This window comes from Loxodonta africana, chromosome 4 (assembly GCF_030014295.1).
Source record: "Loxodonta africana isolate mLoxAfr1 chromosome 4, mLoxAfr1.hap2, whole genome shotgun sequence".
Taxonomy (NCBI): Eukaryota; Metazoa; Chordata; class Mammalia; order Proboscidea; family Elephantidae; genus Loxodonta; species Loxodonta africana.
Genome location: NC_087345.1, coordinates 123,888,832 through 124,162,534, shown reverse-complemented (window position 1 = coordinate 124,162,534; position 273,703 = coordinate 123,888,832). Strand labels below are relative to the sequence as shown.

General features: G+C 39.9%; 8 protein-coding genes across 10 annotated transcripts; 2 read left to right on the top strand and 6 right to left on the bottom strand.

Moving 5' to 3' along the window:
* Positions 1-31,724: 31,724 nt before the first annotated feature.
* GUCY2C (guanylate cyclase 2C) lies at positions 31,725-126,459 on the bottom strand. Its single transcript, XM_003405663.4, has 27 exons — positions 125,252-126,459; positions 112,317-112,429; positions 108,921-108,985; positions 99,120-99,335; positions 97,954-98,075; positions 95,707-95,803; positions 79,440-79,557; positions 77,346-77,481; positions 75,099-75,184; positions 71,935-72,046; positions 67,339-67,420; positions 64,332-64,437; positions 63,088-63,150; positions 61,719-61,790; positions 61,155-61,259; positions 59,826-59,912; positions 57,975-58,107; positions 55,558-55,695; positions 54,683-54,771; positions 51,005-51,096; positions 46,397-46,555; positions 41,455-41,647; positions 39,636-39,810; positions 37,576-37,674; positions 35,950-36,044; positions 33,798-33,874; positions 31,725-32,332 (listed from the first exon to the last, which is right to left on the bottom strand). The coding sequence occupies exons 1-27, from the start codon at positions 125,466-125,468 to the stop codon at positions 32,158-32,160; spliced, it is 3,222 nt and encodes a 1,073-aa protein (XP_003405711.1). The 5' UTR covers positions 125,469-126,459; the 3' UTR covers positions 31,725-32,157.
* Positions 126,460-141,647: 15,188 nt separating this feature from the next.
* On the bottom strand, positions 141,648-142,052 carry LOC100676110 (histone H4). Its single transcript, XM_003405664.3, has one exon. It carries the CDS (start codon positions 141,992-141,994, stop codon positions 141,683-141,685), a length of 312 nt encoding a protein of 103 aa, XP_003405712.1. The 5' UTR covers positions 141,995-142,052; the 3' UTR covers positions 141,648-141,682.
* A 4,195-nt stretch (positions 142,053-146,247) lies between these two features.
* Positions 146,248-146,890, top strand: LOC100676393 (histone H2A.J). The gene has a single exon (XM_003405665.4). It carries the CDS (start codon positions 146,323-146,325, stop codon positions 146,710-146,712), a length of 390 nt encoding a protein of 129 aa, XP_003405713.1. The 5' UTR covers positions 146,248-146,322; the 3' UTR covers positions 146,713-146,890.
* Positions 146,891-156,179: 9,289 nt separating this feature from the next.
* Positions 156,180-180,661, bottom strand: WBP11 (WW domain binding protein 11). Of its 3 annotated transcripts, XM_010595097.3 has the most exons (13): positions 180,480-180,660; positions 179,636-179,686; positions 178,769-178,886; positions 177,956-177,987; positions 177,038-177,131; positions 166,527-166,723; positions 165,097-165,230; positions 164,731-164,930; positions 164,253-164,444; positions 161,852-161,953; positions 161,159-161,452; positions 160,008-160,190; positions 156,180-158,249 (listed from the first exon to the last, which is right to left on the bottom strand). In XM_010595097.3, the coding sequence occupies exons 3-13, from the start codon at positions 178,830-178,832 to the stop codon at positions 157,816-157,818; spliced, it is 1,926 nt and encodes a 641-aa protein (XP_010593399.1). In that variant the 5' UTR covers positions 178,833-178,886; positions 179,636-179,686; positions 180,480-180,660; the 3' UTR covers positions 156,180-157,815. The 3 variants fall into 3 exon arrangements, with proteins under 3 accessions (XP_010593399.1, XP_023410344.1, XP_003405714.1); XM_023554576.2 differs by lacking the exon at positions 179,636-179,686 and having other exon boundaries at positions 180,480-180,661; XM_003405666.4 differs by lacking the exon at positions 179,636-179,686 and having other exon boundaries at positions 178,769-178,853; positions 180,480-180,661.
* Positions 180,586-201,520, top strand: C4H12orf60 (chromosome 4 C12orf60 homolog). The gene is made up of 3 exons (XM_023554585.2): positions 180,586-181,424; positions 187,762-187,835; positions 197,587-201,520. Exon 3 carries the CDS (start codon positions 197,611-197,613, stop codon positions 198,343-198,345), a length of 735 nt encoding a protein of 244 aa, XP_023410353.2. The 5' UTR covers positions 180,586-181,424; positions 187,762-187,835; positions 197,587-197,610; the 3' UTR covers positions 198,346-201,520.
* SMCO3 (single-pass membrane protein with coiled-coil domains 3) lies at positions 185,659-187,222 on the bottom strand. The gene has a single exon (XM_023554593.2). It carries the CDS (start codon positions 186,469-186,471, stop codon positions 185,794-185,796), a length of 678 nt encoding a protein of 225 aa, XP_023410361.2. The 5' UTR covers positions 186,472-187,222; the 3' UTR covers positions 185,659-185,793.
* A 1,768-nt stretch (positions 201,521-203,288) lies between the features above and the next one.
* On the bottom strand, positions 203,289-214,031 carry ART4 (ADP-ribosyltransferase 4 (inactive) (Dombrock blood group)). Its single transcript, XM_003405669.1, has 3 exons — positions 213,846-214,031; positions 209,948-210,656; positions 203,289-203,380 (listed from the first exon to the last, which is right to left on the bottom strand). Exons 1-3 carry the CDS (start codon positions 214,029-214,031, stop codon positions 203,289-203,291), a joined length of 987 nt encoding a protein of 328 aa, XP_003405717.1.
* Positions 214,032-260,486: 46,455 nt separating this feature from the next.
* Positions 260,487-264,196, bottom strand: MGP (matrix Gla protein). Its single transcript, XM_003405670.4, has 4 exons — positions 264,052-264,196; positions 262,503-262,535; positions 261,425-261,500; positions 260,487-260,858 (listed from the first exon to the last, which is right to left on the bottom strand). Exons 1-4 carry the CDS (start codon positions 264,110-264,112, stop codon positions 260,720-260,722), a joined length of 309 nt encoding a protein of 102 aa, XP_003405718.1. The 5' UTR covers positions 264,113-264,196; the 3' UTR covers positions 260,487-260,719.
* Positions 264,197-273,703: the final 9,507 nt, after the last annotated feature.

Sequence of the window (273,703 nt, the reverse complement as noted above, 5' to 3'; positions counted from 1 at the left end):
AGGCCGAACACCTTAGAGTCAGCTTTGATATCTCTCTTTCATCTCCACTTGCAAATGTCAGTCAATCCTGTTAGATGTACCTTCAAAATATACCCAGAGCCTGACCACTTTTACCATCCCTTCTGCTGCCACATTAGTAAGACAGAGCCAGAGCCTTAAAGCCATTTTTCTTAGCCTCAAGACAGCCAGCCTCTCACCCAGCCCATTTCCTAGAGTTTTTTCTTTTCCTCCTCAGAACCTTCTTAAAGAGAAACACCCACCAGCTAGCCAGAATTAGCTGAAACAGGTCCTGTCCTCCATCCTGGCATTCCAGATGACCTTTAGCTCATTAACTGCTTCATGCATGCTAAATTCTACACCCCTGGGTGGAGAACTAACATGTCAATGAACAAAAATGGCTAAGTTCCTCCTGTGCAGGGAACGGAACCCCAGCTGTAGAAAATGCTTACCTTTTCTAAAATGCCTGCGTGCGTGCATTTTGTATTCTGAAACTGATCCTGCCTATATAAACCAGCCTCAACAAGCTGCTTGCGAGGCAGCCTTGGATGGCACCCTGCCCCTTCTGTCTCCTTGCTTGGCCAACCAATGAAGTTGCCTTTCATTTTCCCCAGCTCGGTCTCCGTCTTTTTGGCCCTGATGGAGTTGTGCTGAGCAGAACCCAGAGTTCCCCAGCAACAAATCAGTCAAAGAGATTATTATGTAATTGAGGGGCTGGTGTAGGAAAACCATAAGGTGTTCACCCTAGGGCTAGAAACAGTGAAGGCTCCATTAATACCCCTAAACCAGAAGGGGTAAGGAGAGTGATTGCCGTGTAGAGAGGACCCCGGAGCAGTGACTTTTTGTCTTAATTATCTAGTGCTGCTGTAACAGAAATACCACAAGTGGGTGGCTTTAACAAACAAAAATTTATTTTGTCACAGTTTAGAAGTCTAGAAGTCCAATTTCAGGGTGCCAGCTCTAAGGGAAGCCTTTTCCTCTCTGTGGGCCCTGGGGAAAGTCCTTTTTGTCCCTTTTCAGCTTCTGATCCTTGCTGATCTTCACATGGCTTGGCATCTATCTTCCCTTATGTCTGCTTCTCTGTGCCTAATCTGCTCATTTTATATCTTGAAAGTGATTGGTTTAAAACACACCCTATACTGAAAAGGGCTCATTAACTTAACAAAGAAACCCTATTCCCAAATGGGATTACAACCACAAGTATAGGGGTTAGGATTTATAACACATGTATTTGGAGAACACCTTAGTACTCCAATTTCACTCTCCTCCAGAATCTGGGACCCAGTGCAAAATAAAAATGTAGAGCCCCTTGTTCAAAAATCATGAACAAACAAAGCAAAAACAAAATAATGACAAAACAAAAACAAAACAAACACACAAAACCCCACACTCATTGCCATAGTGTTGATTCCAACTCATAGTGACACTATAGGGCAGAGTAGAACTGCCCCATAGGGTTTCCAGGGAGTGGCTAGCAGATTCGAACTGTTGACCTTTTGGTTAGCAGCCTGTCTCTTAACCCCTGTGCCAACAGAGCATTAAACCAAATGTGGAACCCACCTAAGTAGAGTGACCTCGCTATGCTCTGCTCCCTAACTCAATATTCAGCTGAAGCTCCCTATTGGCCAAAGCAAACTGGTCACCATAAATCAAAGAAGCTTATTTGCTGAAGGTAAGATTCTGGCGACACAGCAGAGTAAAGAAGGGTGCATACTGGATCTGAAGAGCAGAAGACATTCAACCAAATCTCTATAAACTTCTGTTTCTGAGTGATGGAAGGAGTAGGAGGTATAAGACATAAGCCCTGCCTGCAAGAAAATTTTAAACTGGTCAGTGATGACTAAATGTAGACAACATGTCTAATATAACTAAAGATTAAACACAAATACCAGATGAGTGGTATTGAGAAAGAATAGTCAGTAATAACCTCAAGGTTTCAATTCCGTAATTGGCTTTGGTGATAGCGTGATCAAGCAGAGCAGTGTAAGAGGCTCTGAGCCTGGGCTGGCAAGTATGCTTGAGGGACTCATCCTTGAGCTCATGCCTGAGCTATTTATATGTTTCACCATCACCTAATTTATTTATTCATTCATTCAACCATTCAAAAAAATTTTTAATAGATAAATAAACACTGAGTAAGACAAACTACCTACCCTTCAAAAGCTCACAGTCATATCCACATCATCTTCCCAAAAGTAGTTCCTCCTCAAAACTTCTCTGTTTTGGCCAACTTAAGTTCCAATACTGGCTCTTACTTTTAGTAGCTGTATGAGACAAGTTGTTCATCTTCTCAGGACCTGTAAAGCAGGGATAATAGTTACGTTACACGTTGTCATGGGTTAAATTAAAGGATGTCCCTGGCACACAGTAGGCACTTAAAAAACGTAGGAGAGTAGAAGAATGGTGGGGTCACAAACAGAAACAGATAAGTAGGACAAAGGTCTTTCTAGTTCTGTGGGACCTCCTGAAAAGGGATGATGATATCCCACAGCCTTACAACACTTGTAGTTAATAAATTTTCCTTTACAACACTAAAGGATAGCTACTACTTCTGAGTATAGACATGTTTCATAGAATGCTATTAAAATGCCCTGCTGGGCTTAACAGACAGAATGGAGACTTTCCTGACAGGTAGACCTGGGTTCAAATCCTGATTCTGCCAATTAGGAGTATTGAGCAAGTTGCTTTAAGTCCTCTGAGCCATAGTTTCCCCAGTTACAACATGCAGTGTTGCTATTACAAAGGTTCGATGTTGATGAAATGACAAGGTGATACTTAAATTTCTAATCTGCCACTCTTGTTAGTTGAGCTGGACTTAGGAATCTAAATCTTGTTTACCCTTCTCTACTAAGGATAAGCAATTCCCATGTTCAGCAGGTCATCCCATGGTTCTTTTCTGTGAATTTTACCCTTATTTCTTGGGCTTTTCTGGTCACAGCAGACTGGAACAGGAGAGTCAAGAAGAGGAAGAATAAAAGGATCCCTGCATTCACTCCTCCCACAGGGAAGTTTTAGTTCCTCATTGGTTTTACACAGACCTATAGCTGAACTTCTCTCCACCGGAAATGAATAAGTAAAGAGGAAGTCTGAAACTTCCCTTTTGAGATTAGACAGCAATTGTAAATGATGAATATGTGTACTAATATCTTAGTTATCTAGTGCTGCTATAACAAAAATACCACAAGTGGGTGCCTTTAACAAACAGAGGTTAATTTTCTCACAGTTTGGGAGGCTAGAAGCCCAAATTCAGGGTGCCAGCTCTAGGGGAAGGCTTTTTCTCTATGTTGGCTCTGGAGGAAGGTCCTTGTCTCTTCAGGTTCTGCTTCCTGGTTCTTTAGAGATTTCTGTATATCTTAGCATATGTCTTCCCCCGTATCTGCATGCTAGCTTATGTTTAATCTCTTTTATATCTTAAAAGAGATTGACTCAAGATATACCCTACACTAATCCTGTCTCATTAATGTAACAGACAACCCATTCCCAAATGGGATTATAACCACAGGCATAGAGGTTAGGATTTACAACACATATTTTTGGGGGACACAGTTCAATTCATAGCATTCAGCCCTTTGGCCCCCAAAATTCATGTCCTTCCCACATATATAACACATTAACCCCATCACATCATCCCCAAAATCTTAATTCAACTCCAAATCCAAAATCTCATCTTCTGAATCATCTAAATTAAATATGGTTGAGACTTTAGGTGTATTCCATCCTGGGGCAAAATTCCTCTTCATCTGTGAAATCTAGAATACAAACTATCTGTGCTTCTGAAACATCATAGTAGGACAGGCACAAAGTAGACATTTCCATTACAAGTGGGAGAGATTGGAGGAAAAGGAGGGATAACAGGCATCAAGCAAGTCCAAAACCCAGCAGAACAAATTACATTAGCTCTGAAGACTTGAAAATAACCCTCTCTCTCTTTTTTTTTTCTCTGAGATCATCTGGGCAATGGCTCCACCCCCCCGACTCTGGGTGTTGGACAGATCCTCTGGATTCTGGGTGGAGACCCCTTGGCCCTGGGCTTCAATTCCACCTTCCAGGCCCTTTAGAATGGCAACTCTGCTCCTTGGCTTTAGAAAGTTCTATTCTCCTAGTCCATCTGAGTGGCAACCCCACTCCCTCTGCCCTGGCAGGCCCTGTTCTTCTGCTCCTTGGGCATGGCAGCCCCACCCCCTCATCCTTGGGTGGTGGTCCCATCCCCCTAGCACACCTTAACAGTAGCCTCACACTCCAGAACCGAGTTGGTAAAGATCTGACTTTTTGAAACCCACGAGGCTGTGGCCCCAACCTTGAGATCCAGGAAACCATGGCCCCATGATTTGAAACCAAGAAGGCCCTGCTTCTGGTGCTCCTTCTGATAGTTCTGCTGATCTCTGAACTGCTTCAGGGGTGGTAATTTTCTTTTCTTGGAAGACAACAGGTGTAGTTACTTTGACCTGTTTCCTGCCTGTAGAATCCCAAGAGGCAGACAGCATTCTTTCTTTTACTTCTTTCACTCTCCCCTTCTGTCTAAGATGATGGGTTTTCTGCTGTGGTAGTTTGTCAGATCCATCAGTCACGGACTTAATCTCTTTAACAAAAGATTGTGTAGCCATGTCCTTGATGAACATTCTAGAACAGGTGTCCTTAGTTTGTACAACAGAATTTTCCAAATCTTTTAAGTTCTGTTTTCATTTTGCATAGTTCATTTTTAAGTTCTTCTCTTTCACCTTTTACTATTAGCAGCAAGGAGCAAGCACTTAGCCCCTTTAAGATCTTGCTTAGAAATCTTATCAGCCAGATAACCAAAATCATAACTTACAAGCTATACCTTCCACCAAACATTTGAACATAATTCAGAGAAGTTCTTTGCAACTGCATAAAAAGCATTGCCCTTACACCATCGCGCAATCGCATGTTCATCATTTTCTTTTAAACTCTCACCAGAAGCACATTTAATGTCCACATTTCTAGCAACATTCTGGTGCTGGAGCAATGTGTATTCTCTAAGATGATAGAGATTTTCTCTATAGCTTGCCTCAATTTCTTTTGAGTCTTCATCAAAATTGCCTTTGATGTCCATAATTCTACCAACAGTCTCTTCAAGGCAATCCAGGCTTTTATTATTGTTGTTGTTGTCAGGTGCTGCCTGGTCAGTTTCCTTAAAACTCTTCTAGCCTCTAACCATTACTCAACTCCAAATCTCTTCCACATTTTAGGTATCGTTAGAGCAGCACACCGCTTCTGGTACCAAATTCCTAGTTATCTAGAGCTGCTATAGCAGAAATACCAAAAATGGGTGCCTTTTACAAACAGAAATTTATTTTCTCACAGTTTAGGAGGCCAGATGTTCAAATTCAGGGTGCCAGCTCTAGTGGAAGGCTCTGGACAAAGGTCCTTGTCTCTCCAACTTCTGTTTCCTGGTTCCTTAGAGATCTCTGTGTCTTAGCATGTGTGTTCCCCCATCTCTGCTTGCTAGCTTGTGTTAAATCTCTTTTATTCTCAAAAGAGATTGAGTCAAGATACACACTGCACTAATCCTGTCTCATTAACATAACAAAGACAAACCTTTCCCAAATGGTATTGTAATCACAGGCATAGAGGTTAGGATTTACAAAACATATTTTTGGTGGACAGAGTTTAAGCCATAGCAGTTAATAATAATAACAAAAACAAAAACAGTTGCTCTTGAATCAGTTCTGACTCATGGAGACCCCATGTGTGCAGAGTGGAGCGGCTCCTTTTGGAAGCAGATCACCAGGCCTTTCTTCTGAAGCGCCTCTGGGTGAGTTTGAACCACCAACCTTTCGAGCTCTTAACTGCGTGTTCCATCTGGGGACTCTAATAACGATAGCTGCACTCCATTGAGCATCATATTCAAGACAAAAGTTTCTAGGGGCTGCAAGCTGACTTCTCACTCTGTTTCCAACCTCTCCACCTTTAGAAAGCCTGGCTAGCTTTTTTTTTTTGTTGTTGTTGTTTTTATTTTACTGCTTTTCACAGAAGAACTGTATAATTTCTCCACCCAAACCCAACATTTCTCCAAGATGTAGACAAATTCTAGGTCATAGTTTTGTTGGCCTTTTATAATTGACCACAAGAGTATTCATCTCCCTGTTGGCTCTGGGAGAAGGTCCTTGTCATCAGTCTTCCCCAGTCAAGGAGCTTCTCAGCACAGTGACCCCACTGTCCAAACTACATGCTATTCTCCTATCTCTTTTTTCTTGGTGGTATGAGATCCCCCAGAGCTGACAGAGAAAGCCTTCCCTTAGAGTTGGCACCCTGAATTTGGACTTCTAGCCTCCTAGTCTGTGAGAGAATAAATGTCTCTTTGTTAAAGCCATCCACTTGTGGTATTTCTGTTATAGCAGTACTGGAGAACTAAGACAGGAGGTAAAGAAGAGTATGTCTGGAATGCAGGAGATTCCTTAGGGCATCTCTTAAGTATTACCATGCCTTGTGATTAAAGTCAATGGAAAACTACAGCAACCTAGTTCGGACATGCCTACTAATGGCCCAGACCCTTCAGGAATGAAGGCTTGGGTCAAGCCTTCAGGCAAAGAACCATGACTAGCTGATGTGCTTGCTGAGAGCAAAGGGAACACAGAATGGGTGGTGGGAGACAGTAGTTTTAAATACCAGTTACAACTTCGTGACCAGTTGCAGAAATGAGGACTGTAATTGTTAGGAGTATTTCTGCTTTGTATGTGTGCATCAACAGTTTTTATTTTCTTCACTTATGAAGTATAAGATGCATGGCTAGTGCATTTTCGGTTGCATGTGTGTTCATTGTATCATGCTAGGCCCAAGTATGACTTTACAATTGTCTTTATCCAGAGATTATGTATGGTTTAAGGAGATATGTACAGGTGTCAACTTGACAAGGGGTAGATTGTGATGGTTAAGGCTGTGTGTCAACTTGGCTGGACCATGATTCTTAGTGGTTTGGCAGTTATGATGTAGTTTGGCAATTATATGATGTTGTGATCACTTCCGTGATGAGATTTGGTGTAATATGATCACCTCCATGGTGGGATCTGCTGTGAGTAGCCAATCAGTTGAAAGGGAGTTTCCTTGGGCATGTGGCCTCCATCAAATATAAGTCGACATTCTGGCAAGGCTTGGGGGCTTTTCCTTGCTCTGGCTGCTGTTCATCTGACCTTTGGTTCTTGGGACTTGAGCTAGCAGCTTACTTGTGGTTTTGCCTGCCGATCTTAGGATTAATTGATCTTCAAAGCCTGTTAGCAAAAGCCCTGCTCTCTGACCTGCCAATCTTGGGTTCACCAGCCCCTGTGGCTACTCGAATCAGGAGAAGCCTCTATATAACAGTAGCTGCCCTCTAAAAGTTGGCAGTTCAAATCCACAAGGCGCTCCTTGGAAACTCTATGGGGCAGTCCTACTCTGTCCTGTAGGGTTGCTATGAGTCAGAATCCACTCAATGGCAATGGGTTTTGGGCCTCTATTGAGCATCATATTCAAGATAAAAGTTTCTGGGGGCTGCAAGCTAACTTCTCATTCTATTCCCAACCTCTCTGCCTTTAGAAAGCCTGGCTAATATTTTTTTTTTGTTTCAAATTTTTATTTTTCTGCTTTTCACAGAAGAACTGCACCATTTCTTCAAGATGTAGATAAACTATAGGCCATAGATTTGTTGGCCTTTCATGATTTACTACAAAAGTATGCATTCCTTCTTTACCCTGAGTGGTTCTCAGGTTTGAGTTCACCCTCAGGAATTTGTCACTAGTGGGATATGCTACTGTCAGCTCCTCCCCTGGAAAGCCCAGGAGTTGGCCGCGCAGCAATAGCAGAGTGCATCCGTCTTTTTCATCGCTTCTGTTCTGGCTTTTAACCTAAGATCCAATTTGTCTTAAGCTTAAAGGTAGTTAAAAATCAAATCAGTTAAACCATAGTTTCATTTCAACAAACCATGTGCAGTGCCTACTGTTTCAAAGAAGCCCTGGTAGTGCGGTGGTTAAGAGCTTGGCTGCACACTCAAAGGTTGGCAGTCCAAACCCACCAACCACTCCACAGGAGAACGATGTGGCAGTCTGCTTCCGTGAAGTGTCTTGGAAAGCGTATGGGGCAGCTCTACCCTGTCCTATAGGGTCTCTGTGCGTTGAAATTAACTCAGTGGCACACAACAACAAACTATATTCCAGGCTGTGCTAGGATCCATGGATATAGATAAATAAACCGTAGTCCCTGCCTTTGAGGAGTTCATGACTTAAAGGAGCCTAGAAGGTAAACACTTACTTCAACACTCTTGTAAGTGCTGTGATAGCAGGTACTTTCTGGAGCACATGGAATGGGCACTAAGCACAAATGGGAAGTGGAAGGTCATGGAAGTCTTGCAGGAGGAGTTTATATCTGAGATAAATCTCAAGCATAAGTGAAGAATGTGGGAAAGATTCCTAGGCAGTGGAATCAGTATAAGCAAAGCTATTATCAGTGTCTTCCACAAAATCATCAACTTATATTATTGATTATCTCCTATATACAATATTATGGAGTAGGTTTTCTATTTGGTTTGGGATTTTTGTTTGTTTTAGACCTACATGGCTTCCTTCTCCCTGGGATACTCACAGACGAGTTCGTTATCCAAGATAATTGCCAAATGAGCATCTCACACCAATAAGGAAGTGCCCAAGGAGTTCATGAAAGGAAGGGGTCAGTTCCGGTCTGGAGTTCACCTCTTGGAGGAGGTGGTATCCAAGCTGATCCCAAAGGAGAGATCATTCCTATTTAGTTGGGAGAGAGGAAGGAAGGCATAAAAGCATACACAAAGTAGCTCAAACCGAAGGGAGAAGGTAAGTTGTTATTGTTGTTGTGTGCCATTGAGTCGATTCCAACTCATAGCAACCAAATACAACAGAGTAGAACTGCCCCATCTGGTTTTCTAGGCTGTAATCTTTATGGGAGCAGATCGCTAGGACTTTTCTCCCATGGAGTGGCTAGTAGGTTGGAACCACTTACCTTTCGGTTAGCCGAGTGCTAAACAATTGTGCCACCAAGGATCCTTACTGGAAACATAATAATAGGGGTATTCTTTACCCCTACCCCTATGCCATCCCCCCACCCTGTCCTCAGCTTGGAGTCCTCTAGTGTTCCACAGTCCATCCTCTTCTAGAAGGTTTGAAGTTGAAGTCCACGCACAAGCACCTCGAAGGCAGGCCTGGTGATGAGCTTCCAAAAAATCTGTCTTTGAAAACCCTATGGGGCACAGTTCTACTCTGACACATATAGGATCACCATGAGTTGGAAATGACTAGATGGCAACTGGTTTTTCTTTTAGCTACTCACCGACTGCCTTGTGATAGCAGTAGGTTCCCTTCCATCCCCTTTAGATACGGAAATGGGCACGCATCCAACACCAGAGTGGAGCCTCCTGAGAGAGCCATCCTGGTTTTCTAGTCCAGGCATTGTTCTGGGCACTGGCATTATGCCCTGTCAAAGGAATCCTCTCCTCTCTCCATAAAAGGCCCTGGCAATTTGCAGACTACTTCCCTATTTCTTAGCAAGCTGTTATATGGTAGGATGCTAACATTCACTCTCTTTATTAACTCAGAGACATCAATATTTTCTCTCCTGTTTCCCCTCTACACCTCTCAACCTGGTCCTTCTTGTGTGTATACTGGTGTTGTTAATTGCCGTTGACTGGATTCTAACTCATGGTGACTCTATGTATGCAGAATAAAATGCTCCATAGAGTTTTCAGGGCTGTGACTTTTCAGAAGCAAATGGTCAGACCGTCTTCTGAGGCGCCTCTGAGTGGATTGAACCACCAACCTTTCAGCTAATGGTTGAGTGCTTAACTGTTTGCGCCACCCAGGAACTCCTATATGTAATCTAACCCCTCTGAAAGGAAAGATCTTTTGTACCTCAGGGATATGTTACCCTCCCCAAAATGATTAACATAACTTTAACCCTTCTTTTCTAGGGTAGAGAAAACAACAACAATGGATTCTGCTATAGAAAGACATGGGTCTTAAGGGCAGGAAGAAAAGGCAGGTGTTTGAGGGCCTGGGCACTTAGGAACTGAAGATAAACCAGGGCTTTGAACTGGTTTGTTCTGGTTCAAACTCTTGCTGAGAATTTGCATTTCTAACAAGTTCCCAGGCTATGCTAATGATGCTCTTTAGGGGCCAATCCTGAGAACCACTAGTAGAGCAATGGTTTTCAAAATGTATTATTCATAAGAATCACCTGAGGATCTTGTTAAAATGTAAATTCCGATTCAACATATCTGAAGTGCAAATGCAAATACTTGGTAGGGGTTTGAACCAAACAAACAGGTTTGAAGCCCTGAGATAAACTCTCTGATTCTCGGGGGCTGTGTGGTCTGTCCTCCCTGCTTCTTTCAGGGTATTTGCTTTATGTTTCCTGCTCTCTCCACTAACTGGGTTCTTTCCCTTCAGCACATGGTGGAAAATTTCAGCCCTAGATTAACTTGTGATAAACTTGCCCCACTTCCTAGGAAAAATGATTGGTCCTGCAGGGGTTAGATATTTACCTTATTCCCACTAGCTGTGGCGAGGGGAGTAGGCTTACAAGGTGCATAGGACTAATTTCACATTTTTGGCAAGGAACAGGTGGTGGGAGGGGTTCCTGGGTGGGACAAACAATGAAGTGCTCAACTACTAATGGAAAGGTAGGTGGTTCAAACCCACCCAGAGGTGCCTCTGAAGAAAGTCATGGTCACAGCCTTGAAAATCCCATGGAGCACTTCTACTCTGCACGCATGGGTTCGACATGAGTTGGCATTGGCTTAATGGCAGCTAACAGCAGCAGGTGACGGGAGGCTTACAGAGAAGGTCTGAGAACCTAAAGGTTTAAATACAGAACTTGAGGCAGATACTGAAAACTGGCTCCCTTTGAATCACTTTCTTGCTTGACTCCTTGAAAGCTAAAAAAAAATATTTCCCAGACTCCATTGCAGCTAGGATTCTGTACACGTTCTAGTTTCTGCCAAGCAGATATGTCTTGGAAGACTTGGAGCTATGAGAACAGGTGGCCCCATTTGGGAAGACTATTTTTGGCAAGCCTGTGGCGGAGGCATCTTCTGGGGCAAATGTGGTGGAGTTTTTGGCATTTAGTCTCTAACGGCATTGGTGCTAAGCAGCAGACAGCTGTGGTGCTTTGCTGAAATAGTTCTCTGCTTGATTAGGTATTTTTTTTTTCTGGATTTTGCTGTCTTTGAGGCCTCTAAGCCTAGATTTTCCCTTTTGCCAGAGATTGGGAGGCTACCTGATAAATGTCTTATATTTTAAGGCAACCCCTGGGTGGTACAAACAGTTAAGCACTTGAATACTAATGGAAAGGTTGGCCCGAGGTGCCTCAGAAGACTGGCTTGGTGATCTGCTTCTGAAAGGTCAAGGCCTTGAAAACCTTATGGAGCAGTTCTACCTGGCCTCATGGGGTTGCCATGAGCCAGAATCGACTTGAGGACAACTGGTTTGCTTTTTTTTTTTAGATTTTCTTCTCTGTAGTGATTTAGGGTGAAAACCTCACAAAGTTTAGTAAAACAGAAAGTTTTATTTGGCATATATTCAACGAGGCAAAAGTAGGAAAACAAACAAGCATGCTGCTAGAGCCATGTCTGTCTGAGTCCAAGGAATATTACAGAACAGGCAAGAATATGAGTCAGAACCGACTTGACAGTAATGGGTTTGGTTTTGGGGTTTAGGCAAGAATGGGAAGACAAGCATGCTGCCATAGCCATGTCTGCCCAATTCCAAGGAATGGTACAGAATCATCAGTATATATTAACATTACAAATGGGCAAAACCATTGAAAGCTTCACCTTTTCACGGATTGGCTAAAAACTGCTAAATCGCTGTGATTCTATATTTTGAATTGTCTTTCTTAATAATCACTGGTACAGGTTTCAGTAATGACAGGCGGGTCCTCAATGGTCCAAAAAAACTTACTATTCACTAGGTGCTAATAGAAAAAGATAAGGGGGGAAAGTATTTTATGACTTGTTTATATGAAAAGCTCCCTAGAAGATGTTTTTCAAGATTGTCCTAGCTATTACCCTTATACCTCAGGGCCCAGGTAATGTGTCTTTGTGAGTCCATGAGGTCCTTGTCATTCCAGCCCCAGCTGGGTCACATTCTAGGACAGGGAATAATGGCTCCAGGATTATCTCCTAAATCAGTAATTAAGAAGAAACAAAAAGACAGAATCAGGGCAGGAAACTTCCTGCTCTTATAGAAACTATGAGTCAGGTGCCAAGTTGTTGATAAGGACACATTTTCTGTTCCAAGTGGGGCTTGTAAGTCCTTAACAGCAGCCTTTGACCTGAAATGTCCTTATCAGTTACCACAGGACTCAGGAGAGAAGTCAGTGATGAGGAGTCAGGACAGGCTCAGGAACAAGCCCTGTATACCAAGTTCCTAAAAACCTTTTGGAACTAGACTGTATCAACACGTTGTCTACCCTCTTGCTTTATTTCAACAAATATGTAAATACACAGAATCATTAAAGTCTAAAAGACTTTAAAGACCACCTCATTCAACTTTTTTTGGACTTAGATTGAAACTGAGATCCAGAGAGGTTAAGAATAATAATAACATCGTTCTTCACTGTTTATGAAGCTTTCATCTATAAGAACTTGTTTAGTCCTCAGCCACCTTTTGAGGGTAAGTGACTTGTCCAAAGCCTCATCAATTAGCTTGTGGCCAAATAGGGACTAAACCTAGGTTTCTGAGTTTCTGGTCCTTTCTACCAGTGCTCAGGGGATCTGTAGAACTGGGCTTGGCCTGCAAAATCTTCGTTACTAGTCTTCCGTGAGATAAGTACCAAAACCGAGTGTCACCATTTGGAAAATTTTATGGTAGTTGGACATTATTACAACATCCAAACATAGGACTTTGTGTTTTATAAAATATCATTTGAGACAGACTTGAAATGAAAAAATAAAAAGGTCCTTTAAACAGAGATTGAGAAACACTATACTGTTTTTGTTCCTGGCTGATTGGGTGAGTGACTGGATAATGCAGGATCTCTTTAGTGACTGGATAATTCAGGATCTCTTTAGTAACTGCAGAAGGCTCTTATGCAATTTTCACCCTTACAAAACATTTGTACTTCTATAAAGTACAAGATTTGATTTATTTATATCTTATGAAATATAGAACTGAAAGTGATAAATCATGTTTTTTCCCCCCATAGTAACAAATGTTAATAGTAAGTTATGAGTCTTTTCAAATATTAGGACATGTTTAGGCTAGGAGCATGCCACTGGTTTCTCTGCTGTGAGCTCTGTCTACCCTGGGATTGGGTTAATACATGAAGCCATTTGATGGAATAATCTACACAGTGCCAAACTGCAATTATCTAGAGGTTCAAAATATGGGGTATTTTAGTATTATTTCATATTATTAGTATTTGGTATTATTATATAATATATGTATATGTATAAGCACATGCACACAGTTTTATATTCTATACAAGTACAGAAAAAGGATAATGACATCTTTAGCAAACATGAAAACAATGTGCTGTTACGCCACACACAAAGCCATTCTCCACAAGAATGTACACAGGAAATTCTTAGGTTTCTACAGTAATTAATTTATTACCATTTAATGGATCAAGGCCAGTTTCAGAACACATCATCCAACAGCTGGCGTGCCATCTGCTGGCTGAATAAAAACTCACGGGACTGAGGCTCAAAGGGAGCCATCTCCCCTAACATCTTTTATTGTTCTTGTTCTTGCTCTTTTTTCAGTTACAAAACATTCATTAGAAAGATGCTCTCCAAAAGACAAGAGTACTTCATTTTGTGCAATAGATAGATCACTGACAAGAATTTTTATGGGTGAATTTTTCCGTCTATAATTGACATTCATTTTGTACACATGAGGACATTTAATTTTTAAAGAAATTTTATTCCAAGTCTTTATAAAACAGTCTTGACCAATTTTATGGAAAAAAAATTTTTTTTCTTAAAAATAATGTAAGTAATAAATTCACGTGGTTAAAAAATTATAAAATGCAAGAAGTGCTCATAATGAAAAGCAAGTTACCTGACCCACTCTACTCCTCCCCCTAGTCGGCTTCTCTGGAGTTGTCCCTTTTTGCTATTTTTTGCTATTTTCTGCTAGAGGTCGTGCTTTATCAACTTAGATAATTACCTGGCTTCTTGCTGAGATAGATGAAGAATCAGTTCACTTACAATACTCTCCATCTTGTTCTCTCTCCTTCCATCATCAACAAACTCAGTTTCTCCACTGGTCATCTCTGCAACTGCAAACATATTTCATTTCTTACTCCGTTAATCTAAAATTGTCTCTTGTAAACTAAGTCTCTCAAACCAAAATCGAACCAAACCCACTGTCATCCAGTCGATTCCAACTCATAGCGACCCTATAGGACGGGGTAGAACTGCCCTGTAGAGTTTCCAAGGAGCACCTGACAGATTTGAACTGCCAACCTCTTGGTTAGCAGCTGTAGCACTTAACCACTACGCCACCAGGGTTTCCTAGCCATCCATAAAAAGTAGTTACCTCTTTGTGGTTTTGATTTGCATCTCTCTGATTGCTAGTGATGCTGAGCATTCTTTTATGTGTTTGGTAGCTATTTGAATGTCCGCTTTGGTGAAATGTCTGTTTAAGTCCTTTACCCATTTTATGATTGGGTTGTCTTTTTGTTGTTAAGTTGTCAAAGTTTTATATATATTTTAGTAATTAGATTCTTGTTGGATATATGGTTTCCGAAGATATTCTCCCAGATGATAGCTTGTCTTTTCACTTTTTTGGTAAAGTCTTTTGATGAACAAAAGTTTGAATTTTTTTTGAGGTCCCATTTATTATTTTGTCTTTTACTGTTTGCGCTTTTGTTATTATATTAGATAGTCCATTGTTTAAAGTTAGGCCTGGCAGTGCTACCCCTGCTGGTTCTTCTAAGAATTTTATGGTTTCAGTTTGCACGTTTAAGTTCTTAATCCATTTTTTAATTTGTTTTTGTATATGGTGTAAGACATGAATCTTGTTTCATTTTTCTGCATGTGGAAATATAATTTTCCCTGCACCATTTATTGAAGAGATTCTTCTTTCCCCATTGTAAAACTGGCTTGAGCACAGTGTCTGACCTACTCTTATTTAACAAGGGGAAAGGAGAATCAAGATCAAACAGCCAGAGGCTGATTTCCATGAGGTGGAGCTCAGACATGCCTCTTCTCTCTGCCATCTTTACTAATTCTGACACCAACTCTCACTCCCACCGTACCTTTACTAGGTTCCATAATTCATTGCAATGGCCACACAGACCATACTCACAATTATGGAGTTTATTAGGGAAGTAACAGTTACAATTCAGGCTCAAGAACACTCAGAATACAGTTCTTCCATCAGGATAGCCTCTCCTCAGCTGTGCTTGCAAACACGCCTCTCCCTGGGCCTCATTTTCTGCCCAAAGTCACTCAGCTTTCTCCTTCCATAGTCTGGGAAGCCCACCATGCTGTCTTCTATTGCCGGGTTTTAGCTGCTAGGTCTCTCCAGCTGGTCTCTCCTTCCTTGCTGGTGGTGGGTTCCTTCTCTCTGCTCTGCAATTGGCTCTCTTTTAAGGCAAAACTGACCAATTTTGCTGTAACAGAAATGCCACAAGTGGATGGCTTTAACAAAGAGAAATTTATTCTTTCACAGTCTAGTAGGCTAGAAATCCGAATTCTGGGTGTCAGCTCCAGGAGAAGGCTTTCTCTGTTGTCTCTGGAGGACGGTTCTTATCATCAATCTTCCCCTGGACTAGGAGCTTCTTCAAGCAGGAACCCCGGGTCCAAACGATGTGTTCTGGTTCTGGTGCTGCTTTCTTGGTGGTATGAGGTCCTCCACTCTGCTTGCTTCCTTTCCGTTTATCTCTTGTAAGATAAAAGGTGATGCAGGCTACACCCCAGGGACACTCCATTTACTTTGGATCAGGGATGTGACTTGAATAAGGGCATTACATTCTACCCTAATCCTCTTTAACATAATCTGATCTTGGGCTTTTTTTTTTTAAATCTTTTTTCATCAACCACAGGCACAGATTAGGATTTATAAAACAGGAAAATTATATCAGTCACAAAATGGAGGACAACCATACAATACTGGGAATCATGGCCTAGCCAAGTTGACACATATTTTTGGGGGACATAATTCAATCTATGACAGCCTATCACACAATCACCTGGGTATGAGTTACAAGACCGTGGCTAGAAACGCCACACACAAAAGCAATTAATCTGCTGCACCCATCAAATGGATTTAGCACCCTTGTTAAAAATCTGTTGACCATAGATGTGGGTTTTTTTTCAGGAATATGAATTCTATTCTATTGGTCTATGTGTCTGTTGTTATACCAGTAGCAGGCTGTTTGGATTACTGTGGCTATATGGTAAGTTTTAAAATCAGGAAGTATGAGTCCTACTTTGTTCTTCTCTTTCCACATTGCTTTAGCTATTTGGAGCAGCACCCTCTCTTGAATCATATTGAATACTGGTGAAGTTTACCTTAATCTTTTGGTTAAGGTGGTGTCTGAAGACTTCTCCACTTTAATACTTTTTCCTTTGTAATTAATAAATTTGGGGGGAAGAGATACTTGCGAACTGTGCAAATATCCTGTTTCTCATTAAATACTCACCCACTAATTTTAGTATTAATTCGTTGACCTTGACTGTAGCAATTATTACTGTGGCATTCTAATGATGGTTTTCTATTTTCTTCCTTTTTTAATAGGTGTTTTTTTTTTTTAACACCTATTAATTGAAATTCTTCTGTCAGAGCTTTCTCTTCTCCTTCATTTATTTATATATTTATGCCAATATGGAATCATGGATATTTACTTTATTCTTTGGTTATAATTCAAAAATCTCATTATTTATTGCTAATTTCTTCCAGCTTTGGTCATTGAGAGCTCTTTCAGGTAGGTTCCTGTGTCCTTTTTTTTTTTTTAAATAATTTTTATTGTGCTTTAAGTGAAAGTTTACAAATCAAGTCAGTTTGTCACATATAAGCTTATATACACCTTACACCATACTCCCATTTACTCTCCCCTTAATGAGTCAGCCCGCTCCCTCCTTCCAGTCTCTCCTTTCGTGACCGTTTGCCAGTTTCTAACTCTCTCTACCCTCCCATCACCCCTCCAGACAGGAGATGCCAACACAGTCTCAAGTGTCTACCTGATACAAGCAGCTCACTCTTCATCAGCGTCTCTCTCCAACCCATTGTCCAGTCCCTTCTGTGTCTGATGAGTTGTCTTTTGGTAATGGTTCCTGTCCTGGGCCAACAGAAGGTTTGGGGACCATGACTGCCGGGATTCTTCTAGTCTCCGTCAGACCATTAAGTCTGGTCTTTTTATGAGAATTTGGGGTCTGCATCCCACTGTTCTCTTGCTCCCTCAGGGGTTCTCTGTTATGCTCCCTGTCAGGGCAGTCATCGGTTGTGGCTGGACACCAACTAGTTCTTCTGGTCTCAGGATGATGTAAGTCTCTGGTTCATGTGGCCCTTTCTGTCTCTTGGGCTCATAGGTATCGTGTGACCTTGGTATTCTTCATTCTTGTTTGATCCAGGTGGGTTGAGACCAATTGATGCATCTTAGATGGCCGCTTGTTAGCATTTAAGACCCCAGACTCCACACTTCAAAGTGGGGTGCAGAATGTTTTCATAATAGAATTATTTTGCCAATTGACTTAGAAGTACCCTTAAGCCATAGTCCCCAAACCCCTGCCCTTGCTCCACTGACCTTCGAAGCATTCAGTTTATCCCGGAAACTTCTTTGTTTTTGGTCCAGCCCAGCTGAGCTGACCTTCCATGTATTGAGTATTGTCCTTCCCTTCACCTAAAGTAGTTCTTATCTACTAACTAATCAGGAAATAACCCTCTCCCACCCTCCTTCCCCCCTCCGTAACCACAAAAGAATGTGTTCTTCTCAGTTTATACTATTTCTCAAGATCTTATAATAGTGGTCTTATACAATATTTGTCCTTTTGCAACTGACTAATTTCACTCAGCATAATGCCTTCCAGGTTCCTCCATGTTAGGAAATGTTTCACAGATTTGTCACTGTTCTTTATCGATGCGTAGTATTCCATTATGTGAATATACCATAATTTATTTAACCATTCATCCGTTGATGGACACCTTGGTTGCTTCCAGTTTTGCTATTGTAAACAGTGCTGCAATAAACATGTGTGTGCATATATCTGTTGGTGTGAAGGCTCTTATTTCTCTAGGGTATATTCCGAGGAGTGGGATTTCTGGGTTGTATGGTAGTTCTATTTCTAACTTTTTAAGAAAACGCCAGATAGATTTCCAAAGTGGTTGTACCATTTTACATTCCCACCAGCAGTGTATAAGAGTTCCAATCTCTCCACATCCTCTGCAACATTTATTTTGTGTTTTTTGGATTAATGCTAGCCTTGTTGGAGTGAGATGGAATCTCATCGTAGTTTTAATTTGCATTTCTCTAATGGCTAATGATCGAGAGCATTTTCTCATGTATCTGTTAGCTGCCTGAATATCTTCTTTAGTGAAGTGCATGTTCATATCCCTTGCCCACTTTTTAATTGGGTTGTTTGTCTTTTTGTGGTTGAGTTTTAACAGGATCATAAGATTTTAGAGATCAGGCTCTGGTCGGAGATGTCATAGCTGAAAATTTTTTCCCAATCTGTAGGTGGTCTTTTTACTCTTTCGGTAAAGTCTTTAGATGAGCATAGGTGTTTGATTTTTAGGAGCTCTCAGTTATCTGGTTTCTCTTCGTCATTTTTGGTAATGTTTTGTATTCTGTTTATGCCTTGTATTAGGGTTCCTAACGTTGTCCCTATTTTTTCTTCCATGATCTTTATGGTTTTAGTCTTTATGTTTAGGTCTGTGATCCACTTGGAGTTAGTTTTTGTGCATGGTGTGAGGTATGGGTCCTGTTTCATTTTTTTGCAAATGGATATCCAGTTACGCCAGCACCATTTGTTAAAAAGACTATCTTTTCCCCAATTAACTGACACTGGGCCTTTGTCAAATATCAGCTGCTCATATGTGGATGGATTTATATCTGGGCTCTCAATTCTGTTTCATTGGTCTGTGTGCCTGCTGTTGTACCAGTACCAGGCTGTTTTGACTACTGTGGCTGTATAATATGTTCTAAAATCAGGTAGAGTGAGGCCTCCCACTTTCTTCTTTTTCAGTAATGCTTTACTTATCCGGGGCTTCTTTCCCTTCCACTTGAAGCTGGTGATTTGTTTCTCCATCACATTAAAAAATGTCATTGGAATTTGGATCAGAAGTGCATTGTATGTATAGATGGGTTTTGGTAGAATAGACATTTTTACTATGTTAAGTCTTCCTATCCATGAGCAAGGTATGTTTTTCCACTTATGTAGGTCCTTTTTAGTTTCTTGCACTAGTACTTTGTAGTTCTCTTTGTATAGGTCTTTTACATCTTTGGTAAGGTTTATTCCTAAGTATTTTATCTTCATGGGGCTACTGTGAATGGTATTGATTTGGTTATTTCCTCTTCGATGTTCTTTTACTGATTTTTGTATGTTTATCTTATAACCTGAGACTCTGCCAAACTCTTCTATTAGTTTCAGTAGTTTTCTGGAGGATTCCTTAGGGTTTTCTGTGTATAAGATCATGTCATCTGCAAATAGAGATAATTTTACTTCTTCCTTGCCCATCTGGATGCCCTTTATTTCTTTGTCTAGCCTAATTGCTCTGGCTAGGACATGTAGCACAATGTTGAATAAGAGCGGTGATAAAGGGCATCCTTGTCTGGTTCCGGTTCTCAAGGGAAATGCTTTCAGGCTCTCTCCATTTAGAGTGATGTTGGCTGTTGGCTTTGATGCCCTTTATTATGTTGAGGAATTTTCCTTCAATTCCTATTTTGCTGAGAGTTTTTATCATGAACAGGTGTTGGACTTTGTCAAATGCCTCTTCTGCATCAATTGATAAGATCATGTGGTTTTTCTCTTTTGTTTTATTTATTTGGTGGATTACATTAATGGTTTTTCTAATATTAAACTAACCTTGCAAAAAAAAAAAAACTTTTTTTTTACATACCTGCTATAAATCCCACGTGGTTGTGGTGGATTATTTTTTTGATATGTTGTTGAATTCTGTTGGCTAGAATTTTGTTGAGGATTTTTGCATCTATGTTCATGAGGGATATAGGTCTGTAATTTTCTTTTTTTGTGGTGTCTTTACCTGGTTTTGGTATCAGGGATATGGTGGCTTCATAGAATGAGTTAGGTAGTATTCCATCATTTTCTATGCTTTGAAATACCTTTAGTAGTAGTGGTGTTAACTCTTCTCTGAAAGTTTGGTAGAACTCTGCAGTGAAGCCATCCGAGCCAGGGCTTTTTTTTTGTTGGGAGTTTTTTGATTGCCTTTTCAATCTCTTTTTTTTTGTTATGGGTCTTTTTAGTTGTTCTACTTCTGATTGTGTTAGTTTAGGTAGGTAGTGTTTTTCTAGGAATTCATCCATTTCTTCTAGGTTTGCAAATTTGTTAGAGTACAATTTTTTGTAATAATCTGATATGATTCTTTTAGTTTCAGTTGGGTCTGTTGTGATATGGCCCATCTTGTTTCTTATTCGGGTTGTTTCCTTTCCTGTATATCAATTTCGTTATTTTTTTCAAAGAACCAGCTTTTGGATTTGTTAATTCTTTCAGTCGTTCTTCCGTTCTCTTCTTCATTTAGTTCAGCTCTAACTTTTATTATTTGTTTTCTTCTGGTGCCTGATGGATTCTTTTGTTGCTCGCTTTCTATTTGTTCAAGTTGTAGGCACAGTTCTCTCATTTTGGCTCTTTCTTCTTTACGTATGCATGCATTTATCGATATAAATTGACCTCTGAGCACTGCTTTTGCTGTGTCCCAGAGGTTTTGATAGGAAGTGTTTTCATTCTTGTTGCATTCTATGAATTTCTTTATTCCCTCCTTAATGTCTTGTATAACCCAGTCTTTTTTGAGCAGGGTATTGTTCAGGTTCCAAGTATTTGATTTCTTTTCCCTGATTTGTCTGTTATTGGTTTCCACTTTTACAGCCTTGTGGTCTGAGAAGATGCTTTGTAATATTTCAATGTTTTGGATTCTGCCAAGGTTTGTTTTATGACCTAATATGTGGTCTATTCTAGAGAATGTTCCATGTGCGCTAGAAAAAAATGTATACTTTGCAGCTGTTGGGTGGAGTGTTCTGTATAAGTCTATGAGGTCAAGTTGGTTGATTGTAGCAATTAGGTCTTCTGTGTCTCTATTGAGCTTCTTACTGGAAGCCCTGTCCTTTTCCAAAAGTGATGTGTTGAAGTCTCCTACTATAATTGTGGAGGTGTCTATCTCACTCTTCAGTTCTGTTAAAGTTTGTTTTATGTATCTTGCAGCCCTGTCATTGGGTGCATAAATATTTAATATGGTTATATCTTCCTGGTCAATTGTCCCTTTAGTCATTATGTAGTGTCCTTCTTTATCCTTTGTGGTAGATTTAACTTTAAAGTCTATTTTGTCAGAAATTAATATTGCTGCTCCTGCTCTTTTTTGCTTATTGTTTGCTTGATATATATTTTTTCATCCTTTGAGTTTTAGTTTGTTTGTGTCTCTAAACCTAAGGTGTGTCTCTTGTAGGCAGCATATAGACGGACCATGTTTCTTTATCCAGTCTGAGACTCTCTGTCTCTTTATTGGTGCATTTAGTCCATTTACATTCAGCGTAATTATAGATAAGTACGTGTTTAGTGCTGTCATTTTGATGCCTCTTTGTGTGTGTTGTTGACAATTTCAGTTTTTCACTGAATTTTTTGTGCTGAGACGTTTTTCTTTGTAGATTGTGTGTTCCTCATTTTCATAGTAGTCGAATTTATGTTTGCTGAGTCATTATGTTTTTCTTGGTTTTTATTTTGAGTTATGGAATTGTTAGACCTCTTTGTGGTTACCTTAATATTTACCCCTATTTTTCTAAGTAAAAACCTAACTTGTATTGTCCTGTATCGCCTTGTTTTCCTCTCCATATGGCAGTTCTGTGCCTCCCGTATTTAGTCCCTCTTTTAGCTTATTGTGATCTTTTACATATTGACTTCAATGATTCCCTGTTTTGAGCATTTTTTTCTTTTTAAAATTAATCTTAATTTGTTTTTGTGATTTCCCTATTTGAGTTGATATCAGGATGTTCTGTTCTGTGACCTTGTGTTGTGTTGGTATCTGATATTATTGATTTTCTGACCAAACAAATTTCCTTTGGTGTTTCTTGTAGCTTTGGTTTGGTTTTTGCAAATTCTCTAAGCTTGTGTTTATCTGTAAATGTTTTAATTTCACCTTCATAATTGAGAGAGAGTTTTGCTGGATATATGATGCTTGGCTGGCAGTTTTTCTCCTTCAGTGCTCTATATATGTCATCCCATTGCCTTTTTGACTGCATGGTTTCTGCTGAATGGTCTGAACTTATTCTTATTGATTCTCCTTTGTAGGAGACCTTTCTTTTATCCCTGGCTGCTTTTAAAATTTTTTCTTCATCTTTGGTTTTGGCAAGTTTGATGATAATATGTCTTGGTGATTTTCTTTTAGGATCAATCTTATATGGGGTTTGATGAGCATCTTGGATAGATATCCTTTCACCTTTCATGATGTCAGGGAAGTTTTCTGCCAACAGATCTTCAACTATTCTCTCTGTATTTTCTGTTATCCCTCCTTGTTCTGGAACTCCAATCACACGCAAGTTATTCTTCTTGATATAGTCCCACATGGTTCTTAGGGTTTCTTCATTTTTTAAAATTCTTTTTTTCTGATTTTTTTCCAGCTATATTGGTGTCAATTGCTTTAACCTCCATCTCCCCCACTCTGCATTCCAGTTGCTCGATTCTGCTCCTCTCACTTCCTTTTGAGTTGTCTAATTCTGTAATTTTACTGTTAATCTTTTGGATTTCTGAATGCTGTCTCTCTATGGATTCTTGCAGCTTATTAATGTTTCCACTATGTTCTTGAATAATCTTTTTGAGTTCTTCAACTGCTTTATCAGTGTGTTCCTTGGCTTTTTCTGTAGATTGCCTTATTGCATTTATGAGGTCATTCCTGATGTCTTGAAGCATTCTGTAAATAATTTTTTTATATTCTGCATCTGGCAATTCCAGGATTGTATCTTCATTTGGGAAAGACTTTGATTCTTTAATTTGGGAAGTTGTAGAAGCAATCATGGTCTGCTTCTTTATGTAGTTTGATATGGACTGCTGTCTCTGAGCCATCTATAAGATATTGTAATGATTTATTTTATATTTGCTCACTGAGTCTTATCTTGTTTTGTTTTTTTTCAATATACGTAGGTGGGCTACTAGATTGAGCTGTCTTGATTGTTGTAGCCCTTGAATCACTTATGTCCTATTACCAGCTGGTTTGGGCTGTTACCAGATATATAAGCCTAAGAGTCCATTCACTATTCTTGAGTAGAATCTGATTTTGGGTCACCAAGTGTGTGGTGCAGACTGTCACCTATCCACCTAGAAGAGTAGTCGTGATAGTTGTGCGCACCAGATTCTAGTAGCAGCAGGGGGTCACACTCCAGGGGGGGCAGGATGCTGACAGGCTTCCCCCAAGTGCCAGTAAGGTAGGTGTGTCTCTATTCCTAAAGCACTTTGGTGGGTGGGCTCTGCAGCTGTACCTTAGGCACCCAATGCATGTACCTCTATAGATTGGTAGGTGTCACCATTCTAAGACCCCATGGCAGGAGGCTAGGTGGTCTGGGGGGAGCTTCAGTCCTCAGTTCCCCATTGTGGGTCAGTGAGGGCTCTGTTTAATACACAGAGAAATCAGACCTGGGAAACTTGTCTTTCTAGTAATCTGCAAAACAATTACAGTCAGATCCCTATCACAATTGCCTTTGCATTATAATAGCCACCTTGTTCCCTGTAGGGATGAAAGCCCAAGACTGTGGATCTCATATGCTTGGCTGGAGCTGGTTCTGTATTTTTTAGTCCAATTTCAGGAAGTCAGGAAAGGATTTTCTGTCCCTGGGTTTTTTGCAGCTGCTTCTCTCAGGCCAGGAGAATGGGTTAGGAAAAGATTAAAAACAAAAAACAAAAAAAATGCAGAGCACTTCACTCTCTGGCTCAGAAAATTCCAATGTTAATGAAGCCACCAGGGAAGGGGAGTGGAGGGATCAGATAGATAGGAGAGAGTAGCACCCCTGAATATAGACAAAGTTACTTATCTTGCTTGGTGATGACTGTTTTATTTGAGATTCCCGAGGGGTGTGTAGCCTATGTGTGTTGGCTGGGTCAAGATTGCCCCCGAGGGTCAGGCCCACGTCTGGTGCTTGTGCTGTCTCAGAAGCTGTGTTCAGTTCCTCTGCTCCCGGTCCAAAGCCCAGCGCCAAGGTTCCCTGGCTGGGACACCACACTCCAAGCTCCAAAACCAGTCGCTGCCTCCCAGTGACTTCTCCTTCTGTCAGCCGCGTCACTGCCCTGCCTGCATGTGGTGGCTAGGCTTCCCCGAGGTCACTTCTGGGGGCTAGGGCTGCATCCTGTGTTTGTGCCATCTCAGGATGCTGTGCTCAGCTCCCCTACGCCCAGTCCAAAGCTTGGCGCCAAGGTTTTCTGACTGGGATGCTGGCTCCAGGTTCCAAAAACAGTCGTTGCTTCCCAGTGGTTGCTCATTCTCAGTCTCTGTCACTCAGGTCAACTCTTTAGATCTGTGTTTGATGGTCAGAGTTCGTAGATTGTCAAGTATGTGATCAAAATTCACTTGTTTTTCTGAGTCTTTGATGCAAGAGGGATCCGAGGTAGCTTCTACCTAGTCACCCATCTTGGCCCCCAACCTCCTGTGTCCTTTTGATGTACCACAAACATTTTTTACTTTCTGGAAGTACATGATATTCCAAATTTATCTTGTATTTTTCCTGCCCCAGCCCTGAAATCAATCACCTCTCCAAGGAGCCCTGGTTTCTTTCTTTCTTTTTTTTTTTTGAGAATGATATTTAGAAACCAAGATCTAGATGATGCTCATTGTTACCTGGGTGTCACTGCTTCTAGGTGCTCTTAGTGGAAAGTGATAGGGATATATGCGGGTAAGTATATAAACACGTATCTACATTTATTTCTGTACCTATCTGTATACATATTAAAAGTTAACATGTGTTCATACTGATACCTCTGATCCAGTCCAGCACCACAAAGTTTATTCTAGTATTTCCCCTTTGCTCATTTGTGACTTCTTTTTCTTGCAGTGAGAAATCTGTTGCTAATATGTACAATATATTTACTTATTTACTCAACCCTACTATACATGTAAAGTAGCTGCAGAATTTCTAACCCATACTCCTGTGAGGCACAATTTTACCAACTAGAGTGTTTTGTGCAGTTCTTTTGTTTTCAACCTTACAATATTGAGTCAGAATATTGTTTTCGAAGTTACCTATGTCAGCTCCTTTCTTCACTACCTGCTTCAGTGAGATTATGTCATTTCGTATAATATAGTTAAATGCATTTATCATCATCTGCATTTCATCTTGAAATGTTTTCTTATGGTCTAAATCTGGCCACCTCAATCTACAGATCAACTGATGAGCCTTTCAGGAGAGTGAGAATAACTTTGAGGGAAATCTCTTGCTTGCTTGAGGACTGAAGGAGTAAGAGCTGGCTCAAGGTTCCTCCCTTACTTTGGTCCTTATTTTGCTCCAGATGTCAGTTTTTGACAGGTATGTTTCATATTACGTAGTTTAAAAAATTGACCATTTTCTTGTTTCTTTAGAGTTTTCTCCTCTATTTACTCATTATTTCCATTGTTCTCCAAAGAATTACAAGAATGGAGAATAGGGTAAAAATGCATTTTAAAATTTTCCTTAAGTCCTGATTCACTTTTTTGATACTGAATGTCTGGCATTAAATGGACAAAACACATGGCTGATTGATTTAGTTGCACTTCTCCTTTAATAATTTGCAGTCAGCATTAAATTTTTTCTAGGGGAGTATAGATCCAAAGGTATAAAAATAATTTATTTTAGTGTTTCCTGTCTTCCTCTTGAATTTAGTTCTTGTTTTAACGGAGTACTTCCTTTTGTACTTCTTTCAGATAGGGTTCAAGGGTGGTAGACTTTGCATGTGTGAATAGAATTCTTGGTTTATAAACATATTTCCTTAGAACTATGACTATTGCTCAATTTCTTTCTACCTCTAGTATTTTTGGTGAGAAATCTAATGCCAACCTGGTTTTTGTTGTTTTGTAGCTTTTTTTCTTTGTCTGGGAGCTTTTAGGATGTTCTGTATTTTCACCACATGTGTCTATGTGTGGGTCTGTTTTTGTTTTTTTAATTCATCTCTTGGCATTTGGAAGACTTTTTCAAAACTAAGGGCTTGTATTTTTTTTTCCAATTCTGAAAATATTTCTCCTATTATTATTTATTTATTTGTCTATTCTCCCCCTTTGTAATCTCTGTTTTCTTCTCCTTGAACTCTATTTATGTAATATTGGAATAGATTTATCTATTCTACATATCTCTTAACTTAAAAAAAAAAATTATTGCCCAGCTACAACTGATGACTGCCCTGAAGGGGAACACAACAGAGAACCCCTGAGGGAGTAGGAGAGCAGTGGGATGATCCAAAATTCTCATAAAAAGACCAGACTTAATGGTCTGACTGAGACTGGAAGGACCCCGGTGGTCATGGCCCCCAGACCTTCTGTTGGCCCAGGACAGGAACCATTCCCGAAGCCAACTCTTCACACATGGATTGGACTGGACAATGGGTTGGAGAGGGATGCTGGTGAGGACTGAGCTTCTTGGATCAGGTGGACACTTGAGGCTATGTTGGCATCTCCTGCCTGGAGGGGAGATGAGAGGGTGGAGGGGGTTAGAAGCTGGCAAAATGGACACAAAAAGAGAGAGTGGAGGGAGAGAATGGGCTGTCTTATTAGGGGGAGAGCAATTGGGAGTAGGTAGCAAGGTGTATATAAGTTTTTGTGTGTAAACTGACTTGATTTGTAAACTTTCACTTAAAACACAATAAAAATTATTTAAAAAAAAAAGATGTGGCAGTCAGCTTCTGTAAAGATTTACAGCCTTGGAAATCCTGTGGAGCAGTTCTACTCTGTCCTACAGGGTCACTATGAGTTGGAATCCACTCCACCATGTTTTTTTTGTTTGTTTGTTCTTGGTAGTTGTTTTGTTTCTGGTAGCCTGTGAATAAGGATCCCTGGTAGTAGATGTCAGCAGCTTGGAAGAAAATCCCAGAAACAATAGGAGCATTCTTGCTGAATCAAGGAGCACTGGTGGTGCAATGGGTTAAACACTTGGCTGCTAACCAAAAAGTTGGTGGTTTGAACCCATCCAGTGGCTCCACCGGCTTCCATAAATATTACAGCCGAGAAAACCCTGTGGGGCAGTTCTACTCTGTCACATGGGGTCACTATGAGTTGAAACTGCCTCAACAGCACCCAACAACCTGCTGCATCACCAAGTGCTCTTGTTGACACAGGGGACAATACTGTGTGAGGAAAACAAACAAACAACTATGACCCTGATTTGAAAAAGTATTCAGAAGAGCTGAATTCCGAAAGTGAAGAAGTTATTTCACTTATATTTTCCTTTTTATATTTTTACAAGATGGTGCCGCCTAAGATTTTTAATTATCCTGTCTGTGAGTCGTGTGTCTGTTTTTCATAGCCAAGACTGTGGATGTGTACAGGTGTGTTGCTATATGGGGTATGCCAGCAAATTTTCTGGGCAAAAGGGTCCATGTTCTTTCTGAATATGATCAGATATCCAAGTGCCTACAGGTTCCCATTTGGGTGGACATGGCTTTGATGTGTGCTGCTAGGAAGGAGGTGGCAAGTACCAAACCAGTTGGCTGCTGCTACTGAGTGCCAACTAGTAACCTTGACAATTACACCAAGACTTTCTCTTGCTCCCCTTGTCTGCTCCCTCTGAGCTTGGAGTACCCCCAGAGCCCTTCCTATCTTTTCTATCAGTCTTCTTCTGCACATGTTTTCTGCTCATGTAATCCAATCCCATCTACCTTCTGTCTTTTAGGAATGTCTCATAATTTCTGATCCACTAAGGACACTCTCTTCTTTTTATGAGTGAAGGACAGTCTTTCCTGTTTCCCAATACTGCTGTGGGTATATAGGTATTTTTTCAGTCATTTTGGCAGCTTAAGGTGAGAGGAGGGGATTAGAACTTACGCTAAAGTTGATGTCATAATCCAGTCTCACTGCTGATAATCAGAGCCAGAATCCCAATGTATTATTCTCTAAGTGTTCCCCTGAGAGAAACTAGCAATGTAAATCATCTTGGACAAATATTGAATCTGCATCTAATCAAGCCTCTAGACCTAACTACCAGGTTCTAAGAAATATGGAAAATATAAGATCCGATTAAATATAACCATGAATAATCAATCACCTAAATTCAATATGTGGTGAAATATATCTAGGGAAAAATGACCCAGTTTCTTCAACAAATAAATGTCGTGTGAAAAAAAACATGTATGGGGGAACTGTTATAGGTTAAAAGATACTAAAGGGCCATTTCAACTAAAGGGCAACATATAGATATTTTGGATCCTGATTTTAACAAACTAATTGTATAAAACAAAATAATCAATGTTGAAACAACCAGTGAAAATTTAATAAATCTGAACTTGGTACTGGTTGAAATTAAGGAATTATTGTTAATTTTGTTTAATGTGATAATGGCATTTTAGTTATGTTCTTATGAATTCCAGATCTGCTAGAGCAGATGTCAGCCAACTACAGGCCATCATCTGTTTTTGTAAATAAAATTTTATTGGAACACAGCCATGCCCATTTGCTTATGTATTGTTTATGGTGGCTTTTGTCACTAGTAGAGTTGAATTGTTGCTACAGAGACAGTCTGACCCAAAAAGCCTAAAATATTTACTATCTGGCCCTTTACAGAAACTTTGTCAACTCTATGTTAAAAAGACATACGGAAATATTTATAAGTGAAAGATATTTGAAATTTCCTTTAAAACACTATTGCAAAACAAAACAAAGTTGGTGGAAGGCAGAGTAAAGAAGACTGGGAAAACGCTGAAAATTCTTTTTTTTTTTTTCTTTTTATTGTACTTTAGATGAAGGTTTACAGAAGAAACTAGTTTCTCATTAAACAGTTTATGCACATATCGTTTTATGACTTTGGTTAACAACCCCATTATATGTCAATGTGCTCCTTCCTCAATCTTGGGTTCCCTATTACCAGCTTTCCTGTTCCCTCTTGCATTCTAGTCCTGGCCCCTGGGCTGGTGTGCCCCTTTAGTCTCATTTTGTTTTATGGGCCTGTTCAATCATTGGCTGAAGGGTGGACCTCAGGTGTGACCTCATTACTGAACTGAAAGGGTGTCCAGGGGCCATACTCTCAGGATTTCTCCAGTCTCTGTCAGACCAGCAAGTCTGATCTTTCTTTTTGAGTTAGGATTTTGTTCTACATTTTTCTCCAGCTCTGTCCAGGACCCCATATTGTGATCCCTGTCAGAGCAGTCAGTGGTGGTAGCCAGGCCCTATCTAGTTGTACTGGACTCAGTCTGGTGGAGGCCATGGTAGATGTGATCCATTAGTCCTTTGGACTAATCTTTCCCTTGTATGTTTAGTTTTCTTCATTCTTCCTTGCTCTCGAAGGGGTGAGACCACTGGAGTATCCTAGATGGCTGCTCACAGGCTTTTAAGACCTCAGACACTACTCAACGAAGTGGAATGTAGAACATTTTGTTTATAAACTATGTTATTCCAATTGAGCTAGGTGTTCCTGAAGACCATGGCCCCCACAGCCCTCAACCCAGCAGTTCCGTTCCTCTGGGAGTTTGGATGTGTCTATGGAGCTTCCATGACCTGGCCTGAAAATTCTTGAAATTGATGATGAATAAATATACAGGGGTTCATTAGTGATTCCCTCTACTTTTGTTCACATTTGAAAAATTCTACAGTGTGTTTTTACACAAATAGTGAGCACCTTCTACGTTTGTTTGGCAACTGTGTCTTCCCTCCTCCAAGGTATTTTCATAAGCACTATGCCAATTTTTTCTTTTTTTACATATTGCTGAAAAAAAATTAGCATAGTGCTCTTATATATACTTAGCTCACGTGCAGGTCCTAGCTTTGAAAAATATTAGTTCTGGTTTGTAAGGTGAGTAGAGGAGAAAAGTGGGAGATTATATGCTGAGAATCTACTAGGTGACTGACAGTGTGGTAGGTACTTGGTAATTTTTTTTTTTTTTTTAATCTTTACAACAACTCTATGAGTCATGATTCACTGAAGAAATATCAAGGGCTTAGAGACATTAGTTAATTTCAGCTAGAAAAGAGCAGATCAGGGATTTGACCCTTGGTTGGGTCCCAATCTTAGGTCAGTGCCATCAAGGGTACCGTATCACACGACTAATTGGGTAAGAGAGACCACACCCTGTTTCAAGGTCAAGAAGCATTTCACAATCGTGTAGCTTCCATGAGGGAAGGTGAACATTGGAGCCTTCAAGTAAGTTGTTTCATCAATGCTCCATTAGCATTAAAGATGCTTTTGAGTTTTTCTAGTTGGTCTTTGAGTTTCTAAGTTGTCAAGAATGCTGTTTGGTACCAAAACCCACGTATCTCTTTACATTTCTCTGTCATCTATTAGATTCAAAGCTCCTAAGGGTGGAGACTATGTTTCTATACCTCTAACACCAAACACAGGAGCCCTAGTGGTGTAGTGGTTAAGAGCTCAGCTGCTAACCAAAAGATCAGCAGTTAGAATCCACCAGCTGCTCCTTGAAAACCCTATGGGGCAGACCTACTCTGTTCTATAGGGTCATTATGAGTCAGAATTGACTTGACAGCAATGGGTTTGGTTTGGTTTAACACAAAACACAGTCCCTGGAATAAGTGGAGATGCTCAATACATGTTTACTGAATGAATGACCAAGAACTTTCACGTCACAATCTCATCCTCCAGCAGAAAGCTTCCTTGTGCTGGACACTAAGGCACACACAAATTATAAACCTCCAGATTCCATGTAAGGACTCTTATTGTATATTAAGTGTCATCTTGTAAATCCAGAGTCAATTTATTATTCTTATTTTCTGCTTTTCTAGGTGGTAGAGAAGACATAACATTTTTCATAATCTCTGGAATGGTGGTTGGAGCAGTTCTTTCAGTTTTGAAGGTTAGTGCCAGAAGTGTTACAAGTTTGTTCTTGGCTTTACTGACTCTAGTCTACTTAACAGCAGCTGGCTTCCATCATTTTCCCAGAGATTTTAAGTAAATGGATCGTGCCGGAGTGATGAAAGAAGGGATAGAGGATGGCTGCTGGATGATTGTTGTTGCGTGCTATTGAGTTGACTCACAGCAACCGTATTAGAGGGGTAGAACTTTCCCATAGGGTTTCCTAGTCTGAAATCTTTATGGGCGCAAATTGCCAGGTCTTTTCTCCCAAAGAGCGGGAGTTTGAACTGCCAACCTTTCAGTTGCTCGTTTAACCATTCTGCCTGTAGGGTTCCTTGCTGGATGATGGGAAGGGGGATATTTGCAGAGTCTGAAGTATCATGTCTTCACAGGTAAATAGTGTTTGACTTTTTCCCAGACATGCTTTTTGTGGTACAAGGATAGATACAAAAATCCCCTTACGTGCTGCGGGTGATACTGACCTTGGGTTTCTTACCCCTGAGCAACAATGCTAGCTTTGCCCTGCGTTAGTGCAGGGGAATTTAATTAGCTTTTCAGTGAGCACAGGATGATATCTGGTGCATTCCAGGAAAATGGATAGAATAGGTGGATACACATAAACAGATGCAGTAAATTTTAACTTTTATTCCTGCCTAAAATATAACATATTTTCTGTAAAAATTATGAATTAAATATAATTTAATGACAATAAGGTATTTAAAATATAATTGGGACAATTTAAAAAAAAACAGGAAGAGTCAGTAAACAAAACAAAAACAAAATAAATGAAATAAGAGCAAAATCTCCTCAAGTTTTAGATAGTGTATTTATTTCTCCCCTTACCCAGGTGAAAACTCCCTGGAGCAGAAGGTAGTTCTTGCGTTGAGAGCTCACATCTGATTCATAGGAGACAGTGTGCGTTCCAGACCCAGCAGCCAATGCTAAGGAGAATGTATCTAAGTCTTTTTCTCTTTCATTGAGGTATCAGGACAATGCAGGCTTTCAGTACATGTGAGGTCACTGCCCACGTACAGCGGGGTTTAATTTGCCTGAGTCCGTAGACCTCATTTAAAAATAGGTGCTCTCCCTGTCTGTGGTGTTCAGTTGCAAATACTCTAGACTGCCTTTTTTGTAGCTGCCTACCCGAGTAGGTTTTTGGTTTCTTATCCCTGCGGCCTGTCTTTTCTGTAAAGAGTTGGCAATCATGTCCGAAAACTCTGCTTGCAAGCGCTGTTGATTCTCCCTGGAAAGGGGGTGGAAAGGGAAAATGGAACTTCTCAGCAATTTATATAGAAACCCTGGTGGCGTAGTGGTAAACTGCTACGGCTGCTAACCAAAGGGTTGGCAGTTCAAATCCGCCAGGTGCTCCATGGAAACTCTATGGGGCAGTTCTACTCTGTCCTATAGGGTCACTATGAGTTGGAATTGACTCAATGGCACTGGGTTTGGTATTTTTTGGTTTACTCCTTAGCTCCAGAATAACCAGTCAGTTCACTAAATAGTCGCTGAGTGCATACCCTGTGCTAGACACTGCTAGACACAGGAAGTACAAAGAATACAAAGGGAGCCTTGCCTTTGATGAGCCTAAGACAGTCACTCCTGCTATATGTAAGCAGAATATATTTCAAATGGAAAGCTATATTTCAATTTCACAGTGGAACAACCTGCTGCTAGAATTAGAAGTCATGGTTAGGAGGAGATAATTTTACATATGCCACAGCAGGAAGGGGAAAAACATGTCAGGGAAAAGAAGCCAGGAGAATGCTAGACCCCTGCCACTCAACCCTGAAAAGACGCTGGTCCCACACATACCCAGGAGTGTGGATCTTATTTGTAGAGGGCTCAGAATGGTTCCAGGGTTTTAAGAGTTTGGGATGGAACTGTGGCACTCTTAATAATGGGTGAGGTCCCCTGGCCCCAAGAAAGATCTAGGTTGTTTTGGCAACTGTTATGGATTTAATTGTGTTCCCCAAGATATGTGTTGGAATTCTAATCCCTATGCCTGTGGATGTAATCCAGTTTGGGAATAGGGTTTCTTTGTTATGTTAATGAGCCATAATCTGTGTAGGATGTGTGCTAAACCTAATCACTTCTGCGTTATCAGGAGCAGCATAGACACAGAGACAAAGAAGCACAAAGAGGGAGGATGGGGGGAGATAGATGTCACGTGAAGATCACCAAGGATCTTCCCCCAGAGCCGACAGAGAGAGAGAGCCTTCCCCTAGAACCAATGCCCTGAATTCAGACTTCTAGCAGAACTCAAATTCTTATTAAAAATAAAAAAAAAAAGAAAGAAAGACAAACTGGAACAGTAGAGAACAGGGGGCTTCCTGAGACTATCGCCCTGAGACACTCTTAAACCTAGAACTGAGCCTTTCTGCCGTGGAGCAGCTGGTAGGCTGGAACCCTGAGCCTTTTGGTTAGCAGCTGAAGGCTTCACCACTGTGCCACCAGGCTCCTTAGACATGCATTAGTGATCTCTAAAGTAATGCTTGTTCTTCTGAGCAAGTCTGAAACACCAGTTTCTAGCTGCCAGAGAAAGGATGTTCCTAAAGCTTCTCCTGAATATATAGCCCCTTACCTTGTGTCCAATGTATCACTGCCTCCTGCAGAGCACTTCCCAAAATTAAATTGGCTGTATATAGCACAACTTACAAAACCAAGACCTCCGAAGTCTCTCTCCCTCCCTGCCACACCCAGCAGCTTACACAGTTGGAGGGGTTGGCAGATTGTACTCCTGGTCCTTCACCCCGGTCAGCCAGTAGGTGGTCTCAGTTCCTCGTCCCTAGTGGACAAAAAAGGACACAGATGAGACAGGCAGCCCTAGCCCACTGTTCCTACAATTTTCTTTTCCCCAGAAACATCTCACCTCCAAATTTCTTGTCAGCGCCAATATTTAAACATATCACCTGTTTCTGATATGATTTGCATTATCTCTAGACAGATCTTTATCTCGGCGCTTTTCTAAAAACAAGTCTCTCCTTCACCAGACAAGTTTTTTTCAAAATAGAGTTTTCTTTTCTCCCAGGACATTTCAAAAATATCACTGTAGCAGTAATTCAAGAATTCTAAAAGAGGATGAATAGTCACCTACAATCTTGATATGCTAACAAATCCAACTGGTTTTCATTGTCCATTCTAGCCCTTTTTGCCACTGGTTCCCTTCCTTCAGTGTGTAAATCATGAACACATATGCATCACACTAAACACTTACTAAATTATATTTGTTGGGTCCAGGGATGAATTACCCAATAAGCAAGGTAAGCATGGGTTTACATGTGCTTACTTATTACTCTGTAGTGCACAATTTCAATTTGTGCATACCTTGCTTAGACGTAAGCCCATACATACCTTGCTTACTGATTACTCTGTCCCTTGTTGGGTCCCATCTGGAGGCTATAAAATGAGGAAACTTACTGGAAACCCTGGCTTTGCTAGAGCTTGTATTTGAAAAGGAGACTGGGTGGTTACATTAAAAAAAAAAAATGGCAGTTTGCTAGCTGTGTTTAGATGGCATTGATTCAAAAACCACTTCTGCTTGGGCAGAAAGTTCTGTGCAGAAAAATGTATTTATGGAGGGCTCAAAAGGCAAGGGTGATGTTAGGACACCTTTACATAAAAGGAGGCTTTTGCAAGTTGCAATCAGAGTGTAAAGTCAGAAGCCTGAAGACTTCTGGAGCCAGGTAACCTTAATAATGGTAATCAGCTTCAGACAAATTGTGAAAAATTGTAATGAACTGTGAAAAACAGCCTGATAGCCAATTGCTGACAGTTGGGTGACTGTGGAGGGAGGGGCTCTAAATTTAAGGAACAATATGGAGAGTTTAGAGTAATGATGCACCTCAGTGTGCCTCACAATCAGTTGAAATGCTTGTTTGAAATACAGATCCCTGATCTACATCCACAGAGTCTTATTTAGTAGACCTGGTGGAGAATTGGAGTCCCTTGGTAGAGCAAACAGTTAATGAACTTGGCTGCTAATCAAAAAGCTGGAGGTCCCAGTTCACCCACAGGTGCCTGGAAAGGAAGGCTTAGTGATCTTCTGAAAAAATCAGCCATTAGAAGCTCTGTGGATTGCAGTTCTCCTCTGATACACACAAGGTCACCATGAGACAGAGTGGACTCCATTGTAACTGGTTTAACTGACTGGTGGGGAGTCCAGGTATCTGCAATTTAACAAGTACCCAGATGATGCTGTGTCAAGGGGTCTGGACCACACGTGGAGATTCACTGCTCTAGAGCTTTGGAATGGTCAAGAGAGGTGGCCTTAGATAGTAGCAGCATCTTGCAGTGAGAGCAGTGCAAGTAAGTGAAGAGATGGGAGTTTTGACCTAAAATAAGTCTTGGACCAGATTGTAACTGCCCGGTTTTGAGGAATTGGGGATAAAATTTGGATATATGTGGAGGAAAATGTGGCAGCATTTTATCACATATTGGTCATAGATCAAAGTATTAAAAGGGCTTTGCAGAGTAAGAAGCCCTGGTGGCACATTGGTTAAGAGCTTGGGTGCTAACCAAAAAGTCAACAGTTTGAATTTACCAGCCGTTCCTTGGAAACCCTATGGGGTAGTTCTACTCTGTTGTATAGGGTCACTATGAGTTGGAATCGACTAGATGGCAAAGGTTTTGGTGTTTTTGTGGGCTAAAGGCAAGTTCTGAGTTCACATTCTTCAGTGTGGCTTCTCCTCCAGGGATTAGTGAGCGGTCATGGTGGGGAAGACAGAAAAGGATTCTTTATCTTCATGTTCCTCCACTTCACCAGCCCAGGGGTGTCCATTCCAGATGCCCATTCTCAAGGGAGGTGGCGTGTGTGTGTGTGTGTGTGAGTGCTTTCTATATACTGCCTCTGTGGTTCCTTACTTTTAAGTATGTTTCTCCCCTCACTTCATACAGGAACTGACACTCGGTTCTCTTCAGGATGGCTATAGTGGAGCCACTCACATGAATTCTCAAGGCTGGAAATGCAAAAGAATTCAATAAAAATCATGTCCATTTTGAAATTTGTTAGATAGTTACATGTTTCCCCTCGATTTGGGACGCTTGTTTTAGGTGTTCTTAATATCTTAGATCCTTTAGTGGAAGAATACTTAAAAATAATACCTGAGACAAGAAATATTATCATGCATGGAAAGAGGGCCTGGCATTGGTTTTCAGGGTGCAGAATGAAGGGGCTCCCCTGGTTGTGCTTCATAGATTCTCATTCCAGCTCAGAATGGTAGCCTCTGGGGCCTGGTTTTAGATTTGGCTTGTGGTGGCAAGCTTGGGAGTTGGAATTTTGTTTTAGGTCCTCATGTAAAATTCCAATAAGTAGCTGTAGTGTTGGGGGAAGACTAAACATTTAGCAGAGAGTTACAGAGTCTTGATTTTCTCAAATTTCGCTCTTCAGAAATACTGTTACCCTTCTGACAAACAACTGGTGAGGGCATTCCAATTCATAGATCCATTGCTGTAGACCTCCATTCCCACTGTGGGTGTCTAGTAGCCAGACCACAAACAGTAACAATAGTAAGAATAATGGCAACCTCACAATGGACATGTCTACCATGTATCAGAGGATTGCTAAATCCTTCCAGGATCCCTCCTAGCAGGGTTGGTATCCCATCTTCAATTTATATTTTCATCATTCTGAGACCTAGAAAGATCCAGCAACTATCCCTCCAATCCACACAGGCAGTGATTTGCACAGTTAGAATTTAACTGAAATCTCTCTGACTTCAACCTTGTCCTTTCCTTTATCCCATGATTGTTTCAATATAAACTAGTACTAGATTATCAGTTGTTGTTGTTAGTCACCATCGACTCAATACCAACTCATGGTGAACCTAAAATATTTTGCCTCCCGTGTTTTGGTAAGCCCCCACCCATATCTACCAATGCTTTCCCCTCTCTTCTGTATATTTCTATTACTATCCCTGTTAATGACATTTATTGAAAAAAAATTTTTTTTTATTTACTACATGCAGCCTATTGTACCTCTACCTTGCCAGGCAAATACAATATAGGCTTCTGAATATAACAAATACTTAGATTTTTTTCTTTATAAAACCAATTCCTAGGAAACCAAATAAAAGGAAAATAAGAAATTGAATCAGGGTGTGCGTATACTCCGTATCTAGCCCACTGACTGTTTTAACTTGCAGTCATCTATGCTAAATTTCATGGCTATTCCTGGTAGAACATGCTGAATGTACTGCAAATGAACCAAGAATAACAGCAACAGTCTGAAACTGAGCAAAGAAAGAAGAATAAAATAATTATCAGTAAACAACAACAAAAGCAAATGTAGCAAGTACTGGATTGACGCAGGATTACTTTATGCCAGGGTGAAGGGTCATTCTCCATTTCACAGCACTTTATAGCTCCTTATTGTGCATTTTATCCTACAATTCCCCTCTGCTACAAGACAGACCTTTGTCCTCTAGAAAACACACACACACACACACACACACACACACACACACACACACACACAATCCCCATTCTTACGAAGGCCAGTGGATTCCATCCTGGAGGCTGTGTTGACGGTGTCTCCAAACAGGCAATAACGAGGCATCTTGATTCCCACGACTCCTGCAGCACAGGGGCCTGAAATGGAGGACAGAAAACAGAAAGTGGAGGTAATGGAAACTGCAGAGTGGGGTTAATTCAGATGGGTAAGTCTCTTCTCAGGGTTGCAATGCCGAAAGCGTTATGTCATGGAGAAGTGCTGAGGGTGTGGAATGTGCGCTGCGATGTTAGCTTTAAATGGATGCCGCCAAGGAAGGAAGCACCATTATTCAACTCATGCTTCAGAAAGCATTTTGCTGTAGCACAGAAAAGTACATTTTCTCTAAACAAGGGGCATGTTGTCCAGAGATCTAGGTCACAAAGGTGGGAAGCCCTCTGTACTTTAATCTCTTTTTGTACTGTGTGCTCTGGATCATCTGTGAGGTTTAACCAAAAAACCAAACCCATTGTCATGGAGTCAATTCTAATTCATAGCAACCCTATTGGACAGAGTAGAACGGATCCTTAGGAAGGGACAGATTACCCAATAAGCAAGGTATGCACGGGTTTTCGTATATTTACCTACTAATTTGTAGTTCACAATTTTACCTGTTTTAACCACATCCAAGAGTATCCCTTGCTTACTGGTTAATCTGCCCCTGCATAGGATTTCTAAAGCTGTAACGCTTACAAAAGGAGCTCTGGTGCCATAGTGGTTAAAGACTTGGCTACTAACAGAAAGGTGGGTGGTTCAAACCCACCAGCTGCTCTGTAGGAGAAAGATGTGGTAGTCTGCTTCTGTAAAGATTTCAGCCTTGGAAACCTTATGGGGCTGTTTTACTCTCTCTTATAGGATTGCTAAGAGTTAGAATTGATTCGATGGCAACAGGTTTTTGGTTTTTTAATCTATGTGGAAGCAGATTGCCACGTTTTTCTCCTGCGGAGTGGCTGGTGTACTCAAAATGCTGAACTTTTCAGTTAGCAGCCAAGCACTTAGCCACTGTGTCAGCAGGGCTCCTCTATGAGGCTTAGAGGGCAGAAAAAGGATCAATGCCAACAAAGTGTAGGGAGATGTGATTTAATTTAAGCTAAGGAAAAACTAACGATGACAACTATTCAATAATGGAGTGAATTGTCTTGGGAAATAATGAGTGTTTTGGGAGTTCTGAGATTACTCTAAAAGTGGCTATATGATTATTTACCTTGTAAAATATAACTACGATTTTGACCCTGCAGAGAATTAATCTAAATGACTTTGAAGTTTCTTTTCAACTGGATTTTTCCATAATATTTATAAGTCATCTCCTCAAATCTCTCAGCTCAAGGCTAGATAACTTTCAGGGTCTTTGAAGTGATCTGTATACTTTCTGTACCCTTGGATGGAAGGTGGCAGGGAAAAGATGGTGGACAGCATAAATGCCCTCTTATTGTACTAATTTGACTAGCTTTTCTTTTTTCTTCTCCCTGTAAATAATCTGGAGCCCTGGTCGAGCAGTGGTTAAGAGCTTGGCTGCTAACCAGAAGGTCAGCAGTTCAAATCCACCAGCTGCTACTTGGAAACCCTAGGGGGCAGCTCTGCTCTGTCCTGTAAGGTTACTATAAGTCGGAGTTGACTCAACGCCAATGGGTTTGGTTTTGGTTTGGTAGGTAATCTAATCCATTTAAGCCACTATAGTATTTTAGTTGAAAAAAATATACAGAGGTTGGACAGAGGGAGGTGGTGAGAATGGGGAGGCAATAAGCAAAAGAGTGAATATGGTGACTAAATAGGAAGTCCAAAGTTTCTTGTTTTAGAAACTGGTTGGCGTTTATCATTCCTGGAGTCAAAGGTGAACAACCAAGAGAACCTTAAGTGCTATTTCCTAGAGTTTTCTAGTGACTGGGGCTAAATACGGCAGGATATGTAATAAGTCCTGTGTTTAGCAGACAGAATTCAAAAGTAAACCTCATGTGAAAATCGATCACATTTGAAGACCTTTTATCCTTTCTAATTTAGTTGTTACACAGAGGTATACAGAGGTACGCTTAGTTCCTACTCACTAAGATGCTCTATTCCATACCAGAGTGGACTCCAATGCGGATCCATACTGGCAAGCCAGGAAGATGCTCCAGCTGGAAGGTTCCCATGAAGCTGAGGATATCCAAGGCCATCTTGGCAATGTCTATCGCATGCCGGTTGCCATTTCTCTTAGGCAAACCACTAGCCACCATGTAGGCATCACCAATGGTCTCCACCTATGGAAACAGTTTCTCATCAGTGGATCTGCACCTTTGAAAGGCACAAAAATTAAACAGATGGAATTAATCACATATCAAACATTAAAGTTTCCTGGGAGCTCAGTGTGAGCATAGCCCCGTACACCTTTTCTGTGGCCAGTTCAAGACCAGTTCTATGCTGATTACTTAAAGGTCATTATGGCCTAGATAAATGGGTGATAAAACAATTATAAGGAACTTTAATCACAGAATAGTGCTTAATAATAATATAAATCATCCAGAGGTAGTGAAAATTCTATTGATGTTTAAATAATCTAAACGGTTTTATGCAATTTATGCAACTGGTCTTCAACTCTTGGAGATAACATTAACATTTTCTAATGGGTTGTCATTGCTTTACTAAATTTATCTGAAACCAAAAAAAAAAAAAAACCAAACCCAGTGCCACCAAGTCGATTCCAACTCAAAGTGACCATATAGGACAGAGTAGAACTGCCCCATAGAGTTTCCAAGGAGCGCCGGGCAGATTTGAACTGCCGACCCTTTGGTTAGCAGCCATAGCACTTAACCACTACACCACCAGGGTTCCTAATTTATCTGGTCTGCGAACACCCTTAATTACCAGAAAAGTCATCTTTAGCATTTATCATTTTTCAAATTAGATTTATTTACATAATGATATACATAGTTCTGTATCTGTTGGTTAGTTAACTTCTTTTTGCCAACTTTCACGAAAAGGTATAGTAATTTTCTACCTAACAGGAACTGTAATTAATATGGCCTACATATTAATACTAATACTAAGGAGAAGGATTAGGCTAAGAAAAACCATAAAAGAGAAGTCTTCTCTGAGGGTTCTTATTAACAGAGTATTTATTATATGAGTGATATCTAAACTTTATGTGAGAATTACAATGTTTTAGGCATATAATTTATCCAAAAATCCTCACAATAACCATCGAGTTAAGTTATATCATCATCCTATTTTATAATAGATAAACTGAGACTTGATGAGGTTAAATATATTTATGAGGTCACACAAAATTGAGATTTGGCTGCAGATCTCGAATTCTAAAGTTACTTGTTATATATGCTCTGCTGCTTTCCTAACATGGAAATGAGGGAATTCAATACCCCTTTACGTCCCCGAATCACGCATCATCAGCTGGTAACCGGTTACTACTCTAGTCAGATAAATAGATCTAGTTCTCAGTATTATCGAATGCTCTCCATGTTCTGCTTCACTCCTTTGACTGATGCTGGCTAATCTTCCTATTTTAATAACAACAAAAAAGATAACAGATGAACTGATTCCTGTTCTGTTCTGGTGTCTTCCTTGCTTCATTTGTAATCAGCCTAAACATCGTCCATTCTGGGGAGATGATTTGAGAGTATGCCCTATTCTCTGAATTTACTACCCCAAATTTCTTTCTGCTGAACTGTGTTATTTCTTTCTCACTGCTTCTTAAAGTTACACAGTTATTTTGACTTCTGAGCCCTCTTATTCCTCTACTTCTTTTCACTTTTGGATTGGATTCAACCACGAATTCATTAAATCTTAAATTAGAAAGGGCAAACATAAGTAATAATAGGAACAACTAATTTCAGCTGTGATGACCTGGGGCCATACAATTGTTATACCCTGTTAGATGAAGTGTTTACCTTGTAGACATCGTGGTGATCAAGAATGTGGTCAAAACTCTTGTAGATGTCATTGAGCATGTCCACCACTTCCATGGGGGTGCTGTATTTGCAGATAGTAGTGAAACCTACAATGTCACTGAAGTAGATTGTAACTTCCTCATATAGTTCAGGCTCCACAATGCCTTTCTCCTTCAGGGACTTTACTACTAGCCTAAGGAAGGAAGGAAAAAGTGCCTTCAACTTGAGTAATTTTTTCTTTTCTTGCATGAATCTTTAAAACTGAGTAGTAATTGTCTACCCGGATTTAGAGAATTTGGGATTTCCAGCAAATTGGGTGGCTAGGAAGCAAAGGTAGGTTACATATACCATTTATGTGAACATATTATATGCTCACACATATAATACATGTATTTTAACACAGATGAATATAAGCAGATTCAGCATTTAGTATTCGATATACATATATAATACGTATAATCTATAATACATACAAAACCCTCATACATATACACTTTTGGCCACTTTTTACTTCTCTATTGATAATAATAAATAGAGAAGTAAAAAGTGGTCGAAAGTGTATATGTATGAGGGTTTTATATGTGGGTTTTTTGGTTTTATTGATAATAATATTCCTACAGATATCTGAGACCTGAGAAGGAGAGTATGACATTAATGTAAGAGTTGAATCACTATAGTTATCACACTTGACTTTCTCATCAGGGTCAATAATGTTACCTCTCCGGCAGATTTTACATAACAATAATTAGTATCACTATGAAGGCATGGAAACCCTGGTGGTGCAGTGGTTAAGTGCTACAGCTGCAAACCAAAAGGTCAGCAGTTCAGATCTGCCAGGCACTCCTTGGAAACTCTGTGGGACAGTTCTACCCTGTCCTATAGGGTTGCTATGAGTCGTAATTGACTTGATGGCAGTGGGTTTGGTTTTTGGGTGTTTTATGAAGGCATAATGTATTTAAAATTTAATTTTGATATATTCTGAACCCAGATTTGGCTTCTTTAAAAAGTGATATAAATCACAATGGAAACAAGCTAAAAATTGCGCTAAAACTGATTAAAAGTGGGCAAGTACATATATGTATCATGGTTATGTATATATTAGAGTTACCTGTGTATGTAGATGTATTATATATTGTATACAATATATATTATGTGTGTATATGTATATTAGTAGAAGGAATTTAGAATATCTTTGTTGAAGAGTATACAGAAGCAATTTATCAGACCCAGAAGTAAGAGAGAAATACAAGAAGGGGACTCCACACTTCTTTTATGTGCCAAGTTGCCTATTCACTGAGAGAGGGATGGGAGCTGATGTGAGGCTGGATGCTCCCCTGTCTGCCCTTGTCTGAATATGGAACTACTAGAATCAGAACCTTAAAGCTGAGAGGTGTCATAGCAAATAATTCCCTTATTTTTACAAATGAGAAAGCTGAGGCCTAAAAAGGAAGTATGACTTTCACACGGCTGCTAACCAAAAAGTCAGCAGTTTGAATCCACCAGGCACTCCTTGGAAACCCTACTGGGCAGTTCTACTCTGTCCTATAGGGTCTCTATGAGTCGACTTGAGGGCAACAGGTTTGGTTTTTGGTTTTTCATAGCCACAAAGGGCAGACCTGGAACTAGAACTCAGCGACATCCACCCCTTCAATCTTTTCATTGCCCTGCACTTCATCCACACCCAGGCCTTGGATGTTCAGGGCAATGGAGAAGATTTGGAGGTGTGTTGCTTGTAGGGAAAGATGAATGCTTGGCACTGTCCTGGAAAACAAACTGTTAATCCACCACAAGGAATTGCAATACTCATTTAGAGAACCTCCAGAGCATATGAGTCTTCATTTGGTGCAGTGACAAAAATTGCGACCTTTCAAAAACAATCCTTAGTATAGCTTCTTGGACTCACAGGGGCATTTCTGGGGTGGTGGTTCTTGACATTCCCAGTATAGGAGCACAGAGTATTTTGGAGGCTGCATAGATATAACGATTAAATTCGATATTCCATCTTATTTTGCCCTTCATTTTGCTGTTTATATCCAAAGTCTGAATTATCCAGAGAGAGAAACTAATGTAGGTAGATAAAGAAAGGGCTGTGACTTAAAACAGAGAGTTTGATAACAGGGTGTTGCTTTAGAAAGGCTTCCCACAAGAAAATCTATTTTAATCTCTTTCAATATCCCAACGGGCAGGGGCGGATTAACCAGTAAATGTAATATGTACCAGTTTACAGTATGCAATGTATGCAGGGGGCTTAATTGTGTTTATTTACTAATCTGTAATGCATAATTTCACGAGTTTCACATCAAAGATATGGTGAAAGCCAGGTGAAATTGTGCACTATAAATTACTAAGCATAATTAAATGTATGTATCCTGCTTATTGAGTAATATGTTCCTGCCAACCAGTATTGTTCAAATAAATGTTTAAGTGGTGTATGGTTCTTACATGCAGTCTTAAGTTTATTTACATTTTTGCTGTAAATATTTCTTTTTTATTCTTCTAGTTATCTTCATATACCTTTTAGTTGTATTTTGCAAATATAAAGAATTTTTACATAAAGTATCAAAATGAGTTGGACTGGAGTCATGGTGTACTGTAGCTATCGAAGAAATATGTTATACAATATTTTGCAATCCAATAAACAATCTGCCCCCTAGTGGCCAAAGTGGCATATCGACCCAAATATAACCCGAAAAGGAGCCCTGGTGACGCAGTGGTTAAGAGCCCGCTGCTAACCAAAAGGGAGGCAGTTGGAATTCACCAGCCACTTCCTGGAAACCCTATGGGGCAGTTCTACTCTGTCCTATAGGGTTGCTTTGAGTCGGAATTGAGTCAATGGCAACAGGTTTGGGTTTTTTATTTTTTTGGTATAAGCCAAAAAAACCAACACCTCCCCCCAGTGGATTCCAATTCACAGTGAACCAAGGTGGGGGTGGGGGCGGAGAAAGAAATGGTGTTGAGGTTAAGCGCTGGGCTATTAATGGAAAGGTCGCCAGGTCAAGGGAACCCACCAGATGCTCAGCCAGAGAAGGACGTGGCGGTCAGCTTCTGTAAAGACTACAGCCTTGGAAACCCTAGGGGCAGTTCTACTTTGTCTTATAAGGTCAGGCGCGATAGGGTCCGTATGAGTCGGAATTGACTCAATGGCAATGAGTTTGGTTTGGTTCGGTTTGGTTTGATTTCGGGGGGGGGGGGGCGGGGAACTGAGGTAGTATAGTAGCTGTTTCAAATCATTTGAGCAACATTATTGGTGAAAACCACCAACGATTAAATTCTGGGAAAGCAGCCAGATAATCAGGATGTAGTTCTTGTCACAGCTCAGCATTAAAGGCCAAGCAGGGAATGATGCATTATAGTAGGTAACTAACATTTAAGGAGCTCTGAGAGAAACTGCCATCCCTGAGGTGAACACTAAGAGTCCCAGCTTGGTCCTGTGCACTCTGAGGGCAAGTGGGTTCTGCGTCAGGCTCGGTCTGGGATGATGGAACGGAGCATGTACGTAACGCCTACCTCTTCACTAAGGCTTGTAGAAGAGAAACTATTTATTTAGAAAACAGCTCATGTAATCTCAAAATCTTTCCTTTACTCTTGTAGAAATCTTTTTCTAAATGAAGCAAAGGTTCAAAACAAAATAATAATTAATACAAATAATATATAAAACCATGTATAATTATACCATCTGTAATAGTATCTAATAATAACTATGTATAATAACCAAGGACGTTCCATACACTGTGCTAAGCACCTTATATCCTACAGATTATCTCAAGGAATTCTTAGAGCCATCCTGTGAGGTAGATGGGAAACCAAGGCTTAGAGTATTTATGTAGCTTGCCCCAAAATTGCACATTTGTAGTAGGTGGTAGAACCATGATTTGAAGCCAGGCTTAGCTGACCTCAATTTCTATGATTTAACCCAATGCTTGCCTAGCTTATCGTCAATCCGATAGGACAGTTTATTATACTTTAATGAGAAGAGAGCATTACTTCTCATTTGTGTTCAGCTCTGAGCTCCTTGGTCCAACACTATTTCCTTGCTCTTCAGATTTTAATTCTTTGGTTATCTTAACATTCCTCGGTTATTACCTGAGTACCAAGACTTATAAAATTTTAAACAGAGGCTGTCCTTGGCCTGCTGTTTGGGGTATTTCAACCTTACTGCCTTTCTTGCTTGGCACAATTGTAGTATTGCTTCACAAAATGGAAGTCAGGCCACAGATGCCTTCAGGGTGAGACATCTCATCTGTGTTCCCTGCCTCTTCCACCAAAGACTGCTTCTGGCTTCTTGTAACTTGAGTTCTACTTGAGGTGAAAAGAACAAAGGAAGGGAACTTACACTTAGTGCCTAACTGTTATATCTCATATATTCCTCAGAAAATTTAATTTCCATTTTGAGATTGAAGAGAAACAGTGACTTAAGGTCATGTCGTTGTTATTGTTAGGTGCCATTTGAGTCAATTTCAACTCATAGCAAGCCCATCTGACAGAGTAGACCCCATGTGACAGAGTAGAACTACCCGATAGAGTTTTCTAGGCTGTAATCTTTACGGCAGCAGATTGCTAGGTCTTTCTCCTGAGGAGCCGCTGGGTGGGTTTGAACTGCTGCACCACCGGGGCACCTTGCCTAAGGTCATAGATTTAGTAAAAGTGGCAATGAGGTGTTCGCACCCAGATCAGTCTAACTCCAAAGTTCATGCTCCTTCTGTGGTACCATGCACCCATTTGAAAATAACCTCTTTGTCTAAGTAGTTAAGAGTACAAGCCAGAATAAGGTTTGTCAAGGTACAGGCATTTTTAAACCCAATAATCTGCTGATGAATATGCAACCCTATAGAGATACAAGGAAAAATAATGCAAGACAGATGTGCTAAGTCTTTCAGCCGTCAGTGATGAGGCATGGCTGTGAAATCCTGGGAAACCACATCTGCAGGATGACTTGTCTTACCTTGGAAGCAACATAAAGTTAAGTCTGTCAGCTCTGTCCCGCTCTGCCTTGTACAGCTGTGTCCTTTCCTCTACCAGATGTTCCAGGTTTCGAGAATATAGCTGTAGACGTCGGATCAAGGTGTCCATATAACTTTCATTTTTTTGGTCATGAAAAAGGCTGTAGGTAGTAATAGGTAAAGAGCTTTTATACATTATTAAGAAAGCATTAATATACACTAAAACAATGGGCAAATATGATGAATAGGGAATTAAAAAAATTAAAATGGCCAACAATACAATTTTGCAACAATAGTAATAACAATAAAAAAATGTGCGTGGTTACATAGGTTGATATGTATGCATGTATGTGTGTAGGAAGGCACATGTGAGTATATGGGTATGCATGTATAGGTGTATCTATAGGCATATGTATATACGTGTTTGTGTGTGCTGCGTATATGTTCATATATATAATAAAGCATATGGGCACACAGTTATGGATACTTCTTAGACATAACCAAACACCTTGTGGGATTGGTTTATTGGGTTTGAAGGCTCAGGACCATAGTCTCGTGGGACAGCTTGGTCAATTGGCATAACATAGTTCATAAAGATAATGTTCTACATCCTAGTATGGTAAGTAGCGTCTGGGGTCTTAAGAGCTTGTGAGCAACCATCTAAGATATAACTATTGGTCTCCACTCATCTGGAGTAAAAAAGAAGAAAACCAAAGACTCAAAGAAAAAACTAGTCCATGGGACTAAAAGCCCACATGAACCATGGCCTCGTCTTTCCTGAGACCAGAACTAGAGGGCATGAGGCTACTACTACCGACAGTTCTGACCAGGGACACAATAGATGGTCCTAGATAGAATGGGAGAAAAATGTAGAACAAAACTCAAATTCCTAAAAAAGGCCAGACTTACCGCATCAGTAGAGGCTAGAGGAACCCCAGAGACTATGGCCCTGAGTTAACCTTTAAACTTGGAATTAAAGCTACTCTTGGAGGTCGCCTTTCAGCCAAATAACAGATTGGCTCATAAAATAAACAATATTACCCATGAGGACTCTGCTTCTTTAAATAATCATCTATATGAGACTAAATGGTCAACATTTACCCTAAAGCAAAGATGAGAAGATAAGGGAGGGGAGGGCAGGGAAGCTAGATTAATGGAAAGAAAACAACGAGAATGGAAATAATAAGAATGCTGACATATTGTGAAAAACGTAACCATGTCACCAGCAATATGTATTAAAAAAAACCATTGCCACTGAGTCGATTCAGACTCATAGTGACCTTATAGGACAGAGTAGAACTGACCAGTAGAGTTTCCAAGGAGTGCCTGGTGGATTTGAACTGCCAACCTTTTCGTTAGCGGCTGTAGCTCTTAACCACAAACTGTTAAATGAGAACCTAATTTGCTAAGTAAACATTCACCAAAAGCACAATAAATTATTATTTTTTTAGCCAACAAAAAAATTGAACCTCAGGAGAAATCAAAGAAATAGAAATAAACTTAATGGGAAAAAACAAAAACAAATAGAACAATGGGAATCTGGGCACGTAAGAAGTTGGAAAAATATACAGTACAAACTTCCTGGAGAGCAACCTAGTAAAATCTGTCAAAAGCTTTAAGAATCCATATACCTATTGGTCTATCTACTTTTAAGAATTAGCCCAAGCAAACAGGAATGTGTTAAATGTTAACTGCAAAGGAAGTCACAGCATTCTTTACAATTGCAAACGTGAAAATAACCTAAATGCATAACACTAGAGTAGTTAAGATATTATGGTACAATGGAATATCAGTGTATCATTAAATGTGAATCAGAATAGTTAAATACATAGAAATATGCTCTCTATATGTTGTTAAATGAAATAAATTAGTTTATAAAACAGCCAAAATTATAAACCCCATTTTATTTTTTAAAAACTGGAGACCGTCTGTGAGGAAACAGGTGATGTTTTTACTTTCTTGTTTCATCATTTATATCAGGGGTCCAACTTATTATGATGAGCTTAAATTTCATCTGTCACACATACAATCTCATTTGACCTTAGTAACAGCTTTGTGAAGGAGTGGAGAAAGGGAAAAGAATGAAATTGTCTTCTTTCATGCTTGTGGGGTAATGCTATTCAGCTGTATGCATCCGCTCCTAATGGAGTCAGTTGTACTCTTCCCTGAACCATGCTGGAGATGAATTTGGGATGGACGCGGGCTAAAGTACAAAGCCGGAGTGGCATGACTAGGCTGGTGGCCAAGGATGAGGAACGCCTTAGGAACAAGAAGAGAAACATCTGGGCCTGGATGTAAAATCCCTGGGAATGCTGACTGCCCAAGGACTGGGGAAGAAAAAAAGCCTTAGCCCCAGCTGGGGCGGTATACAAGCTTGTGTCCCTTGCTAGGTGGTTGTGGAGTGCTAAGCTGGTCCAGCTGCCACCCTGGACTGACCTGTAAGTAAGTTCCCCAATAAACCATATGTCACGACTGCTGGTTCCAGAGTCTTTCTTTGGTATCTTGGCAACACAGTGAACCTTGGGTCCAGGTGCTGCTGGGTTGTTACACAACAATGCTGCATTCCCATAAGGGACAGCTTAGCTTTACCAATCAATGACTACACTTTCTAAATTTTTAGTAATAAACAATTTGCAGTAAGTTGAGAATTTTAAAGATGCCCTAGAAGTGATAAATGAAGTTTGAGAGAAGGAGCAAGAAAAGCAAAGCTGAACCTTACCTCTCGTATACTCCTCAGAGCAGAGAGCCACAGAGTCAGGTCACAGAGTCACTTTAGTCAGGTCCAAAGGGGAAAAACCTAACTCTGGTTTATCTCGTTAGATCAAGGAGACATAGATGAGATACCCCCTTTTGGGACAATGGTAGTAACTTGGTATCTAGCTCAGTGAGGAGGCACACGTGTTTGAGGTCTGGTGAGTTGTGAGGATTGGATATAACGTTCAGAACGTATATAGTACAATTGAATTGCTTAATAAATCATACTTATTTCATTATTACAGCAATTAACAATTTTAAGTTACCTTTTCTGAACTCATGAGAAGATGGCCTACCTCAGAATCCCCTAGGTAGGAAGGAATGGTTATTAAAAGTTCAGTACATTCTAAATTGCTGGGTTTGGAATTAAGAAACTTTTTTTTTTTTTTTTTAAAAAAAAACAAGCTTCCCAAGAGGTTCTTTCTGAAATCAGGAGCATAGAGTCCAGTTGGATAGAATGGGTGAGGGAGCAGGTGTTGAATTATGTACTTATTCCATGATTAATTAACTCAATTAAGGCAGTATTTTTAACCTTGACTGCATACTTTAATCACCTGAGGAGCTATTAAAAATCCTGACGCCCAGCCTGCACACCATACCAATTACTCTAGATTCTCTGGCCCCAGGCACAGTATGTTTTTAAAGCTTCCCAGTTGATTCTAACGTGCAGCAAAGTTTGAGAACCATTGCATCGAAGGCTAAATATCAGGGGCCCAACTTATTATGATGAGCTTAAATTTCATCTGTCCCGCATACAATCTCATTTGACCTTAGTAAACAGCTTTGAGAAGGAGTTGAAAAAGGGAAAAGAATGAAATCCCATCTTATTTCATGCTCCATTCCCATGAGCAACAGTTTAGCTCTACCAATCAATGACCATGCTTTCATTAACTTCACTCTTCCTCATCTCCAGCCCTGGGCTTTAATCTCATTAAACATCTGAATCTTTTGACCTAATGAGAAGTACAGAAAATTGGAGCTAGAAGGAACCATAGCAATCATCTAGTTCAATACAATTTTACTAACAAGAAAACTGACACCCATGAGGATAAGTGATTTGCCCAATGTCCCACAGCAAATTATTATCAGATGCTAGTCTAGAAATTGGATCTCCTAACTCTAAGCTCAGTGTTGGTTTTCTTACCCCTCTCTGAATCTAACAGACAATATGTGAAATACAGAATTCAACCTAACTGGATCGTTGTGTACTAATCTTTTACTGTTTTGATCCTGATTCATGACACAAGTCTTAAGTATCTAGGGCTAAGATTGATGATCTTAAGACTTTAAGATCTTAAGAAACCTGTTGATCTGAAGAACCATCTGGGATCTTTACAGATTCACACCCACCTATTTCTGTTGAGTCAATTGTAACTCAAATAGTGACCCCATAGGGTTTCCAAGGCTGTAAATCTTTATGGAAGCAGACTGCCACATCTTTCTCCCACAGAGCTGTTGGTGGTTTCGAACCACTGACCTTTCAGTTAGCAGTCAAGTGCTTAACCACTTAGCCACAAGGGCTCCTTTACAGATTCACAGGACCCACACCAAATGCCCAAATCCTCATTACCTGTGGAGGGGCCTGGGAACTATATTTTTAATAGACAATTTTATGATCAGTCATAATCTGTTGTTTAATCAGGCAAATTTTGGCCTTGAGTGTTTAACTTTTTAAGTGATTATTTCCCTGGGAAATGAATTGTTAGTCCCCATATGATTTTAATTTTTTTGAGACAGGTGTTGCAGTATGGGATTTTTCTACTGGAATAGGCATACTTATTCTTAGGGATCCCTGAATATCAACTATTATAAGAACAATCTGAAATTATGAGGAAAAGTAAAAATTCAAGCAATACCCAAAAATTTTGGCCAGTGTGTTCTCAATTTTCTTGAAATCTGGTCTCTTTTCTGGATCTTCCTCCCAACAGTTTTTTACAAGTAGATACACCTAGAAGAAAGAAGGGGCTCATTAGCTTAGGGGGCAGTAAGCTCTATCAAGACAGAATTCCTATCCAGTTTCCTTCTATAACCTGTTACCGTTGAGTCAATTCCAACTCATAGTGACCCTATAGGACAGAGTAGAACTGCCCCATAGGGTTTCCAAGGAGCGGCTGGTAGATTTGAACTGCCAGCCTCTCAACCACTGTGCCACTGGGGCTCCTTTCTTCTATAGTGGGAGTAATTAAGGCAGGGAATATTTTCTCCAACTCTGACAGTGAAGATAAGAGATCTCTAGTTCTCTGCAATTTCGTTCTTAGGCATCACCACCCATCTTACCTTACACAACCCTTCCCTCGAGCCCTAAATTAATTTTAAAAAGAGAAAAGGGTGATGTAAATTTGGATGAGGATGGGTTTCTGGCAGAGAAAAAATGCTTCATGGGCATTTATAAGGCTTAAGTTGGGGAGGGCAAAGAATAGTTAGGCTTGGGTGTGTATAAGAAAAGTTACACTAAATGGGAATGAGATTCTACATTAGTGGTTCTCAACCATGGCTAACATTAAAATTGCCTGGGGAATGTTTACAAACTTTCTGACACCCAGGCTCCACCTCACGGGATTCTGATTTAATTAGTCTGTGATGGGGCATGAACAGGGTTCCCAGATTTAGCAAATAAAACTACAGGGCCCCAATTAAATTCTAATATCAGATAAAAACAAAAAGAAACACCCAAACCTATTGCCATCGAGTTTATTCCAACTCATAGAAACCCTACAGGACGGATAGAACTGCCCCATAAGATTTCCAAGGAGTGGCTGTTGGATTCGAACTGCTGGCCTTCTGGTTAGCAGCTAAGCTCTTAACCATTGCACCGCCAGGGCTCCAATTCAAATTATTTAGGATAAGTATGTTCCAAATATGGGTTTTGGTTTTATGTTCCAAATATCGCACTGGCAAAGGGCAACAGTATTTTAATCTCCCCAGGTGGTTGTGATGCACAACTACAGCTCAGAAGTGGAAGAAGAGGAGACAGAGGAACCCCACAGGACCATCATCTCATCTGCTACCACCTATTTGCAGCTTTTGTTTAATCAAATAAAGTTTGTTCTTTACTCTGGCTAAAAGCAAGGTCACAAATGGTACTGGATGCAGTCCCTGTCCCTGTACTATGCCTGAACCAGTCCTCAGGAATGGACCAGACCAGATTACAGCTTTTGGTTGCCTATATTCACCACTAGATGATGCTCCTACCTTGGCAAATGAACTGCTCATTGAGTTAGGAATGAACAGCAACACCCAGCAAGTGGGTTGATACACCACTCCACAGTGAACTACCAGGTGCTTTTAAAGCATCGCCAAGAGATCTAGTTTCATTTCTATATTCTATTGGAATCAGTTCCTAGAAATGAAAGTTCCTTCCTTATTTCCAATTCCAGAACCATCCAACTATACAAGTGAATTGAGAAGGATGATGATGCTTTGAGGAAAGAGTTTTTAAACAACATTTGAATATACTCAGACTAGAAAGGAGGGTCCAAGGAGAGAGAAGCTGATTCGTGGGAAGGAAGCCCAGGATCGGGAAAAGCAGGAAGAAAGGAAGGAATGTTGAAAAGGTGGGGATAGAAACAGCTGTATGTCAGTACCTTGGGGCTATAATGTGCCTTGAATGTGGACAAAGAGAAGAAAGAGAAGTAGTGGCCCTCTCACGTCCCATAGAGTCTGACTATAAAATGCATCTGCCAACGTGCTCATGAATTTAAGGAAAATGTTTCTATCTTTATCCCTCAAGGAACAAAAGGGTTTTTCTTTTTTTTAAGACCATATTTTTAAAATACTTTTCTCACTATCTTCTTGGATAAGAAAAGCTCAGGTAAAATTCTAAAAATAATAGTTCTTCCTTAAAGGCCTCTGTGAAGAATTATTAAACAAACAAACAAACAAACAAAAAAAAAACAGAAAATGTAGAGAGAAAAAGCTTCATCTTTTTCAGAGGGGGATATCGTTGTTAATTGCCATTGAGTTAATTCCAACTCATGGCGACCTCCATGGAAAGCAGAGTAGACTTTTCAAAATTCCACAGAGTTTTCAAGGCTGTGGCCTTTTGGAGGCAGATGTCAGGTCTGTCTTCTGAGGTGCCTCTGGGTGAGCTTGAATGGCCAAACTTGAGGTTAGTAATCAAGTACTTACTTAACTATTTGCACCACTCACAGACATATCAGAGAGGAGATAAAAAGTGAAAAGTAATTTTAATGTTTCTGGTGTTGGCATATTTCTTTTTTAGTCAGTAGATAGTATTCATAAGCCTAATGAGTATATTTTTTTTTAATGAGTATATCCACATGAACGTCTTGCCCTTTTAGCTCCTAAAAATTGAGAATGTGATGTGTGCCTAGGGAGCCAGCTCTTTCCTGAGTTAAGAGAGGTAGAGGGAGGCACAGAGAGTGTGGTATACCGATAGTGACTATGATGGTTAAGATTGTGTGTCAGCTTGGCTGGGCCATGATTCTCAGTGTTTTGGCAGTTGTATAATGTTGCAATCACTTCCCTGTTGAAATTTGATGTGTGATCACCCCCATGATGGAATCTGCTGGGTGGTATCCGTGGGGGTGGGGCCTGTGGCGGCTCACTGCCCCTTCAGCCTTCATCTCTCTGCCACCTACTTCCTTCCTGCTCACCTTGCAAAGGCTGTTGGCTTGTTCTGGATCCAGCAACTCTCTCTTGTCTGACCTCTGGCTCTTGGGACTTGAGCTAGCAGCTTACCTGTCCATCTTGGGATTTTTCGATCTTCATGGCCTGGGAGCAAGAGTCCTGCTCCCCAACCTACCTATCTTGGGTTCACCAGCCCCTGCAGCTACGTGACTCAGGAGAAACCTTGCAGTCTTGCCTGCCGACCTTGGGGATTCCTCTACCGTCACAATCTGTGAGTGGGAGCCCTGTTCTCTGACTTACTGATCTTGGGTTCACCAGCTTCTGTGGCTCCATGAATTGGGAAAGGTCTCTATCCTGATCCAAGGACTTGGGACGTTCCAATCCCTACAATTGGGTGAGCTGTTTCCTTGATATAAATCTCTCTATATTTATACACTTCACTGGTTTTGCTTCTCTGGAGAACCCAGCCTAAGACAGTGACTCTCAAAGATATGTCCATATTCTAATCCCCCAAATTTGTGAACATTATGTGGAAAAGGGAGCTTTCCAGATGGATTAAGATAAGGACCTTGAAATGGGGATATTATCCTGGATTATCTGGCTGGACTCTAAGTAAATCACAAGCATCTTTATAAGAGAGAGGTAGAGGGAGATTAGACAAAAGAGGAGATGGCAGTGTGACCACAGAGGTAGAGATTGTAGCGATGCAGCCACAAGCCAAGGAATGCCAGCAGAAGCTGAAAGAGGAAAGGAACAAATTCTCCCCTAGAGCCTCCAGAGAAAGTGTGACCCTGCTGACACTGATTTTGGCCAATGATCCTGATTTTGGATCTGTCTTCCAGAACTATGAGAGAATAAATTTCTGTATTTTAAGCTACCACATTGCATTGGTGGTAATTTGTTACAGCAGCCACAGGAAAAGAATGTAAGGAGGATGCACTCACTTCCAGCTCTTTTTCCTCTGCTGTTTCCAGGAACAGATCTGGGCGGAAGGGTTGCACTCCTTTGGAATGCTCCACTCTAAAAATCTTCTCTGAAAGGATGAGAATAATTTAAATTACAAGAAAGAATGCAGCATGATGAAGTTTCAGCCACAGAATTAGTTCATCTATCCTGGATGGTTCATCAGCCAAGTCAGAGCATTCCAGAGCAGACCAGCACTCAATAGATAGATGTTGCAGGAATGAATGACCTTATGCCTACTTATACCCAAAAGGTTACCTTAAGGTACTAACCCTTTAAATCTCAACCCAGACTCCACTGCCTTCAGTAGGTTTTCTCTACCAATGCTCTGGCCCTGTCCTCCCTGTATCCCTTAGCTATCCCTCTTACCTCCTCCACCTCTGCCAGACAATTAAGAGCTGACACAAAATAAGTGCTCAATAAATGAAGACTGAATGAATGGAACGAAGTATTTTTTCCCGAGAGGACATATGACAAAAACTGTGGATCTTATTAAGAACTAAGATATGTTTGTAATCCTGCTAGAGTGATCTCATTCAGGTGTTAAACACACATTTCTCATAGTGGGATCGGGAGGAAAGGGGAAAATTGTAAGGGAAGATTCTTTAACAAACAATAATATTTGTAATAATGATACCTGGCAGTGGTATATTGTCTTATGCTTTTAAAGGATTCTAACATTCATACTGCCATTTAATCCTTCTAGTACCCCTGTGAAATGTGAGGTGCAAATATGTCATTACTTTTGCAGATAAAGGAACTGAGATGTAATCACAAATGAATTAGTGTCCCACTCAGCCTAGGATGCAGGTTGTTGGTCCCCAGTGGGGGCAGGTGAAGGGGTTCAGACTCTTACCATTCTTGTCCCGACAGCTCAACGTGAAGAAGGTTTCTCTCCGCAGGATGATTTCCTGGGCAATGATCCCATAGCTGTACACATCTCCTTTCTGGGAGATGCTGGCTTGGCGAAGGTGTTCTGGAGCTGTCCACAGGTCTGAGCATCAGCCAATGAGATTGAAAAGAGAAGGGTGGTGAGCAACCCATAGGTCTCCAACATACTTTTGTTCTGTAACTCCCTACACCATCCACCCTGAATATGGGTGGTTTTGAATTTATACAGTCCCAAATGCTTGAGTTTATGCTGGTGCTAGGAGGTAGAACATACACTCTCCTTTTAAGCTTACTATGTAATGCCAGGATTTGAGTGAGGTTAAATAGCAATAGCTCCTCCAAACCTGCTAGTATCATAGTCCTGAAAACCCTACCTAGACAAGGGCCCGGTGACACAAACTGTTAAGAGCTGGGCTACTAACCAAAAGTTGGCATTTTGAACCCACCCAGACACTCCTTGGAAGAAGGCCCTGCCAATCTGCTTCTGAATGTTCATAGCCATGAAAACCTATGGAGCACAGTTATACTCTGCAATACATGGGATCACCATGAGTTACAATCAACTCGACAGCAACTGGTTTTGTTTTTTAGTTTGGTATAGTAAGCACTCTATAAATATTTATTCAATAAATGCAATAGAATATAAGAGGCTGAGGAATTTCATACTTTATAGGACAAACAGTGTGAGCCAGTGAAAATCTTTATAAACACATAAATGAGTAAATATTTACTAGAATAAAATATAGACAATGTAGTTAAGAAAAGAGATTATCATTAATATTTTCTAGGCATGACATATGGGCAGCCTCCAAGTCAACTATCGACTTCAGAGGTGTTTTATTTGGTTCCCACAGTAGTCTTAAAAGAATTATACATATATAAAATTTACTCACAGTTTACTACTGTCCCTCCCACACTCTGTGTACATCTAGTCCACTTAACACAAGTGCAATGCTCCTGGGCCCTGTGCTTGGCTCCTATAAACGTGTGTATTTTACACTACTATCTCATATCTTATTCAGTAATAATGGAAGCATACAATTAATGGCAATATCCTTTGGAAACTTTTCAAGATCAACTTGTAAATTTTGGGGGATTTCTATCTTCAGCAGTTTCAATGAAATACCTGTAGAGCATGCTGTTAAGTGCAATGATATGCATATGATGAGACAGATTTTCCACAGTTCGTCTGCCATCCAAATGTTCACTGCCTTTTGGAACTTACGAATTTATGTAACTTGTGATTCATGTACAATTTATCCTAAAGGTTTGAGGTTGTATAAAAGGTAAATAAATTTACTTATGCTAAAATTTCAGGTAACTGACACCACAGATTACCATTGAGTCAATTTCTACTCATAGCAACCCTATAGGACAGAGGAGAACCGCCCCAATAGGGTTTCCAAGGCTGTGATCTTCACGGAAGCAGGCTGCCACATCTTTCTCCCATGGGGTACTTGGTGGGCTTGAACTGCCAACTTTTCAGTTAGCAGCCAAGCAATTAACCACTGCACCAGAGAAAGGTATAAGAGTGATGCTCAGGAGGGTAGGATTTGACCTGTAATTCATCTGATTTTGTGTCATAGTGAGTCATTTACTAAAGGAGATTTGTTCCATTACATGATAAACCATGAACCGTGCTTGGCACATAGTAGATCTTTGACAAGTACTTACTGGATTGAGCCCAATATCTTACTGACATGACTGTAGAGGTAGGGGCAGAATTACCACTTATCTTTTATTGAGGAAAAAGTAAAAGATTGCAAAGTAGAATTTAGTTTTTGGATCTAGGTAGTATTTTGAGATATTCAGCATGAAACATCCAGCATGAAAAGCCCTTTATACTTTACGAATGGCTTTTCTTTGTCTGTGTTTTGATCCTGAACACATTCTAGAGAAGAAGATATTTTACTGATAATATGAATTACTGATAAATGAATGACATCTAAGATTTTGACATGGGTTTTCTGTCTTGCACTCATATCATTTTGGGTAAATCTCTTAGCTTCTCCGAACCTCATTTCTGTCTTCTGTATAAAGGAAAGATGGTTTCTAAGGTCTCTTCCTGCTCTAACCATCTGTATTTTCTCACCCAGTGCTGCTTCCACCAGCCAACAAGTTCTTCATGATTTCTCGCTGATGCTCAATGAACCCTCAATGGACCCACAGATGGGGGAAATCCTCAGAGTGCATTGGTTCCACTCAAGAAGCCCTTGATGAACACTGACAGGTGAGAAGTGCTGGAGAATGAGCCAGCTGATGCCTCTTGTGATTCCAAGTGTTTGTTTTCTGATCAGTGTTACCATTCCCTGAGCCCTACATGGGCTTGTGAGCAAATGACAAACAAATGGAAAACTAGTAAATATTTCATTCATTACAGACCTTTTCTTGGAGGTAAAATGGAATTGCAGCCAAAATCAGTGATCTTCACCACCATTCGGCTGTCCACTACACAGTTAGTAGACTTCAGACGACCATGGACTTCTGTCTTACTGGAGTGCAGATAAGACATCCCCTGTAATTTTTCAGAAAACAGGAAAACAAAGAGATGTGAAACTCTTCAGCTGCTTGATTATGTTAGAGAAAGAAGTGATATTTTGAAAACATTACAACATATAGGGTCATACCATAAGATTTGTAATTTGGTTCCATTCATTTTATTTTTGAAATATTGGTAACACCCTCATATTGGTCTAAGGACTGCATCTGGTTTTGAATTCTAATTAGGTGGCACAGTAAGATGGCAAATGTCTCAAGACTATGATTAAATAGTTATATAATATGAGGCAAAGGGTTGACTCCTACTTTTTCTTATCTGGGAAATGATATTAACCATCTCAGAAGGGTATTTTCCAGAGAATCACGAGAACAGATTTTTAAAAGGTGTTTCTGCTTACCACTTAAAGGGCCCTGATGGCATAATGGTTAAGCACTCAGCTGCTAACTGAAAGGTTGGTGGTTTGAACCCACCCAGCGGTTCCACAAGAGAAAGACCTGGTGATTTGCTCCTGTAAATATTATAGCCTAGGAAACCCTATGGGGCAGTTCTACTCTGTCACATGTGATCACTATGAGACGAAAATCCACTCAATGCCACATAATAATAACAACAACAAGCTTACCACTTATTTGGTCTGTGACGTTGCTACCATAATTTAAAAATAGGAATAATAAGACCCTGCTTTCTGAAGGCAGGGATAGGCTACATTAGTTCCTAAAATCAAATGTTTCATTCTTTGAGAGTTTTGAAAGAGGAAGCCCATGTTTTCGCTGGTATGCTTCCCTCTGGTGGTCAGAGGTGTGACAGCAGAAACTGCTGTTAGCTGCTCTCCAGTCCCCAGACTCATGGTGACCCCATGCACAGCCAATGAAATGCCATGCCATCCTCATGGTTAGCTGCAGACTGGATCGGACTATTGTGATCCAAAAGTTTTTCATCGGCTGATTTTTGGAAGTAGACCTCTGGGCCTTTCTTCCTAGTCTGTATTAGTCTGGAAGCTCTGCTGAAACCTGTTCAGCATCATAGCAACACGTGAGCCTCCACTGACAGATAGGTGGGGGCTGAGCATGGAGTACATTGGCTGGGAATCAAACCTAGGTCTCCTGCATGGAAGGCGAGAGTTCAACCACTGAACCACCACAACTAGGCTACGGTAACATTGTTTTTTCGAACTGATTCTTATCCTATGTGATTTTCAAGTGATTTATGACTAAACCACACAGCTCACTCTCAGGACCGACTTTTCTTCATTCTTGAATGAGGTCCTAGTTATTGGTGTCCACTTTTTTTTTTAAAATATCTGGGAATATACATGTCCAAATTTATCATTGCCTCTTGCCATGATAAATTTGCCTGTCCTTTACTATTGTCTCTTAAAAAGTTGAATATTCAGTTGATTGAGTTAGAATCGACTCAACAGCAGTGGGTTCCTCAATCAGCTTTATGTAATTTTGCTATCTAACAAATCTGTAAGAACATGTACCTCAAACACGGAGGAGAAAGAATAGGATAATAAAAGTGATAAGGGCCAAAATTTATTGAATATTTACATGCATTATTTTATAAATTCCTCACAACAGCCTCAAGATGTAGGTACTATTAATATTATCATTTTACAGATGAAGACACCAATGCACCAAAAGTTGAATAACTTGCTAGATCTGTTTTCCTTTATTTAATTTTCATAATGTCTGTGAGTGTAATGTTTGTGTGTGTGTTAGTGTTTCTCTTACCTTAGCAATGTCATATAAGACAGATATTTTAAACTCCCAATCCATGAATGTACCATCAGGGTATGAAATCGTGTCATTTAAAACTTCCTGAATAGGGGGGAAAAAAAGGAAGATGAGTTATTGCAAGAAGTGATATTGTAGAGAGACTATTACCAACTAAATGATGATCTCCTAATTGTGAGGCATTGGGATCCAGAACAAATTGGAACTCCTTTGTCCTGGTTTTCCTGAACACTTCTTTCTTTTCTCCACTAAATAAGAAGCATTATATAGCTTCACTAGAGAAGATAACAGCAGATACCCATAACATCCCAAGGCCTGGCTCCCAGTTCTTTTATCAGACAGGGGTAAAGGAATGAGTAACATCTGTCTGCAGGGTGGGCTGGTAGGCCTGATTAACACCTGTATCAGGTGTTGTGACTCCTCAAAATTGAATTAAAATTTTTAAACAGGGTATTGCTATTAGGAAATGCATTCATTAGGCTTAGGTTTTTAGTCATTATCAATTGCATTCATTGATTTAATTGCTTTTATAATTATTACAGTATTCCCTTTCACTATCCTGATAAATTATATGGTCACCCTACTCAAAGTTATCTAAAAGGCTGAAAGTTCACACAGCACATGCTCAGAAGTTGTTCAAAGTAAGTTGCAAACATTTCAATGCTCTTTGAAGCAATTGTCCCAGATTCCTTCCTGCTCCTGCCTTTTCTCATTCCAATCCTGTTCCTGCTTGACAACTGATTTTGTTTCTTGTTTAGGAACTTCGCCTGCCCTTCGGAGCTAATGATTTGATATTCCTAGCTTGATACTTGGTGCTTCCCAAGAGCTTGACTCAGACCTGTCTTACTTCCTCTTTCTGCTTTGATCAACCTGAATACCTGACCTCATTTGAAGGCTCCTGCCCTGTTCTCAGTCCCTCACAGAGGAGAGAGAAGTAAGAATTTAGACAGTAGCAGAAGGAAGACTTACAAACAGTCTCCTAATGCTTGGTTAGTGCTGTCATAATGACCATCCATTTCTCTTTTAATGCTAAAAGTGATTTGGGGCAAGTAAAATAAAACTGACTTGATGGTAATCACTCACTTTTCCACTTCTGCTCTTTTTTTTCCCCCAAGTCTAACTGGTTCATTTTTTAGCCTGTTTATGTATAAAGATACAATTAGGCTGATTAATAAAATCCAAGTGGTCTAGTTTGGAAAGCACCAACTTTCTTGATAACTGTCTAATATTATTTCACTGAGTGAACATTTAAAAAGTCTGCTAAATATTTCTTTTCCTTTACATGGATGATCAGTTAGGAAGTTAGAAATGACCATAGTTCCTTACCCGGAGTGATCCTCTCTCGCAGTATTCGATCACTCCAAAGATCGTAGAATCAAGCTTCACCGTGCCATAGAACTTGGTCAGGTTGTAATAGTCAATCTGAAGCAACTGGAATAACATGTTCATTTATAAAGCAAATTGGCCAGAAAGGGATGCCAGAGTAAAAATTAAATGCCAATAAAAATATGTCTTAGATCTTTGGAAAGATGCATTGCTCTTAATAAATTAAAATGTCAGTACCCATTTCTTAGTATACATTGCATTACATCTTATTTCACAGGCTTTTCTTTGTCAGTAGGGAGTCTTCAATACAAACCTTTGACTACTGTCAAATAATACCAGGGCCATTTTCTAGGACATACAAGTAGATTCCCAAAATGTTTTGTATCGTCAAATATCAATCTCTTTTTCTTGGTAGAATTTTTAAAAACAACACGAATAGTCATTTATTTGCCTGAAGTCTACTCACTTAGCATCCCCAATAACACCCTGCTCCACCAGGAACCTCAGGGCTTAGAGAAATGGAGTGAAGCTATTTCTTAAGGATTTGAAGTAGGGGACACATACCTTGTTCAACTCTATCTTCTGTCTCTCAGTGAAGTTACCATCATTGTGCTTGAAATCTTTTAGAATCACTCGCTGCAAAAATCAATTGAATTGAAGAGATATCGTAGCATAAGTGTGGGAGGAAGATGTGGCAGTCTGCTTCTGCAAATATTATAGTCTTGGAAACTCTCTGGGGCAGTTCTACTCTGCCCTTATAGGGTCGTTATGAGTCAGAATCAACTCCACAGCAATGGGTGGGGTTTTTTTTTTTTTTTTTTTGTAGCTTAAGCACTTATGCAGGTAGTCCCCAACTTATGACAAGGCTCCGTCTGATGACTCTTGTAAATCGGTTCTGACATAATTTAGAATACCTCATCTGACATTAGGAACTGACGCTTCTTATGGTACGAAATGCTGAATAAGATTATGCTATAGGCCTGGCCACTCATCGTGGCAGTAAGTTTTTTTTTTTTTTTATAGGCCCGATCTACAGTGAAGTTGGCATCAGTGTCATAATGATAAAATCAGAGTTGGAATGGCTGTCAGGCCTGTGCACAGTCCAATTGTCATGTGCCATTAGAGTTGAATATTGCCCAACTTTTTACCCATTATGACTCCCAACACTGACACTAACTTCATTGTAGACCAGGCCATAGTCTGCTATACGGCAGTGTTTTGAAGAGTAAATCATAAACTTGAACATCTGCAAGAGAATATCTAAGTGAGAACGGTAACAACAGCAGATTATGCACTGCAATACCGTACGTGGTATATATTACTAACAAGATGTACAAAGAAAAGGACGGTTGTAAGTGTGTTTCATCATAACTCAAATGTGTCATAAGTTGGGGACTATCTGTATATGTACTATAATCACTCGTTTATGTGTCTTCCCACTGCACTGTGAACTCTTGAAAGCAGTGACCATCTTTTACTGATATTTATATGCTTGGCCTCTAGTACCTGGGATATGGTACACCCAGGTTTGAATATTTCTTCAAGAATGACTCAACAAAAGGAATGAGGAAGGAAGGAAAGAAGATGCAAAACCTCCATATGGAGATTGTCATATTCCCACAGCAATGAGCCAAAATGTAATTCTCATGTTGCCTGGACTGCACTGAACCTCTTTCATATTTTCTTTTTCTTGTTACATTTCACCTTTCCCTCAAATTACATTTGTTCTTCAGTTTCCCCAGGATTGTGAGTTTTGTAACCCTTGAAGCAGAGCCCAGCCCAGCCCTGAGAATGACTGCAAGGACAGCCCCTTGGAGCAACCTGGACACCCCCATGATTGCACTGCCAATGACAGGAGCTGTGGCAACGATGAGCGGAAAGACCAGAACACAGCCCTAATTGAGAGTTCCAGAAGTGGAGAGACTATAGTCACCTTTTTATCGTATTTGCACTGTCGTAGCCTCTGGATTGTATCTCGCCTCTTGTCATCGTCGATCTGACACAAGACAAGGCCAATTAGTCCAGAAGCTCCTTATCTAGTTCCATCCATTGCCAGCCAAAGGCTGAGAGGCCCTGCCAAGGCAGCTGTACCTGTTGTTTGCTCAATAGCATGCTGGGCAGACTCCCAGAAAAATTGTTATAATAATCAACTTGTGTATCACCGTCACTCTTCACTTTGCCCTCTGACAATATCTTCTTCCCGGCTATCTACCACTCCCATGCTTCGCCCTCAGTTTGGGAGTATTGTGAAGGTCCTTCTCCCCTTTCCTCCCTTCCTCTTGTGACTCTTCTTTAGCTGAGTATTTTCTTCACTTCCTCCCACCCCACCCCTGCCCTTCTTCTATTGGGAATCACTGCCTGTAGCTACAGACAGATGCTCTTAGGGGAGAAAGTTGTGCACTTGAGTTGTATAGAGCAGGGTTTGCAAATTCGTTGGAAACTCATACCTAAAACCCAAGCAACAATGCAAATGAAGAAACTGGGCCAGGTGTCTACTAAGGGGAGCAGCCTCATCAACCCTGGGCAACGGTTGCTATGTAGCGCCCAGATTATTTGATTTGTCAAAAGAAGCAGTCATCTGGATTTTTATATGCTATTCCATAATTTTTATATCTTGTCAATTGACTTTAAATATCAAATGAGAAATACACACACACACACACACGCACGCACACACCTCTGCAGGCTAGATACTGAGAAAAGGTTGAGAATGATTGCATCTTTCAATCTGATTCTAATAAAAACCTGGGGTATACTATTTTTGTTAACACTTACAGGGCTATTTTGAAATTTAAATGAAATAAATTATATCAAATTCAAGCATGATGTTTGACACAATTCATATTAATAAATGTCAGTTATCTTCCCTTCTTCTCATTTTACAAATAAGGCTTAGAGATATTAAATGACATTAAATGTCACACAAAAAGAAAGTGGCAGGACACACATCGTATCTCAGCCTCTACTGAGGTAGTTGTTGGATTAACCACGTGACATGTAGAGTAATGGCAAATCAAGGGAAAAGCAGGATGCTGAGAGCTAGAAAACATGTAAGTCTTGGATTCTAAACAAACTCTTCCAGGTTGCACATTTCCTCTCCCTGTTACCAAGGTCTTGTTAAATACCTGGAAAGTTACACCAGTGTCAGTATTCTTCAAGAGGTAAGGTAGGCCTTACCTTCAGGCTAATATGGTTGGTCTCATTGGTCTCCAAAGGAAGGATCTTTTCAGGAGGAATGTGAGACCATTTTTTCTGACGAAGTTCATTGTCTCTTTTGTATTTTCTGTGAAAGGAATAGAACTAGTCAATAGACTTTCATTAGTACCCATACCACCAGCTTCTGAACGCTCAGAGAAGCTTAGAACCCTAATATTCTCGGGTAGATGTGTGGTGAGGGAGGCTAGCCCAATGGTGTAACTATGTTCTCCAGACTGGTGAGTGCTGGCATTAGTGACTTGCCAGGGTTTCTGGGGGTCTTTTAGGTTCTTTCTTTTCTCTTCCTTTCATTTTCCCTGGTCCTTCACTAAAGGCATCCTTTACTGCTATAAAGGATATGAATTGATGACATGGAAAAAACAGGAGAAAAAAATTAAAAATTGATAACCTTGAGAGGCAAAACTGTTAATTTTTAAACCACCAGAGAATATACCAAACTTTTAAATAAGCCAGTTCCTATTACGCATCTTTGCCTTAAAAACAAAAGAAACAGAAAAATAGAAGATTTAACAATATGTATCCCAACATGTAAAATATTAAAATTTTTTATTGTTTTCATCAAGCAGTATGGATATAGCAGAATTCTTGGGCTATAGGGATGCATACTTTCAACTTTACACATATTGCTTCCTAAATTGCTTCCCAAAGTGGTTGTGCCAATTTTCCCTCCCATCATGACAATTCCTGGTTCCCTATATCCTTGACAATACTTGGTATTAAGTTTTTTGTTTGTTTCTTTGTTCACCATTGGGATGTACCTGGAAAGCTGCTCGGTTGTTGCTTTAATTCACATTGTCCTGATTACTAGAGAGACTGAGCATCTTTTCAAATGTTCTCTACCTATTTTAGTTCTTGTATAAAATTTTCTATTCATAATTTTGCTTATTTTTCTATTCTATTATTTATCCTTTCCTTAGTGATTTACATGAGTTCCTTACACATTCTACGAAGCAAATTCTTTCTCCTCTTGCGTGTTCCAAATACCTTCTTCTAATTTATTGCTTCTTTTTACTTTGTTGTATATAAAGTGTTTGATTTTATTGTGGCCATATTTGTATCTTTTCTTTTTACTTAACTGAGAAATACTTTCCTACCCTGAGATCAAAAAGATATTCTCCTTTACTTTCTCCTAAGAGTTTTGAGGTTTGACTTTCACATTTAGTTTTTCAGTCCACTTGAAACTTCGTATGGAATGAAATATGCCTTTCTGTATGCTGTCAGTTAAGTTTTGATTTCATCTTTTCCGAGTGGAAAGCCTACCGTCCCAACATCAGTTCTCAACTGGCTTGTAATGTCACCTCTATCATATTCCTTTTCCAGCCTTGATTGTCTGATTCTAGAATCTGTATTCTTTTCCATTGATCTAATTGTCTATCCCTGAGTATGACTTTGCTTTTTGTTATTTGACAAACTTCTACTCAACTTCTCAAGGTTACTCATGATGCCTTTCTTAATGTCTCCTAAGCAGAGATGATCATTCTCTTCTCACAATTCCATCTAACACTGAGTATTCTTCTAATAAATACATGTGGAATAGGATATTATCGACCATTGATTATGATCCTAAGACCTGGCGGCAATGAGGGTGAATATCAAGGCCTTGAAGGCTTCCAGGCTCTCACTTCTGCACAAGAGGAGATTCTTGGGACTCAACAGATCTGTCATTCATGGTGAGTTAGGAGATGCCATATATCATTCACCATTTTTCTTGTATAAGCAGTTGTAATGGAAAACTACAAGAATAATGCCATGTCTTCCAGATCTTCTTACAGACACACCATTGTTATGGCCATTAGCAAATCCTATATCTGCCTCTGATGCTTGAAGTAACTGAAAATAACTGTTTCTACCATGCTACCATCTCTTATTTTGTGATTTACCCCTGCCTTAAGCAGACACCCACTTGGATTTGGTCTCTGAGGGACAGCAGCTACACATGTGACCTTGCTATTGACGGGCATTACTCTCCCCAAATTTTGGCTTCTGCTTACCCTCACCTAAATGCTTGCCACACTCTGTATACCATCTCCTATAGTGCAGAGCAACACAGAGTTACAAAAGCCAAGCTTGGCCTTCATATTGAAGAAGAGTTCCTTCAACCCACATGCGACAGGCTAGACTCTTTCCTTATGAGAAAATATGGTGACAGACCAAAGAATATGGTCCACAGAGAACATTGTTGTCTTGTTTATTTAGGGCATGGGATGATCCTGATAATCCAATAGGGACAGAAAGTTTGATGTGTTTAACATACACGAATTAGGAAGTAATGTGGTACTCACTCACTCATTTACATATTCAATAAATACTTCTGAGCATCCACTATGTCCCCAGCATTATGCTAGGTACTTGTTATGCTCAGGTTTTGTTGAATAATCATGGAACTGACCATCAGGAGGCCTGAGTTTTAGTTCAGGCCCTACGTACTACCTAATAATGTTTTTCTAGATAAGCCATTTTACTTTCCTGGGTCTCACTTTCCCCATACTAAAACAGGAGGTTTAGAGGAGATGATTTCTAATGCCCCTTCCAGCCTGAACATTGTGAATACAATGACTTCAAAATTTCCCACAATATATTCATAAAATGGTAGGATAGCCATTTTCATTTATAGCGTGCCTATTATGTGGTAGTCAGGATACATATTCTAACTCCTCACAACAGCTCAGACGAGGAAAGTGAATCTAAGCAACATGTTTAAGTTGCTAAATAACATGCTTAAGACTACACAGTTGGTACATCACAGACACATGGTTTGAGTTCAAGCGTCTCTGTCTCCAAATTGTTCATCTATCTACTGAGTAATATTCTGCTCTTGATATACATAGTCTTTGGTACAGAATTCATTCATGATTTTAGACCTGTCTAGAGACTTCTTTGTGAACATTCCTCAACATTAACAGACATTATGTCTCTCCCTCCCTCCCTTTCTAAAGGACGAGTGCAGGTAGAATAGAGGGAGTGGTACCTCAGCACCAGAAGACCAACAAACAGGAACAGTATCATAGCTCCAGCAAGGGTGAAGACGGCAATTATCAGGATTTGAGGGCCTGTGGCAGAAAAGACAATGAAAAATGACTTAGGAATGATCTTTGAAAAGAGAATAAAAGCATTTCAAACATTCTAGTCGTATAGTGGAGTCACTTGGTGGTGCAAACAGTTAACATGCTTAGCTGCTAACTGAAAGGTTGGAAGTTCAAGTCCCCCCAGAGACACCTCAGAAGAAAGGCCTGGCAATTTACTTCCAAAAAATCAGTCACTGAAAATCCTATGGAGCACAGCTCTACTCTGACACACATAGGGTCACCATGAGTTAGAGCTGAGTCAACAGTAACTGGTCATCATTATCAGCTGTATACTATAATTTGCAGAAATAAGAAAGGAGAGCTTTTTAAAAAAAGGGGGATGAGGGCCTTTTTAAATTTTATCTTTTATTATCCTATTCATTGGTGATACATGTCCTGTATCCTCACTCTCTGAAGAAAACTGCTTGGAGTGTCACCAGAGAAAGTGGGCTAATTTCAGCTACCCTTGTAGTTCATACCTCTCTTTTCTTCCTTATAGGAATCACCAGATGTTACGAGGTCATAAAATATTTTCCAACACATAAATAATTTTGGTGGTTGAAGCCTACATGATGTCCTCAAAACCAACATACATAGGGACGATCCATAAAAAAAGAAATGACTATTTTTAGATACAGATTACAAATAGAGGAAAAGTAAGACAATTTAGAATATTAAATGATAGTATTGCATTCTGGTCCTTTCCAAGCTCTACTAGGTCACGGAAGCACAGTCAATGAAGATGTAAGGGATTTTACTTCTTAGAACATTAGTATGGGGATAGAATTGTTTAGGTGGAGTAATTTGAGAGGTCCCCAGGAGAGTGAGTGGAATTCAGGAAAAAGTGGATCCAACCCCAGCAAGTGTTTAAGAGTTTGAGTATGACAGTGGCTAGCAGTCTGGAGAGGAACAAGCCTAGATTGAGAAAGACACCAATAATAATAAAACAGTACAAGAAAGTCATGGTTCATGACACAACCGGTCCCTATAGAAAAGAAGGTTAGTGGGTTCGATAAGAAAAAGTGGAATGGATTCCAAGCAACAGAATGAGTAAGAAACTGAAGGATAATAGGAATGTAGCAAAGACATGTTTCTTCCAGACAGGGGGGAAAAAAAATACAACCGGAAACTCTGATTCAAGGAAGCCATAGTTCAAAAATGAAACAAAGTGAAAAGTGACCTGATTTTGAGAAACTGAAATTGAAATAAAAAAATAAAAAAGAATGGTTTCAGTTTATTGCAGTAAAATGTAACTGGAGTAAGAATACATATCTCACTAATGAGGCTCTTACGAGGCTTGTTCATAACTACTTGTCCCTTTGCTTATTTTTGTCAATTATCAAACCTAGCTTTCTAAATTATACTTATCTTAAAAATGGGTCCTACCCTCAAAATACAACTAGGGAAGAGCTGCTTCCTCAAAGTAGAGTAAACCTTAGTGATGTGGATGGAGGCAAGCTTTCAGGACCTTCATTTGCTGACGTGACATGACTTAAAATGAGAAGAAACAGCTACAAACACCCATTAATAATCAGAACATGGAATGTACACATTATGAGTCTAGGAAAATTGGAAATCATCAAAAATGAAATGCAACGCATAAACATTGATATCTTAGGCATTAAAAAGCTGAAATGGACTGGAACTGACCATTTTGAATTGCGCAATCATATGGTCTACTATGCCAGGAATGACAACCTGAAGAGGAATGGCGTTGCATTCATCATCAAAAAGAACATTTCAAGACCAATCCTGAAGTACAACGCTGTCAGTGATAGGATAATATCCATATGCATATAAGGAAGGTGAGTTAATATGACTATTATGCAAATTTACACACCAACCACTAAGGTCAAAGATGAAGAAATTGAAGATTTTTACCAATTTCTGCAGTCTGAAATTGATTGAACATGCAGTCAGGACGCATTCATAATTAATGGTGATTGGAATGCAAAAGTTGGAAACAAAGAAGGATTGATAGTTGGAAAATATGGCCTTGATGATAGAAATCACGCTGGAGATCCTATGACAGAATTTTGGAAAACCAGTGCTTCTTCACTGCAAATACTTTTTTCAACAAAATAAATGGTGAGTACACATGTGGACCTCACCAGATGGAACACACAGGAATCAAATCAACTACATCTGTGGAAAAAGATGATGAAAAAGCTCAATATCATCAGTCAGAATAAGGCAATGGGTTGCTTATATGCAAGTTCAAGTAGAAAATTAGAACAAGTCCACAAGGCCAAAGTATGATCTTGAGTATATCTCACCTGAATTTAGAGACCATTTCAAGCACAGGTTTGATGCACTGAACATCAATGACCAAAGACCAGACGAGTTGTGGAATGACATCAAGAACATCATATGTGAAGAAAGCAAGAGGTCATTAAAAAAAAAAAAAGGAAAGAAAAGACCAAAATGGATGTCAGAAGAGACTTCGAAAGCTGCTCTTGAACGTCAAGTAGCTAAAGTAAAGGGAAGAAACGATGAAGTAAAAGCACTGAACGGAAGATTTCAAAGGACGGTTTGAGAAGACAAAGTAAAGTATTATAATGACCATGTGCAAAGACCTGGAGATACACAACCAAAAGGGAAGAACACGCTCAGCATTTCTCAAGCTGAAAGAACTGAAGAAAAAAATTCAAGCTTCAAGTTGCAATATTGAAGAATTCCATAGGGAAAATATTAAATGACACAGCATCAAAAGAAGATGGAAGGAATACAGTCATTATACCAAAAAAGGATTGGTCAACATTCAACCCTTTCAGGAGATAGCATATGATCAGGAACCGATGGTACTGAAGGAAGAAGTCCCAGCTGCAGTGAAGGCCTTGGTGAAAAACAAGCCTCCAGGAATTGACGGAATACCAATTGAGGTATTTCAACAAACAGATGCAGCACTGAAAGTGCTCACTTGTCTATGCCAAGGAATTTGGAAAACAGTTACCTGGCCAACCAATTGGAAGAGATTCATATTTATGCCTATACCGAAGAAAGGTGATTCAACAGAATGCAGAAATTATAGAACAATATCATTAATATCACATGCAAGTAAAATTTTGCTGAAGATCATTTAAAAGTGGCTGTAGCAGTATATTGACAGGGATTTGCCAGAAATTCAAGCCGGATTCAGAAGAGGACATGGAACCAGGGATATCATTGCTGATGTCAGATGGATCCTGGCTGAAAACAGAGAATACCAGAAGGATGTTTACTTGTGTTTTATTGACTATGCAAAGGCATTTTCAACTGTGTAGTTCATAACAAATTATGGATAACATTGCAAAGAATGAGAACTCCAGAACACTTAATTTTGCTCATGAGGAACCTGTACATAGATCAAGAGGCAGCTGTTTGGACAGAACAAGTGACTACTGCGTGGTTTAAAGTCAGGAAAGGTGTGTGTCAGAGTTGTATCCTTTCACCATACTTATTCAGTCTGCATGCTGAGCAAATAATCCAAGAAGCTGGACTATATGAACAAGAATGGGGCATCAGGATTGGAGGAAGACTCATTAACAACCTGCATTATGCAGATGACATAACCTTGCTTGCTGAAAGTGAAGAGGACTTGAAGCACTTACTGATGAAGATAAAAGACCACAGCCTTCAGTATGGATTACACCTCAACATAAAAAATACAAAAATCCTCACAACCGGACCAATAAGCAACATCATGATAAACAGAGAAAAGACTGAAGTTGTCAAGGACTTCATTTTACTTGGATCCACAATCAATACCCATGGAAGCAGCAGTCAAGAAATCAAATGGTACATTGCATTGGGCAAAACTGCTGCAAGTGACCTCTTTAAAGTGTTTAAAAAGCAAAGATGTCATCTTGAAGTCTAAGGTGTGCCTGACCCAAGCCATAATGTTTTCACTCACCTCATATGCATGCGAAAGCTGGACGATGAATAAGGAAGACCGAAGAAGAATTGATGCCTTTGGATTGTGTTGGTGAAGAATACTGAATATACCATGGACTGCCAAAAGAATGAACAAATTTGTCTTGGAAGAAGTCTCACATACTTTGGACATGTTTTCAGGAGCAATCAGTCCCTGGAGAAGGACATCATGGTTGATAAAGTAGAGGGTCAGCGAAAAAGAGGAAGACCCTCAATGAGATGGATTGACAAAGAGCCTGCAACAATGGGCTCAAGCATAATAACGATTTTGAGGATGGCACAGGACCAGGCAGTGTTTTGTTCTGTTGTACACAGGGTCGCTATGGGTAGAAACTGACTCAATGGCACCTAACAACCACATCAACAGAACTAAATTAGGATAGAGATATTTTTAGTGTTTAATCAGAACTTTAATACCATTTACTGTGCAGAGAAGTCCATATTTACAAACCTGGCAAATCTAATTCTCACAAAAACCCAAAATGAAACAAAAGAAGAAACCACAGGCTAATTGCATAGCCATAAAGCTTACTCTCCTTATCAGAAAACCAATTTCAGGGAAAGAATATTCACTAAGATTATCTTACCCCGGCCTGGAATATCATTGGGAAGTTTGTGGTTCTTCCAGATGAAAGTAGGGCTCATATCCACTGGTTGAGTATAATTTGAACGGGTGTCATAGGTCAAAAGAACCTTGTACTGAGCCAGGGTATGAAAAACAAAACAAAAAAAAGATAAAAAGTTAAAGACATTTTAGAATAGTTTCTGGTGAGATTGACCATCCTGCCCGACACTTGAAATTCATAGTAAAACAACTCTCCTGGGACTAGTTAGGATCTGTTTCTTGGTTCACAGTGTGAACATGGATTCAAGCTCCAGGTGGGTCAATAAGTTTTCTGTTTCTATATGACCATAGGCCATACCAGTAACCTCTGCTGCACATAGATTCTTTGGGCCTTTGGAGAACTAGTTCAATTTGCAAGTGCTAAAACAGAGGCCAAGAGAAATTAAATGACTGGCTTGCAAGTGAAGAGCCAGTGTTTTCCACAATACTCAACTGCCATTGAAAATGCTGTTTAGAGAAAATACACCACAAGTAAAACCCACTATGTCATGTCGATACATGTCAAGTGACCTGGAAACAATCCTGCATTTCTTAGGTTCTATCAATTACATAATTTTCTAGTTTCTTCCATCTCCTTGCTCTAAGGTGCTTTTCTGTACATGGCACTAGTGAGGAGGTTTCTAAGACAAAAGGTTTATTTTCAAGAACATTTCCAATGTATTAATATATAATATTCAGTATATGCTGCATATACTGAATTACCTTTATAAGAGATATCTGAATAATGACCATCCTGTTATATTCACCACCACTTCCTCAAATGCCAAGATGATAAGACAAATAACTATCACCCTTTCTGGGCAAAGGTTTCACATTTTCAAGACTTTACCCTTCACTTGACAGCAGCATCTATACTTGGATATATATTGAGAATAGAAAAGATCATCTATATTAGGGTATGCACATCTATATTGAAGCCTACACCAGATACAGAATACCTTATCTATAGCCCTAGGTTGCTTTAAGAATTAATCTCTGTTTTCTCCATATATTTTAAATAGCACAATTGCTTAGATGGCATTAGATGATTGTAAAATTCAACTTGCTCTGCCTTCAGAGAGAGCTAGTGCACAATATGTTTTTCATTGTGAAAAACAGTTATGAGGCTGACCTAAGGTCTCACCATATGTATTTGCCTCTCTCCAAGGAAGGCAAGGGCATCATCCCAGGTGCAAATAATTCAGAGGGGAGTGTATTATCTGTGTAGTTACTAGCAGTAAGTGAAGAATTGAGTAGATCTTATTTTAAGGCATTCCCATGGATTGTATGTCAAAGGTAGCATTATATTAAAAGTTCAATTTAAAAAAAAAAAAAACCTCATTGCTGTCGAGTCAATTCCTACTCATAGCAACTCTATAGGACAGAGTAGAAGTGCTGCATAGGGTTTCCAAGGCTATAAATCTTCCCGGAAGCACTCTGCCACATCTTTCTCCCATGAAGCCACTGGGTGGGTTTGAACTGCCGACCTCTCAGTTAGTAGATGACTGCTTTAACCACTGCACCACCACAGGGCCTAAGGCTCAATATAGTAACTAAAAGCCGTGGATTACTCTTCTTAAATGCTGCTCCTGAATTTCTGGTTTAGCTTTCTCAATTTGGGCGTGTTTCTCTAACTTTCAGCATTTTCTTTTATAGATATCTTTTGTAAAGCAAGTCAATATATACACCCAATATATTATGACTTAAGGGTGTCATAATGGTCACACTAACAAAGTACTATATTAAAAAAATGAATAACTTTTTCTTACAGATTCCTAATTGGTGTCAGGACCCAACCTCTTAACCCTTTCAAGACCCAATTATTTTCTGCTTTTTTTTTTTTTTTTTTAATAGATGTGTTTTCATTAATGGAAGCATGCTGAGTCATGGAGTGTTTAAATTTTGGGTTGGTAATATGGATTTTGAGAAATATGACTTGGGAATACATGGTTACCACAAAACTTGGGGAGTTCTCAGGCACCAGGATTGGTGGGTGCACATCTTTTCCACTGGTCATGGGTGGCAGGATGTATTGTGGGGCGCCTTCTACTAGGCTATATGGGGAACCTCTGGTTTTCCAAATATGACACACAAAAAAATAAAACCAAACCCACCAGGGCTCCCTATCACACAAGAAACCATAACTATGTTTACAAGGCTTATCTAGGGGTACAAAAGCCAAAATGGACAAAAGTTTTACCTAAGCACTCTTCTAAATGCACTACCTCACATTTCAGCCTGATACTCCAGCTACTTTGTTTCAGCAAACGTTTCTTTTGCCTTTCACCATTACACAAGTCCCCACTGGAGGGTAGCAAATACTTTCAGAGGAAAAAGTAGACTCTCAAGAAACCTGAGGGCCAGAAAAAGTGGGTAAGCAACCATATATCCCATGGACCTGAAAGGGTTTAAAGAAAAATGCTCTCCATTGACCACTTAGTTGGCTAAAACAGTGGTTTTCATAGCACGACTTTGGGTGACAGGAGGACAGGTGTTTTGTTTTTAAATTAAAGCTCATCAGGCATTAGCTATGTGCCAGGTAAGAAGGTAAGCATTGGAGAGGTAGAAAGGTAAGACCCACTGTCTTTCTTTAAGGGACCTACTATGTAGTTGAGGACAAAAAAGCATACATTATGTGCATAAAAGCATAAAATTATAGAGCTGTTTATATGTGCCAGAGGGATTACAGAGTTAATGGTTTTCATGGGAGTTTAGCTGGAGAGAAGAACTGGTTCACTGAAATATTTAGTTGTGGAAACAAACAAGAAATTATTAATAAAGACCTGTCATCCTCTCGTTGGTATTCATCCCATTGATAGTCTGGCTTTTATATCAATTTATTCTTGATAGTTTTACATGTATATATATATATTTTATATATATATATGTGTGTGTGTGTGTGTGTGTGTGTGTGTGTGCATGTGTGTTCTGAATAAGAAGTTCCATGATTCGGAAAAGCTTAAGAAAGACTTCCCCAAGTGGGGATAATTTTAAAGCTGAAATAAACTATCTTCCAGACCTAAACCTATCTCCCCCAATTCCTTTACTGTTGCCCCTATTCCAAGTTATCCCTCCTCACCCAGTCTTAACACAGTTACATCACCCCAAGTTTCCTGATGAGGAGCCACGTTTTGCAGTCAGACATACTTTGTTGGTATCCACAGAGGTATACAGAAGCACCATAGTATTGTCAATATCTCCAGAGTCATCCAAAGTAACAGGGCCCATGAATCCTAGGGCAAAAATCAGAGAGAGTTAGTGGCCATCATTAGTTTCTTGTCTGAAGAGACTGGTTGGACCCAGAAAGGGCGGGGGCGCGGGGGGAATCAGTTCAAATTGCTCTATTTTACTGAAGAATTGTTGACTTGCATGGTCTAGTCAGAGGGGACCTGGATTGGGTATTGGACCCAAGATCTCTGAAGGACATTTTTATTGGATATATTATTCATTTAGAAGGAAATATCTTTTCATTGCATTTAGGATGACACCAAATGTAATCAGTCAATAAATACTTCCTGATGATTATTGACAAGCTCTTGGTAAGAATAGTTACTGAACCAGTAGCACGAATGTTTAGGTTACTGCATAATCTAACTTGGATTGTAAAATAACCAAAGTCCTACTCTATCACTTGTTGGCATAAGACACTAGGAAATTACTTAAGCTCTGTAAGTCTCAGCTTTCTCATCTATGAAAGAAGAGCAGTATAGAATGAACCTATAAAATGGTTGTTTGGCTAAAAAAGGATCAAACATCAGCAATTTCATATGGTTCAACCTTATGGCATTTATTTTATGCTTATTATTGCCAGGCGCTGTGGTAAGCACTTTATATGTGTCTTATCATACAATTCTTTCCAAAATAATGGTATACAGAAACTATGATTGTCTCCATTTTATTGATGAAAAAAACTGAGGTCAGCGATATTAAGTATGTTGCCCAGGGTTGCACAGTTAATAAGTGCCTAAACTTAGCACAGACAAATGTCTCCTGGCTCCAAGCCTGTGTTAGTGGCCATTAGGATGCTTGGCCATGATCATGGCTGTGAGAAAATTAAGAATGCACATAAAGTGCCCGCAGAACTTGGGGCACAAGGCAGGATCAAAACACGTTTGGCTTTCCCTTCCTGCTTATTCAAGGAAGCAGATGTGATCTCTTCCTATCATCCATCCTACAATAGCCATTGGTGCAGCCCCTGAGGTCATGGTGCTGTGTGTCAGCTGCCCCCTGTTGCCAAAAGAAGGTTCACTCTGCAGTTGGTCTATAGGATGAAGGTTTCCCAGAGCAAGGATTTAAGGGATGTTAGAGAAAAAAGAAAAAAAGAAGGCAAGTTCAATTGCTAGAAAAGGACATCAGGTTTAGTAAAGTAGAGGGCCAGTGAAAACAAGGAAAATCCTCAGTGAGATGGATTGACACAAAGCCACAATGATGGACTGAAACATACCAACGATCAGGAAGTTGGCACAGGACCGGGCAGCTTTTTATTCTGTTATACATAACGTTTCCATGAGTCATCTTGAACTCAATGGCAACTAACAACTATCATTTGTCTTTTACTTAGTATAAATTAAATTTAGAGGGGAATTTCTTCATAATATCTGGATAGGTTGTGGGAAATGAAAGATGGGAGTTTCAATATGGACTCATGATTCATGCAGTTCAGAGGGGTATATGTTGATAACTCCTGGGTGGTGCTGTTATGAAGATTTTGGTAGTTAATAGATACCACAAGGTCCCAGATGCCTGTAGGATAGAAAGAGATATATGGATGGACAAAAATCAAACTTCAACTACTTCTCTTCTATCTAATCTCATTCTAGCATAGCCAGAATGTCACTGGTCATAACATTTTGTGGGAATTCCTGGGTAGTGCAAATGGTTAACATGCTCAGCTGCCAATGGAAAGGTTGGAGATTTGAGCCCACCCAGAGGAACCTCAGAAGAAAGGTCTGGCAATTTACTCCTGAAAAATCAGTCATTGAAAACTCTGTGGAGCACAGTTCTACTCTGACACACATGGGGTTGCCATGAATTGGAATCGAAAAATTGACAGCAATTTTTTTTTTTTTAATGCCCTGTGATGAGGCTTGTTCATAAATACAAGGTTCAATCTATGTGTTCTTTCTAGGATATCTGAAGATTCTGAAAGTCTGCAGCATAAAAAAAAAAAAAAATTTTTTTTAAAGTGGGATCTAATTACCAATACTAGCATCCCCAAAATTTGTCATGATGATTGCCTCCAATTAAGTTCAAAGTATTTAAGTGTTGAACCATCTATTGCCAAGCCCCCTTTCTGCTTCTCAGAGTCCATCCACAAAGTCTGACTTTTCTTTAGCTTTTTCTAGAAAGGATTGATTAGCTTATTGTTGTTGTTTGTTTTTAGGTGACCAGTACCTTCAAATGTGAGGCTCCGGAAAGCATGAGCAAATTTGGAGGTAATCACATTTTCTCCATTTTCAAGGAATATCTTCAGCATATGTCCAAAGAGCAAGACTGCATCCAAGTAGGCAATAGCAAAGTCATTTTTCACCTGAATGAGAAAGGAAAATCTTTGAAGGAATCTCCCAAAAGAGGTTCTAATCCTAAGCTGGGAGGAAAACATTTCTGGGCTCAGTAGTGTAACTAGAACAAAAAGTAATAGGATAAAAGGGCAATTGTGGGGACAGTATTAAAGAAAACTCTTGGAAAATTCTTAATTGGGCCAGGGGCTTTTTAGTATTCTATATCACAATTCTGCCTTCTCTTGGGATCAACAAACTGAGACCATTACCTTTAGGCAAGTAACTACAAGCAGTCGTACTTCCTTCCCATGATGATAAAATATAATACAATTGCAATCAGAAAAGACAACATGCAGCATGTGGAGGGATCTATCATGTCTAATTCTTGTAAGACATTATAGAAATGATGCTTGCTTGTAGTCTAATGTTTTCATTGAAGAGTAAAAGAGGAAAAACCAAAAACCCACCTTTCAGTACCCTGAATAAGGCATGAAGAGTTTTGATTGGATGATACCACTGAACTTGCCTTGAAGATAGTTCCGATTGGGTGTTACCGCAGGCCCCAAATGTTTGTGGGGGGAGGATAATGGAGGGAGTCAGAACCCCTCTGCCTCAGTGGCAGTTGCATGGTGGTCTTTACAGAGCTGAATTAAAAGCTCCACACCCGCCTGAGACCAAGCTAGTTCTATCAGCCCAGGCATTTTGGACTGCTCATCTATAAATAATCACACTTTTGCCAGAGCCTAGAAGCAGTACAAGTGACATCTGAATGCTACATCTGGAATTATATTTGCTAGAAAACGTAAAAAGGAAATATAGCTCCCTATTCATTGGTTTTAGTTTCGTTTGCTGAAATCATCATTTGATGAGGAGAAAAGAATCCAATTAAGGTTATACTGCTTAATTTTGGAAGGGCCCTAAAACCAAGGGCTTAAAATCACTAGTCTAGGAAAACTTGTGATAGCTTCAAAGATACTCAACTCTCCTTACAGTTTTTTGGGCCTGGCCCCTTGGCTTGCCATTCTAAAGTTGTCCAGGGTCTTAGGCCTGCCCTTCCTCTCCTCCTCCCATCCCAACCTGCCCTCAGCTGTCTGTCTCTGCATTATGCATCTGATAAACTTAATCACAATATGGTACAGGGGCTGATAAGCCCAAGGTGCTATCAGTGGCAGGGGCTCTGTATTATAAGAAGATGAAAAAGGTCTAAACTGAAGCCCTTTTTCTGGGAGAAATGCTAAACAAGATGGGATGCCAAGATAATAAGAATAAACCAGGACTCTCCCTGGGCGAACTTGGAGAATGGTCAATCTAATTATAACTTAGGAATATATATCTCCAGTGGTGGCATTTTAATATCAGTGACAGGAAAGTCACTTTAAGAAGCAGAGGACTTCCCAGTAACTCTCAATTTATTTTACATTGTTTAATTTCTACCTCTCCTAAAAGTAAGGGAGGACGTGAATGGTGCAGATGGTTAACACACTTGGCTGGTAACTGGAAGGTTGGAGGTTTGAGTCCACCTAGTGACATTTCAGAAGAAAGGTCTGGTGATTTATTTCCAAAAAATCAGCCATTGAAAATCGATGGAGCAGAGTTCTAATGTAACATACACGGGGTGGCTATGAGTCAAAATTGACTCAACGGCAACTGTTGTTTTTTTCCCCCAAAAATGCAAGACTGACCCCCAGTAGCAGGACCTCTTCCTATCTTATCACACTGTCACTTTCACTCTGGTGTTACAGAGGCATCTGCTGTCATGCTGGTCTACAGCCCAATACAGTGACCTTGAGTAAGAATTTTGGTAGAGATCCTGCTATTGTAAAATGCTGTACACATAGCTGGACTCGGCTAATACTTGTTTAGTTAACGGGAATGAGTAAAACTAATTGCTCATTTTAGAATTTGGGGCCCCAATAGGAGAATAATTATCTTGCTTTTGACAAAGAAAATAACAATATATATATATAGAGAGAGAGAGAGAGCTAACCAGTGATAGATCTTCGGAGGAAGAGTTATTTCTGCTGAAATTTCCAGGAGACAGTGTCAGCACAAGCACATTTTTCATAAAGTCAGGGGCTGTGACATTTTCCTCAAAGTAGTTGTTACTGTAAAATAAAATAAAAGGCAATAGTTTCCCATGAAGATTAGGGTCTTCCAAAAATAGAGATGCATCGTCTATGATTCATACAAATATAACATCAGCCTTGAAAATTGTTTTAAATTTTTTTAGTTCTGTAATCCAAAAAAAAGTTCTACTTTCCTAGGATAGGTTCTCTTCTTCTATACTTGCTAAGTTGAATAAGAGAACTTAGGCAACTATGGTTAACATAGGCAAATGAAAGGGAAGACCAGAATGCATATACTTCTTTGAGGATGACTTTTGGGGTTCTGGATGTGGGAGCTAGTGTTTGCTTTCAAAGCTTTGTAATCCTTGGTTCCAACCTGGAAATGTTCTTTTCATAAGTGCTCAAAATTGTTTAGAGATATTGGGATATAAAGGAGAGAAATTTTACCAATTAAACTTACTTTTCAAATGGTGAAACATAAGTACAAAAAGATTACACATTTTCTCTAAGATAGCAATCTTCTTGACATACATGACATTGGCTTATTGACCCTTGTATCCTCAACTTCTAGATCTTGGTTGGCACATTGAGGACTCTCAGTGCTGTCTGAGATTGCCCTCCAAATAACATGGGTTTTAAGCTTTCTAACCATTTGAATGCTTTAATATGAAAATAACCTAACATCTTTAACTGCTATAATTTAGGGTTCAGGGTCATTTAATGTTCAAACCACTAAGTAAACACTTGTAGTATGTACTAAAGACTATGTTGGGTTATATGCAGTATTAGATTATTGCATCTAATCCTAAAAACATCTCTATAAAGTGGATATTTTATTCACGTTTTACAGATGAGAAATTTTTTTTTACTTAAACTGCTTTTTTTAAAAAAATTGTGCTTTAGATGAACGTTTACAGAGCAAATTAGTTTCTCATTAAACAATACACATATTGTTTGGTGACATTGCTTGCCAACCCCACAATGTGTCAACACTCTCCCCTTCTCGACCTTGGGCTCCCCACTACAGCTTTCCTGTCCTCTCCTGCCTTCTCTATATTGCCCCTGAGCTGGCGTGCCCGTTTAGTTTCATTTTATTTTGGGGTCTATCTTAATCTTTGGCTGAAGGGTGAACCTCAGGAGTGACTTCAGTACTGAGTTAAAAGGCTGTCATACTCTCAGAGTTTCTCCAGCCTCTGTGAGACTAGTAAGTCTGGTCTTTTTTGTGAGTTAGAATTCTGTTCTACATTTTTCTCCCACTATGTCCAGGACCCTCTATTGTGATCCCCGTCAGAGCAGTCAGTGGTGGTAGCCAGGTACCATCTAGATGTCCTGGGCTTAATCTGGTGGAGGCTGTGGTAGTTGTGGCCCATTAGTCCTTTGGATTAATCTTTCCCGTCTGTCTTTGGTTTTCTTCATTCTCCCTTGCTCCAGGCAGTGTGAGACCAGTGGAGTATCTTAGATGGCCACTCACAAGCTTTTAAGACCCCAGATGCTACTGACCAAAGTAGGATGTAGAACATTTTCTTATAAACTATGTTATGCCAATTGAGCTAGATATCCCCTGAGATCATGGTCCCCAGCCCTCAAGTACAGATGAGAAGATTTAATCTCTAGCAGCCAAGTAATAATAGTCCAAGGGTCAAATGAACCAGAAATATCAGAATTAGAATTCAAACTCAGGTACATCTAGTTTTGAATCTCATGATCTTCTCAAAACATTGCCAGATGGAGGAGAGAAGCCCAAGATGGTGACTTAGACTGATGCACCATAACATCCCCTTACATCAAAGACTCAAGAAATCAAGTGAGACAAATACAGATGACAACCTTGGAACCCTGAACATTAAACAGAAGGATGAAGAATTAGACTGAGCTCTGAGTGGAAGGAGAGACAGAAAGAAAACAGCAGACACAGAGATATACAGATCCTTGATGCCCTGCCAGCTGGTCTGGCACAGCATGGTCATCTTGGAACAAAGTGGACAGTGCTTCTGATTGAGGAACACAAGGAGGCAACTACAAGGAATTCACTACAGGAGAAAGAGGTACTGTGTAAACAAACCTAGAATGATATAAGGTGAGCAGGACACAAGCTGAAGTTAAAGAGGGCAAAAATAGGAAGACTGGGAAAAAACTCCAGTGATCTTGATGACCACAGAGAAGAGAGGGAGTGAGGAATTGGGGAAGGGACTCCTCACCAGTTGCAGTGCCTGATCATTTGGACAGGAAACACCCACTGACTAGTAAAACTGCAGAATAGCAACTAGCGGTTCCTCACCCAGCCAATCTCCATGTGGCCCTCCCACATTTCAATGTGCCAGACCACAATTGCCTCGGGTGACCAGGCAGGAGCACCCCTTACACCCACTCTCAACAAGTGGCAGGAGTGACCCTGCTCCCACACCTGCTGCCCACAGACTAGGCGGGAAAGCGCCCACTTCCTGTGACTGGTGGGAGAATACTTGCAGCCCAGTGACCAGCAGAAGTGCCCCAGAGCCCACTGGACAAAGAAAAGTGCCTTGTAGCTCAGTGACCCGCAAGAGCGCCCGGTCCCCTATAACCCAGAGATTGGCAGAAGCGCTTCTGCAGCCTGGGAACTGGTGGGAGTTCCCCTGGCCTAAACTCTGAAATCAGTGGAATTGTGCCTGGGTTTGCTGTCTGAAGACTGGCATGATCCCCCATGCCTGCACAGTAACCAGAGATGCACCCAGCACCATTGCCCAGCAACCAACAGGTATGCCCCATGCCCTACCCCAGCAACTAGCAGACATACTCCTCTGCACCCTTCCAACGGCCACCCAGCATGGCCCAGCAGGCATACTCCATGATCAGTGACCTCCAGGTACATCCCAACAGGCTCCAACAGCACCTGCGCCTAATGACAAGTAGGCACTCCCTGTGTCAACAGCCAATGACCACCCAGCTGCAGCAACACTCATCCTACACCTAGCCAGGTCTCGAACACACTAACTGATGGCACCAACGTAGAAGAACCCCATGGTCCCACACACAAAGGTTGTGGAGGGACCCTGACCACCCAAAACCTGTCATCCAATATCAGAGAAAGAAGCTGCTCTTTTACCTCCTGTCAGTCTGGTAAGGGAAGACATACAAGCTTAGCCACAGAGGACTTGCACATGGGTGAGACCTACCATACCCACTAGGGAAAGGAAATCATAGCCAACAGACACCACCAAAGTCACAGACAGACCAGAACCACAAAAAACAACAATTAAAAAATACAAAGGAAGAAAGACATTCAAAGAGAAGGAGAAGCAACATAGCTCTGGATAAATCAAAGCAAATTAAAAAAAAAAAAAGCACAAAACAAGTGTACATACAATTAAGTAATAAAGAAAAAGAAATATGTAAATAAATAAATTAACAATTTAATCCTTCAGTGACAGCAGGCAATAAAGAAACCATATGAACAAACAGGATAAGATGCCTCAAAAAAGTGAGCAAAATAAAAAGTCAGAAAACCTTCCTGAGGAAGAAATGGTAATAGAATTACCTGATAAGGAATTCAAAAGACTTAGATACAGGATCCTCAAAGAGATCAAGGAAAATATAGACAAAGCCCTAGAAGGATTCAGGAAAACAATACAAGTACAAAATGACAAGATAAGTAGACAATTAGAAAACATAAAAAAAAAAAAAACAACTAGAAATTCAGAAGATCTACAATAAAGAATCAGAAATAAACAACTCAATGGATATAGAAGCAGAATTGAAGCAATGGAAGAGAGAAAGAATCAGCAAAACAGAGGACAAATCCATTGTTACTAACCTGTTTGAGGAACAATCAGAAAAAGGAATGATGAAAAATGGAGAAAGCCTAAGAGTTACATGGGACACTATAGAGAAGGAGAATTTATGTGAAATTGGAATTTCAGAAGAGGAGAGGAAAAAAAGCACAGAGATAATATTTAAAGATTTATTGACATAAAACTTCCTTAATATGATGAAAGACAAGGTTTCCATCCAAGCTCAATGAACCCCATACAGGATAGACTCAAAAGAAAGTCACCAAGACATATCATAATCAAACTTTCCAAATCAAAGACAAAGAAAGAATTCCAAAATCAGCTTGTGAAAGATGAAATATCACCTACAAAAGGGTACCAATAAGACTAAGCACTGATTTCTCAGCAGAAACCATGCAGGGAAGAAGGCAGTGGGATGACATATATAAAACCCTGAAATTAAAGAATTGCCAAGCAAGAGTCATATATTCAGCAAAATTGTCTTTTAAATACAATGGTGAAACTAGGACATTCCCAGATAAATAGAAATTAAGGGAGTTTGTTTGGATCCACAATCAACACCCATGGAAGCAGCAGTCAACAAATCAAAAGACGCACTGCACTGGGCAAATCTGCTGCAAAGGACCTCTTTAAAGTGTTGAAAAACAAAGATGTCACCTTGAAGACTAAGGTGTGCTGACCCAAACCATGGTATTTTCATCACATCATATACACATGAAAGCTGGACAAATAACAAGGAAGACCAAAGAAGAATTGATGCCTTTGAATTGTGGTGTTGGCAAAGAATATTGAATATACCACAGATTGCAAAAAGAATGAACAAATCTGTCTTGGAGGAAGTATAACCAGAATGCTCCTTGGAAGCAGGGATGGCAAGACTGCATCCTACATACTTTGGACATGTTGTCAGGAGGGATCAGTCCCTGGAGAAGTATGTCATGCTTGGAAAAGTACACGGTCAGTGGAAAAGAGGAAGCCCCTCAACAAGATGGATTGACACAGTGGCTGCAACAATGGGCTCAGGCATAACAACGATTGAAGGGATGGTGCAGGACCAGACAGTGTTTCGCTCTGTGGTACATAGGGTTTCTGTGAGTTGAAACTGACTCAACGGCACCTAACAACAACAGCAACAAGGGAATTCATTAAAACTAGGCCAACTTTACAAAAAATATTAAGAGAGTCCTTCAGACAGAGAACCACTGACATCAGAAAACAACCTGAGATTAAGACATACGACAGCATTACCCAGACAGCAACCCAAACAAAGAGTCCTCGAATGTAAAATAAAGCTGCAAAACTGAAAGCAGGGAACCACAGATGTCAATCTGTAAACGATGACAACTTCAAAAAAAGAGGGAGGATTAATGACATAGTAATAGAATTTCCATATGGAGGGGAAGTCAAGGTGATATTGAGATATAACAGACTGTTTTAAACTTAGAAAGAGAAAGGTAAATTCCAGAGTAACCACAAAGAAAATTCATAAATCTACTCACCAAAATAAAAAAGAAGAGAATGAAAAAGACTCAGCAGACATAAAGTCAACAATGAAGGAAACGAAAAGAAAATTCATAAACAAAAAGAACATGCCACAGAAAATAAGTCAGAACAAAGAAATTGTTAACACCACAATGAAAAGCATAACAACCACATAAGGGCAGGAGTAAATTCATGCGTATTGATAATCACACCAAATGTAAATGGTTTAAACGCACTAGTCAAGAGACAGAGAGTGGCAGAATGGATAAAAAAAACACGACTCATCAACATGTTGCCTACATGAGACATATCTTAGACACAAAGATATAAATAGGTTAAAAATCAAAGGAAGGAAAAATATATATATCATGCAAGCAGTAACTAAAAGAGAGCAGAAGTAGCAATAAAAATCTCTGATAAAATAGGCTGTAAGTCAAAATCCATTATTAGAGACAAGGAAGGGCATTATATAATGATTAAAGGGTCAATCCACCAAGAGGCCATAACTATAATAAATATTTATGTGCCCAATGACAGAGCTCCAAAATACATAAACTCTAACAAAATCAAAAACAGAAGTATAAAGTTCTACAATAATAGTAGCAGACTTTAACACACCATTTTCGATGACAGACAGAACAGCTAGAAAGAAACTCAACAAAGATACAGAAGATCTAAATAACAGAATCAACGAACTCATTCTCATAGACATATGCAGAACATACCACTCAACAGCAGCATAGTACACACTCTTCTCCAACATACACGGGTCATTCTCCAGAATAGAATATCTAGACCATATATAGAACACAAAGCAAGCCTCAGCAAATTAAAAAACATTGAAATACTACAAAGCATCTTCTCTAATCATAATGCTTTAAAACTAGAAATCAAAAAAAGAAAGAACAAGGAAAAAATTAAATACATGGCAATGGAATAACACCTTACTTTAAACCTATTGGATAGTAGAAGAAATTAAAAACAAAATTAAAAAATTCTTAGAATCAAATGAGAATGAAAACACAACATATCAAACCTTTGGGACACAGCAACAAAAGTGCTCAGAGGAGAATTTATAGCAATAAATGCACACAGCAAAAAAGAAGGGCCAAAATCAATATCTCACCCCTGTAACTCAAACAAATAGAAAAGAAGCAGCAAAAGAGGTCCACAGTCAGCAGAAAAAAGGAAATAATAAAGATCAGAGCAGAAATAAATGAAATAGAAAACAGAAAAACAATAGAATCAACAAGACTAGAAGTTGGTTCTAAAAAAGAATATAAAAAAATCAACACACTATTGGCCAAACTGACAAAGGAAAAAAAAGAAAAGGCAAATAACCAAAATAAGAAATGAGATGGGTGACATTACAACAGAACCAGCTGAGATAAAAAGAATCATAACGGAATACTATGAAAAACTGTACTCTAACAAATTTGCAAACCTAGAAGAAATGGACATTTTTCTAAAAACACACACACTACCTACCTAAACTAACACAAATAGCGATAGAAAATTTGAACAGCCCCATTAACAAAAGAAGAAAGTGAAACTGTCGTGAAAACTGCCAATAAAAAAGCCCCAACCTAATGAGATGGAGAAACAAATCAACAACTTCATATGGAAGAGAAAGAGGCCCTGGATAAATAAGGCATTACTGGAAAAGAAGACCAACGTGGGAGGCCTTACTTTACCTGATTTTAGAACCTATTATATGGCCACAGTAGTCAAAACAGCCTGGTACTGGTACAATAACAGATACATGGACCAATGGAACAGAATTGAGAATCCAGACGTAAATCCATCCACATATGACCAGTTGATATTTGACAAAGGCCCCAAAACAGTTAAATGGGGAAAAGACAGTCTTTAACAAATGGTGCTTGCATAACTGGATATCCATCTGCAAAAAAATGAAACAAGACCCATACCTCACTCCATTACAAAAAGGAGCTCAAGATGGATCAAAGACCTAAATATAAAATCTAAAACGATAAAGGTCATGGAAGAAAAAATAGGGACAATGTTAGGAGCCCTAATACATGGCATTAACAGTACACAAAACATTATAAAGAATGCAGAAGAAAAACTAGATAAGTGGGAGCTCCTAAAAATCAAACACCTATGCTCATCCAAAGACTTCAGCAAAAGAGTAAAAAGATTACCTACAGACTGGGAAAAAGTTTTTAGCTATTATATTTCTGATCAGCGCCTGATCTCTAAAATCTGCATGATACTGCAAAAACTCAACTGCAAAAAGACAAATAACCCAATTAAAAAAATGGGCAAAAGATATGAATAGACACTTCACTAAAGAAGACATTCAGGTAGCTAACGGATATATGAGGAAATGTTCACGATCATTAGCCATTAGAGAAATGCAGATCAAAACTGCAATGAGATTTCATGTTACTCCAACAAGGCTGGCGTTAATCCAAAAACACAAAATAATGCATGTTGGAGAGGCTGTGGAGAGATTGGAACACTTCTACACTGCTGGTGGGAATGTCAAATGGTACAACCACTTTGGAAATCGATTTGGCACTTCCTTAAAAAGCTAGAAATAAAACTACCATACGATCCAGCAATCCCACTCCTTGGAATATATCCTAGAGAAATGAGAGCCTCTACACAAGCAGATATATGCACACCAATTTTAATGCAGCACTGTTTACAATAGCAAAAAGATGGAAGCAACCAAGGTACCCATCAATGGATGAATGGATAAATAAATTATGGTATATTCACACAATGGAATACTACACATCGGTAAGGAACAACGATGAATCTGTGAAACATTTCGTAACGTGGAGGAATCTGGAAGGCATTATGCTGAGTGAAATTAGTCAGTTGCAAAAGGACAAATATTGTATAAGACCACTATTATAAGAACTTGAGAAATAGTTTGAACTGAGAAGAAAACATTCTTTGGAGGTTATGGGGGGGGGGAGGGAGGGTGGGAGGGGACATTCACTAATTAGATAGTAGATAAGAACTACTTTAGGTGAAGGGAAAGACAGCACACAATTCAGGGGAGGTCAGCACAATTGGACTAAACCAAAACAAAGAAGTTTCCTGAATAAACTGAATGCTTCGAAGGCCAGGGTAGCAGAGGCAGGGGTCTGGGGACCATGGTTTCAGGGGACATCTAAGTCAATTGGCATAATCAAATCTATTAAGAAAACATTCTTCATCCCACTTTGAAGAGTGGCGTCTGGGGTCTTAAATGCTAGCAAGCAGCCATCTAAGATGCATCAGTTGGTCCCAACCCACCTGGATCAAAGGAGAATGAAGAACATCAAGGACACAAGGCGATTACGAGCCCAAGAGACGGAAAGGGACACATGAACCAGAGACTACATCATCCTGAGACCAGAAGAACCAGATGGTGCCCAGCTACAACCGATGACTGCCCTGACAGGGAACACAACAGAGAACCCCTAAGGGAGTAGGAGAGCAGTGGGATGCAGACCCCAAATTCTCATAAGACCAGACTTAATGGTCTGACTGAGACTAGAAGGACCCCTGTGGTCATGGCCTCCAGACCTTCTGTTGGCCCAGGACAGGAACCATTCCCGAAGCCAACTCTTCACACATGGATTGGACTGGACAATGGGTTGGAGAAGGATGCTGGTGAGTAGTGAGCTTCTTGAATCAGGTGGACACTTGAGGCTATGTTGGCATCTCCTGCCTGGAGGGGAGATGAGAGGGGATTAGAAGCTGGCAAAATGGACACGAAAAGAGAAGAGTGGAGGGAGAGAGCGGGCTGTCTCAAAAAATTTTTTTTTTTTTTTTTTTTTTAGAGGGAGAATAATTGGGAGCGTGTAGCAAGGTGTATATGGGTTTTTGTGTGAGAGACTGACTTGATTTGTAAACTTTCACTTAAAGCACAATAAAAATTATTTAAAAAAAAAAAAGTGCCAGTTCTGATTCAGTAGGTCCTGGTGGAGCTGAGACCCTGTGTTTCTAACAAGCTCCTGGGTGGTGGCAAAAGTGTTGTCTGAGGACCACATTTTGAGTGGCAGGGCGAGGCTCCATCAGGCAACTCTAGTCAGGTCAGGGACTTGCTCAACGTTCTTCAGCATCTTTCCATAACCTTTAAAATGAACTCAGACTCTGTAGGAACGGTTCTTGCCAGTCTCTAAGCTTCACTGCCCACCTGCAGCTTCCCCACATACATATTGTGCACACACACACACACACGAAACACACTCACCTGTGTGCACACATGTGCACAGGGCTCCTTGATACCCCTGCTTCTCATCTGTATCCCTATGCACAGCTCCATCCGGACCTACTGAATTAGAACTGGTGTTTTAATAAGATTGCCTGGTGACTTGTATGTGCATTAAACTTTGAGACACACTGATCTATAAAATAGTGAGGGTCAAAAAACTGTAAGGAATCAGAGAATAAATATTTTTAGGCTTTGCCGGCCATATGGCACAGCTCTACTCTGGCACACATAGGGTGGCCATAAGTTGGAAGTGACCTCTTGCCTAGCGTATCACCCACACCTCACACACACCTCCACCCTAAACACATCCAACTGTCCAATTTCTTCTTGTCCTTCAAACCCCAGCTCAAGTGGCACCTCCTTTGAAAGGAGCCTTGCCAGATTCCCCAAGACTGGACTAAGTGGCCCTTTGGTGAGGTCCCATAGTACCTCCTGTCCCTCTTCACAGCCTGAATTAAGTGGCTATGGCACTGAGGTTTATTGTTTATCCCCGTATACCCACCACTGAGCACAGTCCTTGGCACATTACGGGGTATCATACATGCAATCTGGAATAGAACAAATGAGTTGTCTAGGGTCATCCAGCAAACAAGTGAAAAGTGGAGACTGGTACCATCCTTTCTGACTCCTAATGTGTAGTTTGTATTCACTAAGCCATGCCTCAGAAATAAAAAAGAAAGAAAGAAAGAAAAAAGCCCCAACCTAGACGGCTTCCCTGGAGAATTCTGCCAAACATTCAGAAAAGAGTTGACACCAATCCTATTCAAACTATATCAGAACATAGAAAAGGAAGGAATACTCCCTAATTCATTCTATGAGGCAGCATGATACCAAAGCCAGGCAAAGACATCATGATAATAGAAAATTACTGACCTATATCCCTCATGAATACAGATGCAGAAATTCTCAACAAAATTCTAGCTAACAAAATTCAACACAGTATCAAAAAGTAACAATAAAACATCATGAACAAATAGGATTCATACAAGGGGGTGCAAAGATGGTTCAACATTAGAAAATCAATCAACATAATTCACCACATAAATAAAACAAAAGAATCACATGATCATCTCAATAGATGCAGAAAAGGCATTTGATAAAATCCAACACCTTTTCCTGATAAAAACCCTCAGCAAATAGAAATAGAAGAGAAATTTCTCAGCTTAATTAAGGGCATTTATGCAAAACCCACAGCCAACATTATTATCAATGGAGAAAGATTGAGAGTATTCCTCTCGAGAACAAGAGCAAGACAAGGATGTCTTTTATTGCCACTCTTATTCAATTTTGTACTGGAAGTTCCAGCTAGAGCGCTAAGGCAAGAAAGGGAAATAAAGGGTATCCACATTGGAAAGAAAGAAAACTATCCTTATTCACATATGACATGATCCTATACATAGAAAATTCCAGAGACTCCACATAAAGTTACCAGAAGAAAGGATTCAGCAAAGTGGCAGAGTACAAGATCAACACACAAAAATCAGTTGGGTTCCTCTGTACTAACAAGGAGGACTCTGAATAGGAAATCAATACCAATCACAATAGCCCCCCAAAAGATAAAATACCTAGGAACAAACCTAACCAGGGACTTAAAAGACTTATAAAAGGAAAACCATAAAACACTACTACAAGAAACGAAAAGAGATCTACATAAATGAAAAACTTTCCAAGCTCATGGATTGGAAGACTTAACATTGTGAAAATGTCAGTACTACCAAAAGCTATCTATAGATATAATGCAGTCCAGATCCAAATCCCAAAAATATTCTTTAATGAAATGGAAAAACCAATCTCCCAACTTAATGTGGAAATGAAGGAGGCCTCAAATAGCTAAAGCAATTTTGAAGAAGAAGAAGAAAATAGGAAGCCTCTCACTTCCCAATCTCAAAACTTATTATATAGCCATGGTAATCAAAACAGCCTGGTACTGGTTCAAAACAGACACATAGACCAATGGAATAGAATTGAGAACCCAGCAGTAAGTCTATCCATCTATGGGCAGTTTATCTTTGACGCAGTGTCAAAGTCCATTCAATGGGGTGGAAACTGTCTCTTTAACAAATAGCGCTGGGAAGCCTGGATATCCACATGCAGAAAAATGAGTTAGGATCCATAACTTATACCACACACAAAAACTAACTCAAAATGGATCAAAGACCTAAATGTTAAAGCTAAAACTATGAAATTCCTGGAAGAAAACATAGGGTCAAAACTAAGGGACCTAATTTTTGATGTAAATAGTCTATCAAACAAAAATAAAAATTCAAGAACAATAGAAGATAAATTAGATAACTGGGGCCTCCTAAAAATTAAATACTTACGCTCATCAAAAGACTTTACCAAGAGAGCATAAAGAGAATCTACAGACTGGGAAAAAAATCTTTGGCAATGGCATATCTGATATGAGTCTAATCTCTAAAATATACGGAAAATTTCAACAACCCAACAACAAAAAAGACAAACAATCCAATCACAAAATGAGCAAAGAACATGAACTGACTTCATCAAAGAGGACATTCAGGTGACCAACAAATACATGAAAAGATGCTCGTGGTCATTAGCAATTAGGGAGATGCAAATCAAAACTACAATGAGATACCATCTCACTCCTGCAAAAATGGCAATGATCAAAAAAAAAGGAAAACAACAAATGCTGGCAAGGGTGTGGGAGGATTGGGCCCTCAATATATTTTTATTTATTTATTTTCATTGTGCTTTAGGTGAAAGTTTACAGCTCAAGTTAATTTCTGATTCAAAAATGTATATACATATTGTTTTGTGTAGTTGAAATCCCCACAATGTGACAGCACACTCACCCCTTTCCACCCCAGGTTCCTTGTGTCCATTTGACCAGTTTCTGTCCCTTCCTGCCTTCTCATCTTGCTTTTGGACAGGAGCTGCCCATTTGGTCTCATATATCTGATTGAACTAAGAAGAACATTCCTCACATGTATTATTTGTTATTTTATAGTCCTGTCTAATCTTTGTCTAGAAACCCTGGTGGTGTCATGGTTAAGAGTTTGGCTGCTAACCAATAGGTTTGCAGTTTGTATCCATCAGGTGCTCCTTGCAAACCCTATGGGGCAGTTCTACTCTGCCTTATAGGGTCGCTATGAGTTGAAATTGACTCGATGGCAAGGGGTTTGGTTTTTAATCTTTGTCTGAAGAGTGGGCTTCAGGAATGGTTTCAGTTCTGGGTTAACAGAGCATCTAGGGCCCATAGTTTCGGGGTTCCTCCAGTCTCTGTCAGTCCATTAAGTCTGGTCTTTTTATGTGAATTTGAGTTCTGTTCTACATTTTTCTCCTGCTTTGTCTGGGACTCTCTGTTGTGTCCCTGTCAGAGTGGTCGTTGGTGGTAGCCTGGTACCATCTAGTTCTTCTAGTCTCAGGCTGGTGGAGGCTCTAGTTCATTTGGTCCTTTAGTCCTTTGGGCTAGTATTTTCCTTGTGTCTTTGGTTTTCTTCATTCTCTTTTGCTTTGAGTGGGGTGGTACCAATTGATGTATCTTAGACAGCTGCTCGCAAGCTTTTATAACCCCAGATGCCACTCACCAAAGTTGGGACTCTTATGTATTGCAGGTGGGAGTGGAAAATGGTACAACCACTATGGAAAACAGAATGGTGCTTCCTCAAAAAGCTAGAAATACCTTATGATTCAGCAATCCCACTCCTAGGTATATGTCCTAGAGATATAGGAGCAGTGACACAAATAGACATATGAATACCTATGTTCATTGTAGCATTATTCACAGTAGCAAAAAAATGGAAACAACTGAAGTACCTATCAACAGATGAAAGGATAACACAACTATAAAGAATAATGAGGAATCCGAAAAACATAACATAGATGAATCTGGAGGACATTATCCTTAGTGAAATAAGTCAATCACAAAAGGACAAATATTGTATGGTCTTACTTTTATAAAAAATCAAGAATAGGTATACACAAAGAAAGCAACATTCTTCGATGGTTAGCAGGAATGGAGGTGGGGAATCACTTTCTAGACAGTAAAAATGACACTTGTTATTTTGGGCGATGGGAAAGGCAATACCCAATATGGGTGAAGTCTATACAATTTGTCCAAAATAAATGAAGACACTAACAAGTATGCAGGAATAAGAGACAATTTCAGTAAATACGATTTTCAGCAATAACAATAACAACCAAAAAAATATGTATGCAGTTATACAGGTAGACATGTGAGTATATAGGTGTGCATGTACAGGTGTGCATCTGTAGGCATATGTACATACATGTTTATGTGCACTGCATGTATATTCATGTTTATAGTAATCTGCATTGGGGCCACAGTTACAAATACTTCCTAGACATAACCAAACATCTCGTGGGATTGGTTTACTGGGTTTGAAGGTTTGGGACCATAGGCTCATGGGACAACTCGGTCAATTGGCATAACATAGTTCCTAGATAAAGTTCTACATCCTAGTTTGGTGAGTAGCATCTGGGATCTTAAAAGCTTGTGAGTGGCTATCTAAGATACACCTTTTGTTCTCTACTTATCTGGAGCAAAAGAGAATGAAGGAAACCAAGGACTCAAAGAAGAAATTAGTCCACAGCTTCATCTAGCCTGAGACCAGAAGAACTAAATGGTGCCCGGCTACCACTACTAACCGTTCTGACCGGGGAAAAAATAGAAGGTCCCTGTTAAAATTGGAGAGAAATGTAGAACAAAACTCAAATTTCTAAAAAAGGCCAGACTTACTGAACCAATAGAGACTAGAAGGAACCCCTGAGACTATCGCCCTAAGATACCCATTGAACTAGGAACTGAAGCCACTCCCGATGGTCACCTTTCATCCAAGTAATAGATTGGCTTATAAAACAAACAGTATCATCTGCGAATATTTTACCCTCTTAAATAATCAACTATATGAGATCAAACGGTCAACACTTACCCTAAAGCAGAGAGGAGAAGCTAAGGAGGGACGGAGAAGCTAGACTAACGTAAATAAGACAAAAAGAATGGAAATAATGAGAATGTTGACACGCTGTGAAAAATGTAATCAATGTCCTGGAACAAGCTGTATAAAATTTGTTAAATGAGAACCTAATTTGCTATGTAAGATTTCACCTAAAAGACAATAAAATATTAAAAAAATAATAATGTAGAACTCTTGCCTAGGAACAATACTGCATAAAAAATTATTAAGGTGTTAAAATGACTATATTGTTGGAATGGCTGAAATTTGACTTACGTATCATGTTTTGGCAGTTTTAGGACTAAAAAGAATTATAGTAAAAAAAAAAAAAATTGCCAGATGTTCTTTGGTAATATTAACAAAGGCATACCAGCTCTCTGGCAGATGACTGAAGATTTGCTGAAAGTAAAATTATGCAAACGTGACCGCGCTGAGGACTCCTTGCAGAGAGCAAAGCAGCTTTTAAAATCAATGTGATTTTATGACTAAAACATTGACAATCTTGTTTTGTGGACTTCTACAGCTAAAATGCTAAACTGACTGACTGAATTATTTTCTTGAATATAGAGCAAATAGGCCTGCAGCTCCTAGGCTTTGTTTTTCTTCATGCTGTAAAATGCATGCTTAGTGTGGGAGGAATGACTAGACAAATATGGGAAAGTCTAGTGTAGTAACAGACCCCTGGTGGTGTAGTGGTTAAGAGCTATGGCTGCTAACCAAAATGTTGGCAGTTTGAATCTACCAGCCACTCCTTGCAAACCCTAAGGAGCAGCTCTATTCTACCCTACAGGGTCTCTATCAGTAGGGATCGACTTGACAGCAACTTTTTTTTTTCTTTTAGTGTAGTAATAGCATCTGATCTGAATACAGACAGGTCATGATTAATGATCCAGTCAGCAAGGGGAGTCATGTGATCTAGCCGATGGGTGCAAGGAGCACAGGCACCACCAGCGACACCTTTAAGCTTAGTCTCACCTGAATCTTACCTTGGCAGAGTTTGTTAGTATGGTCTCCACCATATTAGAAGATTAGTTGTAAAAAGAAGGGTTTAAAAAAAAAGGTAGTTCTGGTCCAGAATTTTCTGTCTCCAGAGAAGGGAGGAGCAAAGTATCACCAACCAGAGATGATGCCATAGAGGGCAAAAGAATAATTGTACAAATTGGCTCATTTAACTGAAACTTTCTTCTTACCAGAGGAGGACCAAAGGCCATTAGCGATTGAAGGGACAAATATGGCCCTTATTCCAGGAATAATATTACTAGGTTATCAGTTGATTTATCACTGCCTGGATGAAGACCTTAAAAATAGGCTGGAGATCATAACCCTGTGTTGACTGAGCAGGCCTGTTGTACTTAAACATAATAGAGGTGTCAAGGGGCCATAATTGTATTTAAACATGATAAAGGTGTCAACGGAAACCCTGGTGGCGTAGTGGTTAAGTGCTATGGCTGCCAACCAAAGGGTCAGCAGTTCGAATCCGCCAGGCACTCCTTGGAAACTCTATGGGGCAGTTCTACTCTGTCCTATAGGGTTGCTATGAGTCAGAATCGACTCGACGGCACTGGGTTTGAGAGATGTCAACGGCCATAATTGATGAAATAAGCAAGAGAATGTGATGAAGAAGGCATGAAAAACTAGTTCAAGTACTGAGCTCCGTAAGAAGCTGGCCAAACAAGTGAAAAAGGAATGTGTCTCCTGGAAATCTTTGGATTATTTCCATTTTGAAAAAAAAAAAAAGAGTTCTTCCAAATATTATACCTACTTAAATAGATCCACTAGAATGATGACAGTGTCTTCAGCCACTTGCCGGTCACCCTTGAGGGAGTAGATGAAGTCTGGCCTACCACACATGACAATCACTGGAGAAGAGAGGTCAAAACAAAGAAAAATGTACAATGCATTACACACAAACAGGGAGCGAGTCAGCTGCCTGAATTTGGATCCAAGCATATCTACACAACATTTTTCAAAAAAAGATTAAAACTAACTCCTCAATTCTCCTTTTTTTTTCTTGCATTTGCAGTCATAGAGTCAGAATATAACCGTGTAGGACTTTAAAAGAGTCATCTAGTCCATCTCTTTAATTTCGTAAGGAGGCTGAAGCCTAGATGCCAAAGGGTCAAAGAGCTAGTAGATGACAGAAATAGCTCTGATCTTCAAGATTGTGACTCCTGCCTCAATGCTTATTCCATTACACCAGGCTTGAGTGTTTACAATAACTATTTTCACAGATCAGTAAAATGCATCTTACTATTTGTAAAAGTGGTTGAAAAGGATATGGTAAAAGTTAATGTGAGAAGAGATAATTAAATCGTTCTAAGAAGTTTCCTTGGGCTTTGTCTGTAGCTTCTGAATTCAGAACTTAGTCTTTGTGATTTCAATGTCAGAGTCCAATCTGACTCTGTAAGTTCTGTCACTACTTGCAGCCAGCCACTTCCCAAATGCATGGCTTTACAGGTAAGAGTAGTTGGCCGACACTTCGTTGGATCTTTTTATGGGACATGCTGCTCAACTGGCTTGCAAACTCTTTAGGGACATGAATAATTTTATACTTCTGTTTTTTTCCATATCTTGGTCAATGTTTTGCAAGTGGTAGGTTCTTAATACAACAAATGGTTGGTAATGACAATAGGTGATGATTTGAGTGATATGAGGAAATCCTGCCAAGCAAGCATCTTCCCTTGCAGGAAATTCCCACAACTGATTCCTTTGTTCCTGAAGCATTCTTGTTTGTAAAGAGATTCCTGTGGGCAGTGCAAAATATTATCTAACATCTTAGTGAGGATGATTGTATTCCATTGGCCTTCCACATTTGGCCTCTAGCTGGGAGATCACTGGGCAAGTGACTTAGGGAGATATTAAAGGAAAGTGAGAGGGCAGTAAGACAATCTTTGCTTACCTTGTAATTTTGCCGAGGACAGCTATAAGTAAATATATCCTCTTGGTCACCAGGGGGACCAGAGTTAGAATGTGTGAGAATTAGTCACAAATCAAATAGTATGTTGGATTGAGGTGAACTTAAAAACAATTTGCTAATGGTGAGTCATGGTACCATTTAGGTTTAATGAAGCTGACTTTTACCACCATTGTTACTTCATTGCTCAACACCATTTTTCTGTTTTCTCTTAGAAGGTAAAGTTTTAATCAACCAAAGAAACAATATGATGGAGCTGCATGCAACTACAGATCCCCCAAAACCTACAAAATTATGGAGGTAATGATGAGAGCTCTGAGGTGATAGCTTTGTCAAAATGACTAATAAGGAGGCGGTAGTCATGAGGAAGAAACTGGCAAAAAAATTATCTTCATCTTGGGTTAAGATTGTGTGTCAACTTAGCTGGGCCATGATTCTCAGTGGTTTGGTAGTCATATGATATTGTAAACACTTCCATGCTGAGATTTGATATAATGTGATCACACCCATGATATGATGTGCTGTGAGTAGCCAATCAGTTGAAAGGGAGTTTCCTTAGGCGTGTGGCCTGCATTGAATACAAGTGGACATTCTGGCAAGGCTCTCGGGCTTTTACTTGCTTTGGATCCTGCAGCTGACTCCTGTTCGCCTGACCCCTGTTACTTGGGACTTGAGCTAGCAGCTTACCTGTGGTCTTGCCTGCTGATCTGAGGATTTGTTGATCTTCACAGCCTGTGAGCAACAGCTGCTCTCTGACCTACCAATCTTGGGTTCACCAGCCCCTGTGGCTACATGAATCAGGAGAAGCCTGACCCATGGACTTGGGATGTTCCAGTCTCTACAACCGCTTGAACCATTTCTTTGATATAAATCTCTCTCTATATATATTTAGTTAAGTGCTATGGCTGCTAACCAAAAGGTCAGCAGTTCGAATCCACCAGGCACTCCTTGGAAACTCTATGGGGCAGTTCTACTCTGTCCTACAGGGTCGCTATGAGTCAGAATCGACTCGGCAGCAGTGGGTTGTTTTATATACATTTATATGCTTTACTGGTTTTGCTTCTCTAGGGAACCCAGACTGAGACGTCTTCTTACCATTACTTTTCCTGTTTGGGTCCATTAAGATGTTCTGAAACTGGTCATCTCGTCTTAACATATCTTTGAAGACAAGTTTCTCATGAAAATAGGAAACTCCAGCCTCCAGTGCATTGAGGTACCTGAAACAGGGAAAAGAGAATCTCTAAGAAACAAGCTTAGTTTCTTTCCAGCCTTCCATGCCCTTCACTCATCGTTTACAGATCTCTCCTGGCACTTGTTTCTCTAAAATTCATTTCCATTATTAACACAATAGACAGTACACACAATAGATAGCTAACACAATATATATACAAGTAGTAGTAATTTGGTGGCTCCCTTATTATGGCTTCCTGCTATTTGCAGAAGGAAGGTTCTACTCTATTCTATAAACAGTCCCATTATCACTGGAAAGTTGAAATCTTTGAATCAATAGTACAAAATTCAGAACTGATAGGACTGATATCTCCTCTGTGTGAAATGGACTTTTGTGTGCTCTAAGTTCACGCCAAAGTCTCTAGGTGAGACCTTAGGATTGATTCTTGCAGTTCCCTAGATTTTAATTGCAGGTGATACCCCATCTCAGCCTTCTGCATACTTAGGTGGAGGGAGGCTGCAGAACTAAGTAGGATCCGGGAGGTACAGTTGGTAATCCAACCAAAAGATTTCCTCTGCTACCTTTGCTGGAGCTGAGTGAATGTTGCAATGGTGCTTGTTGATTCTGTTTTCTCCCCTACTCCCATCTTGTTTCTCTGAACAGCTGTGAGAGAAATTATTTCTAACTGATGCAGGTATAGGCAGCATACACATTCTCTGGTATCATGTCATGCACAGTAATGTGAAAACATTAACTTCTGGTTTTCATTTTCCTTTCTGTAAAATGGAGATTGTACTACTTGTCTTATTTCCTTTAGAGAGTTTATTATGGAAAGTCAATAAAACTTACGTGAAAGTATTTTGAAAACTAGAAAAAGTGTTGTAAGTACAATATATTCTGGTTATCATACTAATGATATTATGCTTCCTTTGGCCAAGCTGCTTTTATTTGCATGTGGAAGAGTGGGTTTATGTCCATTCTCATGGCAGTTACAGAAGGAAGGTGCATCTAATAATAAGCAGGAACCTTCCATGGGTCTATGACTTCTCTCTATGTGAAGTGCCAGCACAGTATTAATACCCCTGCTTACCAGAAACAGTCTTCAGACTCTGTAGTGTTCTTGAAAACATATGCTGTGTTCCAGGAAAAACTTTTGAATGGCAAATTATTGACCTTCCAAAAGTCAACCAAAAAGTACATCAACTTCCTAGCTGGAGACATCAGCCTGGTTAAGGTTTCTTTGTAGTCACACGACAATCCAAAACTTCCTGCTGAAATCATCGGATAGTTCAATTCTGTGTCAAGGCTATGTCAAGAGGTGAGAAAGGAACCAACATCAGAATTAACTTTAGTAGCACAAATAAGATCTCTCTTTAACCTTTTTCAACATGTGCGTATAAATGGTAAAAATGAAATAGGGCTATTCAAGCAGATTTCTCAGTTGTAGAGGAGTCCTCCCACACAGATAAATTTAAAAACAACATTGATAAAGCATTTTCTATGTCTCAAGCACACTTTAGGCATTTTCATGAATACCTGGCTTGGTTAATTGATTTATACTAAAATGGCTTGTCATTTGGGTTATCACGATATATAGGCTGGAACATATGGGCTTTGAAGTATAGACCTAAGAAAACAGAAGGTGAGCCACTCTAGCTACCATAATTATTATAAAGTCAGAAGATGTCTTCTGTACATTTCCCTCCATGTATTGCATTATTTTTGATTCTTCCATGGGCTGCCTTTGAGGCAGACAACTGCTGAGGCTTTAAGATCACTGCTTCCCTTGCTCAGTACATGGACCTTCTTGCAGTTCTTTAAACACATCAAATTTGATTCTAAGTCTTGACAAATGCCAATAATGATGTTTCCTGTGTCTTTGCCTGGCTGACTCTTACTCATTCATCAGATCCTAGATTAAATATCTCTTTATCCATCAGATCAACCTTCCCTGATACCTAAGACCACATAGTTATTTGGGTATCTGTTTAATATCTGTCTCCTCCACTAGACTGAAAGCTCCATGAAGGCAGGGACCATGTCAGGCTTGTGCACCTCAGTACCTTCAACGCTTTATACACTGCCTCGCTCATATGTAGGTGCTCGATGTGTATTTTTTTTTAATATAATTTTTATTGTGCTTTAAGCGAAAGTGTACAAATCAAGTCAGTCGCTCACACAAAAACCCATATACACCTTGCTGTTGTTGTTGTTAGGTGCCGTCGAGTCGGCTCCGACTCATAGCAACCCTATGCACAACAGAATGAAACACTGCCTGGTCCTGTACCATCCTTACAATTGTTGTTATACTTGAGCTCTTTGTTGCAGCCACTGTGTCAACCCACCTTGTTGAGGGTCTTCCTCTTTTCTGCTGACCCTGTACTCTGCCAAGCATGATGTCCTTCTCCAGGGACTGATCCCTCCTGACAACATGTCCAAAGTATGTAAGATGCAGCCTCGCCATCCTTGCCTCTAAGGAGCATTCTGGTCGCGCTTCTTCCAAGACAGATTTGTTCACTCCTTTGGCAGTCCATGGTATAGTCAATATTCTTCACCAACACCACAATTCAAAGGCGCCAACTCTTCTTCGATCTTCCTTATTCATTGTCCAGCTTTCACATGCATATGATGTGATTGAAAATACCATGGCTTGGGTCAGGCACACCTTAGTCTTCAGGGTGACATCTTTGCTCTTCAACACTTTAAAGAGGTCCTTTGCAACAGATTTGCCCAATGCAATGCATCTTTTGATTTCTTGACTGCTGCTTCCATGGGTGTTGATTGTGGACCCAAGTAAAACGAAATCCTTGACAACTTCAATCTTTTCTCCTTTTATCATGATGTTGCTCATTGGTCCAGTTGTGAGGATTTTTGTATTTTTTATGTTGAGGTGTAATCCATACTGAAGGCTGTGGTCTTTGATCTTCATCAATAAGTGCTTCAAGTCCTCTTCACTTTCAGCAAGCAAGGTTGTGTCATCTGCATAATGCAGGTTGTTAATGAGTCTTCCTCCAATCCTGATGCCCCGTTCTTCTTCATATAGTCCGGCTTCTCATATTACTTGTTCAGCATACAGATTAAATAGGTATGGTGAAAGAATACAACCCTGACGCACACCTTTCCTGACTTTAAACCAATCAGTAGCCCCTTGTTCTGTCCAAACAACTGCCTCTTTATCTATGTAAAGATTCCTCATGAGCACAATTAAGTGTTCTGGAATTGCCATTCTTTGCAGTGTTGTCCATAGTTTGTTATGATCCACACAGTCGAATGCCTTTGCATAGTCAATAAGACACAGGTAAGCATCCTTCTGGTATTCTCTGCTTTCATCCAGGATCCATCTGACATCAGCAATGATATCCCTGGTTCCACATCCTCTTCTGAAACCAGCCTGAATTTCTGGCAGTTTCCTGTCGATATACTGCTGCAGCCATTTTTGAATGATCTTCAGCAAAAATTTTGCTTATGTGTGATATTAATGATATTGTTCTATAATTTCCACATTTGGTTGGATTACCTTTCTTGGGAATAGGCATAAATATGGATCTCTTCCAGTCAGTTGGCCAGGAAGCTGTCTTCCATATTTCTTGGCATAGATAAGTGAGCACCTCCAGCGCTGCATCTGTTTGTCGAAATGTCTCAATTGATATTCCATCAATTCCTGGAGCCTTGTTTTTCACCAATGCCTTAAGAGCAGCTTGGGCTTCTTCCTTCATTACCATCGGTTCCTGATCATATGCCACCTTTCGAAATGGTTGAACATGGATTAATTCTTTTTGGTATAATGACACTGTGTATTCCTTCCATCTTCTTTTGATGCTTCCTGCATTGTTTAATATTTTTCCCATAGAATCCTTCACTATTGCAACTCGAGGCTTGAGTTTTTTCTTCAGTCCTTTCAGCTTGAGAAATGCCAAGCGTATTCTTCCCTTTTGGTTTTCCATCTCCAGCTCTTTGCACATGTCATTATAATACTTTACTTTGTCTTCTCGAGAGGCCCTTTGAAATCTTCTGTTCAGTTCTTTTACTTCATGAATTCTTCCTTTTGCTTTAGCTGCTCGATGCTCAAAAGCAAGTTTCAGAGTCTCCTCTGACATCTATCTTGGTCTTTTCTTTCTTTGCTGTCTTTTCAGTGACCTCTTGCTTTCTTCATGGATGATGTCCTTGATGTCATTCCACAACTTGTCTGGTCTTTGGTCACTAGTGTTCAATGCATCAGATCTATTCTTCAGATGGTCTCTAAATTCATGACAGCCAAAATATGACCTTGAGTATACACCTTGCTACACACTCCCAATTACTCTCCCCCTAATGAGACAGCCTGCTCTCTCCCTCCACTCTCTCTTTTCGTGTTCATTTCGTCAGCTTCTAACCTCCTCCACCCTCTCATCTCCTCTCCAGGCAGGAGGTGCCAACATAGTCTCAAGTGTCCACCTGATCCAAGAAGCTCACTCCTCACCAGCATCCTTCTCCAACCCATTGTCCAGTCCAATCCATGTGTGAAGAGTTGGCTTCGGGAATGGTTCCTGTCCTGGGCCAACAGAAGATCTGGAGGCCATGGCCACAGGGGTCCTTCTAGTCTCAGTCAGACCATTAAGTCTGGTCTTATGAGAATTTGGGGTCTGCATCCCACTGCTCTCCTACTCCCTTAGGGGTTCTCTGTTGTGTTCCCTGTCAGGGCAGTCATCGGTTGTAGCTGGGCACCATCTGGTTCTTCTGGTCTCAGGATGATGTAGTCTCTGGTTCATGTGTCCCTTTCCGTCTCTTGGGCTCGTAATCACCTTGTGTCCTTGGTGTTCTTCATTCTCCTTTGATCCAGGTGGGTTGGGACCAACTGATGCATCTTAGATGGCTGCTTGCTAGCATTTAAGACCCCAGACGCCACTCTTCAAAGTGGGATGAAGAATGTTTTCTTAATAGATTTGATTATGCCAATTGACTTAGATGTCCCCTGAAACCATGGTCCCCAGACCCCTGCCTCTGCTACCCTGGCCTTCGAAGCATTCAGTTTATTCAGGAAACTTCTTTGTTTTGGTTTAGTCCAATTGTGCTGACCTCCCCTGAATTGTGTGCTGTCTTTCCCTTCACCTAAAGTAGTTCTTATCTACTATCTAATTAGTGAATGTCCCCTCCCACCCTCCCCCCCCCATAACCTCCAAAGAATGTTTTCTTCTCAGTTTAAACTATTTCTCAAGTTCTTATAATAGTGGTCTTATACAATATTTGTCCTTTTGCAACTGACTAATTTCACTCAGCGTAATGCCTTCCAGGTTCCTCCATGTTATGAAATGTTTCACGGGTTCCTTACTGTTCTTTATCGATGCGTAGTATTCCATGGTGTGAATATACCATAATTTCTTTATCCATTCATCCGTTGATGGACACCTTGGTTACCTCCATGTTTTTGCTATTGTAAACAGTGCTGCAATAAACATGGGTGTGCATAAATCTGTTTGTGTAAAGGCTCTTATTTCTCTAGGATATATTCCAAGGAGTGGGATTGCTAAATAGTATGGTAGTTCTGTTTCTAGCTTTTCAAGGAAGCGCCAAATCGATTTCCAAAGTGGTTGTACCATTTGACATTCCCACCAGCAGTGTTGAAGTGTTCCAATCTCTCCATAGCCTCTCCAACATTTATTATTTTGTGTTTTTTGGATTAATGCCAGCCTTGTTGGAGTGACATGAAATCTCATTGTAGTTTTGATCTGCATTTCTCTAATCGCTAATGATCATGAACATTTCCTCATATATCTGTTAGCTACCTGAATATCTTCTTTAGTGAAGTGTCTATTCATATCTTTTGCCCATTTTTTAATTGGGTTATTTGTCTTTTTGCAGTTGAGTTTTTGCAGTATCATGTAGATTTTAGAGATCAGGCGCTGATCAGAAATGTTATAGCTAAAAACTTTTTCCCAGTCGGTAGGTAATCTTTTTACTCTTTTGCTGAAGTCTTTGGATGAGCATAGGTGTTTGATTTTTAGGAGCTCCGAATTATCTAGTTTTTCTTCTACATTCTTTATAATGTTTTATATAATGTTTATGCCATGTATTAGGGCTCCTAACGTTGTCTCTATTTTTTCTTCCATGATCTGTATCATTTTAGATTTTATATTTAGGTCTTTGATCCATTTTGTGCTCCTTTTTGTAATGGAGTGAGGTATGGGTCTTGTTTAATTTTTTGCAGGTGGATATCCAGTTATGCAAGCACCATTTGTTAAAAAGACTGTCTTTTCCTCATTTAACTGTTTTGGGGCCTTTGTCAAATATCAACTGGTCATATGTGGATGGATTTATGTCTGGATTCTCAATTTTGTTCCATTGGTCCATGTATCTGTTGTTGTACCAGTACCAGGATGTTTTGACTACTGTGGTGGTATAATAGGTTCTAAAATTAGGTAAGGTAAGGCCTCCCACTTTGGTCTTCTTTTTCAGTAATGCCTTATTTATCCGGGGCCTCTTTCCCTTCCATATGAAGTTGTTGATTTGCTTTTCCATCTCCTTAAAGAATGTCGTTGGGATTTGGATTGGAATTGTATTAAATGTATAGATCACTTTGGGTAGAATAGAGATTTTTATAATGTTAAGTCTTCCTATCCACGAGCAAGGTATGTTCTTCCACTTATGTCTCTTTTGTTTTTTTTCAAAAGTGTACTGTAGTTTTCTTTGTATGTGTCTTTTACATCTCTGGTAAGATTTATTCCTAAGTGTTTTATCTTCTTGGGGGCTACTGTAAATGGCATTGATTTGGTGATTTCCTCTTCGATGTTCTTTTTGTTGGTGTAGAGGAATTCAACTGATTATTGTACGTTTCTCTTGTATCCTGATTTTCTGCTCAACTCTTCTATTAGTTTCAGTAGTTTTCTGGAGGATTCCTTAGGGTTTTCTGTGTATAAGATCATGTCATCTGCAAATAGAGATACTTTTACTTCTTCCTTGCCAATCTGGATGCCCTTTATTTCTTTATCTAGCCAAATTGCTCTGGCTAGGACTTCCAGCACAATGTTGAATAAGAGTGGTGATAAAGGGCATCCTTGTCTGGTTCCCGATCTCAGTGGGAATGTTTTCAGTCTCTCTCCATTTAGGGTGATGTTGGCTGTTGGCTTTGTTTAAATGCCCTTTATTATGTTGAGAAATTTTCCTTCTATTCCTATTTTGCTGAGAGTTTTTATCATGAGTGTTGAACTTTGTCAAATGCCTTTTCTGCATCAATTGATAAAATCATGTGATTCTTGTCTTTTGTTTTATTTATGTGGTGGATTACATTAATTGTTTTTCTAACATTGAACCATCCCCGCATACCTGGTATGAATCCCACTTGGTCATGGTGAATTATTTTTTTTATATGTTGTAGAATTCTATTGGCTAGAATTTTGTTGAGGATTTTTGCATCTACGTTCATGAGGGATATAGGTTTATAATTTTCTTTTCTTGTGTGTCTTTACCTGGTTTTGGTATCAGGGTTATGCTGGCTTCATAGAATGAGTTTGGTAGTATCCCGGCCTTTTCTGTGCTCTGAAATACCTTTAGTAGTAGTGGTGTTAACTCTTCTCTGAAAGTTTGGTAGAACTCTGCAGTGAAGCAGTCCAGACCAGGGCCTTTTTTTGTTAGGAGTTTTTTTGATTACCTTTTCAATCTCTTCTTTTGTTATGGGTTTATTTAGCTGTTCTGCCTCTGTTTTTGTTAGTTTAGGTAGGTAGTGTGTTTCTAGGAATTCATCCATTTCTTCTAGGTTCTCAAATTTGTTTGAGTATAGTTTTTCAAAGTAATCTGATATGATTCTTTTAATTTCAGTTGGGTCTGTTGTAATATCGCCCATCTCATTTCTTATTTGGGTTATTTGCTTCCACTCCTGTTTTTCTTTTGTCAGTTTGGCCAGTGGTTTATCAATTTTGTTGATTTTTTCAAAAAACCAGCTTTTGGTCTTGTTAATTCTTTCAGTTGTTTTTCTATTTTCTATTTCATTTAGTTCAGCTCTAATTTTTATTATTTGTTTTCTTCTGGTGCCTGTGGGTTTCTTTTGTTGCTCTCTTTCTATTTGTTCAAGTTGTAGGGATAAGTCTTTGATTTTGGCCCTTCCTTCTTTTTGGATGTGTGCATTTATTGATGTAAATTGGCCTCTGAGCACCGCTTTTGCTGTGTCCCAAAGGTTCTGATAGGAAGTGTTTTCATTCTCATTGGATTCTCTGAATTTCTTTACTCCATCCTTAATGTCTTCTATAATCCAGTCTTTTTTGAGCAGGGTATTGTTCAGTTTCCAAGTGTTTGATTTCTTTTCCCTGCTTTTTCTGTTATCGATTTCCACTTATATGGCCTTGTGGTCAGAGAAGATGCTTTGTAATATTTCGATGTTTTGGATTCTGCTAAGGTTTGCTTTATGCCCTAATATGTGGTCTAGTCTAGAGAATGTTCCATGTGGAGTAGAAAAGAAAGTATACTTGTCTGCTGTTGGGTGGAGTGTTCTGTATATGTCTATGAGGTCAAGTTGGTTGATTGTGGCATTTAGATCTTTCATGTCTTTATTGAGCTTCTTTCTGGATGTTCTGTCCGTCACCAAAAGTGGTGCGTTGAAGTCTTATTGTGGAGCTGTCTGTCTCACTTTTCAATGCTGACAGAGTTTGTTTTATGTATCTTGCAGCCCTGTCATTGGGTACATAAATATTTAATATGGTTAAATCTTCTTGCTGTATTGTTCCTTTAATCATTATATAGTGTCCTTCCTTATCCTTTCTGATGGATTTAACTTTAAAGTCTATTTTGTCAGAAATGAATATTGCCACTCCTGCTCTTTTTTGATTGTTGTTTGCTTGATACATTTTTTCCATCCTTTGAGTTTTAGTTTGTTTGTGTCTCTAAGTCTAAGGTATGTCTCTTGTAGGCAGCATATAGACGGATCTTGTTTTTTAACCCATTCTGCCACTCTCTGTCTCTTTATTGGTGCATTTAGTCCATTTACATTCAGCGTAATTATTGATAGGTATGAATTTAGTGCTGTCATTTTGATGTCTTTTTTTCTGTGTTGACAGTTTCATTTTCCCACTTGATTTTATGTGCTGAGTAGATTTTCTTTACATATTTGTCCTTTCCTCATATTTGTTGTTGTTGATTTTGTTTCTGCTGAGTCTGTATTTTTCCCTTGTGTTTTATTTTGTTGAGTAGAACAGTTTGTCTCCTTTGTGGTTACCTTATTATTTACCCCTGTGTTTCTAAATTTAAAACTAACTTTTATTTCTTTGTCTCGCCGTATCTTCCTCTCCATATGGAAGGTATATGATTACATTTCTTAGTCCCTCTTTATTATTTTAATGTTTTCTTCTTTTATATAATAACATCACTGTTGCCCTGTTTTGGGCTTTTTTTTTTTTTTTTTTTTTTTGTATATAATCTTGCTTTGTTTTTTTGGATTTCCCTGTCTGGGTTGACTTCTGATTGCTCTGCCCAGTGTTCTAGTCTTGGGTCGATACCTGATATTATTGATTTTCCAACCAAAGAACTTCCTTTAATATTTCTTGTAGTTTTGGTTTGGTTTTTATGAATTCCCTCAACTTGTGTTTATCTGGAAATGTCTTAATTTCACCTTCATATTTAAGAGACAGTTTTGATGGATACATGATTCTTGGCAGGCAATTTTTTTCCTTCAATTTTTTAAATATATCACCCCATTACCTTCTTGCCTGCATGGTTTCTGCCGAGTAGTCCGAGCTTATTCTTACTGGCTCTCCTTTGTAGGTGACTTTTCATTTATGCCTCACTGCTCTTATAATTCTCTCTTTATCTTTGGTTTTTTGGTAAGCTTGATTATTCAATGTGTATTTGATAAATGAAGGAAAACAACATCCCCTTCTGCTTCGGTGCTCTGCTGAAAGATTTTACTAGGTGTCCTGTTTGCATTTCAAACTCAGCAAGTTCACAGTCAAACTTATCTTCTATTTGTAAAAGCTGATTCCTATCCTGATTTTTCCATGGCTTTTAGAGTTTTGGAATCTCAAAACCTTCTCTGACAAAGGGTGATCTTTTATTCAGGGGAAGACTGAGTGGGTGAAATGAGAGGGATTTGACTGGAGATGGTGTGATCTGGCAGAAAAAAAGTTTTGAGAATTACACTGAGTAAAATGAATGGAAGGGACGAGGGTGGGTTGCCTTCCCAAAGCCAGAGGTTATCTTCATCCTAGAATATATTGAAAGCTTCTGCTAAGATGATAAGGGCACTGTGCAAATTACTTTGTTATTTACATAACACTTAAATAACCTTAGGTACCTATCACTTTCCCTACATTTTTAGACTGAGAGATAGAACAGAGTCCTGTTAGCACCTTATTGTGCTGCACTAGCCTTTGTGTTTCCCTACACTCAGCCCATATCTACTGTTACTGTTGGTTGCCATTGAGTCAAATCCAACTTACAGTGACCTCATGTGTGTCAAAATAGAACTGTGTTCCATAGGGTTCTTGATGGCTGATTTTTCAGAAGCAGATCACCAGGTGTTTCTTCCGAGGTGCCTCTGGGTGGACTCAAACTACCAACCTTACTGTGAGCAGCTGAGCACATTAGCCATTCAGGGACTTTGTTCTTGTATTTAACTTCTCAAATTATCCAAGTGCACTGTCTTCCCTATTTCCTGCCAAGTCTCTGACTAATTTTGTGCACTGTGCTGCCTCTGAAGTTCAGATGTTAGTGACTGAACATGAACTACTGTTATTTACCCCACACTCAGCACAGACAGAATCACATAGGCAAAAGAACAGCCGTTATAGAGACATGGCAAAATACTAGGAACTCAGCACCCTGATTTTGTTACCTTGACTCGAAGGATGTTTGATAAATCATTTAAGTGGCTGTGTAATTTCTTGACTTCAATTCACAGCAGTCTTAAAACAACAATAAAAATACTTACTACATTTGGAAGGTAGAATATGTGCACGAGGGCCCCATGAGGACGCAGCCCATCTGTTTGTCTTTCTGTGACAGAAAAAAAAAAAGTTAATCAATGGGCCAGGAACAAAGTGACAAGGGGAAGGCGCTCAGAAGGTTACAAATTGGGAGTCCCAAGATGTTAGAATGCAGAGCAGAAAGAAGCAAGGTATGGTGTCTTGAAACGGGAAGCTGACTAGGGAATGAGGTGTGAGACAGGAGGTACTGTGGGTGGAGGGGAACAGGGCTCCACTGGAGGTGATTGATTGAGGTGAGCCGGGATTCTTTATCAAGTGAAGAACATACTGTGGGTAGAAGAGGGATTGGCAGACTGTAACAGTAGTAGCATCTGTAGGCCAGATTGTGGGGAGACTAGATTTGGAGGTGCTTTCAAAAAAAAAAAGAAAAGAAAAAAAGAGAGGAGCAAGATTAGGATTTTGAGAGAGCTCCAAAAACAAAAATATCAAACCCGTTGCTGTCTAGTCAATTCCTACTCATAGTGACCCTATAGGACAGAGTAGAACTGCCCCATAGGGTTTCTAAGGAGTGCCTGGTGGATTTGAACTGCCGACCTTTTGGTTAGGAGCCATAGCTCCTAACCACTACACCACCGGGGTTTCCAAGAGAGCTCCAAAGCACAGCTAAAGTGAAGAAAATGCAATACAATAGATTGGGTGATTATTGATCTTGTTCTTTCACTCTTTCACACAGGGAAGCCCAAATAGACCATCCCGTTCCTGGTTTTGGAGAACAGGTTATACCTTCCTTTGTAGAGGTAGAGAGAGAAGCACATGCTCCTAGAGTCTGAAAGTGGAGTTTATTAAACTACCCTTGCCCACTCCTACCCTCCCAAGATTGAGAATCACTGCTGTAATTGGCTATTTTTCCTAACGAGAGTGCACCCCATCTGGTTGGTGTGAAGTGATTGATTACAATTTTAAAGCTGTGGCTCCAGTCCCAATGTTCTGCTTCTCTGAGAGTATTTTCTTAGGTTTCTGTAGTTAAAAAAAAAATTTGCCATCAAGTTGATTCCAACTCATGATGATCCCACATGTGTCAGACTGGAACTGACACACAGAGTAGGGATTTCAAAGGCTGATTTTTTGGAAGTAATCACAAGGCCTTTTTTCCAAGATGCCTCTGGGTGGATTCAAACTGCCAACCTTTCAGTTAGCAGCTGAGAGCTTAATGATTTACACCACCCATGGATTTCTTTTTTTTTTTTTTATGGATTTCTTCTGTAGTAAAGGGGGCATCTTACACAGCTACTTGTCTCTAGACAGGTTATAACACTCTTTAGCTCTGTAAAGCTCTGCTTGCTGTTAGGGATTGGGAGGAGAAACTAGGCAAGAATACTTCTCTTCTGACTCCACTGATCCTGTCCCATCCGGAGCAAGGGAGAATGAAGAAAACCAAAGACACAAGGGAAAGATTAGTCCAAAGGTCTAATGGACCACAACTACCACAGCCTCTGGCAGACTGAATTCAGCACAACTATATGGTGCCCAGCTACCACCATCAACTGCTGTGACAGGGATCACAACAGAGAGTCCCTGACATAACAGGAGAAAAATATAGAACAAAATTCCAATGCAAAAAATAAAAAAAAAACCAGACTTACTGATCTGACAGAGGCTAGAGAAACCCCAAGGTTATGGCCCCTGGAAACCCTTCTAACTCAGTACTGAAGTCATTCCTGAGGTTCACCCTTCAGACAAAGATTAGACAGGCCCATAAAACAAAATGAGACTAAGTGGGCACACTAGGGCAGGGGTAAGGATGAGAAGGTAGGAGAGGACAGGAAAACTGGTAATGGGGAAGCCAAGGTTGAGAAATGGAGAGGGTTGAAATGTTGTGGAATTGGCAACAAATATCACAAAACAATATGTGTATTAATTGTTTAATGAGAAACTAATTTGCTCTGAAACCTTCACCTAAAGCACAATAAAAGAAAGAAAAGACAAAAGAATATTTCTCTTCCCAAAATGTAAAACAAAATTCTAACTCACAAAAAAAGACCAGACTTACTGGCTTGACAGAGACTGGCAAAACCGTGAGAGCATGGCCCTCGGACACATTTTTAGCTCAGTAATGAAGTTACTCCCGAGGTTTACCCTTCAACAAAAGATTAGACAGGCCCATAAAACAAAGCAAGACTAAAGGGGCACACCTGCCCAGGGGCAAGGACGAGAAGCCAGGAGGGAACAGAAAAGCTGGCAATAGGGAACCCAAGGTCAAGAAGGGAGAGTGTTGACATGTTGTGGGGTTGGTAACCAATGTCACAAAACAATATGTGTACTAATTGTATAATGAGAAGCTAGTATGTTCTATATATCTTCATCTGAAGTACAATAATAAAAAAAAGAACCATTGCAGCTGAAAAATAAAGAAAAACAAAACAAAAGATTAGATAGGCCTATAAAATGAAAATGACACACATGAGGAATATGCTGCTTAGTTCAATCAAGTATACGAGACCAAATGACAAACACCTGCCCCAAAACAAAGACCAGAAGGCAGAAAGGACAGGAAAACTGAATAAATGGACACGGGGAATCTGGGATGTAAAGGGAAAGGGAGAGAGTGCTAACATAAAGCAGGGCCTGCAACCAATATTGAAAAATAATTGTGTACAAATTTTTGAATGAGAAACTAATTTGAATGGTAAACTTTCACCTAAAGCACAATAAAGTTAAAAAAAGAAGAAACAAAAAAGAGTATTTCTCTTCCCATTTCCACCTTGTTACATTACAGTTACACTTTACAGTTAGGTTTCAGATTCAACCCTTCAGCAATTAATAAATCCATGATCAGATACATGGTGGTGACTTGAAACAGAGATCTCTGGGGTGGGGCCTTGAAATATGTTTTTTAACATGGCACCTCAGGTGTTTCTTGAGGCACACAAGGCCAGCCTTTACATATAAAAATGTTTTAAAAACAAACAAAAAAACCCAAACCATTGCCATTGAGTCCATTCCAACTCATAGCAACCCTGCAGGACAGAGTAGAACTGTCCCATAGAGCTTCCAAGGAGCACCTGGTGGATTCAAACTGTCAGCCTTTTGGTTAGAAGCCATAGCTCTTAAACACTACAGCAGCAAGGTTTCTGTTTTAAAAACAATTGAAACAAAAATAATTCCCCTCCATACCATTGAAAGAGTACAGACAATGCATAGCTAAGGTTCTTCCCACTTTCATGGCTGCTGAGAGGGCCCTCGTCACTTTGAAAATATTAGGGGGATGAAACCCTCAAATCATTCAGCTGCATGACTGGAGATGAGGCAAGACACACCTAATGGAAATACGCTCACATTTCACACCAGGATGATCCTCTGTGTCGAGAGGGGATGAGCTGTTTACAAAGGCAAATACTTACTGAAATTTTCCTGAGTAGGTCCAGGCCTTCACAGGTGCTACTTCGGCAGTCGCTTGACTTATAAATCCAAGTATCCGCATAGATAAAGCTAGCATTCACAGTCACATTTATACCTGTTATCCAGAAGTAAGAGAAAATAGAAGACTAATGTTATTTTTCAGTTGTCTATAACAGCCACAAGATTTATCTTTTGTCAGTCAGTCCTGGGAAAAATTGATATCCATTTTCAAGTCTGGGGATAGCATTCTGAATACTTGTGTTACTCCCAGTCACTTCTCTCCTCTCCTCTCTCTTCCCTACCACCTCTTTCTCTCTCTTTAAACAGCTTTATTGAGGTATAATTTACCCACCATAAAATTCACCCATTTTAAGTCTACAGTTAAATGGTATTTAGTAAATATACAGAGTTGTGCAACCATCACCACAATCCAGTTTTAAAATGTTTCCATTATGCTTACTGAACTTTTGATCTTCTTTTTACAACCCCAAACTTTGCAAGTTTCCTACATGGCAGTATTAGGAAAGCAAAGACATGGACATTATGATATCCTGTTTTTTCATGTTCCCAAGGTGCTTGTTCTGTTTATTGCCAGTGAGTGCAAGTCCACAATCTTCCTTGGTATCTGACCTTCATTCATTCATTCATTCAACAAATATTTAATGTTATGTGCCAGGCCCTCTTCTTGGTGCTTGTGACACAGCGTTGAACAAAAAAAGCTTCTGCTTTCATGGAGCTTACATTTTGTTTGCAGGATCGGACAAAAAGATAAGAGAGGCACTATTTCAGACAGTGTGGTCATGGAAGTCTTAGGAGGAGCTGGAATCTGAGTGAAATGAGAGAGTGAGCCATGCAGGTATCAGATCTCAGTCAAAGGGAACAGCAAAGACACAAATCCTGGGAAGCATTGCTCTTGACAAATTTCAGGAACATCCCAGTGTGGTTAGGGCAAAATGAATGAGGAGTAATAAGGGCAGGAGATAAGGCTTAAAAGGGACCATATCATGAGTGGCCATGGAGGCCTTAAAAGGACTTTGGATTTATTCTGAGATGGAATGTCTTTGGAGGGTTTCAAGCAAAGAAATGATATTCTCTGACCATCATTTTTAAAGGGCAACTCTGAATTCTAATATGAAGAATAGAGTGTGGAGGACAAGAATAGAGGCAGGGATACTAGTTTGGAGGCTAAGTAGTTAGTAGGCTAAATACAGGGTAGTGGAAGCAAAAATTGAAGAAAAAAAAATGTTGGATTTTAGAGGCAAGGCCAACAGGAAAATACTGACAGACATGAGGTGAATTATGAGAAAAGAGGACTCAAGAACAACTCCAAGATTTTTGGCCTGAGCAAGTGGGTGAAGGAAACTGTTATTGACCAAGCTGGGAAAGAATTTGAGAGGAATGGTTTTGCTAGTAGTGATGGAAGGAATCAAGGGAGAGGTGGACAAGTCAGATGTGAGATGCCCATTAGACTTCCAAATAGACTGACAAACAGTTGGCTATTCCAGTCCAAGAATATTTATCAAAGCAGTCACAATTGTTAATGAAAAGCTATCACATCGGTGAGTTAGATTTATAGTTTTAGCACAGAAAGCTAGTCTTAGTCAAAGTTTTCTAGAAAACACAGCCTAAGAGAGAAGTTCAAACAGATCTGTCTTAGAAGAAATGTAGCCAGAATGCTCATTAGAAGCAAGAATGACAAGACTTCACCTCACATACTTGGACATGTTATCAGGAGGGACCAGGCTCTGGAGAAGGACATAATGCTTGGTAAAGTAGGGAGCCAGAGGAAAAGAAGAAGACCCTCAATGAGATGGACTGAGGGCGGCTGCAACAATGGGCTCAAACATAATGATTATAAGGATGGCAAAGGATCAGACAGTGTTTCGCTCTGTCGTACGTAGGGTTACTATGGGTCAGAACCAACTCAACAGCACCGAACAACACAACAAGAGAAAAGCCCTTTTGGGGAGTTCATCCCAGAGCCTCACATCTAGTAAATAATGGGGTCTGAAATTGAAGCCATGATGGTCTTATCTTAAGCCTATGCTGCAGTTATGACATCTCAGATCCAAACTCATGTATACATTGATACTCATATATTCATCATTTAGCCTTCTACCAGCTAAATGATCTACTAAACTCTTAAAAAAAAAACCACAATGGATTAGACTACTTGTTCTCTACGAATCCTGCTTTATCACTAATTTTAGCCCCTTTTTTTCTTGGACCATTCAGGACAAAGAGCAAGTAGTATATGAGAGAGCATGTGGGATATCCCCGTGAGAGTCTGAGAGATGCTGGCAACACTTTTAAGAACACATGAATGGGATTAACATTCTATCATCTGTTTTTTGTGAAAATGTACTACAAGTTTCTCTGTTTCCTTTCCCAGTAGACAGGGCAAGAGGACATGTAATGTTGGGAAATTCTAGAAAATTCCCTCTTTGTCTTAAAAATATCCTCTCTTACTTTCAAATACATAAGTTTAAAAAAAAATGTTCATCAGTGTGCTAAATAAGAAGAGACAGTTTTTATTGAGTTTCACTCTGGCTCACAAATTTCTCCTTGTAGAAAGCAATATAAGGGTTAAAAACGTCTTTCTCTTTGAAATTGTTTCTTGGTCACAGGGTGGCTGGTCTTATTGGTCAGAACGCCAGCCCTAATGTCCGGCATTTCCTCAGTGGTCTATCTCCAATGCCAGAGTGAACCATGCCCATCTGGCTTGGGATCTTTGGATAATGGAGCTAAACCAAGAGCACTGGTGGTAATATTCCTGGGTATTGCTAGGCACTGTGTTTTGGAAGGAATAAAAACATAACAGAATCATTTTGACTATGCACCGTCTCTTACACTTTGGTTTTCTTCCAATAAAAAGTAATCAGGACAAATTAGTCTCATTGTAAAGCCAAGACGTCCTTTATTTTGGCAAGCCCTTATACAGGGAGTCTGGAAGCTTCTCTACGTGTCCTTGCACAAGCCGTATTAATTTCTCTGACTTGGTTTCCTCACATGTAAAGTGGAATTAAAACTACGTTTGTCGAATTATCCCTACGACTCGAACAAATAGAAAGAGAGCAACAAAAGAAACCCTCAGGTTCCAGAAGAAAGCAAATAATAAAAATTAGAGCAGAATTAAATGAAGTAGAGAACAGAAAAATAATTGAAAGAGTTAAGACCAAAAGCTGGTTCTTTGAAAAAATTAACAAAATTGATAAAGCATTGGTTAAATTGAGAAAAGAAAAACAGGAGAGGAAGCAAAATCCAAACAAGAAATGAAATGGGTGATATCACAACAGACCCAACTGAAAATTAAAAGAATCATATCAGATTACTAAGAAGAATTATACTCTAACAAGTTTGAAAACCGAGAAGAAATGGATGAGTTTTTAGAAACACACTACTACCTAAACTAACATAAGCAGAGGTAGAACAACTAAATAAACCCATAACAAAAGAAGAGATTGAAAAGGTAATTTAAAAATTCCCAACAAAAAAAAAGCCCTGGCCTGGACAGCTTCCCTAGAAAGTTCTATCAAACTTTCAGAGAAGAGGTAACATCACTACTACTAAAGGTATTCCAGAGCATAGAAAAGGATGGAATACTCCCAAACTCATTCAATGAAGCCAGCATATCCTTGATACCAAAACCAGGTAAAGACACCACAAAAAAAGAAAATTACAGACCTATATCCCTCATGAACACAGATGCCAAAATCCTCATCAAAATTCTAGCCAATAGAATTCAACAACATATCAAAAAGTAATTCACCGTGACCAAGTAGGATTCATACCAGATATGCAAGGATGGTTCAACATTAGAAAAACAATCAATGTAACCCATCATATAAGTAAAACAAAAGACAAGAATCACATGATTTTATCAATTGATGCAGAAAAGGCATTTGACAAAGTCCAACACACGTTCATGATAAGCACTGCCAGCGAAATAGGAATAGAAGGATAATTCCTCAACATAATAAAGAGTATTTATACAAAGCCAACAGCCAACATCATCCTAAATGGAGAGAGTCTGAAAGCATTCCCCTGGAGAACGAGAACCAGGCAAGGATGCCCTTTATCATCACTCTTATTCAACATTGCACTGGAGGTCCTAGTCAGAGCAATTAAGCTAGAAAAGGAAATAAAGGGCATCCAGATTGGTAAGGAAGAAGTAAAAGTATCTCTCTTTGCAGATGACATGATCTTATACACAGAAAATCCTAAACAGTCCTCAAGAAAACTACTGAAACTAATAGAAGAGTTCAGCAGAGTACCAGGATACAAGATAAACATACAAAAATCAGTTGGACCCTTCTACACCAACAAGAGAACATTGAAGGGGAAATTACCAAATCAATGCCATTTACAGTACCCCCCAAGAAGATAAAATTCTTAGGAATAAATCTAACCAAAGATGTAAAAGATCTATACAAAGAAAAGTACAAGACACTACTGCAAGAAACCAAAAGAGACCTACTTAAGTAGAAAAACATAACTTGCTCATGAATAGGAAGACTCAACGTTGTAAAAATGTCTGTTCTACTAAAAGCAATCTATAGATACAATGCAATTCCGATCCAAATTCCAACAACATTTTTCAATGAGATGGAGAAACAAATCACCAACTTCATATGGAAGTGAAAGAGGCCCCAGATAAGTAAATCATTACTGAAAAAAAAGAACGAAGTGGGAGGCCTCACACTACCTGATTTTAGAAAATATTATACCACCACAGTAGTCAAAACAGCCTGGTACTTGTACAGCAACAGATACATAGACCAATGGAACAGAATTGAGAATCTAGACATAAACCCATTCACATATGAGCAGCTGGTATTTGACAAAGGCTCCAAGTCAATTAAATGGGGAAAAGACAGTCTGTTTAACAAATGGTGTTGGCATAACTGGATATCCATCTGCAAAAAAAACAAGACCCAAACCTCACACCAGTATAAACAGTATACAAAACATTACTAACAATGCACAAACACCAGAAGAGAAATTAGATAACTGGGAAAAACAAAACAAAACAAAACAAAACTGGGAGCTCCTAAAAATCAAACACCTATGCCCATCCAAAGGCTTCACCAAAAGAGTAAAAAGACTACCTACAGACTGGGAAAAAGTTTTTAGCTATAACATTTCCAATCAACATCTGATCTCGAAAAATCTACATGATACTGCAAAGACTCAACTACAAAAAGACAAATAACCCAATTAAAAAATGGGTGAAGTATATGAATAGGCACTTCACTAAAGAAGACATTCAGGTAGCTAACAGATACATGAGGAAATGCTCACGATCATTAGCCATTAGAGAAATGCAAATCAAAACTACAATGAGATTCCATCTCACTCCAACAAGGCTGGCATTAATCCAAAAAACACAAAATAATAAATGTTGGAGAGGCTATGGAGAGATTGGAACACTTCGACACTGCTGGTGGGAATGTCAAATGGTACAACCACTTTGGAAATCGATTTGGCACTTCCTTAAAAAAATAGAAATAGAACTACCATACGATCCAGCAATCCCACTCCTTGGAATATATCCTGGAGAAATGAGATACTCTACACGAACAGATATATGCACACCCATTTTATTGCAGCACTGTTCACAACAGCAAAAAGATGGAAGCAACCAAGGTGCCCATCAACAGATAAATGGATAAATAAATTATGGTATATTCACACAAAGAAATACTACCCATCGATAAAGAGCAATGATGAATCCGTGAAACATTTCATAACATGGAGGAATCTGGAAGGCATTATGCTGAGTGAAATTAGTCAGTTGCAAAAGGACAGATATTGTATGAGACCACTATTATAAGAACTCAAGACACAGTTTAAACGGAGAAGAAAACATTCTTTGATGGTTACAAGAGTGGGGAGGGAGGGAGGGAGAGGTGTTTTTACTAATTAGATAGTACATAAGAACTATTTTATGTGAAGGGAAAGACAACACGCAATACAGGGGAGGTCAGCACAACTGTACTAAACCAAAAGCAAAGAAGTTTCATGAATAAACCAAATGCTTTGAGGGCCAGAGTAGCAGGGGCGTGGGTTTGGGGACCATAGTTTCAGGGGACATCTATGTCTATTGGCATAATAAAATCTATTAAGAAAACATCCTGCATCCCACTTTAGGGAGTGGTGTCTGGGGTTTTAAACACTAGCAAGTGGCCATCTAAGATGCATCAATTGGTCTCAACCCACCTGGACAAAGGAAAATGAAGAACACCAAAGACACAAGGTAATTACGAGCCCAAGAGACAGAAAGGACCACATAAATCAGAGACTACATCAACCTGAGACCAGAAGAACTAGATGGTGCCGGGCTACAACCAATGACTGCCCTGACAGGGAAAAAACAGAGAACCCCTGAGGGAGCAGGAGAGCAGTAGGATGCAGACCTCAAATTCTTGTAAGAGGACCAGACTTAATGGTCTGACTGAGACTAGACGGACCCTGGAAGTCATGGTCCCCAGACCTTCTGTTAGCCCAAGACAGGAACCATTCCCAAAGTTAATTGTTCAGACAGGGATTGGACTGAACAGTGGGATAGAAAATGATACTGATGAAGTGTGAGCCTCTCAAATCAAGTAGACACATGAGACTATGCTAGCATGTCCTGTCTGGAGGGGAGATGAGAGAGCAGAGGGGGTCAGAAGCTGGCTGAATGGACACGAAAATAGGGAGTGGAGAGAAGGAGCATGCTGTCTCGTTATGGGTATGTACTAGGAGTGTATAGCAAGGTGTATATAAATTTTTGCATGAGAGACTGACTTGATTTGTAAATTTTCACTTAAAAGACAAAAAAATAGGTTTTTTTTTTTTAAAAAGACATATAAAAAAAAAAAAGGTTTGCCAAATACGATAATTTTCACTTATCTCTTTAAAAGAGTAGAGCACTTCAAAGGCAGAAGTTGTTGTTCTTCTAAACATCCAAATAAGAATGTTTTAAAATGTAGGGACCTGTTCTTTTAGAGACTGGAAGAGTTTTTACACTCCTGTAACCCCCTCAGAGAGATAACTACCAACAAAAGAGCAGTGTACTGCTGTTTTGGTTAGTTCAAGAATTCTCTGATGCTTTGTTCAGTAAGAGTTTCAAACAGGAGATGTCAGTATTTGTTTGGTGGTGTTAATGTGTCCTGTGGAGTCGATTCCAACTCATAGTGACCCTATAGGACAGAGCAGAACTGCTCCATAGGATTTCCTGGGCTGAAATCTTTACAGGAGCAGATCACCAGACCTTTTCTCCCATGGAACTGCTAGTGGGTTTGAACTGCTGACCTTTCACTTAGCTTAATCATTGTGCCACCAGGGTTTCTTATTTTATTCAGTAGTACTGGCCAAAGAGGCAAGGTCCTTGTAATCAACCACTCAGAGAAGATTTAATAGAAGAGATGAAGTCGCTGATGGGTCTAGTAGCAACTTACACTTAACTGACTGTAACCGTGTGCCAGCCATAGTACTAAGCACTTTATATTCCTTGCCTAATTTAATTTTTGCAATAGTAGTGAGAATATAGGGTGGCTGAAGCTGGGAGAACAGTATGAGGAAGGCTGAGGTAGACGCTGGGGAATGGGAGAGTGCGTGCAGGGTGTAGTAGAAAATAGGGCAGGAGAGGGTCTTAGAAATCAGCAAGAGGAGTCAGGAAGTGAAATGGGGGCCAACACACAGACACATGATGAGAGCAGTGCTTCTGGAAGATGTCCACAAAGTACAAATATGAATGTGGAAACTAGCCCCTCCTCCTCTACCTCCTGCTCCTGTGAACTCTCTGCTCCTTCCTACCACCATGAGGAACACTAAAGATGACCCACTTGAAAGTGCTAAGCTCCAGGCGGCCCATGACTGGCACAACAAAACCCAGGTATAAACCCTGCACAGGGCCTGGAAGAAGAGGAATTGACCTTGGACAAATGACTTCATTCCTGGGGCCCCAGTTCCTCATCCATGATTAACAGAGTAGAGCTGGATGATCTCTGTTACTATATGCCTGGCACTGGCCTAAGGATTTTTACACACATTGCTCCACTTAATCTTCCCCTGAATCCTATGAGGTAATTAATATTTTATTATCCTAATTATAAATGGGAAAATGGAGCTCTAGAGTGGAAGATTAACTTGCTTAGGGGTACACAGCAAACAAATGGTGGAGCTGGGATTTGAACATAAAGGTGTCTGATTCTAGAACTTAAACACTGTCAGGGGCCGATTCACCAGTAAGCAAGGCATGCACGGGCTTACAGTAAGCAACTTCCACTCGGGCTTAATTGTGCTTACTTCCTAATCTGTAGCGCACGGTTTTACATGGGTGAAAGATATGGTGAAAAATAGGTGAAATTGTGTGCTACAGATGAGTAAGTAAGCATAAGTAAGCAGGTGCATACCTTACTTATTGGGTAATCTGTCCCCATATACTATGGAAGGAAACCCTGGTGGTGTAGTGGTTAAGTGCTATAGCTGCTAACCAAAAGGTTGGCAGTTCGAATTCACCAGATGCTCCTTGAAAACTCTATGGGGCTGCTCTACCTTGTCCTATAGGATTATGATGAATAGAAATAACTTGAATGCAATGGGTTTGGTTTTTGGTTTATACTGTAGAACAGCAGTTCTCAAAGTGTGGGCTACAGACACCTGAGGGATCCTAAAACTCTTTCAGGGGATCCATGAAGTCAAAACTATTTTCATAACAATATTAAATATGATTTGCCTTTTCTTTCCCATTCTTTCACAAGCTTATAGCGGAGTTTTCTGGTGGTGACATGACATGTCCTGTTGTAACAGGTCAAATGAAGAAGCAGATATGAGAATCCAGCCATCTCTGATCACAATGACATTAAAGAGATTTGCAAAAATGTAACCTGATACCACTCTTCTCACCTATTTATTATTATATTATTTCTTGGTTTGAGAGATATAGGTTTTTTTAATAAAAAAATATATTATTTAACAGATGAAATGTTTATGGTTGTTATTTTAATGGATGAATAAGAAAATATTTAAAACACTTCTCATTTTTAATTTCCAATATAGTAAACATCAATAAGATAAGCACATAGACAAAATTCTTTGGGATCCCTGATAATTTCTAAGACTGTGAAGAGGTTGAGGCCTAAAATTGGAGAATTGCTTCTGTGGAATATATTGTAGTATGTTGCCTTTTAAGGAGCCCATAAAGATTACCAAAACCAAACCTGTTGTTGTTGACTTGATTCTGACTCATAGCGACCCTATAGGACAGAAAAGAACTGCCCCATAGGGTTTTCAAGGAGCGGCTGGTGGATTCAAACTGCCAAACTTTTGGTTAGCAGCTGAATGCTAAACTACTGTGCCACTGGGGCTCCCGCATAAAGATTACAGCCTAGGAAACCCTATGGCGCAGTTCTACTCTGTCCTATAGGGCTGCCATGAGTTAGAATTGACTCAACGGCACACGACAACAATAACATACTGCTTTTCAACATTTTATGGTTACGTGGACTATTTTATTCTTTTTTTTTTTTAATTTGGTGGTGGTAGGGTGGGTGTGGAAACTTCTTCCCTGTTATCTCCCCAAATCTCAAGCATTTTCTCAAGAAAATACCTAACGTTTTTCAGGCAGTGCTGTGACTTTAAATCAAAGCTTGACTTTTAAAATAAGTAGGTGCCCCAAACGCTGCCTCTTATTCCTACTCTGCCAACACTCCCTTTGCCAACATATCTCAGTTCTGGAAGGATGGGTGGAAAATTGAAGAATCTTCTCCTTTCCATCTGGGGCTTTGTGAATGGGGTTGAACCAAAGAAAAGCTGCTATTTCGGGGCTGGAGTTGAGGAAAGAACCCTCCTCAGCACAGGACAGAACATGGAGGATGTGGAAAGTGTATGCTTAGGCATGGATCATGCGCTCATGAGGAGATGATGTCCCCAGACTGAAGGAACTTCTTTTTTTTCATGTTGTTTCCCACCAAATCTTACCTGTTCTTTAAGACCCACAAAGCTTTCCTAAATTCTTTGAAAAATATCAATCTCTTGTTTTTGGACATTATCATAACTTTTGAACTCTGTTTTCTTTAATTTAGCCCTTAGATACATTTTCTGAGAATTGCTTCCAAACAGCAAGGAACATAATGTTTAGAACATAAACCTATCTTTCCCCCAAAACCTGCTCCAACAATTCAAATCTGGCATCATCGTATATTCTTCTATCTCTATAAAACTCTCTACTTATTTAATCCACTCAACAATCTTGCCATGAATAACTATATTTTACAAATGAGATGAGTGAAACTTAGAATAAATAACTCAGCCAATGCCACTCAACTAGTAAACGATGAAGCATGAATTCAAATTTAGATTGTATGAGTTCAGAGACCAAGCCCTTAACCAGTACACTACGCTGACTATATATTTTATACATCTAGTAACTTGTACTATTAACAACACGAACAGCACAATAGTAACAGCAGAAACATTAACGTCCTCAAAAATAGCAAAACAAACACTACCATTTATTGAGTTCGTACTCAGTTGTAGTCAGTATTTAGGTACTTTATATGAACTGAGGAGTCCTGGTGGTACAGTAGTTGAAGCACTCAGCTGCTGACTGAAAAGTTGGTGGTTCAAACCCACCAGCTGCTCTGAGAAAGATGTGGCAGGCTGCTCCCTTAAAGATTACAGCCTTGGAAACCCTATGGGGCCGTTCTACTCTGTCCTACAGGGTCGTTATGAGTTAGAATCGACTTGATGGCAATGGGGGAGAGGTAGGGGTTTATATGAATTTTCTCATTCAACCCACATTATATCCACATGAGCTAATGCTCTTTATCTTAATTTTATAGGTAAGGAAAATGAGGCTCAGAAAAGTTAAGTTGCTTGAGGTCACAGAGTTGGTAAATGGGGGGGTGGGAATATAAACCAAGATATGTCATATTTCAAACCTCTGCTTCTAACCACTTTGCTCCACTGCCTTATTATAATGAAAAAGGAAGTTCATGGTTGGTAAAGATCTTACAGTGGCAATATGACACAGTCTTTGGAATCCAACAGACCTGGGTTTGAATCTCATTTCAAATAGACAACCTGTACAACTCTAGCAATGTGATTAAATCTCCACTGTGAAACAGTGTTAACAAATTGTGGTGATTAAAGAGATTACTTAGGTAAATTACAAATTTGTTTCTAGAATTTACCTAGCACATGACAGATAATAAGTAAGGAAACTGAAGTTTAGAGAGACTAAGGACATAACTTACCCAGGGTCACAAAGATAGAAACCTCTGGGTCAAGGACCCCCATCCAGGTCCTCAGACTTCAAATCCAGTGTTCTTTCCACTATACCACACCACTTCCATAAATAGGGGGTTTTATTAAATGACTTTTTAGTGCCATTACAGCTCTAGGTCAAATCCATCCTTTTACATCAGAATCAAATCTCAGACAGGATTAGAGAAATGTTTGTATATTGCACTGAAGAAAGTTATTATACATACCTGAACTGTTGCTATGATTGGTACATGATTTAAAATAGAAAAAATTAAGACATATCTTCAAAACCATAAATAACCACTGTTGTTGTTATCATTGGGTGCCATCAAATTGATTCTAACTCGTAGCGACCCCATGTGATAGAGTGGCGCTGCTCCACAAGGTTTTCTTGGGGTGTAATCTTTATGGAGTAGATCTCCAGGTCTCTCTCCTGCGGAGCTGCTGTGTGCATTTGAACCACCAACCTTTTGGTTAACAGCCGAGTGCTTACCATCTGTGCCACCAGGGCTCCTTTAAATAACCACTAAGATGTATTAAATATAACTCGTTGACTCAGGAATTCTGTTTCTGGTAATTTAGTCTCAGGGAGTGGAGAAAAACTATATACATGAAAATATTTATTGTAGTATTAAAAAATAATCATGAGAAATTGAAAAATGAAATATCCTACAATAGGGAATTGTGAGGTAATTTGGGGGGATAGCGACTCAAAGAAATATTATACATACACATGGTGACCGTGAACACTATGCAGCTATAGGAAAGTCACTTGTGGAATAATGTGAAGTGAACTCAGACCGATGCAAAATTGTTTCGGTGCCGTAGTGATCACCAGCCATGTTCTGAAAGCAGGAAGCTAAGGAGCATATGAAAAGAGACTGGAAACACCTGGGCGGCTGAAAAATATCATGGGTGAATTTTTTTCTCCTTATTTTGCACATTTTATGTAAGGTTATAATGGTTATTTTATCATTAAAAAATACAATGGATTGCAATGATGCATTTGATTCCGAATGTATTACATTGAATGTATGTGGTAATGACAGCCACCAGAGAGGTAAAGAAGAAACAGATGGATGAACGGTCCAAAGGAAGATTCCATGTCAATATGGATTTTACTCCCTTAATTCATCTACTTAACTCATAACCCTGTGAGACTTCATGTCAAGACAAAATCTGCCTCTGAGCAGTTGCAGAAAGAAGCATGATGCCTCCCTAAAATTAAGCAATAAACTCCATTTCATCTGAGACATTTCACTGCTGTGAACACCAGATGTTTTCTGGGTTAGGGCCTTTCCCAGAGCTGGGCGGATTGTAAATGGGCTCACCGCAAAAACCAAACCTGTTGCCATTGAGATGGTCCTGACTCATGGCGACCCCAGGTGTTACAGAGTAGAACTGTTCCATAGGGCTTTCTTGGATATAATCTTTACAGAAGCAGCTTGCCAGGGGTTTCTTCTGTGGTGTGGGTTCGAACCACCAACCTTTAGGTTGGTAGTCCAGCACAAACTCAAATCCTTTTACTGGAGGATCTACTGCCTTGAAATAGAAAGAAGTTGTGGGATGGGCCCTTACAGAATATTGGATGATTAGGCAAAGAACAGAAAATCTTTGCTAGCAATCCTTTGATCCCAGAGGTGGTAGGTAACAGGAAGGAGGAGAATTGTTTCTGTATTCTTACCAGTACTTTCCAGGCGCCCTCTAACTATTTCCAATCCTTTATTCACCACTTCTTTCAAATATTCCAGGGACATTGGGAAGGCTGAGTTGTTCATCATCAGGATGCTGATCTCGTAGCTGCCATTTTGGCAATTCCGAACCATCTGGGAGGCCGAGACCATCAGCCTGGGCTGGAAGAACAGCGACCACAAAACCAAGCCCAGCAGTGATGTCTTCATGACCTCGCTCACCTCAGAACCATTCTCCTTGTGCTCACTCGCTTTGCTCTGGGCTTCCAGGGAGGCAGGAACTCCAGCTGGACAGGCTCTCGCTGGGTTGTTCCGTCTACTCTTCCCCACGCTCCTTTCTGGTCATGCCCCACTGCTCACGTGGCCCATGCAATCCAGCCTGCCTTAAGCAATTAGCAGCTACATTATGGTAGGAGATAAACCAAAGTTCACTTTGTGTATTTGCTCACAGAAAGGGCACAGCTGTAAAACAGGGAGATTACCTGCGCCTCACCCAATAAAAATACATCACTTTGTGACACATCACTGAGAAGAGGAAAAAGAGGAACACGGCAGTATATTGTATACATAAAAAGCTTGGTAAAATGGAAAATAAAGGTCGAAGGGCCAAGGAAAGCACCGATATGATGGACTATTAGTGCTTAGGTTTTAGCTACACACCGAAATGGAATCCTTAACTAGTAAGAGCCTGTGTTTCGGTGTATTCAACCAACAAATAATTGAGACTTGACTATGTTTTGAGCATTGGCAAGACACATGTATGCCCACATGGAACTAAGATTCTAATGGGGGAGGCAACAGTAAGCAGATAATTATGAATAACTAAATAACCCAACAATGAAATAAAGTGCAAAAGATCCAAAACCAAATCCATTGCTGTCAATTCCGACTCACAGCGACCCTATAGGACAGAGGAGAACTGTCCAATAATAGGGTTTCCAAGACTGTAATCTGCCACATCTTTCTCCCACGAAGCAACTGGTGGGTTCAAACCTTCAATCTTTTGGTTAGCAGCCTGAGTGCTTAACCACTGCACTGCTAGGGCTCCTCTGATGTAAAGTACACAGTGCTATAAAGCTCATGGATGATTGTCAATCTTTTTGTTAGGCGCCATCAAATCGATTTCAACTCAGTGACCCCATGTGACAGAGTAGAACCACTTCATAGTGTTTCCTAGGCTGTAATCTTTACAGGAGCAGGTCACCAGGTCTTTCTCCCACAGAGTCGCTGGGTAGGTTGGAACTGCCAGCCTTTTGAATAGAGCCTAGTGCTAAGCCATTGCACAAACAGGGCTCCTCATGGGTGATTAACATAACCTATTCTAGAAAAAAAATTTTTTTTTTTCTTTTTTTTTTGATTCTAGACAGTCAGGGACGCTTCCCTCGGAAAATGTCCTTTAAGCCGCTCCCTGAAGGACGAACAGGAGTTAGCTGGATTTACAGATAGGAAGGGCATGTCAGGCAGAGCAGACAGCTTGTACAAAGGCCCAGAGGTGGGAAGGAGCATGGCATGTCTGAGGAGCTGAAAAAGATTCAGCATGGTTGGTGTGGAGACAGCTAGGGGTCGATTGGCAATAGAGGATGCTGGAGAGTAGGCAGGGGCGGCCCATGGAGTTTTCTGTCAGCCATTAAGGATTTGGGACTTTAGTCTAAGAGTCAAGAAAGGGACATGATGAGATGGGTCTTGTAAAGACCACTCAGCCTTTCATGGGCAGAATGTCCTGGAGAGAGACAGGCGTGGGCACAGGGAGATTGTTCGGAGGTGTTCCTGGGGTCCAAATGAGAGTTAAAGGAGGCCTGTTGTTGTGTGTATGTGTGTTTGTTTTAAATTCGGTCTGGAAATCATTAAGTATGAAAGAAAGCCAAGTCAGAGGGTGGATGTGATAGATAAATTGCCAAGTGCTTTTTTTTTTTTCATTTAGATATGAAGACAGAAGGTAGATGTGGTTCTGGGAATCCTCTGATTATAGCATATAAACAGGAAGAAGCATTTCAAATATGAGGGACCAAGATAACTGTCCTTCCCAGATCCTTTAAAACACAAATTACATGTCTTCTCTGTGTTGTAAAACTATAAACATGTAAATCATAATTCAAGGGAGTTCTGCTGAGAGAGATTCAAGGGTTAAAAGCAAATAATGAAACACCTGAGTTGGCAACTTTGAGAGACAGTCTTCAGTACAACACAAGATCCTCCAAAGGTCTGAGAAAAGAAGGGGGAACTACTTCACAGGGAAAGAGCAGCTGAAAATTTTCCTGCATTCACCACGCCTTCGTCTTTGGCAGAAGTCCCTGGGTGATGCAAATGGCTGACACGCATGGCTGCTTAACCTAAGGCTGGGAGTTCGAGTCTACTCAGAGGTACCTCAGGAGAAAGGTTTGGCAATATACTTCTGAAAAACCAGGCACTGAAAAACCTGTGGAGCACAGTTCTACTCTGACACACATGGTGACACTATGAGTTCCAGTTGACTGGAGGGTAACTGTTGTGTTTTTTTTTTGTCTCAGGCAGCACTTTGGGTCTCTATTGTGTGTTCCCTACCATCACCTCCTCGCTCCCGGGTCTGTAGGAACACACTGCATTTCTTCACTCCCCAGCAGCTCTGGGCTCCTTTGGCCCCTAATCTCAGTGGAGATGCAAATGAGCTTTTCCAAGGGAACTTTACCAAGGAACCAAAGGAACTAAAACATGAAAACTGTGTACTAAGCACAAAGGCAGAGATCCTGATCTGAATTACTTGAGAGGAAATGGCTACACTAAAGTATTTCTTAACTGATGATTTAATAGACTTACAGATTAACTGCAATACACACTGAATGCTGATGGAAGTGGACACACGCACTTCTGCTGCCTCCTTTTAAGTTGTATACTGACCAGGAGTCAGTTGTGCTTGTGCGCAAATTTGCCCATTTTATTTATTAAATTCTGTCATTAATTAAATGTTATGTGGAAAAAAAAAAGTAATCTGATAAAATTTATATGCAAACTGATAAAATAAATATGAAATCTTAAACAAAGATACATTACTAAGAAAATTGCTTTGGCAAGGCTGTTTTAAAAGGCTGGAGAATGACATAAAAATCTATATAGATTTTGCCCTTAGAGTGCTTTGCAATTGTCTTAAAGCAAGAAACTAAATATGACAGAAGATGCATTAAGGGCGTGGTAAGCACTGATTCAGAGCCCCAAATCAGGTGGCTTATGGCCAGAGAAAATTCCTTGGCCTGACATCAACTGATTGGTAAATAAATGAACGTGAATATATTTTGAGATTAAATAAACTGAGGAATAAATGTATAATTCTTAATGACTCAAGACTTAATTGATTTTTTTTTTCTTATGAAGTAAATATTTACTGGTTCTATTCACATAACCAAACCAAAAAACCACACCTGTTGCCATCGAGTGGATTCCAAGTCACAGCGACCCTACAGGACAGAGTAGGACTGCTCAATAGGGTTTCTAAGGAGCAGCTGATGGATTCTGACTGACAATCTTTTTTGGTTAGCAGCCTGAGCTCTTAACCACCGTGCCACCACGGATCCGCACAGGATAAAATAATGCCAGATGGGTTGTTGCTGTTTGTTTGTGTGTTTGTTTTAAATGTGGTCTGGTAACTAAAGTCTATGCGGTTTTACTAAGCGTTCACATGGGTTTGGGTATGCAAACATCCTGAGAAAGCCGTAGAGAAATATAAATTGCTTTATACGATAAATTGAGACAATTTCTAGGTTTCCTGGAGCACTCCTGGAGGGAGGGAGTGAGGAGTTGAGATGAGAAGAGAAAGAGGACTAACAAGCTGGCGTGAGCCTGGGAGCATGTAAACATAGAAAGAAATGGCCAGCCGAAATGGCTTAGTGGGCTGGTGGCTGAACTGAGTGAAGATATTTATTTAAGCAAAAGGATATTTTCCTTGAGGTAAGGAGCCCTGGTGGAGCAATGGGTAAGTGCTCAGCTACTAACTAAAAGGTTGACAGTTCCAACCCACCAACAGCTCCATGGGAGAAAAGACCTGGCCATCTGCTCCTATAAAGATTGCTGCCTAGGAAACCCTATGGGGCAGTTCTACTCTGTCACATAGGATTGCTGTAAGTCGGAATCCACTTGACAGCATACAACAATGACAAGATGCCTTATGGTATTCATATAACACCTGTTTATTCAGAGGACTCTATATGCCAAGCACTGTTCTCAGCATTGGAGTTATAGCACAAATGAAAAATGTCTACATTCATACAAATTGTATCCTAGTGGGAACTTAAAACTGGCAAACTCTTGCCAAACCTTGAGTTAAGTCTGAATTGTGGAAAGATGCTAGGACCTGTGCCTAGATTGATGGGATAAAAACAGGAGTAGAATGGCCAGACAACTCAGAGAATGAGGAGTTTGAAGTCAGAGTGACCAGGGTAACTCAAGCACCTCAGGGATTTGATGAAATAATGGGGTGTTTGGAGTTTCTGCTGCAAGTATAGGATGAGATGCAAGGTAATCATATCTAGATCACAAGGACAGTGTATTCTTCTGACCCCGAGTCACTGTTTACATTAGTGCTATATAACTAAATTCTAGCACCAGTGCCTCCAAAGCTTCATGCCGAAAAGTTTCGTTTTCCTTGTACCGGTACCCTGGATTCTTCCCTCCTCCCAAGAGAAAGTCTTTTTAATCTTTGAACAATTTCTTCATCTCCCTCCTCCCTGGGCCCATTTCATACAGTATTTCTATATGCTTAGGAAGGGCTGAATAGATGATTGTTATACTTGCCAGGGGCAGCTGAAAAATCTGTTAAATTTCCTGGTGACTGTTGGATTTGTTTTTCTTTCCAGGTGGCCATGTTTATATAGTAGAGGAAGTATGTGTTGGAGATAGTAGTAATAAAGTTCTCTGCTCTTGGGAAATAGCTTTATTTGTTTTCTCTTACCTCAAACACAACAGAAGGAAACAGGTACAGTCATCCATTCCCTGGCTGGGCTGATATTTCATCCCCCAGAAGGGAACTCTGAACTTTCCTGTAGAGGACCCAGATATTACTCATGTTTTTGTCCCCCAGTGTTGTTGAAGAATTGCTTCCTGATAGTTATATAGGTTAAAATGATAGCTTGGGAAAGAAGGAAAGAAGACAGTGACCAATTTCCTGAAGCATAAACTCTTCGAGGGCAGAATAATTGTCAGTTTTGTTTTTTTGATGTATCCTTAACAGGTGAGGGGAAAGACAAAGAGAGAATTTAAGGAACAGAATAGTGTATCTCGAGATAAAGAGGAGCCCTGTTTGATTCCAAGAGGCACTTTCATATTGTTAGAAATAAACAAAACACAAACTTGGAGCTGTATTTGAATCTTGTTTTAGCTGCTTGTCAATACATGACCTTGAGCTGTCGATTTCGAGTCATTGTGACGGTGTGTAACAGAGTAGAACTGCCCCATAGGGTCTCCTAGGTTGTAATCTTTACCGGAGCAAATCATCAGGTCTTTTCTCCCAGAGTAGCTGGCAAGTTCGAACTGCCGATGTTTCGTTAGCAGCTTTAGCCATAGTGCCACCGGGGCTTGAACTTGAGCAGATTATCTGAAATTGCCAACCCTCAGTTTTCTCATCTCTAACGAATGAATGTAATGACTAATTTAGTCAATTTTACAGCTGGAGCGGCAATTGTGACTCTTGTTGGAGTTTAGACATGTGTGGATGTGCCAGGCGATTGATAGGATTTGTCCAAAACGTACCAGGGACACAGCCAAGCATTGAACTATAGAGCATTGGAGCCATATTACTTAAACCTCTAGTGTTACACATAGTCGCATGTCTTAGTCTAAGGGAGAAAGAGGCCTGAAACAAAAAACTGCAGGAACCACCATAGATATCATTGCTTAATGGCTCCTCTAACAGGCTCCATCACAAAAAGATGAGGGCTGTTTTTTCCCACTTGGTCAAACATCAGCACTCAGTTTCGGCAGTTCAGGGGCCCTGCATGAAGGTGTCAGAGTCAGTTGGGCTGTGTCAGCACCCAGTGGGAGACCGCAGTATACTACCAAATGGCAACAACAGGAGCAGCACCCACTGGAGACCTTCGTGCTCAGTGGGCCCGTATTTGACAATATTCAAGACACACTCAGCCACTTCTAGAAATACTCATAAGGACAACAGCAAGTGAAAATTAGAGTACTGCTGTTGCTGTGAACTTCACAGATTTCAGTCTGGGAAAACTTGGGTTAACTAAATTAGAAAAGGGTATTGTAAAGTTCATATCGCCTAGGAGGCACTCAACAAATGTTAATTATTATTGTCGTTCTTCAATGTACAGCAGAACTGATTACCACTTCTTTGGTGCCACTTTTGTGCACAGTATGTATTTCTACTATACTCTTTAGTGAAATGTTAATTTTTTTCAAATTAATTTATTTGAAAAGTATAAGTATCTGCTAACTTTACTACATAAGAAAATAATGGGATCGGTAAGACTTCTCAGTTGTATCCAAGAAAGGATGACATTAAGAGATGATCCCCAAAACAAACATTTAGAATCTACCACAGGAACTAAAGATTTAAGTATGTTTGTTTAGTTACGCTTCTTTACTAGACATGCTCTTAGGTATGTTTACAGTAAGGCAGGCACGAAGGTTAAGCACTCAGCTGCTAACCAGAGAAGGTCGGCAGTTCAAACCCATCCAATGGCTCCCTGGGAGAAAGAACTGGCGATCTGCTTCTGTAAAGATTACAGCCTAGAAGTACCTATGAGGCAATTCTTCTCAGTCCCATGGGGTCACTAGGAGTCGGAATCGACTTGATGGCACCCAACAACATGCTTACAGTGAACTAGCAGGACATGTTTGAAAGAAAATATAGAAGTCTTGAAATGTAGGATATTGCTTTTCTGGTTATGTATGAGATTAACACTTGGCAAAGTTATTTGAAGGATGAACAAATGTCTGGTGGAGTAGGATAAGATTGAAAGCGATAAAAAAAACAAAAGGGAGAAAAGTTTTCTTATTCCTTTAAGATTGCAAATTTGGTCAGCCCAATAAATACACATCATTTCAAATGTATTTATGTAATGCATCCACATCCCCCACACATTATTTTTCTGCTAAAAGTGGAAAAACCAAACCAAACTCGTCGTCAAGTCAATTCTAACTCATAGTAACCCTATGGAAAGCCTGGTGGTGTAGTGGTTAAGTGCTATGGCTGCGAACCAAAAGGTCGGCAGTTCAAATCTGCTAGGTGCTCCTTGGAAACTCTGTGGGGTGGTTCTACTCTGTCCTATAGGGTTGCTATGAGTTGGAATCGACTCAACGGCACTGGGTTTGGTTTTTTTTGGTTAGCAACCCTATAGGGCAGAATAGAACTTCCCCATAGGGTTTCCAAGGAGCAGCTGGTGGATTCAATCTGCCAACCTTTTCATTAGCAGCTATACCTCTTAACCACTGCACCACCAGGGATTCCTAAAAATGGAAAGGAGTTTTATAATTTTACTGTTGGAATAATATATCAATTTTGATTTTGTAGTTATCTTTTTGTATTTTGGAGCCAACTTTTTATTTTTTTTTAGGCCTCAAACCTTTTAAAGCTCTCAGAGGAGAGACCTAGACACTGGAATGACCCCAGTGAGTAAGGATAGAAAACAGACAGTGATAAAGAAGCCAAACCCATTTACAGTCAGCACTCATAACATCCCTGTGGAATAAAAGGAGAAAATATTTAAATTAAGGTGTTTACCAGAGCAATGGAAGCCAAGAGCCAACAAAATACTGAGCTGTAAATTTGTGGTGAAAGAAAATACAATTGTGTTGAAGATGTGAATGTGGCGGATAGGCTAGTGGGACTGCTTGGCAAAAATTTAGAGAGAGCTGCAAGGGCAAATTTAATCATCAACATGAAAGTAACAGAAACGATACCAATGATGCAGAAGGTTTGGGTTTTACCATGACAAAATGGAAGCAGTCAGATAAAGGCATTTCTGGTGTCTGTTTTTTGCACATTATTGCTGTGTAATGACCACATAGAGAGTGTGGTGCTGCTGATGAGGACTTTCTTCACCACCCCACAGAAAACCTGGGGGACTTAAAAAGCCGGTCATCTATTTGCTCTTGAAAAAAGGAGGGTTAGGAATAATCAATCCAAAACAGTTTTATAGTTTGATGCTTTTGAGTTTAACTTTAAAAAGGTAGGAAGAGATGATAGTAGTTGAGATTAATCGTCTGCACCACCTAGGGGCTCTGACACATTTGATTCCGACTCATGGGGACCCCCATGTTGGTGCTGCCAGGGATTATATACATACACATGTATATAATATATACAGAATAATATGTATTTTGTATCATGTATTTCAGGTCCCTACCTACTGACCTGCTGCCATCGAGTGGATGCCGACTCATAGCGACCCTACAGAATAGAGTAGAACTGCCCCGTATGATTTCCGAGGAGCAGCTGGTAGATTCTAACTGCAGACATTTTAGTTAGCAGCTGTAGCTTTTAACCACTACACCACCAGGGTTCAGGTCCCTAGGTGGCACAAATGGTTTGTGCTCAGTTACTAACCTAAATGCTGGTAGTTCGAACCCAGGCAGCAATTTAACAAAAGGAAGGCCTGGTAATCTGCTTCTGTAAAGATTACAGTCAAGAAAACCCTATGGCGTGGTTCTACTGTAACATATGGGGCCACCATGAGTTGGAATCCACTCGACTTTTTTTTTTATCATGTATTTGTCTATATAATATATACGATTATTGTTATCCATATTATCCATTGCCGTCGAGTCAATTTCGACTTATCGTCGAGTCAATTCCGACTTATAGGCCACCCTATAGGTGGCTGTCCCATGGGATTTAAAAGGTTGTAAATCTTTACAGAAACAGACTCTCGTATCTTTCTCCCATGGAACTGCTGGTGGGTTCCAACAGCCAATCTTAGTTAGCAGCTCAGCACTTAACCATTGTGCCACCAGGCCTCCTTATCAATATTAGTAAAGGAAATCCAAAAACCGTATTTAAAATGCAGCATCCAATATTGTATCTTGTTTTTTAAAAAAAAATTATGTTTCAGCTCCCTGTTTTCTTTAAGATGAATTTCAAAAGCAATGTTTGCCACTATAGCAGAGATTTTGCTTCCCTTTGGTATCTTTCAAAGGAGCCCTGGTGGCACCGTGGTTAAGTGCTCAGCTGCTAACCTAAAGGATGGCAATTTGAACCCACCAGCCAACCGACAGGAGAAAGATGTCCCAGTCCACTTCCATAAAGATTTACAGCTTCCTAATTTTTTTTTTTTTTATGGGGCAGTTCTGGTGGCGTAGTGGTTAAGTCCTAAGGCTGCTAACCAAAGGGTCGGCAGTTCGAATCCGCCAGCCACTCCTTGGAAACTCTAGGAGGCAGTTCTACTCTGTCCTATAGGGTCACTATGAGTTGGAATCAACTTGACAGCACTGGGTTTGGTTTGGTTTTGGTATGGGGCAGTTCTACTCTGTCATATAGGGTCGCTCAGAGTCAGGACAGCTCAAGGACAATGGTTTTTGTTTTTGTTTGGTATCTCTCTAATCAGCATCATGACTCATCAGGCTCCTTATGGTAACAGTCCCTTTAGCTGGTAATCACCACAATTACTATGGTAACGATGGGAACCCACATCTACCATCACCAAGGGTCAGCCTCCTGAAACCAAAAAACCAAGCTCATTACCATCAAGTCAAGCTTCGACTCCGACTCATAGCTACCCTTTCCGTTAGCAGCAGAGTCCTTAACCATTGTACCACCAGGGCTCCTTTCAGCCTCCTGAGGTATTTGAATTCAGAAGATCTAGCGAAAGTCAGTTTCTGGAGACTTATTCACTACTTTTTCAAGGGATCCCAGAGAGCTGTTGGATTGTTTGGCTGGTTTCATTTTCATAGAATCCAACCTGGTAAAAGAGGGTCTAAAATATCAGGTGTGTGTCATCTATTAGAGAACTCTGTACAATTACATATTCCAGAGTTAACTCTTAAGTACTCTGATACAAGTGATGAGTAACTAATGAAAAGGTTAACCAAGACCCTGGAGACCTGCTTTAAGTCTCTGAAAAAAGGGACAAGCCTATATTTTCTACCTGTAATTCCCATTTAATAGAAAGAACTAAAAACAAGGAAACAGACTAAAGCATTTGAATTCAACTCAGTCTTCTTGGCAGGCTCAGCTGTGGCTCCAACATACATTTTCCAGATTTCTTCAAATCAGGAAAATTTTATTACTTTAGAAGCTTAAGACGTAAATGGATATGTATTTCAAGAAAAAGATATCTAAGTAAGGTTGAAATTAGTGATCATAAAAAGGAAGACTAGCCACATTTTGGTACAAAACAAAATTTATTCTGTATGACTTGAATGATATTGTGATGAACCTCAAATAATTTGGGGAGAGGAAAAATATTTTAAAGTTCAGATTAAAAAAAAAAAACAAAAACCATGTGACCAAATGAGCTTCCTTCCTCATTGGCTCCCTGGGGCAAACTGTCACCCCCAGAATTGAGTTCTGAAGGGCTTCCTACACTTCCTTCTGCTGGCCCGTGCCTAATCAGTTGCACTTCACAAAAAGACAGGAACTTTTTTCTCCCTTAACGGTCACAGTTATACATCTTCCCTTCATTCCCCTACAGTTAAAAGCCTTTGTTTCCCCAGAACCCGGGAAAGAAATGGTTGCACATCTGAAAGAAAAATCATGTTATATTCATCAATAAGCCACATGTAGTTATTTTTATTTAATTTGCATGCCAGTGCTGGTTGTCAGTATGAAGTAATGAAAGTTTTTTGCCATTTCAAAAATTACTCTTACACCTATACTCTAATTACTAATTCTAATTACTCACTAGCAACAAGGAAAATATTCTCAGACCAGCTATCATTATAATTCAATTCAGAACACTGCCTTATGCCTATTGATTGGTCTTTCTAAGAGGCCCTTGAACTGTGATATAATCTGATTCAGAACATACCACTCGTCTCTCATCCTTATCTCCCAAACTTCAGTTTCTGTAAAGCTTTGCCTATAAAAGACGAAATCCATGGACAAAAAGTTAATTAGGATCTTTCCATTTTCTCCAACTTGATCATAAATTGGAAACCCTGGTGGTGTAGTGGTTAAGAGTTACGACCGCTAACCAAAAGTTCGGCAGTTCAAATCCACCAGGCACTCCTTGAAAACTCTATGGGGCAGATCAACTCTGACCAATAGGGTCACTATGAGTCGGAATCGACTCTATGGCAATCTTGGTTCGGATTTTGGTTCATAAATTGCTACAGCACGTATCTACCACTCATCTAAAGCTTAAAAGTTTAATATGTTCTTCAAAGCCAAGCAAAATGTCCTTTAATAAAATAGTTAATAATTGCTAGTATCAGAAACAGTTATTGCCTAATCTCGCCAGTAGATAACACTATGGGAGCTCTCAGGATTTGTATACTCACTATTTATTTTCATATCAGCTTTCTGTTCTTGACTCAGAAATGTAGAAAGAAAATGATTACTTTAGCTTCCTACCCTCTGCTACTAGTTCTGGATTCAAACATAATAATTCAACAATATATTAGAGAAAATTATTGACTACATCCTGGAACATGCTTCTGAATGAAATGCAACACTGAACATTCTCTCAATAAATCATGTGAATCTGAATTCCTGTCCCAGGCTCTGCTTTAGCAAAAACAGTTCCCTAAGCTTTTTTTTTTTTTAAGCTGAAGTACTGGAACTGACCCCACCACAGCGGCTGTGTGTTTTGTTTGGTTTGGTTAAGCCGAAGTATAACTTGAGCCAGTAGATTGAAAAGGAGTGATAGGTGGTGATGGGAAAACAAACAAACTCAAACATATTCTGCAAAAATGACTGTTCTCAAAGAATAAATATAAAATCTCACAAGCCTCTAGGCAGAAATAATAACTAATAAAGGCCAAAACAAACAAACAAAAAACCAGCTTGGGACCTCTTAGCTGCACATTGAAAGTTATAGGACCATGGAATGCTATCTAGACTTTTGAGTGAAAAAAGAACTACCACCTAAGAATCTGAAATAGCACCAAGATAACATTTACCAGAGAGGGAGAAAGGAAAGACATTCATAGACTGTCTTATCTCCACAGAGTCCTGGTGGCTAAGTGGTTAAAAGATTGGCTGCTAATCAAAGGGTTCAACAGTTGGAATCCACCAGCTGCTCCTAGAAAACCCTATGGGGCAGTTCTACTCTGTCCTATAGGGTCACTAGGGGTCAGAATCAACTCAACTGCCATGGGTTTGTTTTGTTTTTTTTGGTTCTTACCCCCATACCTTATCTAAGGAAAATTCTTCAGAAAGGACTCTACTGAAAAATAAATCACAACAGGGGCTTCAAAATAAGGGAAGATGAAGAATAAAGAGAAGTGAGCAATGATTCATGCAATGTGTATATAATTAAGTCCAAGTGCATAATAAATACAGTGCCTGGGAATTTGTGATGTAAATGCTAAATATTCTTGAAATAAAAGAGACACTGCAAGAGAAATCATAATAATGGCCTATAATTAAAGTGCTAAATAATCTCAGCAATTCTTTGGGAGTTGACAGTGGAGATACAGAAATAAAGAAAAGTATTTAACAGGTTTCAAACTGAGGGTAAGGGTAGAAAGTGAAGAAGTAAATGTATCCTGAAAGTCTCTACTTTCCGAGGTAGGGGAAACAGTGAGGAGAGTTAGTGGGCAAAAGCTAGTATTTTATAGAAGAGTAAAGAAATACAGTTTGAAAGAGATGTCGAGACAGAAGGCAATGGCTAATAAAGTAAAAAAAAAAAAAAAAAAAATTGCTTCTAAATTAACAAACAAGAAAAAGAGAATACATTTTCTACTGGTTAGGTACTGCTTTTGGGCTATTAGTAATGGAGGCCTGAAATGACCGGAGCTTAAAAAGGATAAAAGCTTATTCTTCCCTCAAGTATAGTATGTCCAAAGGTAGACTAGCCAAGGCTGACAGAGTGGCTTTATAATTGCATCAATGTTCAGGCTTCCTTTTATCTTTCTGTTCCAATACCCTTAACATTTGACTTCAATCTTCAGTCCCATCTCATGAGTGCTACAGGCCATTATTACTTCTACCTTCCAAGCAGAAAAAGGGGAAGAGGGAACTACAAAATTTCTTTCATCTCAGCTACTCCCACTTTAAGGAAGGTTTCCTAGAAGCCCCATCCAACAAATCTACCCATATACCACAGAACTCAGCCACACGGCCTCCTGTCAGCATTCAGAAAACAAACAAACCTGGTGCCATCGAGTCGGTTCCGACTCATAGTGACCCTATATGACACAGAAGAACTGTCCCATACGGTTTCCAAGGACTGCCTGGTGGATTCAAACTGCTGACCTTTTGGTTAGCAGCCATAGCTCTTAACCACTACACCACCAAGGTTTCCCTGTCAGCATCAGAGCCTGGGAAATACAATTTTTGACCAAATGCATAACCTTGTCCAACAAAATCTGAGTTCCGATATCGAGAGCCGAGGGGAGAATGGTAATAAGTGGGTTACCAGCAGTGTCTGTTACAAAGGGTGTTTTGATAAAACCAGTAGAAATAAGAAAAAGAAAGAAAAAAAGAAAAAGTAATATGCAAGGAACAAAATCATGTTTAGATTTATTGAACTAAATGTGAAGGGATTGAATTTTCCTATTAAAAGATGAAAAGTGTCAGATTAAGTAAAAACAAAACACTGTATGTTGCTTAGAAACAATTATAACTAAATAATTTTATAAAAAGATTAAGCAGCGCCTTCCTTCAGATTTTTCATATTATCCTTCAGTGAGTAAACAAGAATTTGGAGTCAGTGATAATGAGGATGATGCCGAAAAGTAGATATTTAATTAAAATACATAAAGTATCTCCTTTTTATATTTATTATGGACAATTCAACAGTTTAGTAAATTATAGGGTTAATATAACTTATCTCTAAAATAATTTGTTTTATCACATTTCATAGGTCTCATAAAAATGTAATATTCCAAGACTTGTAGAACATTTATTGATACATATTTTTTATAATCTTCAAGATTACAAAGCTTCTGCTTGTATTTAACCAAATTTACTCACTCTTTCAACAAATATTAAGGCATAGGAGTGTACCAGACTCTGCTCTTTAAGTATCTTCGTTTCTCACTTGTATTAAATAAATTGGAGTTTCTGCCACTGTCTCACTGTCCTAAAAACTGAATTAACACAGTGTCATGAATAAACTTGGGTCTATATGGAATATAAAGGAGTCCTGGTAGTGCAGTGGTTAAGCGTTTGGCTGCTAACCCAAAGGTTGGTGGTTTGAAACCACCAGCCACTTCAAGAGGGGAGAGATGTGGCAGTCTGCTTCCATAAAGATTACAGTCTTGCAAACCCTATGAGACAGTTCTACTGTGTCCTATAGGGTCGCTAAGAGTCGGAACGAACTCAAAAGGTTTGGTTTTGGTTTATATGGAATAGAAGAAAGTACTTAGAAGCGAAATGCCAGCAAACAGGAACAAGAGCCTCCATGCCGGAAGCAGTGGAGTATAGTGGTTAGGGTTAATGCAAGGACTGCAGAAAATAACAGGGCTCTGTTCAAACCCTGGCTCCAGATCTTTAATCCTCTTATCAGCTTCCTCATCTGTCAAGTGGAAATTAATAAGTACTTCATAATTTTGCCAGAGAATCAAATGCAATGGAATACAATGTGTTTCAACGTGCCTGACACACAGTTACGAAAAAATCCGTGGCCCATAGGGTTTCCAAGGAGCAGCTTGGTGGATTCCAACTGCCGACTTTTTGGTTAGCAGCCGAGCTCTTAACCACTGCGCCACCAGGGTACCCGCACACAATAAGCACTCAATAAACAGCAGCCATTACCAGTATAATGACAGAGACCGGTTGAGGGAACACAAGAAACTTTTCTCTGATTAGAAAACATTTGATGTCAAAAAACTAGGACATTCTCACAATGAGACTTGCACTGCTGTTTTTAAGGCTGGGACCCTAGCATACCCTAGCATAGTAACTTCACGATGTTTACAAAAGCCAGAATTGGAGTGATTAGTTAATCCTACAACGGATTGCACCGCAATTTAAGGTTCTAAGTCCTTTTCTCAATTGTCTCGTACAAAGAGGTTAGGTGTGACAGAGCCAGGAGTAAAGCAAAGTCAATCATGCCGACTATGGTTCTTGCTTCACCTCACTGGTGTCCCCTGGCGGCCTCGGGGAAGCGCCCTCAAGAGGCTGCCTCCGTGCCCCATTTTACTCAGGTCTCCGGGCCGCCCCGCCGCAGGATCACTGGGCAGCAACCTGCGACTGCACAGCTCTCTTGCCCACACCATGTTCACTGACTTTATTAGGAGCAACACCACGGCCCACCTCCCTTGTAGAGGCCCGCCGGCAGCTATGAAAATAGCCTTTACTCGGAAACCAGGGCTTATTTCCCGGCTGCGAGAGGGTCATTTAAGACTCCGTCTCCTGGGTTGCTAGCAGCACTGCCTTAATGATGGGCAGAGCGCCACCCTGAGCAGGGGCCTCCCAGCTGTTAAGTTCCTCGCCGTGGTACATGGCGAAGTGCAGGTAGAGAGGATCCTTCTTTTCTTGCCATCGAGCCGCGCTGCCCGCCAACACCAGGGTCTCCGCTATCGGGAACACTGGCGCCCAGACGCATATCCACTGGCGCAGTAGCCTTTGCGCAGCTGGCCCACCAGAAACTGCGGGAGCCCGCGAGCTCTCACCTGGCCTTGGACTTCGCCTGCACTTCGCTGCCTTGCTTCCCGCGTCTAGATTTGCTCATCTCTCATTCAAAACATAAGCGAAGAAACAACATATTCCACAGTCGGTAGGAGACTACACCACGCCACATTAAGGCTGCATTTAGTGTTTTATGATTTGTCTGTAGAGGTGTTTTCCTATTGGAGGCTGTGACATCCCTGGCTCCGGTGTAGCACTGGAGAAGAACCGCCTCCTGACGCGTAGCCTTTCCCTCGAATTGGAAGTGGAAGTTGGCTAGTCCTAATTTACATAGAAGCCACTATGTAAGGAGGTGCTCCACTGCGTAAAGGATGGTTACTATTTCTAAATCTGTGGATTCAGTTAAGTGGAGATGATCTGTTCCCCTAGACAGGATCTAAAGACAGAGCCTGGCGTCTGTATTTTGATATACAAAAAAAAAGCAGAGTCACTACTGCACTGCACCGCACTTCGAAGCTATGACGCTGGGAGCCAGGACTGCTGCATTCACGCCTTTTCTCCCCAGCTCCAAGCCCAAGAGGAAGCAACCCCTAGAAATTTCGACAGTAAATCTGTCGATGGTAACCGGAACGCTGCATCTATACCACGTTTCTGCATTCACAACATGCATATACTTGCAGGGTAAATACATTACAGCTCTTTTTTTGAAATTGTGGGGGCCCTAAAAAGGGCCTTTTGGAGTCTGGACGAAAGCCGCGAACACACCTCAGCCTCCGAAGCCGTACAGGGTACGGCCCTGGCGCTTCAAAGCGTATACCACATCCATGGCCGTGACTGTCTTGCGCTTGGCGTGCTCAGTATAAGTCACTGAATCACGGATCACGTTCTCCAGAAAGACTTTGAGCACACCCCGAGTTTCCTCGTAGATGAGCCCGGAGATGCGCTTGACACCGCCGCGGCGAGCGAGACGCCGAATGGCAGGCTTCGTAATTCCCTGGATGTTGTCCCGCAAGACTTTACGGTGGCGCTTGGCACCTCCTTTCCCCAGGCCTTTTCCACCCTTGCCGCGACCCGACATTTTTAGCAGTAACTATTTACTTACGTACAAAACGCAAGGTCACTGCAAGAAAATGAGCCGCTAACCTGGATTTATAGTCCCTTGTAGCGGACCTGTTTGGAAACCTCAAAAAAGTGGGTGGAGCTCTCCGCCCCACCTCCGGAGACTTTTTTTTTTCCCTACAATTGATTGATTCGTTTCTATCTTGCACAGTTAGTTCAGTAAGCAATAGGCAGTAAGCAAAACCAGACTGATTTTTTGTGTCTTTCTCGGAAAAACTTTCTGATATTTTTTACCATAAATTTGAAGAAAGGCACAATAGGGTAACGTTTAGAAAAAATGAGCTAGTAGTAGAACTTTTATATTGGCTTTTCTCAACGCTTAAAAAATTATGTAGGCCAGATCCCCTGCTTTTTCTAATTGTATATTTTTTCAAAAGGAATTCTTAGTACCGTTCGCGGACTAACGTGAAAATCAAGGTATAGGAGCAAAGGACGCGTTACATCTTATTATATGTCAGAGCGATTACAGCCTCCCACTCTTAGGTCTTTGTTTTTAGTCATTGGTGGGGGAGAGGAAACGTTTTAATTGGTCTTTTTTTTTTTTTTTTTTCCTCTTTGTGGCCCTACGGGGAAATTTAATAAGAATTATTTCAGTAGGTCCAGCCTTACTCAGCTTATTCCTGCCTCGTCCCTTTCCTCTGGGCAATTTGCAGATTTTTCTGGCTTTTCTCCCTTTGAAGCTTGTATTTGCCTTTCAACCAAATAGCTCTATGATTTAACTGAATTTTTTTTTTTTATTTCAGTCCAATTCGAGATTGTCAACTTCCATTTAAAAATGTTAAGTTCTTTTAAAATAACAGATGCCACACTTGTGGTTTCGAATAGTGCCATACTGCAAATCCCAATCAGGAAGCTCTAACCAGTTTCTTGAAGAGAATTCCTGGGGTGGGGTGGCGGGGGGGGGGGGGGGGGGAGGGGGGACGGATCACTGCTCTTGGGAGTTTCTTTTTAAAATAATTTTATTGTGCTTTAAGTGCAAGTTTACAAATCAAATCAGTCTCTCACATATAAACTTATATACCCCTTACTCCATACTCCCACTTACTCTCCCCCTAATGAGTCAGCCTGCTTCCTCCTTCCAGTCTCTCCTTTCGTGCCAATTTTGCCAGTTTCTAACCCTCTCTACCCTCCTATCTCCCCTCCAGACAGGAGATGCCAACACAGTCTCAAGTGTCCACCTGATACAAGTAGCTCACTCTTCGTCAGCCTCTCTCTCCAACCCATTGTCCAGTCCCTTCCGTGTCTGATGAGTTGTCTTCGGGAATGGTTCCTGTCCTGGGCCAACAGAAGGTTTGAGACCATGATGCCGGGATTCCTCTAGTCTCAGTCAGACCATTAAGTCTGGTCTTTTTATGAGAATTTGGGGTCTGCATCCCACTGTTCTCTTGCTCCCTCAGGGGTTCTCTGTTGTGTTCCCTGTCAGGGCAGTCATCAGTTGTGGCCTGGCACCGTCTAGTTCTTCTGGTATCAGGATGATGTGAGCCTCTAGTTCACGTGGCTCTTTCTGTCTCTTGGGCTCATAGTTATCGTGTGACCTTGGTGTTCTTCATGCTCCTTTGATCCAGGTGGGTTGAGACCAATTGATGCATCTTAGATGGCCGCTTGTTAGCATTTAAGAATCTTGGGAGTTTTTATTGCACTAAAAAGCAGCAGTACTTAGAAGTTAATTCATAATTTTTCCCCAGGTACTTAATCTTCAAGAATATTTTAGTAAATTGGGCTCCCTGCTGCTAGTTTTGAAAGATGAGCCTTTCCAGCAGGAAAGCTTTGTGGAAAATGTTTACACATATAAATGCTTACAGTTTGCCCTTGTTTCAATCCTGCCCATCTCCATAAACCAAAAAGTACTTTTTTGTTAAAGATGAATTAAAAGAGCCCCAGGAACACTTTGTATGGCTGAAAAAAAAAATCTTGAATAGTCAAACTGTATTACATGATTTTAATCCTTGATTCAGAATGAAAAAAAAGTATCACATCTCGAAGAGATCAGGATTCTTGTAACAGTAAAACAGGCTGATTTATTTGTATTTACTTTTCTTCAAAGTTAACATCAGAATATTTTCAAGTTAGAAATCCTTCTTGCTTACACGAGTGAAAGGAAAAATCATTCCCAAAATAATAATAAACAACTCTCTGTTAAGAATTTTCCAGGATATAGGCAAAAATGTAAGTCAGCTCACAGAACTCATTCCAGGAATATCTTTTTAAAAACCGCAGGAGAGGTTTGTATGTTAATTTATCCAGTATAACTAAGTCATTGGATGTTTACTAATGTACTTAACCTTCAGAACAAGGCTTTAGGACGTGGAAAGGTTAAATAATTTATCCAGGTCAGCTGGTAAGTGGTAGAGTCAGGTTTTGAACCCAGGCAGTCTGGCTCCAGGATGACTGCCTTAACCATTACAACACACTGCTCTTCTGCTCCAAAGACATTTACTGAGTTTCTACCATGGGTTAATCATCGAGTGTCCTTAGGCACTAAGGACATACGCATAAAAATTGAAAATGTTATTTCAAAGAAATCAAATCTGTATTAAGATAGCGAAAAGGTAATTTTGTTTCACTTTTAATTTGAATACCCAGACCCACTGCCGTGGAGTGGATTCCGACTCATAGCGGACCCCATAGGACAGAGTAGAACTGCCCCATAGAGTTTCCAAGGAGGGCCTGGTGGAATGGAACTGCCGACTTTTTGGTTTGCAGCCGCAGCACTTAACCACTATGCCACCAAAGGCTTTCCTTAAATTTGAATGGATACTATAATTCAAACAAAATTATTCCAATAAGTAAATGTTTAACATTACATCACGTCAGCAGTATAATTGTATAATTGTGAAAAACCCCCCAAGAAACCAAACCCAGTGCCCTCGAGTCGATTCCCACTCATGGCGACCCTACAGGACAGAATAGAGCTGTCCCATAGAGTTTCCAAGAAGTGTCTGGCGGATTTGAGCTGCCAACCCTTTGGTTAGCAGCCATAGCACTTAACCACTATGCCACCAGGATTTCCAATTGTGAAAAACATTGAGGTAAAAGAAACGTTAGTAGAAAGTAATTTCTGGATAAAGAAATCAGTTTGCTATGAGTTTGCAATTTAAGTATATAAGGACAGTTGCTGCCGTTTTTTCCTTTAGTCTTTTCACGAGTTCTGAGCGCCACAAGGGCTATAAGGGAACAGGGGAAGGAGAACACCAAAGGCCTCTGGAAAGTTTTCAGTGACAGTATCTGCTGAGCCGCCCTGACCTACACAGGGCAAGCCCAACCCAAGACTTTTAGCCTCAGCGCCTGAGGTGTGCCTGAGGCCTCTCACTGGAATCCAAAGACTCTTTTCAGGCCCATACCTCAAAGAAAAAAGATGGTAAGTTTTGGCCAGGCGATTTTGTTCCTGCTGCTTGTGCAGAAAGCGTTCATGTCTAGTCTAGCATTGTAGTTTGGGAGACCTTAGAAGTGAAGATGGGCAGCCTGAGAGCTGCAGAACTTTGAGGGGAGGCCAGTGTCAGCCAGTCTAGTTAAGAAAGTTCAAAATGCCAGTTATTGACGAAACCTTTTTTGGAGGCCTGCTTCCCACGCTGTTTGGCTAACAGGGGCCGATTAGGTTTGGCAGGAACAAGGCTCTTATGTAAAGGAACAGGCAACCTAACCTGTATTAAAAAAAAAAAAAAAAAAAAAAATTTTTTTATTATTAGGCAGACTGAATTCGGTAGGGAGATTGTGATTTCGCTTGAGGAGAGTACTGCCTCCAAGAAGCGCGGTGTGGAGTTAGCTAACTACCTTGCTGTATGCTGACTTGAATGAGAAAATGCAACTAGGGAGCATAGCAACGTCTACCGCTCTGTGCGACCTCAACTGCTTGAGCACTTGTACTTATGGATGCAGTAGCTCTTCTTCGGGATTCTTCTATTTTCAACCATGCTTCCTTAGTTCTTTAGTCTTTTTTTCCTGGGAGCGAGCGTGGATGCTGAAACCTCAGTACCTATTAAAACCAACAGGCTTGCAGACACCCAGCATTTGGGTCCTGAACATTCATATGGGCGGCTATGTAAATAAGGACTAGAAGATTCCTCTTTCTATTGGACAGAGCTGGAGAAGGCGGCTAATTGGGAGCGGAGCCTGCCTGCCTGTCATTGGTCACCGGAGCCGAGTATTGGCGGCGCCCAATGGGAGCTGGCTGCCTAGTGGTAGCAAAAAAAAGTAAAGGAAGTTCCGGGGTGGCGCGCTGCATTCTCGTATCCGGAACGAGAGCGCTGTCTTTTCCTTCCTTCCTGGAGTTTTAGGTGCGAGGGGAGCATGTCCGGTCGCGGAAAGCAGGGCGGCAAAGTGCGGGCAAAGGCCAAGTCCCGGTCCTCCCGCGCGGGCCTGCAGTTCCCGGTGGGCCGAGTGCACAGGCTGCTGCGCAAAGGGAACTACGCGGAGCGAGTAGGCGCTGGGGCGCCCGTGTACCTGGCGGCGGTGTTGGAGTACCTGACGGCGGAGATCCTAGAGTTGGCCGGCAACGCCGCGCGTGACAACAAGAAAACCAGGATAATCCCTCGCCACCTACAGCTAGCCATTCGCAACGACGAGGAGCTAAACAAGCTGCTGGGGAAAGTTACCATCGCTCAGGGCGGCGTCCTGCCCAACATCCAGGCCGTGCTGCTGCCCAAGAAGACGGAGAGTCAGAAGACGAAGAGCAAGTGACCCCAGCGCTACCATGGGGGAGCAAAGGGGGCTGGCTTCCCCAGCAAAGGCTCTTTTCGCGTCCGCCCGCAGTGTCTTTGGATGTGCTGGGTGTTAAGAAGAGTTGGCGCGATCTAGTGGGGAGGTGGGAGGCGAGGACCCTGCCCGGGTCGGGGACCAATAAAGTCGGTGAAAATCATGTGGTCGAGAGAGCTGTGTAGTCGTGGGGCGGCCGGGAAACCTTTAGAGCAGGTAATGGTGGGTCGGCCTGATCCACCCACTGGCTGCTTTGGTTCGCAGGTGACCCTTGAGGCGTTATGGCTTGGTAAGGGAGACCAGAAGGGACCCACTGGCCTGGAGGTGGGCAGGGTAGGGCTCTCCTTGTTCATCTTAAGGCAAAAGAGAGGCAGAAATAGGTGTGCATTCGGGGAGTGGGGGCGGGGAATGGGGTGGGTGCATTATTATTATGCTCCCTGGCCAGAGCTTTCGCTGTCCTGTGTGTCTGTGGGTTGGTTGTTCAGGATCCATTTCTAGGAAGGGAACCAAGGGGCCGATCCGATCTCGGGGAAGAAGTTGTTTCTTCTGCCATTCTCACCCTCCATACTTTTCAAAAGGTGGAGTGATTTTTCTGCCTTCACAGGGTGGCTCTGATGACGTGGTATCAATTTAAGAAAATTTTCTTAGCCTGATAGCTGTGGCGTTTTCAGGTTTTGGATTTCAGATACTTACATTTGGTTCACGTTTCTTTAAAATGAAGAAAATATTCAGTAGTAGTATGTGTAATGCAGAAGCCTGAGTCATTCGGTTGGAAATTCGTTCCCCTGGTATTCATGTTGCATAACAGTGCAGCATCTGTAGTCCTGAGTTACATAGCCTGTGAGCTTTTAAAATGATGTTCGCAAGTTTCTAACTTCACTGTGGTCTTGTCTTCATCATATCAAATTTCTCTAGACATGTAATCGGTTTGATTTTGCTTTGTAAGAAAAAGAATCCCTTGCTTTAAGGGGTTAGTACTCAACACATAGCCTTCTTGAAATCCCGTATGTTCCACCCCTGCTTGAAGTAATGACCTCTTTCCAACAATGCCTCTATAAGAGTTCCATAGTTCACAGGCACGGCATTGGTTTAATATGTGAGGAGAACAGGAGGCCGAATGAGTTAACTACAGGGAAAAATGCATTTCAGATCAGGAATCCACATTTAGAAGTTAAGACACTAGCAATCCTATTCTGCCCCTGGTTGGTAGTTCATTTCACCTGCTCAGCAAGCTCCATCCTTGCCCACAGGGCCAGTAAAAAAAGAGCCCAGTTTAGATTTCATGTGTTTGGGTTCATTTTTCCTATGAGTTAGGGTTGAAGTCTCTTTGCAAAATATATATACATATATACTTATATATGTATATGTATGCTTTGGTTTTTTGTTTTTTATGTATGCTATATCTTCAGCCCTCAGCACTTACCTGCCTCAAGGTTCAATCAGCCTCTTACCATTTCTATTTTTGAGGATTGTTCTTTTCACCTGGTTAATTTCTTTGCAGTTGAAAATGCATACTTTCTACAAAATCAGTTCATCTTGTGATCTTTGATGAACAAACGGGTAATTCTTGTCATGTAACATTGTTCATTTACAAGGCCAGTATTTCTCTGAGTGTGAGACCGCATGGAAGAAGACGTAGGACTGATAAATGATGAATACTGAATTCTGATTTTCAGTAGATTTATGAATCCATAGTTTTATTTACATACGTAGGCACCCCTTCCTGTGGAGATAAGCCATTCAGCACGGCAGACTCTAACTTGGCCAGGATTTGTTTGATCTGTTTTTCCTGCGGGACCGGTCTTGCCTTTGTGTCTCGGAAAACGGGTCTGCTCAGTTTTCTCTACTTGGAATCACAGGGTTTGCCAGGCTCCACCATTAGTGATGACTGGCATACTATATGCAAACTCCTCACAAAGTAGTACTGAAAGTATAGGGCATCCCACCCCTTCTAATTGTTAAGAAGCTTCGACATGGTGCACAAGAGGTCCAGCTGGGTTCTCTGCTCCTTAATAGTTGTGAAATTACGGAAAAGTGATTCAACCTCTTTAAACTTGTTTCATATATATAATGGGTATAATAATAGAGTTTACCTCAGATGGTTTTAGGGAGGATTCAATGAGATGCTGTAAACGAGGGCACTAAGTTTCCCGTGTAGAAAAGTTCAGTTAGTAGTTGTTAGCTTCTGTAGGGGTTCTGGTGGCTCAGTTGTTAAATGTTTGGCTGCTAACAAAAGGTTGGCAGTTTGAATCCACCGGGAGCTTGTTGGAAACCCTGAGGGGCAGTTGTACTCTGTCCTATAGGGTCGCTATGAGTCGGAATCCACTCCATGGCAATGGGTCTGTAGAGTTGGCGTCAACAAATGCCAACTTTATGTATAACAGAAAAAAATGTTGCTCGGTCCTGTGCCATCGTCATGATTAAAACTGGATTTAGAGTGAGTAGCAGTAGTTATGGAAAGTGCTGAAATAGTAAGCATATGGCGTTCTAGGAGTCCTGTGACCTTTGTGATAATAAACCATAAAAATAAGTCTGGTGACTTTTTTTTACTAATTACAGGCAATTCACAATCTATAACAGAAAAGGGTAATAAATGGTTATAGCTTGTGAACTTGAATTTGCATTTTTCCTCCGAAGACACCTGGTTTGAAGTTAATGCCTTCTTAAGTGCACCCACTCAGATTAGAAATGGAACCTGTATGTTCCACAATTGATTGGATATATATTATGTGTTACACCTGTGACTAGTAACCAGCTGTCAAGAAACTCAAGTCTAATGTGGAATACAGACTCTGAAAGATGATTAAATGTAACAGGCTATGTGTAAGGAAAGATACTCAGGGTGTTATAGGAACCGGTATTAGGGGCACCTGTGTCACTCAGCCTGGTGGGGACACTGGTGGGGGGAGTGACACCTGAAATGGGTCTAGGAGTAAAAGCCTGACAGGATGGGTATTCTGGGTAGACAGGCAGCCTGTGCACAGGGCTTGGGATGGGGAGTGGGGGGATGGGGAGCCAGGTAGGGGAAAGTCAAAAACAATACCCACAGCTGGATGTGTGTCTGAATCTAGGGGGGAAGGTCAGGCCTAGAGATCAGGATTTGGGAGTCATGATTAAAAATAGCCAGATAAAATCATCCAGAAAGAATGTGTAGAATGAAAATAGCCACAGCTGAAGAGACTGAGGGTCTTCAAGATTTAAGCGATGGTGGAGGGAGAGGATTCCCAAGGACGATGAGAGAGGGAGAGGACTCAGGCTGAAGGACACTGAGAGAGTGTCAAGGAGTTTTGCGGTTACTTATTCATAAAACAAACACAGGAAATTTAGAATCTTTAAATCGTGAGAAATTTGATTTGACCCTGACCTTTTTTTTTTTTTTGTAAATCAGTTAATGTTTAGTTTCCCAAGAGACAGAAACAGAGAGGAACAATAATTAAATAAATACAAATGTGCATCTATAAATACATACATAAATAAAAGGAAGCAAGCTTCAGGCAAATATGAAATTATCACCGTAAGCCTTATTTTCTCTGCAAGGAGAAGAAAGAAAGTTCCAGGTGTAGAAAAACAGGTTTTAACCTTACATATACAAAAGAGGAATGACAGGTTTAGACAGTAACTTGGGTCCTTGATAAATTTATCAAGCCATTCAGTTGAAAAGCTAGCACTTAGTAATCCTTGAATTATGGAAACAAAGGAAGAATGAGTCCTATGTTAAAGAAAATCTGTCTTTTAGGCAGACAAGACAATCTGCATATGAGGGCTTCTTTGCTTCCTGTTTTAAAGTACTTCTTAAATGAACTATCTTGTTCACGTCAAAAGCCCCCCAAATGCCACTGCAATTCCAAATTGTTCCAGGTGAAATTGTGCTTATCAGAGAGGCAAGCGTACAGGTTAGTGTTATAATGAGACAATATGAAGGAAGTAGTGTTTGGCCTTGAAGAGTCTCGATTTTAGATTTTGAAGACTGGGAGAAATTAAATGGCCTGTAAAGATGGTGCTTCTGTAACTTCTAATCTTCAGAATTTGTCATCACTGATCATTGAGCGGAAACCCTGGCAGCATAGTGGTTAAGAGCTATGGCTGCTAACCAAGAGGTCAGCAGTTCAAATCCACCAGGCACTCCTTAGAAACCGTATGAGGCAGTTCTCTGTCCTACAGGGTGGCTATGAGTTGGAATGGACTCGATGGCAACGAGTTGGATCATTGAGCTTGAGTAAACCTTTTGGTTCCCGGTAGATGAAATTAAACATACTAGTTTTCAGGGACACAAAGACTGAAGGAGACGGTTTGGAAGTAGTGACTGGAAGCAAGGTTTGGCCTAAGTTGCTGGCTCAGGGAGACCCGAACTCCTTAACCCCCAGGGTCCAGTTTTTATCTGACCTATGTCCATCTACTCTCCCTATAGACTTTGCCTCTTATAGACAACACTCTGGCATTAGACAAGTTGACAGGCCATAGGAGCAGGGGATAGAGGCTAAAAGCAATTTTTAAAAGAACAGCACAAATCTGATCAGGTAACCAAAAAGATCCCAAGAGATCTTATTCCTGGAGAAACAAAATAAGCTCAACACTAAAGTGCTTCAACATATAGGAACTCAATTGAACAAGTTGAGTTTACTGCTTTTTGCAGCAAGGGAGAACACAGCATGGAGAAGTGTGGGGTGTCTCAGACAGTGTTAGAAATGACTTAGAGGATTTGGGTATGCATGTGTTGATTTTGGGACTTTACTGTGGATTACATGCTGTCAGGAAGTAGGGCAAGTTTATGACAACATCTTAATCTTAACTACAAGGCACAAGGAATGAAGTGACACTAAAGCTGTAATTGGTAAATACGTTAATGCGTATTAGCAAGGAGAGGAGGCTGTTGGGTCATTTTTGTGGTTTGGACAATGCTCAGGTTTTGTTTAGGCATGATTACAGAGTGACGTTTCTTTTTTATTTTGACCTTTCACATTCCGAGTGACCTCGTCTGCTGTTGGTGTTCTCTGTAATTTTTTTGTGGTCAGCAGAACACCATAGCATACTTCTGATTGTCAGGCGGACTCTTAGCAACACCGAGGCCTAGCTGGTAGTACTAGGCCAATTGCTAACTGCCACAGGCTGCTTTTCCCTTTCTCAGTAGCTAAAGAAATAATGCGACACTCAAAAGAAGAGTGGCTCAGCAGAAGACGCAGACAAAGAGTCTAAGACAAGTGTTGGCAGTGTTCAAACTCCATGCAGAAGAGGGAGTGACTGTCTTTACATATTTCAGTCCTAGATTTATTCACTTTAAACATCTGGATCCTCTAAGAGCTTGTTTTCATGTTCTTCAAGGAACTTTCTATCTTGAATTTATCTTCTTGTGTATGTCTTCATATAGAGTAAGAATGTTCTGATTTCTTTAGAATGGTATTCCATGTTTCTAATAATTATGTTTGAAGTTATAGTTAAGTTATTCTGATTTGAACTCAAATCAGGAAAAAAAAACTCATCCCAATAAAAATCTAGGCATTTACTCATAACAGAGTCTTGGTTTTTTCATCCATAAAAGCGAGATAATAGTATCTGTTTCCTAGTGTGAAGCACTTAGTAGTGTATAGTAAAAGCTCAATAGATTAATTCTATTGTTACGATTATTATCTTTGATTTCCTGCCTCATTTTTTCCCTTTTGTGCTCTCCTGTCTTTCTCATTCAGTGTTTATGGTACAGCAACAACCTGCCTCCTGAGCTTCATACTTCACCTACCTATTTTACATTTCCAAGAGATTATCTCACATTATCTCAACCTTCCTTCCCCTTTCCTGCCTCCAGTTACTGAGTCTGGCTGCCTAGGTTTGAATTTCTGCTCTCCTGTTAAAAAAAAAAAAAAATTTTTTTTGGAAACCCTGGTGGCGTAGTGGTTAAGTGCTATGGCTGCTAACCAAAAAGTCGGCAGTTTGTATCCACCAGGCGCTCCTTGGAAACTCTACGGGGCAGTTCTACTCTGTCCTATAGGGTCGCTGTGAGTCGGAATCGACTTGACGGCAGTGGGTTTAGTTTGGTGTGGTTTACTAATTACATAATCAGACGCAAGTTATTTAATCATTCTATGCCTCAGTTGACACATCTTCACATTTTGTTGTAAAGATTAAATAAATTAATACGTATAGAGCCCTTAGAAGAATACCTGGTACACAGTAAGCGTTCTATAAATGTTAGCTGCTGTTACCACCCTCTTCCTCTTCATTACTCTTAACTAAACCAGCTTCACACCTTTATTTCCTAAATCATGACACTACCATACAACTGAGGTCCTAAGCTAAAAAAAATGGCTACACTAAATTCTTACCTCTTTCTGCTTCATCCTCTATGTCCAGTTGATTATCCAGTCTTGGGCTTTCTACATCTGAAGTAGATCTTCCCCTCCTCTCTTCCATCCTCCTGTATTAAAGGGAGTGCTCTTTATCTCTTTCCTACAATGGTCTCCTAATGTGTCTTCTCACCTTTAGTCTTTCACCCTTTAGCCATTCTATCCCTGACATCATAGCCAGAGGTCTCATTCTGAAATGTGTTATTCCAACAAGCACTAAACATGATATTTAAGTGTTCTGAGAGTTTTATTAACTATTTTGTTATGTGTATTCGGTGACATCTCCCTTTTTCATGTGTTATTTATCTAGTAAGTGCTGTATCTGCCAGGATCCTGCCAGGAAACAGATGGCATGTTCAAATGGGATAATTAAGATAAGTTAATAAAGGGACTATTTATAGTGATGTGAGTAGGTCGTATGTAGGGAAACCACAAGGAAATGCTGGTACAATACCCCAGGAGCTTACCCAGTGACAGTTGGTGTAATGGAGTGAGGGGAAGGAGTGGTCACCAGATCTGGAAGGAGAACGTTCTGTGAAAGGGGTCCACATGACAGGAGCGGTCAAGGAAAGCTAACCCAAGGCAACCATGCAGGGAGGAGCCAGGGGAATAAAACCATGACCTCATTTTCTTCCCTTCCTACGATATCGTGTTTCTCATTGCCCAGCCCAAGTGGAAGCCAAAAGAGAAGAAAGCCCATAATGCAGTCTGTACAACTCAGACTCCTGGGGGCGTAGAGCAGTGTGGAAACTTGTAAAGAGAGGTTCTGGAGGGGCCTACTTCTTAATTATCCAAATATAGTATTAGTAGACACCCACTGCCATGGGGAAAGAATGTAACTGGACCTTTCATGGCATGACAAAGATTCAAACAAACAGACCGGTAGCCATTGAGTTGATTCTGACTCCTGGCAACCCCCAGTGTGTTTCAGAGTAGAACTGTGCTCCATAGGGTTTTCAATGGCTGATTGTTTTGGAAGTAGATTGCCAGACCTTACCTTCTGAGGTAACTCCGGGTGGACTTGAACCTTCGGCCTTTTGGTTACAGCTAAGTGTGTTAACCGTTTGCTCCACCTAAGGACTCCAAAGCCCTTGATATATAGAGTGTTCTAGCAAGAGTAAACAGGAAACATGGAATCTCACATTTCTTTGCTTCAGCTCATTGACTAGAACTAGCCCTGTGCCTACCCTACCTACAAAGAAGGCTGAGAAATGTAGATGAGCAGAAGGAATATTTTGGTGAGTACCACTGTCTCTGTCAGAGCTTCTGAGTATTTTTTGTTTACTTCCTAGTTCATAGCTTTGTTCTATTTAACAAACTTCTAACATGGAGCCTGTCAGCTAAGTGGGGTTCCCCTGAGATTTTTAAGGAACAAAAGTGACCAAAAAAAGTTGTATATCATTAGCTAGCAGTGCCTAACTGCCTGCCAGCAGGGGCTTGCAAAATAATTTTTTTTTTTTTGGTCAAAGGAGGGAATTTGTGCTAATAATTTTATAACTAGGTTGTGATGGAAACCCTGGTGGCATAGTGATTAAGTGCTACGGCTGCTAACCAAAGGGTCGGCAGTTTGAATCCGCCAGGCGCTCCTTGGAAACTACGGGGCAGTTCTACTCTGTACTATAGGGTCGCTATGAGTTGGAATCGACTCCAAGGCACTGGGTTTTCTTTTTTTGTTTAGGTTGTGATAGTGGAAGTGGAAAGGACTGGATTTTCTTTGCACTCACGTGCCGGTTATGAATGCATTGCCCCTGGGCTCCAAAATCAAACTTCAGTACTTGATCTGCTATAATAGATGGAATTCCTTTAGGCATTTCTCCAGTACTACAGTAACCAAGATGGTAAGTTTCTTCAGTAGAGGGCACTGGAGGGACATGGCAGCAGGAAAGGACGTCTCTTGTTGGCTCCAGCTGCAGCGTGGCCTGTCAGCGGTGCGAGTGTGAAGACATCAGGTGGTACTTTTCCTTGTCCACATGTCCGGAACGCACAGCCCTCCTGTGACCCCACAGCCCTGACTTGCACGGGTGGCCCCTTTCCTGTGGCCCTCCCAAGAGGAAAACCACACTCTAGGCCTCCTGCCTTCAGCAGTGCCCAGACTCCCTCCGCACACCCCAGACGTTCAGCTCCTGAGGGCCCATCTGATGCGGACGCTGTGTGCTACAGGCCAAGAGCCTGCAGTGGTGCCCCAACCTCTGCTTGCCTGCCCACCACCAGTGGCGGTAGTTTGTGTACACCAGAGGATTACATCCTGCCTGCTTGGCTATTGTGGACCATCTCTGCCCCAGGCAACCCAGCGTCTCCATCTGGGCTACAACCACACATCCTCCTTGGTGTGGTGGGGGAAGAGTCCCCTCATTGAGTCTTCTAGTTTGGCTGTGAAGGAAAGTAGGGACAGAGAGGGCAGACAGACTGGAAAGGAGGGGTTTTGCTTAATCAGCATGTTTGTTTCTCTGAGAGGCAGTTATTTTGGCCTCACAGAAGTGCCAACTCTAACCTTAACCAAAAGCCCTCACTTCTAGGAGTATAAAGATAAAATTTTCCCCCCAGCTTGAGCTCATTCATAATTTTTTGAATCCTAGACCTACATGTTGTAGAAATTACCTGCAGCTCTGCTCAGTTACAGCTGTGAGCCTCAGAAGTCTTGTTCCCAAACCCAGGAACATTTTCAGTTACTAGACCTGCTCCAGTTTGTTAGGGACAAAACACAAAGCGTGCAGCTCTGTATGAGGTGGTGATTGTGGCATCTTCTTGGTCTAAGAATTACCTGTATGCTAAAAAAGTGATTTTAGAAACCTAACCCAGTTACTGTCAATTCTGTCTCATGGTGACCCCATGTGTGTCAGAGTAGAACCACGCTCCGTAGGGTTTTCAGTAGCTGGGATCTTCTGGAAGTATACGCCAGGCATTCTTCTGAGGTGCCTCTGGATGGACTGGAACTGCCAAACTTGTTTAATAGTCAAGCACTTAATTGTCTGCACCACCCCGGGACTCCACATATATAAATAAGGAGATATTTTAATGAAGAGCACAAACTAGTAGATACAAAATGAGAATTGAAACTAAATAGAACCTTGGATATCGTTAGGGCTTTATGCTCATTCCATGCCATGCCAAAGGGTATTACTGTTAACGATCCTTTATTCACATTTTGTAGTGACTTAAAGCTCAGCAAGAGAGTAAAAGGAAGTTCAAAATGATTTTTACATTTCATAGCAGTGATCAAATTAGAGCAAGTATTTTTATGTAGCCATGAAGTAAAAATTATAACACATGCCTACTCAGAATCAGAATTACTGATTCTCTTTTCTTGCAGATAGAGCTGATGTATCAAATGTGTCAGGTTTCGCCACTGAAAGCATTTCCAGAAAATAAAACTAGCAATATTAGGAAATCTCTCTGATAAATGGTTAACAGCTTCCCTACATTAACATCAAACAGACATTTACCCCAGATAGAATATCAACTTGAAGCAAAAACAGTAAAAATACTACAGAGCAAGTACTGGAGAATAATTGTATTTAACTGTGGTGAAACTATAATGAAAATATTGGATGATATAATTAATTATACTCCATTCTTACATCTAAACAAAGAATTAACCTGCTGATTTAAATGGCCTGTAAACTCACTGGCAGGATTTGCTTTAATCTGAAAGAATAAATAACTTCCAAAGAAAGCCACACACACACAAAACATCAGACTAAAAATCTAAAATACATTAAAGAAACAGGCTACAGAGAAATTAATTATTGTGCTACTTTTAGGATACTGCTTACCAGTTTTTAATGGTATGGGATTTATATGGTAAAGGCATTTAAGATGCAGTCTTAAGAAAGAATATGTGTGCCTTGTCTAAACAAATACATACACGTATGTATGCATGTGCATACATGTGTATGAAATACACACTTTGCGCCACTGGATAAACCGTGAGCCCTACAATATTCCATGCTTTTATCTGTAAAATGGAGGAAAATACCAGTGGAAAATTACCTCTCAGGATTACTTGGGTAGTTATTAAAGCACTTTGTAAAGAAAATGACATAAATGGAAATTAGTTGTGTTAAACATTCAAAAAAGAAAAAAAAAAACCTTTTCTCATTCTCTAATTTCTGGTTTAAAAGCGCTTGTTATTTACTTAGTATCAAATTCACAAAGCTCTGGAAGAAGTAAATAATCTTTATGACTAAGACCCACTACCTTCCATGTAATAAAAGATGAACCAAAATATTTGTGACACCTCTCAATTTCTTTAAGGCCAATATGATAATCTTAAAGAAAAATAATTATTTCTCTTTATTCCTTAAAATTTAAAAACTTAGTCTTTATCACATTTTCATTAAATTCTCACTCTGTACCAGATAGTTCCTTAAAAGCTGAGTGTGTGTAGCTTCTTTTCTGCCCATAAAACAGAAAGACATTATACACTATCAGTAACAGAGAATATCTTGTGGAACATTTATTTATTTTTTTCCATGAAACACTCAAAGTTGAGGTCAGTGGGAAATAATTTCCATCAAAGAATCGTACATTTTCTTCCCACAATCCTGCTTTGTAATAGGAAATGACATTGTGATCCATTTCACCACAAGTGAAATATTACAAAATATTTACAAGAAAATATTAAAAATAACTCAAACACAAAAGCAAAGATGGGGTGAAATAAACTGCTTTCTCAGAAATTTCTACTCCAGTGCCCACAGCATACAAGAAGAGTCAAAACCACTGATGTGAACTGTGCTGGCATCAAAACCTGTCACAGCAGCCCTTCCATTTCTTTCATGAAAGCTTCATACACATCGTCCTTAGTTTGTACTGAAAGCGGGACAGAAGGGCCAGATTTGGGGGCTGCTTTGGCAAGAGGCACAGCAGAATCATCCTCTGGCTTTCTCTGAGGGGTGGCAGTTGCCCCTTTGTTCTCCCGACGAACTCTCAGTGCAGTTGGCACAAATCGAGTAATCTCCGCTTTGGGATTAGTGATCTGTGGCTTGGCACTGATGGTTGCTGTGGCTTTCTTCTCAATGGTGGCTGCGCTTGTATCATCCGCCTTGGGTCGCTGAATCAAGTTGGGTGGGGCACTTAAAACCCCAGGGTTTGGCAAGGGAGCTGGTGGGAAAAGCCCAGGTGGGGCAGGTCCAAGTGGAGGCACCAAAGGTGGGCGCATCATGCCGGGACGAGGTGGAGGGATACCTAAATGATGAAGTAAACAAGCAGAATGAATACCACAAAAACTAATACAATTTAACTCCTATGAAGGATGGAGTCCCTGGGTGGTGAAAACGGTAAACACGCTTAACTGCTAACCGCAAGGCTGGAGGTTCAAATCAGAAGTGTAAGCCTACCCAGAGGCACCTCAGAAGAAAGTCCTGGCAATCTACCTCCAAAATATCAGCCACTGAAAACCTATGAGGATCACAGTCCTATTCTGACACAGATGGGGTCACCAGGAGTTGGCGCTGACTTAAGTGGTGACTATTAAGGATATTAAAAACAAGGTGATATATATACATACACATATGTATTTTTTTAAATAGACAATGATTCACAGAAAATAAGCTGAACTCATGCTGCTTGCTATCTGAAATTCTGGAATGTACCGTCAAATTAAGGAACACTTTATTATAAAACAATATTCACCTTCAATCTGTATCCTTGTACTTACAGGAATAATCTGTATTACTGTTTTATAATTTAATCTCTATTATCTATAGTAACCATTTGTACTGTTCTAAAACAAAGTAAAATTGACAAAAATCACTGCTTTCAAGTATTACTTCAAATTTAACAGTCCAAAGATTCTCATCTAGCTGTACGGTACAGATGTTATTAAGGCCAAGGTGAGGAAGCTGATCCCATGTATTATTTCCTTATATCTACACCATCCTGCCTCTCTCTCCCTCCTCCCCCAAAGTATTCAACAGGCAGAAAATATAACTTCAACCTTAGTCAGTCATTAAATGCACGAGTGACAGAAATGAATGTTAACTAATCAGAATCCGTCACCATTACTGGAAAAGAAAGCATGTCTTATTGATGGTTCAGGCATACCATCACCATATAACCAGAGATGCTGATTTTAATTTTCTTCAAATGCACCTTTTAAGGCTGAATATAAAGTACCATACTTCAATGAATCTAAGATGCTAACGATCATAACATGTTCTGTGTAAAACTAACACAGAAAAGTTCAAGTTGAGAAACTTAAAGCCTTCACATGAGATTGGGGCATTCAGTGTGGTGACCAGAAATACACCTGCCAGATATAACAAGATGACAAAGAAACTTGCATGTCTAATCTCGGCACCAGGAAGAGTGAGGAGGAAAAAATCTGCCCTGTGATTGTGAACTTTAAGGTGGTCCCTATGCAGATATGTGACAAACTCATAATTACAAATGTCATCCTAAAAAAATCTGTAGTAGAGAATTTAATCCACAATGATCTCTGGCTAGGAGAAATCTCCCTAATGCAAGGCAGAATGAAATGCAAATAGTCAGTTCCAGGGTTACAACAAGATCTGTTCCTGTGACTTTAAGGCAAACTTGGAGAGAAGTCAACAGGCAGTACCGTTTCTTATTTCGACTTACTTGAGTGCAAGAAAAAGCCCAAAGCCTTTTCAATGATTTAAAAGCTTCAAGTGCAGCATGTGAAAGGTGATTGGGACAAAGACTTTGTTGTGATTAGGGGTTGGTTCAATCATTTCAAAGTGAGGGCAAATTTACATCAACATTAAAGGGCAAGTACGAGCTGCCCATAAATCAGATGTTCATAACCTGGGGACGTACTGCTCTGGAAGAACACGACTTTAATCCAGGCCAAAAGCAATTAAAAAACACCACTGACTGAAAGACACTCCTTGATTTCAGGGTATTGAAATATTCAAGAATGCCTTAAAGCAGATGAAATATATAGTGGACTTAAGTTTTTGTCGTAGAAATTGAAAGGGTTACCTGGAGGTGCAGGGGGAGGTAGCCTTGGTGGAGGTCCCCGAGGAGGAGGGCCAGGAGGCAGACCTGGAGGTGGGCCTGGAGGTGGGCCAGGGGGTCGGCCAGGGGGTGGTCCTGGAGGTAAAAGCCGGGGTAAGGGCCCTCGGAGTCCTGGCATTCCAGGTGGTCTCAGGAATGGAGGAGCTCCTGAAAAGAGAAAAATGATTAATGTCAAACAAATATATAAGAATAACTATGGTATAAAGGTAACTCAAATATAGCTTGAATTATTCACTTTAACCTGAAATCAGGTAACTTCAAAAACTGACTGAAACGTGCAGAAAAAGAATTCAATCAACAAATACCTGCACAAGAAACAAGGTACTAAATCTGTTACAGATCATTTCTCTTATTTCCCAGCACTGACAAAAGGCATATTCAGTCACAGCTTTGCTTGGTTGTAAATGTACAAAAGGTGACAATTCTTAAATGGCTCCAGTATAAACTGAAAATGGAGTATAAAGCAGGGCGCTTTAAGAACACCCTGAAACTCATTAACATATAGACAAGGGCCACTGGAAATGACAGGAGAAGGTACTGTACCAATTCTGTACTGCACCAATCACAAAAGGATGAACTCAGCTGACTGATGGTAGGATGAAGGACCAAAGTCATTAACAGCCAAAAAAGCTCATATATGATGTTTTGAATTGCAAATAAGATTTTTAAACTTTGAAGCAGAAGACTTGATAAATTACTGATCTCCTCATTTCTAACTACAGATTATACTGATAACCAACTATTCCCAACCTGAGATCATGAGCCCTACTCCCACAGGATACCAAACGAGAACTGGGACAACCTATCATATTAAAGAGTATTACTAAAAAATGCCTCAGTTATTTATATGCTTGAGTTTCTGCCTGCTGTAATCAGAACTTAAGAATCCCTAAAAAGGAGTAACTTGGAGAAAAACAGGTGGCTGCCAGAAGCACTATGTATGAATCACAAACAAAAGCTTTAGGAATGAATACATTTCACTTATCTTTTAATTTCACTAAGAAGAAACAAAAAATATCAATACAACGTATGACATTTTCTAGAATGACTTTACTTCTCCAATCTCATTTGACCTGAATACATTTGACGTTTATTCACATTATGTGAGTACTCACCTGGGGGTGGTCCAGGAGGAAGGCCTGTAGGTGGTCCAGGTGGCCGTAAAGGCGGGGCAGGCGGTGGTCCAAGAGGAGGTGGTCCTGGCATGGGTGGTGCCTGTATCTGAGAAGGAGGAAGAGGCTGTGGAGGAGCCTGCTGCTGTGACGAGCCAGGCGGCGTGCCATCAGAGAGAGACTCCTCTTTATGCTGTTTCTGTGACTGCTTCTCTGCCTCAGAATCATCGGAATCGTCATCATCATCATCTTCGGAAAATTCCTCTACTTCCCGTCCCTCCTCAGGGATTTCCTGACCTGAAAGAAATTTTACACCAGGTAGATGGAGTTGATTCAATTTTTACAGCCTACACAACAGCAATGCGTGACGACACATGCTCGATAAAAGCTTTCTTAAAATTAACGAATAGTCTTCTTTAATAAAATGCTTAGATGCGGAAGAATCAAAAAGCATTCTGCTCACCTATGCTAGTGTAGCACAGTGGGATGAAGCCAGGTTTTAGAAGAAGACACGCTGGATTTAAACGCCAGCTTAGATATGTACTAGCTGTAACTTTCAGCAACTAACATCTCTAAGCCTTAAGTGTAGTAAAACAAAGATTTCTTACTTACTTCAGGGTTGCTGAGATACTAAACGTGAGAATGTAAAGCAACTGGCAGAGGGAAATACTAAAAGACGTTCTTTCCCTGCCTTACCTGCCATTCGAAGCATCATGGCTTGAAGAGGAGTCAGCTCCTTCATGTTCTTCTTTTTCTTCCTTGATTTTCCAGGCATATCTGCAAATCGTACACTCAGGCCTAAGGGGTCAGGAGGGTGGGAAGCAACAAAGTTCAGTAAATGTTCATATAATAAACACTATAAAGTACTAGATACAATCACTGCACACTACTGGCACATGATAAGCACAGGAAGAGATAGCCACATTAAGAAGAAAAAATGAAGTGTCAACCTAGTGGTAAATATATGCTATACAAGAAATTTAAAATTTTAAATACTATTAACAACTTTATGCCTGTAAAACTGAAAAACCCAGATAAAAACAATAAGTAGTTTTTTAGAAAAATATAAATTACTACAATTGGCCAAAGAAATGATAAGACCAGAATACATAAAACTAAAATGGTAGTCATACATCTACTCCTTAAAAGGCACCAAACCCAAATAATTTTACAAGGAAATTCAACCAAACTGAAGTTACAGAAATTTCCTGTTAAAGAGCATATGAAAAGATGGAGTGCTATCTAACTCTAATAACATCCCAATAGATGCTTAAAACGCATTTATGATAACAACTCTTAGCAAATCAGGAACAGAAAAGAACTTCTTCACCTGACAAAGGCTATCCACTAGGCTATATGGTGTAAACCTCATCCTAATGGTGTAATATTAGGGGCATTTTCAGATGGATTAACCTTTACAACAGAATGTTATGGAGTGAACCGTGTATCCCCAAAACACATGTTAAAATCCTGACCCCTGTACCTGTAAATATGACTGTTTGGAAATAGGGCTTTCTTTTATGTTAATGACATCACACTAGGGTAGGGTGGGTTCTAAACCTAATCACTTCTAAGTTAGGAACAACAAGGAATCACAGGAAGATACCGTAAACTTGGAGAGGACTCACGGGAGAAAATGACAAGGCGAGGCCCTGATTTGGCTTTTAGTCCCCAGGACTGTGAGGAAATAAATTTCTGTTCTTTAAAGTCACCCATTTGTGGTACTTGTTATGGCAGCACTAGGTAACTAAGACAGAGGATATAAGTTCCATGTGGGCAAGATCTTAAGTTTGTTTACCTGTTTATCCTTAAATCCTTAGTGCCTAGAAAAATGCCTTGCATGTAGTAAAAAGTCCATAAATATTAGCTGAGTGAATGGCAAATCATAAAGCAAAATGGGGAGGCATTTTCGGCACATGTTCTGACGAATACTGCATTTTATGCAAATACCGTGCCCTCTGCGGTTTGTTTGCCAGCCATGCCCTCCCCCTTCGAGGTACCCTCACAAGAGCCGCCATGCCAATTCTCTTCTACATGTTGCAGTAAAAAAAATCAGCATAGCATGCTTAGGAAAATACCTGGGGAAGGGGGTGTGGCTAGCAAACATGCAAAAGGTGTGCATTATTTGTGTAAAACATGCAATAGATAAGAAAAACCAGTCTGCAGAAAAACAAAGATGAAGCAGGTAAGAGACCACACAGTCCTACAGAGAAACAGAGCTGCTTTCTACCTTTTAGCACTCATTCCCGTGTAAGAACAGTTTTCTATATTTTTTTGTTACCAGCCCCCGCTATCCACCCTTTTTAACTACATTATTGATTTACAAACACATGATTCCAAAAGTAGTATCAGGAGAAAAATTTGTTATCATTACCAGTACTACAGACTGTTGTAAGCTACAGAAAACAATCCCAAAGAAGCTCCAAAACTACTGGGGTGTGACAGAACTATGTTTTGTATTGTTCAGTACCTACTACAATTCTTTAACAAATGTTTAAAATTTTCTTGAAGAATGAATACTATAACCACCTTTTTAAAGTATATGTAACTCAGCTTGAATCTGTAATAATCAAACACATCAAATTAATTATGGACACAATATGTTTCAATTAAACCATCACATTCCCCTCACAGGTATACTTGAATTTTAATTCTGGTTCTGGTTCATGTAGGATACCACCAACACAGAAAAGTCAAAGGGCTCTGAATGCAGCTATTTCAATAGACTTCAACCCAACGTAATTTGGTTTTCTCAATATTTTCATGTAGTTATTCTAAACATACCTATGGATAGCAAAGAACCAAACCAAACCCAGTGCCGTGACAGTACATCTTTATGCTGTTGAATAGCTATCATCTTTTTCCCCCAAGGGTGGACTTTATTACACAGGCTTTTTATTACCTAGACAATTTAATTTTTTTCATCTACTACGTACTTATTGCATGTCAAAATCTTTGGAATTCTAGAAATTTAAAGATGAATAGAACTATAGTCCCTGCTTTTAAAGAAGCTTAAAATTACTTTCATAAATCCCTTAATAAATTAGGACATTCAGTTTATGTGCTATTGATACCATGGAACTTTTGTCACACATACCTGACTTTTTTTCTTCATTGTTGTCTCTCTCGTTATCCCCACGGTGCACAAACTCATCCCCCTCACTTTCTCCCTCTGATCTGTCAGTGTCGCTGTCATCAGTGCTGTCATCGTGCTTATCTTGATCCATGTCCTCAGGATAGCCATCATCTTCACTGGTGCTAGAAACATCATCGTCATGACCTCGCTGAGCTGAAAAGGAGGGAAGGAGCATGGAAAAAGGAATATGCTTGGATCCTCCACAACATGGTACCCAGGAATACCAAAAAATATTATGTTTACAACTAAGAATATAACTTATTGTGAAAAGATTTCTGAAGTGTTCCTATTTGAAACAAACTCCATTTAGAAATAATTACGTGTACACACACACACACACACACACGATCCCATAGTTGAACAACATGTCAAATAACGCCAACCCAAAAAATGACAGTGAAAAGATAGTAAGAGCAAAAGGAATATAGTCACTCCTTACCAAGTTCAGGACTATATAACATATCTTCATCTCGCCTACGAGGAGGAAGATCTAAGGCAAAGCCCACTTTACGGCCATACATCTGCAAGACTTGAGGAGGAGGTGGACCAGGCGGAGGACCGGGAGGTTTTCTGCCAGGGGGCAAACGTGGAACACCATGTCCAAGAAGAGGAAGTATAGAAACTGCCCGAGTTGGAGGTCTGTAAAGAAAATTTTACAGTAATTACGGAATAGTAACGAGGTACTTACTTCCTCTTCTAAACAATTTTTAAGGGATCAGTCTTTCATCTCCCCTTGAATTAATTTCAGCAATTGACAGTCGAAAGATGCTTTTAATATTATCTGGTTTTGATAATGTCCCCTTACCCGTAGGCTGAGGTCTTCTTAAGGATGGAGGGTGGCTGAGCACCAGGAAGTGGAATGTCCTGGATCAAGATGTTGGAAGGAGCATGTGGCATATCTGGCAAAGGAATACTTTCAACTTCCACATGTTGAGCATTCTGAAACACAGATAATTTTTCAATAGTATGATAAGAATAGTCACAAGCTTAACACTAAAAATTCAACATCAGCTGTTTCAGAATCTGGATTTGCTTTCTCTGTAAGATAAATGGCATGTAAAAACAAGAATACAAAGTCTCAATTACTTCCAAAGACTATCAAAATATTGAAAGAAATCTTTATCTCCTCAAAAAGAACCAAAACCCAACTGTTTTTTCTTCCCCTTTATTAGCAACTGATTCTTCTTAGTTATGATTTGAAATAGCCACTGTTTAGGGGAAGTCCAACTGTTAAGAGTACCTAGCACCAAAGCCACCATTTTTAATATTCTTGGTAACAGTATCAATAAAGATATGGTAAAGGACTGCTGGGGCTCTAAAACAGTCCGCCTGGTCGCATCTCTGCTATGTATCAGCTGTGTGACACTGAGTAAGTTTCTATAGTTTCCTTATCTGTAAAATCGGACCCACACTACCTACTTTACAAAAAAAAAAAAAAACCTATACCACTAGTGTTTTTACAATTTTTTAAATTCTGAGTTAAAATTCACAATGAAATGTACAAGTTCAATGAATTTGGCAACATGCATGTACCTACGAAGTTCCTCATGCCCCTTCCCAGTCAACTCTTGATCCCATCCTGAGGCAACCACTATTAGAGTATTTTCCTCCACAGATTAGTTTTAGTGTTCTGGAATTTCATACCAATATAATAGTAAGTATAAAAAGAAGTTAAGCATGTTTTTAAGATTTATTCATATTGTTCCGTGTATCAGTAGATCGTTCCTATTTTTTATTGATAAGTTGTATTCCACTGTATAATTTGTTTATCCATTAAGGGGCCTTGATGGTGCAGTGGTTAAGTGCTCAGCTGCTAACTGAAAGGTCAGCAGTCTGAACCCACCAGCCAATCCATGGGAGAAAGATGTGGCAGCCTGCTTCTCTAAAGGTTACAACCTTGGAAACCCTATGAGGCAGTTCTACCCTGTCCTATAGGGCTGTTATGAGTCAGAATCAACTGTATGGCAGTGGGCTTGGGTTTTTTTTTTTTAAGTTTATCCATTATGCTATTGATGAACACCTAGATTGTTCTCAGTTTTTGGCTATTACTGTATTACCAGATGAATTCGTATCTCTTGTATATATAACTAGAAGTAGAAGTGACTCATAAAGTAGGTGTATGTTTAGTTTTATAAGAAATTACCAAGGGTAAGAGGTTCAACATAATTCTCCCATTAACTTTTAAGAGTAAATCTCAGTATAACATTTTATTTCTTTCAAAAGAAACTCAGTTACCTTAACAGCATCAAAATATTGGCTAAGTTGTGCCCTCTTCTGTTCATATTCTACTTCTAGCTTTCTCAATTCTTTGTAGATATCTGGATTTTCTTTTTCATAGAGTCGTAGAATACGTTCAAAGGTTTCACGTAGCTTTTTACGCTTGTCTTTCAGCACCTTCTCATTTAACTGTGGTTGTTGGACTGGATTAAACTCTGATAGGAAAAAGCATGTAAGAGAATGAGACACACTTCATTTATGTATTAATAGATTCTATAATTTAATAAAGACCTCTTTATGTGCTCCTTAGGTATTCTTTTTTCAGTTTTACTCAAAAGAACAATAGATGTTGATTAACATACCACCCTTTTAAAAGGGCCATTGATTTTACTTTTTCTGAGATGTCACCTAATTGACAACATCATCACTATAATAAAAAACCAATTTTTACTCCGCTATGTTGAAAATCTGATACACTGAAGTTTTAGTTAAACAGATTTGAGTTTGCATAGTGGCTCGGTCATTTAGTTCTGAGAATTTGGGCACTTGAACTCTGAGCCTCAGCTTCCTTATTTGGAAAATGGTGTTAATTACTTCACAACAAAGCTCTGATGATTAAATGTGATCATAAATAAAATATCCAGCAGTGTCTGACTCCACCACAGGCACTTAACTATTGTTTTTATAATTGTTATTGTTAGTAGCCATCAAGTTGGCTCTCATAACGACCTTTCGTATAACAGAATGAAACACTGCCCAGTCCTTGCATCATCCTCATAATCCTTGATATTTGAGCCCATTGTTGCAGCCACTGTGTCAATCCATCTCATGGAGGGTTTCCCTAGTTTTTTTTATACCAAGGACAATGCCCTTTTCTGAGAAGTGGTCTTACCTGATTTTTATAATAGACCCATGTTTTTTGACAAGCTCTTGGACAACCCTTCTCTCCCCAACTGATCATATGTGTCAACACGGGGTCAATTTCAGGTCTTCTGCCCCCAGAGGGTAAGTGCAAATCTCAGGCCTGCCTGGTCAATATAGCCTCCTCAGTCCCTTGCAAGGGGCTCAGAGATAAACTGACTTATGATCCAAATAGAGACCAGATCCTTCTCTAGAATTTTAAATGTAGATGTGGGAGGAAAGGGCTCACATTCTCTTCTGGAGATGTTAAGTAGGGATGAAATAAACCCTAGAGCTGTCTCTCAGCCACCACTAATTCCACACATATGTCCCATTTGCGATTCTAAGTTCATAAGCAATGTGCCTGATGAAGCTAACATAGAGCAGACCAGACAGATGGAGAGTTCTGATGATGTTATCTGGGTTTCCAAGACCAGCTTTCCTCTGGGATTCCCCAATTACGGAAGCCAATATATATGCTCTTCTGTTTAAATTAGTTTGAGTTTTATAAATTTTAACTAGAGCCCTGATGAAATGTTCCCTTCTCGCTTCCTTTTTTTTTTTTTTTTTGAAGAATAACAACTTTAATTACTTTCTTCCCCAAATCCTATTAACCTTGATGATTTATATATCCAGAAGGTACATTCTTACATCATCCTATTTCAAGCATAGCATAATGGAGAAAAGTGTTGAGTGAGTTTTACCTGCAGCTTTGCCACTTCATCTAATCTCTCTGTGCCTGTTTCCTTTCTGTAAAATGGGGACAATACACAAACCTCAAGAGGTTGAGGGCAAAATGAGTTAACATGGAAAAAGAACTGGTGCATAGCAAGGTAGGTGTTCAATAAGTCTTCATTATTACTATCACCTACTTTTAAAACAAATTAATTTTGGGTTATCTAGTAGGTAATAACACAACACCCTAGGGATAGCAACTGTCCCCATTGATATTTAGTTAAGGGGCAACAACCGGAACCGGCTACAGCTGAAATGGGAAAGATTCGCGATCTTGCAGCCTGACTCAATTCTTGCCAGGCTTGCTATACACAATCTCCCATATTATTTCAGAAACCTTCCCGTACCCTAGCCCCACATTTCACATGATAGAGACCTTCTGAACACCACTTAATGTTTCACCAAGGAGTCCCAGTGTACCTCTTTCACTTATTATCTCCGTGTTTTTGGGCAAATCACTGAACCTGTTTAGGTATCTTTGTAAACTAAACTTCTAAAGATCACTTTAAAATGAAATTAAAAAAAAATGGTGGCAGGAGGCAGAAGAAAAAACAATTGGCAAACAGTTGACAGCTGAAGAGCACATGGGAGTTAAGTACATTATTTTAGTTTTGCATGTCTGAAAGCTTCCATTAATAAAAGAACAAATTAAAAAAAACCTAGAGGGAGGTGGGGCCAAGATGGTAGAATAGATACATGCTTCCAGCGAGCCCTCTTACAACAAAGACCCGAAAAACAAAGAAGAGACTGTTCAGAAGCAGAGAGGAGTTACCAGACCTGACTTGCCCGGAGCCCTCAGGCACCATTCCTGGGAGCAGCTGTGCCAGGCTGGTACTAGTGTTTCGCTGCAGTTTCCTCAGGGAGAAGCAGCCAGCTGCACAGCCTACTCACACCTCCGGAACCAGAGAAGAACAGTGCTCTTGGCAAAAGCTAAGTACTTGTGTATATTTTACTGCATCCCGCCCCCGTCCCCGCCCAAGCTAGCTTCAGTGGCTGTTTATTTCCCTGGGCCTAAGATAGGCCTGGATGAGCATCTAGAGCCATCCTCCAGGCCTTGGAGAAGGAATAAATTTGCAATTGGGGGAAAAGATAATCTGCCAGCTCCACTAAGCCGGAGAGCTCAGAACAGAAGCGGCTCTTGTCCAGGCGTAAGCGGTCTGTGGACTTTCAGTACCTTTCCCCTCTGCATGGACCTGTGAGGCCTATTTCAGGAGAAAAGGCCCTTGTTGGCAGGCTGCAACTGTTTCAGCTGTGCGGCGGAGAGGTGGGTGTTTGACGTTTGACACTGCTTTGCCTATTAAACAGGGTCCTCACCTACCCACAACAGGGGCCTAAGGACTGGTGGCTCAACTAACGTCACCCAGCCGCCCGCGACAGGGGTCCAAGGTTAACTGGTACCTCCCAGTCCTTACAACCAGAAACACTGGTGCCCATGGTCCGTCTGCAGAATCCACCCACCTTATACTCTAGGGAAGAGGGACACAGTTTCCTCAGACAAGCTTGGGGGATGATTCTCAGCCCCCTGCCTTGTTCAGAGCATGACCCCCTGCTGCAACCAGATTCCGGTACCTACACCCATCACCCCTGCCCCTCTAAGACTGTAGGACAGAGCTGGTACCACACATTGATAAGCAGCTACCTGGACACCTGAGCTGAATCCACACAAGAAAAGTAAATGGACTCTTAGACTGATATACCTGATAACAGCTCTAGCCATCTGGTCACAGGATGTCAGAGCTTCAAATGTGAAAATAATCAAGCTAGCTCATTCAAGCAGGCCATATGGGCATATCAAAACAAAACAAAGCAAGAAGCCAGGATACAGTAAGCAAACATAAAATAAACTAATAACTTACACATGGCTCGCAGACAACAGTCCATATCAAATCACATAAAGAAACAGACCATGATCACTTCAACAAACTCTCAAAACAAAGAATCAAGAGATCTTCTAAATGAAAGTGGTTTCCTGGAATTACCAAATGCAGAATACAAAAGATTAATATACAGTACCCTTCAAGACATTAGGTAAGCGATCAGGCAATATGCAGAACAAGCCTAGGAACACATAGATAAAGGAGCTGAAGAAATTAAAAAGGTTATTCAGGAACATAATGGAAAATTTAATAAGCTGGAAAAATCCATGGACAGACAGCAATCAGAAATTCAGAAGATTAACAATAAAATTACAGAATTAGACAACGCAATAGAAAGTCAGAGGAGCAGAATTGAGCAGTGGACGGCAGAACTGGAGACCTTGAAGATAAAGCACTTGGCACCAATATATTTGAAGAAACACCAGATAAAAGAATTCAAAAAAATGAAGAAACCTTAAGAATCCTGTAGGACTCTTATCAAGAGAAATAACCTACGAGTGATTGAAGTATCTGGACAGGGAGGGACAACAGAAAATACAGAGAGAACTGTTGAAGATTTACTGGCAGAAAACTTTCCTAATACTGTGAAAGATGAGAAGATATCTATCCAAGGTGTTCAACAAACTCCACCTTAGGTAATTTTAAAAGAAAATCACCAAGACATAATCAAAACTGCCAAAACCAAAGATAAAGAATTTTAAGAGCAGCTAGGGATAAACGAAAAGTCACCTACAAAGGAGAGGCAGTAAGAATAAACTTGGACTACTCAGCAGAAGCCATGCAGGCAAGAAGGCAATGGGATGACTTACAAAGTGGAGGGACGAAGTGTGCTGTCTCATTAGGTGAGAGCAATTAGGAGTACATAACAAGATGTATATAAATTTTTGTATGAGAGACTGACTTGATTTGTAAACTTTCACTTAAAGAACAATAAAAATTAAAAAAAAAAAAAGACAAAAAAAACTGTCTCTCAAATATGAAAGTGAAATTACGATGTTTCCAAATAAACAGAAGTTTAGGAAATTCGTAAAAACCAATATAAAACAACAAGAAATACTAAAAGGAGTTCTTTTGTTAGAAAATCAATAATATCAGGTATCAACCCAAGACTAGAATGCTGGACAGAGCAATGAGATGTCAACCCAGACAGGGAAATCACAAAAATAAATCAAGATACAAAAACACTCAAACAGGGAAGCAGTGATGTTATTATGCAAAAGATGACAACATTAAAACAATAATGGGGGACTAAAGAAATGTAGTCATAGATCTTTCATATGCAGAGGAAGACATGGCAATAGAAAGAAATAAAACAGGTTTAATTTTAGAAAAATGGGGTAAATATTACTGTAAGGACAAAGGAGACAAACTATTCTACACAACAAAATAAAATACAAGAAAAAAATAGAGACTCAGCAGAAACAAAATCAGCAACAATGAATAAGAGGAAAAGACAATATATAAACTACTCAGAGCAAGAAATGAAGTGGGAAAAACAAACTGTCAACAATACACAAAAAGTCATCAAGATGACAGCACTAAATTCACACCTATCCATAATTACCCTGAATGTAAATGGACTAAATGCGCCAATAAAGAGACCGAGAGTGGCAGAATGGGTTAAAAAACAAGATCCGTCTATATGCTGCCTACAAGAGACACACCTTAGACTTAGAGACACAAAGTAAAATTCAAAGGATGGAAAAAATATGTAAAGCAAACAACCATCAAAAAAGAGCAGGAGTGGCAATATTAATATTGGACAAAACAGATTTTAAAGTTAAATCCACCTCAAGGGATAAGGAAAGACACAATATAATGACTAAAGAGACAATATACCAAGAGGATATAACCATATTACATATATATGCACCCAATCACAGGGCCGCAAAATACATAAAACAAATTCTATGAGCACTGAACAGTGAGACAGACAGCTCCACAATTATAGTAGGAGACTTCAGTATACCACTTTCAGTGAAGGACAGGACATCGAGATGCAAACTCAATAAAAACACAGAAGATCTACATGCCACAATCAACCAACTTGACCTTGAAGACATATACAGAACACTCCACCCAACAGCAGACAAGTATACTTTCTTTTCTAGTGCACACAGAACATTCTCTAGACTAGACCACGTATTAAGTCATAAAGCAAGCCTTAGCAGAATCCAAAACACTGAAATATTACAAAGCATCTTCTCTGACCATAAGGCCGTGAAAGTAGAAATCAATAACAGAAAAAGCAGGGAAAAGGAATCAAACTCTTAGAAACTGAACAATACCCTGCTCAAAAAAGACTGGGTTACAGCAGACATTAAGGATGGAATAAAGAAATTCATAGAATACAAGAGGAATGAAAACACTTCCAATTGAACCTTTGGGACTTGGCAAAAGCAGTTCTCAGAGGTCAATTTATACCAATAAATGCACACACACAAACAGAAGAAAGGGCCAAAGTCAAAGAATTATCCCTACAACTTGAACAAACACAAAGAGAGCAAAAAAAAACCCTCGGGCACCAGAAGAAAGCAAATAATGAAAATTAGAGCAGAATTAAATGAAATAGAAAACAGAAAAACAACTGAAACAATTAACAAGACCAAAGCTGGTTCCTTGAAAAAATTAACCAAATTGATAAACCACTGGCCAAACTGACAAAAGAAAAACAGGAGAGAACGCAAATAACCCAAATAAGAAATGAGATGGGTGATATTACAACAGACCCAACTGAAATTAAAAGAATCATATCAGATTGCTATGAAAAACTGTACTCTAACAAATTGGAAAACCCAGAAGAAATGGATGATTTCCTACAAACACACTAACTACCTAAACTAACACAGAGGTAGAACAACCAAATAGACACATAACAAAAGAAAAGGCTGAAAAGGTCATCAAAAAACTCCCAGCAAAGAAAAGCCCTGGCCTGGCTGGTTTTCTGCAGAGTTCTACCAAACTTTCTGGTAAGAGTTAACACCACTACTAAATATATTTCAGAGCATAGAAAAGCCAGCATATCCCTGATACCAAAACCAGGTATAAGACACCACAAAAAAAGAAAATTACAAACCTATATCCCTCATGAACTTAGATGCAAAAATCCTCAACAAAATTCTAGCTAATAGAATTCAACATTAAAAAAACAATTCACTACGATCAAGGGCGATTTATACCAGCTATGCAGGGATGGTTCAACATTAGAAAAACAATTAATGTAATCCATCACATAAATAAAACAAAGGACAAGAACCACAGCATCTTACCAATTGATGCAGAAAAAGGCATCTGACAAAGTTCACCACCCATTCTTGATAAAAACTCTCAGCAAAATAGGAATACAAGGATAATTCCTTAACACAATAAAGGGCATTACATATACAAAGCCAACAGCCAACATCATCCTAAGAGGAGAGAGAGTCTGAAAGCATTCCCCTTGAGATCAGGAACCAGACAAGGATGCCCTTTATCATCACTCTTATTCAACACTGTGCTGGAGGTCCTAGCCAGAGGAATTAGGCTAGATAAAGAAATAAAGGGCATCAGATTAGCAAGGAAGAAGTAAAAGTATCTCTATTTGCAGATGACATGATCTTACACAAAGAAAACCCTAAAGAATCCTTAAGAAAACTACTGAAACTAATAGAAGAGTTCAGCAGAGTATCAGGATACAAGATAAACATACAAAAATCAGTTGGATTCCTCTAGACCAACAAAAAGAACTTCGAAGAGGAAATCACAAAACCAATACCATGTACAGGAGCCCCAAAAGATAAACTAATTAGGAATATATCTTACCAGAAATGTAAAAGACTTATACAAAGAAAACTACAAGATACTACTCCAAGAAACCAAAAGAGACCTACTTAAGTGGAAAAACATACCTTGCTCATGGATGGAAGACTTAACATTGTAAAAATGTTTATTCTACCAAAAGCGATCTATAGATACAATGCAATTCTGAGCCTAATTCCAATGGCATTTTTTAATGAGATGGAGAAACAAATCACCAACTTTGTATGGAAGTGAAAGAGGCTCTGGATAAGTAAAGCATTACTGAAAAAAGAACAACAAAGTGGGAGGCCTCACTCTACCTGATTTTACAACGTTATACCGCCACAGTAGTCAGACAGGCTGGTACTTGTACAACAACAGATACACAGACCAACAGAACAGAATTGAGAATCCAGACATAAATCCATGCACATATGAGGAACTGATATTTGATAAAGCCTCAAAGTCAGTTAAATCCGGAAAAGACAGTCTTTTTAACAAACGGTGCTGGCAAAAATGGATACGCATTTGCAAAAAAATGAAAACAAGATCCATACTTCCCACCATGCACAAAAACTAACTCAAAAAATGGATCAAAGACCTAAATATAAGAACTAAAACAATAAAAATCATGGAAGAAAAAATAGGGACAATGTTAGGAGCCCTAATACATTGCATGAACAGTATACGAAACATTACTAACAATGCAGAAGAGAAACTAGACAACTAGGAGTTCCTAAAAATCAAACACCTATGCTCATCCAAAGGCTTCACCCAAAGAGTAAAAAGATTACCTGCAGACTGGGAAAAAGTTTTTAGCTATGACATTTCCGATCACTGTCTGATCTCTAAAATCTACATGATACTGCAAAAGCTCCACTACAAAAAGACAAATAACCCAATTAAAAAATGGGCAAAGGATATGAACAGACACTTCACTAAAGAAGACATTCAGGTAGCTAACACATACATGAGAAAATGCTCAAAATCATTAGCCATTAGAAAAACACAAATCAAAGCTACAATGAGATTCCATCTCATTCCAACAAGGCTGGCATTAATCCAAAAAACACAAAATAATAAATGTTGGAAAGGTTGTGGAGAGACTGGAACACTTATTCACTGCTGGTGGGAATGTCGAATGGTACAACCACTTCGGAAACTGATTTGCCGCTTCCTTAAAAAACTACAAATAGAATACAATCCAGCAATCCCACTTCTTGGAATATATCCTAGAAAAAGAATAACTTTTACGGGAACAGATATATGCACACCCATGTTCACTGCAGCACTGTTTACAATAACAAAAAATGGAAGCAACCAAGGTGCCCACCAATAGATGAATGGATGAACTATGGCATATTTGCACAACGGAATTCTGCACATCGATAAAAAACAGTGATCAATCTGTGAAACATTTTCTAACATGGAGGAATCTGGAAGGCATTATGCTGAGTGAAATTAGTCAGTTGTAATAAGGACAAATATTATATAAGACCACCATTATAAGAACTCGAGAAATAGTTTAAACAGAGCAGAAAATATTCTTTGATGGTTATAAGCAGGGGAAGGAAGGGAGGAAGAAGAAGGGTACTCACTAATTAGATAGTAGGTAAGAACTACTTTAGGTGAAAAGCAAGAGAACACTGAGTACAGGAGGGGTCAGAACAACTGGACTAAACCAAAAGCAAATAAGTTTCCTGAATAAACTGAACCCTTCTAAGGTCAGCATAGCAGGTGCAGGGGTTTGGGGACCATGGTTTCAGGGGACATCTAAGTCAATTGGCATAATAAAATCTATTAAGAAAACATTCTGCATCCCACTTTGGAGAGCGGCATCTGGGGTTTTAAACTCTAGCAAGCAGCCATGTAAGACACATCAATTGGTCTCAACCCACCTGGAACAAAGGAAAATGAAGAACACCAAAGACAGAAGATAATTACGAGCCCAAGAGACAGAAAGGGCCACAAAAAGCAGAGACAACGTCAGCCTGAGACCAGAAGAACTAGATGGTGCCCGGCTAAAACGGATGACTGCCCTGACAGGGAACACAACAGAGAACCCCTGAGGGAGCAGAGCAGTGGAATGCAGAACTCAAAATCACATGAAAAGACCAGACTTAATGGTCTGACTGAGACTAGGAAGACTTCGGTGGACATGGTCCCCAGACCTTCTGTTAGCCCAAGACAGGAACGATTCCCAAAGGCAACTCTTCAGACAGGGATTGGACTGGACAATGGATAGAAAATGATACTGCTGAAGAATGAGTTTCTTGGATCAAGTAGATACATGAGAATATGTAGGCATCTCCCATCTGGAGGGGAGATGAGAGGGCAGAGGGGGTCAGAAGCTGGCAGAACGGACACGAAGAGAGAGAGTAAAGTGAAGGAGTGTGCTGTCTCATTAGGAGGAGAGCAATTAGGAGTATGTAGCAAGGTGTATATAAATTTTTGTATGAGAGGCTGACTTGATTTGTAAACTTTCACTTAAAACAATAAAAATTAAAAACATAACCAAAAAAATCTAATGTTCTAATGTTATCCAAACAGGTATTTTTTGGTAGGGTTAAATTTCCAATGGCAGCAATATACAAATGATTCTCAAGCAACTTAGATGAAGGAAAGAAAGATAACATGCCATCATGACACATGATTCCAGTAATGACAAAGCAGCAACACTAAAGACGCATATGACGTGATTAAAGGAAAATATTTTACAAGATGTGAAAAAAAGGGAGAATATCCTAATGTAATGTTTACGTAACTTGATTTTAAGTATTTGATGATTTCTTTACCACCTTTACTAAACGGTCAGATATCTTTTTGGATCTTCTCATTAGAAAAATAGGAAATTGCCTCATATTCATGACGGTCTAATATTTAGATTACATAGTAGTTGCCAACATTAAACAAACAAACAAAAAATCCAGGGTAATTTCAAAAAGCAGACTTTAGTATTCTCTGAAAAAGTGAGACGGTCAAAATAGGCTTTCATTACCTCCTAACAACAATTAGCCAAAGCTAAATAAGGGCTTCCCTTCTATTCCTGGAAATGAGATTTCCAGTTTCCATCAGCCTCTTAGCACTCCCCGTTATCTCCCTGATGCTAAAACCCAAGTGTCAAATGCCATCAAGCTTTTCTGTTCTCATGACTACATTGCTTTACTCATTACCTGCCTGCCCCATGTGTATTAGACTGTTATATCTGTAGTAAAAATCCAGCCTTATACAAACTCTTACCCATTTCATCTAATTTCTCCATGTCCCGGATAATCTGTTTGGGATCTTTCATCTTTAAAACCGCAGCTCGTACCATCATGCGTTGTTTTTTGTTCTTAAGAAAAATAAAAGAGGAATGTTGAAAAGTTGGACACTCATGAGTTTTTATTTTAATTTGCTTTAAGAATCTATTTAAACTGAATGTTGATCTTCCCTTTGGTTTTCGATCATTTGTTTCAATCACCAGAAACAGCTATGACATTTTTTTTTGCTCTCAAATGTTTTCACTTTTGTCAAAAAGATAAATGTTACTTATTAGATGTGCTTTTTTAGTGAAGTATCTTTTTAATCTTCTGAGCTCTTTAGCAGTTCCATTAAAAAATTATTTCTTTTCAACAAAAGTTGCAGCTCGATTCTAAAATTATAGAGGAAAATTTTGCATTAATGCTACACAACGAAACAGAAAAATGTTAGAAAAATATTAAATATCTGCATTTCCTAAATGTGATAAAGGATGATACTAAGAAATAAATCCCTCTTATTCTTGGGAAGCACTGTGCCACAAATGCAATAGCTGCCTGAACAGGAACACTGATTAACGAAGTTATTTAGCATTATATTTATTTCTACTCACTAATTCTGCAGCTTTTAACAAAGCAGTTGTTTTAATAAATAGCAAAAAAAATTTTCAGAAGTATTTAGTTCACTAGAAAAGATAATCGAATTTAAAAAATATGATTCTAACCTGTCATGAGTTTATCCATAAAAGTTATTTCAGTTCAGTTTCTCAGTATTTTGGCTCAGGAAATTTTATGGTTTGTTCTAAGAAACAAAGTATCTTTTTTGGAAAATAACTGGAAATGTTATTTTGAAATCCATTAGTCCCAAATAACAAGATATGTCCAACAACACTTATATAAGATGCATCTGAAATCCTACCTTCTTTAATTCTCTCTTCCGGGCTTCCTTTCCTTTAAAAGAGAGAGGGAGAGAAGATAAAACTTTCCAGTCTTGAACATTAGCATTATCATCAATTTAACACAATTATAACTATGAAAGGACCTTAATTTCCTTATTTTAGGTTAGGAAAACATATCTGAGTTTTTATAATGATATCAAGGTTTCTCAACTCTGGCACTACTGACATTTGGAATTAGATAATTCCTTGTACTGGGTTATTATTTTTTTTTTGTAGCAGGAGGCTGTCTGGTGCACTGTAGAGTATTTAGCAGCATCCCCTTGCTTCTACTCATACTAGATGTCAATTAAAAAAATAAACAGCTGCTGTCATGTCAACTCCAACTCCTGGTGATCCCACGTGTGTCAGAGTAGAACTGTGTTCCACAGGGTTTTCAATGGCTGATTTTTGGGAAGCGGATCTCTGGACCTTTCTTCGAAGGCACCTCTGGGTAGATGTGAACCTCTGACATTTTGGTTAACAGCTGAGAGCATTAACTGTTTGCACTACCCAAGGACTCCCCATGCCAATAATGCCCTCTGACTGTCACAATAAATAATGTTTTGAGGCATTTTTAAGTTCCTTAAAAAATAACTATGATTCTGAAGGAAAACGAAACTGTAGAATACTAAACAGTTCGTAAAACTAACTTGCTCGAAATTCCAAATTGCAAAAGAAAGTTTTAAGCCAACTCCCCTACAGTGCAAATCACCGAAATTCGGAATGTTAGTAGAGATACTATAATTTTTACCACTCAATCTTTGCTTTATTATTCCACACTAATGGACACTTACGGGCCTGGTCTGTGGGATTCATAAATTTTCCACTCTTGGTGGATGATGTAGATCTTCGTCCCATGTTGGCAATCTGTATGATTTACTTGTTTATTAAAAACAAAACAAACAAAAAAACCTGTAAGACAAAGAAATAGATTATTTTTTTCTATAGGCTTTCTTCCTCCACACATCTCTGACAAGAAAACACTCTGTTGGCTGTCAAGTTTTCAAGTTCTTTCCCTAGTTTTGATGTCAGTGTCCCAGAAAGATGGCCTCGACTTTCTTGACCACCCAAAATTAGATTTTTATTATTCTTCAGAGAGATAATGGGTCTGAAGAGCACTTTAGATGTCACTAAATCACCAAGTTAATTTTTTTATTATGGATCATAGCATTTACTGTCAGCTGAAAAAGATCAACCAGAAAATGCTTCAAGGATATGGCACAAACCACAAACACGAGAAGCCATTAGTTCTTTTCCTACATCCTCCTCTTATTCATGTGTAGGATGAAAATGGAAGTAAAAGGGAATGGGGGTAATAAAATCTGGGCTCAAAGACAAATAGTTCATTCATGCTGCTCTCCACGGTTTTTCTTGGTATGTATGCTGTAAATTCCCAAAACCTCCAAGACAGTACTTTAAGCGTATTTAATTCAGATACCCAAAATTAGTATTATGTTGACCTTCCATTATCTTCAATATTTATTAAAATATGTATTTTTCTCACAAGTACGTGACTCCTGATTTGTATTTTTTAACACTACCTGAAAAGGATAATTGTGTTTGAAGGCAAGTTATTTTGTAAGGCAACATTTTCATTAATTTAGAACACTATTATATCACTTCTTCTTATCCCAAATGATACAGATCTTTTTGAAACTTACTTTTTCCAGTGATAAAGGTTCACAAATTTCCTCCCTTTTGAAAGTAGATACCTTTAAAGGATGGGAAAGGGAAGATCATGAGGTAAAACTTTTGGTAGACGATACATATTTTCTCTCCTACTCTTTATAAAGGCTTTCTCGGACGAGTTAATTACAGTTAATACCTCTTTCGGTAAGTGTTCAACTGCCCCGATTACTCTAGATGCTTAAGTGATTTTCCCGTGGCAATTAATTTAGCATCTTAGTTTCTCAGAAAAAATGGGGAGTGGGGACGCGAACACGTGAAACGGGTGCAAAAATAAGTTCTTATATATTTGATGTCCTGTATTTTTTTTTTTCCTTTCCTTTCTTATTTATTCTCGGGCTTGTGTTATGGCCCTTGTCTTCTCACAGCTGAAACATAAAAACATACGAATTACAGGGCATCTTTACAGTGGCGCCTTAGTCTGCACTGACTTTTTTTTGTCTGAAAGCAGAGGCCGCCGGGAATCAAGCCACAAAACCGTGGGGAACTCTGAACAGCCAAAGAGGCTCCAATGGGACCGAGTTCACATCCACCAAAAGGGGAAACAACTGTCGAAACCATAGCGACGGTTGACCCTGACTCGAGGTACTAGACGTCAGCCCTAAGGCAATCGGTCAACGTGCACAGGAGGCGGCGCTAACTGACCCGGGCGAAGTCAGCCGCTTAACTGCTGGACGCCGCGCCGCATCGGCCCGGGAGACTCCAACCGCGGAGAGGAAGAGCAGGGCAGAGGGGCCTGGAATCCCCGAGGCAACTACACGGGGCTCTGAAAGGGATGGGAGAGAGGAAGAAGCGGAGTGGGCAATCCCGCACACTCACACTTCTGCTAGGATCCTGGTACTGCGAGAAGCGGGGCGGGGACGCTTTCCAGTTTCTTTTGCTTCGTAATGGCCTTCACCCCTGCCTCTCCATCAGCCACTCAGCCACCGCCATCTTGAAACCTCGCGCCCCCTCCACCATACCTACGTCACTTCCTATCCCTTCGGACCGACGGTCTCTTAGCGCCTCCCCTTCGTGGAACCATAGAGAGTACCAAAAAACTCCCTGACCAGAGTCTTTTCCTCTCCAATACAATACCGAATTGGTTGGCTGTGGGCTAAGAGCCCGCCTCCCTCACGGATTACGAAGGACTCCACGTAGAATGACGGTTCCCAGGTCCAATAGAAATCAGTACTAGGAAGCAAAGCGGATATCTGATTGGCTGGCGCGAGGCCTCTGGCCCCCCCCCGATGCGTCTTGACCTAATTTCCGGGAGCGCTGTTTATTGCGCAACCTGAGAGCCCGTACGTTAAAGACAGGATTGTGTTTTGTAGTGTTTCTGCATCCTGATAATTGTGCATGGTTTTGGGTTCTCATTACGAACCTGGCAGTATGGGCCTGCCTTTGGGAAGTGTTAACTTGTCACTGTTTCGTGCGATTTGCTATGGTCATGTGGGTGCCCAGTCCATCTATGGGTTCAGTAATGGTTTATAGACGCAGTGTTTGTAGGTGTGAACAAATCAGTGCCCATATTCGGGTCCCAGATTGCTAATCTACAGTATTATTTTTTTAAGAGGCGATGAGGGGATACATGTGCAGTCACTTTTAAATTTACAAATGACAAGGTTGATATATATCAATTACTTTCCCAACTGGTTTTTTCACCAGCCCGAAGCCCTCTATGATGTCACTGTTCGTTTTGGATTATTCAATTATCTCTAGTCTTTGTCATTTCCTTTCCTCTAACATTCCTTGAAACTCGTCCCCTCTTTTTTCTTCTTAAAGGTAAGTTTCAATATTTAAAAAAAAAATTATTTTAAAAGGACATACTTGTTATTTCTGATCTTAAACTGAGTACTCCCCCATTGGAAAACAAGTTAGATACAGGCCAATTCTGACAATCAATGAAAAAATTTCAAAATACTGATAAGGCTACATACTAATTTTTAACAGTGATTTAGGAGATAATGAAGTAGTAAAAATGCTTTTTCTTTAGTGTTTTAATGTTAGAATATATTTTCTCGTTTGTTTTAGTATAGCTGTGTAAACTGTGATTAATCTCTAGTCCTTGGAAAATGGTGCAGGCTCTTTTCAAAATATAGCTGAGCAGCCCTTGCCGCTCTTAAGCATAACAAACACCCTAATACCTTACAATGTGTGTTCTCTTGTTTGAAATAGGTGGTTGAGAGCTTGACATGACTAACGCCATAATGATGCTCCAAGTAATCTCTAAACATTTTTTAATTGCACCAGCTGCACCGGTCACCTCCAGAGGGGTGCGGAGCTGTCTCAGCTCCTGTGGCCTTGATGTCTCCTTTCTTTGTTCTCTTGAGAAATGGCCTTCAGCCTGCAAACTGACAAGAAGGTTTGCTTTCTTGCTCTGTATCTCCGCCACAGTGGACTTGGCAAAACAGCCCCACTAGCCAAGAGATTCTTATGAGAGTTTTTCAGCCTGTTATAAATATACTGATTAGAATCCAAGGTGCCTGACATGTTTATCTTTAGTTTAATAAAGAGTTTTTGTAGTTGTTTTATGATGTATAAGACCATCTGTGGACTACATGCTCAAAACATTAGGTAACCCTGATCTTTCCCATATAAAACCCTCCCATCAACCCTTTAGGGCAGACAGAACTTGGGAAAAATTTAACCCTCTCTGTCTCTTGAATACTGGTATTTAAAAAAAAAAATTTTTTTTTTTTTTTTCTTACTGTTTACCTCCTCCTGTCTCAGTATTGGCTTTGCGGCAGGCGGCTCGAACCCGCAATTTGTGGTAACAAATTCTGGCGACCCAGATGCGACCCTTTTGCTGCTTGAGACACGATGGCCCCGGGCGGGGCTCGGACCGGCCAGTTAACCCTCAAGTGGCTGCTGGCGGGGTTTTTTTTTTTCCTCAGAAGGGAAACATTGCCCGGTCCCTATTCTCGCCACAGCATCCCCGGTCCCTAACTGCACAAAAACCAGGTAAACAGGGAACAAGACAGGCTGAGGGAAAAACCCTGGGGTGAGTCCGTGATTCCACTCCCTGTTGTGCCAGGGCCAGGGCAGATAGAGCAAGCCTGGGGGGCTTAGACTCTTGGTTTCTGAAGCAAGTGTTGCTTCGGATGACTGATCCTGTGAATAGGCTCGCACAGGGGCCTCCTGGTGGCTCTAGAGTCTTGATTTTGGTTTTTGGGTGTGTGAATGAGGCAATCAAGATCACTCTGTCATCCTAGGGATTGTCTGAGAGGTTGAGGCTGCTGAGGCTGTCAAGATCGCCTCTGTCATCCTAGGGATTGTCTTGAGAGGTTGAGGCTGCCAAGGGTGAGTGTGAGGCTGGCCAAGTCGCTATATGTATGTGTGTGTGTGCAGGTGTATGTGTATGTGTGAATGTGGGAACCTTGCTTAAACTTGATAAACAGAGTAGTGCCCAACTGAGGCATGTGAGGGGTTGTGCCGTCTTCAACGCCGTATTAGCCCTTATGTGTATAAAATCTGTCCCTGAATCCGTGAATATTTTTGTTCCCAGTTTTCAGAGCGGCAATTGGTTTAATAAATTTTCAGTGGCATGTCACACCCAGGGGTTGTAGGAAAAGAAAAAAAAAAAGAGTCCCAGTGAGAATTGGAGACCGGTGCAGCTGGTGAAATTAAAAAATGTTGAGAGATTACTTAGAGCATCATTATGGCGTTAGTCACATCAAGCTCTCAATTGCCTATTTTGAATAAGGGAAAATATGTTGTAAGGTATTCGGGTGTTTGTTTAAGAGCGGAACAGACTGCTCAGCTATATTTTGAAAAGAGCCTGCACCATTTTCCAAGGACTAGAGATTAATCACAGCTTATATAGCTATATTCTGACTCATAGCGACCCTATAGGACAGAGTAGAACTTCCCTGTAGAGTTTCCAAGATAAGTCGGAGTCGACTGGATGGCAGTGGGTTTGGTTTTTTTGTTATACAGCTATATTAAATGAGAAAATATATTCTCCCTAATATTAAAACACTAAAGAAAAAGCATTTTTACTACTTCAATAATATTGGTGCCATTATTCCCTGTCTTTGAGTATAAAGAATGACCCAGCTGGAGCTGGACTCAGGGACCCACAAGGACTCACAAGGACACATCAGCTGGGCCCTGAAGTGTAAAAATAATAGCTAGTACAATCTTGGAAAATGTCTTTTACATAAATGCATTTCACATAAACTAACAGCGCCAGAGACCCACATACTTTTCCACTTTTATCTTTTTGTGTTAGCGTTTAGTGAATGGTAAGATTTGTTCGACTGTCATTCCAATGGTTATTAAGAAAGAATTTAAAATGGAGAATCATGGCGATTTGGCATTTTTTAGCTAAACTGTGAAAAGGTGAAGCTTTCAATAATTTTACCCATTTGTAATGTTAATATATACTGATTATTCTGTAATATTCCTTGGACTCGGGCAGACATGGCTGTGGCAGCATGCTTGTCCATTTCCTACTTCTGCCTCTGAATGTATGCAGAATAAAACCTTTCTTTTTGCTTTACTATAACTTTGTGATGTTTTTACCCTAGAACAGCGGAATATTTAAATGTGCACTTAGTGGTTTAAGTCCTGTACCTAAACTAACCTCTGTTTTAAATTCTTTATTTGTTTCAATTTATTCTGAATTTTGAGTTCCCAAGAGAGCAACAACAAAATCTCGTAGATTAAAGCTTATAAACCAGGTGATAAGCGAAAAAAAAAAAAAGAATTGTGATGGTTTGCAACTAAAGTAATGAGAGAAATATTTCATTTTCAAAAGGGTACATTCGAAAAATTAAAGTCGTTTAGCTTTTTAGCTTTTGAAATATGCAGAAAATTTTTTATTTAAAGACCTTTGTTGTACTTCAGTGCAAGAATCAACTATAACAAACACATTCTCCCATCAACAGTATATTAATAATTTTGTGAGTAGAACCTAAAGAAGCTCAACTGGGAGTTACTAATTGCTGAAGGGTTTAGAAAATAAACACTTGCAGGGGCACAAAGATTCAACTGTACCGTTAGGCCTCCATAGCCTCAGAGCTTTCTTGAAATTAGATAATTAATGAAATGGGCCTGAAAGCTTCATCTAGCAAAGGCAGTGGCCTCCTTCCTGCTAGTATTAAAAATAAAATCATTTTCTTTTTCTGAAAACTTATAAGGTAATAAATTATGACTTTCCTTTAAATGGCACATTTTTAAAGAGTAGGGACTGCCCCTCTTGTATGTTAAATGCATTTTACATATATATAAAAACCAAACCAAACCAAACCCAGTGCCGTCGAGTTGATTCCGACTCATAGAGACCCTATAGGACAGAGTAGAACCGCCCCATAGAGTTTCCAAGGAGCGCCTGGTGGGTTTGAACTGCTGATCCTTTGGTTAGCAGCCGTAGCACTTAACCACTACAGCATACATATAAAGGTGGGATTTATTTGTTTTATTTTTTAATGTTCCAGAGGGTTCAAACATTCCCTTGGTGGATATTTAATTATCACACCACAAGTTGGTCAGGGTTCGTTGCAATTATAGAAACAACCTTTGTATTTTTATCTGTAATTTTTTAATCCATCCAGATCACAGTGTGTAACTAATAGAAGCTTATGGAACCACTGCCTCTTTTCATCACTGAAGCATATGGGTACTAACCAATATTTAATATTTTCTAGTCTAAAGAAAATTGTATTTACTCTGATGGTCAAAAATATGGTCATATTTCTGTTCCATTCAAAGGTTCAGGGCTGTGTCTAGGTGGAATTTACTAAGTATGTCCACTTAGAACTAAATGATGTCTGAAGATAGCGGTAGAATTACAAGTCTTTGCATTCAATGTATGTTTTAAGAATTGTAACTGGCAATTAGAAAGGGTAAGACTACCTCTGCTGATCTATAACAGCTTTTACCCCAGTGTTGATCTGGTAGTGCAGGACGAAAAGACATACCAGGATGTAATGCCTTACCTTTTAGGGTCTAGTGCTAACTAATCCAGGCATCGGTTGTTGATTAAAAAAAACAAACTCCAGAGTCATTCGGTTTTAGCATGTTCTAAACTATTACCCTGTTTATGCCTATATACCGAAAAGGAGGCACATAAAAAATGAGCCTATTTAAAGAAGCAAAATGCTTCTATTGAGAAGAAAGCAGAAAAATACTCCAGTGACAAAACGGGTGTTCATTTCATTTGGCGTTTCACTGTGTTGGTGACCTCAATAATGGCATGATGATAGTTCTCCGAGGCTGACTTGAATTCTACCAGATGCTTCTCATAACTTCTGATGGCTGCTTGAAGCTGCGTTTTCTCCACCGCTCCCAGGATAGCACAGAAGATCATATCTATGCCAAGGCCAAGAACAGCAACTCCAATACTACCAAGGAGGGAGGCACCAATTTGAGCTAAAACAGTGACCAACTTGTTAATTATGCCTGTTGTGACATTTGAGGTTATGAGTTTCACAGCCACTGCACTGGCTGCAGAAGTGGCTTCTCCCAGGATGACTGAAATAACCTTTTGTACTATTGCAATTTTCTCTGTCTCCCTTTCCTTAATGTCCTGAAGTTTTCTATAAAGCGTTGGCTCTAGTTTATCTTTTAGTGCTTTGTCAACCTTTTGCAGTTCCTTTTGAATTTTCATCATGGCCTGGATAATAATATCGCAGTTTTCTTTGATGGTTCCATCTCTTTTCATCTCAATCGAGGCAAGCTTGCACCCCAAGTGCATATTTAGAACCCCAATCAGCTTATTGGTGACATGGAAGCTGTCAGATAAATAATCAAGGAGCTGCTGGTGAAGACGGTTTACTTCCTGCCTCCTCCTTGGGTTCTCTGGGTAGAGCAAGTCACTCTGAGCCATATTTCAAATGTGATCTCTGAAAAATAAAAACATTAATCTTCACTAAAAATCTTGAAAAAATCTGCTATCTGTAGATTTCACCAGGAAATCTTTTACTCCATGCTTAGCAAAGTAGTGATAGGATATTTGAGGAATTCCTCAGAAAACAATCTTTAAAACAATTACATTTATGAAACTTGGAGTCAGTACCTGGGAAATGTGGGTAGCAAAATAAAAAAATACAACATATTAATACATAAATTGAAGCTTTGGATTTTGTGGTGGGGAACTCTCAGATAGGAAGTATTTGTGTTTAGCATCTGATTATTAATAAATAAACATGCTTATTTTCCAGGAATATTTAATAACCTTGTGTGTGTGTGTGTGTGTGCGTGCGTGCTTTAGGTGAGAGTTTACAGAGTAGATTGGTTTCCCTTCAGTAGTTTATATACAGATTGTCCCATGACATTAGTTGCAATCCTTGAGATGTAGCAGCACTTTCCCCAGTACCACCCTGAGTTCCCCATTTCTATTCATCTGGTTTTCCTGCCCCTTCCTGCCTTCTCATCTTTGCTTTTGGGCAGATGTTGCCCTTTTGGCTTCATATAGATGATTGTTCTAAGGAGCACTTTCCTCACGAGTGTTACTGTTTATTTTATAAGCCTGTCTATTATTTGGCTGAAAGGTGATCTCCGAGAATGGCTTCAGTTCCAAGTTAGAACGGTACCTAAGGGAGTGCTCTTTCTGTATCTGTGAGACCTGGCACGTTCACTCTTTGAGTAACCAGCACCCTGATTAATTTGGACCCTGTCTACTCTAGGATCATGGTTCTTAGTCTGGATATAAGGAACCTCAAGCACGTGTTGAAGGGCTGGAGACAGTTTTCTCTCAAGAAAGTAAACATGAAAATATTCTTCAAGTCATAAAGATATAATTTGGAAATGGAAAGGGAAATTTTCTAAAATGGGTTAGAAACATAATCATTTATGTTGTTAGAAAAATAAACCGGAAGCTTCTGGTAGAGTAAAATTGACCACGGTCAGAAATTCATTTTTATCCATGACCCAGTACACATATGCGTCTGTGATAGAAACAAATATTCACAGAACAATACTTAGAAAAATCTGTACTTTCTAATCTATTAAATTGCATTTAAATAAATTGTTAAGAGCCTTATTAAACGTTCTCAAAACTCACCAAGGAATTGCAAACTGCAATTTGATAGCCACATATTTGTACTTTTGATTTCTCTTTTTTCTCATAGGAATTTTCCTTTAAGCATTTTTTCTTTTTTTGGCCTCTGGTTTTCAGATTGTGTCATGAAAGCACCAGTTCCTGACTTTGAATTTGGAAGATCACCACTACCTACCTTTTCAGATATTTAGGTGAGAGGAATCTTTCTTACCCTGAAAAAGTGGAAAAATTTCTAGCAGCTCTTATATGCCATTATCCAAAAAGGCATAGTTTACAGAAAAGGTTTGTGGTTCTATTTACCTAAAGATAATCAAATGGAGAGGTGAACCTTCCTCCCAGATGGGACCCCCAGATGGGAGGTTAAATGCTTCCAAGTAGTCAGTTCCTTCCCCATTAACTCATTGTGTGGTTCTATTTACCTAAAGATAATCAAATGGAGAGGCGAACCTTCCTCCTAGATGGGACCCCCACATGGGAGGTTAAATGCTTTCAAGTAGCCAGTTCCTTCCCCGTTAACTCATTGTTTTAACACAACTCAGTAAATTGATCCTAAAATGTGTCTGAAAGACTGTATAGGTTAGACTACTTATTTTTCAGGAAAGGTAATGATGGGAAGTCCCTGCCCCCAATATTAAAACTCTCAAAACACAATACTAAACGGTATTTTAGAGGTGCAAGGGTAGATGGATTTATGAAACAAAATAGCCCTGATCAGACCCTTCTATATATTAAATATATGATAAATATAGAATCTCAAAAACAATTGAAATTATTATTCTGTAAATAGTCCTGGCATAATGGGCTAGTCTTTGGGGTTAAAAGTTGATACAACATTTTTATTAGTATAGTACACACACACAAAAAAAAAAAAGAAGAAAATAGTGGATAATTTTCAAATGTCTCTATGAAGGGCAACTGTATAAGTTTAAAACTAATGAAAAAAGTTACACACAAAAAAATTTGACTAATAAGAAAATCCACGTAAAGACAGCTGAAAGTCAACTGGAAAAAATGCAAGAAAAATGAAAAAAATATTAATTTCTAAAGAGCATTATTATTAATTAAAAAACCCAGTAATAATCTAATAACTAAGTAAGCAAACAACCCTGAACAGGTAGTAAAAGAAGAAAAAAAAAAAAACGAAAATCCCAAACCCGTGCTGTTGAGGCAATTCCGACTCACAGTGACCCGACAGGACAGAGTAGAACTGCCCTATAGGTTTCCAAAGCTGTTAATCTTTAGGGAAGCAAAGTGCCACATCTTTCTCCTTCGGAGCACCTGGTGGGTTCAAATTGCTGACTTTTCAGTTCGCAACCAAGCGGTTTACCACTGTGCTACCAGGGCTCCTCCAAAAGGAGGAATAGGAGCTAATAAAGTGATAGAAAAAGTTAAATCTTTCCAGAAATCAGATACATGATACTTTTTCAAGTATAAAAGTAACATTTTCCCCCCTTTAAATGCTCAAGCCGTTTCCACGTGCTCTTTCTTCTTCCTACGAGTCAGGCATGGATCAATCATTTTGTGTCAATAACAAGTTGGCGTAAGAGAGATTATTTTTCACTTCTAATGAAAAATTTGTTTTTTCTGAGTGAAGCTTACCTTCCTAGTTCTTTTTTTACCGTGGGGTGGGAGGTACCCTCACAAAAATACACTTCCTGGAGCTCCTCCCCCACACCTGCTTAGGGGCGTCTAAGCTCCAGTGCTTAACACAGCTCAAGATTGTTTCCATCCCAACAGTGAGATAAGAAATGCTAAAGAATTAAGAGGAGGGGAAGTGAGGTTTGAAGGCAAAGCTAGTGAATTGTTTTGGGTAGGTAAGATTTGAAGTACCTGGAAAAGGAAGCAGCAATTCAGTGACAATTTATCTAAATAGAGTGACTTTACTATGTTAGGCTCTGTAGAACATACAAAAATGAAAAAGACACGGCCCTTGCTTTTATGGAAATTCTAATCTACTTAGGACGTTAAGACAGGTCTAAAACTACAAGGTCAAGTTGAAAGTGACATGTCATAAAAAATTGATACAGGCAGTGCTTGACTTGGGCAAATTCAAATTTTGAATAACCTACACTTTAATACATATGACACTGGAAACACATGCAGACATTTGGTTACCCAGGGAAGGTTAACAGTTTGTACCCTTTCACACTGATATTGTCAAACATGTGTTTGACACTTAGAGGAGAGCTTAAACACCATGTGAAGAAACATAGTTGGCAATGTGCTGCGTTTCAGCTATTTCCTTGAACAATTTAGTTCTGACTCCCAAATTGCTTACTCCACCCAGCAAAACAAAAGCCCTGCAATTAATTGGAGTCACTTTCCATAAAGATTATGGTTGTTATTAGGCATGCCTCAAAGGGTATCTCACCAACCATATGCAGTAAGTACCTGAGAGGAGTTCTGGGCCGTGTACTTTTCTCCATCTTGCTGCGTTTTCAGTGATGAACTGGTGACTTTTAAAGACTAGCACCACCACATAGCCATCTAACTGGTGGACTTCTTAGTCCAGCTCTGATACCTGCACCTTTTTGCTTAATAAAACCAAAACCAAACCTGTTTGGGTCACGTTGATGCTGACTCATGGCAACCCCATGTGTTACAAAGTAGAATTGAGTTTCATAGAGTTTTCTTGGCTGCAATCTTTATGGAAGCAGATTGCTTAGGGCCCCTGGGTGGGTTCAAACTGCCAACCTTTCAGTTAGCAGCTGGTCAGGAGCCTGGCGCAAACTGTTTGCTCCACTCAGAGATCTGTTTTGTATGAGAAATTTGAAATTTTATATAATTTGAATTATCACATAGCGATGATTCCTGTCAGTAATAAGTTCAGTTTGGGCGGTTACCATCTACTTTTATACAGCAGAGTTTTTGCTGTTATTTTATTATAGTAGTTTGTGAAGTAGGAGCCCTGGTGGCACAGTGGTTAAGTGCTTGGCTGCTAACCGAAAGGTCAGAGGTTGGATCCCACCAGCCTGCTCCGCGAAAGACTTGGCAGTCTGCTTCCGTAAAGATTTATAGCCTTGGAAAACCTATGGGGCAGTTCTACTCTGTCCTGTAGGGTTGCTAAGAGTCGAACTTGTTGGCAACGAGTTTGGTATTTTGGGGGGCAGCCAGATGGGGAAGGGATAGCCAGCAGGTGGAGCTCCAGGTCTCTGGTATTCCCCCTGAGCCCTTGTCGAAGTAGCTTTGCTTTTTTGTGTTCTGCACATTTGAGCACTGAGTGGGTAAAATTTTATTTCAGGAGAAAGCTCTGTTGTTAATGCAAAATTTGTAAATCACTTGTATTCTGACATAAAAATGAAAAGGAAATCTGGGACTGGTGATACCAGCGATAAGCATGTTTTAGGAAATTAGAACTGAAACAAAGACTGTAGCTTATTGTATCTAACCTCAGCAATTGTGTTGAACTGAGGAGTAAAAATTCAAGACTAAACAGCATGTAAGAAATGCTAGAAATGTATAGACAATTTGTATCTTAAAGTCTAGGTTTAGTAGGGATACTATACAGTTTTTTAGTGTTTTTTGAAAAAATGAAAATTTATCATTTGCTTATCACATTCGGATTAAAACCAGGATAATTTTGTGAATAAAATAGTGCATTGGCTGTCACCAGCTACATCTTTTTTCAGATATTTAGGTGAGAGGAATCCTCCTTAAAAAAAAGGGAAATATTTCTAATAGCTATCATATGCCGTTACCTGAAGGCATGGCTTACAAAAAGGTGTTGGTTCTGTTAACCTCAAGATAAACAAATGGAGAGACGTCGATACTTTTGATTGTCAAGTATTATAGGAATTTAAAGGGAAAAATTAATATCGAGGTGATCAGAGGAAGCTTCATGGCAAAAGTGATGTGATTTTTGCTTTGATGGTAGAATTATAATATGAAGAAATTAAAAGTAAACGTTTTGATAAAACAAAGTATTTTAAAATATTATAAAGACACTCTCAATAGTATGTAATTTTTGTAATAGAGGAAAAAGCACCCATAAACCCACCATCTTAATTATTTTTGCTTTTTATTATTTCTTCCCCAAATCTGTTCATATGTATGTATATTTTTGCAAAGTGGTAATAATAGCATCAATAAAATTTTTATCTTACATTAATTTGCTTAAGTACTTCTCCATATATCCAGTTTTATAATCATTATTTTATTGGTTATTTAAAATATTCCATAAAATATCTTTGCCATAATTTAATAATTCCTCAATACCTTTATTATCATAAATAGCATTATAATGAGAATTTTGCTGCAAATATTTTTTTCCCCCTCATCATCTGGATTGTTTCCCCAGGATAATTTCTGGTGGAATTTAATTTTTTATTACTTTTGATATGTATTGTAAATTGCTATCTGAAAGCTTTTTCACTGTTACCCAAAATAAATTTTTACAGTAGGACACTGGGTCTATTTGTTGGGTCTGTTTCTGGGCTCTCTGTTCTGTCCCACAGATCTATTTGTCTATTCTTTCACCAACATCGAACTCTTAATTACTGTAGCTTTGTAATAAGCCTTGAAGTTGGCAGTATCAGTCCTCCCACTTCATTCTTCTTTAACAGTATGTCTATTTTAAAGTCAAAGACAGTCCTATTTAAATATTGTTGATTTGGGGAGCGAGTGGGAATCGACCCAATGGCAATGGGTTTGGTTTTTGTTTTTTTTTTGTATGCTTAAATTTCAAAAAAGAGAGTGCTTGCATTTTTAGAAATACACACTGAAAATGTGAAAGATGAAGTGAGGTGGTGTTTGAGTTTTGCTCCTAAATAATCTGGAAGGGAGAGTAGGTAGGGTTATAGAAGCCTGTGTTGATTGATTTTTAAAGCTGGGTCATGGGTATGTATAGCTTATTACATTATCATCTCTACTTTTGCATGTGTCTGAACTTTTCCATAATAAAATTTAAAAAAGAAAGAAAAAATTGGTGGTTCTGTTTGTATCTCTGTTTAGTCCTTAGTACTCTCTGAGATTTTTCGTTTCTCCCTGCTGTCACTTTTCCTCACTATCCATATTGGATCCAGCTATCATGCAAGGTTCACTATTTGGGAATGTGGGAATAAGGTACAGGTAATGCCAGATGTCTTTGTAGAGAAAATAACAGCTATTTACTACTTCTGAGCCTTCTTTAATTCAAATCAAAACCATGGTCTTTAATAAAAAAAGAAGTTAAGACTGTTTCTGACCAAAAGCAGAATATCAAGGTCATTCATCAACATTTATCAAGTGCTCAATTTGGGAAGCCTTTGCTGTATACCTTGAGGCATTTAAAGAAAAAGTGAATGTTGTTCCTTGCCTTCAAGAAGGTAACAGTCTATTGGCAGACAAACAGCAACTGCCCAGTGATAATTAAATGTAATATAACTTTTGAAGGCATATAAACACTATGCATTAACTGGTGTTAAATCCCATATTCATTCTTTCAACAGAGGTATGCTGAGTGTCTATATTAACGTCAAAGACGTAAAAGGAAATATCACTGCCTACCCACATGCAGCACCCAAGTGTCACTTCATTCTTAATTCTTTCTAAAATTGATGTCTTTACTGCTTACCTTCCCCTCTGACTTGCTCCTGTCCTAGATGTTGTTCATTTTTTTCCTTGCCTAGTGTTTTCAGAGAAAAAATAATTACAAGCAACATGCCATGGGGTCCTGTTATAACAAAAATGTTTCGTTACTTTATTATATTAATTTTTTATGACTAGGATTCAAGGCTGCCATGTTAGTTCAAGTTGCCCTGAATATCAAGAAACAGAGTGTTATATTAACACTAATAGAAAAATCCATATTGCTTACCTTGCTGTGTTTCTGTTCAGTAGTCTCAGCAGTTGTTTTGGAGCACTGGTGAAGTGCTTTTTCCTCTAGTTTCATCTGGCTGCTTCTGCAGGAATGTGATGACCCACAGGCTTTGCTAGTCTGCTGGGTCCCTCTGCTTGTCTTGTTCATGGGCTATTTCTGCATTGCCTAGTCTTCAGAATTCTTCTGTTTCCTATATTAGTATGAACTTAGTAAAGTGGTAAAACTTATTTTCTGTTCCTTAATGAACTTTTTATTGTTGAAAAATGCTATACAATGAGGCTAGAGAAGATGACCCCTTGATTGCAGCTGTCAGACTTTGGGATTCCATCTTATCTACTATTCCATACCAAGGTTCCTTTGGCTTCTGTTGCATTTATACCCACCCCCAATCCCCATCTATCGCTGATGCTTTGTTGAGGTTCTCAAGAGATAAATCCGGATATTTTTAGCCAAAATGTGTGTGTATGTTTTTATTATTATTATTTTACTCTTCCTTGGCTAAGGGGTTCTTCTCTTTGCCATGATCTTTCTTCTTGGTGAATTGTCTTGATGATATAAGATGCCATGATCTCTCTTCTTGGTGAATTGTCTTGATGATATAAGAACCTTAAAGACCCACTGACTCCTTTCCCCTAAAAGCCTAGACCAGAATCTTCCATTCTTCTTTCTCTGGGTTCTATCCTGATCTCCATTTATTCTCCTGCAGCAAAGACACCTGACGGGCATGAGAATCACTCAGCCCCAGTGTAACTTAGTAGAAAGGCCACAGGCTCTAGAGTCAGACAGTCCTGATTTTGTGTACCTAGAGCACCACTTACTAGCCATGTAGCCCTGGGCGAGTCACTTCATTTCTCTCAGTTTTTCCATTGGTGTAATGTGAGTAATAGTATATAACTTATGAATGGTCACCAGAATTAAATGAGATAATGCATGTAAATCACTTCACACGGTATATGTGGCAAAAACTTACTAGGTGGTAGCTTTTCTTAATATATTAACAAGAATAACTCCTTCAGGGAATGGGGAGGAGAGGATATAGAACCTAGCAGCCAGCCAGGAGACTTGTAAAACCTAAAGTTACTGCTCTATAGTCCCAAAGAAGGGCTCGTTTGGGTGTTATTTTACTGTTTCCCAGTGGATCATTTTGCCTTTGACATATCCTAGGGCCTCACCATAGAGAAGCATGGGGAAAGACAGAAAAAGTGTGTGTGTGGTCGGTGTATCTGAACTGCGCGTGGATGGATAAATAGAATTTCAACAGATGTGTGGCGGATAGGGCATGCAGGAAACAATGCAAGGGAGAGAGAACACTGTGAGCAGAGGAGCTGAACAAAACAATTGTAAAACATTTTTAGGGAACATGCTTAATCCACCATGCTGCTGGAATAGGGCATATAGGAGAGAGTAAGGGAACAAGGAAGCCAAAACCAAACCTGTTGCCGTCAAGTTGATTCTGACTCATTGCGACCCTGTAGGACAGAGCAGAACTGCCCCCATAGGGTTCCAAGGAGCACCTGGTGGATTTAAACTGCAGACCTTTTAGCAGCCATTGCTTTTAACCACTACACCACCAGGGTTTAAAGGAAAGGAAAGTAGTGGAAATTGAGACTAGTTAGTGGATGGCCTCAAATTCCATGCTAAAACCAGTCGCTATTGTGTCGATTCTGACTTATGGTGATGCATGTGTTTCAGAGTACAGCTGTGCTCCATAGGGATTTTAATGGCTGATTTTTTGAAAGTAGATTGCCAGGCCTTTCTTTTGAGCTGCCTCATGGTGGACTTGAACCTCCAACCTTTCAGTTAGCAGCCAACCACATTAATTGTTTTCACCACTCATGGACTCTCAAATATCATGCTAGGAAACTATTTTATTCTCTTGGCAATATTGAACCATTGAAAGTTTTTAGTTATGGGATAATATGAGGAGGTTTGGATTTCAGGAACGTCACTTTATATGAACTGGATTAGTGGGTATGGACAGTAAAGCATGGGTCATCAACCCCAATTCCTATAGTACCTGGACAAGTGATGTGAGCAGTTAAAATGTTTAGTATAAGACGATAGGGTGTAGAGGGTGAATGTCTAGTCTAAAAGAAATAGACTCAGCTCTAAGTAATTTTTCCAACTGGGAGCAGAGGCTTAGTGTTGTCAGCTAATCACATCCAGATTTCTTTCTTTCAATTTTTAAATTTGGCAACTCATACAAATTTTGAAAATATATTGTGGTGGGCCAAACGAAATACATCCTGTGGATTGCCAGTTTTTTGTGACCCCTGGACCAAAAGTTTTGAGACCAATGTGAAACTATTAAAATGGTCTAGGTGAGAGGTAATGTCTGCTAACAGAGTCGTATTTATAGGAATGCAAAGGAGGGGTTAGATGGAAATAAATGCAGAGAATCAACAGCTCTTGGGGCCTGAGGAGATGAGTACAGTTTGGGATACACTGTATGGAGAGTACTGGTACAGTATCCACTTGGGAGGGCCAATAAAACCAAAAACCGAACATGTTGCCTCAGGCAGATTCCGAGTCATAGCAACCCCATAGGACAGAGCAGAGCTGCCCCATAGGGTTTCCAGGGAGCGCCTGGTGGATTCCAACTGCCGACCTTTTGGTTAGCAGCCATACCTTTTAACCACTGTGCCACCAGGGCTCTGTAGATAGTTGGAAATGTGGCTCTGGAGTTCAGGAGAGCTGTCTGGGCTACACTAGGAGATTTAGGAGTTATCTGCATACATGTGGCATTTGTAGCCATGGGAACAGATGAAATCTACGAGAGAGAAAGTATAGAATATAATGACGGCCAAGGGCACCGCCAGGGAGAACAGGAGAATGGAGAGTCATGCGGTGGTGTGAGGAAGACGAGAAGCCTGTGAAGAATGAAAATAAATGCTTAGATTATAGGAGGACCAGAGTTGTGCAACATCATGGAGGTCTGAGAAAGATACATTTTTCAGTTGGAAGAGGTACTCAGCAATTTTAAGTAATACAGGGAACTCAAGATGGCCTGGAAATAGGTCAACAGATTTGAAAATTGGAAGTCATTGGTGCCCTATAGTAAAATAATGGGAGACAGACAACAAATTACAGTGATATAAAGAATTTCTCAAGGAGTCCTGGTTGTACGGTGGTTAAGTGCTCAGCTATTAACCGAAAGGTTGGTGGTTCGAACCCACCAACTGTTCTGAAGGAGAAAGATGTGGCAGTGTGCTTCCATGAAGATTTACAGCCTTGGAAACCCTATGGGGCAGTTCTGCTGTGTCCTATAGGGTCGCTATGAGTCCGAGTTGACTTGATGGCAAGAGGTTTGCTGTAGGTTGAAAGAATTTCTCTTTTGAGAAATTTGACAATTGAAGGAAAGAATGAGATGGAATCATCACTTGAAGGGAAATCTGGGTTAAACTTTATTTTTTTTTTAAGTAAGTAGGAAACTAGGGGATGAGCACGTGTATAGTGAAAGCGCAAATAACAATGAAGAGGAGAGATGGAGGATACAAAAGAAAGGGGAGATGATTGACAGAGCAGAATTCTAGAAGAGATCCAAAAGAGAGGCTCATGAACATTGGTGACAGATATTAAATACTCCTCTCCATAGCAGGAGAGGAAGAGTTGTAATGAAGGTACGGAAACATTTTCAGACAATAGAACAGACATTTTAGAAGGTTGCATTAGAAAGCCTTAATCATCTTTGGAAAGGGTGAGGCCCAAAGAGCTACACAAGCTCTGCAGAAGGGGTGAGCTTAGAGACCTGTGAGGTGACCTCTGGATTTTATGGGGCTGCTATTGTCTTTATCCAAACTTGAAATGTGTATTTGAGCTCCTTTAGACACTGAAGCTTTCTGAATATGCTTCTTCTCTCTGTCCTTTTCTTACTTTTTAGTTGCTCTTGCCAAAATCGTCTCTGTATTATATTCCAGTGTCACAGACCAAGTACTAGATAACATGATAAAGAAGTGAAGAATGAAAAGCAAATAAATAAATAAAATGGGAGAAAACATACTCTAAATCTTGTCTATTTATTCAAGCTTGTGTACCTTTCTTGCCCTTGACAGGAGGCACCCTCATGTTTAAAGTATACTTTCAGTCTATTTATGGTTGACAAATCTGCTTTTAGTTTTCACTTGGATTACTGCTTTGTTTTGCAGTGCTACAACTTCTTTATTGGAGAAATGTCTTCAAAGCCACAGGAGGATAGAGAGAGGCTGGCTCAAGCTGCCAAAATGTTCTTCTTTCACATACAAGATATTTCTTCCTTCACAAACACACTTATCGAATTGTTTAACCGAAATATGAATACTCAGATCCTCTTGACAGCCGTGAAGGAAGATGTTAACATTAAGGATTTCTTTGAACAAATGCTCAAAATTGTTACGGAGATGCAATCTGTAGTGGATACGATGAACAAAAACATGCAAGATGAGCCTTTACATTGTAAGATTGCAACAGCTGTGAGCTCTGTGGTCGAGCAGAGTACCAACGTAAAGGAGTTGCATCAGGCAGCCAAAAAAGTGTTCAAAAATGCCCATATACCACTCATTGTCTCTGTTCTGAGTCGTGGCAACGTCCTTGGGATTTTGATATCTTCTATTACACTCTTGATGAAATTTCCCATCATGAATCTTCGATTGAGTGACTTCTATAGGAAAGACACCAAAGAGCAATCAGATACCACCACATCTGGGGAAAGCATGAGTTCAGGTCCTCCTGAAACCAACACAACAGATACGTTGAAAAAATTGCAGGAGGCGCTAAAAGATGAGAATGCCAAGAATCCCATAGAATCAGCTGCAAATCAGTTGGAGGAAATTGTCAAGACTACGGGGCCAGTCTTAGAGATCCTCCAAAAAGCCACCAAGTCTATGGAGACCAATCTTCCCCTGTTTAAGAAAGTTAGTGATAAGTAGGGGCACAAGAGAAATATTCATTTATGTCAGAAAACCAGTCCACATTTTATGCTTTTTCAAAGTACTTGCTGAGAACCTTTGATGACAGACTTGTGGGTCTGTTGGAACGTAAGTACATAGAGTAGTCACCTGGCAGACCATTTGCCTCTAGTGGTGCTTTATTAAAATAAAGAACAAATCGAAGCCTGCTTGAAATAAGTTACTAAAGAGACTGTATTATTGCTCAAAAAATCAAGGCAGTAGCACATTTGAAAATCTTTCTAAACATTATATTTCATCTCAGAGTATAACTAGAATACCGTTTAACTTACCTTCACTCTTACTAATTCTATTTCTAGTTACTACATTTGGACATCTAAGTAAATGTGAGCTTTATTATCAGACAATGTCAGAGAAGACTGTTCAGGCTTAGGAAAGGAAATAAAACAGCCTTTTGCATCTTTGTCACTAATACACCAATTTCTGTGTATGTCAGTGCCTTGCTCATCATAAAAAAAAAAATAAATAAGCCATCACTAAATATTTTTTTAGGTGATCAGTTCAGAAGTACATAAGAACAGTGAATGAGCAGTAATAGAAAATTTGCTTGTTTATGTGATTGGGATCAGAGTGTGTAATTTATTCTTATTTGTCTCCTACCAAGGTCTTATGATCAGAAGGTATTAGATGCTGAAAATGGAGGCACTCTAGCCTTTCACAGAGAAAAGGCTGTAACACTTGCAAAAGTAGGATATTTGAGATGTGCTTAAATTGGCCAAAAACCTAGGAATGTCCACCTGCCTACGATAAAGTCTTCGGCCCTCATGCATGATAAATGAGTATGTATTCTTAAGACTTCCCTTGAAGTTACTATTCCACACGATACCTAATAGGAACTTTGTTGAGAATAGGAAAGAAAATGATTAACTCTGGTTCTTTATTGGAATTTCCTTCTGATAATACCAAAGAATTTTTTCTCATTTAAAAAGAAAACATATTTTCCTATACGCTGTGCCAAACAGAACAAAAAAGTCTGAAGCATGAGAGAGAAACTAAAAGGGGAAGAAGTGAAGTGTGGTTGTTTGATGGAGAGGAAGGAATGAGGCACTTATGTACTCTTTAGCCTGCTGTGCAGTCACTTTGACATTTCACTTAGGTTGCCAGCCTCAGTCCAGAGCATAACTCCAAAGCCAAGGTTACCTTTATACAGGCAGTACCTGGATTACGAACATCATACTTAGGGACAACTTGTACTTGAGAATGGACTGCCATAAAGCCTATTATATTAAAAATTAAATATAGTGGTTTGTAATAACGAACGCATGCACTGCTTTGTGACACTCATGAAAACATTGCATGGTTTGGAAGTGTTTCTTAAGTGTTTTATATGCATAGAAAGGTAAAATATATACTATATACTAAAACAGACTGACACTACTTAAGAACTGTATGTACCTGCTCAACTTAACTATAAATTCAACTTAAAGACAGACTTAGGAACAGATGTCATTTATAACCCAGGGACTGCCTGTAATTACCATTGTAATTTTCAATAAGGAACTGTTCTTCTCTCTCCTACCCCCCCCCCAAAACAGTAAGAACTTCAGCATGTCCTGTGGAAAGGGACAGGTGGATTTTGAACACAAACAGCACTTAGATGGCCTGGAAAAAGGATGAGTTTCAATACATTAACTCTGTATTTTCCTTTAGCACTAAAGCTGAAATCTTGCTCATTTGCAATAGGGATCCATTAACTGTCTTATTTTGTGAAATATGTTGAGCTGATTGCTACATGCCCCTAAAGAAAATATAAGTGAGAGGAAGGAAGTGGGGTCTCACTTTACTTTTGCTGAACCTGTATGTGTCCAGAGTCTCACCCTCCTTCTCTTGACTTTAGGGTTATTTCCCAGGATGTTGCAAGTGCTAGGGGTGGGAGATTCATATGAAAATGAATAGGCAAGGACTAAAAGAGTCTTAGGGTAGAGCCTTTCTGTGAAATGGCTGGAAAAATGACTGGTGACAGTTTAAGGAAAGTTAAGCAGATGCCAGTGGGAATGGCAGCTAGCGTAGGGGTATTAGAGATGGTTGGTGCCCATTTCAATAAATATGGCGGTCGTCAGATGCTGGTAGGCTCCTCCTGTGCGGCTGGCCATCATTCACAGTGCCTCTCATAGACATTTTCCTACTATTGGGTGCCATCAATCTGCTTGCTCTGATGACTTTTCTTATGCTGCTGCTTCTCAGCTTATGGAAATACAGGGGGAAAGCTGCACTCTTCTCAAACTTATCATTTTCGTTTAATGTTTATCTCAAATACTTTGGTCCTGGGTTCTTATTTTCTGTAAAAACCCTTCAATTTTTGAAGTACAAACTGGGAACAGTATGGCCTAATTGTCTGAATGATGTGGAAATGGTAAGGGAGAAAGAAACTACCATAAAACAAGCAAAAAACACAAGTCATTTAGTAAAGAAAGATTCTTCACTTCTTATCTGTCACAAATGTGTGATACATCTTGATATCTGTGAAAGCACCTAACTCAATAAATGTTGAATTTTATCAAATCAAGAACTAACCTATTCAATATAAGTCAATTTGTTTCAGATCATTAGGCAATTCAGGCCAAGAATCCTGATTCACCGAGTAAATCAAACTGTGCAGAAGTTTTCTTTTGCTGGCTTGATTTTTTTTAAAGAGTAAATGGGGAATGTTAGGACAATGAGAGGCATATTAGAGATAACACTGTGTTATAAAATACAAATAAAATATTAAATGGGAGCCAGGATATTTTTGTACAGATAAAGAGAAGAGATGCACGTATTACTTTGATAAAATCACTAAGAATAGATAAAATTACTATAGGAGATAAATACTGTACAATCTCATAATATATTTTAACCATCTGTAAATTTATACAAAATTGAGGTTCACTTCATCTCCAGAAGATATCCCAGGCTATTGGAGGAGCAGAGATTACAGTGAGCTCTCTGAAACTGTTCTCCTGAAGTTTCATGATGAGCATTGAACTTAGACTTTGAATCAATTTACATCAATGGTCCACTTTACAACTTCTTGCTCAAACACTTTGGACTATAGGAAGAGACTGAAGAAATGCAAGTCGTATATATTCATCCTTAATCAAACCCATAAATCTACATAATTTCAAAAGAATCATTCCTGTCTCCAGAGATCTGTTCTGTCAAGTAGCAGCCAGAGATGGAGGAACTAAGTTATCTTTTTAAAAAACTGGTTACTCCCTAAAGGGCCGCAATCATGTAAATCATCCCCCGCCCCCCACCCCCGCCCCGCCACAAAAAAAAAACCGGAACCCACTACCGTGGAGTTGATTCTGACTCCTAGCGACCCTACAGGATGGAGAACTGTCCCATAGGGTTTCCAAGGCTGTAAATCTTCACGGAAACAGACTGCCACATCTTTCTCCCGAGGAGCGGCTGGTGGGTTTAAATCGTCAAACTTTCGGTTAGCAGCCGAACGCTTTAACCACTGTGCCACTGGGGGTCCTATGTAAGTCACAGTGGTTCTCAAATGTTGACATACTGCAGGATCACCTGGAGGGCTTGTTAAAACACAAATTACAGGGTCTCACTCCCAGAGTTTGTAGGCCATAGGTTTGGGATCAGGTCCTAGAATCAACATTTCTAACAAATCCCTAAAAGGTCCTGATGCTGCTAGTTCTAGGAGCACATTTCCTTTTTTTAAATATTTTTACTTTGGTAAAAGTATACATAGCCAAAGATATACAGTTTCAATAATTTCTACATGTACAGTTTAGTTGACACTGGTTACATTCTTCAAGTTGCGCCGCCATTCTTACTATCCTTTTCCACATTATTCCACCACCATTATCTTAAACTCACTACCCCCTAAACTTCTTATCCAATCTTTTGAGTTGCCATTGTCAACTTAATCTCCCACAGATAATTATTTAAAAGAGCACAGTGCTCAAAACAGATGTACTTTACTAATTAAAATCAGCTATTTTTGGTTCGAAGAAGACTTCAAGGGTTAGTTTTGGTTTTTCAGGTTTAAAGTTTAAAGATTGTCTCAGGGAAATAGTTTGGGGGGGCTCATCCAATCTGAATGGCTTCAGGAAGTCTGGATTCCACTGAGAATTTGAAATTCTGTTTTACATTTCACCCCTTTTGATCAGTGTCATGTATTGAATTAAAAAAAAAAATTTTTTTTTATGTCACCCAAAATGTGTGTCAATTTGACGAGGCCATGATTCCCAGTATTGTGGGATCGCCCAGCATTTTGTCATCTGATGTGATTTTCCTATGTGTTGTAAACCCTACCTCTAAGATATTAATGAGGTGGGGTTAGCAGGCAGTTATGTTAACGAGACAAGACTCAATCTATTGTGTCTTAAGCCAATCTCTTTTGAGATGTAAAAGAGAGAAGCAAGCGGGGAGGCATGGGACCTCATACCACCAAGAAAAAAGAGCCAGGAGAGTAGTGGGTCCTTTGCACCTGGGGTCCCTGCACTGAGAAGCTCCTTGACTGGGGAAGACTGGTAACAAGAACCTTTCCCCAGGGTCTACAGAGAAAGAAAACTTTCCCCTGGAGCTGGATCCCTGAATCCAGACCTTTAGCCAACTAGCTGTAAGAGAATAAATTTGTTTGTTAAAGCCATCCACTTGTGGTATTTCTGTTATAGCAGCATTCGATAACTAAGACAACCAGAATTCTTCTATAGAATCTTTGATCAAAATATACAGTAATGGTAGCTGGGCACCATCCAGTTCTTCTTGGCTCATGGCAGAGGAGGCAGTTGTTTATGGAGGCAACCAGATGTGTATTTGATTTCCTCTTCCAATTCCCGAATGTCCTTCTTCCTCTATTAATCCAGGACACACTTAAGGAATCACTGATTTAAGAGAATTGTCTTACACAAACACCTCTGTGATTTTTCATGCAGTGATTCCCAAAGGTGCACTGCACTCCGCTACACTTTGCTTTTGGAAGAGATGATGACACTAGTCAAAATGGAGAGAGAAGCAATAACTAAAGGAGCAGGGATGAACTTCTTGCTGGAAGCTGTAAAGAAAGTATAAAAAAAAAAGTTGGAGGTATTTTAGATAGCAGGGATTTTTTAATACTTCATTTCTCTTCGATTCACTTATTAAACTTAGAAAATTCCTGATAAAAACATTTGCTCAAACAATGGGTAAATATTATTGTGGAGTCCTGGTTATTATATTCAAACTCATCTTTCAAAAACCAACTCTGAAGCCCCCTTCTTAGCCATCAGGATGTTAAATATAGCTTATTTTTATTTTACTCTTTCAGGTTAAAGTAATTTTTCCTTCTTTTGATACCTTTCCTCTACCTTTTTAATGACTGTTATCATTTTTACCTCACTTTTTTTTTTTTTTTTTTAACACAGACAATATCTTTACTTAGGAGAATAAATGAAAAACATCTGTGAATTAAGTTAATTCAATTGATAAAATCTTTTATTAAGGATACCTCACATTTCTACTTGTCTCCACTTTTCTACTAGACTATCATTTAAAAGATTTTTATTTCTTCTTTACCCTATTACAGTATTGAAATATTGAATAGTGGGTCAAATTGAAAGTTGTGGTCCATTAATGGGTTGTAACATCAGTTTAGTTTAGTAGATCATGACCATCATTGTTTAATAATGTAATAAAGTAGGTCAGAAGGGAAAACACCAAAGTTTTCCCTTCTAACCTGCACATAAAAAGGATAACTATTGTTATAGTAGTGTTTAAGAGTTTGGCTGCTGACCAAAAAGTCGGCAGTTCAAATCCATCAGGTGCTCTTTTGAAAACCTAGGGGGCCTTTCTACTCTGTCCCATAGGGTCCGTATGAATCGGAATCAACTTGATGGTAACGGGTTTGGTTTATTGTTATAGATGCATATTCGTGTGTGTGTGTGTGTGTGTATTTATGAGTATGTGAACTGAGTTTTAGTGTAAATAGTCATAGTCAAAAATGTTCAAAACTAATGGTAGGTTCTTAGTAACATTCATTCAATCCCAAAACCAACCTATAGAGAAAATTGTCATGGATTTCTTGTCAGAAAACGAAGGAAAGTATCCTATTTTTGCCATTTATAACCTGTATGAATCTTATACAAACCACTTAACCTTTCTGTATCTCAGTTCACATCTGTATATAAAAAAAAACAAAAAACCCTGTTGCCATCAAGTCTGACTCATAGTGGCCCTATGGGACAGAGTAGAACTGCCCAATAGGGTTCCCAAAGCTGTAAACGTTTATAGAAGCATACTGCCACATTGTTCTCCTGCGGAGAGGCGTTCCCTTTTGTTTGGCAGCCGAGCACTTAACCACTGCACTATAGGGCTTCTCACATCAATATAGTGGGGTCAGTAACACAACTTACAGGATGATTGTGAAAATTAAAAAGATTATGTGTGTGAGAATACTTTGTAAAGGAAATTGCAACACAAGTATCATTTTTATTGGTGTGTTATCACCAAATTTCGGTTATTGATGCCTTAGGGTATAGAGTCATGAAGTCTCAATCTGTGAATCATATCAGATTGCTCAGAAAGAGATAGTTAATCTTTTGAAAAAAGCAGAAGGTAAAATTGATACACAATACCTAGTTAATCTAGTATTTGCAGCCAAATTCTATCTACAACCTCTTTCTGTCAAAATGTAGAAAGTAATGTGTATTAACCCTGTAAGATACATCCTGGCAAAAAGTTGGCATCAAAAAGCAGTAAGCGTTAATGAAGTACGCATTTGTGTCATTGAGCTATTCTTCTACTTTCACGTGCAAAGTACTTTCCCAGAGTTTTTCAGTTGTGTTCTAGAGGATGGTTATCAAGCGCTAGTGTATATTACTCAAGGCAAGCATAACCTACATTTTGTAAATGAAGAAACAGCCTCAGATGCTAAGTCACTTACACAAGGCTACAAAGCTACTGTCCCTGAGTGGTGCAAACAGTTAAGACACTCAGCTACTAAAAGCTCGGCTGCTAACCAAAAAGGTCAGCAGTTTGAATCTGCCAGCCAGCTGCTCCTTGGAAATCCTATGGAGCAGTTCTACTCTGTCCTGTAGGGTCACTATGAGTCAGAAGGGACTTTTTAGTCAGAATGGATTTGGTTTTTACTAACCGAAAGGTTGGAGGTTTGAATCTGCCCAGAGGTGCCTTGGAAGAAAGGCCTGGCTATCTGCTTCTGAAAGCTCACAGCTTAAAAGCCCATGTAGCAGTTCTACCCTGCATATATGGCATTGCCATGAGTTGGAGTAGACTCGATGGCAACCAGCAACAACAATATAAACAATTGAAGCCCAAGTAAAAGAAAAACAGAAACAGTTAATAAATTAAATATTAATAATAGTAATAGCAATAGTAGCTAATAAGTTTTGAGTCCTTATTTATACGTGTCAGATACTGTTCTGGAGCTTTTACATGGATTAATTTATTTTATCCTTACCAGAATCTTATAACTTTTAAAAAGTTATACGCATTTTACATAAAAAGAAATGGAGGCACAGAGAAATTAAGCCCTTGTCTTTGCTCTCACTCTTAGTAGCTAACTGACAAGGTTTATATGTAAAACCAGGTTTACTGAAAACAATTGACTATATTTTTCTAGAAAAAAAGTGGTTAGGAATTCTGATTATGTGAAACATTTTAACAAGTAAACCCCTCCTCTTTGTGAATCCAGTGATACAGAACAGAGTGTGGGTTTTGTGTCTACAGATTTTTGGCACAGATTATTTTGCTGAAAGAAGCAACATTTAAGGGCAAAGGACTAATTAACATTCTGTTAACATATTTTAAGTCTTCCAGTGGGCATAAAAACATCTGTTTCTATGGTAACCACTACAGGTCGTGTTGAGGGTGAAAGAATAATTAGAGGGGCAAGCTGTTAGTTTAGAATGACTTAAACCTTTCCTTTGCAGATTTACTCTCTTAAATGTTCCCAATGTGACCTCTTGACTCTCTGAAGGCAACAGATTTCCTGAGAGTTCTTTGAACTTGAGAACTCTGATTACAAATTAACAGAACCAATTTGAAATAAATTGAAGAACTGGGGAAGTTATGCTCTTTAATCTACTGTCTCTTCATTGGGGGCAATTACAGAGTCCTGGGTGGTCAATTTTAAATGTCTTCATGCTGTCTTTCAAGTATTAACATCTGTCAGATTAAGAGGGACCAAGAGAAGAGGCATAAATCATCCAGCTCACAGGGGCTTTCTGGGACATAGAATACCTTGTGGCTTCTCTGAGTGAATAAAATCTAAATGAGAGGATTTCAGTTTCATGAGGACTCCAGAACACCATCTGTGAATTCCCTAGGCTGAGGTTAGCTGTAGGGGCCAGGTGATTGAGAGAGGAGAAGAGAAGCAGGCAATAGCAGTTGGGCAGAATCCACTGATTTTACTCCCTCCCAGTGAAGGACCCCCACCTAAGGAAGACAACCAGCTTTTTCCTCCCATTGTTCATGTACGGGTCAGTTCGATACTTCTCCAGGATGATGGACAAGTAGAACATTTTTTAACAATTAGCAGAAAAATGACTTAAAGAAGTTTTCAGACACGACTTATTCATTGAGAAAAAAACAACTGCAGTAAGATAGTTGAAAGCATTCAGAAGCTAATCAAACATTTCTTTTAAACAGTAGAGACAGGTGAGTATTGACTGTATTCAAGATTATATATATTTTTTTCTTCAACCAAAGTGATTGTTCTAACAACCAATGGTAGTTGAGGCTTATGTAGGTGAGGTGGAACCAGGGGATGGAACACCCTTCTCTGCAACCTTCAGCCAGAGCCCAGGGTCATAGAGAGAAAGACATTCATTGCAGCAGACAAGCTTGTTCCTCTTACTCCTTCTCTTTCCCAGAGAAACTCTTATAGCTGTGGTAGCTGGGAAGAGGCTCCACTTCCACTCTTGGCTGCTCTTGTGCTGTCCCTTCCCTTCTCACTTTAATTTATAAAGAAAATACATCTTCTAAGAGCACTGGTGGTCCTTGGGTTCTGCAAGTGGTTTGTGATCAGCTTCTAAGCTAAAGGTTGGTGGTTTGAACCCACCCAGTGGCACCACAGAAGAAACACCTGGTGACCTGCTTCCATAAAGATTACAGCCAAGAAAACCCTATGGAGCAGTTCTACGCTGTAACACATGAGGTAGTCGGGAATTGGAATCCACTTGAGGGCAATGGATTTGGTCTTTTTAAGGGCACTGATATTTCTATTCCTCAATTTACAAGGTCTTTTCCCAAGTATACACAAACTACTAATAGGTGAATTTCTAGGAAAATTTTAAATATGGTACCTCATATTGCAAGTGACCACATTCTGATGGAAGAACTGTATCCTTGAGTATTCCTGAGGCTGAATTGTAACTGTTAATTCCCTAATACCCCCTATAATCATTTAAGCATTGTCTGTAAGTTCTGTGTGGCTATTGCAATGAATTATTGAACCTGGTAGAGAGGTAGAGAGTGATGTGGGAGGGACGGTTGGTGTCAGAGTTGGAAAAGATGGTAGAGAGAGGAGACCTGGTTGACTTCTGCCTCGCAAGAATCAGTCTCGGGCTCTTGATCTTGATTCTCCTTTCACCTCATGAAGTTAGGTCAGACACAGCCACTGAAGCCTCCACTGAGACTTCTGCTCCACCGTGATCCCCTGCTTCCCCCCCCACCCTGGGAGGCCACCAAGCCACAGGTTCTAATTGTGGTTTGGCCTGACCACGGTGTGGCCCTAACCGCAGTTTGAATTTGATGCCAGAATCCAGCACATGCATGAACCAGGATTTTGGAACACGCGCAAGACCTGAAGAGCTGTGTTCTCAATCTGTCCTTGGCCCTGGACATCAATGACATAATTCAACATCCGGACCTCCAAATGTGGACATGGGAGGGCAAAGGGCAGAGAGTTCCCGGCACCAAACTCAACCCCGAGACGCCACTGGAAATAAAAAGCTCCCCAACCCCCTCAGACAGCGAATACATGGTCTTTTGGCTGCTAAGCCCCATGTTGTTCCTTGTTTGCGCAAACAATAAATTTTCACTTTCTGTTTCCCTTGCAACTGGTGGTGTGGTGTCTGTCTTATTTCAATTGGCTAATAGGACAGGACAAGAACTCTCGTTTGGTTATGCCCTCATGACATTTTTATAAGCAGGAACAATGATAGAGTGGATACAGAGCTAGGAATATTTCAAAGGTAGGCCCTGCAGCTGGGTTCTGGGAAGAATGAGAAAAACAGACAAAGATATTTACTTCTGTTCTGGGTTGCAGTGAACCACGTGAACCACGTGAATGAACGCATATATAGATAAGGAGTCTTCTCCCTTCTGAATCAAACAGGGAACAGCATTTGCTACAGAACTACTGTTCTGTAAAATGACTGTAGGTGGCAACATATAAGGGTAAAGATTGGATCGGTCACATGGTTTTCTAAAAAAGAGTGCTTAAAAATTGTTTTGTACTGTGATAGCTCTAATTTTTCTTGCTTCAGTTCATTTCTCATAATGTCATCAGAGTTCTTCCTAAAATATTGATGTTTTTACTCCTTATAAATGACTTCTTATGACCTACAGGATAAAAGTTTTAAAGTCTTTAACATAGAATTCAAGCTCCATTACAACTCCCCAATCTTGATTAGTCCCTTACTGTCTTTCTATTCCTATCCTCTCCCTACATCCCACACATCCTACGCTCCGGCCCCCCAGGATTTCAGTGAATCCCAGGAGATGCTAGGCTGTATGAAATTCCTATGATTTAGCATATGTCATTCTCTGCTGGAAATGACTTTCTTCTTCTGTCACTGAAAACCCCCATTCCTACTTCAAGCCCCATGATTCTCCATTTTGAAGCCTTCCTCACTTTCTCCCCGAGAGAGTGAATAACTTCCGGCACTGAGCAGCCACAACCCATTGCTTAAACGTCTGGTGTAGCACTCACTACTTTTGAGTATAGACATTTGTTCATGTTTCCATTTCTCATTAAAACAGAAACACCAAACCCACTGTCTTTGAATCAATTCCAACTCATAACGACCCTACAGGGCAAAGTAGAACTGCCCCCATAGTTTCCAAGGAGTGTCTGGTGGATTAGAACTGCCGGCCTTTTCGTTAGCAGCCATAGCACTTAACCACTACAGCACTAGGTTTTCCATTTCTCCTTAGACTAAAAATGCTCCTGGGATAGTGATTTGGCTTCATTCATTTTGTATCCCCAGGAACTCCTATTACAGTTCCCGGAACATAGAAGACAATGAAATGTAAAATGAATGAATAAATCTTGCTTCCCACTTTACTTTCTGTATTCTGTAGCCATGTGATGACCATGGCAAAGAGATGAGTTTGAGGGAGAAGATAAAAATGCTCTTTTTACTGGAGGCTTACTATCTCTGTCTAGAGACCCAACACATAGTGCCATTGCAAAAACATTTTCCCAGAAGTAGCTGAGGAGAAAGAAGAGAAGGAAACGAAGAATGAATGTGAGTTTTCTCTAATCTGTCAGTTCTGCCATCACTAAGGGTGAATTTCGATGTTTTTGGCCTTTTCCCCCACCCCTCCAAGCACTTTCAGAAATACAATAGTACTGGTCTGTGATCCTGACAAGAGTTGATTCAATTTAGATCAGGCATACCTTTTAGAAGGTGGCAGTTAAATGTGCTTAGATTCCCAGTTGACTGCAATTGCAACCAGTTTCCTCTTGGGTGGTAGCTCATATTTACGACTTCAAACAACTCATAGGGTGGGACCAGGATTTCCTTTTTGAGGGAGAAGTCTTCTATAGGTGCACCCAGGCAGGTAAATATGGTAAATACTGTTTGGTTCCCAAATTTCTGCACCTCTTCCTTTAGGAGGGAGGTTGAGAGGAACTGGCCAAATCGAATGGTAGCATTAAGGTGGGCTTTAAGGTAGGTATCCTTTGCCTCATGATACACCTCATAACACAGGTTGTCATTCTTCTCGTCGATTTCTTTCCTCAGCAGCTGGATTGCTGAGGTCAGGTAGTAGTGTAGATATTTGAAATGGAATGAATGCTTGTACTGCCGTGGAGATCTGCCAGCACTGGCCATGGCTTTAGTGAAGTCAGAGCGAACATTGTTGTTCAGAGTATAAAACAAAATGGCCACAGCATGTGCAGTAGTCATGTCCTTGGGGAGGTCTTTTGCTTGGTTCAGCCAGGTTATGTGAGCTTTTTGCCAGGCCCTGGAGTAATTTCCATGGCCTTGTAGCTCTTTTGTGAAATAATCCCCTTGACTTAGCTTCTCCATGACCTGTTTGCTGCAGCCCTGGTACTGATCGTCAAAGGAATCTGGTGCCAGGTCAAAGTCAATTTTCTTTTCAACCTACAAGAAAAGAAAAACCTAGATTTAAATTTTTCAAATCAGAAGGCGAGTGTGGTAGCAGATATGCTGTACTTTATGAGGCCAAGTCTTCTTATTTGCTGGAGTAAGTTTCAATCACAATTATTACGTTGTTCCAGTACTTCCTGCGTCAGTGATGTCTGGTAGAGATCAAACCCAGTTTGATAAATGTTACTGAAACTGAAAAAATTCATCTCCTCAGGGAAGAAATAATCCTTTTTGTATCACTGAAATCAAAATATTTTCCACATTATGAGTCCTTTGGGGGAAAAAAGCAATAACATTATACCAAAAAAACCAAAACCAAACCTGTTGCCGTCGAGTCGATTCCAACTCATCGCAACCCCTGTAGGACAGAGTAGAACTGCCTCACAGAGTTTCCAAGGAGCACCTGGTGGATTTGAACTGCCAGCCTTTTGGTTAGCAGCCAAAGCTCTTAACTACTACGCCACAGGGTTTCCAGTAATTTTATAGTTTAATTATATTTTCTATTTCCTCTACGTTCTTCTCCCTTCATATTCTTTCATGGGTGTTATAAAGAATATCTCTTTTATGAATGCCTAAAACTTATATTAAATCTTTGAGCTTTATTTAAGAATAAAAAATAAATTTCAGAATATTTAAATGTGAGTAGTGTTGGGTTCTCCCAGGGGGCCTCCTATAAATAATAGCTCTCTTATAGGGTTGCTATGAGTTGGAATCGACTTGACAGGAATGGATTTGGTTTTTGTTTTTTGGTTTCCTGCCCAGGTTCTGAAAACGTTGAGAGAGAGAGAGGAAAAAAAAAAAGGAGTATCTATGAAGACTAAAATATCATCTTTATGATCAAGGCCACGTTGGAGGACACAGCTTTAGGTCTGATAGCTAGTGGACTTGTCAACTGCAGCCCTCAGAATGAGGCAGACATGCCCGCTCAGTCATAGGCAGGGCTGGCCTGGGGTCTGCTCAGGTAAGATTCTTGTCATGGAGGAACAGAGAGCTCTGCCCTTGTATCGGGCTCACTCCCAGGGGAGGAAAAGCAGGGCCAAACTCAGCATACCTGGTTATTCTTTCCAAAGTTACCAATTAAGTCAATATGTCCACCTTCCTGGGAGCAGAGTGAGTAAAGATGATTAGTGGCCAGGACAGTGCCTAGAAGGGTTCCTCCTCTTCGAAACCAGGAGTAGGAAAAAGACATTCCTTTCTAGTTGGTAGCTAATTAAATATTACTTATTGAGACCCAGAAATCCAAAAACCAAACCCATTACCATCAGATTGGTTCCAGCTCATAGGACCTTATAGGACAGAATAGAACTGCCCCATTGGATTTCTAAGGAGTGGCTGGGGGATTTGAACTGCTGACCTTTTTGTTAGCAGCCGATCTGTTAACTGCTGTGTTGCCAGAGCTTTTATTGAGACCTAGTGCATATTAATTCCAAGTTAGAAATTTGCATAGAAGATCACTAAGCATCATCAGTGTATCATTTAGAACCAAATTTTAATTATCTAAGATGTTTCTTTCTTGGCAGAGAAATGGCGCCTCTAAAACAGTACTCAGAAAGCGTTAGATTAAGAGAGAGGACTCTTATCAGTCAGTCAATCTCAAGGATGCTGGAACAGGAATTAAAAAAAAAATGCCATGGTATTTTTACTGTTATTTATGATAATTTAGTTATGGGTAACCTGGAACACGTTTTTATGCTTAGGCTGGTTTTGTTTTTTCCCTAGTGTGCTTCTGGGCTCTTTTTCCTCTGTGAATGTGGTTAGTCAGAAAAGCCAAGAGTAGAATGTCATTACGATAATCACTACTGCATAGATTGTTGTAATCATTCAATAAATATTTATTAAATACCTCCTATGTTTTTTAAAATAAATAAATGTTTTAGGTAGGAGTCCCTGGGTAGCACAAATGGTTATGCACTCAGCTACTAATCAAAATCTTGGTAGTATGAATCCATCCAGAGATGCCTCAGATGAAAGCCCTGGCAATCTACCTGAGAAAGATCACATGACACACGTGTGGTTAGCACAAGTTGGAACTGACTTGATGACAACTGGTTATGTTTTAGGTGCTAAGAATGTAGAGGTGAACAAGAAAGCATAAATTCCTGTTTTTACAGAGCTAACTGGTGGCACAGCAGTTAAGAGCTCGGCTGCTAACCAAAAGGCCAGCAGTTCAAATCCATCAGCTGTCCCTTGGAAACCCTATCGGGCAGTTTTTTTTTTTTTTTTTTATAGGGTTGCTATAAGTCAGAATCCACTTGATGGCGATGGATAACTTTCTATTGGATACAAAATAAATTAAATAACATACCAGCAGTGGTTAAAACCTACAGGAAGCCACAGATGCTAATCAAAAGGTTGGCAGTTTGAATCCACCAGCTGCTCCTTGTAAACCCTATGGGGCAGTTCCACCCGGTCCTATAGGATCGCTATGAGTTGGAATCGAATTGACATTTTTTTTTTAAACATAACTGTGTGTAATAAAAGGTTGTTTAAATGATCTTAGCCGGTAACTCTTTACAATTGGAATTTAAATAGGTCTATTATAGAATCTAGTAAAGCCGAAACAAAATAAACAAAACCAGTATCAGGTTCTGTCAAATCTTATCATGACGAACTCCAAAATTCTGTTAGTATATTACTAGATCTTAAACATGTATTCTCTCATCTCTTCATACCAGCTGATTTTTCATCATATAGAACTTTAAATTATGAAGCTTTTTGTAATTTCAGTTAAAATGTATGATACATATAACAGTTGCTGTGGAGTTAACTCCAACTCATGATGACCCCATGTGTGTCAGAGTAGATCACAGGCCTTTCTTTTGAGACACTCCTCTGGGTAGACTCGAACCTCCAAACTTTTGATTAGCAGCTGAGCACATTAACTGCATATCTCCGGGACTCCAAAGCCAAATAGACTTGGTTTATTTTGTGTAAATTTTCCTACGGAAGGAGTGTTCTGCTTAATTTTTAGAGAGAATCAGAAAATAACGATCTGCTAGCTTCCCTAGTGCCTAATTTACAAAAAAGAAAGACTTCCAGTATTTTAAATTATTGTTTTCAACACCCTTCTCTGGCATTATTTGCTAAAATTGGAATGAAATTATATCCCAGTGGTCGTGCCTAAGGTTGGGGTCATCTAGAAGGGCTGCTCCTAGAGAGTTCAGCTCCTGGCTTTCTGCCTACCTGAGAACTCCAGGCGGGTTTCTGCAGCCCTGAGAGCAGCAGCGGGAGCAGCAGCTGCCCTCTCAGCAGCCAGATTCTCCTCACGGGAGCTGCAGTAGTCGGGAGAAGAATCCTGCTGTATCTGCTAGTCGCCACACAGCATTTGCCTGTGTTAAAAGCGCTCCTCCTTTGACCTTGCAGCCTCATCCTGAAGAAAATTCTCAGAGGTCTCCTTTTGGGGTTTCCTTTGAGGGAGTCTCAGCAGAACTTTCCTTGCTAGTACCTGCGTTTAGACTTCTGTGGACCACCAACAGCCAGCAGCTTTTCCTAGAGAAGTAATCAGTCCCAGATCATTTACAAAGCTGAAATCTCTGCGAGACAGCCACATGAGTGCACCAAATAAGGCTTTCTAAAGTAAGCCCAAGTTCACTTCTAAATTCAGAAAACAATCCCTGATCTGGTCTGAGTTCGGGGAATTCCAAAGCCTGTTGAAGGGTCAGGCTTAGCAGCTCAGCCTTTACTTTCCCGGCAGGGCAGGAAAAAAGCACGCCCTGAACTGATTCAGGCCAGGCAACATTATCTTGAGCCCCAGGCTTCCACTGCAAGTGATGTCATTGTTGTGGGCAAGGCTGGGCCGATGCCCCTCAAGGTAGGCCGAAGTCAGGCCCATCTGGTGCCGCTGTTAGGCCCTGGCCAGGACAGGCTGCCCAGGGTCAGCGCACCCTTTTGGGCTATCATCACAAAGAAGGCTCTTGCCACTGCTTTTCCACAGGCACCATTGAAAGTCTCTAATCCAGAGGCTGTACCCACTGGGGTCACAGCTCGTCCTCATTTTCTCTTCTCAAGACATCAGGTCCTCTATCCATGCTTTTTCAGCCTATCGTGAATCCTAACAACCTATATAAATCAAAAGTAGCCTCCAGTCTGCTAAGTCAATCCGGCAGAGGTATTATGTTAAATACTTACAGACACTTCCCTTTCTAGTTTGAACTTCCTTCCTCTATTTCCAATCCTTGGATAATGGTTTTCCTTGCAAATCTTTCCCGTTGACTCTTTCTGATTCATTCTTCAACTATGAAAAAAACTAAATCCTGTTTTTGGAAAATTTGGCATTGCTTTTCAGCACTCTAAAATATTTTTCATCTAATTTTTGTGATATCACAGCGATTCTGTGTCACGAACAAAAGTTTGAAATATCTAGAAAAGTGTAAAGGAGCAAGCAATATCACAAATTCATCACTTGGAGAAAATTGTTCTTTAGATTTAGATGTTGATAAAAAAAAATTTCAGAACTAAAATTATACAATATGTCATTTTGCATATTGTTTCCCCTTAACATTACAATGTAAGTGTGTCTTCATAAAATTTTTGAAACATTTTTTACTGTAGTTAAAATATATACAACAAAATGTACAGTAATTCAACATCCATATAATTTATTTATTTTTTGAGGTTTAGAGTCTACATTTATTTATTTTATTGTACTTTAGATGAAGATTTACAGGGCAAATTGCTTCTCTTTAAACAATACACACATTGTTTTGTGACATTGGTTGCTAACCCCGTTACACATCAGCACTCTCCGTTCTCAAACCTGCATTCCCAGTTACCAGCTTTCCTGTCTCCTCCAGGCTTCATGTCCCTGCCCCCTGAGCTGGTGTGTCCATTTAGTCTCGTTCTGTTTTATGGGCCTGTCTAATCTTTGGCTAAAGGGTGAACCTCAGGAGTGACTTCACTACTAGGTTAAAAGGGTGTCCGGGGGCCATATTCTAGGGGTTTCTCCAGCCTCTGTCAGACCAGTAAGTCTGGTCTTTTTTTTTTTTTTTATGAGGTAGAATTTTGTTCTACATTTTTCTCCAGCCCTGTGGGGACCCTCTATTGTGATCCCTGTCAGAGCGGTAGGTGGTGGTAGTCGTATATTAAGTGGAGATAATAATAATAGCACCTACCTCATAAGGCGGTGTGAGGATTGAATATATTGGTATGTTTATAACTCTTAGAACAGCATCTGGCACCTAGAAATAATAGCTTGAACTATTATTTGTATCAAAGTTTAATTAGTCAATGTATTTAGGTTGCTTTCAACTTTGTACTATAAGTAACAATTTGTGAACACATTTGGACAAAAATCTTTTTGCATTTCCCTTCTTGCTATAATGTGATCACTGGTTAAATGAATTGTCTTATGAATTGAATTGTGTCCCCAAAAAGTTTATGTTGTAGTCCTTATCCCCTGGTACTTGTGAATGTCACCTTGTTTGAAAGTAGGATCTTTAGAGATATTATAGGTTTAGTTAACATGAGGCCCTAATCCAGTTGAGCGATGTTCTATAAAATAGGAGAAGAGATACAGAGAGATGGAGAGGACAACGGCCAAGTGAAGATGCATCTGTCAGCTAAGGAAATCCTGGAGCTACTAGAAGCTGCGAGAGACAAGAAGGGGTCTTCCCCTAGAGCCATCAGAGAGAAAACAGCCTGGCTGGCACCATTTGTATTACTAGCTTCCAGAACTATGAGACAACACATTGCTGTTGTTTAAAGCCACCTACTTTGTGGCCCTTTGTTACTATTTGCAGCCCTAGGAAACTTATAATACAGGATGTATATTTTTTGGTCTTATTCTTGGAAAACACCAGCAGTATATAAAAATACCCTTATAAGGCATATTACATTCTTAAGATTCCTCCACAAGACTTGTTAGTACGGGATATTGCCGTGTTGTAAAGAGAACTAGAATTGGAGCCTGAAAACTTGGATAACGGGTCTAGTTTCACAACTTGATGGCTGAATTAGCTCCAAAAAACTTAGGATGTGCTGAGCCTCTGTTTCCTCAACGCTGCCAAAATTAAATGGGATAGTAATAATTACCTTTGTTGAGAGGGTACCTACTGTGTTTCAGGGCTGTTTTGTATATTTTTCTCAATTCACAAGACAACCATGAGAAGGAGATATAGCCTCTACTTACAGATAATGTTGCTGAGGCCCAGTGAGGGTAAGTAACTTGTCAGTGATCACACAGGCACTTTCCGGTGGCTACTGTCTCTGAAAACCTCAATTTTGTTACCATTGGCATAAGCTGTATGCCAGCTACTTTTTATACCTCTGGACCTCAGAGGTAAGGCATTATTCCAGGTCTAATGCATTTAGCATGAAGGTGGGTCCCCTTTTTAAATTTTATTTTATTGTGATTTAGGTGAAAGTTAACGGTACGAATTAGTTTTTCGTTCACAAATGTATACACAAGTTGTTTTGTAACAGTGGTTGTAATCCCTGTAACGTGTTAGCACTTTCCCCCTTTCCCTTTACACCCTGGGTTACCCTGTGTCCATTTGTCCAGATTTCCTGTCCCTTCCTGCTTTTGGACAGGTGTTGCCCATTTGGTCTTGATTGAATTAAGGATCACGTTCCCCTTAAGCCTTTTGAAATGTTTGAAGCTCAGCAGCTCAACAGACAGGAGCTGGAGCCTCATTGTTGTGTAGGTTAGCATTCTAGTAGGTGATGCTTCCTGGATGCATTGGTTCTGTAAACTTTGACTTTACCCTCTTTATTTCTGTGAGATACACTCGCAAGAATAATTATGGCTTTTCTGTGTGAGAGTTGGGGAAGGCTGATGGGTTTCTTTTGGTTTTTCTGAGTCATATTTGGAAAACTAAACGTTCCGCATGTAATCTAACAAAAAGGCACCTGAATAAATTGCTTATCTGGCTCTCCCTGGTATATTGTCCTAGCACAGACTGGCGGTGCTAGAGTGCCACTCGCCTCATTGGTGGCTTGTATTATCAGATCATATTTCTCCAAAATCTGCATTCCAAAACCCAAAATTTAAACACACTCAGTTAGTAAGCATGCATTCCAATACTGGAAACACACGCCATCAAAAAAAAAAAAATAAGTGGAAAAATTGTAGTAACAAAAGAGTTAAAAGAATATGTGTCATTTTATCGTTATTGTCTGTAAAAGTTTTGCTAGTTTTCCCAACGTGACTGCAGCTTCTAGAATCACCACTAGAGGGCAGAAGGAACCTTTTTATAAAGCTCAATTATCTACAAAGGGGAGGGAAAGGAGGAAGAAAGAGGAGAGGTGGGGGAAGGGAGAGGAGACGTAGAAAGAGAGGGAGGGAGGGGGGAAGGGAGAAAGAAAAAAACAGAAGGAATTAACAATAACAACTGAGGTAAGGGAAAGTGTGTATGTATGTACATTTTTGGAAAAAATGTTTTGTTACAATGCTTCCCATCATTAAAAAAAATCTTTTTTTTTTTGCCTTTTTTGATCCCATGTGATCGTTTAACATTAGTTAATAAGGGCCCTGGTGGTGCAATGGTTAAGCGCTAGGCTGCTAACTCAAAGGTCGGCCTGGCGATCTGCTCCCGTGGTGACCATTATAGCCTAGGAAACCCCATGAGGCAGTTCTTCTCTGTCGTAGAGGGACACTATGAGTTGAAATCGACTCAGTGGCGCACAACAACAGCAGTTACAGAAATTTAGATCGTGGCGTGCACTCAGTTACAATTTGCTCGATGATAGCCAGTTCTTTAAAATATAACCTGTTCATGCTGGTAAAAGCGTTATGAGTTTTGAAGTCACACAGATCTGGGCTGGATTCTTGTCTCCGTTCTAGCTTAGTGAATTTGACCATGTCGTGTTAGTTTTCAGTCTCAGCTTCTTCGTGTATATATAACAGTGGAGACAACAGCACCACCTGGCAGGAATCAAATTAAAACGCTCCATGAAAAGGCCATTGCCACCGACCCTTAATGTCTGTTCTCTTTACACTCTACTCAGATATTTGAAGACCAACAAATCGTAGTGTGTCCAACACAGATGTTAATTTTTATTATATTTTTATAAACAGCTGTTCAAGAAGAGGTTTTGCTAATTTTCTAAACCAGTTTTCAGAATAAATCCTAGAATTCTAGTTTAGTTTTCTATAGCTACTTTCAGAGCAAGAGTTGAAGTAGTCACTAAAGGACTTTGTCCAGGGAGGAATTGAATCTTTCGCATTGGCCTCAAGGTTCCAGAATAGCTGTTAGTAAATTCCTGTTTGGGTCTTGCTCAACTCCCTCAGATCTGTGTCAATATGAAGGTGTTGTTTTAATGCCAGAAGTCCTTGTTATCTACAGAAAAGCGGTTTGATAGAGACTTCAATCAGAGCATACACATGTATTGATATTAAAAATGTGGATAAGAATGAAGCATTGCATGGAAGGGATGTTGGTGACTAGGAAACTTAGAGCCGGGTGAGACAACAGAAAAGGACCTGGAGCTGGGACAGGTAGGACAGAATTACTAGTGACTTTTTTTTTTTTTTTTTAAGAGGTTTGGAGGCCCAGCTCACAGGCAAAGTATAGGTCCAAGAGCTTTGGCTGGGTCTGTATCCAACTCTGGGACACAAAGGGTAACAGAAGATTCAGCATAACTCTGGGACCATCTAAACACTTGGGTGGAGCAGAGTGATTAAGAATTCCAGATAAAAGAGTAGCCACCCATCCATCCATTGGTTTAGAATGTATTTGGTGAACCTGAGCTCTCGGTGAGATCTGGGAACTCAGCAGTAATATGGTCCCAGCTAGCATGGAACTTAGACCCATGAGGTTTTGAAAGGTAGCCCACAGGTAGCAGGGTCTAGCAGCAAACAGAAGATTAGGGAAAAAGGTTCACTTCCCAAATGAGACATAAGAGAGCTAGTAAAATTAATTGGCTAGAACATAGGCAACAGAACCAAGACCTACTCCCAAGGATGGGGGCGTCATAGATGGAGGGGGAGGGTTGCAACTGAGAGCACCTAGCAGCCAGCACCAGAATACTGAGTCCCCTGGGCCCACATACGTGTGGTTGCATATGTGACAATGGGAACAGGGCAGGATGGCAGGAAAAGGGGAGATGATACAAGGTAAGAGGTGGTCATTACATGAGCATCCCTGCAGTTTCATTCTTGTGAAGTTTCTTAAATCTATTTTTGGAATTTTAAAAATAATACACATATATACTCTTATGGATTGAATTGTGTCCCCCCAAAATACGTGCTGTAAATCCTAACCCCATACCTGTGATTATAATACCATTTGGGAATGGGTTTTCTTCTTTATGTTAATGAGGTAGTATCAGTGTAAGGTGTGTCTTGAGTCAATCTTTTTTTTTTTTTAATTTTTATTGTGCTTTAAGAGAAAGTTTACAAATAAGTCAGCCTCTCATACAAAAATTTATATACACCTTGCTGTATACTCCTAACTGCTCTCCTGATAATGAGATAGCCCGCTCCTTCCTTCCACTCTCTCTTTTTGTGTCTATTCTGCCAGCTTCTAACCCTCTCTGCACTCTCAGCTCCCCTCCAGATAAGAGATGCCAACATAGTCTCAACTGTCTACTTGATCCAAGAAGCTCATTCTTCACCGGCATCTTTTTCTATCCCATTGTACTGTCTGAACAGTTGCCTTTGGGAATGGTTCCTGTCCTGGGCCAGCAGAAAGTCTGGGGCCTTGACCCCTGGGGTCCTTCTAGTCTCAGTCAGACCATTAAGTCTGGTCTTTTTATGAGAATTTGGGGTCTGCATCCCACTGCTCTCCTGCTCCCTCAGGGGTTCTCTGTTGTGTTCCCTGTCAGGGCAGTCATCGGTTGTAGCTGGGCACCATCTAGTTCTTCTGGTGTCAGGATGATGTAGTCTCTGGTTCATGTGGCCCTTTCTGTCTCCTGGGCTTGTAATTACCTTGTGTCCTTGGTGTTCTTCATTCTGCTTTGCTCCAGATGGGCTGAGACCTATTGACACATCTTAGATGGCCGCTTGCTAGCATTTAAGACCCCAGGTGCCACTCTCCAAAATGGGATGCAGAATGTTTTCTAAATAGGTTTTATTATGTCAATTGACTTAGATGTTCCTGAAACCATGGTCCCCAAACCCCTGCCCCTGCTACCCTGGCCTTCAAAGCATTCAGTTTATTCAGGAAACTTCTTTACTTTTGGTTTAGTCCAGTTGTGCTGACCTTGCCTGTATTGTGTGTTGTCTTTCCTTTCACCTAAAGTAGTTCTTATCCACTATCTAATTAGTGAATACCACTCTGCCTCCCTTCCTCCCTCCCCGCTCTCTTAACCATGGAAGAATATTTTCTTCTCTGTTTCAACTATTCCTTGAGTTGTTATAAAAGTGGTCTTATAGACTCGAGGGCACTGGGTACTGGGTATACAATATTTGTCCTTTTGCAACTGGCTAATTTCACTCAGCATAATACCTTCCAGATTCCTCCATGTTATGAAATGTTTCGCAGGTTCCTCACTGTTCTTTATCTATGCGTAGTAGTCCATTGTGTGAATATACCATAATTTATTTATCCATTCATCCATTGATGGGTGCCTTGGTTGCTTCCATCTTTCTGCTATTGTAAACAGAGGTGCAATGAACATGGGTGTGCATATATCTATTCGTGTAAAGGCTCTCATTTCTCTAGGATATATTCCAAGGAGTGAGATTGCTGGATCATATGGTAGACCTATTTCTAGCTTTTTCAGGAAGCGCCAAATCAATTTCCAAAGTGGTTGTACCATTTTACATTCCCACCAGCAGTGTGTAAGTGTTCCAGTCTCTCCACAACCTCGCGAACATTTATTGTTTTGTGTTTTTTGGATTAATGCCAGCCTTGTTGGAGCGAGATGGAATGTCATTGTAGTTTTGATTTGCATTTCTCTAATGGCTAATGATCATGAGCATTTCTGCACGTACCTGTTAGCTACGTGAATGCCTTCTTTAGTGAAGTGCCTGTTCATATTTTCTGCCCATTTTTTAATTGGGCTACTTGTCTTTTTGTAGTTGAATTTTTGCAGTATCATGTAGATTTTAGAGATCAGATGCTGATCGGAAATGTCATAGCTAAAAACTTTTTCCCAGTCTGTAGGTAATCTTTTTCCTCTTTTGGCTAAGTCTTTGGATGAGCATAGGTGTTTGATTTTTAGGAGCTCCCAGTTGTCTAGTTTCTCTTCTGCATTTTTAGTAATATTTTGTATACTGTTATGCCATGTATTAGGGCTCCTAGCATTGTCTCTATTTTTTCTTCCATGATCTTTATCGTTTTAGATTTTATATTTAGGTCTTTGACCCACTATGAGTAAGTTTTTGTGCATGGTGTGAGATGTGGGTCTTGTTTCATTTTTTTGCAGATGGGTATCCAGTTATGCTACCACCATTTGTTAAAAAGACTGTCTTTTCCCCATTTAACTGCTTTGGGGCCTTTGTCAAATATCACCTGCCCATATGTGGATGGATTTATGTCTGGATTCTCAGTTCTGTTCCACTGGTCTATGTATCTGTTGTTGTACCAGTACTAGGCTGTTTTGACTACTGTTGCGGTATAATAGGTTTTAAAATCAGATAGTGTGAGGCCTCCCACTTTGTTCTTCTTTTTCAGTAATGCTTTACTTATCTGGGGCTTCTTTCCCTTCCATATGAAGTTGGTGATTTGTTTCTCCATCGAATTAAAAAATGTCATTGGAAACTGGATCAAAATTCCATTGTATATGTAGATTGCTTTTGGTAGAATAAACATTTTTACACTGTTGAGTCTTCCTATCCATGAGCAAGGTATGTTTTTCCACTTAGGTAGGTCTCTTTTGGTTTCTTGCAGTAATGTCTTGTAGTTTTCTTTGTATAGGACTTTTATATCTCTGGTAAGATTTATTCCTAAGTATTTCATCTTCTTGGGGGCTACAGTAAATGGTATTATTTGGTAATTTCCTCTTTGATGTTCTTTTTGTTGGTGTAGAGGAATCCAGTGGATTTTTGTATGCTTAGCTTATATCCTGATACTCTGCTGAACTCTTCTATTAGTTTCAGTAGTTTTCTTCAGGGTTTTCTACATATAAGATCATGTCATCTGCCAATAGAGATACTTTTACTTCCTCCTTACCAATCTGGATGCCCTTTATTTCTTTATCTAGCCTAATTGCTCTGGCTAGGACCTCCAGCACAATGTTGAATAAGAGTGTTGATAAAGGGCATCCTTGTCTAGTTGCCGATCTCAAGCGGAATACTTTCAGACTCTCCATTTAGGATGATGTTGACCGTTGGCTTTGTAGAAATGCCCTGTATTATGCTGAGGAATTACCCTTCTATTCCTATTTTGCTGGTAGTTTTTATCATGAATGGGTGTTGAACTTTGTCAAATGCCTTTTCTGCATCAATTGATAAAATCATGTGGTTCTTGTGTTTTGTTTTATTTATATGATGGATTACATTAATTGTTTTTCTAATGTTGAACCATCCATGCATACCTGGTATGAATCCCACTCAGTCATGGTGAATTATTTTTTTGATACGTTGTTGAATTCTATTGGCTAGAATTTTGTTGGGGATTTTTGCATCTAAGTTCATGAGGTATATAGGTCTGTAATTTTTTTTTTTTTTGTGATGTCTTTTTTTTCACCTGGTTTTGGTATCAGGGATATGCTGGCTTCATAGAATGGGAGTATTCCATCCTTTTCCACGCTCTGAAACACTTTTAGTAGTAGTGGTATTAACTCTTCTCTGAAAGTTTTATAGAACTCTGCAGTGAAGCCGCCTGGGCCAGGGCTTTTTTTTTGTCTGGAGTTTTTTGATTACCTTTTCAATCTCTTCTTTTGTTATGGGTTTATTTAGCTGTTCTGCCTCTGTTTTTGTTAGTTTAGGTAGGTAGTGTGTTTCTAGGAATTCATCCATTTCTTCTAGGTTTTCTAATTTGTTAGAGTACAATTTTTTTGTGGTAATCTGATATGATTCTTTTAATTTCAGTAGGGTTGGTTGTAATATCGCCCATCTCATTTCTTATTTGGGTTATTTGCTTTCTCTCGTGTTTTTCTTTTGTCAGTTTGGCCGGTGGTTTTATCAATTTTGTTAACTTTTTCAAAGAACCACCTTTGGTCTTGTTAACTCTTTTAGTTGTTTTCCTGTTTTCTATTTCATTTAATTCTGCTCTACTTTTCATTATTTACTTTCTTTTGGGGCTTGAGGGTTTCTTTTGTTGCTCTGTATTTGTTAAAGTTGTTGGGATAATTCTTTGATTTTGTCCCTTTCTTCTTTTTGTATGTGTGCATTTATTGATATAAATTGACCTCTGAGCACTGCTCTTGCTGTGTCCCAAAGGTTCTAATAGGAAGTGTTTTCATTCTCATTGGATTCTGGGAATTTCTTTAGTTCATCCTTAATGTCTTTTATAACCCAGTCTTTTTTGAGCAGGATATTGTTCAGTTTCCAAGTATTTGATTTTTCGTTCCCTGCCTTTTCTGTTATTGATTTCTACTTTTACAGCCTTATTGTCAGAGAAGATGCTTTGTAATATTTCAGTGTGTTGGATTCTGCTAAGGCTTGCTTTATCACCTAATATGTGGTCTATTCTAGAGAATGTTCCATGTGCACTAGAAAAGAACGTATACTTGGCTGCTTTTGGGTAGAGTGTTCTGTATATGTCTATGATGTCAGGTTGGTTGATTGCAGCATTTAGATCTTCCATGTCTTTATTGCGCTTCTTTCTGGATGTCCTGTCCTTCACCAAAAGTGGTGTGTTGAAGTCTCCTACTATTATTGTGGAGCTGTCTATCTCACTTTTCAATGCTGTTAGAGTTTGTTTTATGTATCTTGGAGCCCTGTCATTGGGTGCATAAATATTTAATATGATTATATCCTTCTGGTATATTGTCCCTTTAATCATTATATAGTGTCCTTCCTTGTTCTTTGTGGTGGATTTAACTATGAAGTCTATTTTGTCTGAAATGAATATTACCACTCCTGCTCTTTTTTGATTGTTGTTTGCTTGATATATTTTTTCCATTCTTTGAGTTTTAGTTTGTGTCTCTAAGTGTAAGGTGTGTCTCTTTTAGGCAGCATATAGATGGATTTTTTTTTTTTTTATCCATTCAGCCAGTCTCCGTCTCTTTATTGGTGCATTTAGTCCATTTACATTCAGCATAATTATGGATATGTATGAGTTTTTTTTTTTTATGAGTTTAGTGCTGTCATTTTGATGTCTTTTTTTGTGTGTTGTTGAGAGTTTTTTTTCCCATTTAATTTTTTGTGCTGAGTAGTTTATACATCATCTTTTCCACTTATTTGTTGTTGTTGTTTTTGTTTCTGCTGAGTCTCTTTTTTTCTTGCCTTTTATTTTGATGAGTAGGATTGTAAGTCTCCTTTGTGGTCACCTTAACATTTACCCCTATTTTTCTAAGTTTAAACCTAACTTTGATTTCTTTATATTGCCTTGTCTTCCTCTCCATATGAAAGATCTATGGCTACATTTCTAAAATTTCTAGTCCCTCTTTATTGTTTTAATGCTGTCTTCTTTTACATAATAACATTGCTGTTTCCGTTTTGAGTGTTTTTTTTAACTTGATTTATTTTTGTGGTTTCCCTCTCTGGGTTGTCATACGATTGCTCTGTCCAGTGATCTAATCTTGGGTTGATATCTGATATTATTGATTTTCTAACTATAGAACTTGCTTTAGTATTTCTTGTAATTTTGGATTGGTTTTTATGAACCCCCAAACTTTTGTTTATCTGGTAATGTCTTTATTTCACCTTCATATTTGAGAGACAGTTTTGCTGGATATATGATTCTTGGCTGGCGATTTTTTTCCTTTAACACTTCATGTATATCATCCCATTGGCTTCTTGCCTACATGGTTTCTGCTGAGTAGTCTGAGCTTGTTCTTACTGACTCTCCTTTGTAGGTGACTTTTTGTTTATCCCTAGCTGCTCTTCAAATTCTGTCTTTATCTTTGGTTTTGGCAAGTTTGATTATAATGTGTCTTGGTGACTTTCTTTTAAAATCTACCTTATGTGGAATTTGATTAGCATCTTGGATAGATATCTTCTCATCTTTCACCATATCAGGGAAGTTTTCTGTCAACAAATCTTTAACAATTTTCTCTGTATTTTCTGTTATCCCTCCCTGTTCTGGCACTCCAATCAGTTGTAGGTTATTTCTCTTGATAGAGTTCCACATGATTCTTAAGGTTTCTTCACTTTTTAAAAATTCTTTTATCCTATTGTTCTTTAAATGTATTGGTGCCAAATGCTTTATCTTCATTCTCACCAATTCTGCGTTCCACTTGCTCGATTCTGCTCCCCTGACTTTCTATTGGGTTGTCTAATTCTGTAACTTTATTGTTAATCTTCTGAATTTCTGATTGCTGTCTCTCTATGGATTCTTGCAGATTATTAAATTTTTCATTATGTTCTTGAATAACCTTTTTAATTTCTTCAACTGCTTTATCTGTGTGTTCATTGTCTTGCTCTGTGTATTGCCTGATCTTCTTCCTAATGTTGTTCCTGATGTCTTGGCATTTTGTATATTAATCTTTTGTATTCAGTATCTGGTAATTCCAGGAAGGCATTTTAATCCAGGAGATCCCTTGATTCTTTGTTTTGAGAGCTTGTTGAAGTGATCATGATCTGCTTCTTTATGTGATTTGATATTGAGTGTTGTCTTCAAGCTATCTATAAGTTATTGTATTAATTTTTTTATGTTTGCTTACTGTATCCTAGCTTCTTGCTGTGTTTTGTCTTGATATGCCCAAATAAGTCACTTGAATGAACTAGCTTGATTATTTTTGCCTTGGAAGCTCTGACATCCTGTCACCAGATGGCTAGAGCTGTTATCAGGTGTATCAGCCTAGGCATCCATTCACTTTTCTTGCATGGATTCAGCTCATGTGTCCAGGTAGCTGGTCATCAAGTGTGTGGTACAGGCTCTGTCCTACAGTCTTAGAGGGGCTGGAGTGAGTGGTGTAGGTACTGGCATCTGGTTGTAGCAGGGGGTCATGCTCTGGACAAGGCAGGGGGCTGAGAACTGTCCTCTGAGTGTTTGTGAGGAAAGCTCGTACCTGTTCCCTAGAGTGCACAGGTGGGTAGGTTTGGCAGATGGTTCATGGGCACCCAATGGTTTTGGCTGTATGGACTGGGAGGTACCAATTATCCTTGGACCCCTGTTGCACGTGGCTGGGTGACCTGAGTGGAGCCACCAGCCCTTAGGCACCTGATGTAGGTAGGTGAAAAAAAAAAAGACCCTGTTTAATAGGCAAAACAGTGTCAAACATCAAACACCCACCTCTCCACTGCACAGCTGAAATAGTCTGCCCACAAGGGCCTATTTTCCTGAAGTAGGTCCACAAAGGTTCATGCGGAGGGGAAAGCTATTCAATGCCTATGGACTGTTTATGCCTGGACAGAAGCCACTTCTGTCCTCATCTCCCCAGGTTAGTGGAGTGGCAAATTATCTTTTCCCCTAATTGTGAATTTATTCTTTTTCCAAGGCTGGGAGAATGGCTCTGAGTGCTCAAGAGGACCTATCTCAGGCCCAGGGAAATCAACAGCCACTGAAGCTGCCTTGGGGGCTGCAGGCATAGTGAAATATACGTAAGTACTTAGCTTTCACCAAGAGTGCTGTTCTCCTCTAGTTCTAGAGGTGTGAGTAGGCTGTTTGGCTGGCTGTTTCTCCATGAGGAAACTGCAGCCAAATACTACTACCAGCCCGCTGCAGTTGCTCCTGAGAATGGTGCCAGAGGGATCCTGGAGATTCAGGTCCAGCAACTACTCTCTGCTTCTGAACCATCTCTCCCTCTCCCTACCACTCAGTCTGTTTTCTAAGTTTGCCTTTGATGTTCAGGGCTCCTAGCTTTTCATAAATATAATCATTTCTCTTGTTTTTTGGGGTCTTTATTATAAGAAGGATCACTGGAAGTGTCTGGGTACTCTGCCACCTTGGCCCCCCATAATGATGTATTTTTAAGCTCTCTTTGGTTTATGCATCAACCAGTTGTTCAACCAGTTTTTGTTCTCCCCTTGCTCTGAGACGTATTACAATTCTTCTTACATTGACTAACAATGAATGGTACAAACATAAATCATATTTCTCTAATCACTAAGTTCTTTTTTCTCACTGACCAAAGGGGGTAAAGACATGTAAGAGTTGGTCAAATGCTTACCTAAAACCTGTGTGTAATGTATCCCAACACTCTTAATCCAGCTGCCATTTTAAAAGTTTCTATCTGTACAGCCAGAACGCTTCTTAGAAGTGAGGATGGTGAGACTTTGTCTCACAAACTTTGGACATGTTATCAGAAAGGATCAATCCCTGCAGAAGGATGTCATGCTTGGTAAAGTGGAGGATCAGTGAAAAAGAGGAAGACCTTCAATGAGATGGGTTGACACGGTGGCTGCAGCAGTGCGCTCAAGCATATTGATTATGAGGATGGGACAGGACCAGACAGTGTTTCATTTTGTTGTACAAAGGGTTGCTATGAGTTGGAACTGACTCAACAGCACCTAACAACACCAGCAACATCTGTAGTTCCCAATTTCTCTTTGAACTTCTTGAAACTCATTTCATTAGACTTTAGTCTACTATTCTTATTGCTGTGAATGTCTTCATGCTGATCATCTCACTTATTTCGCTTAATTCTTATTTTTCTTTACCATTTGGTAGCGGTAATCCTCAAATACTCTGTACTTATCTTTAAAATTTTTATTGATTTCATTTTACTCTCATCATTCTGCCTTTCTTCTCTTTACCTTCCAAGTCTTTTGTCATATGGGGTGTCTCATGGTTCCCATATTTTCCGGCTTCTTATGCCACATATTTGCTTAACTCTCTCTCAGGTCTTCCTGAAACTTTCCAAGGTAAACTTTGCTATACTTTCCTACAGTTTCCATTGCTTTTACTTATGCATTTTAGTGCTATCACTGTGGATCATTTAATATAATAATTATAGTTCTATCATTTTAATATACTTAATTTGTTCTAAAATTTGACATTTTTGCTGATAAAAATGGGTTCCATAAAGCCGAGCTGACAAAGGAACTTTTGTTTTAGATGAGCCGTTTAAACTCCCCAAGTGGCCCAAGAGGCCACTAAGTTTCCCATATATCTGGGAGCTAATTGTGTTAGGAGTTAACTATACCTTTATTTAAATGTCTATGCTCTAAGGAGTCCTTGGGTGGTACAAACAGTTAAGCACTTGGCTACTAACCAAAAGGTTGGCAGTTCAAATCCACCTAGGTGTCTCGGAAAAAAGTCCTGGCTATCTATTTCCAAAAGGTCACAGACATTGGAAAAGAAAAAAAGACAACAAATGTATATGCTCTGGAGGAAATGGGCAGTGTTTTAAGGGTTTGTTGTCTTGGTCTGGTCAACTTAAAGAATTTCTGTTTACTTTGTTGTTGTCCTTAAAGTTTTTTTCACTTGCAAATATGATTCTACTCATCTACCATCTATTGATAAGTTGTGTGCTTTGTGTTTCTGATGGCTAGGATGATTCTGTGCTGACTCTTCCCTGTCATTAACAGTGATGAACAGTCCTGTTTATTCATCCTCTTCTGTTTTTAGCCTGTTCTATCAACTTGTTTTTACTAATAATCCAAGGCTTGTGGGGTTATGATCTTGATAAAATCATATTACCAGTCTGATTGAATATAAATTCTGATCAAAGAAATCTTAGGTAGTATTTTCAGAGTGTAAGCTTCATGAGAGCAGAAACCATATCTTTTCTTTTACTTACTGTTCTATTAGGCTTATGATAGTGGCTGGTACCTTGTTAGGTGTCCATTGTTCAGTACATTTTTCTTATGTGTGACTAAATCTATGCAAAATACTATGCTAAGCATTTTCTAGTACAGTCTTATTAATCTTACCAATTATGTTGTGAGATAGATATTATAAGCCCGTTTTTATATGTGAGAAAATTGAGATTCTAATAGATAAGATGCCTTGCTCAACATTGTTCAATTAATACAAAGCAAATAAAAGAGTCATTTTAGGTCTTCTGACTCCCAGTTAACTGTTATTTTCACAAAACTACACCATTTTGGAGTTCTGGTGGTGCAAGTGCTCAGCTTCTAATAGAAAGGTTGGTGGTTTGAACCTAACCCGCTTCTCCATGGGAGAAAGACCTGGCAATCTGCTCCCATAAAAATTACAGCCTAGAAAAACCTATGAGATGGTTCTACCTTGTCACATGGGATCACTATGAGTCGAAATCAACTCAAAGGCACCCAACAACAATAACATACCATGTTAGAAAGCTACAGATGAGTTTTTAAAACAACACTACCAACAACAGCTAACATTTATTGAATACTTTCTATATGCCAGATATTGTGCTAAGTACAATGAAAAAAAAAAAAAAAAACAAACATTTTACTATGTGTGTTTTATCTCATTTAATTTGCCCAAATATGCTACTTGGCATAGTATTATCATTACTCCAATTTTACTGAAAAACTGAGGTTTAAGCTACTTAAACTAACTTTTAGACTCCTCATCTAGTTTTCTTTCTCTCTTGTTGTCTAGATCCTTAGCTGGGGTGAGGTAAGTGGGGAGGTGTTTGGCACTTATGCCCTCAATCTCCTGGCTTGGGTTTATGGCCCCCTGCACTCTGAATCTTACCTCCTTAGAGTGGTGGGGATAGGCCTATTTCTTTTTTACCTGGCAGATCTTTTGATGTTTGATTCTAGCCCATATAAAACTACAGTACATACCTAAAGGCTATTACTGTACCTCTCTGAGCCTCAGTGTATACTTTGGGAAAATGGAGGTCATATTATCCACCCCAAATGGCCATTTATGAATAATGTTTGAAAAGTGTTAGGGCAGTGTCTGAAACACAGGGAACACTCAGTAATTTGCAGTTATTGATGTTGTTTGCATTTATATGATGACTTTTCTTTAGAAGGAGATTGGCTAGGCGCAAATTGATATCTTTAACTATCACAACCATCTTCTGTGCGACAGCTTCCTGACAAAAGGACCTCATTTTTCATACGTCTATGTTTTTGGTTGTATTCAATCAGTTGGGTAATTGCTTTTAGATGAAAGTTAACAGTACAAATCAGTTCTCATTCAAAAATGTATATACAATTGTTTTGTGACATTGGTTGGAATCCCTACAATATGTCAGCACTCTCCCTCTTTCTCTTTACACCCTGGGTTCCCCATGTCCATTCCTCCAGGTTTCCTGTCTGTTCCTGCCTTCTTGCTTTGCTTTTGGGCAGGTGTTGCCATCTGATCTCATATACTTGATTAAACTAAGAAGAAAATTCCTCACCTGTGTTATTGTTTGTTTTATGGGTCTGTCTAATTTTTGGTTGGGGCCCTGGTGGCACAGTGGTTAAGAGTTCAGGCTGCTAACCAAAAAGTTGGCAGTTCAAATTCATCAGCAGCTCCTTGGAAACCCTATGGGGCAGTTCTACTCTGGTCGAAATCGACTGCATGGCAGGTTTTTTTTTTTTAAGAATCTTTGACTGAAAGGTGGACTTTGGGAGTGGCTTCAGTTCTGAGTTAGCAGGGTGTCCAGGGGTCATAGTTTTGGGGGTTCCTCCAGTCTCTGTCAGGCCAGTAAGTCTGGTCTTTTTTTTATGAATTTGAATTTTCTTCTATGTTTTTCTCCTACTCTTCCCAGGGCCCTCTATTGTAACCTATATCAGAGAGGTCGTAGCTGGGTACCATCTAGTTCTTCTGGGCTCAGGCTGGTGGAGGTGGGGTTCATCTGGTCCATTAGTCCTTTGGACTAATGTTTTGTGTCTTTGGCTTTCTTCATTCTCCTTTGCTCTTGATGGAATGGGACTGATAGATGTATCTTAGATGGGTGCTCGCAAGCTTTTAAGATCTCAGGTGCTACTCACCAAAGTAGGATGTAGAATTTTTTTTTATGAACTATTTTATGCCAATTGATCTAGATTTCCCTTGAGACCATGGTCCCTATTCCTTAGCCCCAGTAGCTCAGTCCCTCAAGGTATTCGGAGGGGTCTAGGAAACTTCTACAACTTTGTGTTGGTCAAGTTGCGCTGACTTTCCCTCTATTGTGTGTTCTTTCCCTTCACCAAAGTTAACACTTGTCTACTATCTAGTTAGTGATTACCACCCCCCGACCTTTCCCCTTCTTTGTAACCATCAAAGTTTTTTTTTTTTGCTATGCGTAAACCTTTTGTTAGGCTTTTATTATAGTGTTCTTATACAATATTTGTCCTTTTGTGATTGACTTATTTCACTCAGCATAATGTCCTCCAGATTCATCCATGTTGTGAGGTTTCATGAATTCATCACTGTCCTTTATTGTTGTGTAGTATTCCATCATGTGTACACACCATAATTTGTTTATCCATTCATCTGTTGATGGGCACTTAGGTTGTTTCCATCTTTTTGCTATTGTGAATAATGCTGCAATGAACATGGGTGTGCATATATTTATTTGTGTGACAGCTCTTATTTCTCTAGGATGTAGTCCTAGGAGTGGAATTGCTATGCTATTTCTATTTCTAGCTTTCTAAGCAGGCACCATATTATTTTCCGTAGTGGCGGTACCATCTTGCTTCCCACCAGTAGCACATAAGAGTTCTAATCTGCCCGCAACCTCTCCAACATTAGTTATTTTCTGTTTTTTTTCTTGATTTGTGCCAGTAATGTCAAGGTGAGATGGTATCTCATTGTAGCTTTCATTTACATTTCTCTAATGGCTAAAGATTGCGAGCATTTCTTCATGTGTCTGTTAGCTGCCTGAATGTCTTCTTTGGTAAAGTCTGTTCATATTCTTTGCCCATTTTTAAATTGGATTACTTGTCTTTTTGTTGTTGAGGTGTTTTCAACTTCAAATTCTGTAATACCTTTAGGTTGCAATTGCCCAACCTTTTTTTATTGCTCGTTTTCTTTAAATAACTTGTAGATTTTGTGAAATTATTTTTTTCTTCTAGAAGAATATATCTGTAAGATGTTTTGTACATTTTACGAATATATGCTTTGTGAATTCAAGGTATGTTTAATATGTATTTAGTTGTAAAAATGCTGTTGTTCAAATTTAGGGTGATGTTTTAGCTAAAATGTAACATAGGTTTTCTGGACCTGATGTATAGTTTCATTGCTTCATTAATAGTATATATATTTTTAGGTGTCTTTCCTTAATTTTTAAAATAAGCCTTTAAATGTTGTTTCAGAATAGAAGATCTTTGGGTAAAACCTAATTGCTGTCAAGGGAAACATAATTTTCTGGCCAACTTAATATAACCACATAGTTCTACATTCATGTGAGTTGTGCACAAAAGAAGAACTGTACTTTAATACTGAGAAGGAAAGTTTTGGTTAAGGTGGTGCCTCTGGATTTTGACTATAGTTACATAAACATTGACATTTTGTGACTAATGGTCAGGAAAACAGCCACTCACACTGCCAGCTCAGCTTCAGCATTGTTCACGTGTTGGCCTAGCAAACAGCTTACTGTATTCTCTTACTCATTTGAGTAGAGAGGTTCCAGAGCCAGCAGGGCCAGAGGGAGTGGGCAGCTTGGCACGTGACCTTCTCTGCTTATCCATTTGTGCCTAACCTTCCTTAAATTAAACAAGGACGAATCTTAAATGGCAATTATCTACAGAAAAAGTGATGTACTGACTTTTTTGTATCAGGGTGCATGTGACTGATGGCAGATTATTTTGCAAGCGGAAAGTTTTGATAGGGGAATAGGTTGGAGGGGCTGTTCCAGGGTTACCCATTACTAAGGGGTGGTGGTGAAAAAAGGGAGAAGAAAAGGGAAATGAGAAAGCTTGAAGAAAACAAACATATTTTAGGATTTACCTCAAGTTAGTTCTTTGTATAACATATAGGAAAGTTCCTATTTTAAAGACTTGTTGGAAGTTAAAAAAAAAAAAAAAGAGAAAATGAATTGTGGTCTGTTAAAAAGTAGTTGAAGGGCATATATTTTTATAAGTTCAGTATCTAGAAATATGTAATAGTACAGATAATCTAGCCTGGGTCAAGAAGTCTTTTGCATGCATGCTTTCCCCCTCATGTATTCAATATGCAATTAGCAGTTTAAAAATTCTCATTATCCAATTTAATCCTCATAATAACCCACCAAGTAGGTAGAACAGACATTATTAGCCCTATTTTCCAGGTGAGGAAATTAAGGGTCAAATCTAAGTAACTTTGTTAAGTAACAACTAATCTGTGGTACGATTAGGAATAAAATTTACATTCAATGTCTAATGCCTTCAAAACCAGTTTCTTTTCCACTACACCACATGTACCACGGCAAGAAAAAATATGTAATAAATGTTTATATTAGTTTAAATACACCTAAAATTATGAGACGAAGAGATGTTTAAGAGAATAATAGAAATTCTTTCTTTCCTTTCAAACTCTTAATTACCCATGAGCTTTTTTGGGGGGGGCCACATTTAATTCACAACTCAGGCCTATGGTTACAATGAGACCTAACAAATTAAATCAGTTATTCAAAAAAGCTCCAAGTATGAGCACCTCAAATACATATAATCAGTGCATATTAAGGAAAAGCCAAAATTTGGGCCTAAAATACTAGATGGTTACTTCTATTCTGAATGGAAGGAGGCTAGCAGTTGGCTTTATGGAGAGAAGTATTGACTCCATGTATTTCTCCCCTTTGAGCGTAGATAAAATCATAGGATTTTAAGGTTTGAAGTTTCCTCTGGTCTAACTAATAATCCACTCTAGGAATTTCCCTTGTCTTAGTTGTCTAGTGCTGCTGTAACAGAAATACCACAAATGGATGGCTTTTACAAACAAAAAGTTATTTTTTCAAAGTTTAGGAGGCTCAAGCCAAAACCAAACCCATTGCCATCCATTTGATTCCAACTCATAGCCACCCTATAGAACAGAGTAAAGCTGCCCCATAGGGTTCCAAGCCTGTAATCTTTACAGGAACAGACCACCAGGTCTTTCACCCAAGAAGCTATCAGCTGGGTTTGAACTACTGACTTTTTGGTTAGGAGTTGAATGCTTAACCACTTTGCCACCTGGGAGGCTAGAAGTCCAAATTCAGGACACTGGCTCTAGGGGAAGGCTCTCTCTTTCTTTCAGCTCTGGAGGAAGGTCTTTGTCTCTTCAGCTTCTGTTCTGGCACCTTGGTGATCTTCATGTGCATGACTTCTACCTTCCCCCATCTCTGCTTACTGCATCTGCTCCTTTTGTATCTCAAAGGAGATTGACTCAAGACACACCCTACACTAATAAACAGTCTCATTAATATAACAAAGACAACCCATTCCCAGATGGGATTATAACCACAGGTATAGGGGTCAGGATTTACAACACATATTTTGGGGGGGCACAATTCAGTCCATAACATGCCCCTTTTTAATCCCTGTCAGGTGGAGTTATCCTCATGTTTAAACGTATTCCATGGTAAGAAATTTATTCCTGTAGTCCTTTTCAAATATGAACTTCTCTCGTAGATTTTATATTCACTGAAATAAAATCTTTCTCCCTGTCTGTTTTCATCCTTTGTTCACAGTTACACTCTTAGGATAACATAAGTCTATTTCCTTTACCAGGTTCAGGACCTTTCCATGTTTATACATAGATGTTATGCATACCATCTCTGTTCCAAATCAAGCATTACTCATTTCTTCAACCACTGGCCATGTAGCTTAGTTTTAGCTCCCTCCCTTTTCCTGTTAATTCTCCCCTAACCACAGTGCCCCCTCACCTCCAGAATCCATCTCTTGGCTGTAAAATAGGGCCATGAAACTAACAGGACATAGACAACCATTCTGATTCAAGGGACACATCCATCTGAGCTTTCTAAGGGGAAGAGTTGCTTACATGAGATTATAGCACAAGGAAAGGTCAAACAAATGAAGAGATCGCCTCTAGTTTTGGCCCTGTTTGGTTATAGTGACTGGGGTACAAGGTAAGAGACATGGAGAAAGATACTGAAAATAAATCCCGATTAGGCTTAGAAAAGTGGAGGTGGGGTGAGGGTGATTTATATCTCATGCTCTGTCAGTAAGGAGTAAGCTTTTCAACCCACCTCTCCCACATAGTCACATGTCCAGCAAGAGGCCAGCCAATGATGAGTTGTGGAAACAAAGCAGAGCGTCACCAAATGGGAAACACCAAGAAGCTTTCATTTTAGTGTATCCATCTGTGTCTTGCCTTACGTTTTACAGTGGAGGCAAGAAAGAAGACATTTTATCAACTCCCTTTGAAAGCCCAGATTTATATGTGCGTTAGGAGAGCCAGAAAAGCTCCTTTGGTAGATTAACTACATTATAGGGTTGCCTCTCATGAAAGATCTTAGAAACATAGAGGCTTATGAATATGGATATTGAAAAAAACTAAGTAGAATATATAGGGCCAATTCTAGAACTTGAATATCTAAATACCTTGTTTATCCTGTAAAGATCTTATTTAGCCTCTAAAAGTAATTTTTGTTCATTTTTAATATGAAGGAAGTAAATCATGTCACTGTTTAAATTGTAAGGTATGTGCCCACCAGGCAGGCGCAGACTCGAGTTGTGACTTTGAAGCTTTCTAACCACAACATTTACAAACCCAGTTCATCTTGTGGAAAACCATGGACATATTTTAGTTTGGCTTAGAACCTTCTTTTCATCTTCCAGATCACTGAGTGTAAAGAAATAAAGAATCACTGTAAATATTTTTGAAGCAAGGGTTTATTTTTCCATCTTGCAAAATTAAAATTGAATTATTTGATTTTGTCCAAGGGAACTAGTTTGTTCCCTATCACTGAAAAATGCTTTCTCAACTGCTTTAAAACATGTGACTTTGTGATTGACTCTCAAGGAAGTCTTATCAGAAACTGAAAGGTGACTGAAAAGGGGTTTTCATTCTCAGCAGTTTTTCTAGCATTAGATTGTTACCATCTCTTTTCTATACAGTTGAAAGTCTGGCTGGCTTGCATGCATCTCTGTTCATCCATAACATTTCCTTTGCAAAAAGACTCTCAAAGCGTGTTAGCGAGAGTGGATTAAGGAATATTCAGGTATTGAAAATTGATTTCTAGTGCTGATTTTGCTCTTATCTTACTTGTAATTTAACCTAGCTTGGATCCCTGGTTGTGCAGTGGTTAAGAGCTCGGCCACTAACCAAAAGGTCAGCAGTTTAAATCCACCAGATGCTCCTAGGAAACCCTATGGGGCAGTTCTACTGTGTCCTATATGGCCGCTATGAGTAAGAATGGAGCTGACGGTAACGGGTTTTTTTTTTTTTTTTTTGGTTTTGAGTTTCAGTTTCCATATACCTTGATTATGGATAATAATACTTGCTTTTCCTATTCTCTAAAGATGCTGTTAGACCAGAGAAGATAATATATGTATGTGAAAACATTTAAAATAAATACATTTATAAAAATGAACAACGAATAACATACCTCCAGAATGGCAGGGCAGGAGTAATGGCAGAACTTGTGCGGAGAAGATCTTGAAATAGGGTTTGGACTGGGTCAGAGGAGGGTTTTATATCACACTGAGATTGTTCTCCTTTTTTCTCATCACACACACACACACGCACACACACACACACAATCTATTCTAAGCCTGTAAATGAATAATTTCTTCTGTAAGGATTGGCACAAAGCTGGTTTCTATGAGGTGGAGGTTGAAGATGTCCCAAATATCCAATGTTTCCAAGCTGCTGTGCTACTCCATCATCTCTATCATCAACTATTCCCTGTCCCCTGAGTACTCTCCCTGCCATTTGTGGGTTCTTTAATTTGCTGCAATGTCTCACATAACTCATGAACCAACTGTATAAAGGAAATGGGTCACATGATTGTGGAGGCTGACAAGTCCCAAATTCACGAGTCAGGCACAGGCTTCTCCCTGGCCCTCAATCTCTACCCAAAGGCACTCAGCTTTCTCACTCTGTGGGTGGGAAGCCTACTGTGCGCCGCCTCCTGCTGGTCTCTCTTGCTGGTCTCTCCTGGCTTGGCAGTGGTGCACTTTTCTCTTTTCTGTCTCTGGGGTGGCTCATTTCAAGCCCAGTGGGATGGCAAAACTGACCAGTTCCCTTGGTGGGCCACAATTACCCTATCACACGGTCCCACCCAATCACCTAGGAGGAAGTTACAAGACCCTGGCTAGAAAGGCCGCTCAAAAAGCAATCTATTACCCTGTAGCCTGCATCCACAGTTGTCAGTCTGTAGGTTAGGCCTAGCATGGTTCTCCTTCAAAACAGTCCTGACTTCTTATAGATACTGGGCATGTGGAGGGGCTCCAGAAACTGGTAATTCCTGAGAGGTCCAAATAAGCTTTGTCTTCTTCCTCATCTAGGATCACTTTTCCCCTTAAGTAGATTCAGAGTTTGAGAAACCTGGCTGGAAGAACAGCTGGCAAAGAAGGGCCTCTTTACAAGCTGGTAGACTAGATTGCTACTTTACAATATGATTTGAGAGGTACTGGGGGAGTGTGATGGTTAATTTTATGTGTCAACTTGGTTAGGCTATGGTTCCCAGTGTTTTAGCCAAACACTAGTGTAGTTGCTATTCTACAACGTAATGTAATACCCCGAAACCCAAGTAATACAGTGCAGTGCAATTATCTTCCATAACTTAACCCAGTGTGATATAATCGAGCAATCAGTTGAAAAGGGAGTTTTCTTAGGCTATGTTCTGCCTCCAGACTCTAAATAGATATTTTGACAGAATTTACTTGCATTCTTTCCATTGCCTGACCTATCGATCTTGGGACGAGAGCCTGCAGAAGTCTCCAAAATGCTGCCTGAGTTATGGATTTTAGATTTGCCAGCCTTCCACGATCTCATGAGCCAATCCTTTAAAATAAGCCAATCTCTCTCTCTCTATCTATGAAATATGCATGTACATATATATTATGTATCTGTGATATATGTAATACCATATGTAATCACTGGTTCTGTTTCTTTAGAGAACCCTAAGACAGGGAACAATGCCCCAAAACATTTTGTTCAGGAGCTTGTCTTGCTACCTTTAAAGTCACTATTTGAGATTATTTTCTTTGGGTCAACACAGTCCTCTCCAAATTCCATTTTTAAAATGCAGACTTCTCCCTGGAGAGACCAGGGCAACTTTTCTGGCCAGTAGTCACAGAGGGAGTAGATAGGAAAAAAAAAAAAAAAACTAGAAAGGAAAAGTGTAGGTGCTTTAGACATGATTATACTTCTTGTCATAATCGTATCTCAGACTAATTTGGTCTCAGGACCTCTTATTCCAAAGCATGTATTCGTACCTACCACACATGGGCTCAGCATTCTGGACTGGGGAGGAGTGACAAAAGTGTGGCCTGGGAAATCTCTAAATAGCTCTTCCTCCAGCAGACTGTCTCTGATTCACTGTGAGCTTTTAATGAACTTTCCTCTGCCCTCTGTCCTCTTGGCCCAGTCAGATGGGTTTATACTAGATTACACATTACTAGGAGCCCTGGTGGTGCAGCGGTTAAAGCACTCTGCTGCTAACTGAAAGGTTGGCAGTTCTAACCCACCAACCTCTCCATGGAAGAAAGATGTGGCAATCTCCTTCCATAAAGATTTACAGCTTCAGAAACCCAATGGGGTAGTTCTACTCTGTCCTACGGGGTTGCTACGAGTTGGAATCAACTTGTAGGCAATGGGTTTGTTTTTTGGATAAACTTGTAGGCAATGGGTTTGTTTTTTGGCTACATTAGCCAATTACTATGTTGCGCCTGGTAACTCAGTTAGGCATTTTGAATGATAAGAAAACAAAGCAATCAGGGACAAGTGATTGACCACAGATAGCTCATGTAACAAGCTTATTGGCTTCCTACATCTGGGTTGGGGTCTCTGATATAGCAGACTAGACGAATGGGGATGCCTATGTAACAGTGGATGATACAATTAGCTTTGAGGAGAATTTTAATACTGACCACCCCTCCTCGCAGCCGCTCTCCCCCAGGCTACTCCCTCACTTTGCCCCTTTTGGCTCTTATGTCCTGAGGTTTCTATTGTTAACCCTTGTTGGTCAACATATTTTATTCAAAGGAATAGATGAAAACATTCTCATCAAATTTTCGGGTGATACAATCTCCAAGAGTGAGCTAATAAAATGAATGACAAAATGATCTCAAATATTGACTTCAACACGATTACATTTAAAGAGGGATAAAATACACTTAGTGTTTAAAATATAAAATGTGTTCACAAGGACAGGGTGGGGAAGACATGACTTGCTAGAAGTTTATGTTAAAAGCCTGAAGGTTATAGCAGGTCAAAAGTTTACATGGAGCCACCAGAGAGAAGCTGCCACAAGAGAAGTAAATGCAGTCTTAGACCCTCCACATATGCAGCAAGGCTCTTCTCTGAAGGAACATTCATGATTAGTTGCACTCTGAGGCTATCTGGCAATGTGGAGTGTTTCACACTGGGTCCTGCAGAATGGACACTGGTAAGCTAGAATGCATTCAGAGAAAGATACACGGGAGTGTGAAGGTGTCTGAACAACAAAATCAAATGCAGAATGTTGAAATAAAGAAGAAAAGAGTAATGAGGCAGTAGAATAGGCTTGCTCTGTTTTGTTTTAGAGACAAGGATTAGGGTAAAAAAGATTAAAGTTGGTTCAATATAAGAAAAAAGATTTCTATCCTAAAAATTAGTTATCCAACAATAGACAGGGCATCATGTGACCTAGAGAACTTCATTACACTGGAGTTTGTAAGTACAAGTTGAGTGACCATCTGCTACGTTATGATTACATTGTGTGGTATACGGCAAGTATATAACAAATATTTGTTAGATGGTTAAATGTTAAATGCACGCTAGGCGTGAAAGGGTGAGACGTTGGGCTTGATGAATGGTTCTAAAGCAGTGTTCTGTACAATGCTGATCAATGCTCTTGGAAAAGAATGTCGTAGTGTCAAATTATCTTGTAACCTCTAATTTAAACAGATTGCTTCACTGATGGGCCTCAGGGAGAGTTTAATCTATTAAGTTTAATATATTAAATATCTGTGAATCTTCAAAGATATATAGAGGTAGTAGAACACACTTGGGCATAAAACAACTTTTGACAAGGCACTGACTGGAGCATCATTCCTTGGAATAGTCATTTGGGAAACACTGGTCTAAATTCTTTCTATATCTTCTTCCAACTCGCATTCCCTTTTATGATTTCAAAGAGGTATGTGCAAATTGCCCATATGCTTCTATTAAACTTTATAGTTCTAGCCACATTTTCCTGGATGTGTGGCTGCTCTGTAGAAATGGATTTACCAGTTCAGTGAAAAAATTCTGTCTTCCAGCTCTCTGGTTTCTTCTTTGATTTACTCTCATGTTGGAGGTCTAGTTCACACCTAGGAATAAGTCACAACACTTCTGATTTTCTTCACATAATTATATAATACAAAACCATTGTCCTTTAGGAACATTTCCAAGACTCATTGTAAGGAGAAAAATTCTATCAGAATATTTAAAAACATGTATCTAAATGTATGCAGATGTATTACAAGTTTGTAGTCAAAAGGAGTGGTCATTATCCTTAGATGAAATTTTGTGTATTGCTCTACCCAAAGTAAAGGAGTGAGAGGGTTTCTAGGCAAACACCAGAAATACCATAAAATTTTCCTATATTAACTAAATGAGCAGAAGAGCTTGTTTCTTGAACAGTATTTTTCAAAGCTTAACCTCATGTTTTAACAACCTCACATGACTTAAATCCCTGACTTTCTTGCTTACTAGCTAGCTTTCAATGCCTGAACTCAGAGAAATGAGATGTGGAAAAAATCTCCCACGGATCACTTAGTTCATCTTTCTAAAGGAATTAACAGATGACTCTTGTAATATAGCCTCTGGCATCCACATACTTGGGGCTGGGCTGGAGGTTACATTTTAAGTTCAGAGAAATTGGAGCCAATGTTAATCCTAGGATAAATTTGGAAGCCATCAAGACAGGTTCCCATATCCTTGCTCTGCTTTCCCATTACTCAGAATATACATAGTCATAAACTGAGAAATTAAGGCACGGCACATTTTGACTTTTTCATATTGATCTGGCAGAAGAAGAAGAGATAAGACGGAGGCAATCACAAGACTGAAAAATTCCAGTGTCAGGAGAAAGAGGCCGTTCTTTATACCCCTCCATTGGCTAGTTATTAAATGTTGGCTGCTCCTGAAAAGGGATGCGACTTGGGGCAAGGTAGCTCTCTTCAGCTAAGGACAACGCCAGGTGAAAGCCATCAATCTTAGCATCTTAGGGAATGAGCACATCAGTTCTGAAGAAGCAATCTGGGCAATGCACCAGAGCGTCCACTACTGTCCTCACTTGGACTTGTTATATCGACTTGCTTCATACAAAATGTTCTGGCGCAGCTTCTTTTCCAGGGGAATATTACAATAGAGAGTTTCTAGCTGCACAGTCATGGATTTCAAGGATTTCAAGGCTGTTTCATGGAAATGTATTTCCCAGTTCTCGAGAAACAGGTATTTCCTCTTTCCCAGCTCTATGAATTTTCCTTTGGTATATTCTCATGTTTGAGGTCTAATCCACTCCTAGGGGAAGCCAGAACACTTATAAAGGTTAGTATTACAAACATACAGTCCTTGCTGCTACAGCTGATCTCAAATCACTACTAGTACTTATTCTCTCCCTCTTCAACTACCTATTCTCTGAAATACTAGCTCTGTCACCTTGATTTAGGAAGGCCAAAAGTCTTTGCCTCTGTTCCATTTTCTATTATCTGACCTGAAAACTCTCCAGCATGTCAGCTGTGGCAATTCTAGGGCTCATCTCATTTGTTTCCAATCTCCCATGCTTCAATGCACTAGTTGACTAATGGCTAATGACTCATAAACTCTTGTTTCACATATTTTGTACAGTTTTTTAGTTGTTTTGTGCAAAAGGGTGCATATGATCCTTGTTACTTTGTCTTGGATGGAAGCAGAATTGGGAACTTTGGTTTGAATGGTGTATAATTTTGTACTTCACATGACTTTGCCTTGCTCCTGAATCTTGGGAATATATGTTGTGATTCTCCCGTGGAGGTTTGTCATGAACGCCATGTGACATCTTATTTCACCATTAAAAAAAGCAATGCTCCCCGCCCTGCCCCAAATCAGTTGCATCAAGTTGATTCCAACTCATGGTAACCACATGTGTGTCACCGTACAGTGCTCTATAGGGTTTTGTTTTTTTTTGATTTTGATTGTGGTTTAAGTGAAAGTTTACAAATCAAGTCAGTCTCTCACACAAAAACTTATATACACCTTGCTACATACTCCCAATTACTCTCCCCCTAATGAGACAGCCTGCTCCCTTCCTCCACTCTCTCTTTTTGTGTCCATTTCGCCAGCTTCTAACCTCCTCTACCCTCTCATCTCCCCTCCAGGCAGGAGATACCAACATAGACTCAAGTGTCCACCTGATCCAAGAAGCTCCCTCCTCACCAGCATCCTTTTCCATCCCATTGTCCAGTCAAATCCCTGTCTGAAGAGTTGGCTTTGGGAATGGTTCCTGTCTTGGGCCAATAGAAGGTCTGGGGGCCATGACCACCAGGGTCCTTCTAGTCTCAGTCAGACCATTAAGTCTGGTCTTTTTACAAGAATTTGGGGTCTGTATCCCTCTGCTCTCCTGCTCCCTCAGGTGTTCTCTATTGTGTTCCCTGTCAGGGCACTCATTGGTTGTAGCTGGGCACCATGTAGTTCTTCTGGTCTTAGGCTGGTGTAGTCTCTGGTTTATGTGGCCCTTTCTGTCTCTTGGGCTCGTAATTACCTTGCGTCCTTGGTGTTCTTCATTCTCCTTTGATCCAGGTGGGTTGAGACCAATTGATGCATCTTAGATGGCTGCTTGTTAGCTTTTAAGACCCCAGATGCCACTCTCCAAAGTGGGTTGCAGAATGTTTTCTTAATAGATTTTATTATGCCAATTGACCTAGATGTCCCCTGAAACCATGGTCCCCAAACCCCCACCCCTGCTACACTGGCATTCGAACCATTCAGTTTATTAAGGAAACTTCTTTGCTTGTAGTTTAGTCCAGTTCAGCTGACCTTGCCTGTATTGTGTATTGTCTTTCCCTTCACCTAAAGTAGTTCTTAACTATTATCTAATTAGTGAATACCCCTCTCTCCCTCCCTTCCCACCTCGTTAACCATCAAAGAATATTTTCTTCTCTGGTTCAGCTGTTTCTCGAGTTCTTATAATAGTGGTCTTATACAATATTTGTCCTTTTGCAACTGACTAATTTCACTCAGCATAATGCCTTCCAGATTCCTCCATGTTATGAAATGTTTCACAGGTTCCTCACTGTTCTTTATGGATGTACAGTAGTCCATTATGTGAATATACTATAGTTTATTTATCCATTCATCCATTGATGGGTGCCTTGGTTGCTTCCATCTTTTTGCTATTGTAAACAGAGCTGCAATGAACATGGGTGTGCATATATTTGTTCTTGTAAAGGCTCTTATTTCTCTAGGATATATTCCAAGGAGTGGGATTGCTGGATCGTATGGTAGTTCTCCCCCATGTGTCTATCAGTTTGTCATACTGTGTGTGTTGCTCTGATGCTGGAAGCTATGCCACCAGTATTGAGATACCAGCAGGGTCGCCCATGGAGGACAGGTTTCAGCTGAGCTTCCAAGCTAAGACAGGCTAGGAAGAAGGACCCGGCAGTCTACTTCTGAAAAGCATTAGCCAGTGAAAACCTTATGAATAGCAGCAGAACATTGTCTGATATAGTGCTGGAAGATGAGCCCCTCAGGTTGGAAGGCACTCAAAAGATGACTGGAGCAGAGCTGCCTCCTCAAAGTGGAGTCGACCTTAATGATGTGGATGGAGTAAAAGTTTCAGGACCTTCATTCACTGATGTGGCACGACTGAAAATGAGAAAAAACAGCTGCAAACATCCATTAATAATCAGAACCTGGAATGTACAAAGTATGAATCTAGGAAAATTGGAAATCGTCAAAAATGAAATGGAACACATAAACATCGATATCCTAGGCATTAGTGAGCTGAAATGGACTGATATTGGCCATTTTGAATAGGACAATCATATAGTCTACTATGCTGGCAATGACAAGTCGAAGAGGAATGGTGTTGCATTTATCGTCAAAAAGAATGTTTCTAGATCTATCCTGAAGTACAACGCTGTCGGTGATAAGATAATATCCATACTGCTACAAGAAATACCAGTTAATATGACTATTATTCAAATTTACGCACCAACCATTAGGGCCAAAGATGAAGATATAGAAGATTTTTATCAGCTGTAGTCAGAAATTGATCAAACATGTAATCAAGATGCATTGATAATTACTGGTGATTGGAATGTGAAAGTTGGAAACAAAGAAGAAGGATCAGTAGTTGGAAAATATGGGATTGGTGATAGAAACAATGCTGGAGATCGAATGATAGAATTTTGCAAGACCAACAACTTCTTCATTGCAAATACCTCCTTTCACCAACGTGAACGGCGACTGTACACTTGGACCTCGCCAGATGGAACACACAGAAATCAAATTGACTACATCAATATCATCAGTCAGAACAAGGCCAGGGGCCAACTGTGGAACAAACCATCAATTGCGCATATGCAAGTTCAAGCTGAAACTGAAGAAAATCAGAATAAGTCCGTCAGAGCCAAGATATGACCTTGAGTATATCCCACCTGAATTTAGAGACCACCTCAAGAATAGATCTGATGCATTGAGCGCTAGTGACCAAAGACCGGATGAGTTGTGGAATGACATCAAGGACATCACCCATGAAGAAAGCAAGAGGTCACTGAAAAGATAGGAAAGAAAGAAAAGACCAAGACGGATGTCAGAGGAGAGTCTGAAACTTGCTCTTGAACGTCGAGCAGCTAAAGAAAAGGAAGAATTCATGAAGTAAAAGAACTGAACAGAAGATTTCAAAGGGCCTCTCGAGAAGACAAAGTAAAGCATTATAATGACGTGTGCAAAGAGCTGGAGATGGAAAACCAAAAGGGAAGAACATGCTCGGCATTTCTCAAGCTGAAAGAACTGAAGAAAAAATTCAAGCCTCGAGTTGCAATAGTGAAGGATTCCATGGGGAAAATATTAAACGACACAGGAAGCATCAAAAGAAGACGGAAGGAATACACAGAGTCATTATACCAAAAAGAATTAGTCGATATTCAACCATTTCAAGAGGTGGCATATGATCAGGAACCGATGGTACTGAAGGAAGAAGTCCAAGCTGCTCTGAAGGCATTGGCGAAAAACAAGGCTCCAGGAATTAAATGGAATATCAATTGAGATGTTTCAACAAACAGATGTAGCGCTGGAGGTGCTCACTCATCTTTGCCAAGAAATATGGAAGAGAGCTTCCTGGCCAACTGACTGGAAGAGATCCATATTTATGGCTGTTCCCAAGAAAGGTGATCCAACCAAATGTGGAAATTATAGAACAATATCATTAATATCACACACAAGCAAAATTTTGCTGAAGATCATTTAAAAACGGCTGGAGCAGTATATCAACAGGGAACTGCCAGAAATTCAGGCTGGTTTCAGAAGAGGACGTGGAACCAGGAATATCATTGCTGATGTCAGGATCCTGGCTGAAAGCAGAGAATACCAGAAGGATGTTTACCTGTGTTTTATTGACTATGCAAATGCTTTCGACCGTGTGGATCATAATAAACTATGGATAACACTGGGAAGAATGGGAATTCCAGAACACTTAATTGTGCTTATGAGGAATCTTTACATAGATCAAGAGGCAGTTGTTCGGACAGAACAAGGGGATACTGATTGGTTTAAAGTCAGGAAAGGTGTGTGTCAGGGTTGTATTCTTTCACCATACCTATTTAATCTGTATGCTGAGCAAATAATATGAGAAACTGGACTATATGAAGAAGAACGGGGCATCAGGATTGGAGGAAGACTCATTAACAACTCGCGTTATGTAGATGACACAACCTTGCTTGCTGAAAGTGAAGAGGACTTGAAGCACTTACTAATGAAGATCAAAGACCACAGCCTTCGATATGGACTGCACCTCAACATAAAGAAAACAAAAATCCCCACAACTGGACCAATGAGCAACATCATGATAAACGGAGAAAAGGTTGAAGTTGTCAAGGATTTCATTTTACTTGGACCCACAATCAACACCCATGGAAGCAGCAGTCAAGAAATCAAAAGATGCATTGCGTTGGGTAAATCTGCTGCAAAGGACCTCTTCAAAGTGTTGAAGAGCAAAGATGTCACCCTGAAGACTAAGGTGCACCTGACCCAAGCCATGGTATTTTCAATCACATCATACGCATGTGAAAGCTGGACAATGAATAAGGAAGACTGAAGAAAAGTTGATGCCTTTGAATTGTGGCGTTGGCGAAGAATATTGAATATACCACGGACTGCCAAAAGAGTGAACAAATCTGTCTTGGAAGAAGTGCAACCAGAATGCTCCTTAGAAGCAAGGATGGTGAGACTGTGTCTTACATACTTTGGACATGTTGTCAGGAGGGATCAGTCCCTGGAGAAGGACATCATGCTTGGCAGAGTACAGGGTCAGCGGAAAAGAGGAAGACCCTCAACGAGGTGGATTGACACAGTGGCTGCAACAATGAGCTCAAGTATAACAATGATTGTAAGGATGGTGCAGAACTGGGCAGTGTTTTGTTCTGTTGTGCACAGGGTTGCTATGAGTCAGAACTGACTCGAACGCACCTAAGAAGAACAACAACAACAATGGTAGTTCTAGTTCTAGGTTTTTAAGGAAGCACCAAATCAAATTCCAAAGTGGTTGTACCATTTTACATTCCCACCAGCAGTGTATAAGTGTTCCAGTCTTTCCACAACTTCTCCAAAATTTATTATCTTGTGTTTTTTGAATTAATGCCTGCCTTGTTGGAGTGAGATGAAATCTCATCATAGTTTTGATTGGCATTTCTCTAATGGCTAATGATCGTGAGCATTTCCTCATGTACCTGTTAGGTTCCTGAATGTCTTCTTTAGTGAAGTGCCTGTTCGTATCTTTTGCCCATTTTTGTAATTGGGTTATTTGTCTTTTCGTAGTTGAGTTTTTGCAGTATCATGTAGATTTTAGAGATCAGGCGCTGATTGGAAATACCATGGCTAAAAACTTTTCCCAGTCTGTAGGTAATCTTTTTACTCTTTTGGTGAAGCCTTTAGATGAGCATAGGCATTTGATTTTTAGGAGCTCCCAGTGATCTTGTTTTTCTTCTGCATTGTTAGTAATGTTTTGTATACCGTTTATGCCATGTATTATAGCTTCTTACATTGTCCCTATTTTTTCTTCCATGATCTTTATCATTTTAGATTTTATATTTGGGTCTTTGATCCATTTTAAGTTAATTTTTGTGCATGGTATGAGGTATGGGTCTTGTTTCATTTTTTTGCAGATGGATATCCACTTATGCTAGCACCACTTGTTGAAAAGACTGTCTTTTCCCCATTTAACTGCTTTGGGGCCTTTGTCAAATATCAACTGCTCATATGTGGATGGATTTATGTCTGGATTCTCAATTCTGTTCCATTGGTTTATGTATCTGTTGTTGTACCAGTACTCCATAGAGCTTTTTTTTAAAGGCTCATTTTTTTGAAGTATATTGGTAGACCTTTCTTCTGAGGTGCCTTTGGGTGGACTCAAACCTCCAACTTTTCAGTTAGCAGTCAGATGTGTTAACTGTGTGCGCCACCTGTAATACCATAAGTTCTCCTGGGTCTTATGTCCGAAGAAGTAGAGCTTCTTAAACCACACAGTAAACCTGTTACAGTACCATTTCCTGCTGTGAGACCTACTCAGAGTTGGAAGTTTTCCTTGTCACTTGGTAAATGCTTTGAAATCAATTCCCAAGTGAGGAATATAGTGACTCCAGAAACCAAAGAGAAATTCCAGGCTTCTTGTGAGATGTAGCAATTGTCTTTTACTTTTTAAAAAAATTTTTTTTAGATGAGAATTTATAGAACAAACTAGCTTTCTCATTAAACAATTAGTACACATATTGTTTGTGACGTTGGTTACCAATCCCACAACATGTCAACACTCTCCCTTCTGGACCTTGGTTTCCTTATGACCGGCTTTCCTGTCTCCTCATGCCTTTTGGGCTTTGCCCCTGGTCTGGTGTCCTCCTTTAGCCTTGTTTTGTTTTATAGGCCTGTCTAACCTTTGGCTGAGGGGTGAACCTCAGGAGTGTCTTCATTACTGAGCTATAATGTATCTGGGGCCATGCTCTCGTTGTTTCTCCAGTCTCTGTCAGGCCAGTAAGTCCTTTTTTTGTGAGTTAGAATTTTGTTCTACATTTTCTCCTGCTCTGTCTGGGACTCTCTACTTGTGATCCCTGTCAGAGAAGTCAGTGGTGGTAGCCTGGCACCATCTAATTATGCTGGACTCAGTCTGGTGGAGGCTGTAGTAGTTGTGGTCCATTAGTCTTTTGGGCTAATCTTTCCCCTGTGTCTTTGGTTTTCTTCATTTTCCCTTGCTCCTGATGGGGAGAGACTGGTAGAGTATTTTAGATGGCTGCTCACAAGCTTTTAAAACCCCAGATGCTACTCACTAAAGTAAAATGCAGAACATTTTGTTTACAAACTATATTATGTCAATTGAGCTAGATGTTCCCCGAGACCATGGTCCACACAGCCCTCAGCCCAGCAATTCAGAGTTTGGATGAGCCTCCAAGGCAGGGTCATGGAGGCTCCATAGGGAGCCTCCATGACCCTGCCTTGGAGAAGCTGTAGCTGGCTTCCCCAGTATTGTGTGCTGTCTTACCTTGTCTTTTACTTTGGAATGGAGATCCTGGCATGCCCCAATCTGCTGGACCACTAAAAACTTGACTGATGCAGTGGGTCCTCTCCACCCATTGGTGTCTTCAGAAGAGCAAGGCCTCCAAATTACTTGGCACTTCTTGCTCATCTGGCCTAATTAACATGATACCATTAATACAGTGGGCCAATAATATGTTCTGTGAAATGACCAGGAAGTCCATTTCCCTGTGGACTGTATTATAAGGGAGGGAGAGTTAATATAACAATTAAGCAAGAGCACAAATACTGCCTGCTAGTCCTAACTGCTTCTGATCTTCTTAGGAATGGAAAATAATGCGTTTTGCAGAAAAATGGCCATGTGTTATATACCTGAGGTTTGTTGATCTGCTACAGCAAATACACACTTTGGCACAGCAACTGCAATTGGTGCTAATAATTGGTAGAATTTGTAAAATACAGTGGGATTCCCACCCCTCACCCTGTTTTTGTAGTTCCATCCTGCTCTGTTCCCCTTGGGGACCACATTCATATAATTTTTATTACAGTATATTGTTATAATTGTTCTACTTTATTATTAGTTATTAATCTCTTACTGTACCTAATTTATAGGTTTAACTTTATTATATATATGTATATATAGGACAAAACTTAGTACATATAGGGTTCTGTACTATCTGAGGTTTCAGGCATCCATGAGGTCTTTGAAGGTATCCCCCGTGGATGAGGGCGGACTACCAGAGGAGAAGTACTGAACCATTATCTACCAGAATCCTTCTAGTTTTTGTAGGGATCACAGTGCTGAATTAAATGAGGTAATGATGGAGCCTGGTGGTGCAGTGGTTAAGAGCTCAGCTGCTAAAATAAAAAAGGTCGGCAGTTAAAATCCACCAGCTGATCCTTGGAAAACCTATGAGGCATTTCTACTCTGTCCTGTAGGGTTACTATGTGTCAGAATCAACTCAATGCCAACAGGGTTGGATTTTTTTTTTTTTTTTATGATGGAGATTGGTGGTTTAGTGATAGAATTCTTGTCTTCCATTTGAGAGACCTGGGTTCGATTCTTGGCCAGCGTACCTCATGTGCAGCCACCACCCATTTGTCAATGGAAGCTTATGTGCCACCACGATGCAGAACAGGTTTCAGCAGAGCTTGTAGACAAAGATGTGCTAGGAAGAAAGGCTTGGTGGTCTATGTCTGAAAGTCAGTCAGTGAAAATCCTATGGATCGCAATCTACAACCAATTATGGGGATGGCGCAGGACTGGGCAGCATTTTTTTCATTGTGCATGGAGTCACCATGAGTTGGGGCTGATTTGATAGCAGCTAACCACAACACAATGAAGAGTACCACATCTGCGTCTAGATCTTTAAGGGTAACATTAATTTCTGCAGTCACTCTGGGATACAATATTTTTTTGAGAGTTTCACAGGCTTTTATTGGTCATCCTCCAATAAGATCCCCATAGCCCAAGGAATGAAGAGTTTTGCCAGCTATCAAGTATATCCATTCCATTTATTTTGGGACTTGGGAAATTATGTCCCTGTAGGTCCCTATATCTAATAACCCACTGAAGCTGGGCCTGGGCCATGACTCCATTTATTACCTGTACTCCTTATGCCTCCACTTTGTCTTGCTAGGTATCAATGTCAACACAGAGCCTATGTCCAGTGACCCTCAAAATGAGTATTCAAATTTCCCCCTGTACAGTTACCTCCACTGCATATAGTCACCCAAGTAAATGCTGGATGTCCCTTTGGGAAAGGAATTGGCAGATTATTATTGTAAACACTTGCCTTGATGTTTCAGGAACCTTTCTCAGAGGTGGGATGGGGATCCAATTTTTCTTCCAATCAGTGGGTTCTAGGTTTGAAAACTGCCTCAGGTCCAGAAACTGGGAAAGGATCTTAACTTTACACCAGGGCAACTCTTCTCAGTCTGCTATGACAACTTTGCTACTTATTACAATAATCATGCCCATATTATATCTGATGGTGAATTGCTACTGACACCTGGATACTATTATTTCTGGTTTTCAGCACATCCGCTGTTATTTAGGGTTCTAATCAGCTTTGGTTTATAGAGGGCAGCCTCTGAAGACTGTCTTAATAATACTGCACGTTCCCCCTCATTGGAACTTTTTTTTTTAAATTACTTTGGTAAATGGAATATTATCCAGAGCTTCCCTAGTTGACTATTGGTTTTTTGTTCTTGCATGGTATGTCTTGCTCTAGCATGTCTTGTTACTCTCTTCCTTCACTGTTTACCATGACAGTTCTGGCATTTTTACTCTGCTTAGCATGGGCCATTTGCTTTATTTAAGCTTCTAAGAGCCAACCTAAGAATTTATCAGCATCGTTTTCTGGAGCCCTTGCTAGAATGCTAAAACTTGTATTACAGGAGAGTGTTCCACTATTGATAAACTCTCCCTTATTTAACTTTATATTCCATCTTCTTGATCAAGATCCCTCAGGCTACAATCCCATATTTACTCTCCTGGATGCTGCTGGATGCTGTGACAGTTCCTTTAGCATATAATTTATTCCTTCCCCAAAGAGATTATGTTGTAGTTTTACTCTAGTTATTGATCTAGTGTCCAGGCAGGGAGGTGAGGATAGATCTTAAGGAGGGGAACATGTTATCTTATAAGGTAGAGACCTTTGTATTTATTGTCTTTAAGCAAGGGGACAGCACAAGTATTTATTAGGGAATGAAGGGATACTTCTTCAGGAAGATCTGGAAATTATTTTTCAGTGTATCAACCCAGTTGCTCCCATCCCAAATTTCATTCTTTCCCAGCTAGAGGCATGACCTTGGCATAGAAGAGATGTTGGTCTTGAGAATTCAACCTTTTCTAGAGCTTTGCTACTGTTTCAATAAAATCTTGGCCTATTCCTGTGTTGTTTCTGTCTTTTCCATGATTTTGTCTATTTTTTCTCTCCTTTTTGTCTGCTTTTTCTTCATCTCTTGGATAGCCCTGAATATTAGATATTTGAATTCCTTATCAGGTAGTTCCAGTACCTTTTCTTCTATCGGAAGGTCATCTGGTGTTTTATTTTGGATGCCTACTGGAACCATCCTGTTCTTTCTTTCTTTTAATGCTTTAATATTACCTGCTATCTCCAGGACATTCAGTAATTATTTTTCTTCATTCATTGATTGTAGATTTGTTTGTCTTATTCTGCTTTTTTGTTTTATTTGGTTATACCTGAGCAGGCAGGCTGGGTATTCTTGTTGTTTGCTCATCTGTGGGCACAATACTTTTCACCACCTTGTCCAATGGGCAGGGCCAGTCGCTCAGCTGGTGGTGCAGCAGGGCAGGTACAGTGGAGGGGGAGAGGCTGGGATGGGTCATTTACAGCACTTACTGGGGCTGACAGGGTGGGGCTGGGGGGCAGCAAAGGGCAGGTTCAGGTACCTGTGCCATTCGGGAATGTGATGGTCAGCACACAGTGCACATAGGCAGGAGAGAGGGAATGGTGTGATGTGTGGAGCTAAGTTGGTGTGGGAAAGAAGAGAAAGAAGAAAAAGAAGAGAGAGAAACAGAAGCCAAAAAAAAAAAAAAAATGCTGAGGGAGCCTGCTGTTGGAGTGGCACAGACCGGGGAAAGTTGTGGGCTGGTGGCTTTCTAGTTGAGCGGTATGGCATAGCCCATCAAGAAGGGGCAGATATAGTACAGGCAGCTGGGTGGGCGGGAGAAAAGAAAGGAAGGAAGGGAGAGAGATAAGAAACTAGATTTAAAAAAAAATGAGAAAGGCATATGGGGCCAAGTGGTCAGGAGAAAGGAAAGGAAGGTAGAGATAAGAAACAGAGAGAGAGAGAGAGAGAAAAGATGCCAGGTGGTTAGGAGGAAGGAAAGGAAGGAAGTTAGAGAGAGACAAGAAACCAAGAAAAGAAGAAGAAGAAGAAGGAAAAAAAAAGCCCCATGGAAACCCACTGGAAGCGATTCCCCAGCTGAGTGGTGCTGCACAGCTTGTCAAAAAGGAGTGGGGATGGCACATGGCACCAGGTGTTCAGCAGAACGGTAAGTAAGGAAGAAAGGTAGAAACAGACAAGAAACTGAGAAAAGGAAAAAAAAAAAAAAAAAGAAAAATGCCCTGAGGGAGCACTCTGGAGTGGGGAAGGGGATCCCCAGCCGAGCAGCACTGCATAGCCCATCTAGAAGGAGGAGAGATAACACACAGCTCCAGGCATTCAAGAGGAAAGAAAGAAAGAATGGTAGAGAGAGAGAAGAAATTGAGAAAAGAAGAAGAAAAAAAAAACCAAGGGAGTGCACTGGTTTGGTGGCACGGACCAGGAAGTGGCTCCCCAGGTGAGCAGGGCTGCACAGCCTGTCAGGAAGGAGCAAAGATGGCACAGGGTGCCAAGTATTTGGGAGAAAGGAAAAGAAGAAAGAAAGCGAGAGACAAGAAAACTGAGAAATGAAGAAAAAGAAAAAAGATGCCACTAGGAAGTCTACCTACATGGTGGTGAGGATCAGATAAGTGGCTCCCCAGCTGAGTGGTGCTGCACAGCCTGTCAAGAAGGAGCATAGATGGCACATGGAGCCAGGTGTTTGAGAGAAGGGAAAGGAAGGAGGTGAGAGAGAGATAAGAAACCAAAAGGAAGCCAAAAAAATTGACAACAACAAGAAAAAAATGGCACTGAAGGAGCCAGCCAGTGTGGGTGGGGCAAATTCAAACAGCAAGGAGCTGATATGTCCCTGGCTGAGTGAATGTGGCCCACCGGAAAGAAGCAGGGTCTGAGCAGGGAGAGGAAGGATGGGGATGGGAAAGCGTGTATTGCTGGTTACCGGGTACTCTGCCTCCTGCTGGGAGCTCTGTGAGGCTGCCTTCCTGTAGTCCCTGTCTGCGAGGCTGCCTTCCTGTAGTCCCTGTCCGCCGTTTTTGGTGGCTGAGGGGCTCAAGATGGCAAATTCGTGCTGCATTAGCTGACAGGGGACCTCCATTCTATAGCTCTCCTCACTCTCTTTTCTTTGCCAGTTTCTTATTCCATTCAGTTCTTGGTTGAGTTCTTTATCCCTTCATTTGATGCTTAAGATTCCAAGATTGATGTTTGTCTCTGTTTTACTTAGTTTTTCAGCTCTCTGTTGTGGAGGGACAGCTTGGCGCTTCTGTCTATAGCACCATGCTGGCTCTGCCCCTCAGTTCTTTCTATCCTCTGGCTGTAAGAGACTGTTGTTTTCATTAGTTGCTATGGAGTAGGCTCCCACTCACAGTGACCTTAGGTATAACAGAACAAAAGGAGGTGGTGGTGGTGGTTGCCCTTTGCAGTTGAGTCGATTCCAATTTATAGTGACCCGATAGGACAGAGTAGAACTACCCCATAGGGTTTCCTAGGTTGTAATCTTTATGGGAACAGATTGGCAGGTCTTTTCTCCTTTGGAGCTGCTGGTGGGTTTGAACCTGATCTTTCACATAAACGTTGTGCCACCAAGGCTCCTTAAAAGGAGATTAAAGTCTCTTTATGTACTGCTAAGGAAACCCTCTGGCTTTGATACTTTGATTTATATTGGTGATTAATTACACTAAACTTTTCATGGTCTCTCTCCAATGTACGACCATCTGATTTTAAAATCCTCATAATTGGTGTTTTCCCTCAAACCCTCAAGTGCTTGAGATAGTGCATTTACCATTGTAATCCCTTCCCCTAGTATTCCATCCCATTCATCATCAGTGCTACAACGACATGGCAATTGTTAGTAGTGATCCACTGACCATCAATGATGTGATCCACAATGAAGCTGGCTGTACAGTGATCAAACTCCAAAATGTCACTTTAGAGTCTGCTTCCTAGAATCACTCCCAGTACCAACCGTTATAGATCGATATCCCTGGGAAACATTATGTGACTCTGAGTTTTCTATGCATAGCTTTATTGAAGAGCACTCTCAGAAGCAACACATGTAAAGGATGAGGGAGGTAGGATTGGTCAGAGAGATAAGTTGAACATAGTATGCATTCATGAAAGGCCTCAGCTCATCCTATGGGGAACTCCACAACTATAAATACTTTCTTTCAATGTGGTCCCACTGGCAAGGGAGCCAGTCATTTATATCTTTACACTAAATGGCCATGGGAGGTGGAATGCTCCTGGGAAAGGGTATGACTTGGATTAGGTGGCTCTCTTTGACTGAGAACAATTCTGGGCATGAGACTCAGCTATGAGCCATCAGCTTCCCCAGCAGAGAGGAGAATAATGCATTAGTCTGAGCGGTGCACCACTACATCTACTACAGTGTCTTTGGAGAGTTACTTCTCTGAGTCTCAATTTTACTTTCTAATAAATATTACCACTGTCTTAGTTACCTAGTGCTGCTATAACAGACATATTACAAGTGGGTAGCTTTAATGAACAGAGATTAATTTTTTCACAGTTTAGGAGGCTAGAAGTCTAAATTCAGGGTGCTGGGTTTATAGGAAGTCTTTCTCTTTCTGTTGGTTCTCAGAAAGGTCTTGGTTCCTTGGTGATCTTCATGTGGTTTGGCATCTATCTTCACCCATCACTGCTTGCTTGCTGCCTTACTTAATCTGCTCATTTTATCTCAAAAGAAATTGATTTAAGACATACCCTACTCTAACACTGCCTCATTAACATAACAAACAAGACTCATTCGCAAATGGGATTATAACCACTATGTTGTTGTTGTTAGGTGCCATCCAGTCAGTTCTGACTCATAGTGACCTTACATACAACAAAATGAAACACTGCCCCATCCTGAGCCATCCCCACAATCATTGTTATGCTTAATCCCATTGTTGCAGCCCCTGTGTCAATCCATCTCATTGAGGGTCTTCCTCTTTTTCGTTGGCCCTCTGCTTTACCAAACGTGATGTTCTTCTCCAGAGACTGATCCCTCCTGACAATACGTCCAAAATATGTGCGATGTAGTCTTACCATTCTTGCTTCTAAGGAGCATTCTGGTTGTACTTCTTCCAAGACAGGTTTGTTTGTTCTTTTGGCAGTCCATGGTATATTCAATATTCTTCTCCAACATCCCAATTCAAAGACGTTAATTCTTCTGTCTTTATTCATTGTCCAGCTTTCATATGCATAGGAGGTGACTGAAAATGCCATGGCTTGGGTGAGGCGCACCTTGGTCTTCAAGGTAACGTCTTTGCTTTTCAACAGCTTAAAAAGTTCTTTTGCAGCAGATTTGCCCAATGCAATGTGTCTTTTGATTTCTTGACTGCTGCTTCTATGGGTGGTGTTGATCGTGGATCCAAGTAAAATGAAATCCTTGACAATTTCAGTCTTTTCTCCATTTACCATGATATTCCTTATTGGTCCAGTTGTGAGGATTTTTGTTTTCTACATGTTGAGGTGCAATCCATACTGAAGGCTGTGGTCTTTGATCGTCATCAAGTAAGTGCTTCAAGTACTCTTCATTTTGAGCAAGCGAGGTTTTGCCGTCTGCATAACGCAGGTTGTTAATAAGCCTCCCTCCAATCCTGATGCCCTGTTCTTCATATAGTCCAGCTTCTTGGATTATTTGCTCAGCATACAGATTGAATAGGTATGGTGAAAGGATACAACCCTGACGCACAACTTTCCTGACTTTAAACCACAGAGTATGCCCTTGTTCTGTTCAAACGACTGCCTTTTGGTCTAAGTACAGGTTCCCCATGAGCACAATTAAGAGTTCTGGAATTCCCATTCTTTGCAATGTTATTCATAATTTGTTATGATACACACAGTCGAATGCATAGTCAATAAAACACAGGTAAACATCTTTCTGGTATTCTCTGCTTTCAGCCAAGATCCATCTGATATCAGCAGTGATATCCCTGGTTCTGAGTCCTCTTCTGAATCCATCTTGAATTTCTGGCAGTTCCCTGTTGATATACCACTGCAGCCATTTTGAATGATCTTCAGCAAGATTTTACTTGCATGTGATATTAATGATATTGTTTGATAATTTCTGCAAATGGTGGGATCACCATTTTGGGAATAGGCATAAATATAGATGTCTTCCAGTTGGATGGCCAGGTAGCTGTCTTCCAAATTTCTTGACATAGATGAGTGAGCACTTCCACTGCTGCATCCATTTGTTGAAACATCTCAGTTGATATTTCCTCTATTCCTGGGGCCTTATTTTTCGCCAATACCTTCAGTGCAGCTTGTACTTCTTCCTTCAGTACCATTGGTTCCTGGTCATATGGTACCTCCTGAAATGATTGAATGTTGACCAATTCTTTTTGGTATAATGACTCTGTGTATTCCTTCCATCTTCTTTTGATGCTTCCTGCATTGATTAATATTTTTTAGAATCCTTCAATATTTCAACATGAGGCTTGAATTTTTTCTTCAGTTTTTTCAGCTTGAGAAATGCTGAGCATGTTCTTCCCTTTAGGTTTTCCATCTCCAGGTCTTTGCACATGTTATTATAATACTTTACTTTGTCTTCTCTAGCCCCCTCTGAAATATTCTGTTCAACTCTTTTACTTCATTTGTTCCTTTCACTTTAGGCACTTGACATTCAAGAGCAAGTTCCAGAGTTTCTTGTGACATCCATTTTGGTCTTTTCTTTCTTTCCTATCTTTTTAATGACCTCTGCTTTCTTCATGTATGATGTTCTTGATATCATTCAACAACTTGTCTGGTCTTCGGTTCTTAGTGTTCAATGTGTCAAATCTACTCTTGAAATGGTCTCTAAATTCAGGTGGGATATACTCAAGGTTGTACTTTGGCTCTTGTGAACTTGTTCTAGTTTTCTTCAGTTTCAACTTGAACTTGCATATGAGCAACTGATGGTCTGTTCTGCAGTTGGCCCCTGGCCTTGTTCTGACTGATGGTATTGAGCTTTTCCACTGTCTCTGTCCACAGATGTAGTTAATTTGGTTCCTGTGTATTGCATCTGGCAAGGTCCATGTGTGTAGTTGCTGTTTATGTTGGTGAAAAAGGCATTTGCAATGAAGAAGTCGTTGGTGTTGCAAATTTCTGTCATGTGATCTTCAACATTGTTTCTATCACCAAGGCCATATTTTCCAACTACTGATCCTTCTTCTTTATTTCCAACTCTTGCATTCCTGTCTCCAGTAATTATCAATGCATCCCGATTGCATGTTTGATCAACATCAGACTGCAGAAGCTGGTAAAAATCTTCAGTTTCTTCATCTTTGGCCTTAGTGGTTGGTGTGTAAATTTGAATAATAGTTGTATTAACTGGTCTTTCTTGTAGGTGTATGGATATTATCCTATCACTGAGAGCATTGTACTTTAGGATGTATCTTGAAATGGTCTTTTTGACGATGAATGCGATGCCATACCTCTTCAAGTTGTCATTCCTGGCAGAGTAGAGCATATGATTGTCCTATTCAAAATGGCAAATAGAATCCATTTCAGCTCAATAATGCCTAGGATATCGATGTTTATGCATTCAATTTCATTTTTGACAACTTCCAATTTTCCTAAACTCATACTTTGTACATTCTAGGTTCCGATTACTGATGGATGTTTGTAGCTGTTTCTTCTCATTTTGAGCTGTGCCACATCAGCAAATGAAGGTCACAAAAGCTTGACTCCATCCTCGTCATTAAGGTCAGCTCTACTTTGAGGAGGCAGCTCTTCCCCAGTTGTATTTTGAGTGCCTTTCAACCTGAGGAGCTCATCTTCTGGCACTATATCAAACAATGTTCTGCTGCTGTTCATAAGGTTTTCACTGGCTAAATCCTTTCAGAAGTAGACTGCTGGGTCATTCTTCCTAGTCCGTCTTAGTCTGGAAGATCAGCTGAAACCTGCCTGACACGGGTGACCCTGCTGGTAGTTGAATACCAGTGGCATAGCTTCCAGCATCACAGCAACATGCAAGCCCCCACAGTACAACAAACTGACAGACACATGGGGGTATAACCACTATAGGGGTTAGAATTTACAATACATGCTTTTAGGGGACACAATTCAATCCATAGCACATATCTCCTGGGATGTTGTAAGATCTAATGAGTTACTGTATGCAAAAGAGCTTAGAAAATAATAAAATACTCATTATTATGTTAATATGATAATAGTATAAGTTATACAGCACGTATTATTATTATGAATCTTACCATTTCAGAATTGGGTGTTCAGTGCCAGGCAGGAATAATCAGTCAGCCTGTTGTTTGGTCAGCTGTGACTGAATACAGTTTATGAGGAGAACACAGTATTAAGGCTATAAAGAGAAAAGAAAAATTGATTTACAATGGCTCTCCTCAAAGGCCTTACCCCAGAATATATTAGGCAAGCTAATATACATTAAAAAATTTAATCAAAAATATGAATTGAATAAAATTATTTTACTTCACTCTTTACATAAATGCTTGAGGGGCTGGGTGATGGCTTGAGTAGTGCCTTGAGAGCTAGGTGAGTTTGATCATCACTGTGGTACAGTGGTTAAGAACTATGGCTGTTAGCCAAAAGGTCAACAGTTCAAATCCATCAGCTGCTCCTTGGAAACCACATGGGGCAGACCATGAGTCAGAATCGACTTGACAGCAATGGGTTTTGGTTTTCATAAAGTACATGAGTTTTGCACAGGTTTTTGAAGGAGTAGAAAGATACTACATAAAGGAGATGGAGGCAGTGGGCTTACCAGACGAAATGGATGAAATAGATGGGGATGAATAAGGTATTATGGTAGAAAGGGGCAAGGACTGATTGGGATTGAGAAGTCCTGGGCTCTGTCCCTAATTACCAACCATGAAGACTCTTTGAGTCCCATTTTCTCAGAAATCCTGGCCTAAGGGAACTCTAGCATCCTATCTGGCTCCAAAGTCCCATGACTGAATACTTTTTCATCTCTGTTGATTGTGAAGGCACACAGATTTGCTTGGTACAAGTAAGAGTCCAGACTGTGGCATTTAAGAAATGATTGCATTCAGGTGAGGGTGATAAAGTGAATACAGACTCTGGAATCCACAAGGAAGGAATTTAGGGGCTACTTAGAGTTTTTTTTTTTTTTTTTAGAGTTTAGGGGTAGAGAAATGATATGATTAGTCATCTATGATGCTTAAAAATCCCAGAAAGCATGTAATAGGAAGAGATTATTCATTGATCCCAAGGTAGTGAGGGCCTGGAGCAGTGATGGCTATGTGAGTGCCTTCTAAGATTCATGCTTCTACTCAACACTAGATACCCGATTAACAGAATCTCCTATACTGGGTTAGGTGGGCCGTGATTTGAATATCTCAGCATTTTCCCAGAAGAAATCAGACTTACAAAATAAAAGTATTCAATCAGAAGTTTATTATGTAATAATCACACATCTTCACCCCCTCTGCCCTCCACCACACTGCATTTTCATTACGTATCAAATATTCTGGGGGCTGGGGTGAAACTGGACAAGAGAACATGTAGGAAACAAGCAATGTGTATACTTCTATATGTTTCAGTGATGCAAAGGCAAGGGCATAGTAAACCAGGCCCCAGGCCCCAGAATGAAGGAGGCCTTCTCCAATTTCATTAGGTTCCTCGGCGCTGCCTGAAAAAGCGATTATAGGCAGCATTGTATCCATAAAGCATGGCATAGCGTTCGCAAATCCCAAAGTCCTCACAGGCTTCCCGGTTAAGCTCATGAGCAGGCTTCCTGAGCTCTCGGACCCTAAAGAAGTGGAAAAACAGAGAGGTCAAAATTAAGAAGCATAAAGAGAGAGGAGAAATAAGAAAATGTGAAAAAAAAAAAGAATATGAAAATATTGAAGAGACCCCCCCCCCCCACCAAAATAAAACAAAACAAGCAAAAAAATATCAAGAGATATTTGAAGAACAAGGAACAGAGGCAGACCATGAGGGTTTTGTGTGTGTGTGTGTTTTTTTTTTCAATTGAACTTTAGATGAAGGTTTACAGAATAAACAAGTTTGTCATCAAACAGTTAGTACACACATTGTTGTATAACATTGATTAACAACTCCACAGCATGTCAACACTTTTTTTTTTTAATGAAAATAGAAGCATTCTTTCTACCCTCATCTCCTTCTCTTGTCTAGTCTTTCACAAAATAGTTTTCCAGAAATTCAGTTATTTTCTGTATATTGTTTTTCAATTTTTTGATGTTAGGATACATTTAGAAATAATATATATGATGAAAAACCTATTTCTCACTCCATTCAGATTATGAATGCTACACTGGAGAAAAATTACTTCCCCCATCAAATTTCGTTCCCTACCTCTCCTGGGCTTTAGCTCTCCATCTCTCCTGTGGGGATATAAAGCTGTTAGCGTATCTCCTGTTTAAGAAGGGACCTTAAAACAGAAAATAAAGATACACAGTTTAAGGGAAACAGTAGCTGAAAAGGTTTCCATGACTGTTCTCTGACACAAATGTACTTGAAGGCTCATTTATTCATGCATCTCATAGAACCCAGAGATCTCTGAAAATCAAACAGTTTGCCATCAAGCCAATTCTGACTCATAGCGACCCTATAGGACAGAGTATAACTGCCCCATAGGGTTTCCAAGGAGTGCCTGGTGGATTTGAGCTGCCGGCCTCTTGATTAGCAGCCATAGCACATAACCACTACACCACCAGGGTTTCCCTGTGAAAATCAAAGGGGGGAGGATAAGGCAGATTTCATAAACTGCCTGATCAAAAGAAATCAATAACCCTCATATGGGTCTTAGGGACTTGTCACATGGGCCACAGCATTTTTTGTATCTTGTTTTGCTTCCAGGCAATCGTTTTGCCTTTCTTAATTTTGGTATTGCTACTTGGTGTTTCCTTAATGCCTTTGAGGAGAAATTCTGTCTGTCCCTAGCAATTGTAAAGCATAACTTTAGATTGCCAGTGAATGAACAGTTTAAATATTGTAAAAAATAAAGTATGAGTTAAAAATGAGAGTGAGATGTTATTTTCATCTTTGCTTAGTCTCTGTAAGTGCAAATATTCAATAGCATTTGATATAATGTGGCCTACTAGCTGATTTGGCCTCCAGTGCTGCATTTTGCCCTTTGTCATTACCTTGTTTTCCATCTCTGTGGTTGATAGGGTGTCAACCTAAAATTTCCAAAAGATTTTATGTATGTAGAATGCAGTATGCAGTTTAAATCTATCACACCACTATTGAGCTTAAACAATTGCTCGTTTGGTGATTTTTATAATTATTGGATTTTTAAATTTACTTTAATTTTCCCGAAGAGGCCCTTTTTTTCCTCTTTGCCATGTGCCTTATCGTTTTGTCTGTATAAGAATAAGGGGAGATTCCTTAATGCATGAGATTTAAATAAGGAAGACAAATATTCACTTACTAAGTTCATGGGATTCCAGGCTTTCATAAGATTCTGGAATTGAAAAAAAAAAAGATTCATTTTATTGTTACATATCGCACACTATGTTAGTCTAAATATGGGGAGGGAAGGAGAGGGAAGAGTCAAAAAAATGTGAGGAATGTATTTAGCAGTGTTGTTACCGCAAATTTCAGGAATTTAGGATTTACGAGTTGTTTTTCTAGCTCTGCCCTTGATAGGGAGGTCTCTACACTTTCGCTTATCAGATGTCAAAGGAGCTAATGGCCAGTCTCCGCTAAAATTTCCCAAGGGCTGTGAAGTCTTCAGACTAGTGAAAAAAGACAATTTAAGTGCTGCACAGAAGTCCCCAGTGAGGGAGAGAGGCTCTTTTGATTCAGCTGGGGGCTTCCTGAGAGCAGGGTCCAGGAGGAGGGTCCAAAAGACAGCCAGGTTTTCCAGGCAGGCTGGGCAGCTGCTCAGCTGGGCTTTACCAGGACAGGTTTCTAAGAGGTTCCAAAAGCCTCTTAAAAACCTGTGTTAAACTGGCAGCCACAGAAACCACTGGCTCCAGCTGAATGACTCACAGTGGGCACAGTGCCAGTTCAGAAAGCAAACCGAGACAATTTCAAAGCAGATGTTTTCTTCTATCACTCTTCTGAAGGCAGCAGGTAAATTTAAGAATAAGGGACTTAAACATTTGTAAGCCAGTGAATTTGCTTGAAAAGTTAAAAAAGGAGGTGAAGAAATCAATTTTTGTATCCCCTGAGACAGAAATTTTGTGAATAATTTGGAAATCAAGGAGTGTAAGACATACAGTTGTTAATATCATTTAGGCTTAAAAACAACTTAAATTTTTGAATTATTGAAGCATAAGGCCAAATTATTTAAATAATTTTGCTTCAGATTTTCTTTCGTAAGCTTCCAACAGACACAGATACTTAACACCTAGAAACAAGCAAATTTCGCCTTTTGGCAATAGAGATCATGCAATAATCTATTTTTCTCTGAAATTTGTTAAATGTAGAAGTTTAAATTAACTCATTCAACAAATGCATTAAGTTCATGAGCTTGTTCTGTCCCTAGAGAGGCTATACTTAACACTTCATATAAAAATGGATTTTCTTAATGGTAAGTAATTCAACCAATACCTTTAAACAATTTATACCAAAGTCAAAATGAACATCCTTAAAAATGTGAATGCAGGGGCTAGAAATTTGGACATCTTTCAGAAATATCTAAGTTCCCTAAAAATGAGAATACAGGGGCTGGGAATTTGGATGTCTTTCTGAAATATCTAAGTTCCCAGGTGTATATCCAATTACCCTGAGTGACTTACCGTTAAAAGAACTTGGTTTTTTAGTTGTATACAAGCATCTGGATATCAAGGATGTAAAAAGCCTTGATGGAAATATCAGTGTCCATGGGAACTGGGAACTGGAAAATTAATGATAATCTAAGGGTATAGCAGAGAAAGGGGAAAAAGGAGGAAAAGGGGGAGAAAAAACCAGAGTAAACTGAAGTTAGAGGTGGAAAAGAAATCTGAGAAATGGGAGGGAGAAACGTTTCTCACCGTAACACAAAATTGCCACTGTGAAGGCAGCCAGAATGGTGAGAAGGAGCAGGCTCTTCATGGTGTCTCTGTGGTGGTTGTCCTGTGGGCAGTCTCACTGTCCTGGCAGCGGTAGGGAGAGAGGTCCTACAGGCTGTTAGTAAAAGGCTGTGGAGCTTTTATAAGACGTGGAGCAGCTGGAAGGGGAGGAACTAGTGGGAGGGGGCCGGAGAAGGTGGGGGCTAGTTGGCACTAAGCTAGCACTGGGACTTTTCCCAAATAGTCATTCCTTCCAGATATTATCTACTCTGGGTGGGCGGTTTTCCCTCACTTCTGGATGTGATCTCTGCTGCAGCAGGATGCTGTCCTGGTACAGAAGTTGTGGGCACCCCGTGTTGGAGGCCAGACTTGGGCAAAAGTTCACAGAGAAGGGAGTTGCCACAAACTCGTGTTTGCCTTTCTAATTCCTTCTCTGATCTCCCCTCCAGGTTCTGGCTGAAGGCCTTACAGTTTGGGTCCACGGACAGAGCCGTAGTGTTTTACTTGTTCATCTGATGGGTGGATGAGAAGTTCAAGGGGAGAAAGGGATTTTACATTTCACTTTCTATGCTGGTTAAAATTTAGACTCATCTTCCCAGTGGGGCTGAGATATAAATCCTGAGCCAATCAGGCATTCACCTGGTGATATGCACCCTTTGCATTTTCCCAAGGGCTCCTGAGGGTCAAGATGTCCAGTGACCCCCAGAATTCTGCTTCCTTGCCTGGCTCCCTTGTAACTTGCCCATCCAGTTTTGTGAAGTGAGTCCAAACCTGTGCCATTATGCTCTCTTAGGCTGGGTATCACTGTTCTAAAGTGCAGCAAAGATAAGAGGGCTCTAAGCTCTCATTTTCCAAGTGCAACGTTTTACAAATTAACTAATTCAACAGGCTTTTAGTGAGTGGCAGATAAGATGAAAGGTACTATGCTAGGTGCCATGGGGAATCTAGAGACAAATAACACATGTCCCTAAGGAGATAAATAATAGCTACTTACTATTGACTTGGAGCCCTGGTGGCTCAGTGGTTAAAGTGTTCGGCTGCTAACCAAAAGTTCAGTTGTTCCAATCCATCAGCCACTCGGCAGAAGTAAGACGTGGCAGTCTGCTTCAGTTAAGATTACAGCCTTGGAAACACTATGAAACAGTTCTACTCTGTGCTATAGGATTGCTATGAGTCAAAATTGACTGGACGGCAACAGGTTTGGTTTTGTTTTAGTTTACTCCTCACTTTTTTTTTTTCACTTTGCTCTTTAGTGGTAACATATCCTCAAACACACATTTTCACAAATATCCACTTCTACTATACCTTGATGAAGCACTTACTAATGAAGATCAAAGACCACAGCCTTCGGTATGGAGTGCACCTCAACATAAAGAAAACAAAAATCCTCACAACTGGACCAATGAGCAACATCATGACAAATGGAGAAAAGATTGAAGTCAAGGATTTCATCTTACTTGGATCCACAATCAACAGCCATGGAAGCAGCAGTCAAGAAATCAAAAGATGCATTGCATCGGGTAAATCTGCTGCAAAGTATCTATTTAAAGTGTTGAAGAGCAAAGATGTCAACTTGAAGACTAAGGTGCACCTGACCCAAGCCATGGTATCTTCAATCACATCATATGCATGTGAAAGCTGGACAATGAATAAGGAAGATGGAAGAAGAATTGACACCTTCGAATTGTGGTGTTGGCAAAGAATATTGAGTATACCATGGACTGCCAAAAGAATGAGCAAATCTGTATTAGAAGAAGTGCAACCAGAATGCTCCTTAAGAGCAAGGATGGCTAGACTGTGTCTTACATACTTTGGACATGTTGTCAGGAGGGATCAGTCCCTGGAGAAGAACATCATGCTTAACAGAGTACAGGGTCAGTGGAAAAGAGGAAGACCCTCAACAAGGTGGGTTGACACAGTGGCTGCAACAACGAGCTCAAGCGTAACAATGATTGTAAGGACGGCTCAGGACCGGGCAGTGTTTCATTCTGTTGTGCATAGGGTCGCTATGAGTTGGAACCAACTTGACAGCACCTAACAACAACAACAACAACAACAACAACAACACTATACCTTGAGTATCAGAAGTGCTATTTTTATAGTATTTCTGTTTGGTAGCTCTGATTACTTTGTAGAGAGAGGTCTTTTTGTCCTGCCTCTTAGACAATTAGAAAACCTTTTCTACCGGTTGCTGTGTCTCTGTTGGCTACGTACCCAAGAGTCTTCTCGGCAGGTAAATTGACTTGAGTCTCAGAGTGGCAGATTGCAGAAGAGCTATATTGGCATTGAGTTGGACCCCAACTCATGGCAACCCCATGTGTTACAGAGTAGAAGAGCTCCATAGGGTTTTCTTGGCTGTAAATCTTTGTGTTAGCAGATCACCAGACCTTTCTTCCATGGCACTGCTGGGTGGCTTCAAACTGCCAACCTTTCAGTTAGCAGTCAAGTGCAAACCATTTGTGCCACCCAGAGACCTTGACCCTTGGGCCAGAACAGCAAAAATGCTGGGGTGGTAGTGGGAAGTTGTACTTATCGATACTGATTTATTTCAAGGAGCAATGATGAACAAATAGGTAAGGCCTCATGCCTCATTCTTCTTACGAAATTGGGGTGGAATTTCCCTCACGCATCCACCTTTTTGAAGAGATTTATGAATACTAAGGGGTTCTCTGTTAAAGGAAATAGTTCAATTGTAATCTGAAAGATGAATGGGTTCTAAGGAACCAATGAAATCCAGGGTTTCTCTCCAAATTTCTCATATTAAGAGCAAAATTCTTTGTGATAAAATCTCACAGAAGACTTCATAAAGAAGACAATGTAAGCTCATCCGTGATAAATTCAACCATCACAATTTCTACCCACAATATTGGTAGTTGTTCTCCTCTTTAAATCACATCTCGCACTTAGTCTGATTTTCTGTGCCCTTTTTCCTGAATGTGTCATCCAGATCATTAGACTGACAATAAATCATTTAAAGTACAAAATCCAGTTTACTATGTTGCTTGGTTTTAGGGGAACAAGCTAGCTATGGGTAGGCATTTTATAGGTACTCAGTCACTAACCACCAATTAATGTGATAACAAACACGTTTATAATTAATACCCAATATGTTTCACCCTTACGGAAATCCTGGTGGCATAGTGGTTAAGTGCTATTGCTATTAACCAAGAGGTCGGCAGTTTGAATCTGCCAGGTGTTCCTTGGAAACTCTATGGGGCAGTTCTACTCTGTCCTATAGGGTAGCTATGAGTTAGAATAGATTTGATGGCAGTGGGTTTGGTTTTTGGTTTGGTTTATGTTTCACCCTTAAGATGTGTAGGTTATTGCCTCCTCCTCCCTTCCACCATCTCCAGAATTAAGGAGAATTCTGTTTTTTTCAGCTCCAAACATATGTGTTGTAACGTATATGAGCTTGGTCTTTCCCAGGCGAGTTCCAGATGTCTCCTCTACTTCCAAGTTCAAATGGTAGCTGTGCCCTTTCAGCCTTCTTATATCAGGATTGTTTGTTTTACAGTTTCTGAATCCAAACTTGAATATCTTATGCTCCTCTTTCCAACTTAAGGTTTACCTTGTTCCACAAGTAGTTTTTCTCCCTGTTTCTACTGGATTCCCTAAATTCTTCAGCATTTCTTCTTATCATCTTGATTTTTGTATGTCTAACACTTTCTGTATAGAGCTGTCTCTCACTGGTCCCTTGTCTTTCCTTTCTACTTCTCTCCACCTATTCCAGGGTTTACCCATGCCAAATCCCAATTTAAATATGGTTCATACAAAAATGATTAATGTGTGAGGACCCACAGCCCTCCTTTTTTTCTTGTCCCAGTTCATGTTTCCTCTCAAAGACAATTTTGCATGTGCCAACTTTAGTCATGTTAACAACAAGAGGACTTGGACTAACTCGTGAAGCAGGGTTAGGGCATTGCATTGAAAAGAGCCAAGACTGACTCACCTGAGAGAGGAGAGAAGAAAAGAATTGAGGTAGAAAAAGACAGACAGGAGAATGAGAAGAGCCTTGCAGATTTGGTTTTCCTGAAGAGTGTTAGATAGAGAGTGAGATGTAGAGAGAAAAACTTTGAGGCAGCTAGAGGATATAATATTTAAAAATCAGACATGGGAAAAGATGAATAAAAGAAGAGTAGCTTTGGGTTATGAGTAGGATTGTTTGAGATTCTAAAACATTGTTTGAGAATTGCCAGTAAATATTCAAACTGTTGCCAATTAATTCCAACTGCTAGTTTTTGTTTTCTTGACTGTGGCATCTTGTAAAGACCAGATCACATGAAGTTCCAAATTATATTTGGATTTTAAATAACTATGAAAGGTATTTATATAGTTTTCCCTCTTAAATAAAGTGTTATTAAAATGGATGTTGTGGGGGGAATATTTCAAGACACTCTCACAAGTGACAACAAAGATATGAGAAAGACAGTGATGTGATTGCCAACGTTTTCAGATTGTAGAGGTGTCTTCTCAAATGAGATACTTTGGCAATGCGGTAACCCAGACAACAGAAGCCACAGAGCAATACATGTTCCGCCTACCCTCAGGAAACAAATAGAAGTATGATCATGCCTTCTGGGTAAGAAGCAGCCTCACAGCTTCAGTCATTTTTTATTCATCTACCCAAGTCCCTGGGTGGTACAAACAGTTAGCATGCTTGACTGCTAACTGAAAGGCTAGAGGTTTGAGTGCCTCAGAAGAAAGGCCTAGTATCTACTTCTAAAAAATTAGCGATCAAAAACCCTATGAAGCTCAGTTCTACTCTGATGCACATAGAGTCACCATGAGTTGAAGGCAACTCATCGACAACTGGTTGTTATTGAGCATCTACTATATGTCAACTGAGGGCTGGAAATACAGTGGGAAAAAAAACAGATATGGGCTGTACACTTTTGAGTCTCATGTGTGCTCTTAGACCACAAATTTAATTAGTGGCTCTTTGTTTTACAATTTTGTTTAGGCAGCCGACTGGTCTTAGAGAAGACCAAGTGACACGCATTCTCGTTGGGCTGACATTTTCATTGGACATTCAAGAACATTTCTGTTGCCAGAACAATGAGAAAAATGCCAATGTTGAGTCCAGAGAATTCTGAATTCAGAGAGAGTATGTAGGAGAGGAAAGTTTGGCCGAGCTGTGTGGGGAGAAGCTTCTTAGAAATGTATATCACTGGAGGATATACCTCAAGAGTTATCTCCTTCTTATAGTATTTCTGTGACAAAAGTAATGGCACAGTAATGATAAGGTAATGTATTTCCCCATCACTTCTACCTCCTCCTCTCTGTGCCCTTGCCTCTTTTCTAACTCTCTTGTAGACTGCGAGGCATTTGGTCTCTTTAAGGAATTTTCTTGGCTCCAGTTAGATTTTTTTTTCCTGATCCATGGTATTCAGCTCTATTTACAGAATGTTGGTTTTATGAGTTCATATTTATTATTTTACTGGCAGCTCTAAAACCCTTACCCTTTCCAGTAAAGGAAAAGGGCAAAGGAGAGAAGAGTTAGGAAGCAGCAGCCCTGAAGATAAAAACAGGAATCACTTTTTAGGGACATCAAAGGATAGTGAAACAAGAGACAGAAACCCAGCCAATTTCAAGGAAGCGTGCAACCTCTTAGTTCTGTTCTTTTAAGAGAAGCCCCTAGAATGGATTTTAAGTCTCAGATGTCTTAATTGACTTAGCTTCCTGGGCCCAGAAGTCCTCATTCCTTTTATTAATTTGTCTTAGCTAAACTAAATGAAATGTCAACACTCAGGCATGGGAAGATCATCTGGCAATTATAGGTGGAAACTTCTGGGGAAAGGTGGAGGCCTGGGCATTAAGTAAACCGAACTCCTGGTTCGTAACAGCTGTGATTTTTCTTTTCTTCAGGTACCGATAATTTCTTCCACCCTTTTCCATTTCATTAAAAGTTTTGATTTTTAAAATAAGGTAGTAAATATAAAAAAAATCACATAACTATCCAAGCAATGTTATTAATATATTAAGTGCATGCTATATACTAAGTATGACAATAAGTACTTTTTATTCACTGTGTTATTTTCTTCTCACAATAAATCTGCAAACTGGGTATAATTACTCACATCTTATGGATGAGAAAATTGAGGCTCAAAGAGGTTAAATAGTTTATCTGAGGTCACAAAGCAACTAAATGTCATGGCAGGATTCAAGCACAGGGCTATTTGATTTCAAAGAATATGATTTTAACCCCTGATGTACCATGAAATATTCCCCAAGGTTCTAACGCTTCCTTAAATAATGCTGTGAGTATATTTGCAGCAATCTGTGCGTCCCCAGTTTCAGAGCTAAAGATGAAACTATACAAAGATATATGTATTTGAAATGATAATTTCTTCAATGTCCTTTGAAGTAGGACAATAGGAACTAAGGATTTATGTATTATCATTTAAGCCCAGAAAGTTAAATGACTTATAAATTCAGAGAAAGGGATGAATTTAGTATTGAAATCCAGGTTCTGCATTTCTCTGTCCAGTACTCTGCAAACTAAAGTTTCTGCCCAAACAAACTCCAATTCAAATATGTTGCTTTCCAAAGCCTTTCAGCTTCAGGAATCACCAAGTCTCATCCCAGTTGTCAAACAGTCATGCTTGTTGTCATCTGACACTAACTCTGTTTTGGTATATTGGGATACAGGCTCTCCAGTGTCTACACAGCCAGTTTCTACAGATACTTAACTCCAGGCAAAAAATGGAAATATAGGCTCAATTTACAAAATGCTCTTTCAGCTCAAAGCAAAATAGTGAGCAGGCTCTATGTCTTCTGTCTTGTCCTGGAGATGAAGTTAGGAAAGGCTGGCTGTTTATTCATCAGATTCTGGTTTCTTCTGGATGAGGATGTGCTGAAGATGAAGTCTGGGAAGATTTCTCCCACGGTACCATGACCTTAGCTGGAGAGGAAGGAGCCCTTTCAGAGCTATTCTACTGTCATCCCACACTCTACCACATCCTTGTTTCCTCCATTTATTATTCCAACATACCAAAATAAAAAGACTTCTTTCTATATTCAGGAAATTTGCAACCTCAAGAAATGGAGCCAAGTAACTTGTAGGCACTGAAGGAAATATTGGTGACTTTCAGAAACAGGAGACTTGAGTAGGGCTGGTGAGGAGAACAGATATGAGAAGGTTGAAACGGCATCTGTCTGAGTGAGATGGAAGCAGAGCGGAGTTATGTTCAAAACTTGTGAAGACAGGAGGGGGAAGGAGAGGGTGATAGCTTTGTTCACCAAGTCACAGTACACAAGAATTTGAGAGCACAGTTACAAGTTGTAAGAAGTAATTTTATGGAAGATAAAAATAATATTTTAAGCAGTAGAGAGTGAAGGTATAAAGTTTATTACTATAAAGACAAGGTTAAGAAGATAATAAAATCAAAGGTCAAGAATAAGTAAGCATAATAATGATAACATTAGTTATTAAGAGAAGTTAAAAATAGTTGGGAATACTTTCTATTCTTTTAGAGGTGACTTGAGAGATGAAAACATGCTGTTCTTTGAAATCCTCTGGTCAGACGTAGATATCTGGATGGACCTTGTGTCTAATCCAAGAGTACTTCACTTAAGTAGAAATTTAAATCTTTTTTAAGTTGATTTTTTAACTTTAGGCAATAGATTGTTTGGAATAAAATCTGGTAGCTGCATGAATCAAGTTACCAAATTCCTTCTCTGAGCACCTCCCGGCTTCGTTCCATCTTGATATTGCTTCCATACTTTTGGTCCCTTCTCAAACAAACAATCATCATTTTAAGCTAGAAATTTGGGACTCTGAAGGCAGGATCTAAAAAAACTAATGGCCTTTCTGGCAGAGGCCTGTGGTCTTTGGAATAAAAAAGGCTGGATTTGAATTTTGGCTTTGCCACTTACACTTTGAGGGGCATTCAGCAAGTTGTTTAAACTCCTGAGCCTCGCATTTCCCACTGGTACAATTAGGGATTATAAAACCCAACTCACTGAACTGTTGGGTGGGTTAAATGAAACAATGCACTAGAGCCTTGTTTTGGCTGGCATGTGATATCATGGAGTATATACATACACAAAAGATGTTATTTTCAAAAAGATTGGTTTAACACCATTGGTTTAGTGCTACTTCGGTTTTTCCCAATAGCCAGGGAATAGCTCACTGGTGAAAACCAAAACAAAGAATGCAAAAAGTGGGCAGGATAGAATCAGCAATCTCTCATCCAATGAGGACTAAAGTGAGAGTTGGAAGAGCTCAGCTTAGTTCTGATGTTATCACTAAATTGCTGGGTGATTTTGAGAAAATCATTTAATTCTCTACATAAATGAAGGAATTGGGATAAAACCAGTTATTGTCAAGTTGATCCCAATTCACGGTGACCTCATGTATGTCAGAAGAGAACTGTGCTCCACAGGGTTTTCAGTGGCTGATTTTTCAGAACTAGATCACCAAGCCTTTCTTCTGAGGTGCCTCTGGGTAGACTAGAACCTTCAACCATTCGGTTAGCAGCAGAGTGCTTAACTGTTTGTACCACTTAGGGATAAGCAAGCAAACGAACAAAAAGCACCAAACCCATTGCTGTTGAGTAGATTCTGGCTCACCCTCTATAATTTTGTGCTTCTAGATTATTTCATCCTGGAAATGTACAAACAAGATAGAGAAATTATTATATAATCCTGTGTTTGAAGGAACACTCAGTCCTTAATGTCATTTTGCAAGTGGTGCTCACAGGGCTGACTTGTGTTTGGATGCCACCTCTGGTCCTGCAAAACACTAACAAGATGTCTTGTAAAAGCCCCACCTCAAATCACTGCCTGCCAGTAAGCCTGTCTGCTGTTATTTTCCCATTGTAGCCTAATAGCTTTATTCATTTAAATTGGACTTTGATATGCTTTGAAATTCTTGGAATAAGAAAGGCAATCTTTTCAGCCAGAGTCTGGTCAGTGAGAGAACAATCTCCTCTCATGGAAGAAATTCGAATTTCTGTAATATTCTTCTCCTTTGTTTTCATCATATAGTCATTGCAAACTCTGGAAATAGGATGGAATTTAGAAAAAGAAAGGTAAGCGAGGACACAAAGCAAATTGTCCAGGGTAACATAAGGGAGACATACCTTCGCAGACCAGCTAAAAAGTGAACAGGCTGTAAAATAAGAGACTCTTTCCACATCTGATTTCTCCATGACAGAACTGTGATGGATAAAAATGCACAGAAATGTGGGTTGGGCTGACCTGCAGAAATTTCGCTCAATTCTGCTTCCTGGCATTTATTTAAGCTGTCCTGTAACCAATACTTGTTTGAATCTTGTTGGCCTCACCCCTGACTCTGATTCTCCCGATTTATCATTCTCTATGTTTCCTTTCACATAATCCTCCATTATTTATTTCCTGCCACTATGGAATTTTGAAAGAGAATTTTACTTTGTTGAGGGAATAAAAGGACTTTATAATGGGGGTTCTTTGGATAGGAGATAAATGAGTGGGAGTAAGAATTGGATCCAATGGAATGGAAGATAAACTGAAGGGAACCAGATGTGATTTTTGGTTTTGTTTTGTTCTGAGAGAGCAACAGGAGGATAGGTGAAATGGATATGGGAAGGGAGTGCGGGGGTAGTAAGCCTGAGAGTCTGATCTGAACACTTGTTTTTCTTTCTCTTCCACCGAT

Coding starts and splice junctions, on each gene's coding strand:
- GUCY2C (XM_003405663.4), bottom strand. CDS start 125,468: ATGAAGACATCACTGCTGGGCTTGGTTTTGTGGTCGCTGTTCTTCCAG. Junction 95,804..97,953: donor CCCAAACAGGAAAAGTAATG/GTAAGAAGACGT, acceptor TCTCTTCTCCAG/TGATTGTCATGTGTGGTAGG. Junction 41,648..46,396: donor AACTTTATGTTGCTTCCAAG/GTAAGACAAGTC, acceptor TTCCTTCCTTAG/GCTAGTAGTAAAGTCCCTGA.
- MGP (XM_003405670.4), bottom strand. CDS start 264,112: ATGAAGAGCCTGCTCCTTCTCACCATTCTGGCTGCCTTCACAGTGGCA. Junction 261,501..262,502: donor CCTGGAATCCCATGAACTTA/GTAAGTGAATAT, acceptor TTCTGTTTTAAG/GTCCCTTCTTAAACAGGAGA. Junction 260,859..261,424: donor AGAGCTAAAGCCCAGGAGAG/GTAGGGAACGAA, acceptor CCACTTCTTTAG/GGTCCGAGAGCTCAGGAAGC.
- ART4 (XM_003405669.1), bottom strand. CDS start 214,031: ATGAGGCTGCAAGGTCAAAGGAGGAGCGCTTTTAACACAGGCAAATGC. Junction 210,657..213,845: donor AACCCGCCTGGAGTTCTCAG/GTAGGCAGAAAG, acceptor CTTTTCTTGTAG/GTTGAAAAGAAAATTGACTT. Junction 203,381..209,947: donor TAACTGCCACCTTCTAAAAG/GTATGCCTGATC, acceptor CTTTCTTTACAG/CTTCCAGCAAGAAGTTCATC.
- LOC100676393 (XM_003405665.4), top strand. CDS start 146,323: ATGTCCGGTCGCGGAAAGCAGGGCGGCAAAGTGCGGGCAAAGGCCAAG.
- SMCO3 (XM_023554593.2), bottom strand. CDS start 186,471: ATGGCTCAGAGTGACTTGCTCTACCCAGAGAACCCAAGGAGGAGGCAG.
- C4H12orf60 (XM_023554585.2), top strand. CDS start 197,611: ATGTCTTCAAAGCCACAGGAGGATAGAGAGAGGCTGGCTCAAGCTGCC.
- WBP11 (XM_023554576.2), bottom strand. CDS start 178,832: ATGGGACGAAGATCTACATCATCCACCAAGAGTGGAAAATTTATGAAT. Junction 166,724..177,037: donor GGAGAAATTAGATGAAATGG/GTAAGAGTTTGT, acceptor TTTTCCTATCAG/AGTTTAATCCAGTCCAACAA. Junction 164,931..165,096: donor AAGAAGACCTCAGCCTACGG/GTAAGGGGACAT, acceptor TTTTCTTTACAG/ACCTCCAACTCGGGCAGTTT.
- LOC100676110 (XM_003405664.3), bottom strand. CDS start 141,994: ATGTCGGGTCGCGGCAAGGGTGGAAAAGGCCTGGGGAAAGGAGGTGCC.